We start from the raw sequence: 274,622 nt of genomic DNA on the forward strand, positions 1-274,622 counted from the left end.
TAAAATATATATTTTTTAAAAATCTTGTGTGGAGAGTAGTCAACATCCCTGGGAGTGTGTGTATGGGGGGGGGGGGGCGGCTGTGTTAAGAGTAGAAGCAGGAAGACCAGTTGAAAGGCTGCCATAAGCTGGTAGCGGTCACAGTAAGAAATCAAGTTTAGAATATACTTTAAATTTATCAGCAGGTCCTGTTAGCTCTACCTTCAAATTTAGATTGTATAAATTAGATTATAGCCTTTCAGCATTACGATTATTGCTTGTCTCATTTTTTAATCTTATAAGTATATTTCCAGTAGGACATGATCTCACTCATCTAGGGGAAATGGTGAACAACATAGACTGATGAACAAGAACAGACCCAGAGATAAGGAGCTATGGGGAGGGTGGGGATAAAAAAGAGATCAACCAAAGGATTTATGTACACACATATGAGCCTAACCAGTGGTCAAGGACAATAGGGGGGTGGGGATACGATTGGGGGTGGGGGGTGGGGGTGGGGGATTGGAATGGGAGGTTGAGGACAAATATGTGATACCTTAATCAATAAAGAAATTAATTTAAAAAGAATAAATAAATAAATTAGATTATATTTTGAGTCTGATAGGACTTGCTAATGGATTAGCTATGGGATGAAAACACACACACACACACACAAATATGACCAACTATTAGACTTTCTGCTTGAGCATGTAAGTGGCATGGTGGTTCCATGTACTGAGATGGGAACTAAACAGGAGTAAAATCTGCTTCCTTCTATGTTTGCATCTTGATAAATGGAACCACCCAGTCAGAAACCTGAGCTTCATCCAAGGCACTAGCCTATGCAAGTCAACAAATCCATTAAATCTATCTCCCAAAGTTCCTCATATCTGTCTGTGCCTCTCTGTCCCCACTGACTTTGGCAATTTTTTAGACCAAATGACTCACCAAGACATTGAAATGGCCTTAATCATCTCCAGGTTTAAACTCCACCCAACATCAATGCTACAAATTGTTCCCCAGCTTAAAATTCTCCAACAATATTTTCAAAGAGCAATTTGGCAATGTCTATCAAAGTTTAAAATGGGCATGCCCTTGGGCTCTTTTATGATTTTATCCTACAGAAATACCCAGAGAATGAAAATATGAGGGTAATTCATTATAGCATTTTAATAGCTAAAAAACTGGACACTCACCTAAATGCCACTCAATAAGGAAATTGTTAAACAAACCATTACACAACTATACTGTAAAATTCTAGTCCTCATGTTAAAAAATTGAAGACCTAAATATACTGATATGAAAAGACCTTCATATTTTTTTTAAAATATATTTTATTGATTTTTTAGAGAGGAAGAAAGAGGGATAGAGGGTTAGAAACATCGATGAGAGAGAATTTCTCATCGATCAGTTGCCTCCTGCACACCTCCCATTGTGAATGTGCCCGCAACCAAGGTACATGCCCTTGACCAGAATCGAACCTGGGACCTTTCAGTCCGCAGGCCAACGCTCTATCCACTTAGCCAAACCGGTTTCGGCAGACCTTCATATTTTTAAAGATACTTTAAAACAAACAGCAAAGTGTATAGAATTGCATTTATTTGAAGATTATTGCAGAATATCTGTGCGTATCTGTGTCTATGCTGTTTCTTAAAGGCCTAGCAAAGGTCTGGGATGACACACATTAATTAAACTACTAACAACAGTTACCTCGGTGGTAGTAAGATTGGGATGGGCTGTGCAGAGGGTTTTTAGTTTTTACTATGTAGATCTTACTGGATGAATTTTTAGAAAATTAATATTCATATGACAACAGCAACAACAACAAAACCTGTATGACTATCTTATATGCCTTCACAGGATTCAAGGCACATTAGGACCTGGCACAGCCTTCTATCTGACTAATTTCTCAGACTATTTACATCAGGTATGCAATAATGTACCTCTGTCGACAGGACATGTGGGGCTGAGGGTTGAAACTGGGTCATGTACTAGGCCTGTCTGCTTTGCAACTGAAATAGGAAAGGCAGCTTCTGGTGCTCAGGACATGAAGCTCTTTCTCAAGAGAAGCTGAGGGTACTTACTCATCCTGCGGAGGGCACACCAGAATCAGCTCATCCTCTCGCTCTGCCAAGAAAGGAGGGCAATTTCATGACTCTCCCCTTCTCAGCCTATTTGGCTTTACTTATGTTTTGAGAACACCTGTATTTATCTTGTTTGATTTATTTTGCTTCTTTTATGATATAAAAAGCCAAATGAATAGATAGTAAATTTATCATAGTGCCAGTGTCTTTCTGAAAATCTTTTCATTTCCCCAAGAGATTTTTTTTTTCTTTTTAAATCCTCATCTGAGGACATAGTAAGAGAGAGAGAGGGAAGAGGGAGAGAGGAAGAGTGGGAAAGAGGGAGAGAGGGAAAGAGGGAGAGAGAAACATGAATCCATTGCATTCCCTACACTCCACTGGGAATCAAATTCACTACCCAGGTGTGTGCTTTGACAGAGAATTGAACTGGCAACCTTTCAGTGCATGGGTCCCTGCTCCAGTCAACTGAGCCATACCATTCGGCTTCCCAAGAGATAATACATGTGAAATAGCTTGGTGGAAATAAAATGCAAAACAAATAGAAGGTGGAATTATACTGATTTCTAAATTCTAAAGATTTTCATATTTGTTTTTTGATTGTCATTTCTTAGTTACTTTGTAAAACTCAGGAATAAAAAAAAAAAGAAAAGAGGAAGTACATATGTTAAGTCTTTCTATTGTGGTCCTGGCTGGGAGTCTAGCCATAGAGCCAACTCGTAGAAAAGAAAATGAACTGCTTGTCCCAATCTTATTCCCATTTAGTCCAATTCTCTCAAAAAGGTATAAAAAATTATGAAATATTTAAATATGTCTTCCCCAGTCATTTAGATTATTAGAAATGAAGTATCTTGGCAAGACAGGAAATGAGAAACCTAATTAACAATTGTTTATTCCGTGGCTTGCTACATTCTAAACCCTAAACTGCCACCTACACTAGTCCCTCAATTAAAATATCTTTCACTTGGTTTGAATTGCTGTAGCATATAAGAAGACTTTTTCTTTTTTTAGGTTATTACTTGGCCTCATTTTAAAATGTATAACCTCCATGAAATATCAGAGCAGAGGAAATCGTTGGTGATCCTACCCTGTTTCCCCGAAAATAAGAGAGTGTCTTATATTAATTTTTGCTCCCAAAGATGCGCTAGGTCTTATTTTCAGGGAATGTCTTATTTTTCCATGAAGAATACAGTACACATTTATTGTTAAATGAAAATAAAGGAAATTTATTACCTGTATATGGTACAGTAGTATGGTAGTTGTCAACACAAACCAGACAAACTGTGAATCCTACAGTATCAAGAATTTACTCATTTATTCAATGACAATCATGTCATCATCTTCTGGAACATCATCATAACAATCCAATTCCTGAATTTCCTGTGACTCCATTTCTTTCAGAATCAGTGGACCAAATCTCTCATGTTTAGCCTAGGGGGGGGGGCCTTATTTTCGGGGGGATGCCTTATATTTCACTCCTGTAAGTAGGTCTTATTTTCGGAGGATGTCATATTTTGGGGGAAACACGGTAGCACAATCCTCTCATTGACAGCTGAGAAACCAGCCCAGAAAGAATACGTTAGATAACAGCATCACAGTGCAAGTATGATAAGTCTTAAGTCTCCTGACTTCCGGGCTATGCCAAATTAGATACGTAATTTCTTTTAGTCATTTAAACTTAATACTCCTTAAGCTGTTTAAGGGAAAGGGGGCATCTTAATAAGAAAAAGGCTTTAACTTCAAGGGCAGGTAGAATAAAAGCAGTTTTCAACCAGATATAAGGTTATGGATTCCCTGTAGCCAGTACTGTTTATATATGACCTTACTTATATATTATATAAGTAATTCATTTTAGTGCATGGGAAGAGAAAAAGTTCCTTTAAAAGCCACAGTTAAACTTCCATGCTGACTCCTAGAGGAGGGGAGATAGCTCCTTGGTTAGGGAAACATCCTGATAGGCCACTTTGGATGTGATAGGATGATTCACAGCACTGTTTGGAATAGGAATAAAACGAAGAACAAAGTTATTTCCTCTAACACATTTATAACATTCCAAGGCCTTTGGAAAGAAAGGGATAATTGAAGAGAAGGAAAAAAAGAGTGGAAATTTTAGCAAGATTTAAAGCCAGGGTTGTCCTTGAGGTGAACTCTGTGAGAATGGCAAGAGACTCTTTTTTAAGAACAAGAATGTATATGATCCACCCTTATATGCCTGGACTATGCAATGCTGAGACAATACCCCCTTTCATTGCCTGTCCCCTTCCTATCACTATAAGAACTTCAGTGAGGATCTGTTACACAGGTTTGCATTGAGGACACTCGGGGAGTCAGTACAGATAGTACAGAGGAGAGGTGGAGAAGCCAGGGAAGCAAGAAGGCAGAGCAGGAGGATATAAACCACCAAGCCCTTCCTCACACTCCCCAAAACAAATGATACTGAAGAAGTATCCCATGGTGTTAGCATAAAACTGTTCTATTTAAATCTTTAAAGATAGTGGGACACGTGGGTAGCTGACACTTGAGTTATACTAATACAGCCAATCTCGCTCAGAGAGGAGTTACCGGCCATTCTTATAGGCTGTGGGTGGTAACAATTCCATATCCCGGAGGTCAGCAACACTGTGACTACATGTATCAACGAACCTTGGGTGTAAGTCTGCCCTTCCGAGAACTGCTAATTGGGAGGGCTCCCATTTTGGGTCATCCTGTCACTGACTGGCTTTCCTCACCAGATTATTGGGCCACTCAACATCCATAACCCTGTTGGGTAAAGTAACATCAAACTCCATTGAGTTACTAGATATGTTATTGAAATGTGGGGTCATGTACAAAATTTTATATATTAAGCTATAATTTCCCTATTAATTTTGAGTATAAATTCAGAGATGTTTACATAAGGAAATGATAAACCCAGGATTTAAAAAAGAAACACCTAAAAATCCTAGCAATAATATAAAAAGCTTGCTTTTGTCACTCTTATTTCTTTTTTTAAAAAATATGGAACACTTCACGAATTGGTATGTCATCCTTGTGCAGGGGCCATGCTAATCTTCTCTGTATTGTTCCAATTTTAGTCTGTGTGCTGCTGAAGTGAGCACTGTCACTTTATTTCTTTAATTCTACCATGTTATCTTCTACATGAACTTTTTAAAATGTCTATTTGATTCTTTTTTTCAAAATGGAAATATCCTTTCCATTATAACTTAAGACCACTGTAATTCTCAACTCTAATTATATATATCTTTGTATACATATATCTATCTCACAGGTGCTAAAGATTAAATGAGTCAACATATGTAAAGAAGTTAGTGTCTCAACACATATATTAGCTACTTGTTTCTTCACACACACAGAGAAAAACAAAATCCTTCTATAATAAGACATTATGGATATCTTTTCCTATTAATACATTCTTTTTATGGCTAAATGGTTCACGGAAAATTATTTAATTTCTGATTAATGCCTATTTGGTATACCTATGTACCTATTCTATTTCAAACACTGCTGTAACGAATATACTTATTCTTCATCTTGCCTCCTGTTCGCACCCCAACTGGGGATCAAACCTGCAACCTTTTGGTGCACGGGTTGATGTTCCAAACAACTGAGCTACCTACCCAGGGCTTGTCTTCATTTTGAACATTTTTCCCATTACATAAACGAGAGAGAGAGAGAGAGAGAGAGAGAGAGAGAGAGAGAGAGAGAGAGAGAGAGAGAGAACGAACTAGGCCTTGAGATATGCTGATACATGGGGGGGGGGGGGGGGGAATGAAGTCTAAAGATTGAGAATGAATAGCCAATGAGGTAATGAGTCAGTGTGAAGACTAGGGTATCAAATGAAAGTGTTTCAAGGAGACAGAATGAGTTGATGGCATCAAATAACAAAGAGCAGCCAAAAAAACTGAGGAATAAAGGGCTGTTAGGTTGGGCAATTAGGACTGTAGAAAGCTGTTTATATGTAGGAATAGGGCAAAACCTAAACTGCAAGAGGGAGGTGAAAGAAGTATGTAACTAGTCTGTCTGATTATTTAAGAAGTTGGTAGATAATGGGAAAGAAAAAGAATAGTAGCTTTAGGAAGGACATGCAAGTCAGATTCAAGAAAAATTAGTGAAAACATTTATTTAATAAAAAGGATGACAGTTGCTGGGACCGGTTTGGCTCAGTGGATAGAGCGTTGGCCTGCGGACTGAGAGGTCCCGGGTTCAATTCCGGTCAAGGGCATGTACCTTGGTTGTGGGCACATCCCTAGCAGGGGGTGTGCAAGAGGCAGCTGATCGATGATTCTCTCTCTCATCGATGTTTCTAACTCTCTATCCCTCTCTCTTCCTCTCTGTGAAAAATCAATAAAATATATTAAAAAAAACCAAAACATAATCAACTCAGGAAAATACATTAAAAAAAAAAAAAAAGGATGACAGTTAACCTACAACTGTTTTAAAATTTTTATATCTGATTACTATTTTATGAACTTGATTCTACAACTATAAAAGTTAAAAAAACAATATTTAAAAGTTGAACAGCCCATGTGTACAAGGTACATACATAATAGTAGTGTGTTTTTTTCCTCCAAAGAGAAACTTCATAGAAACTTTATTATGAAAGTCATTCTTTTTTTTCTTTTTTTGGTCATTGATTTAGAGAGAGGAAGGGAGAACGGGAGGGCAGAAGGAAAAGAGGAAGGGAAGGAGGGAAAAAGGGAAGAAAGGAAAGATGGAGAAAGAGACAGAGAGAGAGAGAGAGAGAGAGAGAGAGAGAGAGAGAGAGAGAGAGAGGGAGAGAAAGAGAGAGAAACATTAATGTGAAAAAACATCAAACCCACTACCTTCCTGGGTATGGGATGATGCTCCAACCAACTGAGCCACACCAGCCAGGGCTAAAAGTCACTCTTAAGTCAGCTATTGCCAAAAAAAGTTTGAACCACACACAACTGCATCTATAATTTAAAATATAACTAATAAAAGAACAAAATCTGAAACTTTTTTTAATGGGAGAATATTCATTTTAATTATGTTCCAAGATGTTACAGAGCTGTAAATGAACAAATTTTAGTCAGTATAAAATAGTCTGTTAATATTCAGTCATTCATACAACTATGTATTAATAAATGAAACACCACTTCCTACAAGGCTCAGATAACTCTAAAATCTATCTTAACTTCACACATATACTATAAAAAATGATAAATACTTAAAACTTACAATGCAAAGGGAAATATTACAAAATATACAATTGTTATAGATCCTTGTATGAAAGGTCCTTGCTTTTAAAGTTCTGCCTTATGGAATAATACCATGTTACATAGCAGAACTGAAATGATAAACTATGTTCCTTGAGGTTACAATGCTCAACAATATACTGGGTGTACTCTATAATACCGGGTCTGACAACAATCAAAAGAGAAACAAAGACGGCATTCAATGGTGTTGAGAGAGGAATATCAATTGCTATATGCTGATTTCTGCTGAAATGTCCTCATTAAACTATTGACAGCACTGTACAAGAAGAGGGAAGGGAGCAGTCTCACCTTTCTAAAAAGGATTCCCAAATCAGCACCAACTCAGGCAATTCTAAAAGGTACTTTTCTCAATGTTCTTCACTTTTCTACCCTTTACATGGAACTCCTGGTCCTTTGTTCATTTTTATTTTTTCTCCCAATTTCTTCATAAGGGATTACCAAAATACTTTCTGTTTTCTATCATCCAACATACAAACCAAAAGGCAATAAGCAAAACAATACACTCTTCCAGTCAGGTCAGTTCTAAATACACAAATTTTGGGTTACTAGATATTAATTGTGAGATTTAGGCATATCCATCCCTCTTCCACACACATTCCCAACTTCCCCTTACTTATTGACATCATTCTCAATTGAAGTTTTAAGATTGTTTTGTCCCTCATCAGATGATTTGCTGTTGGCAAGCTGCTTTAGCTAGCAGCAATACCAGGAATTGTTCGGAATGCTGGCTCAGAATAGTTTTTAAAAAATGTGATCAGTGAATTACTGTAAACTGCCATAGTGGGCCTCTACAGGCAGACAGAAAGAATTTACCTCCCTCACTTATTTCTCAAGGGAGAAGAACGTATCTTAAAAAGGAAAGGAAAAGGATTAGATAAGGAAATATAATAAAATGGCAATACTGTAGTAGTAGTGGGGAAAGGAACGCTTGCAGCCAACCTACCTTTTGGGAAAGTTTCTTTCATAAAAATCAATCTTTCTCTCCCAGTGTTTTTTGTTTTTGTTTTTGTTTTTGTGCAAGATTAATAGTCGCTTTACACCAAGAAGGGCAGAAAGCCACTTAAATACTTTTCTTCAAAGGTAGGTATTTTCTTTTTGAAACGAGCATTAGAGAAAGGAGGAAAATGTAGGGACAGCTCATTCAAAGAGGTCCTCAAACATGCGTTGTCCCATGGCTATGTACGCTTCCTTCTCCTCTGGTGTCATCTGTGCCACCAGCTCTGGCCGCTGGCTCACTTCGCTGTATGAGAATGGACGACCAGCCACCATAGCAATGGGGTCATCTGTTACTTCTTCAAACTCGTCATCCTCCTCGTCATCCTCTCGGTGATGTGCAGCCACAGAAGCTGGACGAGGTGGGGAGTCATCGTCTGACTCACTGGTCTCACTCTCCGAGTCACTGCCATTGGCAGTGGTCACAGGAGCAGCTGCCCCCACTGAGCCAGCGGTAGCAGAGGGGGTCTTCTTCTCATGAATGAGCAGTGCTCGCATAACCTCCTCGTTATCATCCAGCCCTGCACGGCCTTCCTCACGATCTTGAAATGCATCTATATCTATGCCACCTGTGGAGGAAAAAACCAGAAAGTCAATATCCTTAAATATAAAAGATATTCCCATATAATAAAATATATATTTTAAAACACTGTATTTAAATATACAAGCCTATCTAATAAAAGAGTAATATGTAAATTGATCATACTTCTGCTATACCCATAAGCCACACCCACCAGCCAATCAGGAGCAAGTATGCAAATTAACCCAACCAAGATGGCTGCGGCCATGGAGAGAGCAGGAGGCTTGGCTTGACTCCAGCAATGGAGGAAGCCAAGCTTTCTGCCTGCCCTGGCAGGCCTCCTCTCAAGGCTACAAAGTTTCAATTATAGAAGATAAATAAATTCCAGATACCAGGGCCTCTACTTGGGTCACTAGGGGGGCCTGGCCAGCCTGCAAACCACCACAGGCCCCTCTCCCAGGCCGCCCCACGCCCCAAGGGATCCCCTACCCTGATGTGGGACAAACTTTAGGGCAAACCAGACGGCCCCCATCTGTGCACCAGGCCTCTATCCTATCTAATCCTATCTAATAAAAGGATAATATACAAATTGACAATCACTCCAACACACAAAATGGCTGCCCCCATGTGGACACAAGATGGCTGCCACAAGTTGGCCAGCAGGAGAGGGCAGTTGGGAGGGACCAGGTCTGCAATGGAAGGCAGTTGGGGGTGATCAACACTGAAGGGGAGGGCAGTTAGGGGTGACCAGGCTGGCAGAGGAGGGAAGTTGGGGGCAAACAGGCTGGCAGGAAAGCAGTTAGACATCAATCAGGCTGGCATGGGAGTGGTTAGGAAGTGATTAGGCTGACAGGCAGAAATGGTTAGGGGCAATCAGGAAGGTAGGCAGGCGAGCAGTTGGGAGCCAGCAGTCCTGGATTGTGAGAGGGATGTTCAACTGCCTGTTTAGACCCAATCCCACTGGGTCTAAACCGAGGAGTCCCAGATTGGAGAGGGTGCAGGCTGGGCTGAGGGACACCCACCGCCCCAACCCCGTGCACGAATTTCATACACTGGGCCTCTAGTAATATTATAAAATAACACCAATAAAACTTCACTGATTTTACTTTTTGAGCTCTGTCCATAATATATTCAAAATGTTTCTCACAAACTGGAACTTAAGTAGCCTAATGGTTAAGTACATGGGTTTTAAGAGTAATATAGTTTGGAACTGAATCCTGGTTCACATATAAACTGTACTGCCTTGGTAAGGGTATTCAGTCTTTAAACTTCAGTACCTACTAGTACTTCTATAAAATGGGGTGATAAAAGACTCTGGATAAGAGCATCTATACATATAAAAGCCCAAATGACTGAATGACTGAACGACTGGTCAACCGGTTGCTATGACATGCACTGACCACCAGGGGACAGATGCTCAATGAAAAGGATGGAGCTCCCTCCTGTTTGTATCGGGCCTGTGGAGATTGGGCCAAAACCAGCTACCTGACATCCCCTGAGGGGTCCCAGATTGTGAGAGGGTGCAGGCCAGACCAAGGGACCCTACCGGTGCACAGATCCATGCACCGGGTCTCTAGAGTAAAATAATGTCTATGAAAGACCAGGTATAACAGCTGTCATAATAGAAAATCAAGACATGGCTCCTCACTTTGCTCAGAGGAAAAGCCAGATTCTTTACAATGGCTTATAAGGCCCTCCATTATCTTGGGCCCCTCTTGCCCACCTACTACGTCTTTTCCTTCTCCTTGCTCATTTTGCTCCAGCCTCAGTGGCTTCCACGGTATTCCTGTGCACACCACACACAGTTCTACCCTAGAGCCTTTGTGCTGCCTGTGGCCAATACCTGGGACACTTACACTTAATTCCCTTACGTCTTTCAAGTCTTCACTCAAATGTCATCTTCTTTGAGTTCACCTCTATATTCCCAATGCTCTGTTTTTTTCACAGAGCAATGATTTTCAAACATAATAAATAACTCCTGTCTATTGTCTTTGGCACCCTTTTTCCCTGCATGTACGTCCTTCACAACAGATATTTATCTTTTTTATTCAGTGATATATCCCATGCACCTAGAATAGTGCCAATAACTTGTTAGGCACTGAATAAATATTTGGTGAATCAATGAATATATGGCAGTTTTAGCTTTCAGCAGCAAACTAAGCACACTTGGAACTCTTTATAAAAAGTAATTTAGTATCATGAATAAAAATTCTCTTACTACATACCTCCTATTTATCATTTTGTGTACACATTTTGTCTGATATATTGAAGATGAAAAATTTAAGACAAATTTGTATTCAGTATTTGGAAAATAATACCAAACATATTGTCATTTAAAATATATAACAGGATTAAAAGTGTTATTTGGAACTGACTTTTTGATTCAAATCCTGACTCCTTTTAGCTGTGTGATTTGGGGCAAGTTACCTCATTTCTCTCAGCTTCAATTTTCTTTTTTTAATCCTTACCTGAGGATATATTTTTTCATTGATGAGAGAGACAGAGAGAGAGAGAGAGGTGAGAGAGAGAAACATGGATCAACCAGGAATCAAATCTGCAACCTGAGGATGTGCCTCAACTGGGAATCAAACCTGTGACCTTTGGTGCATGGGATGATGCTCCAACCAAACTACCCAGCCAGGGTTCTGCTTTAATTTTTTCAAAAACAAAACAGGAAAAGAATAATAGTATCTACCTCACTGGATTTCTGTCAGAGTTAGGTGAATATATGTGAAGTGCTTGGAAAAGGCTTGGTCCTTAGAATAGTGGTATATAATCAACAGCAGCATCAAAAAAAAAGGCTCAGAAATGGTCAATTCTGGCTATGGTGAAATGAAAGCATCCTCTTATTAACATATTAGGATGGATTAGCTCTTGACATTTTAAAAATGTATAGAACTCCTAAGATGAGATATTGGGCAGAAAAGAGAATGGGAAACAATTAAGAAGTTAAAATTTTAGAACAGACAAAATAAGCTTTTGACAACATGAATACAAAAAAAATGAGAATTGAAATCCAAAGGATGAAAGGATGAACCTCCTCATAGAGCCCTTATTGTCAATGCAGTAATTCAACAGAAAAAAAAAGACAAGAAATGCACATGAGTCTCTAAGGCAATCATTACCTCTTTAAACATTTTCCAAATAGCTTCATATTTCCAAAATGGTGTTTTGATTAATGCTTAAAATAAATATAAAATGAGAGGAAAAGCTATTTAGCTTTGTAAACTAAATGAAATTATATTTAAAAGATTTCTGACAAGGGTCTTGAGAGGTATGGGACAAAAGGAATTGTTCTGCATTATAGATGAAGACAAGAAAATAGAATATGAGGATAAATGAGCAAATCTCTGGATGGTAAAGTTTAAACACTAGTTCTAGAAACAGTCTTATTTAAAAGAGTTATAAATTAAAAAGAAGATTTATACTCAGAAATTGTCAAGTACACTAATGATGCTAATATTATACTTGAGCAATATTTAGAAACATTCCTAAATTTCTAAAGCAATTCTGGCTACTTAAGGGCCAAGCTGATAGCGGAAAATATACAGGAAGAGCTGAAGGTTATATAAATGGGCAGAAAAGTGGCAGATCCAGTTCTACACTGGCAAACGTAAAAAAATCTCTAGAAAAGTAATCTAAAATGTGCTGAAAGGTGTGGTCCAAGCTATCAGATACAGGGCAGAAAAGGTTTTTTAAAATATATATGTATATACATTTTAAAAATTAATTTCAGAGAGAAAGGGAGAGGGAGAGAGAGATAGAAATATCAACGATGAGAGAGAATCGTTGATCAGCTTCCTCCTACATGCCACACACCGCGGTCTCAAGCAGAGTACATTAAGACTGGAGGTTGTCCAAAATGAGGCAATTAAAATAAAATAAAAACTGTAGGTGGAGAGGCTGGGGGAATCAGAACTAATTGTAAGTGTTAGAGACCGGGTGTAAGCTGACACGGTCCTTGCACCCAAAGGGGCAAGCAAGGCTAGCCCGCTACCCACAGTTTTCCCAGGCTTGTTTGGATGGCGGTTATCGTAGAATGAGAGCCACCTTTCATGGCTTGCCAAGAAGCCTGTAACTATTTACTGAGTTTTGCTGTACCGAGAATTTGTCCTTCTGCTCTATCTCTCCCTTAGAGATTAAGAGGAACAAAGAATACATTCCTCTTGACAGACCTCCTATTCAATGTTTTGTGTATAAAAGGCATTACGCAGTTAATAAACTTGCTGCAGTCGGCCAACAGCTACCTGCAGTCCTCCCGATCCTGTTTTCCTGTCTTTCTTTCTTTTCTCAATTCCCTCCCTGCCTCAGCCCGGTTCTCGGAGGGAAAGGGGTGCGGCGGGTGTGGGAAGAGACTGGACAAAAATCGTACACCTATAGATGAGGAGGGGGGGAGGGGGAGGGCGCGTAAGGGCAGAGGGGCAGAGGGTGAGGTGGGAACCAGGTGGAGGGGAGAGAAACAATTGTAATAATCTGAACAATAAAGATTTATTTTTAAAAAGTCTATGAAATTCTGAAAGATGTTAAAATGAAATCTGAGGCAAATTAAGGATAAGACAAATAAGACTCAATTCAAATATGCACTGGATAGAGTCTATATTACTGTCATAATACTTAACAAAAACAAATTTAGATATGACAAATCTAGTATATTAGATGACTTATTTAAGGTCCGTATGATTCAAATTTGGTCATTCTAGGAATTATAAATATTGAATGTTAAGTTTATGAGTCTAATTGTAGATAATATTGGTTAACAACAGTTTTATTCAGCTGTGTTTCTAAGTTCAAAGAAAAGGTTTGGTTGCTTCAAGAATAGGCAAGGAGCCAAGTTGGGGAAAACAAGCCTATTAAATAGCTGACAGCCTAATTACTATATAATCTACAACAAATTGAATCAAAATAAACATCGTAGCCAAGCTGATCAGTGGGAACGAGGGAAAAAATTAACTTTTTTTCTTCTGACAGGAATAAAGATACCAAAGAGAATCACACTAGAGGTATCACCGGCTTTTATCATCACTACCCAATTCCACACTACTTTACAGTTCTTAGCATATACAGTAAAGAAATGCTAATTATGAAGGGAAAAAAGGTTAGGAGAAAGGCCAAAAAACAAGTGGTTTTCAATTACTGATAATTCTATACTATTAAAGAATCATACTCAGATGCCATGTTAATAAAATACAGAGGCATGCAGATTTGAATGCTAATGAAATCCAATCAGAGGTACACACTCCCTTTTATCTCTGCTTCCCAGTGTCTGAGTAATTTTTGTCCAGTCTTAACCTTCTATTTTCTATGTACTCCTCTCCAATGTCTTCAAATCCAGTAACATGAGACTAAAATTTACAAAGCAAAATCTTGCAGTTCTCAAATTTATCATTATTATGCAATTCTTTAGTGCTCACAGAGATTTCTAAAATATTCTAAGATAAAGTTGCATCAGTCTTCATGGATGCTAAATATCCTTAGTTCTTCACTCAGGTGGTATCTTTCTTTATATTTCATGTGACACAAACTCCTTGGTGCTTATGAGACAATAAAATAACAAAAGCTTACACTAGTGTATGGTTATTGCTCCAAATTCAGAGAAATAATAGTGCATATGAATTAGGACAACAGCCCTGCCCAGGTGGCTCAGTTGGCTGGAGTGTTGTTCTGTACCCCAAACAGTGATGGGTTCCACTCCTGGTCAGGGCACATGTAGAAGACAACCAATTGGTATGTTTCTCTCACATTGATGTTTCTCTCTGTCATTACCTCTCCCTTCCACTCTCTCTAAAAATCAATGGAAAAATATACTCGGGTTAGGATTGAAGAAAAAAAAAAAAGAAGGGAACTACATAATGATAAAGAGGCCATTCCAGCAAAAAGATATACCATTTATAAATTTATATGCACCCAGCACATGAGCAACGAAATATATAAAACAAATATTAAAAGACTAAAAAAGTGAAATTAACAAACAGCCTTTAATTTGTAATAATTACTATTATAACAATACAATAATAAAAAGCATAATATACTAATTAGACTGGACGTCCTTCTGGATGACCTTATGGTTGAAGCTGGGGCTGTGAGGGAAGCCTGGGTCCCGGGTGCCAAAGGAAATCCGGTGCCAGGAGCCAAGGGAAGGAAGGCCTACTGTTGCACGAATTTTGTGCATCAGGCCTCTAGTACAATAACAATAGGGGATTTTAACACCTCACTTACCTCAATGGATAAATCATTCAGACAGAATGATTTCTGAACAACACATTAGGTCAGATAGACTTAATAGATATATACAGAACACTCTATCTAAAAGTAGCGGAATATACATTCTTCTTAAGTGTACTTGGAATATTCTCTAGAACATCACATTAGGCCACAAAACAAGTTTTAATAAATTCAAGAAGATTGAAATCATACCAAGCATCTTCTCTAACCACAATGGTATAAAACTAGAAATCAATCACAAAAAGAAAACGAAGAAAGCACAAAAATGTGGAGATTAAACATATGCTACTGAGTAATCAATGTATTATCGCACAAAAATCAAAGAATAAAAATACCTAGAGAGAAATGAAAACATAAATACAACATACCAAAATTTACAGAATGTAGCAAAAGTAGTTCTAAGAGGGAATTTCATAGCAAGAAGGCCTACCTTAAGAAAAAAGAAAATCTCAAACAATCTAACTTTACACTTTAAGGAACTATAAAAATAAGAACAAACAAAGCTGAAAGTTAACAGAAGTAAGGAAATAATAAATAAAGATCAGAGTGGAAATAAATAAAATGAAGATTAAAAAGAAATTTTAAAAGATTAATGAAACCAAGAGCTGGTTCTTTGAAAATATTAAAAAAAGTGACAAACCTTTAACTATATGAACCAAGAAAAAAAAACAGAGAAGACACAAATAAACAAAATCAGAAAGAAAAGTTACAACTAATACTACAGAAATACAAAGGGTCATAAGAGACTAGTATAAGCAATTATATACCAACAAATTGAACAATCCAGAAGAAATGTCTATAAACACACATTCTTTCAAGACAGAATCATGAATAGAAAATCTGAATAGATTTATGACTAGTAAGGAGATGGAATCAGTACTTAAAAATTTCCCAACAAAAGTCTAGGACCAAGATAGCTTCACTGGTGAATTCTATCAAACATCACAGAAGATTTTATACATATTCTTCTTAAATTCTTTAAAAAAAAAAAAAAAAAAAAAAACTGGAGGGAAAAATATTGAAGAGGAGGGAATGCTTCCAAACTCATTTAATAAGGTCAGCATTACCAATATTGAAGCCAGACAAGGACACCACACCATCACCACCACCACAAAATTATAGGCCAACATTCTTAATAAACATAGATACAAAATCTTCATCAAAATATTACCAAACTGATTCAACAATACATTTAAAGGAGGGTACACCATGATCAAGTGGGATTTATTCCAGGGATGCAAGGATGGTTCAACATGTGCAAATCAATCAATGTGATAATCTACATAAATAAAGTGAAGGATAAAAATCATCTCATCATCTCAATAAATACAGAAAAAGGAACTGATAAAATTCAACATCTATTTATAATAAAAACTCTCAACAAAGTGGGAACATACCTCAACATAATAAAGGCCATATATAACAAACCTACAACTAACACCATATTCAACAGTGAAGATCTGAAATCTTTCATCTAAGGTCAGAAACAAGACAAGGATGACCACTCTCACCACTTTTATTCAACATAATATTGGAAATCCAAGCCACAGCAATTGGGCAAGAAAAATAAATTAAAGACATCCAAATAAAAAAGAAAGAAGTAAAACTTTTGCTATTTGCAGATAGTATGGTAATAGTGTAAGGCAAAAGTAGGTTTACATTTGTATGTGAAACAGAGTATATCCTTGTATTATTACTTATTAATTATTGTATTATTTTCCATATGAATAACTGTAAACCTACTTTTGTCCCACACTATGTAAAGAAAACCCTATAGATTCCACCAAACAAATAAACAAACACACAGACATTAGAACAAATAAATTCATCAGAGATGCAGGATACAAAGTCAATGTACAGAAATTGGTGGCATTTTTACAGATTAATAATAAACTATCATAGAGAGAAATTAAGAAACTAATCCCATTTATAACTGCATAAAAAGAATAAAATACTTAGGAATAAATTTAGCCAAGAAGGTGAAAGACCTGTACACTGAAAACTATGACATTGATAAATAAATTGAAGAAGATATAAATAAATAAGACATTTGCTACTTATGGAATGGACGAATTAATATTGTTGAAATGTCCATACTATCCAAAGCACTCTACATATTCAAAGCCATCTCTATTAAAATCCCAATGGCATTTTCACTAGGGCAAATAACTTTAAAATTTGTATGGAACCATAAAAAATCCCAAGTAGCCAAAGTAATCTTGACAAAGAACAAAGCTAGAGGTATCAGTTATCTCTGTGATTTCAAACTATATTACAAAGCCATAGTAATCAAAACAATATAATGCTGGCATAAAAACAGATATAGATTAATTAAACAGAATCCAGAGCCCAGAAATAAACACACACAGATATGGACAATTATTTTATGGAAAAGGAGCTAAGAACATACAATGGAGAAAAGAAAGTTTCTTCAAACAATGGTGCTGGGAAAACTGGACACCCACAGGCTAAAAAATGAAACCAGACCACTATCTTATACCATATACAAAATTTAACTGGAACGATTTAAAGATTTGAACATAAGAAACCATAAACTTTCTAGAAGAAAACATAGATGTAGCTCTATGACATCAACAATGTTTTCATGGACCAGACTCCAAATGGAATAGAAACAAAAGCAAAAACAAATGTAAACATCAAAGTAAAAAGCTTCTGCACAGTGGAGGAAATGATTATCAAAATGAAAAGGCAACCTACTAAATGGGAAAAGATATTTGCAAATCATACATCTAATGAGATTAATATGCAAAATATACAAAGAATTCATACAACTCAACAACAAAAGAACAAATAATCTAATTTCAAAAATGGGCAGAGGAACTGAATATACATTTTTCCAAAAACATAGAGATGGCCAACAGGCAAATAAAAAATATGTTCTAGCTCACTAATAATTAGGGAAATGCAAATCTAAACCACAATGAGACATCACCTCACACCTGTTAGAATGGCTATTGTCAAAAAGATGAGAAGCAACAGGTGTTGGAGAGAATATGGAGAAAAGAGAATCCTGTAAATCAAACATGTCAAACTCATAGGCTGCCATGATTCTGACATGCTTGCTGTATATAATAGGTAAACTGGTGTAGCCACTATGGAAAACAATATGGAGAGTCCTCAAAAAATTAGGAATAGAAGTACCATATATTAGTTATTCCACTCTGGGTATTTATCCAAAGAATACAAAAATATTAATTCAAAAAGACATATGCACCCCTATGTCCACTGCAACATTATTTATAATAGCTAAGAAATGAAGACAATCTAAGTGTCCATCAATAGATGAATGGATAAAGAGATGTGGTACATATACATTATATATATATATATATATATATATATATATATATATATATAAATTTTTATATCTCAGCCATAAAAATTTTTTTTTTAAAATCTTGCCATCTGCAACAACATGAATGGTATTATGCTAAGTAAAATGAGTCAGGTGGAGAAAGACAAATAATGTATGATTTCATTCATATGAGAAATCTTAAAAAAAATAAATAAAAAAAAAAGAACAAACAAAACAAAAACAAACTCATAGATACAGAGATTGGTAGTTACCAGAGAGGTAGGAGGTTAGGGGGTGGGCAAAATGGGTAAAGGAGGTTCAATTGTATGGTGAAAAATGATAACTAGACTTTGGTGATAATCACTTGGTAGAGCAGATGTAGAATTATAATGTACACCTGAAATATACAATATAATGCTAATATCCAATTTTACATCAATTAAAAATATAGACAGAGCCGAAACCGGTTTGGCTCAGTGGATAGAGTATTGGCCTGCGGACTGAAAGATCCCAGGTTCGATTCCAGTCAAGGGCATATACCTTGGTTGCAGGCACATCCCCAGTAGGGGGTGTGCAAGAGGCAGCTGATTGATGATTCTCTCTCATCGATGTTTCTAACTCTCTATCCCTCTCTCTTCCTCTCTATAAAAAAAAAAAAAAAAATCAATAAAATATTTAAAATATATATATATAGATAGATAATAGATAGATAGATAAATAGATAGATAGATAGACAGACTTAAAAGCTGTCTATTTGTTTCTTCAACTAAGTTGAAGGAAAATGCAAATACATTATTTGGTTTTAATGCTTATTACTCAATTTCTTACTTCCTGTTACAACGCAATTGTTTTGGAACACAGATATAGTGGATTACCAATAAAATTAAGAATTGCCCAGGCAATTTCTCCACTAAGTCAAACTCATTTTCAACTGAACCCAAGACACTCTCATTTTAATGACTTCTCTTACCTTCCTTCATCTCTTCAGAACCATATGCTCCTTGGACAGTGCTTTCTCTCAACCAAATGGGCCTCTCTTTGGCAGATTTCCCCTCCAGTGAGGCTCGCTGAAGATCTTCTTGGTCATCCATGTTAATGACCACATTCTGAGTATATAAGTCCTCATAGGAGGGACCTTTGGTAGCCCATGCTTCCCGGTGGTGCCCACTTGCCAGGCCAGCAGCTCCAGCAGTAGCTGCTGCACGGTCTTTGCTGAATGAGAAGATTAGAGAGCAGGAAGAAAAATATTTAAGTCTTGGTGTTGGGAAAGGAGGGCAGCTGCCTGGGTGGTTACTGAGAAAATTCTATCTAGCAAACATGTATACAAGCTTTAACGATGCTGAGAAACCTCGTTTATATCTCAGGGTGAAAGTTGCATGGTTATAAGAACACATTATTTTTACACTTAAGTTCTTCAAACTCTAGATTAATCTGGGATATATGAATGATGTCTGCCAGCTATTACCTCTAGCTATACCTAGAGCTGCTTAAAAACTATTCTTTCCCCTAGCCTTTACACCAGTTATTTGCTGCCTCCCTATGAGTCTAGGCTTAGTAGGTGTCTCTCTGTACTCAATCCATCCATTTATCTTGCTATATTTTAAAGTATTATGCTATGTTGCAAATAATTTGGAAAATTTCTTTCTCTTTTCTTTCTGCATTCATCATGGTACTTTTTGAACTATTTACTGTTTGTCTCAATTTAATCCTTTTATGTCCCTAGACATTGTCTTACCTTCTTTTACCTATTCCGATGTCTTCTAAAAAGCTGTGTCACTGCATTCACTATAATCTGACTCTGCTTACTCTGGTGTAAATTGGCGTTTTGAATTTTAGTCTCCCTCAAGCATTCACTTTTCTTTCTCTTCTCTTCTCCCTTGGCCTGATCTGTGTTTATATATTTACGTACTTATTCTTTACATACTCCTCTCTCACCGAGAATATCTCTTCTATCCTCAGCCAACATCCTTACCTTGTTGTGTAGAGCCTACTGTATACGCACGCCTGCCTGCCCACAAGTGTACCTCCCTGAGCTAACCATGTGCCTTCTGTCTCCCTCCATACATTAAATGTTTCTCTGGCTCTGACTTTGCCAACTACACTCTGTCCTTTTCTGTGCCTCCCTTATCCAAACTCTTATGTTATTTTTTTATTGATTTCAGAGAGGGAAGGAGAGAGAGAGAGATAAAAACATCAATGATGAAAGGGAATAATTGATAGGCTGCCTCCTACACTCCCCCTACTGGGGATCGAGCCTGCAGCCTAGGCATAATGCCCTTGACTGGAAGTGAACCCAGGACCCTTCAGTCCGCAGGCCGACACTCTATCCACTGAGCCAAAATAGCCAGGGCAGATTCTTAAATGGTTTACTCACTCTCCCTGAAGCTACTACTTCTCTCTGTATAAACTTAAACACATAGCTTTCATCCAAGCTTTATCTTTAGCATTAACTCTGAAGGTCAATAAGTATTAAGTACTTTGAGTAAAGAAGAACAAGAAAAGTGGGGGGAAAGTACAAAACAATTAAAATAAATAAATGTTAGCATGAGGATACTTTTGTAAGTCTCTTGTTTTCAGTACTCTATTATAGAAAATCAAGATTGGTTTAATTCCAGTTTGAAGCAGAAGAAATCTGACCACAAGTCAAACAAATTTTAAAATTTGGAAGAATTTTTTAAAAAAATGATATTTTTAACCATGGAGAGTTGACTACACAGATTTTATTTCTACTTTCACCACAGATACAGACCAATCTAAATTATCAGCAAATGTGACACTAAAAATCTAGATGAGCGACACGTAGGTTCACTCCTTTCGCATATTTAAATCTCTTCTATGGAGAGAATACACACATTTTACTTAAAGATGACAAAATTGACAATTCAGTTTTAAATCTTTTTACATTATTTAAGAAATTTTAGAACTTTTAAAAGATATAACTCTTGCTTAGGAGTGTGGGAGGAATATTATTTCAAACTAGAACTTCAAAGATCTTTAAGGTGAGTGTTAAATAAGAAATGATGGAAAGGGAGAGACTACGGGCAAGGAATTCTACTTAAGAAAAACTTGCTGAAAAGCTGGAACTGTCTATCAACTCTTGGATTAAGTCTACTAATTCTACAGAGGCAGCTTCTGGCTCCTGATCTGGGGATAAGCTAGAATTTAATTGGTTACAGATCAGTAACCAAAGTAACAATCATGCCACTTATTTATTTATTTATTTTTAAATCATCAGTGAATCACTGTCATCTCTGAACTCCCTTTCCACTCTACTATGGTTTCTTTTCTTGAATTTGGGGTAGGATGGCTATTGCAGATCCGTTATACTCTGAAACAAATCCTGTAGTATAGAAAGGTTAAATCAATACCGCCTCCAGGATGTTATACCCAGGCAGTGAAGCTTGTCAAATGCTTGGCAAGGCCATCTCAGCCAGGTTAACACCTTGCAACCTCGCTCCAATAGTCTTTCTCTTGAACTTAGTGCTTAGTATCTCCAGGTATCCCATTCTATCTCTTTTGCCTGTCTCCATTTCACCCTTTATTCCCTAGTGAACAGGCTGTTGAATAGGTTCTTTCTTGATCAGTTTATTTGCTCTATTTCCTGTTTCTTTTTCATCCCTGTAGTCATCACCATTCCTGATGAGAAGCCAGGTTATTTGATACAGTGAGTTGCTAGAGCCTCTGGCATCACCACCCCTCAGACTGTCTCTGGCATGAAGCAAGGGCTATCTAAATAAAGATCTGGAATGGGAGGTGGACAGTGGTAAGTGGGGAACATTAGAGGTAAAATGCCATTGGTGAAGGTGAATGAACATTATTGTACCCAGGGAAAATCTTGATAAACAGGAAAATAACTATAGTTAGAAGAGGAAACACAAGAATGATTCATAGATAGTATTATATTGTGTTCTTAAAAACTGCAGTTACAACTTGGACTAATGTGTCCTATGAAAGGGTATAACAGTAAATGCTATAAGCTCTTAGCTTTTTCCTCTTAGTGTAACACTAGGAGGAAAAAGAAAAGAGGTAGCATAGGAGAACACTCGCTGACCCCAATTCCCTTTTACTAGTATGCTTTTCAAAGAATATAAGCCACTTTTTATGGAATGGCAAAAATAATGCTGACTCTACAATTCAATTAGGACACTCAAAAGAACAGAAAGCCATAGTCAGAAGTACTAGCTCACAGGAAACGCCTATTTTACTTCACTTTCAAGGAAGTTGCATTGAAAACTGAGGCAATCAAGAAAGGTGTGGTTAATGTGCTTCAAAAACAAAAAAAGGTGAATGCTGTATTCCTTAAAGTTCAGCCTTCAGAACTTGGAAAATTCAAATATCCGGAAAATTCAAATATCCACAAGAGGCACTACCAATTTAGGATTAGCTGCAATTGCCTGAGTTGTAGTAGGCCTAATAAGCAGAGTGAGTAGTTGAAGTCAAACTTGACTATTTAAAGATTTTTGCCTAAGGCCCACACATTTCTGCATTCACTACAAACAAACTTCATCAAGGCACAAGTTAATAAGACAAGTGTGGCAGAGCTTAGAATCTATGAAACACTAGCCTTTAGTCTCCTAGTAAATTAGTTACCCACTCTTTCTCTTCAAAGTACAGGTAGTTAAAACAAGAACAAGCTTAAAGTGTTATTGCTAAGAGCATGGGACTATACTCACCTCTGTTTCAGGGCTGGTATTTCTGTGGGTTCTGGCTCAAGTATTTCATAGGCCAAATTCACATCCTCTGTTTCCCGAAGCAAAGCATAAATGGGCTCAATTTGTTCATTAAACCTTGCCAAAAGTGTGCGTGCATCTTTTTTGGGCATTGCTGATTCATCTTCTTCTACCTCTGTACTGCAAAAAGTGCAGCGGAAAGTTCCTACAGAGAAAACAAAAGTCTCAGGTCAGGAAAGAGAAATTCTCAAGACTAGCCTTTAGCGAACTGTTTATATCTCCACTCCTCCTCTAATAGGTTATTATTAAAACTTTTAAACAAACAAACAAAAAAAAAAAAACTTTTAAACATACAGAAAAGTTAAGCTTTAAAATGAATATCCATGTGCCCACCATTGAGATTCTAGAATCAACATTTTGTTACACTTAACATATTGCATTTCGATTCATCTCTCATTTTTGATGCATTTCAAATTAATTTCTTACCCCTGATTGCAGCATAGCAAACAGATTTTAATCATATTTCTTACAACCTTATTTTAACTTCAAACCAACTTTTTTACAGTTTACCAGTGAAACCTGTACCTTTTCCCAAAAGCCTTTTTACACATTACACCTTTGGGCCTACATTATGGAGAAAGCCAAATAAATACCTGAAACCAAGTCTCTAGTCATCTTGTACACTGTCACGTGGCTATTTCTTCAAATTTATCAACCATTTATACCTAAACAAATGTAGCAATCATCTCCAAAATTAAAGTTCAAGAAGCCTTTATTGTTCGTATTTCTTTATCCCTCACATTCAATTTGTACCTAAATTGCATTAATGCCTTAGAAATATCGTAAGATTTTTCACTTCTATTATAGAGTCACTAATCAAAATCACCATTATTTAGCTTGAAAGTTTCCTAAATCTGGTCGTTGGACCTCTAGGTTCTCCTCCATTTCCACGTTTTCTATGCCACCATTTTTGCCATCTCATTGCCCTGATCTGAAGTCTGTCTGGCAGCTGAATTTCTAAAGTCCACAGCATGAAATCTAAATTTCTCATCCTAACCTTATGATTTGGCACAAAACATCACAACCCAACCATAGTCCTTTACCTGTCAAGGAAATTCAAATACTTGAAAGACAACATACTAGACATTAATATTTATTATATTTTATAGTACTTTGTTTCTAAAATGCTTCCATGTATACTTTTGAATCCTTATGTCAATCCTACAAAGTTCTGTCAGAACTGAGGCTTTGAGTTTTGTGATATGTCCAAAGTCACATAGCCAGTAAAAGAAAAGTACATGAGGAAATATTAAACAGTGTATGCAAGTTGTATTAATTATCATTAAATTTTAACTGCCTTCACTTAATATGCTTGAACTGCTGCTTTAACTTAAGCATCTAGAAGCCAAAATATAACTATTGTTGCCTTTCTAACACCCATAATGCAGTTCTATATTAAACTGAAATGCATGTTAGCCCAGAACAAGAGCTATATACTATATATATATATATATATATATATATATATATATATATATATATATATGGCATAGCTACTTAGTTGCATTTGAGATTTTTCTAGTCATTGTCATTGTGTAATGCAACTACTTCTCATAGTTCCTGGTATCATTTTCTGATAAATGAATTACTATATATTTAATGTAAAAATTCTTATACTAAGTAGAATAAACTTTTAACTTATTTTTTTCATTCAAAAGAAAAGAAAAGAACAGCAACTATTGAATATTGATTGCTTACAAAGTATTGCCGATCCTCTGAGGCTGGTATAATTATTGCACAGTTAAATTTGTAAAAGACAGAGGTTCTAAGGGATTAAGTAGCTTGCTCAAGGTTATTTAACTAATAATTGTGGAGGGGGCAGGATTCAAACACAAACTATTTTGCTAAAACTCACACTCTTAAACATTACATTCTACACCACTAGCCTCAATTGGATCTCTACTTTGGTTCTTATTCCCAACATCAGCAATATGCATCATTCACTTCTATCCCAATTTACCTGCGTATAAATTAAAAGACCATACAAGTACTTAGTGCCTGGCACATTGTATTATAAGTATGCAAACATTTAGCTTTACAAAGTTCCATATGTGATTGATACCTACCCCTACCCTTTAACCTCTCCTCAGTAAGGAATAAAAAAACTGGGCATCTCTGTCTGAACACCACACTGGAGCTTACTAGTACTGATGTATTTCAAGTAGAATAAGCTTTTTTACTGCTTCTCACATTTAAGCACTCAATACCGTATAAATTCTTTGTTCATATATCGTCTAAAACATTCTTCATCCATCTTGCTGCTGTCCAAATGGTACCTAATCTTTTACACCTCTTCCAAATAAGTGAGAGAGAAGAGCAACCTCTCACAGCTAGGAGATGGCCTACCACTCACAGTTAGGCTCTGATGTATTTCTATCAAACAGAATCTCATAGACTACCAATATCAGATAAGGAAGGTCCACTGTGACCATGGTGCAGAGCCAAGTCTGTTTGAGTAAGAATACAGACAAGATCAAGGTCTCTGTCCAACCATACAAACACACACAAAAATGTCAGTTAACCGGGACTACTGCTTCTTTACCAGTTACAGTTTTAACCTGACCCTGTTCTTCTCACCTTCTGGACAAGGCTTATTAAGATAACCAATTGGCCAGTGTGGCTCAGTGGTTGAGCACCAATCTATGAAACAGGAGGTCACAGTTCCATTCCCAGTCAAGACACATTTCCAGGATGCCGAGTTGCAGGCTTCATCTCCAATAGCGGGGCATGCAAGAAGTAGCTGATCAATGATTCTCATCACTGATGTTTCTATCTCTTTCTCCCTCTCCCTTCCTCTCTCTGACATCAATTAAAATATATCTTTAAAAAAAAAAAATACCCAATTATAGAACTAGTGGCCCAGTATGTGAAATCAGTGCAGTAGGCTGCCTGCCGCTTCTGCTGGAGGCAGGAGCGAACCGTTGGTGTTTGAGGGAGCTGGCAGGGAGCTTCCATCCCCACCCACAGGAGCGGGGTGGCAGGAGAGGGAGAGATCAAGAGGTGCTCCATGCATCTCCTGGTGACAGGATGCACATGCTGCCCTGCCCACCCATGCACTCCTGCTGCGCACGCAGCCTCTTGGTGATAGGTGGTTACACGTGAGGGCATGATGACAATTTGCATATTAGCCCTTTATTACATAGGATTCCCACTTCTTGACAACACCCAATCCAGACCAAATCCAAACCTTCCCTGAGTTCTCCCCAAAATTATCTAACAAAAGCCCCAGTTCTCATCCAGTGCGTTCTTACTGTGGCCCTCCATAGTTCCTCATGGCATGTGACTTCCCATGTTGCAGAAAGCATCAATATACCCAACTTTGTTTACCTGTGGGTTGTGTTACTGATGGGTTTAACTAGTGGGCATCAATATAAAAATTCTAGTTTAATCAACTGGACAAGCATACTATTTACCAAAATAAAGACAGAAAGAATAAGGTTTTTTTTCTTTGTGGTGAAAAGTCATAAACTTACTTTAAATATCTGAATATTTGTTACCAATTTGTCATCAAAATGGATTAAGTTACAAGCTAACTTATTACAACTGCTCAAAGCTCAAACGTGAGATGTAGACTAGAAATTCTGATATGAGAATCAACAATATGTAGTAACTGAAATCATAAAGTAGATGAGAATATCAAAGGAGATTAAGGAGAGTGAGAAGCATAGGCAGTCAAGGCATAAACACAAGGAAATAAGAATCCTTAAGACAGAAATGGTACAACTAGAGGAATAGGATGGTATTTCAAGGGAAAAGTGGTTTGGTGTTAATTTCCCAAGGTAAAAAAGAATGGAAAACTAGCTTCTATATTTAGTAACAAAGGGTATTAGTGACCTTAGCTAGAGAGGTTTTAGTTGGTATGCTATCTTAAATGATTTTCTAACTATTCCAGGTTACCTCAGCTTCTTTGCTTCAACAAAAATAGAATAGAATCCATTTGGGAGTTAAAAAATAAAATAAGGTCTAAATCCATTTTCAAATACCTGCTGAATTAAAAAGGAAAAAAATGCTGATGTGGGACTTAACATTAAATTTTGAAAGATGGACACTTACAAAGACTGTCAATGAAAACTAGAGAATACTGCAAAGTTATGTAATTCAGTTTTAAAATTTTAAAGAAAGTGAAGTAACTAATATCTATATCTATACATCTGTATATATCTATATCTATACCTATATCTATACATGAAAGCTTAAGTGACCATCCAATCATTAGACCAGTAGCTATGATGTGCACTAACCACCAGGGGGCAGATGCTCAACAAACAGGCATGGAAACATGAAACAGATTGATGAATCTCGGAGGAAAGGGGGGAGAGGGGAGGGTGGGAAGATATTAACCAAAGATCCTGTATGCATACTAGCGGCCTGGTACATGGATTCGTGCACCAGTGGGGTTCCTCAGCCTGACCTACAGGGATTGGGCCGAAACTGGCAGTCCAACATCCCCTGAGGGGTGTCAGATTGAAGAGGGCACAGGCCAGGCCAAGGGACCCTACCAGTGCACAAGTCCGTGCACCGGGTCTCTGGTATAAGTATAAAAGCAAGTGCTCCAACTGGAGCACAGAAAGACAGCTAAGACAAAGGGTAACACTATAATCCTCTCAACCTATGTCTTCAGAGCATTACAAACAGAGCTCCTCAAAGTCTTGGACCAGGCACACTTTGCTACAGAGCCTTTGTTCTTGCTGTTTCCTCTGCCCAGAATGCTTTTCCTCCAGATAGGTGAGTGGCAAGTCTCCCTACTTAGTTCAGTTCTTTACTCAAAAGTAATGTCAGTGAGGCCTTTCCTAACTAACATCACCTAAAATTTCAATACTGTCCTGCCCTTCCCTTTTCCTTAACATTTATCACTATCAAATGTTTTATTATTTATTCAATTATTTATCATTAAAAGTATTATGCTATGCTGACTTTTTAAAAGTCCTCCCAAATACCCATTTCTCTTTTGAAGGCAAGATACATTCAAAACTTCAGCTTCAAATAAACAAACAAATGTGCGAGTCAGTCTTGCTCAGCCATATAAAATAGCAATGCTTTTATTTTGGGGAGAAAAAGAGATCACTGTTAACATCATCATCTGATAGAAGGGCAATCTGAGAATAACAGTCCTTTAACTTGAATAAATTTGGTTTGTGGGAGAGAGAACATATAGTCATAAGAGACCTGAATTCTAGCCTCACCCAGGTAACTTTCCAGGTTTGGGTTTAATTTAGATGAAGATTTACCAGGAGTTACTTGTTGAAGGGCTCGTTTCAGTTCTAAAAAGAGTGGCTTACATATTACTGTGATTTTATCCTACTTATAAGCTAACAAATTATCCTACCAGTTTCATGGATGTTGGAGAAAGACACAGGACTCCCAGGTCAGAGACGAAGAACTTTATTAATCAGGGCAGTAGCAGTGGTCAGTTTTGTGACAGTTCTGTAAGCCCCCAATTCCCACAGGGTGACACACAGAGAGCCAGGTAACAATTGTATATGCAATGGGTTATGTTGCAGGAGAGAAACCCTGAGGTTAAGAAAGCCAACTCTATAATGAGCAGAAACATGCCTGTCCTTTGCTATGAAGGGTGATGTTACCTTTACTATGCTGAGCTGAGCAGACATTCTCTGAAGACTATTACATTTTTTTCCCCAGTTACAGTTACATTCAATATGCAATACAGCATAATGGTGAGAGTATCATACAATTTACAAAGTGATCCCCCAATATTCCAAGTACCCACAGGGCAGCATACATAGGTATTACAATATTATCCTATCTAATAAAGAAGGAATAAGCCATCACAAAGATGGCAGTGCCCACAAACAATAAGGGATATGCTAATTGACTGCCCCATCCTCAAAGATGGCAGCACCCACAGCCAATAAGGAGGGAATATGCTAATTGACCACCCCGCCCTCAAAGATGGTGGTGCCCACAGCCACAAGTTGGCAGTGTCCAGTCCCCTCAGCCCCACCAGGGTGGCAGGCACGTGGCAAGACTGGGCCTGCCCCGAGGCAGGCCCAGCTACTCCGCGCACCTGCCTCTGGAGTCCACCAGTCCCCTCAGCTTCCCAGGGCCAGCCCAAGGCTCAGGTAACCAGCGCCGGCTGAGGCTTGCACTGCCTGCAGTGGCAACAGCAGAAGTGTGATGGGGCATGCCTTCCCCTGATCAGTGGGTCCCCTCCTGCCCCTGAGGGCTCCCAGACTGTGAGAGGGGGCAGGTTCTGCTGAGGGACCCCCATTCCAGTGCATGAATTTTCATGCACCAGGCCTCTAGTCTATAATAATAAAAGCATAATATGCAAATCGACCAAACAGCAGAACAACCATCCAGATGACCTTCCAGAAGAAGCCGGGGCTGTGAATGCAAGAGATCGAGGCAGCCTGCAGGCACCAGGGCTGAGAAGGCCTATACTTGCATGAATTTCATGCACCAGGCATCTAGTTGAGTATATTCTCTAAACTGTACATATCCATGACTAATTTCATAACTGCCAATTTGTACTTCTTAATCCATTTATCTTTTTTATCCAGTCCTCCAAACTCCTTCCCCTCTGGAACCCTGTTTGCTCTCTGTATCTATGAGGCTGTTTCTGTTTGGTTTGTTCATTCATTTTGTTCTTTAAAGTCTGCATATAAGTGAGGTCTATAGTATTTGTCTTTCTACATTTATTTCACTTAGCATAATACCCTCTAGGTCCATCCATGCTGTCACAAGTAGTAAGATTTCACTTTTTTTTTTTTTAAATATATTTTATTGATTTCAGAGAGTAAGGGAGAGAGCAATAGAAACATCAATGATGAGAATCATTGATTGGCTGCCTCCTGCACACCCCACACTGGGGATTGAGCTCGCAACCCAAGCATGTGCTCTGACTGGGAATAGAACAGTGACCTCCTGGTTCATAGGTCGATGCTCAACTACTGAGCATGTCAGCTGGGCAGATTTCATTCTTTTCTATGGCCAAGTAATATTTCATTAGATATATGTAACACCATTTTTTTTATTGACTCATCTATTGATGGGCACTTGGGTTGCTTCCATATCTTGGCTAGTGTAAATAACATTACAATGAACATAGAGTGCATTACCTCTTTTAGAATTAGTGTTTTGGAATTCTTTGATATATACTTATTATAGAAATAGAATTGCTGGGTCATAAAGCAGTTCCATTTTTAATTTTATATTAAAAATGCTATTTTCCACAGTGGCTGTACTAATTTGCACTCCTACCAACAGTGCAGGAGTGTTTCCTTTTCTCCACATCCTAGCCAACACTTGTTTGTTGATTTGTTGATGATAGCCACTCTGACTGGTGTGAGGTAATATCTCATTGTGGTTTTAATTTGCATTTCTCTGATAATTAGTGATGTTGAGCATCTTTTCATATGTGGGGGAAGTCTATTTTTATTATACTGAACAGAAAGCAAGCTTGCCCTTTGCTTTGGAAACAATATCTGTATCTTCCAAGGCTGCTCACTATATAAATATCCTTGAAAAAGGTAGTCTAGAAAAAAAGGCAGACAGAACCTCTACTTGCAAGACATGTATAACATATGAGAAACCAGGGAGAACTGTCTGTTTCCCAACAATTACCATGTCTGGCAAATAATACAAGAGGAAAAGCTAGCCTGACATCTCTGAATTCTATATTTATCACAAAATACAAGTTGTAAACAAGAAGCAGCCTGTCAAAAGCCAGGTCTAAGAAGAAAAATAATAAATTCTATATTTTTCTGAAAAATGACTTATGTTTAGCTTAACATACCAGCAACATTTTTATAAATTTCACTAAACATTAAAAAATGCAGCCCTAGCTGGTTTGGCTCAGTGGATACAGTATCGGCCTGTGGACTGAAGAGTCCCAGGTTCGATTCCAATCAAGGACATGTGCCTTGGTTTCAGGCACATCCCTAAAAGGGGGTGTACAGAAGACAGCTGATCAATGTTTCTCTCTCATCGATGTTTCTAACTCTCTATCCCTCTCCCTTCCTCTCTATAAAAATCAATAAAAAATATTTTAAAAATGCAAATAAGCACCGAAACCGGTTTGGCTCAGTGGTAGAACGTCTGCAGACTGAAAGGTCCCGGGTTCGATTCCGGTCAAGGCATGTACTTTGGTTGCGGGCACATCCCCGGTAGGGGATGTGCAAGAGGCAACTGGTCGATGTTTCTCTCTCATCGACGTTTCTAGCTCTCTATCTCTCTCCCTTCCTCTCTGTAAAAAATCAATAAAATACATATTTTTTAAAATGCAAATAAGCTTTTCCCAAATCAGAGGTGGGGGTGGGGAACTTTGCACACACTATGAACATAAATGGACTCTGTCATCAAGAAACTTCAAGTTTAATAGAGATGAAAGGTATCTGGAGATAAACATGATATGGGATCAGTGAAAAAATAAAGCACATAAATATCTTGAAATTAAAAGAAGGAATATGACTTCTGGCAGTAAAGATTTATGGAGAAAGTGTGCCTGTTGAGGTAGACTTTAGAAGAAAAGTAGCTGTTAGAGAACAAGGACAGGGGGAAGAGAATGGGACCTCCTAGATCATCATAAGAGAAGTAGGTAGTTGAAAATAATGCTAGCCTGCAATTTCAGTCTACTAGGAATATAGTCATCAAAAAGAATAGTAAAAAACAGAATTGAAAGGATTAAACTACAATAGCCATAAATATAAATGGGTCTTGAATGCCAAACTTCATTTTGATTTTATTCTTTAGTAATAGAAAAGTGATTGAAGGGTTTTGGGAAAGAATATGAAGTCATCAAAATGAATATTTATAGCCCGGCTGGTGTGGCTCAATGGTTGAACATTGACCCATAAACCAGGAGGTGGTGGTTCGATTACAATCAAGGCACATGCCTGGGTTGCAAGCTCAATCCCTTTTTCCTTCTCTCCCTCTCCATTCTTCTCTATGAAATCAATAAAAACATATTTTTTAAAAACCAAAAACTAGTATTTATAAACAGTGGTCTGCCTTAATGGCTTGAAATGGTCTTCCAATAAGTCAACCGGAAGTTCTTAACTGAGTGTTTTCATAAAAAATCACCATTAATTAATATCCAGGTCCCACCCCAGAGATGCTGATTCAGAAAGTCTGGAGTGAGGCCCAGGAACATAAATTTTAAAAGTTCCACAAGGAATTCTAATGTATACCCTTGGTGGAGAGCTGTTGTTAAGTAATCACTATGATAAATAGCCGCACTCTTCTTGTAACTGGATCACTTTGCGCTAAGTAATATGCACAGAATATACTACTCAAGCATGAGAGAAGACACTGAAATTGAAGCTCATAGCTCTTTGTGGTCTTCCTCTTCCCATACCTAAAACCAAGTAGGCAAAAACTGGAAACAGCAAACCCAAACTAAGGAGAATGTGCAAGCTACATCCAAGCATGTGGCAGCAGGGAGAAAATAAAGGCTACAAAGATTCTTTAGGCAAAACTTGACAAATAATCGGATTAAGAGAAGAAAAAAAGAAACAGTTCAATGATAACATATTTGTTTGATCATTAATATTCACAAACCACAAAACAACTAAGAAGGCTACTTCTCAGCAATTCTCATTTGTTCATCAAGTCTATGTCAATAGTATTATCCAAATCTAACAGAGGGAATAAAGACTCAGAAAGGTTACGTTTACTAAGTCATAACTTAAAAACAAAAATCACTAAGCCTGGATTCAAGTACAAATCTTTCTGACTCAATAATGTATTAGTTATTAATAACTATAAATCTACTTTTGTCCCACCCCATACATAGAAAATACAGGGACAGCCTTCTCTGATATAGCAATGAATAAACAAAGACATAAGACATAAAGGACCAGTTATAGGGACATTTGGGCAAAAGGAAACAGCATGAAAAAAGGCAAGCAGCCCTAGCCAGTTTGGGTCAGTGGATAGAGTATTGGCCTGCAGATCAAAGGGTCCCAGGTTCGATTCTGGTCAAGGACAGGTACCTCGGTTGCAGACTCCTCCCCCACCCAGGTCTTGGTTGGGACACATGCAGGAGGCAACCAATCAATGTTTTTCTCTCACACCAATGTTTCTATCTTCTCCTTTTTCTTAAGAAAAAAAAAAAAAATCAATGGAAAAATATTCTCAAGTGAGGATTAAAAAAAAAAAAAAAAAAAAAGGCAAGTAGGGCCCAGTGTAACTCAGCTTTTGAGTGTTGACTCTGAATCAGGAGGTTACAATTTGATTCCTGTCAGGCCATATCAAGCTGGGTGTGGGCTAGATTCCCAATGGGGGGCATGCAGGCAGAAGCCAATCAATAATTCTCTCTCATCTTTGATGTTTCTATCTATCTCTTCCTCTTCCTTTCTTTCTGAAATCAATAAAAATAAAATAAAATAAATTTTAAAAAGGTAAGTAAAGGAACACCTAGTGCGTGTATGATAGAAATAAGATGGTCAGTGAGGCTGTTGTGGAGTGACATGGGGTTGGTGGAAACAAAGCCTCAGAATGGGAGGTAAGGGCAGATAAAAGACCCTAAAAATTCTGTTAAGTACTTTAACTTTTCTGAGAGTAGAAGACTTTGAGGAGGTAGGGAGGTTTTGGAAAAAAAGAGTGACATAACCTGATGTGCTTTTTAGAAGGGTCACTGGCTGCTGTAACAAACAGTTCATAAGAGCAGCAAGAGTGAAAGCAAGGAGACTAGCTAAGAGTGGTGAAAAATTTAAGTAAGAGTTAATGGATTACATAATTTTTCTTGGTAATCCTATGGATAAACAAAAAACAAAAACCTGTACTAGTAAATAAACTCATCCCCACTCAAAAAAGCTTCCAGAATGGAAAAGAGTATGGAGTTCCCTCAAAATACTCAAAATGGAACTCCCATTTGACCCAGTGATTCCACTTCTAGGAATATATCCCAAGAAATTAGAAACACCAATCAGAAAAGATACATGCACTCCTATGTTCATAACAGCACAATTCAAAATATCTAAGATTTGAAAACAGCCTAAGTGCCCATCAGCAGATGAGTGGATTAAAAAACTGTGGTATATATACACAATGGAATACTATGCTGTGCTAAAAAAAGAAGGAACTTCAACCATTCGCAATACCATGGATGGACCTAGAGAGCATTATGCTAAGCGAAATAAGCCAGTTGGAGAAATATAAACATCTCACTCATTTGTAGAATATAAAAAACAACATAAAATGATGAACAAAAACAGATCCAGAAACAGAGAAGCATCAATCAGACCGTCAAACCTCAGAAGGAAGGCAGGAGTGGGTGGGGAATAAGGGTAGAGATCAACCAAAAGACTTGCATGCATGCATATACGTATAACCAATGGACACAGGCACCGGCAGGGTGAGGGCATGAGCGGAGGTGAGGGTGGCGTCAATTGGGGGATAAGGACACATACAATAGGTAATACTTACCTTAATCAATAATTTAAAAAAGCTTCCAGAAAAAACAACAACAATAAAACAAAAGATTAACAGTTCCATGTTAAAACCAAGTAACTAGAACCAAACTTCCTAGGATTTTAGTGAGATAAAGAGGAAACTATAAACCTTCAAGATACATTATTAATTTTACCACACTGTAAAAATCCAACCATCACATATACCTTAAGAAGCATATATGGACATTATTTCCCCTCCCTCTGCATGTTTTATAGATTGTGTATACATTTGAAAAGAAAGTAATTGGAAAAATAAGACTGCCAAAAATTGTGATTACTCTCCACTCTGCCACAATGTGTTTCTGAAGATGGCATAATTAAACAGAGCACATTTTCTATGTGAACACTATTATAACCTTGAGTTTCAATTCCTAACCAAGACTTTCAAATTAACCAAGTGACTAACATCGTCTTCTAAGAGCAGTAATAAAACAACCTCAAGCCTCTTTATACTTTTAAAATGTCAACTATTTTCCAAATCAAAGAGTGTTATGAAATTAGAGAAACCGTACAGGGTACAGAATAGACTGAACTTAACATTTTATACATGCTAAAAAAGGCCTAGGATGATTAAAGGATTTGCCCAGGGTAACAGTTATTAACATAGCCCAAGACTAGAAGTCAGGGGTCTGGAATCCTAATACACTATCACTTTACTATCTTATAAACATTACTTTAAAAAAGAAAAAAAAAGAAAAAAACTAAAATGACATGTTAACTGAATATACTGACTATGCAGAAGGATCCGGTATATTAAGTGTTCTAAAAGACCCTGACAATACTATCATTAATAACCGTAAGTTGTTAATACATTAATAACTGTAAGTTGTTACAACAAAAAACTGTTAATTAAGAATCACTTTACTTTCTTAGCTTTCAAAAGGGCTTTGGGAAAGGGTGGGGGCCGGTTGGTGTTTAGTGGGCTTGTGGTGTAAGGTGAAAGGACTGGAAGGATAACTACAACTTAATATATTACACATTAAAAGATGGAGAGAGTGGTAGGGAGATCTGGGGGAGATAATAGATCAACCGAAGGACTTGTATACATGCATATAAGTACAACCAATGGACATAAAACTCTGGGGAGGGAGGGTATGTATGAGAGGGGGGAATGGTAAGATATGTACACAGATAATAAAAAAAAAATTATAATTAAAAAAAAAAAAAAAGATGGGGAGAGTGCAGACTGGGTTGAATGAGAAAGCAGAGAGAAGAAAAACTAGGTTTGCCATTTTAGCTATACTAGTGACCTAGTGCACAAAATTTGTGCACATTAAAAGGGAAATAATTAAAGGAAATATTTTAATATTGCTATTTGCACTTTCTCTGAAATACAAGTGTCAGAGATTAAAGAAAATTAGTAAAATGTATATGAAAATCTTCCTACTGTCAGAGTCTAGGGTGTGTCAAGGGAACCAGAGTCAAGTCTCCACCCATGTCTCGAAATCCCAGGAGACCCAGATCCAGCTGGCCCCACCCCCCCTCAAGCCCCGCCTGGCCCAATGCCAGGGCAGGGGGTGGGGGCCTGAGGTCTCCCAGAACAGGCTAGGGGGCACGCCTTGAGAGCCCACAGCCTGAAGTTCCCCATAAAGCAGCACCTGGTGGAGGGGTGCAGCCTTAGGTCCTCCAGCCTGGCACCAGGACAGGGGGCATGGCCTGAGGTACCCAGTCAAGCCCTACCAGGAGGGGGGTCACGGCCTCAGGTCCCTGCTGATTGCTCATTAAAGCTTGTTATGGGAACTTGGCCTCTGCTGTGGGCACAGCCATCTTGTGTTACAGAATCCTTGCCTCTGCTGTGGGTGCAGCCATTTTGTTATGGTTTGACAGTCAATTTGCATATTATCTCTTTATTATATAGTATTAGAGGCCCAATGCACAAAATTCATGCATGGGTGGGGTCCTTAGGCCTGGCCGGCGATCAGAGCCAATCAGGGCCTTCCTGCTGGTTGCTGGCTGCTGGCTGGGGCCTGCCAGATGGGGGAGGGACCGCAGAAGGTTGGCCAAGGGAGTGCACTGACCACCAGGGGCAGCTCCTGCATTGAGCATTTGCCCCCTGGTGGTCAGTATGCATCAGAATAATCAGCTGTTCTGGTCATTCTGGCATATAGATATTTTTCTAAATTCACATTACTTAAGTATTTTTAGAAGGAAGAAAAATGTTATTCTGAATCATCCAAAAGCACTCAATTCCCTCTTAACTAATATGAAGAAGTTTCGTAGTCATTCTTGGGCTATTCTTTGAAAGCATAGTCAAGTCCTTTGTTATAACTTTTATGAAAGTTCATATGTTTATATTAAAACTAGAGGCCCAGTGGATGAATTTTCAGCTGGCTTGCCCCCTCTCACAGTCCAGGAGTCCTCAGGGATGGGATGGAGGCGACCTGGCAATCAGGGGAAGGAGACACCCCCATCACACCTCTGCTGCTGCCACTGCCAGCAGCGCAAGCTTTGGCCAGCTCTGGTTACCTGAGCCTCAGATAGCCCAGGGTGGCTGGGCAGCCGCCATCAGAAGCTTGTCTGCACCTTGGGCCAGCCCTGGGCAGCTCGGGGGCTGAAGGGACTGGGGAACTCCGTAGGAGGGCCAGCAGCAAGGCTGGGCCCACCTTGGGTCAGGCCCCGCCTTGCTGGGCACCTGCCACCCAAACAGGGCTGAGGGGACTTGGGGCCGCCATCTTTGAGAGTGTGATAGTCAATTAGCATATTTCCTCTTTATTGGCTGTGGGCACCACCATCTTTGAGGGCAGGGCAGTCAATTAACATATTTCCTCTTTATTGCATAGTATGCTCCCCTCAAAAAGGTGCCTTTTACTCTGATTTACAAACTTTATTTAAGAAACAAATTTCTTCAGTCTAATTGGGCAAGGGGAAATATATGGAAAAAGGAATCTACATAATAAAAGAGTAAGAAACAAATTGACCATACCTTCACGATGCCCACAGCCAATCAGGAGTAAACAAATTAACCCAATAAAGATGGCGGGTTAATTTGTATGTGCAGGCCCCAGCCGCTCAGGCTCTCTGGGCAGCATGAGAAGGCTGAGAGGCGACTCCAGGCTGGAGCAAAAAGGTGGCTCTGGACAGAGTGAAAGTGGTGCCAGCAGCCAGGGGAAGAAGGAAGACCCATTTGTGCATCGGTCCTCCAGTTACCATTATAAAATAGAAACAGACATAACAAGTACATAGCTATATATTATTTTACCTATAATAAAAAAAAATTTAAAAAAATCATCCTTCAAGTGACTGCAGAACATCTAACACTAAAATACTCATTGCATTCAAAAGGAAAAAATAAGCAGGTTTAATGTATTGCGGGGTGGAGGGGGGTGTTGGTATTCTAAGTATTTTTAAACTCAGAAGATCTCAAATATTTTAATGATGTACACAATAAAATCCCACACCCCAACACTCAATTTATCAATGAAAGTGTCTTCTGTCCTTCCTTAAATGGACACATCTAGATTTGGTCTAATCATGCATCATTCTTTGATTCTGTAACTCTTATAAAAAGGGAAACTGTATTATGCTTGGAAGGGAAAACAACATTCTGAAGTATGGTACTTGTGTAAATAGTAAAACTAACAATAAATTCTACATATTTGGCCTAAATCAAATTCATTTCAACATGCAGTGAGCAGGCAAAAAGTCTGTGGTTTTGATATGACTAGTTGAAAGACAATACGTACTCAACAGAAAATAGAAAATTGAATGCCAGGATCAACTATTTACAAATAAATTAGCTCCTATATAATCAGCATCAAATTACAAAAAAGAAAACACAAATGACTTTTTAAAAGCTCTCAAATCTTCAAGATCAAACACAATAATTAAATAATAATAAAATTAGACCTAAAGAGGTTGTTATTGTGTTTTGTTTTTTTGTTTTTTTTGGGGGGTGGGGGGTGCGAGAGGGAGAATGTTGAACTTGTTCCTTACTTTATTTCCATATTTGCTTTTATTTTTTAACCTGTTCTAATGGTTACCTCCTCCCCCTCAAATCTACACCTCTGAGCTTTCTGGTGTCATTTTCTAATTAGCACATCCTGAGCAAGATTCCAACTCGGAAATTGAGCGAAATAATCCTAGAAAGATTTCTTTCTGTATTTGTTTGTGTTTTTAGCATTTTAGGAACTGAAAACACTGCTTTTATAAGACATCTCTTGTTCTAAATAGAAAGAGATGAAGACAAGAAAAAGTAACCTGATGTATAAAAATTGAAGAGGAATTTTAATCAGAAAACTGATCTGTCTATAAACCAAAAAGCTTTGCCTGCAGTCACAAGGCAAGAAGAGAGATTCATGATTTAACCCCAAATACATGAATATCCTATCTAATAAAGAGGGAATATGCTAATTGACCATCACATTCTCACAAAGATGGCGGTGCCCACAGCCCTTAAGGAGGAAATGTGCTAATTGACTGCCATTCCCTCAAAGATGGCAGCACCCACAGCCACATTAGAGTGGCGCCAGTCCCCTCAGCCCCACCGGGGCAGCAGGTGCATGGCACGCTGGGTCCGCCCCCAGGCGGATCCAGCCATTCCACAGCCTGCATAGGGAGCCCCCCAGCCGCCCAGGGTCAGTCCAAAGCACAGGCAAGTCTCAGATGTTGGCTGCCCAGCCACCCCAGGGCCAGTCCAAGGGATGACCAAACTACTGAATAAGCAGGCTGCATGGGGAAACCAGGTCAGTGGGGAGGGGGGGGGGGGGGGGAGGAGGGCAATTGGAGGCGACCAGGCTGGCAGGGAGGGCAGTAAGAGGTAACCAGGCCGGCAGGGCGGGGGGGGGGGGGGGGGGGGGAGAGGGGGTAGTTGGGAGTGACCAGGCTGGCAGGGAGTGGGGGGGAATACAGTTGGGGCCACCTAGGCCCGCAAGGGAGGCAACTGATGGCGATTAGGCTGGCAGGGGGGGGCAGTGAAGGGCAACCAGGCCAGTGGGGGGGAGGGGGGAGTAGAGAGGGTGGCAGTGAGGGCAACCAGGCTGGCAGGGAGGGCAGTTAGGGGTGACCAGGCCAGCAGGGAGGGGGGGATAGTTGGGGGCAACCATGCCAATGGGGGGTGGGGGGGGGCAGTTAGGGGTGACCAGGCCAGTTGGGGGGGCTGTTAGGAGCAACCAGGCTGACAGGGAGGAGGCATTTGGGAGCAACCTGACTGGCAGCAGGGGGCAGTTAGGGGCAACCAGGACAGCAGGGGTGGGGGGGTGCAGTTAGGGATGACCAGGCAGGCAGGCAGGTGAGTAATTAGGAGCCAGCAGTCCTGGATTGTGAGAGGGATCCCAGATTGAAGAGGTGCAGGCTGGGTTGAGGGGACAACCCCTGCCCCCGCGCCCCCCTGTGCATGCATTTCGTACACTGGGCCTCTAGTCCCAAGCATATATGAAATTTACTTTAATATTCCAAGTGACTCAGAACTACCGTAACCACTAAAATCCCATTATTGGCTATTTTTAAGACTTATTTAAGAGTTAGTTATTAAAGACTTCTTTTACACTAATTCTAAAATCTGTCTGTCTCTAAGTCATTTTCATGGAATCACACAAAACAAGCTGAATTTCCACAAAAGCTATACTATTCTTCCCTAATATTCAATCTAAAACATCCTAGAAATTTATATAGCCCTAGGTTTATTTATTACTTATAAGAGTGCTACAAACCCTAGAGTGCAACATAGGGATGTGTATGTCCACCTACACACAATTTGATGAGCTGAATTAGATAAAATAATCTCTGAATTCTTATTACTAAGATTTTATTAAATACTAGTGACCCAGCGCACAACATTAGTGCACAATAAAAGGGGGTTAATTAGAGGAAATGATTTAATATTGCTATTTGCTCTTTCTCTATAATAAAGTGTCAAAGATTAAAGAAAAATGGAAAAATGTATATGAAAACCTTCCTCCTATCAGAGTTTGGGGTGCACCACGGGACCTAGAGTCTAATCCCCACCTAACCACATGCACCTCAAAATCGTGTGAGACCCAGACCCAGCCTGCCCCCACATTGGGCTAGAGCAGTGGTCGGCAAACTCATTAGTCAACAGAGCCAAACATCAACAGGACAATGATTGAAATTTCCTTTGAGAGCCAAATTTTTTAAACTTAAACTTATTCTAATGCCACTTCTTCAAAATAGACTGGCCCAGGCCATGGTATTTTGTGGAAGAGCCACACTCAAGGGGCCGTATGTGGCTTTCTAGCTGCAGTTTGCAAACCATGGGGCTAGATCTAGACCCAGCCAGTCCCATCCTTGTCAAAGCCCTGCTGGACATGGGAAGCAGTATAATGTCCCCTGGCCGGCACCAGGACGGGAGCTATGGCCTGAGGTTCCCCACCCCAGACCAGGGTGGGGGGCGTACCTTGAGGTCCTCCATCAAGCCCCACCAGGTAGGGTACACAGTTTGAGATCCCCTGTCAAGCCCCACCAGGCAGGGGGTGGGAGGGAGGGCACAGCCTCAGGTCCCCCATCAAACCCCCTGGGCAGAGGTGTGGCCTGACTTCCCCCGACCCAGCACTGGGGGTGCACCATGAGGTCCCCTGTCAAGCCCCACCAGGTGGAGCCTGAAGTCCCCTGACCTGGTGCTGGGGCAGGGGGAGCGGCCTGAGGTCCCCTAGCCCAGCACCAGGACGGGAAGCACACCTTGAGGTCTCCTGTCAAAACCTGCCAGGTGTAGGGCACAGCCGAAGATCCCCTGTCAAGCCCCATGAGGGTGGGGGAGGGTGTAGCCTCAGTCCCCTTCTGATTGCTCATTAAGGTTCCTTATGGGAACTTGGCCTCAGCTGTGAGTGCAGCCATCTTTGTGATGGAGTGATGGTCAATTAGCATATCCCCTCTTTATTACATAGGATACTTATAAGATTTCCTTTTTTAAAATTTAATTTATTTTTAAGTTTATTTAAAATGGGATTCCCTTACAGTGCCAGCCTTGAGACCAAAGGGTCCTGGGTTCAATTCTGACCATGGGCACTTACCTTAGTTGCAAGCTCCTTCCCAGCCCAGGCTCTGGGTACACATGCAGGAGACAACCAATAGATGTGTTTCTTTCACATCAATGTTTCTCTGTCTCTCCCTCTCTCTAAAATCAATGGGAAAATGTCCTCAGGTGAGGATTAAAAACAAAACAAAACAACAAAAATAATTCCTTACTAATATGCCCTAGTTCTCTGCCATGAAAAAAAAAAAAAAACACTTAGTTTTAAAATGGGACTCCCAGATCTATAGGTAATAGGAACTCCCCAACTGTTTCTAATTCAAACACCTAATAATTTAATCCCATTCACAATAAACAGTGCCATACATGCCTTTTCAGAAGCTATGAAATTAAAGTTGCGTTGGTGGGCCCTAGCCAGTTTGGCTCAATGGATAGAGCGTAGGCCTATGGACTCAGGGGTCTTGGGTTTGATTCCAGTCAAGGGCATGTATCTTGGTTGCAGGCACATCCCTAGTGGGGTGTGCAGAAGGCAGCTGACTGATGTTTCTCTCTCATGGATGTTTCTGACTCTCTGTCCCTCTCCCTTCCTCTCTGTGGAGAATCAATAAAATATACTAAATAAAGATAAAAATAAACCCTGACTCTCGGTTCTTGGGTGCTGAAGCCATTTAAAAAAAATAAAAAAATAAAAAAAATAAAGTTGCGTTGGTGGTATAGAGGTGAGCACAGCTGTTTTCCAGAAGCTATAAAACTATATTCCCACTGCTGAGAATTCTTAAAAAAACTTTTATAGGAATAAAATGGTATCTACCCTAAGAAAAAATAGAAACAAAGTGCTGAAAATGTGTAGAAAGTAAAATGGGGGACAGGGTAGAATTACATCTATTAAAACACTTTTTGAACATTAGATAGAAATGAGTTTGGTACATTAAGGAACCAAGAGATCACAAACTATTTTTGGCTGTTACTATAGTTATAAGTAATATGCAAAAGCTAGTGGTTTTATGGGTAATATTTTCTCTTCAAAATTATCCCTGGCCTTATGGCTGCTTAATTTTTAAATTAAGAAGGAAAAATATAAACCTGTTTCCATATCATCTAGCCTTAAAATTTAAAAAGAGAATAGAATTTCCTCTTCCCTTTGGGAGAAGCATGTTGCTGAATTTAACTTAGAAGGGCCATTAACTAAATTACCCATGGCTGAGATTGCAAAAGTTGAAATATTAATTTTTCCACGGTGAGAAAGCTTCTAGAGCTAAAAATATGCATTTATGAACCACAAGATTTTACTTTGCTGATTTGAGGAATTTCGTACCATGCTCTTTGTTTTGATTACATAAATCTCCAATATTTCAAATAAATATTGGAAGTAAAACCGCTATTTTGCCTCATTAAGTTTCTGAAATCAAGGGCTAGTGAGCAAAGGCAAGGCAATTCCATTTTCATGAAGTATCTGTACATATTATAATGGAAAAACCTCAAGTCCCAGTTCTTCTCTATTGGTGTTTCTTCCCTATGTGTTTCCTTTGCTACTCGCATATAACATTTCACTTCTGATACTTCTGGTCACCAGTGTGTGAAGGTTTTACCCCACACCATGCAATTCTCTATAATACCAGCTGTGTGTCTTACCAATCAACTCAATTCTGACACTGTCTACCTAGAGACAGCATCACATTCTACAGGTTCAGGGCTCAGTCCCACAAGTCTGCTCCCATGCCTCCACTTTAGAAACCTGTTGCTTCTGACCAACTGGCTATAGGCCAGAGGTTCCAATGACCCCTCCCTTCCCCCCCTCCTTGGGTTCAAATAAGTTGCTAAAGCAGTTCCAGAATGCAGTGAAACACCCATGTTTACCAGTTTATTAAAGAATATAATAAAGCACACAGATGAATATCTAGATGGAAGAGCTGTGTAGGGCAAGGTATGTGGGATGGGGCTTGGAGCATCCATGCCCTGACAAGGCATGCCACATTCCCAGCACCTCCATGTGTCCACCAGCTCTCCAGACCTCATACTTGGGGAATTTTATGGAGGCTTCATTGCGTAGGCATAATGAATTATTAACTCTATTTTCAGCCCTTCTCCTCTCTCAAGAGAAGGGGGAATGGGGCTGAAAATTCCAAGCTTCTCATCTAGGAGCCCACCAGAGTTGCCTCATTAGGACAAAGGCATTCTTATCACCCATGAAATGACAGATTTCTTTTCAGGTGCCCTGTATCAGGACCAAGGGTGTGTATGTGTCGAGGAGGGGTCGGGGGAGGAGGCGGGAGAGTGTTAAAGACCAAACAGCACAAAAGATGCTCCTAGTATTCTTATCACTTAAGAAATTACAAGGGTTTTAAGACATCTGTCCAAGGAACTGGGCAGAGACCAATATATATATATTTTCTATTACCTCACACATACAACCATCAAACATTTGGAGAGAGTTCAACCCAAGAATACCAAAATGGAAAGGATGAAGAGAACCTACAATTCTTAGAGAAAAGAGAGATGAGGTAGGCAAAAGCTGTAAATTGAAGTAGGAAGATCTCTAGTTTATGTGTGAATTAGCCTTAATAAAATAATTCTTGTTGGACTCAGAATTTCCAGGTGCTCATTTAGGAGTCACCACCCTTTAGTGAGTCAGAGAGAGCTCACTAAATTGAGTTCAAATTGAGTACAATTGAGTTCAAAACTTTAAATCAGAGAAGCAGTCAAGTGTCTAGAAGGCTTCAAATCTAATTCCTGAATACCCCCTATTTGATAACAGTGCAACCTAATAACTGTTGAGATGGGAATGAAGATAGCTCATCAGAAATCCCATCATTTGGTCAGAAACATCCTCAGTCTCCAACGGCAACCAAGAAATAGAATAGCTTTGTATAAAACTGGGCTTAGAATGAAAACTGTAATCTATCAACTTAAACAGAATATAAATATTACAACATTACAGCAGAAAAAGCCTCACTCCCACTGTTTCTACTCTGATACATATACCCAAATGTTTATTTCCCATCTTCTTCAAAATGAGTGTGAAGGGAATGAATTCTGAGCAAATTAGGAAGGGAAAAAAAGACGAATGTTTCTAAAGGGAATGTATAGAACATAGAAGGGTATCAAGTTAACAGTGAAAAACTGACAAGCAGACTGGGTCCTAATATCACCCAGTCAGCACATTCTCTCCTTAAAGGAAGGTCCAAATGAAAAGCCAAAAGGCGAGTACATTCCCAGGGCACCCTCCCCCAACTGATACCAAGATAAAATGATTTATTCTTACTTTCCTTGAACCCCTTCTTTCCACCTTCATGCTGACCATAGCCTTCATATTAAAAAGTCTTTGTTCAGCCTAGCCCAGAGTCAGCAAACTCATTAGTCAACAGAGCCAAATATCAACAGTACAATGATTGAAATTTCTTTTGAGAGCCAAATTTTTTAAACTTAAACTTCTTCTAATGCCACTTCTTCAAAATAGACTGGCCCAGGCCATGGTATTTTGTGGAAGAGCCACACTCAAGAAGCCAAAGAGCTGTATGTGGCTCCCGAGCCGCAATTTGCCAACCAAGGGCCTAACCGGTTTGATTACAATTACCTTCATTCAGACACTAACCTTAGTGAAATTCAAAGAGCATCACAGATCAATCTCCTAAATACTAATATAAATACTGGAGTAATTTCCTTTAGAAAGCTTAATAAAAATAAATGATGAATAAATATAGTAGAAGCACATTAGGTTACCATCTTTGAGGGACTGGATAACACCTTCTGCTGCAGTCAAGGGTGATGAAGATGACCACTAACTGTAACATCAACATCTGCATGGAATCACAAAACCAAAACCCAGAGTTCCTTTAAGAAATCGGGTAGAATTGGCCTGCCTAGCCTATTGGCTCAGTTGGTTGGAGCATTGTCCTATACACCAAAGGGGTTACAAGTTTGATTCCTGCATATGTTTTTCCCTCACATTAATGTTTCTCTCTCTCCTCCTCCTACCCCACCCTCTGCAAAAAAAAAAGAAAGAAAGAAAGAAAGAAAGAAAGAAAGAAAGAAAGAAAGAAAGAAAGAATCAATGAAAACATATCCTTGGGTGAGGAAAATAAATAAATAAATAAATAAATAAATAAATAAATAAATAAAATCTGTTAGTGTGAATAGCAAAAAACACAAGATTTCCCTAATTTATTTTGAAAGCGCTCCAGATATATTCAACAACTTCCTCTATAGCACACTCAAACAATCCTTAAAACTCAGGATGGTTAGATTTTCTTATAACTAAGAGCCTCCTAGTGAAGCCGGTTCAAGGTAAAAAGATTCAGTCAAAAAAAACATTTAACACAAATGAGAATTCTTTAAATGACTTTCCATCCAAAATGACTGCTTCATATAAGTAAGGGGGGATTAAGTCCTAAGCTAGCTCTTTTTGTTAAAATCTTAACTGATATTGGATTATTTCTCATTTAAAAAAATTAAGTGTACAATATGTAACATGTACAAAAAATAGAAAATTAAACATGCACAAAAATCTGTAATTTTTTAAAAATATATTTTTATTGATTTCAGAAAGGAGAGGGAGAGATAGAAACATCAATGATGAGAGAGAATCATTGATTGGCTGCCTCCTGCTTGTCCCCTTACTGGGCATCGAGCCCAGAACCCAGGCATGTGCCCTGACTGGGAATGGAACCATGATATCCTGGTTCTTGGGTTGATGCTCAACCACTGGGCCAAGCCAGCCAGACAAATCTGTAATTTTTTTACAATAAAAATTTCACATGTAAAAGTTTAAATTACATTTTTGGTCGTTTTTTCAAAGGCAGATCTAAGATTTTTTTTAAAAATACATATTTTATTGATTTTTTACAGAGAGGAAGGAAGAGGAATAGAGAGTTAGAAACATTGATGAGAGAGAGACCTAGAATAGTTGCCTCCTGCACACCCCCTACTGGGGATGTGCCTGCAACCAAGATACATGCCCTTGACCAGAATTGAACCTGGGACCCTTCAGTCCCACAGGCCTACGCTCTATCCACTGAGCCAAACCAGTTAGGGGTAGGAATTTTTTTAAAGTCACCTATAGTCCTGAATTCAGCCATAACAAAGGGATAATCTAACTTAACAGCATTGACTCTTCCATTTATTTTTACATCTTGAAAGTAAGACCAAACTGTCCACTGAGTAATTAGCAAAACTATAGTGTCTTTACCTGTTTACAAATGATAAGACAAAATAACTATACAACCCAGCACTTTAAAGTTTTTCATGTTAATGCTAGACATACTGCACTTTTTGAAAATGTGTTTTGTAAATTCTGGATAATTAAAAAGATCCTTAACTAAAGTATTTAAATGAAGCATATTAAATATCTGTTGACAGTTTTCTTCCACTGACTAATGCCTAAGAGATTAAATATCCATCCATTTGAAGGAAAGAATGCCCTGCTTATTGCATCTTGCTGACTCTTATCTTTTAAGTCTCAGCTGTTACTTACACTCTTTCAGACGCTATTCCAATTAGAAGCCCTATTATATACTCCTGATAGCACTTCACACTTCCACTAACATAGCATTTATATGCACTGTACTGTGACTGTCTGTCAGTGACTGGCATAAATAGGTGCTCAAATATTTACTGAATGAAGAGGTCAAAAGTGGAACTGTCAGAATAGTCTTCAAGTGATAGAGAAGTCAACCTTTCAGATTGAGCTGTACCTATAAATAAGAGGTGGAGGTGGGAACAGAGGTAGGATGGCCATGGGTGGAAGAGTACACTCCTTTGTGAAGGAGAAAGGCTTTACAAGAGTTTCTAAAAGAATAACAGTCAAGCAGGGCAGTAAGACTAAGACAGACCACATAGTGATTAAAACCAATCCACTCACTTTTATAATCATACCAGAGGCCCGGTGCATGCAATTCATGCATGGGAGGGAAGGTCCCTCAGCCTGGCCTGCACCCTCTTCAATCCAGGATCCCTTTCACAATCTGGGACCACTGGCTTCTAACCACTTGCTTGCTTGCTTGCCTGCCTGCCTGATTGCCCCTAACCACCTCTGCCTGCTGGCCTGACCACCTCTAACTGCCCTCCCCTGCTGGCCTGATCACCCCAAGTGCCTCTCCCTCAGCCCCTGCCACCGTGGCTTTGTCCGGAAAGATGTCTGAAAGATGTCTGGTCTAATTAGCATATTGCCCTTTTATTAATATAGATATATGATTGGTTTAAAAATTAGATAAATCAATTCAAGAAAAAGAATACATATTTTATTTTTAAAAGTTACTTTAAAGATTCATAAGCTGGAAAAGTCTCACCTGTCATGGGATCAAAGAGCTGATTAGCTTCTAAATCTGTAAAAGTATTAGAACAAACAGGACATTTGAAGGAAGCCCGGTTGGTGGAATCTCTCTCATCAGTTTCAATCCTCCTTCTCATGTGGTCCAATTTATATTTAACCACGTTAACAAGAGTACGATAATTGATAAAGTAGTAGTTATGGCGAGTGGTTTTCCCATCTGCAGCAGTCTCTACTCTCATTCTGCATTTGATGAACTTGTCTCCCTTTAAATTATTCAAAACTGAACGAAGTTGCTTCCGATCAAACTTGAGCAGCTCCAACATATCCTCCTCTTTCACACAAGGGTTCCGGATCAAGATGTCCAAGGCCAAAGCATGCTCAATGCCATAGAAACCCCGGATCACATACTTGGCTAACCTCTTCAATGATGCAGGAACCTCGGTGAGGACATCTGGGTCTGCCATCTTTAGCAGCAAACTTCAACTTTAAATGTACTGAATTCAGAAAAAAAAGAGATTACATAGGCACAATGAGGACACAGTAATCATTTTAAATCTAGAATAATCAACCCATTAGGTAGCTATCACTACTCTTGGAGTGCCATAAAGGCACTAAAACATTTTTTTATAAGACTTATAATGCCAAAGCATTTAACAGAGAACAAGATTTTCCTCTGAGTATACAAAAGATTACATCTAAAAAGCTTGGCATATTTCTTAAATGATTATTTTCATGATCTACAGTGTGCTTGATTTAAAAAACTTAACATTACTTATAGCAATGATACATATCAAGCCCACTTTATTTCAGTAAGAGAAACACAAAAAAATTAAATGAAGTCTTATTAGTCTTTTTTTTTTAAGTCTTATTAGTCATAATGCTATATAAATCAGCGATTTTCAACCCTTTTTATCTCATGGCACATATAAACTAACTTCTAACTTCCATGGCACACCAAAAAAATACATATTTTTTGCCAATATGACAAAAAGAAAATAAGGTATAATTTTGATACATTCACACTGAACAGTTATGTTGCATTGGTTGCTATATTTTCATTTGACAATCTAAGGGGAAAGATCTCAGTGCCCCTGACTCTTCTAAATAGCCAGGTATTCCATGCTTTAAAAATTCTTGTGGCACAACAGTGTGCCTCTGACAGTATTCCAATTTGAAAATCACTGCTACAAATCTTTGGAAATGCTGAATACCCCCTCCCAAAGAAGACTAGCAATTAGCATATCCTTAAAGTGCCTTTATTTCTTGAGTAAAACTTTTCTACCAAAATAGCCCTGGCTAGTATGACCGAGTTGGTTGGAGCACTGTCCTGTGCACCAAAGGGCCACAGGTTCAATTCCCAGGCGGGGCACATACCCAGGTTGTAGGTTTGTTCCCTGATAGATCCCTGGTTGATGGTACAGGAAGCTTCCAATCAGTACTCACATTATTTTTTTTTTTCTCTCTCTCTCCTTCCCTCTCTGTCTAAAACCAATCTGTCTAAGATCAATAAAAACATATGCTTAGGTAAGAGTTTAAAAATATAATTTTAAAAAATTTCTCTCAGGATAAATTCTAGAATGTTTTACTTAGTCATACTTTCACATTAAAATCACAACAACCAAAAAACACATCATAAGTAATCACCAACTGGGGTGCTTAGCAAAATTCTACTATAAATATGAAAGAAATTAACACTTAGATTTAGATAGCTTTACCAACCTTGTTAACAAATCTGATGACCAAATACCATATAGTTCTTAAAAAGCAAACAAACTCAAGGTATCTTAAATACTGGCCCCCCTTGCAACACAATTGTACCCAATTCTTATATCTTGACTCAGAAAGTTTTCTTTTTGAAGCCCAAAATAGTATTGGCTAGACTTTCATGTGATTGTTTTAAAGGATGGACTTTGGAAGTCAGAGTTGGACAACCTGTGTTTTAGCTTAAACCACCACAAGCCATACTATATTCTCTTAGTAAAATAACGATATCAACTATCTCGATAAGGTTGTTGTGATGAATAAATGAGAATGTAAGGAATGTGCGTAGAAAGCACTTATTAATAAGAATAGCTCCCATATCGCTCTTGTGTGGGTGGCTCAGTTGGTTGATCATTGTCCCATGCACCAAAAGGCTGCTGGTTTGATTTCCAGTCAGCGCACAGACCAGGTTGCGGACTGTTCCCTGGTAGATCCCTGGTCAGAGTGGGTAGAGGAGGCAACCAACTGATGTACATTGATGTTTCTCGGGGGGGGGGGGGGGGGGGGGGAATGAATAAAAAGATATTAAAAAAAATAGCTTCCATATAGATTTAATATGTCCCAAAGTAAAAATGATCAGGCTATTCACACATACTGTCAAATGAAATCCCTATACCATAGGGAAATTTTTAAGAGACATCCCATTGAATTATTTTAAAAACAATTATTATAAAAATTATTATTAACACCACTTTCTACTGAATCTTTTATTTTAAATCAGTGGCTATCAATACTATCAGATTTAATATCTCCTTTCATAAGAAATATTTTTATATTCACAACATTATTCTAAAAAGATATTCTTAAATAACCAATCTATACACATGGGGGGAGGGTATAATGCCCTACATGCAATAAAGAAAAAAATAAAAGGAAAGTTAGTTACAATTAAATGTATATTTCATATTGTAAACACTCAGGCATGACTGAGATAACAGTGTAGCACCTAGACCCAAACCTGTGGTCCTACCACCTTCCTGTTATCCATCCAAGGACCAAGGGTGCCAAGCAAGTGCCTGGGTTCAACACCAAAGTATTTAATAGCATGTTATCAGATGCATTTTGTTCTCCTTTCCAATTTGGTTGATACACTGTACTTGAACACAGCTGTCTTTGTGATTTTTATATGCTTAATGATTGGCAGGACACAAAATATGGCTTCAGAAACATCCAGCAGACAAATGTCAAATAAGCCTACTTTTCCAACATTATTTCCCCTCCCTGACCTCCCACAACATACATTCCATATTCTGGAATCAATGGTTCTCAACCCTGGCTGTAAAGTAGAACCATCTAGGAAGCATTTAAAAGTACCCACGTGGACCCCATTCCCAGAGATTCTGTTTCAGCTGGTCTGGGAGGATCAGATTAGGCATCATATTTTAAAAGCTCTTTAGGCGACTCCAATAAGCAGAAAAAGTCCCTGACCACTGCTCCAGACAAACCTGGTGACTGGCTATTACATGTTATGCCAACACACATGATACATTGAGGACCCTCTGCTACTCACTTAGCCTGTTTCCACTGCCTGAAACAACGTAGGGGGTCCTGACAATTAGAGCAATGGAGTGACATGAGGACTCCACGGTCCAATAGTTTTGGGTTTTGAATCCCAGGTTCCACTATTTCTTAACCCGTGACCCTGAAAATTCTGTTTCCTCATGCATAAAAAGTGATTAACAGTTCCTTCCTCATAGAGTCGATGCATGGATTAAATAAAATAATCCATGAAAAATATGCTGCTTACAGAGTTGGCATCATAAGAGTTCTATTATTGGTATTCAGACCAAGAACTCCTTTTTAGAAAAGTGACTCTACAACAATATGAAGACTGGATCGAGGTTAGTGAAGATGGAAGTACTGTGGAAATATTAGGAGCTATAGTAATCAAACCTGAAGAAAGAGAGCAAACAACTGCAAGAGAACACGATGCTCCCTAGATAATTCTACTTGTCAGAAACAAAATCAAATGGGCCAATAATATACTGGAAATGAAATAAAAAAGTAGAAAATTTTTAAGTAATTATTTGTTTTATTTAAAAAATAAATATTTATTTGGTTAAAAAATGTTTTATTATGGTAAAATACACATAACAAAATTTATCAATTAACCATTTCTAAGAATACAGTTTAGTGGTATTAAATACATTCATAACATGGTATAACTATCACTGCCATCCATCTCCGTAACTCTTTTCATCTTATAAAACTGAAATGCTATAACCATTAAACAAAAATGTTATTAATATAATAAGATGTAGCTATTTGTTTTAGGCCAATGTAACCAAGAAAAGTACTACTATGAGAAAAATAGGCTAACACTGAAGAGGAACAGGTTTGAAAGTAATGAGGCATTAACTTTTAGTTGCTTCTTTTTGAGGAAATACTACAGAATATTCCTGTGAAGATGTCCAGCAGGTAGCTCAGGAAAGAAATCAAGCCACCGAGCTTGAAATTTCTCCATTCGAAAATCGTCCTTCCTGACCACTGCCTTCTCTTCTCTATCACTTCTACTTCCCCACATATGCTAAATCTCCTACTCAATCTCTGGATTTCTTCAATTATTTAGGTCAGAGATACCAAACTGGCAGCCTCTACCACATTGTTTGACCAAACGAATGTCCTGAAAATGTCCATATGAGTTAGTTGCCAACATGAAAAATAGTGAGATTTCACACGAATCTCAACTTTCAGCTCCTCTTACAAACTAGAAATATCTGAGGAAAATTGAGAGCAGGTTCCCATATGGGGGAAAAAAGAAAAAGGTGAAAAGCAGCTGTCACTTTTAAACGGGGAAAGAGGCTGGCTGGTCTCTGGAAATTTTTAAGTTTGTAACCTCTCAGGGCAATCCCTTTTTTCTCTTCTTTTTTGCTTCAGAGTCTCAGTCCCTCCCAGTCTCACCTACCGGTACCTCCCTTCCCAGCACAGATTCCCAAAGATCTTATTTTTGAATCATATTATAGGCATACAAACACGGGAGAACTACACTGCACCAGGCACAGCGTTGGAGGAACGAAATTTAAACGAATGAGTTCTCTGCACTATTATCCCTGTCATTCTAATCTCCAGCCACATCAGCACGCTCTCAATTCCATCAGCCACGTAAGCCTTCCCCACGTGCACATTCGGTTCTCTCCGCCCCAACTCCCTTCTAATCATCCTTTCACATCTCCAAAGGCATTTCCTCACAGACCTTCCCAGATTCCTCCTTAACAGCTTAGCATGATCCAGCCCATTTCCCAAGGCTCTCTCCCAACCCTCCTCCTTGCAGTGAACAGACTTGTACTCTCCTCTCTACCTGAGGACAGGGACATCATGTCCACCACCACCGCCTTTCCCAAACCCAGCGCGGCTGGGCACGTGCTGCCATAAAACTTTCAGCAGCTTCCCTGAGCACGTGTTCTCCCCACATGCCCCTCCGGCCAACGTCCCCGCAGTTTTACTCCCTCCACTGCTGCTTCCAGAGTAGGAAACAGACAGGCTATTGGAATCCCTCTTCTTAAACTTCGAATGGCTTTAGGCAGGAAGCAACAGGATCAAATCTGCAATTTTAAAAGATTACGCCCAGGGTGAGAGAAGAGGCTGCGGGGGAGGGAGGATGCAATTTATTCATCCAGTCGATTATTTCAGTATACTACTATGCCAGTTCTATATTCATTTGAATCTTATACATTTAACTGCAGGTTTTTGGTTTTTTTTTTTTCCAGTTACCATATTTCATGGTCTTCCTACATAAGCAAGCTGCATTACCACCGCGAAACCTCGGGCTGGACCCAGTTGCCCTCCACGAGCCCGATTCTGTCGTGGTCACTCCTTCCCACACTGCGCGACCCTCCATCCCCTCGGACCCTGCCGAGCCGGGAGCAGGGCCACCCTCGGTGGAGCCCAGGGTCCCGCCCGAGGTCGCACCCGGGCCGCCCCGGGCTCCATGGCTCTCTGGAGAACCAACCACAGTCCAGAGAGTCGCTAAGAAAGGAGGAGAGTCGCTAAGAAAGGAGCGAGAAGGAGAAAGCCTGAACCACGAGTCCGGGCCAGACAGCCCAGAACAAGGAACAGGGAACAAGGTTTACCCAGGCGAATCCTCGAACACTGGCACTACAGCGTCCCCTCTGCGCCTCAACTACCGGCTCCCACGAGCCTCGCCATTCGTGCGACAAAGACAACGCCTTATTCCTGCGACCAGCCCGGGAGGGAACCACCCGCTCCTTTTAACCCGGCCGGCCAATCAGCGTAGCGAAGCCGTCTGTGGGGAGAGCCGCGCACGGATTGGCCAATGACACCAAAAGTTCCGCCCCCCGTGCCCAGCTCTGATTGGCTTAAAAACCAGGAACCGGGGGTTGACCCCGGAAGGCAGTGGCAAGATGGCGTCCCTGGATCGGGTGAAGGTACTGGTGTTGGGAGACTCAGGTGAGCGGCTTAAACCCACCTCTTGGGCTACCGACACTTTTAAATTATCCGATAACGACGACTCCCTCCCGCCCCAGCCAACTCAATCGCTCGGGCCCCGGCTGAAATCCCTCTCGAAGCCTGAAGACTACACTTCCCAGAGGACTTTGCTCTGGTTGACGAAGTGGCGGCCGCGCGTGTGGGCCGGGGGCGCGGAGTCCCGGCCTCCCTCCGCCTTCGCCGCTTTCCACGTCAGTCTCCGGGGCGACGGTTTCCTAGCGCGCTTTGTCGATTCCTTTGTTTTATGTCAGGAGCGGTGCTAAGGAAACAGGAGTTAGGACCGTGTCTTCAAGAGATTTTATTAAGGAAATCAAACGACATGCACTAAGAAAAAAATGACACTGTTCGAAGTTCTTTGCATATATTAACTCCTTTAATCCGGAAATTAGCCCTGTTGTCCCATTTTACAGATGAGAAGAGTGTGGCTGCAAAATGTAACCCACAGAACCGGTTTGAACCCAGAGTCTCGGTACATAAACACTAAGCTATATTATGAAATGAAATATTGGAGGGTAATCCTGTTCTACTCTCAACTGGGCTTGATGTCTGTGTTCTCTTTGGTCTTAATTGAAAACCTATTACGTGCTAGGTTCTAAGAAAGAGAGAAATTAAGATAAGCTCTTTTGATGAATTAACTAGGACTTAATGCTGAGCCCGGTTTATTCCTAGTTTTAAAATTTCTTCTTTTTACACCTTGGACATTTTGGGAGTCTGCATTTCCCCCTCCCATCTCACTATCCTTGTCCCTCTCACCATACCTCCACTCCCGTGCTCCTTATGAGCTTTCATTTCATGGTTGTGCTTTTCTGGAGTTGGCCTTTGAAACGTGTGTTGTGAGCAAAGACATAGTGCCAGATACTTGGAGGTGGAGAGGGCATGCCTCAGAAAGCTTGAAGATTACCCTTACAGGACTGAAGAACATTGCTGGGGAAAGGAGGAGGTCTGAAACCTTTTCACCTTGCCTAAAGATTATTTGCATTATAAAATATTTTACAGAGAGCATTATTTAAAATTTCCTAAGAAAATCCCATTATGAAATCCTATGAACAGCATACATTTATGTCAACTCCAGTTCTTTAGCTTGAAATGATGCAGAAATTAATTTAATAAAATCACTACATTTTACAGATAAAAGTGATGGTGGTCTAAAGGGATTTGGCAAGTGTATCAAGTAGGATTTAGAACTGCAATACAGAGCTAACACAATTTCATGATACATGAAGTGGGTGTCTCTTTTATAATTTCCTTTTCTATTATATCTAACAATCCCTTCATGTAAGATATTGTTGCAACTAGCAGATTTCTCCCTCCCCCCCCCCCCCCAAAAAAAAGAAAAATCTCACCAAAAAAAAATACTTAAGTAGAGCAGACACTGCTGGGTTTATAACTGGAATCAATTATGTAGCAGATTTGAATTGGCTGCTGCATTAAATGGTGGAAACTGATCAGGCAATTAGTAAGCTTTATTTTGTTTCTTTGATCATTATAGTTTAGTTGTAAAACAGAAGACAGTCGTGCCTACCAGGCAAGTGATTGATCTTGTTACACATTCTCTGACTTTAGGCTGTGTGTACAAAGTCAGTTAGTGCCTTTTTATCAGTTCCCTTTTAACAGTGATATGATATCAGGTTAGAATATACTTCTTACACACACTTCATCTGCCTTTGTATGCAACCTTTAAAGTTTCCTTTTGAATAAAGACTTATCTCCCTCATGAAATTTGGAGGATTTCACATAGTACACAAAGGAATGACTTGGGATGCAGAGATTTGTTTTGTATCCCATAGGTATATTTGATAATTCTCTTTGTTATTTCAGATACAAGGGATGAGCTTAATACTTTACCAACAACTAGTATTTGCAGCTGGTATTTATTTCATTACCTTGGGCCTCTTCCCCCCACCAGCAAATGAATGTTTTTTGTTTTTGTTTTTTAATATTTTTATTGATTTCAGAGAGAAAGGGAGAGGGAGAGAGAGAGATAGAGACATCAATGATGAGAGAGACTCATTGATTGGCTGTCTCCGGCTGCCCTACTGGGAATTGAGGCCATAACCTGGGCATGTGCCCTGACTGGGAATTGAACTTGGGTCTTCTTGGTCCATGGGATGATGGCTCAATCCACTGAGCCACCGCAGCCTGGCAAAATAATTTTAACCAAAGTTTAAACAGAAATCTTTTTTTGGCATAATGAAAATTTTAAAACACCCTAAATATCTAGTAATTAGGGAATGATTAAGTAAATTGTTATGTCAGTGTTCTGAATTATAAAGGAGATATTAAATATGTTTAGGACAATTATAATAACATGGAGAATTTTAGTCACTAAATAAGTACTAATTAAGGACCTGTTCTGAGTATTGGATTTTTTTTTTTTTAAAGAGAGTAAAACCCAGTTCCAATCCTCAAAGAAATTAAAATTAAACAGTACATAAAACCTACAAACAACTGTAATGTGTTTTAAGTGTTCTGTGGAAAAGTGTACAGGGCACAGTGGAGACCCAGAGGGTGGGGGATAATGAGCTTAGTTCTACCTCTGCGGAATCAGAAATGACAATAACTAGAATGATGCGGAGTCTTGACAGATTAATTCACCAAGCCAACGGAGGGCAGGTGTGGGGGAGAATAGGCAGTATGTTCCAGACAAAGCCAGATGTGTAAACAGAGGCTTAGATTTATTGTTTTCAAGTATACCATGTGTATATTTACAGTAAGAATCTGCTTCTAGGAAATCCTGCTTATGGAAGTAAACCTACATGTTTACAGTAGTGCTCTTCTAGGTGACTTTTTCTTCTTTTTAAAAAATGCTTTCCGGTTGTCTGTAAATATAACTTCATATAATAAAAAATAAACATAAATGGTAGGTTCATACACAAAATTGCACACAAAGAGATGGTCTAAATTTTCTTTTCTTTTTTAAAATATATTTTATTGATTTTGTACAGAGAGGAAGGGAGAGAGATAGAGAGTTAGAAACATCGATGATAGACATCGATCAGCTGCCTCTTGCACACCCCCTACTGGGGATATGCCCACAACCAAGGTATATGCCCTTGACCGGAATCGAACCCGGGACCTTTCAGTCCCCAAGCCAACACTCTATCCATTGAGCCAAACCGGTCTTGGCGAGATGGTCTAAATTTTCTATACCACAAATGATGCATGAAGATTCATCAACCATGCTTGTCATGGTGGCATCAAAATGCTGTTAGTTATATGAGTGACTCCATCGTGTAAATGGGAACTCATTTTCTTCCCCCCTCATATAGATTGCCCTGAACCCAGGAGAGCTACAGGAAACAAAGTGCTGCCTTAAGGTAAAGGGCCATGATGTAGAAGAGGGAGTAGAGTGGTTCTCTTTTTTCCAAAGGGTAAAACTGGGCCACGTGGCTGGCTATCTGAACTAGAGTGTCTAAATAAGGAATTGTGAAACGGTGAGTCCCTGTCACTGACCGTGTTCAAACACCATCTGAAGGATCAGCTAACGGTACCATGGAAGTACCTCTCCATTGGTAATCAGAATAGAGCATTACCTCCAAGATCTGTTCATATTCTACAGTTCTAAAAAAGGTTGAATAGATGAAATCATTCAAAAGGAAAGGACTAGTTCATATGAAATTGCCCTAGAACAGTAGTTCTCAAAGAGAGGCCCCTGGACCATAGCATCAGCATCACCAAGGAGTTTGTTAGAAATGCAAAATCTTTGAGCTCTACAACAGACCTGCTGAAGAGGAAACTGGGAGCAGGACCCAGCATTCCATGTTTTAACAAGCCCTCCTTGACCATTTACTTATTAATAAAGCTTATTAAATGCTTGGTATGGTATGGACATCCTTTAAACAATCATAATTTACATACCATGATTACTGCATATTCTCAATCACACTTTTGCTATCACATTTCAGCATGTCTCATATAACTAGAATTCTTGTATCTTTTACAGGTGTTGGTAAATCTTCACTAGTTCATCTTCTGTGCCAAAATCAAGTGCTGGGAAATCCATCATGGACTGTGGGCTGCTCGGTAGATGTCAGAGTATGTTTCCTATATTTTTAGGGTTTTGTTTTTTTTTAGTTTTGTTTTTTGTTTTTTGTTTTTTAGTAGTCATAGTAAAATTTATTGGTTCATACTATGTAATCAGATTACAGTTCTGCGGTCAAAACTAATAATGATAATAACTGGGCTTTATTAAGCACATACTCTGTGCCAGATAGTATGCTTTGCATGACTTTCCTTATTTAATCTTTTTTGAACTGTGAGATAATAGCTGCAGAAACTAAGGTGTAGAGTAAGAAAGTGACATGACCAAATTCACTCAGTGCTTAACAAGCAGTCAAGATTTAATCCCCATTAGCCTGATTTTAGAGACTTCACTTTTAATTTCTATGCTATGTCTGTAGAGTTTACTTTTCATGCTCCATAAATAATTCTAAAGACTTTGCCACTGAAAAATCCAACTTTTGGCTAGAAATAATGCAAAGGCAAAAGCTTTTGGAGCCTTATGTGTAGGTCATTGTTCCACCTCACATTTAAGAGACACAGGTGCAGTTTCCATAGAATCAAGTATCTTCCCACATATTGTTGATGTTTGCTAATTCCAGCTACTCCAATCCAAGTATCTCTTCTGCTGGCGTACCTCTCTCCATTGAGTTAAGAAATAAGTTGGGAAGGGATGATAGTTAGCTAGATTGACAGTTATTTTCCTTTAGTTTTTTGACTAAATAGGTTCTGTGACTTATTTTGCTGCTGATTAGAAATCTTTCATCAGAAATCTTTGATATTATGTAGTTTTGCTAACCTATGTTTAGATATGGATTAGGTATTAGTCATTCTATTCAGAAGTTATGCTTTTCAAGGCTGTCTTCATTTTTCAAAAGTTTTAGCTATTGTCTGTCTTCCTTCATTCCCTCAATCTTCTCCTTTTGAACTTCTATTAGATTTTTCTCCTCTGTATTTTGCTATGTACTTTCATGTTTTCTATTCTTTATTTCTCCTCAATTCATTCTGGATGATGTATTCCAGTTACCTAAAAATCACTTCAACTATGACTAATGTGCTTTTAATATATCCACTCAGTTTTTTATTTTACTTTAGTAACTATAGTTTTAAGATATTCTTTTTTGGTTCTTTTGCAAATGTCAACATTTTCCAGAATATCCTAATCTTTAGTTATGGTTTTATATATTTATTTTAATAGTTTTAAACATACTATTTTATAGGGTTGTTTTTTTTTTAATATTCTAGTTTTTTCTGGGTGGTTGGTAGATATCCTTCTTGCTGTACATATATTGACTCTAATTCATGAAAATGCATCTTTTTGTATGGTGTATGATTGTTTGAAGATGATTACATCTTGAGCAAGATATTTTTCCTGTTCCTGTGGAAGCCCTATATGTTGTGTTGTGAAAGTCCAGTCAGTGCCTTTTCACTTCTCTTGCTGTCAGAGCCCTGGGGCAGTGGTCGGCTCTTTGGCCCCTTGAGTGTGGCTCTTCCACAAAATACCACGTGTGGGCACGCATATACAGTGCGATTAAAACTTCGTGGCCCATGTGCAGAAGTCAGTTTTCAGCCTGGGCGAGTCTATTTTGAAGAAGTGGAGTTAGAACACTCAAGGGGCCAAAGAGCCACATGTAGCTCGCGAGCCGCGGTTTGCCGACCATTGTCCTAGGGATTTTATTTATTTATTTATTTTAATATATTTTATTGAGCTTTTACAGAGAGGAAGGGAGAGAGATAGAGAGTTAGAAACATCGATGAGAGAGAGTCATTGATCAGCTGCCTCTTGCACACCCCCTACTGGGGATATGCCCACAACCAAGGTACATGCCCTTGACCGGAATCGAACCCAGGACCCTTGAGTCCGCAGGCCGACGCTCTATCCACTGAGCCAAACCGGTTTCGGCTGTCCTACGGATTTTGATGGTTCTTGTAACATCTCAGTTAGGAGTTTCCATGCCATTTAGATCATGTAAATTCCCCTAATATTCAATTAAATCATAGGCCTGTCGTTTCCATTTCTTGGGGCTTTTTCTCTATTCTCTATTACTTCTAAGTGAGGTCGGTGAAAGAAAGTTTTTTTATTTTTCATCTTTTTCTGAGCCAGTGGATAGAATTTTTCCTACTCTCTTTTACTGACAGGGTAGCTCATCAAGGCTCCAGATTTCATGAAGAGAACTATAGTCTGGTCTTTGTCACTCACCCACATGTACTCTTACCTTAAAAACTGGAAAACAAATCTCTATTCCTGGATGGGCGCAAAAACTCCAGGGACCAGACCCTGAAGCTATTCTGAATCTAGGTCAGTTCCCACTTCTCACTCTGATTTTAAGTTCTTTCTTAATTTCCAGTATCTGGGGATTTTCCTGTCTTTTGAGCTTGTCCTGTTCATTTATTTTTTAATAGTTTATGACATTTCTATGCATGTAAAGTCAGGGAGTGCCTGTCTGCCATTTCAACCTACCATGTTCCCAGATTCTTAGATATGGAAGAAAAACACATTCTAGATAATGAGTTCGAGATAATGGCAACTTTATCTAAGTTTGGGAGACTCGATAACAAGTTCTGCACAAAATGTTCCTTTGCACCTTTCTAGCTCCCTTCCTGTGAGAAGACATATTGGGGGGGAAACAAAACAGACTTAGATTTAAACTCCCACACCCTGAGTCAGTCTTCATTTTGCCTTTTGCTTCTTAAATAGGGACCTTAAAGAGTAATCATTTTACTTCTCTGAGTCTTAGCCAAGTTGAAGTTAATAATACCTGCTTTACCTAGCCTACAAGTCTGTAGAGAAGATCATAGCTTAAGAAGCAAAGTTAAAGTATAGTGCTTTACAATTTTAAATCGAACTTTAGTTCAATTTTCTGCTCCCTGCCCTTTATCTCTAACCAGAGCTCAGTCTGTTCATGTAATTTACTGTTTTTCCCCTCCCTTCATATTGAGTTGGCTAAATCTCCGGTACATACATGTTGAATAGAAGTGGTGACAGTGGGCATGTATCCTTTTCTCATTCCCAATCTCAGGAAGTTTTCAGTATACCCTTAAATCTGGTATCAGTTTGTTCCATGCTTCCATGTCTCTGGATCTATTTTGTTTGGCAGTTTATTATGTTCATTTGATTCCACATGTAAGTGAGATCCTGTGATACTTGTCTTTCTCTGACTGGCTTATTTCGCTTAGCATAATAGACTGCAGATTTTTGAACTCTCCCTATAGTTCCAAGGAACACTGGAATAAAGACTACAGTAGTCAAAGACAAATGTCAAGAATGTGAATAATTTTACTGGAATGAGAATGAGTGTGATACTAATTGACTCCTTTAAAGCTACCCTGGCCTAAATTGCTTATTGTGGAAGAATGGAGAATGTGGGACTGAAAGGAACCTTGCTCTTTTACTCTTCTTTGTATCTTGGGCTGATTGATCTTTGAGAAGAGTGAATTTTTAAATGACAGCATAAGAAAAGGCATTAAATGATAATCTTCAGTAAAGTTGTCATAGATATGTAAATCCCTTTGACTATTGTTATTATAAAGTGAACATTTCTTCCCTTTAGCAAGAATGATTAAATCTGATAAAGCCTTTACCTAAGTAGCTTAGGACACTTTCTTCCTAGCAGCTTTAAATTGCAACTAGAAGCCCGGTGCACAGAATTCATGAGCGGGTGCGGTCCGTAGGCCTGGCTGGCTATTGAAGCGCAAGTGTCTGGTGTGGAAGGGCATGTTCCAGGTGACCTCTCGGCCCTGGGCAGTACCTGGGCCCCTGGACCCCCATGCACTCCCCTCTGCCTGAGTCACGGTATCAGAGTGCAGCGTGGGCCTCTGGGCCGCTCAGTGGCGCCATAGAGCTGGGCGGGCAGCATGCTCTCTCCTGGCTGGCCTCACAGATCTGCTCTGGGGCCTGACTGGTCCCTGCAGTCTCAGCAGCTGCAGCCTAGCTCACCCAGAAGAGGCCACACAGGTGCGGGGTGGGCTTCTCATGGGTGTCTGGCACCTGAGCGCCAGGGGCTTCTCTGGCTCATGAGCCCTGGCGTTCTGGGGAAGGGAGCATGGAGAGAGAGTGAGCTCTGTGGACACCCCACATTTTCACCACACCTCCATCCTCATCTCCCCTGCTTCCAGGTAGCCAGCAAGAGGTTGCAGACCCCCCAACTCTCCCCACCCCCTGCCACTGCCACTGGTCTCAGTCTGCGGGGCAATCAGGGCCCCCACTCACACCTATCTTGGCCTGGCGTTGCCCGCTTACCTGCTCCACCATCCACTCTCGACAGGGCCCATTGGGGCCGGCAGTGCCTCCACTGCTGCCTACTGTCAGGGCCGGGTTGCCTAAGCCCACCTTGTTCTGAACTGCCCCTGGTGGTCAGCGCACATCATAGCAAGCAGTTGAAGTCCTGGTCAAGGGGACAATTTGCAAATTAAGATTTTATTATATAGGAAGGATTATAGCTTCTCTTATTAACATCTGTGGAAAGGATAGACCCATGAATACACTAACAGTTGTCTCATTTAGCCCATTTCACATCTGTTTAAGAGCCAGCTAAAAATAGCAGTGATAAAGGTGATAATGTAATTGTTTAATTTCAAGTACTAGATAAAGCTAATGAACTTAGTGCATATACTCAGTAATTATTAACTTTTGGATTGAGGATGCACTGCAGAGCAGAAAAGTTTTATTTTGTGATATTCTTCATTCCTGTCTTCTAATTTTGTGGCACCAAATCTGATGAGACTAATATGAATGCATGGGTACTTTTATTTATGAAAACAAGACTTACAGAACTTAATCTTTTCACAGATTATAAATAAGGAAATTGGTTTGTCATTTCTTGTTCACTTTAATGAGATTTTAACTCTAATTTACATATTGCATACAATGAATATTTATGGACTTTCTCTTTGGATAGCATAATGTGCAAGCACTGGGGATAAAATTTTTTTAAAAGCAATCTCTATCTTCACTAAGACTATGGAGTGGGGTCTAGTAGGTGGAACAAGGTGTATAAATAAGTGATCTTTGATAATAATAATGAATGATGGCTAACCCTTTGGGGAGACTAGGCACCTATTTTACATACTAATTCATTTTGTTCCCACAATAGCCTTCAGGTAGTTACTGTTATTGTCCGTATTTTCCAATGAAATAGTTGAGGCACAGAGCTATTAAGTGACTTGTCCAATGCCTTACTGATCATAAGTGATGGAGTTGGGATTCAGACCCAGGCAATCTATTCCAAGAATAGACTTGTGTTCTTGACAGCTATTCTGTACTTCCTCTTGTTCCAGAGGAACAATAGTAGTAAGAAAAAAGTATTCTAATGCTGTTAAATACAATAACCCCTAGACTCATGTGGCATTTTAAATTTAAATTAACTAATTTAATTAAAATTTTAGTTCCTCAGCAGTAGTCACATATTACTAGTGGTTACTGAATTGGATGTTGTTGTTTTTTATCATCACAGAAAGTTCTTATATAAACAACACTTATGCAGAAAATTAGTGTTATAGCAATTCAGGAGATGTTTGTGAAGAGTAGAAAATTATATTACCATTATTGATTGAATGGGTGGCCTGGGCGTGATGAAGGGCATAAGTTACTCACCTGAAGCTATCCAGAAAACATTTGAAAATGAGGAGTTGAAGTTCAAGAGAAGATGAGGAGTTGAAATCATCTGTATGGAGATGAGAGATGAGGTTTTCAGAAAAGCATTTAGAAAGAGAAGAGCTGGTGAAGAACTTTGGGGTATATTTAGAAAGTTGAAGGTGAAAGAGGGCTCAGAAAAAGATTTATCAAAAGGTAGGAGAATAGCCAAGATGATGAAATACTACAAGACCAAAGAGAGATGAGAATTTCACAAAGGGAGGATTGATTTTTAGTATGAAATATTATAGAGATGTAAGGAGTGAGAAGAAGAAAAAAGTTGAATTTGGTGATGATGAAGTCACTGCTGACCTTTGAAAGTGCAAGGAATGTTAGTGGCAGGAAGCAAATGATGTGAGTAGAGAGAGAGAAAAGAAAGACAAAGGTTTAAATCAGATTTCACAAAGTGTAGAGGTTAAGTAAAGGGCCCTGGTCAGTGTGGTTCAATTGGTTAAGTGGCCTTCCATGCACCAAGAAGTCTCCAGTTTGATTCCCAGTCAGGGCACACGCCTAGGTTTCAGGCTCCGTCCCCCATAGGGAGCATGCAGGAGGCAGCCAATCCATGTTTTTCTCTCATTGATGTTTCTCTTTCCCCTCCTCTCTCTCTCTCTCTCTCTCTAGAAATCAATAAAAACATTTTTTTTAAAATAGAGGTTAAGTAAAAGATTGAATGGATACAAAATAGAAGGGAAAAGTGAAGGGGTTTTTTTTGGTTTTTTGGTTTTTTTTTTAAAGGAGGGACTGACCTTGGCTGAAGGCAAAACAAGATTACTAGAAAGGAGAGGTAATTAGCAGCAATCTCTATAGTAGTCATTCATTCATTTGTTCATTCAGTACATAGTATATTGCATACCTACTGGGTATCAGACACTGCAAGGAATTGAAAGTACAGGCATACCTCATTTTCTTGTGCTTTGCTTTCTTGTGCTTTATAGATGTTGTGATTTTTGCAAAATGAAGGCAACACCCTGCACCAGTGAAACATTACCACTTGCTCTGTTATGATACTCACTTTATTGCAATGGTCTGGAACAAACCTGTCATCTCTCTGAGGTATGCCTGTATAGCAGTGAATGAGTCAAATTCAGTTCCTGCTCCCTGCTGCACTTTCCTAGTTGCTCTTTTCCATCATGTCTTTTTTCCCAACTCTCTTCTCAGACCTCTTACCTTTTTATTTCTCTAACTAGTAGCCTATTGCACGGTATCACGCTGCAGTAGGCTGCCCACTGCTTCCACAGGAGCCAGGGGGAGCCGCAGCATGCCCCCGGGAGCTGTGCTGCTTCCATGGGAGGCGGGCCGACCATCTCCTCTCAGAGTCTGCAGGCTGACCCCCTGTCCCCCAGAGACCCTCTGTGGCTGGGGCGTTGCCCCAGTGACAAAGCAAGTGTCCCACCCCGGCTGTTCCACACCCACCGCCCAGAAGCCCTCCATCGCTGTAGCAATGAAGCAAGCATTCCGCCAGGCCACTCACATTGCCCGCTCTCAGCGGCAGCCCCCCCAGGACTGGGGGAATCCAGCGAGGCTGAGGGAACTGGGCTCCGCCATCTTGTGGCTATGGGCACTGCCATCATTGTGACAGAGTGATGGTTAATTTGCATATTTCCCTTTTATTAGATAGGATACTAATAAGCAGGTGTATATACCAGACCAAACTTATTAGCATCTATAACATTCAGCATTCTTTCTTGATGTGTCTTATTTTCTTTACTAAATTTGATTTTAGTTTTTAAAAGTTACAAACAATGAATCAACTATTCAAATGAGACAAAACCTTTTGTACTTAGTCTTAATTTTGTTTCCAATAAAATGTCGAGAGTTGAGGGAGAAGCAGCATTAGGAGTATGGTTCTTTTTTCCATTTGATGATCAGCCACATACTGTTTGCTACCTGTAGAGAAATTTTTCTTTGTATAACTCTAAAGTCTGTAAGGATGTTATTAAATCCTTGATGACCTATCCTACCTAATAAAAAAGTATATGCAAATTAACCATCACTCTGCTTCAGTAGCCACGCCTATAAGCCAATCAGAGCGAGTATGCAAATAAACCCAACCAAGATGGCTACAGCCACAGAGAGCAGGAGGGAGGCGTTTCCCCAGCAACGGAGGAAGCCAAGCTTTCCTTGCGAGCCTAAGCCTCCACTGAAGGCTACAAAGTTTCAATTATAGAAAGTAAACAAAATCCAAACAGAAATGGCTGCTGCCTTGGGCAAACAGGAGGTTTGGCTCCGCCCCAGGCTACAAAGTTTCAGTTGTAGAAAGTAAGTAAATTCCAGATACCAGGGTCTCCACTTGGGTTGCCAGGGGACATGGCTGGCCTACAAACCACCACAGGCCCCTCACTTAGGCCACCCCACGCCCCAAGGGAACCCCCACCCTGATCCAGGACACCCTTCAGGGCAAACCAGCTGGTCCCCACCTATGTACCAGGCCTCTATCCTATCTAATTAAAGAGTAATATGCAGATTAAACATCACTCCAACACACAAGATGGCTATGGTCAAAGATCCTGCCCCTATGTGGACACAAAATGGCCAGCAGGGGAGGGGATTTGGAAGGCACTAGGCCTGCAAGGGAGGGCAGTTGAAGCCATCAACCCTGCGGGGTAGAGCAGTTAGGGGTGACCAGGCCGGCAGAGGAGGGAAGTTGGGGGCAAACGGGCTGTCAGGGGAACAGTTAGACATCAATCAGGCTGGCATGGGAGTGGTTAGGGGTGAACAGGCTGGCAGGCAGAAGCAGTTGGGGGTAATCAGGAAGGCAGGCAGGCGAGTAGTTGGGAGCCAGCAGTCCTGGATTGTGAGAGGGATGTCCGACTGCCCACCAGGATTGGGCCTAAATGGGCAGTCGGACATCTCTCAAGGGGTCCCAGATTGGAGAGGGTGCAGGCTGGACTGAGGGACAAACCAACCTCCCCCCATCCCCGTGCAAGAATTTCGTGCTCCGGGCCTCTAGTTTAAGCATGAAACACATTGCTTATAGTTTGGCAGTAAGAGTCCACCCCATCATGTTGGACTCTTAGTATAGCACCAAAAAACTACTTATTGTGTGGGGAGCAATACCTTTTATAATGTCAAGCTTTCCCTTGGAGATCACTCACCCATGTGAAAGATATTGTAACTACAAGCTAGCTACTGGTTTAAAGTTCTTAGGACTCATTCCATTTGAATTAAGTTAAACAGTATTAGTTGAACAAGTTGGAAAGGAAGAAGGATACTTTCTCCTAATTCTTGAGGGAAACAATGAAAGGTGATTAGGGAAGGTATTTTTGTCAAGCTGGCTTGGGACTATGTGTAGCCAAAAGGGATCTGGGTAACAGACTTGGTACATTGAATGCTTAAGAGGGCATGCTACCTGGGAATTGTATTACATAGTGGCTATTCTTAGAGGAATTAGTCTTTTAGGGGAGGTAACATTAGACATTTGAAATAATTTTAGAGATAAAAATGGTATACTGCAATGCTTGCTAAACTTAATTATGTAACAATCACCTAGGGAGCTTTCTTTAAAAATACAGGTTTTCTTGAGCCCCACCCTAAAAGCTGCTGCTGCTCCCCCTCCTCCTTCTCCTCCTGGTTTTGTCAGAGAGGAAGGGAGAGGATGAGAGAGATAGAAACATCAATAAGGAGAGAGAATCATTGATCAACTGCTTCCTACATGCCCCACACTGGGGATTGAGCCCACAACCCCAGGCATATGCTCTTGACTGGAATCAAACTCCGGACCTTTTTTTAAATCCTCACCCAAGGATATTTTTTTCCACTGATTTTTAAAGAGAGTGGAAAGCAGAGGGGGACCGACAGAAACACCAATGTTGGAGAAACACATCGATTGGTTGCCTCCAGCATGCTCTGGACCACAGTCAGGAGCTTGCAACTGAGATACGTGCCCTTGCTGAAACTGGTTTGTCTCAATAGATAGAGCGTCGGTCTGCGGACTGAAAGGTCCCAGGTTCGATTCCGGTCAGGGACATGTACATTGGTTGCGGGCATATCCCCTGCAGGGGGTGTGCAGGAAGCAGCTGGTCGATGTTTCTCTCTCATCGACGTTTCTAACTCTCTATCCCTTTTTTTTCATCTCTGTGGAAAATCAATAAAATGTATTTAAAAAACAATAGCAAAAAAAGAGATAAGTGCTCTTGACCAGAAACAAACCTGGGATCTTTTAGTCTGCAGACCAATGCTCTACTCGCCGAGGCAAACCAACTAGGGCAAGAATATTTATTTAAATATATTTTATTGGTTTTTTACAGAGAGGGAGAGAAATAGAGAGTTAGAAACATCAATGAGAGAGAATATCAATCAGCTGCCTCCTGCACACCTCCTACTGGAGATGTGTCCACAGCCAAGGTATATGCCCTTAACTGGAATCAAACCTGGCACCCTTCAGTCCGCAGGCCGACACTCTATCTACTGAGCCAAACCGATGAGGGCAAGAATTCTATTTTTAACAAGCTTCCTATTAATTCTGATTTAGTTCATTCTCAGAACTGTACTTGAGAAGCACTGGTGTTCAGTAAAATAAAGTGAATATAATAAAACCTTGCAGGATGAGTTATCCTAGATTTATTTGTTGATTTAAACAAACATAGCCAAACATCTAATAAGTACTGGGTACTATACTATTTTCTAGAACTACAAAGATGAATAATACATGATCCTGTCCTTATGCTCAAAATCTAATAGAAGAGAAATTGGCAGATAAATAAAGCAATGTGGTTAGAAATGATAGATGTGTACAGGGTGTTATGGCAGCAAGTAGGAGGATCGAAATGGCCCTGGTTGGTTTTGGGTTTTGGGAAGGGAGACGGATCAAGAAAGCTTGAGTTATGTGGCTGAATTTTGTTTTGTTTTGTTTTTCTCTCTCTCTCTTTATTGGTTAAGATATTACATATGTGTTCTTATCCCTCCATTGCTCTCACTCCCCTAGTATGTGTCTATTGGTTTGGCTTATATGTACACATACAAGTCCTTTGGTTGATCTCTTCCTCTTAATCCCACCCGCCCCTACCTTCCCTCTCAGGTTTGACAGTCTGATTGATGCTTCTCTGTGTCTGAATCTGTTTTTGTTCATCAGTTTATGTTTTTCATTATATTCCATAAATGAGTGAGATCATGTGATATTTATCTTTCTTTGACTGGCTTATTTTGTTTAGCATAATGCTCTCCAGGTCCATCCATACTGCTGCAAGTGGTAAGAATTCTTTCTTTTTTACAGCAGCGTAGTATTCCATTATGTAGATGTATCACAGTTTTTTAATCAACTCATCTGCTGATGGACACTTAAGTTGTTTCCAAATCTTAGCTATGGTAAATTGTGTTGCAATGAACATAGAGGTACATATATCCTTTCTGATTGGTGTTTCTAATTTCTTGGGATATATTCCTAGAAGTGGGATCACTGGGTCAAATGGGAGTTCCATTTTGAGTTTTTTGAGGAAGCTTCATACTGTTTTCCACAGTGGCTGCACCAGTCTGCATTCCCACCAGCAGTGCACAAGGGTTCCTTTTTTTCTGCATCCTCACCAACACTTGTCATTGTTGATTTTTTGATGCTAGCCATTCTGACAGGTGTGAGATTGTATTGCATTGTCATTTTGATGTGCATCTCTCGAATGATTAGTGACTTTGAGCATGTTTTCATATGTCTCTTGGCCTTTCTTATATCCTCTTTCGAAAAGTATCTATTGAAGAGAATGTCGGAAGTATTTGGAAACGTAGCAGCTTTCATATTTTACATATGTGTCCTTATCCTCCATTGCCTTCACTCTCCTGGTGTGTGTCTATTGGTTAAGCTTATATGCTCGCATAGAAGTCCTTTGGTTGATCTCTTCCTCTTAATCTGGAGAAAGAGAGGGAAGCAGAGAATAATTGTATTCTGGATTGCTTTCCATGGGTGCAGACAACCAAGCGAGGTGATGCTCATGAGTTAAGAAACATATTCCTACAGAATGCCAGTACTGAAGTTGATGGAGAGCATTACATGACCCTGGAAGACTTTGTCCAGCGCTATCTTGGACTATATAATGACCCAGATAGCAATCCGAAGATTGTTCAGCTCTTGGCAGGAGTAGCTGATCAAACCAAAGATAGGTTGATCTCCTATCAAGAGTTTTTGGCATTTGAGTCTGTTTTATGTGCTCCAGATTCCATTTTCATAGTGGCTTTCCAGTTGTTTGACAAGAGTGGAAATGGAGAGGTGACATTTGAAAATGTCAAAGAAATTTTTGGACAAACTATTATTCATCATCATAATTTCTAGTTTGTTTTCCATTCTGGAAGGAAAAGGTATTTGGTGATAAAGAGGTATCACAAGACCAAGTGCCAACACCATTGGATAAGAGATCCTTTGGAAAAGATGCCTGTCAGTGGGTGCCAGAGGACAGGCTAAGACTCGCGGTGCTGATGCGATTCCATTGTGTTAAATGTGTGCATACATCCTCCTCTGTTCATAGATCCAAAGGCATGTCCTAGACGGCTCCTCTGCCATTGTGTTCCTGGAGACAGGGCATCTCCTGCTCTACCGGCTTAGTTTTGCCTTCCTCTGACACAGCAAGGGCCTAGCTGTCAAAACAGTAAAGGATGCTTTGGCAATTTTCCTCATATGGATATGATTCCAGTAAAAAATGAAATAACAAAATGTGTGTGGGGGGGTGGGGGGGTGGGGGGGAGTATCTATTGAGGTCCGTTGCCCATTTTTTATTGGGTTATTTATCTTTCTTTTAAGTTGTATGAGTACTGGATTCACTGTGCCCCGTAGATTTTTGGATTGTTGTGTTTTCATTGTCATTCATTTCCAAGATGTTTTTAATTTCTTCTTTGACTTCTTTGGAAACCCAGTCATTGTTTAACAGCGTGCTATTCAGCTTCCAAGTGTTTTAATTTTTTGATTTTTTATTATAGTTTATTTCTAATATTTGCCATTGTGGTCTGAGAAGATGCTTGATATGATTTCAATCTTCTTGAATTTGGAGAGGCTTTGCCTGTGACCCAATATGTGATCTATCTTTGAAAATGTTCCATATACACTTGAGAAGAATGTATATTTTGTGGTTTTGGGGTGAAATGTTCTGAACATATCAATTCCATCTGATCTAGTGAGTCATTTAGGATTGCTGTGGGGTTTTTTTGCTGATTTTTTGTCTAGAGGATTTTTCCAGTGATGTCAATGGGGTATTAAAGTCCCCTACTGTGGTTGTATTGTTGTTGATCTCTCCCTTGATATCTCCCAGGAGATTTTTTATTTATTTGGGTTTTCCTGCATTGGGTGCATATATGTTTACCAGGGTTATATCATTTGTTGTATTGATCTCTTTAGTATTATGAAGTGGCCTTCCTTATCTCCTATTATGGCCTTCACTTTGAGGTCTATTTGTCAGATATAAGTATTGCTACCCCTGCTTTTTTTTTCATTTCCATTTTCCTGAAAGATATTTTTCCAGCCCTTCACTTTCAGTCTGTGTGAATCCCTTGTTCTGAGGTAGGTTTTTTTTTATTATTATTATTCGTTCTAGCTGAGCTTTTTGATAATAGATAACTGATTCCTTATAATAACTTGTGTGTTTCAATGGTTTTGCTTATAAATCTTGCTTAAATATATGTTTCCATGGTTTCTTAAACAGAACTCATATAATTTCACCTTTATTATCAGTTATTTATGCCATGTAGCAAAGTAGTGATACCTTTTAATACAGTTTACAGAATTAGTTCCCATTATCCAAAATGATCCTTGCTGCTGTGATTTTCCAGTTCTCTTTGTTGTCAGTCTGATAATTATCTTCTTTTAATGACAGTTTGAGAACTTTGATATGCCTGTGTAATATCTTATTTGCTTAAACTTTTCCTGCCATAGCTGGTTTGGCTCAGTGGATAGACTGCTGGTCTGCTGACTGAAGAGTTTCAGGTTCGATTCTGGCCAAGGGCATATGCCTGGGTTGCGGGCTCGATCCCCAGTATGGGGCATGCAGGAGACAGCCAATCAGTGATTCTCTCTCATCATTGATGTTTCTATCTCTGCTTCCCTTACCCTTCCTTTCTGAAATCAATTTTTTTAAAAAATTCTTTAGATAAAAGGATTTGTACAAAAAATGTGAATAAATAAAAAGAGTGAAGCATTCTGTTAAATATAGTATGTCAGTTCTTTTAAAAAAATGTATATTTTTATTAATTTTATGTTTATTTTTATTAATACAGTGTTATCAACTTTAGTCACCATGTTATACCCCAGACCCTCAAACCTTATTCATCTTATAGCTGAAAGTTTATGCTCTTTAACCTCTCCCCATTTCCCCCACTCTCCAGCTATAAAAGTGGTTCTCCCTGCGAATCACTTTTTTACTGTTTCTATAAATTTGACCTTTTATTTTGAGTTCACATATAAGTGATACTATGCAGTATTTGTTTTTCTCTGTCTGGCTTATTTCACTTAGCGTAATTCCCTCAAGGTCCATTCATCTTGTCGCAAAAAAAAAAAAAAGGATTTCCTCTCTTCATGGCTGAATAATATTCTATTGTATATAATGTATATAATATTCTGTTGTATAGTACACATACACACCACCACCACCACCACATTTTTATCCATTTATTCATTGACAGAGACTTATGTTGCCTCCAAATCTTGGCTATTGTGCATAGTGTTCCAATGAACATGAGAGTGCAGATATCTCTTCAGGATTCCGTTTTTATTTACTTTGGATATATATCTAGAAGAGGGATACTAATCATATGATAGCAATGCTTTTAATTTTTTTTTTTTGAGGACCCTCCATACTGTTTTCAATAGTGCCTGTACTAATTTACATTCTTACCAGCAGTGCACAATGGTTCCCTTTGGACCTGTCCGCTGGTGCAGGTGGGGCGGACGCTGTCAGCATGTGGTAGCAGCAGCAGTTGGAGTGGGGCTGCAGGCAGACAGGGGACCAGGAGCCGCAGCAGAAAGGGCTGGGCAGGGGCGCAGAGGATGAGCCAAGACCCACTGCTGTGCCCACTGCAGCCTTGCAGCCCACAGTTCCTTTCAAGGTGCACGAATTAGTGCCCTGGGGTCATAGTTATTTATAATAGCCAAGATTTGGAAGCAGCACAAGTGTCCATCAGTAAATGAGTAGATAAAAAAAGCTGTGGTGCATTTACACAGTTAAATACTACTCAGCCATAAAAAAGAAGGAAATCTTACATTTTGCAACAGCATGGATGGGTCTGGAGAGTATTATAATGAGTGAAATAAACCAGAGAAAGACAAATACCATATTTCAGTGTGGAATCTAATGAACAAAATAAATAAACAAGCAAAATAGAAATAGACTTATAGATACAGAAAACAGACTGATAGCTGTCAGAGGGGAGGGACTTTGGGAGACTGGGTGAAAAAGATGAAGGGGATTAAGCAAAAAACAACAATTTATAGACACAGATAATAGTATGGTGATTACAAGAGAGAAAGAAGATGGAGGGACATAAAAGGGCAAAGGAGGATAAATGGTGATGGAAAAATACTTGACTTTGGGTAGTGAACACACAAAATAATACAAATTAATTTAAAAGAACAGAAGCAACATGATAGCTTAAGGAAGTATATGTGATCAAGAGAAGGTAATTTATTTTCTAAGACGGGGGAAAAATACAGCATATTTGTGTGCTGGTGGGAATTATCCAACTGAAAGGGAAAATTTGATGATGAGAGGAGCTACACCTTTGATAAGAAAGAGGGGGATCTTATGCACAAGAGGCGGGTATTTGTCATTAGGACACAGACAGCCTATCTCTAATAGCTGGAGGGAAAATATACAGGCACAAATGCAGAGAGATGGTTAAATAAGGGAAGAACAGGTTGTAGAAGTTCTCTTTTGATTGTTTCTGTCACAGGAAGTAGGGTTACTAGCTCTGTTTTAGAACAAAGAATATGTATTGGAAATTTGAAAAAGTGTAGAAAGTATGAAATAATTACCTAGGAGAGAAAAATAGGAAGAAAAAAAAAAAAAAAAAAAAAAGGAAGCTTCAAAGTTAAAATGAATCCCATCAGGTTGAATGTGTTATTTTTCTGAGCTTCACATTCAGCTAGCTAGGATGTAGACATGGAAATCAAGAAAAAGGTGGATATAATTTGTGTTGAATTCTGTCAGGTGAATATACAGTAATGTGAAATAGGGGCAAAGGAATGACTAAAATGACAAATCATGGATTTTATGCTTACTGGTATGTAGTGTCCGATACTTTAAACTGGAATGAGAGTGCTTACCAGTTTCTGAAGTGGCTATATAAGTATTTTTGATGAATTGATTTTTTAGGTTCATGACTACAAAGAAGGAACCCCAGTAGAGAAGACCTACTATATAGAATTATGGGATGTTGGAGGTTCTGTGGGCAGTGCCAGCAGTGTGAAAAGCACAAGAGCAGTATTCTACAACTCTATAAATGGTAAAGCATGTTTTTTTTTTCTACCATGTATTAACGGTCCAAGAGTACAGATCATCTAATATGGAGTGCTATGGGATGCTGGACTCACCTTAATTTACAAAGGTTTAATTACTCACAACTTTTAATTTAAATATGCATATTGCATTCCAGTTTATGTTTCTAGATTCTAACCATGCAGTTCAGAACATTAAATATTTACTCTGTCTAGTGTTTCTATTTATATTATTGTCATAAAATAAATATTGAGAAGTAAAATTGTATTTGGGAAACTTTACATAATACATGGAACTTTCAAAACACTGTCCATTAGGAGTGCTATTTCCCTAGTCATTTGGGTAAATACAGTAGAACTGTTAGGAATCCCATAGTGTAAGCCAGATGTCACAGAAATAAAAACCTTTCTTTCATCTCATCTTAGAGAGACTCCTATGTAATTAATTACTAGAGATGCTTAAGGGTATTTTTAGGGGTGCAAAAAATTCCTCCAGGTATAGAGATTCAAATACCTTGAATAATTTCCAGATAAAGGCATGTGATAGAGGTCATAGTTGCAATTCATAGAGGCCCTACTCTATGTCAAGAGACTAAACCACTGACACCTGTGATTTATCTATAGAGTTTCTTATCTTCTCTTTTTTAAATGCATTTTTAAATCTTTTACTGTGAAGTATAATTTCAACTTGTCTTTGATTGATGTACCAAAAGATTTGGCATATCACCTCTTCCCTCTTGGTGTATGCTTAGCTAATACTCATTTAAATTCATTCACTATTAGGTAAGCTCTGCAATTGCTAAGTACTTTCTTCATTCCTTACGTTCCTCTTTCACCATCTTTCCATGTCATAAGCTGTTGTAGATGCTATTTAAAAAAAAGGGGGAGGGAGAAGAAGCTTTTTGTCACTGGATATAAACTATAGAATACAGGATATTGACCATAGAATATTGTCCAAAAATGTCCTAATGTACCTGAAGAAAAAAAATAAATAAATGAAACAAAAGAGTTATAAAATAGTGACATAAATGTATGATATTGTCATGCAAGAAAGAACATAATAATGACATATATTAAAAGAATAAATATAAGTGAAAAAAACACAAAACCAGTAAGATAGTCATAGATTTCTTCGGAAAAAGGGAAAGGAAAGTACTAGAAACAAGTGATAAAACTTGGTTTATATCAGCCAGATGACTTTGTCAAAGTTGATATCAATCTGATCTAGCAAAGAAAAGTTTAGATATATAACACTTTTGAACTTTTGTTTAGATCTTTTTGAGAAAAAGTTAAGAGCAAAATAAATTTAAAGATAAAAATTATAAGTAATAAATTTAAAAACTATTTAAAACCTAGAGATTTTATGGAATTGAGTCATGAACTTAATAAGTGCTAAAGAAGAAAGCCATCTAAATCCACTTATTTGTCTGTCTTTTCTATGCCTACTATTCATTAATGATTTGTCTCTTGCTTGAATATTACTGAAGTAATTGCATATATTTTGTTAGTTTTACAGAGAAGACTGAGACATATTTCTGTTTCTTAAAATTAATTTTTTTTTTTTAAGTCCCTTTAGCCCTGGCTGGAGGCTCAGTTGATTGAATTGTCATCCCATACACCAAAAGGTTGTGGGTTTGATTCCTGGTCGGGGTATATACCTGGATTTCAGGTTCAATCCCCAGTACAGGGGGTGGGGAAATAAGAGAGGCAGCCGATTGATGTTTCTCTTTCCCTCCCTCTCCTTGCTCTATAAAATCATTTAAGAAAAAGTCTTAAAAACACACACACACACACACACACACACACACACACACACACTCACACAAATGCATAGTCTTTATTCTTAGTAATAACATTCTTCCTTCAAGAGCCTACCTTCTTCCCTCTGTGATGAACTATGCTGGTAATCCCCAAAGAAAATCTCTAAAGTATGTCTCTACCTCTTTCTCTTTTAAGATTAGAACATGAACATACTCTGATCAGCTGTCAACCTGATTTGCTCTGGCCCCAGAGTGACCCTCCTAGCTCATACAAACAGGAATTCTCAACCCAAAGGAAAGAGAGAGAATAAGGAAAAAGAGTGCTCAAATACCTTTAAAAATTCCAGAGCCTTAAATAGAAACCTTTAAAAAAATGAACTTCTTCCAGTCCATCTAATAGCTCATCTAAGCCTTTGTAATCCTTTCACTTTCCCAACCAAAAGTCTTACCCATAGCTTTTTGATATTTATACCTGGGAAATAGGGAGAGGAGAAAATATCTGCCACTCCTGTGCCCCAAAGTGAGACTTTATTCTCTTTTCCTCAGTCTTTTACTGTCAAATTAACTGAGTTCAAGGCAAGTTACTCAACCTTTCTGAGCCTCAGTTTCCACATGTGTAAAATAAAGGTAATTCCTACTTCATAGAACTATTCTGAAAATCAAATTAGACAACACTGGTAAAGTATAATACGTAGCATATAAGTGATGAATAAATGTTAGCTTTATATATATATATATTTAAATTGATTGCAGAGAGGAAGGGAGAGAGAGAAAGAGAAACATCAGTGATGAGAGAGAATCATTGGTAGGTTGCCTCCTGCATGCCCCATATTGGTCAAGCCCACAACCCAGGCATGTGCCCTGACTGAGAATTGAACTGGGACACTCAACCACTCAGCCACACCAGCCAGGCAGCTGTTTTTTAATGGTAGCTCTTTATTTCTTTTTAAAAATCATCTTTAATTATGTGTCCTTGATGCCTAATAAAACACCTTATTGAAGAAGGTAGAGTGAATGCAGTTGGATATGGGGACAATTGTCAGATCCCTGTTTAGTCCAGATGCCAGGAAAGAGAACAGATTTATCTGAGCCAACTTGAACAAGTCAGCTATGACATGCACAAGCACCGTCATTTTACAAATGTCTGTAAAATCTAGAGAAACCAAATAATTCTAATTCTTCTACCCCTTTTAAATCAATATGAAAATGGAGGAATCATCAGTTTTACATCCTCTCTTCACAATAGAATCTGGGTAATACAAAAGGTTTGGGGTTTGAAAACCTAGCCTTTTGACCTCAAGATAACTTAAATTCCATGAGGCATTAAAGCTTTTCCTTTTTTATCTATAGCTTATTGGAATAATTACCTGCTTTGCTTTTCTGTCTAGGATCTTAACTGATTCTGTTTAATTGTATTTCTGAGCCTCATTACATTTTATTATTTTCCTCAGTCTCTCAAAAGTTCATCTGTTTTCTATTATTCATGCCTCTTGACTATTTCTTCTTATCCCCTTCTAATGACATATTTATTTTGTTCTTTTTTTAAAAAAAAATATTTTATTGATTTTTTACAGAGAGGAAGGGAGAGGGATAGGGAGCTAGAAACGTCGATGAGAGAGAAACATCGATCAGCTGCCTCTTGCACACCCCCTACCGGGGATGTGCCCACAACCAACGTACATGCCCCTGACCGGAATTGAACCTGGGACCTTTCAGTCCGCAGACCAACGCTCTACCACTGAGCCAAACCGGTTTCAGCTATTTTGTTCTTTTAACTGTATCTCTCAAAGAACTAAAAATTGGATTCTTGAGTTGATTAGGCATGCCCAGGTAATCTACAGGAAAACCTTTTCCAGGTAAAGAATAACAGTTGTATCAAATTAAATCAGTACTGTTTTAATATACTTTATATAATACTTTTAGTCAAAATAAGTAATATGTGTATCTATCATGTCTATGACAATACTATGCAGAGTGCAAAAACAATTAGCTTTTTGAATGCATATAATTACTTATATACTTGAAGTATTTTTTATCCTCTTTATTGATAAGGTGGTTCTGCAATTAGGACCAGACAGAGTAGGCACATGAAGTGTTGAATGAAGAAAAAAAAAAAAAGAAAGAAAACGCATTCTAAAAGTTTTAATTACATTTTATAAAATTTTTAAAAGTTAGATTGACAAAGAAAATTTGGTAGATTATTTGTAAGAATTTGTAGAAGAAATTTTAAAATATTGTGTCTGAGTTTATAATACACTAGATGCCCCTTGGAGGAAGATTTCTGCAATAGGGCTTCCTGCTATGGTCTCCACTGCCCCACTGGCTTCTCTCCCTTCTCCCCACCCCACCTGCTTCCCTGCTTCTCTGAAGCCCCACCAGCTTCTCTCCCTTCTCCCTGCCCCACCTGCTTCCCTGCCTTTTTCGCTGCCCCACTTTCTTGCTTCTCTGCAGCTTCGCTTCCTACCGCAGCACTTGGTTTCTTTCTAGCTGTCTTCAGTCTTCACTCTGGCCTGGACATGCAAATTAACCGCCATCTTGGTTGGGTTAATTTCCATACTTTCCCTGATTGGCTGGTGGGTGTGGCTTGTGGGTGTAGCAAAGGTGCAGTCAATTTGCATATTTCTCTTTTATTAGAGAGGATAGGACTAGAATGCTAGGTTCACTAAGCAGCTCAATGCTTGTTATTTATTGAGTCTCACTTTGCCAATTCGGAAAAGAAGAATTGTTCCTGTACTGAGATTATTTTCTCTGATTATTTTAGGTATTATTTTAGTACATGACTTAACAAATAAGAAGTCATCCCAAAACTTGTATCGTTGGTCATCTGAAGCTCTCAATAAGGATTTGGTGCCAACTGGAGTCTTGGTAACAAATGGGTAAGCCCAAATTACTTCATAATTGGTTTGAAATATTATAGCAAGCACAAGAATGCACCCTCCAAAATAACACTTTGTAAGATGTTTGATTTGCAAATATTTTTCCCCAGTTTGTACATTGCCTTTTCATTCTCCTAACGGTGACTTTCACGCAATAGTTTTGCATTTTTAAAAAGTCTAATTTCTGCCAAAACCGGTTTGGCTCAGTGGATAGAGCACATATGTCAAACACAAGGCCCGCGGGCCAAATCCAGCCCGCCAGGCCTTGCAATGTGGCCCGCACCGCGCTGTCATCACTGCACTCCGCTGTCAGTTTATGACATTGTCAGTTTATGACTGTTCAGTAAACCATTCGGCCCGCGATTTAGGCTGGATTTTAGATTTTGGCCCCTTCTCTGATTGAGTTCGACACCCCTAGGATAGAGCATCGGTCTGCAGACTGAAGGGTCCCAGGTTTGATTCCGGTCAAGGGCATGTACATTGGTTGTGGGCACATCCCCAGTAGGGGGTGTGCAAGAGGCAGCTGGTCAATGTTTCTCTCTCATCAGCATTTCTAGCTCTCTATCCCTCTCTCTTCCTCTCTGTAAAAAATCAAAAAAATATATTTAAAAAAAAAAGTCTAATTTCTCAGTTTTTTTCTTTTATATATTACTAGAGGCCTGGTGAACAACATTCATGCACTCAGGGTGGGGGGTACCGCAGCCTGGCCTGCGCCCGCTTGTAGTTCAAAACCCCTTGGAATTTCTGACTAATGGGGAGCAGGCCTTAGCCAGCATTGGACATCCTGAGCACTGCTGCAGAGGCGGAAGTGGCTCCTGCCATCGCCACTGAGCTCGCTAACTGTGAGCCAGGTTTCTAGATGAGCTGCTCTCCCCCTGTGGGAGTGCGCTGACCATTAGGGGGCAGCTCCTGCATTGAGCGTCTGCCCCCTGGTGGTCAGTGCACGTCATGGCAGCCAGTTGTTCTGCTGTTCGGTTAATTTGCATATTAGCCTTTTATTATATAGGATACTTTGGGGGAGGTATCATGTGTAAGAACTCTTGGCCTAATTCCAGAACATGCAGATTTTCTCCTCTGTTTCTTCTAGAAGTTTTATAGTTTTAGGTTTACTTTTATATCTGTACTCCTTTTTGAGTTACTTATAATGTGGGAGATTTTAGTTGAGGGTCACTTGTGCATATGAATGTCTGATTGTCCTAGCACAATCTATTGACAAGATTAGTCTTTCTCCATTGAATTGCTTTTACTCTTTTGCCAAAAATAAGTTGACCGTATTTATATGGGTTTATTTCTACACTTCCTAATTCCATTCCATTGCTCTGCTTGCCTGTCCCTTCACCAATACTACAGTCCTGATTATTGTAGCATTATAGTAAGTCTTAAGATTAGATAGTGTGATTCCTTCCACATTATTCCTTTTCAGAATTGTTTAGCTAGTCTAGTTTGCCTCACCATATAAAATTGAAATCAACTTATCTATATTGGTAAAAATTATGCTTAGATTTTATTGTAATTGCAATAAACCTATAAATCAAACCAGAAAGAACATTTTTTGCCTCTTCTAATCCATGAGCACAGATGTTTTACTTCAAAACATCTTCAATAATAATCCTAGTCATATCATTTCATGTGTGTACTTCAGTGTGTAACTTTAAAGATTAAGAATTTTTTGAGCCAAATCCGGTTTGACTCAGTGGATAGAGCGTCAGCCTGCGGACTGAAAGGTCCCGGGTTCGATTCCAGTCAAGAGCATGTACCTTGGTTGTGGGCACATCCCCAGGAGGGGGTGTGCAAGAGGCAGCTGATCGATGATTCTCTCTCATCGATGTTTCTAACTCTCTATCCCTCTCTGTAAAAAAATCAATAAAATATGTTTTTTAAAAAAAGAACTTTTGGACATAACCAAAATGTAATTGTCTTACTTAAAATTAACAATAATCCTTTAATATAGAATATTATTTTAATTTATTCAAACATCTTATAAATATTGGTTTATTCAAATCTGTATCTAAGTAAGGTCCCAGCATTGTATTTGCTTTCTTTTCATCTTAACTTCCCTTTTTTTAATTTTTCTTTTACTCTCTAGCAGTTCATTTTTTGGAAAAAAATAAAAAAAGATGGCTTGTTTGTCTTGTAGAATTTTCTGTATTCTGGATTTTGCTGATTGTATGCTGATAATGGCTGTTAAATTTGTTTCTCTAAATCTTCTCTAAAATGGTAATTAAGTATAGCGATCTGAAAGATACAATTATTTTTGTTTTTGCCAAAATTAAATTGGATGTAAGGCTTAATAAAAGAGAAAAAAATGGAAGCTAAAAAGAGATATAAGAGAACAAATTATATGTATATTTCAACATGTATGTGTTATGACAAATATTCTGTATAATAAAAGAGTAATATGCAAATCAACCGATCAGCAGAACGACCGATCACCATGACGAATACTAATCACCAGGGGGCAGATGCTCAACTCGGGAACTTCCCTCTGGTGGTCAGTGTGCTCCAGCAGGGGGAACTCCGCGCAGCCAGAAGCTGGGCTGATGTCTGGCATGTGCAGCAGAGGTGGCAGGAGTTTCTCCCGTCTTCACTGCAGTGCGAAGGATATCCGACTGACCAATCAAGCCATCAGTTGGACATCCCCCAAGGGCTCCCAGATTGCAAAAGGGCACAGGCCTGGCTGAGAGACACCCCCCCACCCATGAGTGAATGAATGTTGTGCACCAGACCTCTTGTATAATACATATGTTAATATTAACACATGTGCAGCATATGTTATATTACATATGTAATATATGTGTTGATTTGCAAGAGATTATTCAAGACTACAAGTGGCAGAGAGATATGTGTATCGAAGATGATGTTGGATGAACTAAATACAAAAATTTGATACTTAGTATAGGAAAATAAAATAGTCCTAACAGAGGACACTCTCAACGCTTTATTATCTAATAAAGCAGAATTTAGTTTTTGGACAGTTTCTCCTAAATCAGGCATGATATTGGCAAAAAGAATCAAAGGCCTTGAACTCAAGCTATTATTGGCTTTGATGCAATAAATAGAATGCTAATATTTTTATGAAATGGGAGTAAATAGTTCAAACAATTATGTTGCAAGACTGAATAGTAACAAGTTCTGCAGATTATTGTAAAAGGCAAAAATAATTAAATAATTTTGTACACACACCCCTAATTAAGATTATTCAAAGAGAAATGAAAATAATATCAAAGGAAGAAAAACAGCTATGCTCAACTGGGTTGTATTGATTGGATTGTGCAATATTGATTTACTGTCATCAGTTGTTTGAAATCAGATTTTGCTGACCATTGTAAACTGAGCTTATAACGTGTCAAAAATACAAACCTTTGATTTCTCCTATGTGAATAGAATTTAAATTAATTCTATAACTTTTGGCTCTGTGTTCCTATTAGTTGTAGAAGGAATACCACTCTATCCTTTGGGTAGAAATAGAAAAGAAAAGAAAAAAAAAGAATTGTAATGCTGGTGCAATTGTTATTGTACCAACAAAGAGAGGTAACTAGCCCAAGGTTATTCAATGACCCTGAGGGATTTGTATTGCCTGTCCTCTTTCTCCCTGTCCTCTGTCTCCCACAGCTCTCATACCAGGACAAACAACTATTTGGTACTCAGTTCTTTCCTTTTACTATTCATTTTGTGGTTTAAGCTGTTTCTTCCCTTTCCATATGTTGAAACTATCTTTATGGTTGATTTATTCTGACCTTAGCATCCCTATTTCCTGTTTTCCTTGAACAATCTATTTTCATTGTAACTCATAGACAGAAATATATATGGTAGTATAGTTTATTTATAGCCTTGCAAATACCCAGAAGCTTGTCATTTTATCCTCTAACACAAGACTTGAGTGCCATGCTAGTTTCCAGGGTTTTCTTTCCACTGAGGTTTGAATCCACTCTCTGCATCTATACAGCAAAATTCCTGAGCCTTAGAAGGTAGAGCTCTGGGAGAAGTCAACTCAACCTACCTTGTACACCTGGTAGGCACTCAGTTATTCGAGTAGTCGATAAAAACTCATGGGGACAAATTTTGAGTAGTTAGATGGAAGTTGGAACTCTGTAGATGGTGAGGATGGATTATTAAATAAACAAGTAAATGGAAGAGATTAGGAGAAAAATAGGTTTATAGGTGATAGGTGAGCAAGAGTCAGTGAATGATCAGTAAAATAGTATAAGCTAGTTGCGTTTAAATATTACACATCTACATCAAAAAGGTAAATTCTCTTCACCTCTTCATCATTTCTCACAGGGAATATGACCAGGAACAGTTTGCTGAAAATCAAATCCCACTGTTGGTGATAGGGACTAAACTGGATCAGATTCATGAAACCAAACGCCATGAAGTTTTAACTAGGACTGCTTTCCTGGCTGAGGATTTCAATGCAGAAGAGATTAATTTGGTGTGTATTTTCATTAATGCATGTTTGTATTATTGTCCATTGAAAGTGAACCTGAAGACTTCACCAGTCATATATTCTCACAAAAGCAGCTTTATACTTGAAGTCAGGCTATTTTGGTTCTACTCCAAAATGTGGTGCAAAATGGAATCAACATAAACTGTCAGATGGGCAGTCACTTCAGTCTCCTTGTATGCTGGTCTGGAATGTTTAAACTTTGTTCTGTGAATACTATAAAAATCGTGGGCTTTTTCTTCAACAGATTTTTAAAAATCACACCAAAATCAAAATAAGTAAATTAAGGTGACAAAGAAAAGTTACTGATACTGTACCTTAGATTATTCTTGCTTTAGAAAAGCCTCTTAGCTTCTTAAATTACAGAATTTACCAGAAAGAGCAAACAACTAGACAAGTGAAAAAATTACAAGCTATAAACTAGGAGTGCCTCAGGGCATTAGTCTCTATACTTATGTATATATGGTCAATTGAATCCCTTCCTGAGATATTTAACTCAATTAGAACTTGGTGCTAAAAAGACTAAGAAAAGTCCTCATATAAACCAGTTGGTGTTGCCCAAAGATCTGTCCTTGCTCACAAGTAGGTTTTATGCAGCATATACGGTGTGCTGGCATTCAGACATGTGTTGGTCGTAGTGGTTTAATAATACCAGTTGCTACCATTCATTATTTACATGCTGAGCACTGTTCTGCTTATTTACATAAATTATCTCACGTCCATTTTCTTCATGTCATCTCTATAAAGAAGGCATTATTATTATCCCCATTTTAAAGATGAAGACTAGTACCAGAGAGAGGTAACTAGGCCAAAGTTACCCAGTCAAAGCAAGCACTCTGACTTCAGAGCCTGTGCTGTACAATTAACCCTTTTTTCCACTTATTTTTCCTACAACTAACATTTAGAATCTTGGAAAGAACTCTTAGAAATCACCTAGATTAGGGGTGTTGAACTCAATCAGAGAAGGGGCCAAAATCTAAAATCCAGCCTAAATTGCGGGCCGAATAGTTTACTGAACAGTCATAAACTGACAATGTCATAAACTGACAAAGGAGTGCAGTGATGACAGCGCGGTGCGGGCCACATTGCAAGGCCTGGCGGGCTGGATTTGGCCCGCGGGCCTTGTGTTTGACACATGTGACCTAGATTAACAATTACCCAAACCTGACTGCATATTCATATTACCAACAAACAGTACCTGAAAATTTTTAAATAACTGCCCCATAGTAGGAGCTTTTTATTCGTAAGGTCTGGCAGGAAAACCAGGAATCTGGTTTAACAAATGACTCAGATGATTCTGATGCCCTTACTCTGAGAGTCAACATTTGTGAACACTGCTTGGTTCAACCACCTCTACCCCCATAATTGAGTCAGCTTCTATTACATTTTACTTGGTAGTTAAGGTACCTTATTTCTCTCAATTGCCACCATGGAATATTCATTGTAAATGCCCCTGGTGGTCAGCACTGGACTATAGGTTCCAGAAGATTCCTGCTCTTTAGAATATATAATCTATATATAAAAGCCTAAGCGACCATTACCACTGGTTGACCAGAATGACCGGTCACTATGACACACACCAGGGGCAGATGCTTAACACAGGAGCTGCCCCTGGTGGTCAGTGCGCTCCCACAGCAGGAGTGCCGCTCAGCCAGAAGCCAGGCTCACGGTTGGTGAGTGCAGCTCAGGAGCCTCTTTCCTCCATGGCAGTGCTACGGAGCAGCTGTGGAGCGGCAGCAGCACAGTGGGACCAGGATGAGTGGGAGCGGCGAGGCACACAAGCCCTGGCTCAGGTCTGCCCCTCCTGTACTGCTACATCCCCCAAAGGGTCCCGGATGAGAGAGGGTGCAGGCCAGGCTGAGGGATACCCCACCTGTGCATGAATTCATGCTCCGGGCCTCTAATATAATATATAATGCTGAGGTTATTTCCTTTGAAAATTATTTCCAAAGTGAAATTTACCATTACATATACTTAATTTGTTCCATTATTTACTTTCAATGTGTTTTGGGATGCATCTGTTTATAGTGTCTAAATATATAATTTCCTACTTTATTTACAAAGTCAGGGCCAATTGTTAACAAGATGTAAAGGAACTTAAATGGTGATACTTTGGCACACAGAGTCTCCACAGAGTTCACATACAACATACTTTGGGCCTTCTATCCATGTATGGCTTCGAGGACACAGCAGGAACCACAAGGGGGTCTTGAGTATACAGGGAACTACAAATGAGAAAATTGGTTAAGAATTTCAAAAAGAGATAATCAAAAAGACTCAGCAAGTAAATAAAAATCCTCAAATAAACTAGTGTAACAATATTAGTGCTAGTATCTTTAGTCACTGTATGTATACATCAAAGAAAGAATCAGAGTTGTCATCTTGTACTTGAAAAAGGTCAAAGTGTTTAAATTCTAAATAGGGAGAAGATTATTTTTTTTTCAAATCCTGTTAGGCTTATTGTGTCTAATACAATTTTTTTCTCTGTTATGGGTTTATTTCAAAATGGTCTTATTAAAGCATCTTCCCTAGTTATTATTCCTTTCTCAAACTTAGACAAGCTATTTAGAGCTATTAATTTTCAGGTTTTGCCCTCAGACATGATTAATAATGGATGGCTCTTTCAGCCTTAAAATTCTTATTCTAAAATCATAGAATTTCTCTAGCCTGGTCAAGCTTAAATTGCGCAGCCTTACAATTAAGTTTTTGGGAGGTTTTGTTTATTTGCTACTTGGTTTAGATTTTGTATTTAGTACTGCAGCTCTTTTTGGAATCCTCTTTGAAGTCTTTTAACATTCCAATGACTATATAATTAATATCCATTTTGTAAAATATCTAATGCAGGTCCATTTAAGGTTTGTCTCTTATATGCCCCAACTGCTATATAAATGTGTTCAAACATTATTTCAAATACAATAGTTTGCATAATAATATTTCCACTTATTTAATCTATATATGGAATTATCTTTTATATTAGGTGCTTTGTGACTGAAAATTCAGTCTGATAGCATTTTCTTGGAATGAAGAGAGAAGGAAACTAATATTTCAGTACCTGCTATGTGTCAGACATGCATTAACTCATTAATTTTCACAGAAACCCTATGGGATAAGTATCATTATCCCCATTTCATAAATGAACTACACTTTAAAGATTTAGTAACCTAATCAATGTCACAAAGTCTAGAAATGTAGAGACAAATATTCAGACTCAGAGCTTGCTGGCTTCTAGTATTTTGTGATCTTGGAAACATTTGTTAGTGTTTTTTTGTGATTTTGAAAATGTATTACAGATTCTGACCAAAATAAAAAATGTGAGCCTTAAAATGTTATATGTGGATAAAATAAGTGACTGTTACAAAATTCATTGGAAAGGAATCATGTGGGCTTAGAGAGTACAAATCAATAAATGCAACACCAATAATTTCAGAATTTCCCAAGGGACACAGCCTGAAAGACAAATATCATTCTTGCAAAGCAGCCTACATGATATCCTCATAGTTTGGTCTTGGAGTTAGAAATCCAAGTATTCTGTCTCTTAAGGTGGCAAGTCAGTAATGACAAGCAAAGGCAACACAACCCTGGAATTTCAGCAAAAGGATAGTAAGCCTTTTAAGCTCTTTACTAGTCATTATAATGATTTAATGTTCCAGATTGTTTAGTTTCCACTGCGCTCCATTTTTAAAAATTCTATTTAATAGTAATATATCTCTTCTTCATTATTGTCTCTCTAACTAGTGTTTAATAATAATGCTTAATTATATTTAATAATAATTCATTGTTTATTATTATAAAAATATATCTATTGTTTATTATTACCTTTATGGCCTACCAAGAGATGTATTGCATTGTGTTCAATGAGTGAGAAATCCCTGGCAACTATTCTGTTTGTTCTTCGCTCCTCTTAACTCCTTATTTTCATGCTTCCTACTATTTGTATGAACTGCATAGAACTTAGTTGAGTACTGGTGAGTAACTAGTGCTAAAAAGTAAAGTGTTGACTTTTTGATGCCTTTATTTCTGCTTTTTAGGGTAAATGTAGGTAGGTCACCTGATTAGTATCTTGGTTGTATTAGTAAGATATTAGCAATCCTGTCTTCCTTTGTGGATTACTTGATGAACACATTGGTTCAGTGTCTTCTAAATTTGCTCAAATAACAAAAAGTGTCCTTATCTTCCTTTAGCTCTTTCCTCTTATGCTTTGTGCATCATGATTTGAAAATAGCATGAATATTTTATGAGAGTATTATGCCTAATATTTTCTGTGTGCAACAGGAACATTGATAACTAACAAAGAGCTATGTTCTCTAGCTTTTAATCGTAGGTCTTACGTTTTATCTTCTAGGATTGCACAAATCCACGGTACTTAGCTGCTGGTTCTTCTAATGCTGTCAAGCTCAGTAGGTTTTTTGATAAGGTAATGGCCTCAATTAAGTTATTTTTAAACTTAATTTATATATTATAAGAGTTTAACTTTTTTTGTAGAATGCTTTGTCCTTTTATGCCTTCATCCTGAATGTCACAGGATATGTGACATGTCTGAATAATACTTGTTTTGATCTCTCTTATCTGTTGGTATAATTGCTCAAGGCCTGCTGACGTATTTATACTATCACCAGTGTTCTCTAGCAAAGGATGAAAGCTACTGAATTTAAATGGGTTTTTTTAAATAAAATACCTAATTCCCCTTCTTAAAACAATTTATGCTTCCCTAGTTTCTATCTCTTTTTGTACTTATTCCTCCCTAAGCCCTACGAAAGACAGTGAACTGAGGAGATTCTACTTAGCTAAAGCCCTGAGTTCATTTTGCTCTCCCAGCTATTAATGGTTCTTACTAATACTTTTAAGATAATGTCATCTTCTTGATTCCCTATTGTTTCCCTATCAGAAACTTTTGTATTAAAGTTATGGATTCTTGCTAGCATCATCTTATTGTAGAATGAAAATGCAGAATGACTCAGCATGCTAGTAAATTAGAGCACTGTTTGTCTTTCCTTCACAAGTCCTAACAGCTGCATTGCACGTAGTATTGACTGAGCTTAAGTTGCTTGCCCAATACGGACATTGTGTAGTCAACTAAAATAGGATGTATTTCTGTATGCTATTGAAAAAGATTAATTGCTGTATTATATTTCCTTTTAAGTGTAATCTTCCAAGAAACATTTTTCTCATAGATCTTCTTTATGAATCATTTTTCTTTTAGCAATTTAGGGATTTAACATTTGGCCCTTTAGCCAATATGTCAGCAGAGATAAAGCCCCACATCCTCCCTGTTTAATGAGATCATGGGGAAATTTTTGCTTCATTGCAGAACTTCCCAACTGGTGTGTCGCAAATAGGGAACAGCTGTACTGAGCTATTGATCCACTCATTTCTCTGAGCAGCAGAGCCCCTCGGGCTGGGTGACTGGCAGCCTCTTCCATTTACCCCGGTGTGCTGTACAAATATTAGCATTCCTAAATGGGATGCACTGCAAGGAACCACATTTTCTGTTCACATTGTTTTCAAACTTAAAATGTAAGAACTTTCATTTGGTTTAGATCCCTGATCCCATCTGTACAAAATGCTATCCCCTCAGAGCAACATCTTATAGATCTGTGTCTGACATGGAAAGATCCCACAATATACTATTTAAAATTTTAAATAATTTAATAGTTTTATAATTGAGACGTTAAATGTAATAAGTTGCCGAAACTGGTTTGGCTCAGTGGATAAATCATCGGTCTGTGGACTAAAGGGTCCCGGGTTCGATTCCGGTCAAGGGCATGTACATTGGTTGCGGGCACATCCCCGGCAGGGGGTGTGCAGGAGGCAGCTGGTTGATGTTTCTCTCTCATCAACTTTTCTAGGTCTCTATCCCTCTTCCTTCCTCTCTGTGGAAAATCAATAAAAAAATATATTTTTAAAAAATGTAATAAGATATCTTAGGGAAACATTGGGTTATAGACTAGTGGGACCCACGTCTGTCAAGGTTTTATTCTAAAAACATCAGAGGGGACTTGATGAGCTTTAAGAAGAGAGAAAGATTTAATAAGAGGACATTGCAAGTTGAGGGTAGGGAGTTATTAGCAAAAGCAAAAAGGTAACTTCTCTCATCATTTCCTAAATCACAACCAGAGGTATGTGGGTTAAGAGGTTGGCCAGACCTCCAGACTGAGGTGGTTGGCAGAAACTAAAGGATATAGCAACTAAATTTCACCCAGTTTTTCATATATCTGTGAGAATTTTATCCCCATTGATTTGAGGGAGAAAAAGGAGAGAGAGAAGCATCTATGTGAGAAAGATACATCCATTGGTTGCCTCCTTACCTACCTTGACGATGGATCAAACCTGCAACCCAGGAATGTGCCCTGACCAGGAATTGAACCTGCAACTTCGTGATGCACCAGACTACCCTCCAACCAACTGAGCCACACTGGCCAGGGCCCCAATAATTTAATGTAAAGGTTTATTTTCCAAGGGGGAATCTGATCCTCCTCCTCCAGACTCCCTTGGCTAGTAGTAATTCTTCCCCACTCTAGAATGATAGGATTTTCCTGTGCTGCCCCAGAGAAAGGAAAGAGAATCAGTCCCTTCTTGCTATCTCTAAGACCAAGTATTTTGAGATGTATATTGATCATGACCAGCTTTCCTACCACGGGGGCCAATGAATGCAACCTTACCTCGGGTCTCTTGTGGCTAACAGTGACTCAGCCATAGTCTCTAAGATAGAAAAATCCAGCTATTGTGCCTGTCAGGCCAGTTAGAGTAAGCTGACACAGGCCTGGAAGAAGGTGCTCAGCATTGATTCAGAGAAATTTGTATTTTCATAATTCTAGATTCCAGGCTCTTAATCTCGAGCTAATCTATATCCTATTGATTACATTTTCTTAATCACAACAGCTTTTGCTAAAGAAAACAATAAATGCAAAACTGCCTATGCAATCATTGTAGTTTCTCAAGTGTTAGAACAGAATTTGTTATTTTTAAAAATGTGTTTCAGAATCTGAAAACGTGGTGCTCCTTAAACTCACCATTTAGGGCATGTTTGAGGGATTCTTTATCATATAAGTGATGGATTTGTGCAGATACACCCACTGCTTTACTGTGTTTCTCCTGTTGACCAAACACAGAGGTTCTGAAACTGCTAAATTATAGGTGCCGATTAAATCCATAAAAAGAAGCTAATTGACACTTTGGATGTTGTGTCGCCTGTCTCCATGGAGGCTCTATAGAATTTATCACTGTGTTTACTGGAGGGATATAGGGTTCGTTGCATTACACAGACTCCTCTTTAAGGAATAGCTGCACTATTAGTAGGCAAGTGCTTAGCGTTTTTCTTATGAATTCTGTTTGGTACCTTTTAGGACTGATTGCTGGGAAGCATAGAGCCAAATTTCCTCTTATATACTAAAAATTGCATTGGATCATATGTCATTCTCTGATTAGCCATCTTTTTTCATTTATTTTTTTAATCTATTAGTACTGGAATGAGGCAAGCTCTTAGGAAATAATCCTACAATCCTGATCCTATTAGCACCAGATTCAACTCACTGTACCAGATGTCTGTAGCTATTGAAAAGACTCTTAATTTGGATATATGCTTTTTAGGCCCCTGAATGGCCATTATAGTTAGCCACTTTTTCCAGATCTGTGTACTAAACTTTTAAAATCTTTGTTTCTCACAGGTCATAGAAAAAAGATACTTTTTAAGAGACAGTAATCAGGTCAGTATCTATCTTTTCTTTATAAAATGGGTTCTTAAATTTGTAGAGAGGTGATTTCCAAATTTATTTTTAGAAATTGTTAAAAAAAAAAAAGAGTAGGGGAAGTCCCTCTGTAAACACAAGCAACTGATTTTTTTCCTGTTAACCACCCCTCAAAATAATAATAATAATAATAATAAGATCAAGGGAAAGTAAGAGTCCAAGAATGAATGAATGAATGAATGAAATCCAGGGATAAGGTTACATTATAAAATAATAAAATAAAATTGTTTGCTTGAGACACCAAAGATATATATCCAAAGTCTATTACAAGCAAATCATTCATGTAAAGTCCAACAGGGGAATATTCTGAGATTCACCTTCATCCTCTCTGATTTAGATGACACTGTCAGCAGTTTGTTGGCAAGTGTTTTCCATTTTGGGAAAATGTATTTTTATTATTTAATCTGCTGTGGTTTTCTGAGTAAAACCACAGGCTGGTGACTCTCTCAGGAACAATAGACTGACATTTTAAAGGAAAAAATTTAAAGGCTGTTAGCATTTGAACTCTGCCTACTTGAAACTTATTGTGATTATCTTTCTTACCTACAGATTCCAGGCTTTCCTGATCGAAAGAGGTTTTGGGGAGGAACATTAAAGGGCCTTCATTATGACTGAATTGTATGCATCCTTTGGAAGAGTGAGAAAGCAGTGGCAATTTTTCACAGCATTCTTCTTGCTGTGTCAATTATTAATGTCCCAGCCTTTTAATGAAATCATCTTAAAATGCCACCCTTCACCCTCACCCTTTAATGGAAAACTAAAAGGAACTGACAGTGCGGGAGACCTGAACTTTGTCCCCATTCTCTCTGTTCCTCACCTTTCTGTCTCTGTTTATAGATTATGTAAAAGCCTTATGGAAATACGAGATGTTGTCAAAATGATGCAGCAAATGAGCAATGACAGAGTGCTGCAGAGAAAATTTACTCCTGCCTAGAACTGGAGCGTTATTTTGGGTCTGTAATTTTCTCACAAGTCTTGCTGAAGGCTTAATTAAGTACTTTAAAAATGCATCTCTATTGTTTTACCTTCTGGAGGGGAAAGGTTATGTTAACCAGCCCTGAGTTGTCTACCCCAAACAATCTTCGTCATTTTTAAAGAAGCAAAATCGTGTTATTTAATTATCTCCACCCTCATCACACACAAGGATGCCTAATAATAGCAACCCTTATTCCCTCCCTCTCCTTTGCAAATGGCTCAGTGGCTGGAAGAGGAGGACTAATGGCTGGAGTTAAATATAAATAGATTAATAATACATAAAGAAGGGCAGTACCAGAAAAGAAGAATTCTGCAAGAAATTGACAGCTCACTAAATCCTTCACTGTTTAGGTTAAAGCTGTCCGCACAATCACTGTTGTCTGTTTGGAAATGGTTAGGGTGAAATCTAAGACCTGCACAAAGGCAATAAGAAAGATTTGTAGCCTCTTCAGGTTTGCTTGTTTTTTAAAGGAAAAGTGAACTCCTGAAATGTCTCTTAACTATAGTCTATAAACTAAGAATATTATTCTTTGTGTCAACAATATATTTATGGAGAGAAGTAAAAACAAGTTCCATAGCAACACATTTACATGAATTAGAGATTAGAATTCTTGGGTTTCATAAGCCAGAATTTTGGTGTGTGTATATGCATAATTGTTATTTTTTTTTACCCATCTTTTTTGCTTCTTTAATTCTCTCTGCCCTGGTTGTTGTTAAATATATAATCCTCGTTTCCAAAAACTGTAATTTGCTGTCTTGTTCAACAACACCTTTTCACCCGCATCCTGACTCTGACTCTGCTGTGGGTCTCTGCACTCCTGATTTTGCTCTATATTAAAATATAATAATAATATTAAATACATAGTTTCAGCTTCTCATTTTAAAACTAGGGGGGGAAACAGTAAATTCACTTTCTACTCCATTTTAATTACATTTCAGAAGTGCTTTGGAAACCAAGGTATGCTGAGAGAGAATGCTAAAATAAGAATATTAGAGAGTGCTTTTAGAAAGACGGTCTTCAGAATTTGCAAAAGGATGGTTAAAGCACTTTCCATGAGCTAGAATATTCTCCAGTCTTTCTTTGCATCCTCCCCCACAAGACTTTGTCCTGATTTCTTTTTTGACATAAAGGAGAGCTGTGCATATCAGGATCTGTATGTGGAACTTGGCCCAAGTGTGTGTGACCCAGACTGTGCAGTTAGAAAGTGGAAAGCAAATGAATACATAAAGACCTAAACCAACCAACAAATAAATCAATAACCCTTTCTTTTACCTTCTTTCCTCTTCTTTCTTTCCCTTAATTAAAAAAAAAAAAAATCTATCCCAGTTTCTTTATGTTCTCCCTAATGAAAAAATAGTAACCCATCACTGATGACTTTAGGGTCAGCCTTGAAAAACTGACATTACTCCTCAACACCATTTCTTTTTTTTTTTTTTTTTTTTTTTTTTTTAATATATTTCATTGATTTTGTACAGAGAGGAAGGGAGAGAGAGAGAGAGTTAGAAACATCGATGAGAGAGAGTCATCGATCAGCTGCCTCTTGCACACCCCCTACTGGGGATATGCCCGCAACCAAGGTACATGCCCTTGACCGGAATCGAACCCGGGACCCTTTGGTCCCCAAGCCGACGCTCTATCCATTGAGCCAAACCGGTCTCGGCGACACACCATTTCTTTTTACTGTCAGGCTTGACTCTCTGAATTACAGTTCTCTAAGAAAAAACAAAATTTGCAATAGCCTAAGTTTGTTGCAAGTATGAGTAGCAACAAATAAGGTTGTTTGCCAAAATGAATGTTATTAGCCAGAGTTTTTCAAAAAGAATGCTTTGAAGCGTTATAATTTTTGCTGAGACTTTCTGAGATCTCATAAAAATTGCTCTTAAATAATAAACAAGGGTAATACCAAAACACTTCCTAAAACATGTTAATTAAATCTTTAATTTTCTTATTTTCTAATGGAACAAATTGGTTGCAATAGAGAAAGGCTTTTTTTTTTTTTCCCCTGTTGTGATTTAGCTGTCTAGCTAATGTCATTGTGGAGGCAACCAGATGTGCAGGCTTATGGCCAGTCATCTGTCCTTCAGTTGGTAGGACCCTTACTTGGAAAGGATTTGGGTTGGTCCTTCCTCTTAGTGCTATAGAAGAGGTGCTCCCAAAAGGTTTGATCCATATCAGCTTTATCTTGGGTTCTCAGAAGTCCCTGAAATTGAAACACCCATGATATAATCCAAGTGCATTGACATTCCTGCTTTCCTGTGCATTGTGAAAATGGACTGTATGTGCTGGGGCATTGGACTGGAATTAGAGCTTCTAATTGCTGCCATAATCAGAATGTTTTCAGTCTTTGTTTCAATAATGTGGGCTGTGTCCTGGCTGGTTTGGCTCAGTGGATAGAGCATTGGCTTGCGGACTAAAGGGCCTCAGGTTCGATTCTAGTCAAGGGCACATGCCCAGGTTGCAGGCTCAATCCCCAGTAGGGGTGTGCAGAAGGCAGCCAATCAATGATTGTCTCTCATCATTGATGGTTCTATATCTCTCTCCTTCTGCCTTCCTCTCTGAAATCAATAAAAATATATTTTAAAAATAATAATGTGGACTGTAATACCCTTGCATGAGTGTTTAATAAATCTTGGTTTAATTGAAAATTTTAAAACATAGGTAGCATCTGTTTGAAGAAGATTGAAGGTCTAACAGGATGTCTGCATTGATTTAATATCTGTTAAAATTCAAAGAATGATAGACTGTTTTGGAGGAAGCAGGAGAAGGAAATAAAAAATTGATTTATCTGTAGTCCCAAGACTGAGTTAAATCACTGTGGTAGGAAAGGAAGGGTCCCAGGAAACCTAGCCCTGGAAGAACCCTGAGCCTCAATATTCCACAATATGCCTGATTCAAAATTGGAACCTGGGGCCTGCCTGGGCTGCTCCACAGAGTAGGAAGGGGATCTGACTTCCAGTTACAATTCATCACCTCCATTTAAGGACTTAAAGCAATGGCTTTTAAACTCAAAAGTTCGTAAAAATCCTCTCAGTGTTTGTTTAAAATGCAGATTCCGGGAATTATCTGACCCCTGTCTCCCAGTTCAATGTATACAGGATGGGGCCAGGATTTTGTACAGTTGGCCCTTAAACAACACAGATTTGAATTGCTTCGGTCTGTTTATACTCAGATTTATTTTTCAGCCAACAGCACCACATTTATTTTCTCAGCAGGCTAATTGCTAAGCTTTACCAAGGTCATCTATACTAATAAAATGGTAATATGCTAATTAGACCAGATGTCTTCTGGGCATCCTGGACAAAACCACGGTGGTGGGGGGCCGAGACAGAGCAGTTAGGGACGATCAGGCCAGCAGGGGAGGGCAGTTAGGGGAGATCAAGCTGGCAGGCAGAGGCAGTTAAGGATGATCAGGCCAGCAGGCAGAGGCAGGGGTGATCAGGAAGGCAGGCAGGTGAGTGGTTAGGAGCCAGTGGTCCCAGATTGTGAGAGGGATGTCCAACTGCTGGTTTAGTTGGACATCCACCAGCAGTCGGACATCCACCAAGGAGTCCTGGATTGGAGAGGATGCAGGCTGGGCTAAAGGATCTCTCTCAGTAGCCCCCGTGCATGAATTTCATGCACTGGGCCTCTAGTCTACCATGTTTCCCCGAAAATAAGACATCCTCTGAAAATAAGACATAGCACATGGAAAAATAAGACATCCCCTGAAAATAAGACCTAGCACATCTTTGGGAGCAAAAATTAATATAAGACACTATCTTATTTTCGGGGAAACGGTATATATATATATAAAAGCCTAAGTGACCATTACAACCAAACGACCGGTCAACCAGTAACTGTGACATGCACTGACCACCAGGGGGCAGATGCTCAATGTAGGAGCTGCCTCCTGGTGGTCAGTGCACTCGCACAGCCAACCTCCTGCAGTCCCTCCCCTGAACCAGCCAACCTCCCACAGTCCCTCCCCACAGCCGCCCAAGCTTCTATCCCTTCCCACCTCCCCAGCTGGCCAGCCCCAATCGCCCTGATAGGAACTGGACAAGACAGCCAGATCGGCCATGATCACCGGCCAGGCTGAGGGACCCCACCCATGCATGAATTTGTGCACCGGGTCTTTAATCAATAAATAATGGAGAAGACTGAAACCCCCAAACTACAACAAAGGTGTAAGGTCTTGCTCAGTGCCATAAAGTACATCAAGTAATCTATCAGTTCTTTATTGGAGACATCTGTCCTAGAGTCCTCCATCCTGTAAGTCCATTTTGGAGTGATTGCCCTGTAAGCTTTCCTTTGCATTACCCTGTACAATCCCCAGCTTCCTGCAGGTGACGTTTTCCAGTTTTTTGGTGTGGATTGGTGGTCTTCCAACTGGGATGAACTCAGATACCCCTTCAGGAGGTACATGAGCACAGATAGTTTTACAGGAGTCATTTATCAGGTCATCACTTCCCCTCTGTTCTTAAAAATTGAAATGCTTGTAAACGCACCTCAATGCTGGTTCTTATTTTCTACCTCTACTTTCATTGTCACCCTTCCCCACTATGGAAAAGGAGCATCTTACAAGTAATACCATAGAAACATGGTATATTTTCCCAAGCTGTACATGCCAACAAAAGGACAATTCTAGATATTAGTTTTACTTAAGAAAGGTCTTTTGTCTACTTCTTACAATTATTATTTTTTAATGCCGAGCTCTTAAGGAAGAGTTCCAGAGAACAAAGCAAAGAACTTTGGTAAGAAATATCCAAGACTGTGACACATTCTTTCATGGCATGTCTTCTTGCTTAGACTGTCAAAATAACATTTTTACCAAATATAATTATACAGACAAAGGTATGTACAATTAAAATTCTTATTTTCCCAACCCTTTCTGAGTAAATTAATTAGAGAAAGTGCCTCAAAGTGAACAAGTAACATTTAAAGTGATTCCCATAACTCGATAACCAAGCCTTTTCCAATTAGGTTTCCAACTATTTCCTTGCAACAAAATTAAAGAACCCTACTGAGTGGTTGATTGGGAGGCCATTAAAAATAATGTTTAATGATAGAACACTATGCATCTATTAGTATTTAATTCCGAGGGGAACTGAGTGACACAATATCAAAATTCCTTGCAGGCATATCTACTATGTATATGAACATATTTTCTCAGTGCTTATGTCTGTAAAACCGAAAAATAAGCTTAAGTGATGCTGAATCTTGTTTCATTCTAAAGACAAGAATTATTAATTATGGATATAGGAATTAATTAATAGGGGAAGGGAACCATCTACCTCATTAAAGAAGCATTTCCAGAAAGATTTACTTTTTATATTTAACTAGAAGCCCAGTGCACAAAATTCATGCAAGAGTAGGCCTCCCTCGCAGCCATGGCAGCTGCAGCCCTGGAGGACACCCGGTCTAATTAGCATATTATGCTTTTATTATTATAGATAATAATTTATCAAAATGTGTAGTCTTTATGAGCCACTGTCCTAGAGAAGAGTACTTCTGTCTCCTGTCGGGAGGTAAAGCACTTGCTGATAGCATGCTGGAAGTGCGCTGGGAAAGGAGCTGGAGATCTCAGCAGCACTTGTTGCACTTGGTGTTGGTCCTAGTCCCCTCTCACTGGCACCTGTGAGTGGGAAACTTCTCTGACTTTTCTTCCAGGGCTTCTGTGGAGCGTAGGCCTATCTTGTGCTAGAATCTGGGAGAAGCAGACACCTGGGGTCTCATGTTCCTAATTCTTTTTAAATTCTTCACCTCATGTATTCCTCATGTCGGTGTACTGAATCCATCCTCCCCTGTCTGGTTTTTAACATCTTTGTGTTTGTTTGTTTGTTTGTTTTTGCTCACCACTTTGATATTGTGACTCTGTTCTGGTCTAGTATATATCTGTCTTGGCCCTACACACTCCCTGTTCCTTCTACTGGGTGTCTTTGAACCCTAAAGCCCATACCCAGCCTAGAAGGTCCTCCTATTCCCCTGCTTCAAATGTCTGACCAAGCCTCCCCTTTCCTGGAAGCCAAGCTTTCCCTCACTAAATCCCTCCACTCTGCTATTTCAGTCACCCTGCCCTAAACCCAGGTCTTTGAATGCACTGCACTTCCCCTTCTCTGTCTTCGTATACACTCTGCCCTCTGCTCGTGCCCATCAACTCTTATTCTTTGTGACTTGGCCCAGGCATCATCTTTGGATAGCCTTCCCTGCTCTCCTTGTCTGGGCGAGGTGGCCCCCCAATCCTTCCAGGAGCACCCTCGTCTCTTCCTGTTGCAGCACATATGGAGCTCTGTTGCAATGACCCATTTACTGGTCAGTTTTCACCAGTACACTGTCCTGCTAGAGAACAGGACTGAGGCTCAGTCATCTAGTGTTCCCCACATCTCACAGAGTCTGGCAATAGCAGGTCCTTGGTAATTGTAAAACAAAGAAATGAGCCCAGCTGGTGTGGCTCAGAGCTTTGACCCATGAACCAGAGATCACGGTTAGGTTCCCGGTCAGGGCACATGTCTGGGTTGCTGGCTCAACCTCCAGTGGGGGGCGTGCAGGAGGCAGCTAATCAATAAATCTCTCTCGTCATTGATGTTTCTATCTTTCTCCCTCTCTCTTCCTCTCTGAAATCAATAAAAAACATTTAAAAATTAAATGAGTGTGTGATTCCATGAACATGGAAAGCCAATCTAAACTGCCTGTCCCTGTATTTTATTCTCATATCCCCTGTATATGACAGTGTGTATATGACATAGTGCCTGGCTCTAGAACTGCTTGTTTTATTAAAGCATTGCTATAAAAACAGGAAAAGACAAGAAATACTTCCCACTTTGGAGAAATCCCTAAAGTTCAGTGATAGGTTTATTATTCAATTTTTAAATGTTTTCAGGGCCCTCAAAGTAATTTTCAGTCAAGGATCTGTTACCACTCTCTAGGAAATCTCTCACACCTCAGGAAGAACCCAAACACCTCTTCGGTCTGCCTTCAAAGCTGATTCAATGGAAAGAGGATAGAAAGTTTATGGAAAAAATAAAGCAGTAAAGCTTTTCCTTTGTCTCTTACTGGCTAATATTTATTTTATTTTTTTTAACCATCAAAGACTAACTTTTAAGATCAATAAGATTCAAGATTCAGTGTACTCATAAACAGTTGCAAAAAGTATTTTTCTTGAATTCATGTTTTAAAAATATATTTTTATTGATTCCAGAGAGGAATGGAGAGGGAGAGAGAGAAACAGCAATAATGAAAGAGAATCATTGATTGGTTGCCTCCTGCACACCCCACACTGGGGATTGAGCTCCCAGCCCAGGCATGTGCCCTTGGCCAGAATTAAACATGGGACCCTTCAGTTCACAAGCTGGAGCTCTATCCATTGAGCCAAACCAGCTCTAGCTAGGGCTTGAATTCATTTTTTATTTTTCTTGAATTTACTTTTGAATTTGCAAACTACAGGAAATATAAAAACTCAGCCTTCATAAAGCTGAGGTCTATACCTCTTTCCTCCCAGGTTTGCAGATAAATTGCAGGGAAGCTTATATAATACCACCATGTCATCTGTCTATGCTGATATGTGCTGAGATGCCCTATACTAAGCTGCCTGGTCCACACCGATTGCTGTCAACTTGTCATTTGTTCCTATCAGCATGGCCCCTTTGGTCTGGCTTTCTCTGTCTTAATTCTTTAGACAAAGGCAAATCACTCTGCTGCTGCCATGGTATAAATGAGTCAGCGATTTGGACTCGGTTTAGCTGGTAGTTCTCCAGGTCTCACCTGGAATCACTCATATATCTGCAGTCATCTTGCAGCCTCATTCACATGGCTGGCTGGCAGTGCTGAGCTTTGCCTGAACTTCTCTTCCCACGTGGTCTCTCATTCTCAAGGAGGCCCGCCCAGCTTTGTGTGGTGGTCTCAAGTAGCAAGAAATGAACAAGTCCTAAGGCACAAGACACTTTTCAAGCCTCTGCTTGTGTAGTGTTTGCTATTAAACAAAGTAAGATTCAAGGAGGTAAAAATAAAAAATAAAAATACTCCATCTCCTGATGGGAGGATCAGCAAAGTTACTTTGCAAAGGGGCATGCACCCAGGATGGGAGGGCACAGTGGGCATTTTTTGCAGTCTACCACAGTGGTTTTATTCATTCACTCATTTAGTTGCCAATGTTTCAAAATTGGAGCTTCATATAAAAGTCTTCTCTGGGAAAGAGACTTAACCCAATTATATTTCCTGCCTGGTCTGTTGCACTTGGGGTTTGTAATAATAAAGCCTGGTTTACAAGATTTTTTGTGTGAAATTAAATGAGGTAATGTCTGTGGGAAAATCTGGCAAGAGGACGCATTCAATATATGGTTTCTTCCTTCCTGAATACAATTAGCCCCGAAGTTGATACCTGACCATGGCTAAGGAGAATAGCCAAGATGAAGGACAAGGAAGTCATGGGGGAAGTGACGGGAAAGTAATCCCTTGGTCTGTTTTTTCAAAGAAACAAAGGCATTAGGAAGCAAGATTCTTAAAGAACTTACAGGAATTTAAGGAATTGAGGGAGCAGGAGTAAACATCTCAGGTTGCTTTGCTGCGAAAGCTCTGAACAATTCACCCAGCGCATCCTCAGGAGGCACCTGCGGAGAGCTGTCCAGACCCGGTCCCTGTTTCAGGCAGCTGTGCCAGTACCTGTGCCAAAGCACAGTTGTCTTCTCACTGCTCTCCAGAGAATGACACTTCCTAGTCCTTCCTGTCCTGAGTCAGGACTGAGTAGAGCAGTGTCTGCCACACACAGCAGGCACTAACTACTTCAGTTCCTTTCCTAGACAGCTTTAAATTCTCTGCCTTTAGGCCCTGGCTAGGTGGCTCGGTTGGTTGGAGAGTCACCCGTACACCAAAAGGTCATGGGTTCCATTTCTGGTCAGGGCACATACCCAGGTTGTGGGTTCAATCCCTGGTCAGGCTTGTGTGGGAGACAACCAATTGATGTCTCACTCTCACATCGATGTTTCTCTCTCTCCCTTCCCCCCTCTCTAAAATAAAATTTTTTAAATAAGTCAAAGCCAAATCTGGGCCAAATTTCAAAAAATACTAATAAAAAATAAAAGCATGTCTCTGTGTGAGGATTTAAAAAAATTATCTGCTTTTAGTAATAAGCTTTCTTTTAAATGGAACAAATAATTAGTCAATCTTTACCTCAGGTGAAGAGGAGGCAGGCTCTGAAGACTCTTCCAGAAGCGTCAGGGGTCAGTAAACAAATGCCATTGTGTAAGCAGTTAGTGGAAAGTGAGCCAGCTGGACTTTCTCCCTGCTTTACCAGTTAGGCAATTCTATGGCCAGTTTGAGCGACGTGCTGACCAGTGCGTACAGCGAAGTGGTGGGAATAAGAGCATTCAGCAAGCGGTTTAAAGAAGAAACAGAAGCATTTAGACTTCATACCCTCTCTGGGCGTGGGTTTCCTGAAATCACCAGGCCTGCAACAGAAGGAAAATGGATACACTGAAGGTAAGGAACTACCAGATAACTTTGCTGTGGCTTCTTCAGCCAGAACGTATGGAAGCTTCAGAGAATGCCATAGTGTCAGCGTTAGAAAGGACTGGGCCCAGCCCCATGGTCAGAGGTTTCACTGTGGCGTCTGTGGACCTGGCTGGGGCTGGGGGCCATGAAGGGGATGAAGGAGAGATGATTTGTAAAAAGGAGAGTTGACGCTTTCATTGTTCATTTCAAATATTGTCTTGGGAATCTGTAGATATCAGAGGGCTCCCTCCCACCAAGGGCAGACACATGTCTTACTGTTTTTCCCCAGACCCTTCCCCCATCACCACCACCATCTCCCACCCCACACCCACACCCCCACCCCCCCTCTCCAATACCTGCCTGGTGCCAAAGCTTCCTGGGACGGCCTCTAGCTCACCAATTACATTTGTTTAATCTACTGGGTCATTTTGAGGCCCTCAACCAGCTCTTGGCCAGTAGAAGTTCTCACAATCCCTCAGGGAAATCATCCCTTTTCATCATTTTGTGTGCAGTTGAATGTGAGGGTTATGTACAAAGGCATGGTATACACAAGCCTGCCTGTTCTGGGGCCCAAGAGTGATTCAGCTAAATCTGAGTTGCTACAGGGACAGTCAAGTTGAGATCCCCCAAGAGGTGGTTGGAGGTGTAGACCTGGATCTCAGGGGAGTAGGTAAAGCTAGGAGAACAGATATGGGAAATCATCCAATCAAAGGTGTAGCTGAAGTCTTGGAAGAGTGCATAAAAACTGTGTTTCTTGACGAAAATCCTGTGGGGGAGTTCAGCAGCGGTTGGAAATATCCTTACCATTTATAAATAAATTATATTTAAAATCCTCCCCTGCTGAAATTTCTAAGCAATTTATTATGCACAGAGCCAGCACACCAATGTAAATTGCATGCTGGTCTTTGTTCTTAGTTTCAAAGGCATTCATCCCAGCCTGCTGTCTAAAGGTTAGTTCTAGAGATCAGGAATCCAAACACAGAAAGCCAGATTGCATCTTTCTAATCAATAAGCATTATATATTTAAAAAAAAGTATTTCTTAGCTTTTATTTCTTCATTTTAATGGATATGTCAACACAAAGCCTCAGATGAAATCACATTTACATAAAAGCAAAACTAGGGGGAAGAAAATTCAAAAGATAAAATTAAATTAAATTTAAAATAGACCATACCCTATGTTCTTAAATTGCTTTGCTTCTATAAGTCTTGATTTCCTCGTTTCTAAAATGAAAAGCTCTTTGCTCTGGCCAGTGTATCAGTGGTTAGAGTGCTAGCCCATGCACTGAAGGGTCATGGGTTCAATTCCCCATCAAGGGCAACTACCTGGGTTGCAGATTCTATTCCTGGCCCTGGTCAGGGCTCCTGTGGAAGGCAACTGATCAATATATCTTTCTTCTCTCGCTCCTCTCTCCCTCTTTCTCTTTCTCTCTCTCTCTCTCTCTCTCTCTCTCTCTCTCTCTCTCTCTCCCTCCCTCCCCCCCTCTCTCCTCTCTCTCTCTCTCTCTCTCTCTCTCTCTCTCTCTCTCTCTCTCTCTCTCTCTCTCTCTCTCTCTCCCTCTCTCTCTCCTCTCTCCCTTTCTATTCTCTCTAAAATTCAATGGGAAAAATGTCCTTGGGTGAGGATTAACAAAATAATAATAATAATTATGGCTAATATGCAAAGTGTCCCCACAGGAGTTCAACCAGGAGACTGAGGGTTCTGTCACTCACTATGACATGATCTGACTGCCAGGGTGGCAGTGCAGAACGAAGGAAGGCTCCAGCCAGCAGCCGGAAGACCCTGATCAGCCCTGATTGCTGGCCAGGCCTAAGGACCCTACTCATGCACTAATTTTGTGCATCAGGCCTCTAGTATAATAATAAAATGATGAGCTCTTTAACATGCAGACTTTGGGCCCCACCACCAAGTATTTTGATTCATTAGGTTGGGATCTGCATTTAACAAACTTCTGGGGTGATTCTAATGATTAGCTAAAGATAGGCCCCACTGGTCTATGTAATTATTATTTCTGCTGTAACAAATTACTATATATGTAGTGGCTTCAAACTGCACATTTATTCTCTTATAGTTCCCCAGGCCAGAACTCTGAAATCAGTTTTATTGGGCTAACATCAAGGTGTTGGTAAGCCTGCTTCCTTTTGGATACTCCAGGGGAGAATCTGTTGCCCTGACTTTCCCAGATTCTCCAGGATTCCTACATTCCCTGACTGTGGCCTCTCACCAAACAGCACTCCAATCGCTGTTTCCATCACCTTTTCCTTTTCTTTTTCTACAGTAAAATCTCCCTCTACCTCCCTCTAGTAAGGACACTTGTGATTACATTTAGGACACACCCCAAAAATCTAGGCTTATTCTACCATCTTAATCCTTAACTTAATTACATCTGCAGTAGAAGATCTGCAAAAATCATCTCTCTTTTGCTATTTAAGGTAACACCTACAACTTCCAGGGATATAAATATTTATAAAGATCTATAAATATCTTTGAGGGTCATTTTCAGCCTACTGCAATTATCTGCAAGTTCCCCTAACAACCTATAGTGTAAGTTCCCAACAGGTGAAGTAGAAATACTGGACTCCTTACAGAGTGAAAATAGTAGCTGTAGCTCCATCTCTACCCTGACTCACTCTCTCTCTCTCTCTCTCTCTCTCTCTCTCTCTCTCTCTCTGTTTCGTGCCTAGTGAAAGGAAGGGAGGTGCACCATCTGCTTGTCCCATCAGGGTGTTACCAGATCAGAGTCAGTAGAAAACAACTCATAAAACCACTCTTGACAAATAAATCATATCTTGGGGACTAGGTGAGAATTAAAAAACTGTATAGTAGGGAGCTGTCAAAGAACTGATGGTACTGAAGTTACATGGAGCTCAGTAATTTGTTCCTTTATTTAGAAAGGATGCATATAATTCTCTTGGAAAGAAATGAAGTCATACTTTTATGTTGGATAAAATTATTCAGAAATCTGGACTGAAGAAAACATATAAACACACTTGCTAAATGTTAGGCTTTTTTTGTATAAGTTACATTTGCACATAGCCACTGAATCAGCTGGAGCTGAAGGCTTGGATTTTCATAGCAAATGTGAGCAGAGTTGGGATTTGGTCCTTGACCTCAAAGCCTTGGGAAAGCAGCTGCACACAATGGCTTCCTTAATTCAGATACCTTCAGCAGTGAGGGACCTGGAATTTAAAAGCTCTAAAACACTCACCTGCCATTTTTCTCTCTCAGAGGATTAGGAAAACCAACTGATATGATAGTGACTCAGCGGTTTCCACCCTCCTCTTCAGTCAGTTCTCTACAGAAAAGGTTGAGAAAGCGATTCAGAACTCTCACCTCTCTGGGCGGCTCCCTTCCAAATCACCAGCTAGCTGTGCTGGCTGCTTTCTTTTCCATTTTCTTTAAAGCAATAGGAAGCAAATGCTTCAGAACTCCATACACTAGCACTAAATCTCTCTTCCCTTGTTCTGAGCATATAGTAGCCTAACCCTGGATTCTGTTCTGAGGCCAGCAGTTGTGAAGAAGGGAGAAGACCCCATGCCGGCCAGATAGATGGGCTGCATTTCCGTCCCTGCACTCACACTCTCGCGCCTGGTTTGCTGAGAGAAACAATGAGGCAGCTGAACCAAGTAAAGACACTGTGACACTCAGAGGCTTCAGTCACAGATTGGCCCCAATTCCCTTTCACAGAATGTAGGGTCATTACCATTTCGCAGCAGCTCACATTCCATCCTGTTCACGGTGAGCAGGAGGTTCATTTAGAGAGAAGAAAAGTGTGCTGGGTGGAGAATCAGAATGCTGGATGGTCTCTGCTGTTTCCCCGAAGAAATCATGCCAAGCTGCATGCCGCTGCTGTTAACCAATCTGTGTATAATGGGACTCGGTGTTTTTAGTGCTAATAGATTTTCATATATTTTTTAAAAAAATGTGTATGGAGGCAAAAAGAAGAATTTCACTTCCATTGCTTTCTAGGTCATAACATTTCACATTTGATGTTCCTTTCCAAATATAGACAGTTGCTGGCCTGCTCATCACTCACACACGCAGGTACATGGCATCAAGCTCATCCTTCTCCATGCTGCTGAGCACTCTGGAGGGCTGGTCCTCCACCCACTTACATCCTTCTTATATCTCTTAAAGGCATGTGCTCAGATGGTGGCATTTCCCTCCCTGAGCATGGCTGCACTTCCATCCTGGGCTAAAATTAAGCACATGCATTAGGAACAGCTGGGGTGGGGTGGGGAATGGTCCTTTGTTTTGGTGTTTAAGTTAGGAAAACAAGGGGGTTCTAACCTCACTTAACAGCATACAGATATTCTTGGGATAGGATCTAAGTGACAACTAAGTCAAACAATAAATATCTATTGAGTACCTTCTATAAGCCAGGCACAGGGCATATGGAGGTACATAAGAATGTTGTAGTCTCAGACTTCCAGGAGTCAGACAGCAAACAAAAACTCATAGCTGTGGTAAGTGTTGTAACAATGAGTTTCATGGGCTCCACAGGCATTACTTTGTGGAGAAACCCCCTAACTTTATTTTCTCTGGGTGTAAACAAATGATAATCAGAATCGACTCCATTTTGTAATGGTAGGCAGACTCTGCTTTTCTACTGATTGGTCTAAATTCCAATTTAAAACCAGACGGAGAGAGAGATAGAAACATCAATAATGAGAGAGAACCGTTGATTGGATGCCTCCTGCATGCTCCTGTGGAGATGGAGTCTACAACCTTGACTGGAATCAAACCTGGGACCCTTCAGTCCGAAAGCTGACTGACTATCTACTGAGCCAAACTGGCTAGGGTTTCAAGCTTCCCATTTTTATAGATGAGCCAGATTATGTCGTCTTCTATCTTCAGTAAGGCTAATTTGGAGAGCTTCCTCTCAAGAATATTGATATCAGAATGGATCCAGGTGCCTCTTACAGTTGCTTGTTTCAGAGTATGAATGGGGACTGGAGCTCCCCAAACCCAAGGACGTTGCCATCCAGGCCCAGCAAAATCCTATTAACCTGGATGAGGTGATGCATGAACCTTCTGCCCTATCAGGGAATCCTTCATGGAACCAGAATTAAAGAACCTGTTCTTGGAGTAGGATAAGTAAGAACAAGCCCATAAATTTACTAAGTATAGAGAAGGGTGAAGAGTCTATGTCATCCAGCATTCTTCTTCCAACTAATTGGTGGTCTTTAAAATTCACACAGAACATATTGTTTTTCCTAAATGCTACATATGTCAAGACATAGCAAAGGTACTATGTATGGAAAATCATACACAAACACATGTTCATGTAGAAACTCTTACCTTTGTAGACCATCAGTGTTGTGAAATGCTCTTTAAATCTCATTAATGGTGGTCTTTTTGCTTTGGTCACATGCAGTACATTTCTGGATTCGGGAACGAATGTGCCTCAGAGGACCCCCGATGCCCTGGTGCCCTGCCAGAAGGACAGGTACGAGTAAATAGAATATTAGTTTAGAAAGCTCTGAATTACAGGAATGATAGACCAGCCCTCAGGCAAAGCACCTCTACCCACCATAGCTCTCGTAATTCAGCCTGTGAAGTATCTAGAAGTTTTACAGTCTTTCAGACAATTAGGATACAGACAATGAAACACAAAGATTAAAGTTGGATGATAGTTACTTTATGACTAAGCACTCAATCCAAAATAAGAAGACTACCCATGGGATTTTCAGCAGGATCTCCTAGGTCCAGGGCTAAGGGAACTGTTTTTATAGTTCCCTTGAATAGCATCAGATGTAACAATGAGGACAAAATAATCAGCCCTAAAAATGTTATGTACAAAGATGTTCACACTAGTGTTGGTTACGATAATAAAAATATGGCAAACCGTTTTTCAAATGTTATGTACAAAGATGTTCACACTAGTGTTGGTTACGATAATAAAAATATGGCAAACCGTTTTTCAAATGTTATGTACAAAGATGTTCACACTAGTGTTGGTTACGATAATAAAAATATGGCAAACCGTTTCTCATGCCATACAATTTAAGTATATTGTATGGCATGAGAAAATGCCTATGACATAGTATTTTCCTCTTTTTAAAAGTCCTAATTATTACAGAACTATACATATCATAAGATTCCCATTTTGGAGGATAAGAATGGGAAAAAATATCAATATGACTACATTGGATTATTTCTGGACGGTGAAATATGGGTTATATTTTATAAATTTTCTACAATAGGCATGTGTTACTTTTCTAATAAAGGGGAAAATCACCTAAAAAATTATTACAGAAGTATATATGGGTGGGGGACGGTCATATGCAGTGCCCAGTGCATTCCCCATTCAGGACAGAATCCTCTGACAAGGTGCATGGTGGGAGGGTAGAATGCATTTCTGATTGAAGTGATGCTATTTATTGCCTTCTCTGTTTTAGAACAATCCTCAAGTTTGTCCCTACAACCTGTATGCTGAGCAGCTCTCAGGATCAGCTTTTACCTGTCCAAGGAGCACTAATAAGAGAAGGTAAAAGGATTAGATTCATTCCAACCTGCAGATTGTGGGAGCTATTACTGCTGCTTAGTGTTGCCTCCTACACCTGGGCCACAGCCTCCTACGGCTGCCCAAGAGCCAAATTCTCCCAGACTGTGCTCTGGATCATGGGCCTTGTCTCCAGCTAGAATCAGGTGACTGGTGGATGAAGCTGAGAGAACAGCGGCACAGAGGCTGGGAACACACGTCCACTCCCACTTACAAATTCTCACTTTTACTCAGAAGAAAATGTTCCCAATAGGATTGTCCAATCGAGTTTTGGATTTTGGTTTACTTGTTTGTTTGGGTTTTTTTTTAATAATGATTAACTCAAAATTATAGAAGACTCAGCACAATATCTTCCTCAGCTGACTGTTCTTTGCATGAAAAGGTTGGCTAATCCAAGCTCAAGTATTTTAAAGGTCATGTATAACAGCCCCTTGTGGTTTGAATTAATAAGGTTTTTACTCTTTGAAATTTGCCTTTGCTAGAAACCAGAACATTCATTGGCATAGCAGGGGTCTTCAAACTACGGCCCGCGGGCCACATGCGGCCCACAGAGGAGTCTGATCCGGCCCGCCAGGTTTTTTGGGCAGTGAGCTCAGCCGAGGTGTTACAGTAGGAATTAGTAGTTCATATAGTCCGGCCCTCCAGCTCTCTGAGGGACCATGATCTGGCCCCCACTTTAAAAAGTTTGAGGACCCCTGGCATAAGGTGTCATATGCCATGTTTGCTCTCCTCCTATAAATCCGGCCAATGAACCCATTTCCTTGATGAACGCCTAAGGGACAGGTTAGATGCAGTAGTTGTGGTTTGGGGAGGCAGTAAGTGTTTTGATTTAAACATGTAGTATCTAAATGTAGGAATTTCAGGCACCAATGAGGAGGTCTGCTACTGACTATTGGAGATTTAGAAAAGAAAGGAGGAGGTCTTGTATTGCTTAGTGGAAGGGACTGGGTGTATCTCCACAAAGTTCTCCTGAAAAGCAAATGAGATAGTGAGTACAGAAGCATGATGGCCCACACGAAGGACAGATGGTTCCCCTTAGTGGTTAATCATGCCCACTCCGGGGTCAGGCACCCTGAGTTTGAGTCCTGACTTCTTTTCTCCCAGCTATGTGAACTTGGGCAAGTCATCTACCTGCTTAGAGTCTCAGGCTCCTCACTTGTTAAAAAGATAATAATAGTACCTGTTTCATAGTTGTCATGAGGATTAAATGAAAGAATGTATGTAAAGTGCTCAGCACATTGCCTGGTACATGATAGGTACTCATTTAACATTAATTATGATACCTTATTGCCACCATAGCAGTTGAGTTTCTTCCTCCAATACAGAGTATTTATCCCTAAGAGGCTATCAGAGAACTGAGTGTGAGATATGGCAGGTGCTAGGCTACTATGTCAATATCAAATGGCTTCTCTCTCAATAGATATGTGCATGTGGGAAGGAAGAACTAGTTTCCCATACTTGTAAAAAAAAAAAAATCAGGAGTTAATTCTATTACTATTTAATCATCTCTACCTGTGCAAGCCCAATAGTCAAGATAAGGTAAACATAGACAATTCCTGACCAACCCAATGTATAACAACTTGACCTCCATGACTGTGTTCTTGACTTTATGTCCCACTCGCTAATGGGACACCTGGATTCTGGATTCTGCTGCCTGCCCCCATTATTCAGCAATATCTTCAGCCAGCAGGAGCTAAGCTCTGATCCAGGAGGCTGAAAATGAGCGGTTGGCATTTCATTAAGAAGCTGGCACCATTCCCTGAATCAGAATTAAATCTCTGTCCAGGGCAATGTATTGCTGCTTGGGGATTTTTATAAACTCAGCTAAAAAACAAGGGATCCTAGGCATGGCTCACCCATCTGTTTAGAACTCTTTAAAGATAGCCACACGAATTTTGCGAAAATGATCAAAATCCCCAAGGGAAGATGGAACCGATCCCATCCTTAGGTGAGTAAGCCTAGCATTCTTATAGTCACCACCCATGTGAGCCACAGAGTGCAGTGCAGAGCCCCCACAAAACTATCTGAGATCATATCGACCAAGAATTATTTTTTATAATTTTAATTAACTGACTCCTTAAGTCCTGAGAAAGTAAGAGTCAGGACAGGGAATGTGGAAAATGTGTATCATCATAAAAACCCAGCTGATTAGGAGTTGACATACAATTCAACATGAGTCTAATAATTGAGCACCTACTCTGCACCAGGCACTCTAGGTACATAAACTCTGAAACCTCACAACAAGGTCGAGAAAGTGTTTTAACTTGCCCAGGATCACACAGATACATTCACACTCTCAACTCCATAGACCACCGGAAGCTGGAGAAAAGCTTAGTTTTTCATGGCCTTAAAGTCCAATGTCTGGGGTCACATCATCTAGAGCTGAAGAAATCAAATGGAAACTGAACAAATCTAGCCTTTTGATCTCTGTAATGGTTCAGTGTGCTGTCAGGCCAATTCCTCTCCCCACCCCCCAACCCCCACCCCCGCCCTGAAATAGACTGTCCTAGGGCTTAAAGAACCAGAGCCTGTTCAAGCTTCTCTGGTCTCCCATTGTCAGAAGAGGTATTCTTCCACCTTTAATACTCTGTCAGGGTAATGGCCTCTGAAAGGACTTTGTTCCGTTTTAGTGAGTTTCAGTGTCCCTCTCAGCTTCTGGAGGGTTGTCCTCCAGGTGTCCTTCAAAGTTTCCTCATCAGAGTCTTCTTTTCCTCCCCAGCCTGAGATCTGGGTCCTGACAGGAAGATCTTTGGCTCAGGCCTTGACATATACAGATAGGAAAAATGGAAGGAAGGAAGGAAGGAAGGAAGGAAGGAAGGGAGGGAGGGAGGGAGGGAGGGAGGGAGGGAGGGAGGGAGGGAGGGAGGGAGGGAAGAAACAAAGCACCATAGATGTACTATAAGAAAATAAGAACAGATAGTCTTACAATTTTGAAATACAGAAGTGTTAATTTCCTAAACTTCTCACAAATTAATATAAAAAAGACAAATAACCCAATAGAAAAAGTATAAAGCACTTGTACAAGAAATTCATAGAAAAACAACAAAGGTCCAATAAGCGTACAGATTCTCAACCTTACTCATAATAAAGGAAATACAAAATTAAAATAAAATATTTTTTTTACTTGTAAGGGCAAAATTATTCATAATAATCTGTATTTGTGAAGATGTGGGTGATTAGACACTTTCACATATTTTTGTTGTGAGAATGAAGTGGTACAATGATTTGGCAATTTTGTTCATATATGCATTGGACATACTGAGATACTATACAAGGACATTGTGGAGCTCTGATGCCTCCATGGATTGGCTCTGAAGGAAAAAGCCACTTACCTTTCAGGACTTTTTAAATTATTTGAATTATTTTTACCACTGACATGTGTTACTCTTTATAATTTTAATGAATAAAATGTATTTACATATCAGAAGTAAAGAAACCACCCATATCTTCCAATCTACAAACACCCATATCTTCCAATCTACAAACACCCATATCTTCCAATCTACAAAGAATTCGTTGTCCTCACCTTCCAGAGCAAGGACTGGTATTTAATAACATATACAAACTAAGGTTTTACTATGGGTTATCCTACACAAATGTCCTTCAAGGTACTTCCTTTTCCTTTATAGTTGTCACTGGGGAAGACAGTTCTTCATTTTTGGTCAGTGTGGGAATAACTGAGGGCCAGAGCTTTAATATGAAGAGTTGTGGGTAGAGTCAAAAGGCGAGAAGAGGCCAGGGTAATGGGCAGCAGTGGCTATTAAGGAGTGATGCTGTGTCATTGCTTTTCATATTGAAGTGCATAGATCATTGTTGACTTAAGCATCTTCCTGATAGTGCTTCCTGAGCCAGTCTGTATATCACAACATCTCCCTAAGACATGTGTCCTTGTTTCCTCCCAGTTGGCTGTACAGGATTCTACCCTCCGTTTCTCACAAGCCCTTTGAATCCACTGAGCAAGGCCATGTCACTAACAACTGGGATGAAGTTGATCCTGATCCTAACCAGGTAAACAGGTTCTGTGAATTGCAACATGCCGTGTATCCAAAACCTTGAATATAAATATTTAAGTCACTCCTGAGTCTTCAAGAAATTAGTGTTTTTAAAATAAATATTAAGTTATATCTTTTGTTTTACTCAAACTTGGGTAGGATTTTTGAATTTGATTGATTGCATGAGTGTGTGTGTGTGTGTGTGTGTGTGTGTGTGTGTATTTCTGGAAGCTTGTGTTTTTCTAGCCTAATGGTGACTATGTGGGCACTGAGTGGTTCAGACTTGGCAGGAGTGCCAAGGTGAGTTGGATGAACGGAAATTATACAGGCTAGTGAAAATATCTACATGCCCATAGGTTGGTTAGTTTGTTTTACTATAAACTTACCACAGAATATAAAAAACACATTCAACATTCACTGAAAAAAAAAAAAAGGCCTCTGATATAGGGATGAGAGACCTGTCTGAGCTGGAGTCTGCAAGTTTATTGTGGTCACAGATTGCCGTCACATTCTCTGCAGTCCTAGGAAATTCCATTTCTTGCTAAGCATCCTTCTTTTGCTTCAGTGACCAGATGGCTTTTCTTCTGAACATCAGTATTTAGATATTCTCTGCTTTCAGTAATGAGACAGACTCAATGCTACATTGGACTGAGCTATATTTTTATTTTAACCTTCTGAGAAACCCAGTATATCCCCTTCGTTCCTGAGCTTAGGTACATGCCACTGATAACAGCTATATAGTGCAGGAAGAAAAACAGGCCTGAGTTTGCATCCCTGTTGCTCTGCTACCCGCTGTGTCTTTGAGCTGTGGTATTTTACCCGTAAATTGGCATGATGAGCTGCTGTGCAGTGCTGTTGTGAAGATTATGTAAGAGAACAGGTGTGAGCGTGCTTCAAACAGTGCCTGGCACACCGGAAGGAGGTGAGAACCTTGATTCCGATACAGCCATTTGGCATATTCCCTTAAAGACAGCGGTAGGATATATAAATCGCATAAATTGTATTCAGGTAAATTTGTTTTTTTGTTTCCTATTATTTCTTATCCTGAGTTCCTGTTGGCCCAACCAGCAGAAAACATTTCGTCTCTGTCTTGGCTGGGAATTGCTGGTCTTAAAAGATGACAAAGTAGAAGTGGGACTTGGACCTTGCTGGTTGGTCCTTCTCCCTAGGTAGTATTGAGACACCCACTGTTCTGCTGCTGTCTTGACAGGTTTAGATATGGAATCAGCTGCAAGGCCACTCTGGTCCTGACGTACTGGATATGCCACACAGCCATTCCCTCCTTCTGGGAGTTCCCAGGTCACAGGTTCAAGAACGTCCCTCCATATCCAAAGTCCACACAGAACAAGAAGTCTCTCTCTCTCCTCCCCTATTTTCCTCCCCTTTCCAAAGCCCAAGAAAAACATGCTGCCTCCCCTTGGTTTACTGAAACATTGTCTCCTTCCCCCAAAATGCTTAGTTTTTTTTGTTTGTTTGTTTTTTGTGTTTTTTTATTTTTATTTAGATTCAGAATAACTCATAGTCACTTTTGGTTTCCTGCCCAGCTCCATCTCTTCTCTAATTATGGAAATCTCAGAGAATTAAATACTGAATGGATATTCCCCTCCAGCAAGGACAGAAAAGGCATTCAGGGTGGGGGGAAATAGGAGTTAACAACACATATTATCCACCTCACAGCCATCCTGAAACCAGGATATTTTGTCTAAACTTCCAGTTGTGTGAAGTGTAATGCATGAAGCAGGCATCCTTCTCAGTTGACCACTGGCCTGTATATTGCATATTGGCTTTTGAACATATTGGAAAAAGTCATATCCAGCTCCAACCTCTAACCCAGTGTTTCCCAAACTTCTCTCATGATGAGAATCACCTGGTGGAGTTGTTAAAACACAGATTCCTGAATCCCAACTAAGAAGTGCTAAACTAGAATTTTTGAGAACATATAGGTAAAATTGCATACTTAACTAGTGCTAGAGCAATTAGTTAAGTATGCAATTTTACCTATATGTTCTCAATTTTACCTATATGTTAAGTATTGCATACTTAACTAGTGCTAGAGCAATTAGTTAAGTATGCAATTTTACCTATATGTTCTCAATTTTACCTATATGTTAAGTATTGCATACTTAACTAGTGCTAGAGCAATTAGTTAAGTATGCAATTTTACCTATATGTTCTCAAAAATTCTAGTTTAGCACTTCTTAGTTGGGATTCAGGAATCTGTGTTTTAACAACTCCACCAGGTGATTCTCATCATGAGAGAAGTTTGGGAAACACTGCTCTAACCCCACAGACACGGTCCCCTGCCAAGACAAAAGGCTGGGCTTTCAGCTCCTGCCCCTGCCCCTTCTGCTGGTCAGGGCCCTTGTGTGGGGGACAATTTGTACAACCAACCTGAGGACTCTGTCTTCACTTCCTCCTTGAGTCTCACCTGGGTTCCTAATCCAATAGTATCTTACCACTTTCTCTCCCACACTCTGGAGTAAGGAATGTATCTGGCATACCATCCTCATTTATCTTCTCTATATATAAAAGCCTAATATGTTAAGTGTCCAACTGTTCAACTGTTCACTGGTCACTATGACACGCACCACCACCAGGGGGCAGACACTCCAACTGGTAGGTTAGCTTGCTGCTGGGGTCTGGCAGATTGGGACTGGGCAAGATGGGCCAGACATACCCTGGAGCCAGCCTCCTGCAGTCCCTCCCCAGCCAGCCAATCTCCCTCCATTCCTCCCTGTCCTCTAAAATATTTCTTCTAATTAATTTCAATGTGCATGAATTCATGCACTGGGCCCCTCGTTAACCATATTCAATTAAACATTTACTTCTTCACTCAGCTCATAAACCATTCTAGGCAAAGTCGCTGTTTATTCTCTGAGAATTAGCCTGACTCCTCAATGGGTTGCATTTCAAATTCTCTAATTTCTCTATTAGAGTTACAATGGCTACATTTGTTTGCTTTTGCTTGATAAATAAACCCAACTGCTTAATGATGTGACTCCATCATCCAGTAGAAAATAAAAAGAATGGATAAATGTACTTTGGTAGAATCCCCAGTTGAGTTACATTAAGCATTTATTATATACTAGTTTTGGAAGATTGAGAGGTTATTTGGACCACAATACATGTGTGTTTTTCTTTCCTTCAGGCAGCGGAAAGAATCCCCAATTAAGTTTCCGGTAGTTCCCTTAATAGAGGGGAAATGTAACAATAGTTACATGTTCTACAAAGGAACAGGGTGGTTGTAAAATGAGCAAGTAGGACAAAAATTAAGTATAAACAAAATTATCACTGATAAAAAGCCCTTAAATCATCTCCCTCCCCTCTGTATATGATACATGGTTTTGTGTGTGCCACCCTATATGGTAATTCTTTTGTGCACTAAATTTGAGAATCATTGAGCTAGGCTAAAGGAAGGATTACAGGAAAAGTCCATAAGATGTTTGTGAATTCAAACCATGGCCCCTTTAGATAACTATTTAAAAAGGAATGGTTATTTAATAATTAGGGGTGGAGTGGGGAGTTTCAGTGTCCCTGCCTGCTCATGTCATCCACACTAGTCACTTAAGCCTCTATCACCTTAATATGTCTTCTTAGATTTGATTATGGTTGTGTGGGCAACAGTGGAGCCCACTTATTTTATATATAGGGGGTAGATTTTAAACCTAGCCTTTAAGGAAAATGTGATTCTACTGTGAGTGTGATATGTAATATGTTCAATATTATCCTTTTGTTATATACTAGAGGCCCAGTGCACAAATTCGTGTACTGGTGGGGCCTGGCAGATTGGGGATGGGCCTGTTCAGGAGGAGGAGGGGTCACGGGGCCTGATCAGGGCAGGGCCAGGTGAGGGGAGGGGCCACGGGTGATTGGCCAGCAGGCTCCACCCCTAATTGGTGGGATAATTGGGGGTGGGGCCATCTGTGGGGAGAGACTATGGGTGGTTGGCTGGCCATCCCTGCCCCCTATTGGGGTGGGGGAGGAGCAATCAGAGGTTGGGCAGACTTGGGGAGGGGCCACGGGAACTTAGCTGATCGGCCCCACCCTCAATTTTCTGATTCACTGACTGCAGTGATAGTGACCAGTCATTCTGGTCGTTATGGTGTTCTAGTCACTGACTTTTTATATTTATAGATCTTTATTTCTATGACTACTATTGTTACATTTTATTTAACATAAATATACCCTTTTATAATGATTATTTGGGGGAGGGGGTATAGATGGCTCCTCAATGGAAGCTAACCTTGTCTTGATAAAAATATTTCTGGTTTTCTTTTATTATACAGGTAATAGAAACTTATAAAAACTCAAATGATGTAAAATTAACAAAATAGGAAATAGAAGTCTTCCACTATAGAGAGTCAAGTATTCTATTTGGGCATGTTAGTTCATTATTTCATAAATTGAGAGGAACATTTGAAGCAACTGCATTAAAAAGCATGAGTTAATATGGAGATATCAAAATAGCTGTATCAAAGGTTTCTGCTTACTTTCTAGTCCATTCTCAGTACATATTTATTTCCTTTTTTAAAAATATATTTTATTGATTTTCCACAAAGAGGAAGGGAGAGGGATAGAGGGCTAGAAACATCAATGAGAGAGATGCATCGACCAGCTGCCTCCTGCACACCCCTGACTGGGGATGTGCCCACAACCAATGTACATGCCTTTGACCAGACTCGAACCTGGGACCCTTCAGTCCACAGACCAACACTCTATCCACTGAGCCAAACCGGTTTCAGCTACATATTTATTTCCTCCCCACTACCCAATGTATCCCATTTAAACCTTTCTTTGAATTTCTCCTTGAGCTTGTTACCTTTCCCCATTTTTTAATTCCTTCAAACACTTTCTATATGGTGGCCACTAATGAATTTTTTCTCCAATATTTCCCCTGCTCATTTTTGAGCCCTGCTCACATACTTTGGGATAGATGTTCCCCAGAACTCAACAGTGCCTCTGTCAACACCAGCCCCATCCAGGGAGCAGCTCATCATCTTCCTCCTCTGTGATTCACGTCACCTGCCATCCCACTTCCCTTGCCATGATGCACGCACCCTGGCTGTTCTTGCTACGTTAATGCTTTTGTCTTTTCATTTACAACTTCTTGACAAGTTAACAGCTCTTTTCAATTCGGTGCTTCATTAATAACCACAGCAATTTGCATTCATCACTTTCCCCCCTCGTAACCTCTTCTAAATATATATTCTAGACTCCCACCAGGAAAGTCTGAGAAAATTATATTTAGGTACCTATCTGACAACCATTCCAGCTGAAGTCTGTATGGTAGGTATGTCTTCACCTATCACAGATCAAAGCAAATGATTTGTCAGCTTCACTAACTCCCCATCTTAGTCATCTCTGGGTTTTTGAAGATCTGAGAATTACCTAATGTTTTCTCCATGAGAACATCGTGGGATATGCTATCATCACTATTATCTTTTTGATACCCTTCTAGGAAAACTGGGGACTCTACCCACCACACATTCATTTTCTCTTAGTGTTTACTTAATGAATTATTTAAGAATTAATGTAAACTCTTTTTGAGTATATTTAGATTTAGCCTGTGGACAGGTTCAATCCATTAATAACTTACATAAGAAATACACCTAATTGTGTTCATCATTCACTTTCCTCTAATTTCTGGAACCTCATAATTTAACAAACAAATCTGTGTCCAATTTAACTGATTTTACAGATTTCAATTAGCATTCCTGAGTCAGTATTCTTCTTGAAGGTCCTTTAAGGTTTATCTTTTTTTTTTATTACTACACCCCCAACCTCTTGATTGTTGGAAAGTTAGACTCTTGACCCAATTAAGCCTCAGCTGAGGAAATTACCTTTCAGTTCTCAGTATAATTTGAGCTAAGTGAGAAACACCTCAATGTTAATTAAAGACCACATCATAAAGTTACTTTCCAGGACATGCAAATTATAACAAATGTTTCAAACACTTGTCTGATTTGTCAAACTGTTCATCAGTCTCACAATCCTAAAAGCCTCTTTCCTCTAAAACTTCTTGGGTTCTCCACCTCTTTAAGTTGTTAACCCTTTGTAATTCAACCTGCCCTGGCTAGTCTATTGAAACTATTTACACTTCTTTAAACAACATTAATGCACCCCCCATCATTAATATATGTTTTTATTTAAGACTTATATAAAAGTGTCAAGGCCCAATAATCCCACCAGTGCAGAGTTAACAACTTCTAATGTTCTTTCTTTCCACTCTTTTTTCTTTGAATATATATATATGTAAATAAATAAGGTCCAGGGCCCCATGCAGCCAGAGACCAAAAATAATTTAAAATAATTTCAAGCTTCACTTGTTTCTCCTGAAAAAAATTAAGAAGACCCACTATATGGGCCACAAGGTAACTTTTTAAAATCTCCTTCCGCCAGTTTTTCCCAGACTCCAGCCCTCTCACACTCTGAGAACTATGCCTTCATTGTCTTCATAGACCTGCAGGGTCCAGCATATGCCTTCTTTTAAAGCAGAATGACTAGAATTTGTTGACGATACTGCCTGATAGCTTGGATCCCATCAGCCTGTAAATAAAATAGATTTCATTTCCCTAAATGCACTCACGGGCATTTGCCATCACTGCAGTGCACCTTGCCCTGTTCAGCCCTTTTAGATGGCTTGCTAGTGCTTTTACCAGTACATCTCCATCAACTTGTATTTTACTCCTTAGAAAGAGGTGGGAGCTGTCTACAAACCAGATTACAGGTATTTCATTGTGTCTGCCTCTTATTTTCCGTGTGTAAGAATATTAAATGGGCCCTGTGTCAGGGCTTATTCCTGAGGGGAACATTTCTTTTTATGTTTCTCTTCCAAAGTCATTTCTACTTATCCATTTCCTTGTTTTCCTATCAGGAAGTGTCCACAGGGCCAGGATCTTCTGTAATAAGTTCCCCAGCGGGTAGAGACTGTACTCCCTGTTCATCTCCAGAACCTCGCATAAAACTTGGCACTCAGAGAGGTTCAATAAATCATTTGAATGAATTAATGTAAAATGACTGCACAAAAAAACATTGACACAAAAGGACCTCCGTGGGATTCAGGTCCCAAAAGACAGACTGGGCCAGGACAACGTGGCACAGGAAGAGCGTAAGTAAGGTCAGATGGGAAGACCCAGCACAGGGCCATTAAAAGGAGGCAAAGCCTGAGTTCAGGAGCCAAGGAGATCGTGAATAGTTTGGGAAGCATACCAAGACAACCTGAAAGTAAAGGGATTAGGATGTAGGTTACTAAGAGAGTCTGAGAGTACTGGCATCAGGTTTTAGAAAAAAAATATTACTTGGTCTACACCATCTGTGTATTCACTTCTAAAATGGAGACAATAGCCCTAGTTGGTTTGGCTCAGTGAATAGAGTGTCAGCCTGTGGACTGAAGGGTTCCAGGTGCGATTCTGGTCAAGGGCACATGCTCAGGTGGCTGGCTCTATCCCCAGAAGGGAGCATGCAGGAGGCAGCTGATCAATGATTCTCTCTCATCATGGATGTTTCCATCTCTCTGTCCCTCTCCCTTCCTCTCTGAAATCAATAAAGCAAATACATTTTAAAATAAAACAGAGACAATAATAATCATAAGAGTCTCTCAGAGTTGTGATAATTAAATGTCATCCAACAAATATTTATTAAGTGACCACTATGTTTCATGCTCTGTGCTGGGTATTGAGTAATGGATTTAATGCCCTTAGCTTTATACTCAAGGGCAAGGCCAAATGGGAATCCAGCTTTTGTTTGTTGGATTTTTTTTTTCCATGAAAAAAATGTTATCCAAATCCCATGAAGGCCCGCCCCTTTTGTAGCCTCATGATAGACTTTGAAAGCCTAAATAAAGTACAGTGACTTGCATCCTCCTTATTGTGCCCTTGTGTATTACTCAAAAGAATTCCAAAGAACTCAAAGCCTGATTTTTCTTCCACATCAATCATGCTACCTTTTTCCTCAAATTGCTGAGGCATTCAGTGAGTTACTGTTTTATTCAGTCCCCCACACCCCCACCCTGGCCCCTGCCACCTTCCCTATTTGGGACTAAAATTCATGGTAGTGGATTACCCTAGGCCTCTTTTAGCCATAGCAGGGCTGACACAGTGAAAGTATTCTATATCTACAAGTTTCTTCCAACCTCTTGGGTAGTGATGCCAACTTCTAACGATATGTCTATCGCTAGCCACCCAATGGTGTTGAGAGGATCTAACTCACTTTATCTAAAGTCCAGGGCAATTTTGTAGTGAATCTCAGTAAATCAAAGAATCGTGGTGTTGAAAAGTGTATTTGAATCATCCAGTCCAACTACTGATCTTCTGACTCAAAATAACTAAGGTCAATTTTCTTGTTTTCTTTTTCTCCCTGGGCATGAATTTCAAATCTTGATAACTAAATGTTGCCACTGATTCCAGTCTTTCTCCTTTGGTAATTTTTTTTAAAATATATTTAATTGATTTTACACAGAGAGAAATTGAGAGGGACAGAGAGTTAGAAACGTCGATGAGAGAGAAACATCGACCAGCCACCTCTTGCACACTCCCCACCGGGGATGTGCCCGCAACCAAGGTACATGCCCTTGACCGGAATCGAACCCGAGAACTTTCAGTCTGCAGGCCGACGCTCTATCCACTGAACCAAACCGGTCCCGGCTCCTTTGGTAATCTTAAAAAAAATTTCATTCTAACTTTGGACTCCCTCAAATTATTTTTGATCACCTCATTTCTAGTAAGAAGAGTTTATTTTCCAATAAAACTTATAGAATATAGCTGCAACATAAATGAAGCAATGATAGGAGAACTGAAAGGAGAATTAGATGAATTCCCAGTTATAGTTGGAGATGTCAACACCTCTCTCCCAACAGTTGATAGAACTGGCCAAAAAATGAAAAGGGATGTGAAAGAATGGATGAGTTTTTATATTTATAAAGAATCAACTTATGTTTTAGAAATAATCATTGTACTTTTAGAAACATTTATCAATTTACTATTGCCTGAATGTCATTTTGACTTCCAAAAATCTCATAAATTTGCTTTATTCTTATTCTTTGAGATATTAGCAATGTTCTCAGTACCTTATATTTATGCATTCAACCATTCACCACAAATTTATTAAAATTTATTAGTATCAAGACATTGCATTGGGTTCTACAATGGATTTCATTATTTTTAAATGTTTAATAATTAAGTTCTTAATTATTAAATTATTATATTGATAAATAGAAGGCTATTTATCAATAATATATAGTACGAATAAAATAAATGATTAAAAAGTTATAGGACTGCCTAGCCGGTTTGGCTCAGTGGATAGAGCATTGGACTACAGACTAAAAGGTCCCAAGTTCGATTCTGGTCAAGGGCATATACCTTGGTTTTGGACATATCCCCAGTAGGAGGTGTGCAGGAGGCAGCTGATCAATGTTTCTCTCTCATTGATGTTTCTAACTCTCTCTCCCTCTCCCTTCCTCTCTGTTAAAATCAATAAAATATATATATTTTTAAAAAGTTATAGGACTAAATCAGGTAAAAAAAAAAAATCCCCTTTATTACTTTCAGAAGCTCTTTTCTGAAGTGAATTATGGGTTTATAGTTTTTCTTACATGTAAGAAAAAACACAATCCAGGGAGAAGAAATAACATGCCTGAGCTTACAGAGTAAATGGGAGCAGAGGCAGTAACAGAGCTCAGGTCTCCTGGCTCAGCCCAGTACACAGCCCCCTTTGGGTCAGGGGGTAATTGCCCCACAGCAGGCAATTAAGTTGGACATCTGGAGTTAGCAGATGGTTCTATCCTTTACTCCATGGACTTTTCTTTTTTATCCTTTCCCCAGATCTCCCTCCTTACATTCAGCAGCACATCACACCAAAGCTCTTAACCAGAATCTTGCCTGAAGGTACAAAGCCCGCTTCTTCTTCTGGGTACTGGGTTTGATAGAAGCACCTTGCAGTCTTTATTATCCTTCATGATAGGCTGAATTTAGACCCTGTACAATCTGCTGCCATCAGATCCTACAGATGAATTACTCCTCTCTGTATACCGTCTCTGTCATTTGAAGGGCATCCCTCTTTGCATTAAGAAAGCTTCTTCGAGGCCACTGCTCATGCAGGATGTGAGCCCTATGGAAGTGCTTTGCTGTGATCCTTCCCGATGTCAGGGGACTATCCTCCTAGCTCAATGGCTCTCAAACAGGGGAAAGTTGTCCCCCAGGTGACATTTAACAATGCAGACACTTTGGATGGTTATAATTTAAGAGATTGCTACTGCATCTAGTGAGGAGAGGTCAGGGATGCTGTTAAACATCCTATGATGCATAGGACAGCCCCTCACAACAGAGAATTATTCGCTGCAAAACGTCAATAGTACCAAGGTTGAAAAACCCTTTCTAGATCCTTGTTCTCAGGTTTCCTCTCTTTTCCCAGGAAATATCATCTTGAATGAATTAGTCCTAAATATTTTCCTTCTTTCTGAAGCATGACTTCAACAACGTTCCTCAAATCAACATTTTACATTCCTTTTACGTAGTCCCAAGATGAGATCATCTGTGTTGCTTTTAAGAAATAAAGGCTGCTGTGTGACTGTGTATATCCGAGAGGCCGGAATAATCCCAGCGCTGCCTTTCCATTTGCTGCTTGCTTTCTCTTCCCCCTACCCCCAACCATGACTACCTCTCTGAAATACAGAATGAGCTGAGCCCAGTGACTTAATGGGCCCTACCTAGCCGGTGGAGCCATTCCTTGGGGAGCAGTTCACCCCACGAAGTGGTCCGAGACTGCTAGGTTTATCAGCTGCCAGCCTGGCTGGGTCAGGCCTGCTGCCAGACTGATTGATAAGTGCGGGGCTGACTCTTTGAGTAGGGCCTGGGCCTGCTGATTTTTCTCCCCGCTTCCTTAGATCATTTCATTATTAAATTAAAGATTATTGTGATTTAAACTGAACTGTCAGGCAGCCTGGGGACAAACGTGGGGTTTGGTGGAAAAAAAAATGAACCTGGTACTGCATTTACCAAATTCAATCTCAGTTCAATCTCAGCTGGGTGCTTTTTCTTTCGCTTCAAGAAAATAATTCAAAACTCCAAGGGCTGGCAGGAGAAGTGGAACCTTCTCCTGCAGTGTCCGGGGCCCACACAGAGAGGCTGGCGCGCCAGCAAAGGGAGCTGATTATAAATAGCATTAGAAGCAGCATCGGTCAAAACTCACTGGTGTGCCTGAGCAAAATGCTGAAAGAAATAAACAGTTTCTGAAATAAGAAGCAATGGTCTTTAAAAAAGAAATATAATTCAAAGTGCTAATAATGAACGAAGACAATATATATGCATATGAATTAAACACACACACACACCAACTGAGCCCCTTTAAGGAAATGATGGATAATTATTAAATCTAAAATAACAAAATCACAAGGAGTCAGACCTTGCAGGGAGCAGCTGTCCTTTTTCTGTGTAACCGGTGCTTTTTATTTAGAAAGTCTATAGTTTCCCCTTGTGAAATCATATTCCTGTATGTGTGCTTTTTTCCAGCTAAGATGGAAACCATTTGAGATTCCAAAAGCATCTCAGAAGAAGGTGGACTTTGTGAGTGTAAGTCAATGCTGCCCACACCTTCCCACTGCTCCCTCTCTCTTCCGCTGTGTGCAATCCAGCCATTTGCGGGCTGAATGCCAGGCCCAAGCAGCCTCAGAGATGGGCAGCCGGCACAGCACCATCTGCCTCTGCTTTCGGCACTGCCCATTGATGTCTTACTTACGGGCACCATCTCCCCCCTGACACCAAAGGGCACTGGAGGGCTATTTACAACATCTCCCAACAGCCAATGGAAATGGAGCTTTTACCTTCCCAGGTTCCTTTGTTTTGGGGAACAAAGACTCCTTTGGTAGTCTGGTGAAGCCTGTGCTCTAAAATGCATAAAATAAATTACATAAAATGACAAAGAAGCCGATTACATTGAAATGCAATGATGAAAATATTAAAATAAATTAGGTTTGGTCTATAGTAATAAGCATGCTTCCTTATTAATGCACTAAATCACAAAATCTATGAGAAGATCTAATAACTCTGGTTATTAGAAGTATGAGTATAAATGATATTTTGGGATATCTGTAACAACTCTAACGTGATGTAAAATTATCCATGGTTTCTATCAGTTGTCAAGGTTACAGGCACCTCTCATACTGCTGTAGTTTGTTGCTTATTGTCCACATTAATTGAAAGAAATGATCAATTTTAGTCAGAGATTAGTGAAAACAAATATATATATATATATTTTTTCCCCCATCAAAATTCAGAAACTCTCCAAAATGAGCCCCTGAATAGGATCAATGCAGGCCAGCAATTCTGGTTAGGACAATGCTGCTTAGAAGTTCTGCTTGATAATAATAGGTGCTGAGAGTATAGGAACACCTGCTCTCAGAGCAAGGTGTATCGGGGAGGAAGAGAGGAGCTGTAAGGAGCTGGGGCTCAAAGAAGCCAGTGTGAGATTCTACAGACCAACCTCAGGTCGCGGTTTACACAGGGAGAGTCCCGGTGTCCAGCCATAGGCCAGATTGTGTGTATCATGTTGACCTCCTCACTCATATTAAATGCTCCAAACCCTACGTAGACTCATCTACATAGCCCCCAAACTTGGAAATTGAATTAAAATACAAAAAGAAGTCCTCCACCTTGTGTGAATCATGGATATCTGGAGGAACAGAACGCTCTCACTGTACAGGCTTGGGGCTGAGGGCAGCTTTAGATGGCCTGAGTGTTACAGTTCCTTGGGCTGAGGATGATCAGCAGAGGGTGACAGTTGGTCCGAGTGCTTCCCTTTGCCTTGTTCTGGAGAGATTAGTGCTGACCCTATTCCTAAGCAGAGGAGTGGTCTGGTGTATTTGAGGGGCATTAACTGGTCCCTAATGGTGCAGTCTTCTTCCCAAAGCCTCCTGGATACTTGACTTTACCTCCAATAGAAACTTTCCTTCAGGTTGATCTAAGTACAAAAATGATAAAAATGCTCTAATCAATTGATGCTCCGTAAGTTCATCTGATGCAGCAATTAAGACAATCCAAAGCTAGGGCCATGGCAGGTAACGAAGGTGAACCACCATCTACCAAACATAAGTCAATAAAGTTTGTGCTCCCCATAGGTAACCGGGATCCCGAATGTCCCACTCATCCCAAAGGGAAGACGCTTATACTAGAACCTTGCCTCATGGTCCTCGGGTGCCAGGAGGAGGGTAGCCTCTTAGGCACTGTTCATGTTCACTCTTCCTTCTTCTTCGGGTCTCTCCCAGGGCCTGCACACCTTATGTGGAGCTGGAGACATCAGGTCTAACAATGGGCTTGCTGTCCACATTTTCCTCTGCAACACCTCCATGGGGGACAGGTAAGTGACTCCGTAGGACATCTCCTTTCCCCAAAAGCTGCTTTGACCAGGGTGTAAAATCTGGGTTGGGTTTTTTGTTTGTTTGTCTGTTTGTTTGTTTGTTTGTTTGTTTGTTGTTGTTTTTGTTATTGTTTCTTCTCCAGTACAATGTTGACATGCATTTATTAATAATGACAATAAATGCATATTTTTATCCTGATAGACTCCTGTGACATATACAAGAATGTCACATAACAATGAAAATAGAAAAGTCATGACAGGGCACTGGAAAGCAGTAGTAGCCCAAGAAGCATTTTGTCTTTAACCAGATTTTAGTTTTAATATTCTTAATTTCTTAAGGTTCCCAGGACTGTTCTTGAGTCCAGTCATGAAGCATGGTCAGCCATTAGGATCACCTGTAGGTGGCAGGTCAAGCAGACAGACTTTTGGCTTCAGCTATCAACTTTGTAAGCTTAAAATTCCTAAATAGAGGAGCTTTGATATTGGATTTTTTTTTTTTTTTTTAAATCAGAAAAGTACGGGAATGGCCTTCCTGCCTTTCCTTTGGGAAGCAGAATATCAGAACCATTCTTGAAACAGACCACTGTGTCCAAAGGCAATTCTACTCTTCCTGAGTGACCTTGGGCAAGACATTTAACTTCTCTGAGCCATGAATCAGGTCCAAGACCAAAGCCATACGACAAGGCACAGAAGATGTCCCTTTGGGTCCAGCTCATATCAGGCCCCTCCTCCTTCCCCACTTGAGCCACATTAGCCTTCATTCAGTTCTTTCCACCTGTCATGTGTCCTCCTGCCTCAAAGCATTTGCACATACTGTTCCTTCTGCCTGGGATAGTCTCCTCCCTCCTTAAACCCTTGCCTAGAAGATTCCTTCAGATCACAAGTCAAATGTCCCCCTTTTTTTCTTAATTAATTAATTTATTTATTTTTAATTAATTTCTTTATTGATTAAGGTATCACATATTTGACCTCAACCCCTTATCCCCTACCCCCCACCTCCACTCATGCCCCCACCCTCCTATTGTCCTTGACCACTGGTTAGGCTCATATGTGTGCACATAAGTCCTTTGGTTGATCTCTCCCTTTTATCCCCACCCTCCCTTTGAGGTCCAATAGTCTGTCCCATGGCTCCTTATCTCTGGGTCTGTACTTATTCATCAGTCTATGTTGTTCACCATTTCCCTTAGATGAGTGAGATCATGTCCTACTGGAAATATACTTATAAGAATCAAAAATGAGACAAGCAATAATCGTTATGCTAAAATTGGGTCTCAAAAGAACTGGTGTCTCAGAAAGAAGCTCACTACAAACTGATTCATATCCCTTTCAGCAAATGTCTCCCTTTCAAGGAAGCTCGTGCTGATTCCTCAAGCTAGATCATGTCCATTATTTTTTCATTTCCCTGGGCTTAACTTTCATAGTGCCGTTACAGTTTACAATGACATAGTTCTGTTTGATTGCTGTCTGACTTCCTACTAGACCCTAAGCTTCATGAGGACAGAGATTGATAATTTTGCACACCATTTTATACCCAGTACTAAATCTGGCAGCGTAGGTACTGAACAATAATTTGTGCAGTGAATTTATTTGTCTGGGTGATGTTAAAACAGGAAATCACAGGAATGGTTCTATGTTTCAGATGCTTTTACAATTCCGATGGGGACTTCTTGATTGGTAAGTTTTGAAGATTTAGGCCCCTTCACTATGAATTTAGCCCTAGTCATAAGCTTCTTTTTAATTTTATACATATTATTTTCTGTCATCCTTCGATCTGTCTTATTTAGTGGAATCTGAAAACTAAGGTCTAAAGACAATTGGAGGTCTGGAAAAGATTCCTCTTGTACCTCAAAGCCCTTACTCTAGGTTCTGGTCTCTCTGATTTTGCCCATTTCTATTGGGTCCTTCTAATATGGGAGATCTGAGCAGCTGAAAAGAAATGAAGAGTAATACCAAGATGATGTTAACTTATTAAGATAACTCTATTTGCCTTCATACTCACCACCCAAATAGAAGCTATCTGTCATTGATAACTGTAATTTAAATACAGATTTTCATGACAGCCCCTAAACTGGAATGTCAATTAGGACTTTAGTCTGCCCCTTCTTTTTGATGGCTTTGGTATAAATATTTTGGAGTGGACACTTTGGTGTAGACATTAGAGATGCAAATAATAGCCTTGTGCTGGAAGTATCAAAAATAGGTGATTTTCTATCCTATTTCAGTTGCCCTTTTTGGTCAATCCTCAGAATTGTGCACAGTCAAGATCCTTACTTGACAACTAAAAAAAGAACCCCCCAAAAAAACAGAGTCCATTTTTTCATGCGCCTTCTTCTAGATAATAAAATAGGTAACCTAGATTGTCATAAAATTTTCCCTTTGTGACTCAATAAAGTTCTGTTCGTTGGGAATGAAAAAGCAAATGCAGTCCTTAAGCTTCTGACTCTTCATGAAGTGGTTCTTCCATTAAAAGAGAGACTTACTGCCGCCCTGTCTTTTTGGTTAGTTCCCCAGAAAGGGAAACTTCTCATTTACACCGAGTTTGGCAAGATGATGGTGCAGCCCAATGAGATCTGCGTCATTCAGGTGAGTAACGTGTCCCCTCTCTCTGCCTCTCCCTAATTTGGGAGCAATCAGATGTTGCAGCTGCTGCTATTTCCAACTCTAAAATTTCTCTGTCATGTCTGGGCAATGGGGAGGGAGGTTGAGTTACCCAGAAGGCTCCCTGTGCAGAAGGATGAGCAGGTTTGGGGTGTTTGCTTTGTTTTAAAATAGCACACAACCCCAAAGCAAAGAGCACTGTCAGTTCACCTTCCTGAATATCTACTCATACTCTGGATAAGGCCAGGGATGTGGGTGGAGGGCAGTGAAGACAGATTTATGAAAATGTTTGCTACATCAGGGCACTGTTATCTCTGAACCAAATAAGATAATACACTAGAGTTGGTTTGGGTCACAGATGTGATTAGGATTTACATTTTTTTATTTCTAACTCATCTTTGAGTTGGTTGTCTCTCAGACCTAGTTCGGCAGACTATAGCTTGTGCATGTGGGGTTGGCTGTGGCTCTGGAGCTTCTTTTTAACTAACCTAGAGGCCTGCTGCACGGGTTATGTACCTGTGGGGTCCCTCAGTGTGGCCTGTGGGGATAGGGCTGAAACCAGCAGTCCAATCCCGCCTGCAGCTCCAACCTGCTGCTCCTCCTCATCCCGGCCTTGCTGCACCTGCCACGGCTGCCACTCCGCTGCAGTCTCCCCATCTCCGTGCTGTGGCGGCCAGCTGTGAACCCTGCATCTGGCACCCATTGGTCAGCTGAGCGGCACTCCCACTGTAGGACCAAACTGACCACCAAGGAGCAGCTCCTGCATTGAGCATCTGCCCCCCGGGTGGTCAGTGCTCATCATAGTGATGGGTCATTTGGTCCTTCGGTCACTTAGGCATTTAGATATATAGATGTGTGGTCTGGGAGGGCACATGAGTGTCTGCTTCTCATTCCAGAGAGGGATGCGGTTCAGTGTAGATGTGTTCGAGGAGACCAGAGGCTACATCCTGGAGGTCTACGGTGTCCACTTTGAGCTGCCTGACCTGGGACCAATTGGTGAGTCTCCACCACAGGCCTCTAAGCTTGGTTTGACATATAGGACACAGATAATTGCATGAGAGTTAAATATTCTTCTCCCCTCATTACCTCACTCAAACTTTAACTTTCCTCTAGACAACTTCTTCTCTAGACGAAGTACAGTTGGGGAATTTCAGAAGCCCCATGGAACTCCATGAGTGATGCCAGACTTTCTTTTTAAACCTCTAAGTTCAGAGGCTCCGTGTACAATAGTATCACTGATCCAGCCGCTGAAATGAAACCTTCACTTACTACTCATCAGTGTATTAACCCACTAGTTTGTTTCAACTCCCATTTGTGCTGAAGATGATGACAGAAACCTCATCGAGGGTAACACAAACTTCTTCCCATACATGAATAACGTGCGTAACAGAAAATGACCAAATATAATCCATTATAAATTTCTCCCTATAACAGTACACAGGCCATTGGACAGCAGTGTAGGTACATACACTCTATTGGAGGTAGAAGTTGGGATACTGTGAGCCAAGTCACCAAGAACAGCTTCACAGAAAAAATGAGCTTTAGCTAATTCTTGTTGAAAAGATGAGGGAAAATAAAAAATTAAAAAAAAAAAGACAGGGAACAGCTTACGCAATACAAATGGAAAAGAGCTTTGTGACTAGAAGTTATATCATTGTCTTGAGTTTATTGGTTGTGTGGAGACAGTACAGAGTGGAAGCCATAACCATGGCAGGTGCTATATTCCTATGGAAAGAGGAAACAGACAGAGACACGTAGTCTATGAACCTCACATTCCTGCTGAGCACACTCCACAAAATCTAAACACTTAACAGTCAAAAAGGGTACATCATTCAGTGCTATGAAGAAGCTAGAAACCGCAGCCTCCATGAGGCACATTAAAACATTCAAAAGTGAACTAAGATGCCCCACTCCTGATTTTCCTGGCCAGCTGGAGGCAGGAAATGCAGGAAAGAATTGGAGGCGGTAGGAGGAGTTGTTCTAAAAAACATCTCTTGGAGTGAGAAGAGTGGTTGGAAAAATTGGCCCTTGGTTTCGTCTTTGGCATGTTTGCTGAAGGTGGTGGCCACACCTCCCAATGCTTCCCTTTTTTTGTTAGCAGCTTTTTTAGAGCCAAACAGGGACAGGCCAGCATGTGCCTTCTGGACACTCCTCTGGGAGGAACCAGTCAGAGGAAGGTGGGAGGCAGCAGGGAGGCAGCTGGAGCCATGGTGAGCCGTCTGTCATCCTGCTCACCGCCCGCTCTTCCCACTTTGGTCTGGCTTCCTGCTGCTCTGCTGTGAGCATAGCCTCCGGGTTCTATGGAACATGTGCCCTCCTGAAAATACATATAATTTTCTAACCAGCTGGGGCCTTTTTTTAAAAAAAACCCCAGGAGCTAGAAACTATAAAACACTCCCCAGGTCTCTCTTCTCAGAGTTAAATTAAGTTTTTGCACTTATACTTTTCATTTTTGGTCTTTTGATTTATTTATTCTTCTCTGGAGGGAACACTTGCCAAGCAAAGGTAAGCAAGTAAGTCCCACATCCTTTCTTCCTGACAGGCTTGTCAGGCTGGAGAGCAGTTTTCCAGACCTGGGTTTATTCTGAGCTCTGTCTGAGGAGCAATGGCACACCTGGACCACCAGCATGGAACTCTTTCTTTCTTAAGGACTATAGATCAAGGACTGTAGATGAATTCTAGAGTCATCAGGGTTTTCTTGGAAAGAAAAAAGTCTAGTATTTCTATCAGATCTTCCCTTTTCCTCTTTTCTAGTCTCTTCTCCTCACTCTTCCCTTCACCTGTAGTGATGGAATAATGTATGTAAAGTGATTTTATAAACCACATTCACTGTAAAATTTTGGGAGATGATGCTTACAATGATGATGATGATGACTTTCATGATTTATTTTTCTGGATCAAATTCTTTGGGTCGTCTTAAAAAGGTACCCTACTGGGCATCCAATGAGCCTTTGAACAATGAAAGCTCATTGTAGGGTGGCTCTTGACGTAGAAAGCCCTTTTGCTTTGTGCAAACATGAGCATCTTTCCTAAGTGACTTCGAAAGTGTCTAAAAGGCTATGGGTCATTGTCTTCTAGGAGCCAATGGCTTGGCCAATCCTCGTGATTTCTTGATACCTGTTGCCTGGTATGAAGATCGTCAAGTGCCAGGTGGTTACACTGTGATTAATAAATACCAAGGAAAGCTGTTCGCTGCCAAACAGGTAAGGAGGGTCAGTAGGCAGTGGAGGGAGCGAGCACCTACTTATTGCCAAGGCCAGTGTTAAATACACATATCATATTTCTTCAGCTTTACACCACTAAGATACTACAAATAAAATAGTGTTTGCCTTATTTGCAGCCATGAAAACAAGCCAGGTAGTGACAAATAATTTATCAAATGTCATAGTAAAAGGTAGAACCATATCTGTTGCACATGTTCTTTCCATTCACCAAGTAATGAAAATCATGGGGATATAAATGGTGGGGAAAACATAATGTACAGACAGGGTAATATGTTCTAAAAGGGAAATGAGTTAATAGGCAGATCATCCAAGATTTATAGTCATCAATGGCCACCATATTTCAAATACTATTAATAACCATACAAAACAAGTAGAACTCAGTTAATTAGCTTGATTTAGTTTATACTACCTGCCTGGTAAACTCAAGAGATAAACAAAGGCATAGATAATAATAAAAATAACAATTGTCTATCACTGTATCTCTCACATTTATGTTTCTCTATCCCTTCCTTCATCTCTAAAACCAATAAAAATAAATAAATAACAATTGTAACATAATATGTAATTTATAATATAACATATGCGAATATTAGTATATATTTTGTATAACATGTAGTATATAATTAGCATACAGTGGTGCCTCACACAACGAACTTAATTTGTTCCAGGAGCAAGCTTGTTATGCGAAAAGTTCGTTATGTGAAACTCGTTTCCCATAACAATACATGTTAAAAAAAATAATTCGTTCTGTAGCATAAAATATGCTAAGATGACATAAAAAAAATATGCTAAGATGACATATTTTTATTTAGATACATCTAAAAACATAATTTTTTTTAAAAAAAAACACACATTTTTTAAATTTTAAGACAGACTAAGTAGAGTCTACCGAATCTTGCACATCTTCATCCATTTTCTGCTTTTTGGCCGATGGTTTCATGAAAAACCTGTCCAAAGTTCGCTGTGCGAGGCGTTCGTTATGCGAGGCACCACTGTATATTATATTATTACTTAATACACTGAATATATATTAGCCTAAAGTGATCATATAACAAACATAATCCTAAGATCTCTTCTACCATTATTTGTTTGCTTTATTTTTGCCCATTTGACTTGTTGCTTACATTTTGCCAAGGCATATTATTGGACAACATCTAGAAGGTATGCTAACCAGAAGAGGCCAACTAGTTTGGCACTTAAAAATTAACTCCTGAGGGCTGATGGTTACCCTCATTGACACATTGTCACCCTCTTCTTCTCTGGGTGGTTTAGAGACCATTTGCATCAGAAATTATCAGGGAGGCTTCTTTAAAACACAAAAACATTAACCTCTGAGAATGAGGTGTGGAACTCTTCGTTTTAAGCATGTCCTCCCTATTATTGTTGGCATACAGTTAATAAAGAACCATCCTTCTAGAGGCAGCCAGTAGCCCCAATAGTTTCCTCTTTCCAAGTAGACCCTATGCTGATTATTCTCTGTGTGAGCTCCCTCTGATCCATTCTCCCTTCTCTGCCATGATCTGGGCCCTGGGAGCTTGACCTACATGGACTCTATCACCAGGCTTCCTAGCCCACTGGTTTTTGGTTGGGTTCAACCACTAAGAGGCCCTCATAGGAAACTGGAAGGCAGTTGATTTTTTTCTCTGTTTGTTTTTAATTTATCTTTATTGTTGAAAGTATTACAGATGTCCCTCTTTTTTCCCCCCCTCAATGATGCCCTGGATGTTGAAGCTTTTCTTCCCCCTGCTTCCTACTTCTTGTGTTTTCAGCCCTTCACAATCTCAGTTCATGCTAGGTAGCCCCAGTGGTATGCTGGAGCCAGCTTATACTGGTTTGTCACCTCTTCCCAGTTTTGTGCTTAATGACAACACATGAGTCGCTCAAAAATGATCCTGGTGAGAGTATTGATACCCCAGAAATCACCAAATGCTATCCATCAGAGTTTTAAATTTTTTTCCAAGATTGCCATTTGTAAAATATTTATCAGCCCACCCACCACTGGGAAGCCCCTTTTTCATGTTTTTTTTAGCTCTTGCTGGAGTCCTTACCACTTCCTTCCCCTGTACCACAGGTCTAGGAGTGGCAATGTCTTCCCACTATTCCTAGGCTCAGATCCACCTCCAGTCAGTTCACTTAACAACATCCACCTCCAATCAGCTCACTTAACACTAGCCATACCCCTGTGAGCAGTCTCTCCAGTGGTCTTTAGAACATTCTGAATTGGATGCTATTGTCAGCATCCAAGGCTCATATCTACAGTGGGGCAGCCTTCCCATAACAAAACACCGATCCTCTCCTACCCCAGGGCAGGCTCAAGAAGCATCACCTTAGGGTTGCTCTGAAAACTCAAGTCCTAGAGTCTCTGGGGCTGGAACTCCTAGAGACCCTCTCTCCCTCCTGCACTCACCACCCAGGCACTGTGTCTCCCGGATGCTCCTCTGGGCAGCAAGAACCTGGAGGACAGTCACAGCGTGAACCTGCCCTTCGCACAGGAAACCCAGAGGGTAGCCCAGATGGTCTGGGAGTTGCTGGCATCCACAGATTCTCACATTTGCGTTAAAAAATGTTGAAAAGGCATTACTTGGAGAATGTGCTGTGCTTCTGTTGCTGCACATGTGACCAGAGGCAGCTGCAGTTACGAACTAAAAAAAAAAAAAAAATGGGGCTAGTGGCTAAACGAGGGATAGTTTGAGGGTGTGTGTGAAGCTGCCACAGAATGATTCAGGGTTTTGCTTCTCCCCAAGAATGGCATTATTAAATAACAAGAACAAAATCAAACCCAAAAGGAGAGAGTCATCCCAACTACAAAGTGGCATCACAGCTACAAAAGCATTAGGTGCTAAGATCGCCTTTTCTGCTTCTTGTGCAACCAGAATGTCTCCCCATTCAACGTCGTGGCCTGGCACGGGAACTACACCCCCTACAAGTACAACCTGGAGAACTTCATGGTCATCAACGCCGTGGCCTATGACCACGCAGTAAGTCTGGCCCCGGGGAGGGCCTTGGGGAAGGGGGAACCCTTGGGTGAGAGGGGTTTACAGCAGGCCCCTACATGCACAGATTTCACATTTCCAGCATCACCCTTGGAAGCTGGACATATACTCACTGGTCCCTGTGCTCATAGGAATGTGAGTCACCGGCAGCAAGGCTTTGGTGAAGGAGCCATAGCAGAGCTGAGTGAGGAAGCCGGGCCAGACCCCCAGTCTGTGAGCACAGCTCCATTCTCTAACACAGTCGTCACAGTTGATGGCTGAAAATTAATTTTTTTTATGGAAAGTTTATCCCAAAAGAAAACCAACTGCTAGTGACAGTGATAGAGTGATAAGAAAGAAACATTTCCGGATTTGGCGAGTTCTTTGTCCTGCCCACAAATGCCAAGAGTCGATTTGCTCTGGCTGCCTACTCCCGGGTCTCCTCTCCTGGCTATTTCTAGCAGCGAGGGAGCCGACGGCTCTCTAGTCAAGTTACTCATAATGTTTAGTGCTTGTGAATTCAAACCAAGGAAATTCTAGACTAAGAACTTGGTTGTATTTTTCACTCAGTTAAGGGGCCACAAATAGGCCCCCGGGGCCACAAATAGGCCCCCGGGTCCACAGGGCAGGCCCCTGAGGCCCCACATTCTTGATAAAGTGCTAGTCCTGGGGGGAAGCTCGGTGTGTCGCCTTGTTCATAATAGATTAACTTAATTCCCAAGCTGGAGGGATCATTAGAGCAGAAGGGAGAGAACCAAAGACAGACCGAAAGATTACTCTGGGCCAGTGCAGCTTATCTCGGGGGGCGCAAGCACAAAAAGACCTTTCTGAATGGCAGCAACTCTGAATAAAACCAAAGAAAAAAGAAAATGAGGCATCATGCCCAAAGCAAAATGAAAAAGGATCCTGCGAGGCTGACGGAGCTTTATTTGAGCCTCGCGCTGCCTTTTCGCTAAGGGTTTCGGGTCATTTCTCATGGCAGAGGAGGTGTTAGCACTCACGGCAATGAGCGTTGGTGTTTTGACTTGCATTTGCCCAGGTTCGGTCTCCTCAGCGCTCGCTGCTGCAGTTCCTTTTCCAGAATTCAGATCCAATCATTCCACCAGTGCAGGAAGCAAACCTTTGCAGGCTCCCTGCAGCTGGGGATTGAGTCTGAGCTCTGAAGTGGGTGCTGAGGCTCCTCACCATCTAGCCATGGACTTGTTTGCCAGTGCCACCTCTTGCCCCTCTCTCCTCTTCACAAAACCTGTGCGCATGTTTATGCCTTTTCTGTTTTCTGCGCTTGCAATACCTTTTCCGTTCTTTCCCTCCTTCCTCCTTCTTTTCTTTCTTCCTCTTTCTTCTCTCTCTTTCTCCTTTCCTTCTTCAGCATCGATCTCAAATGTCACCTCCTCTTTGAAGCCTTCCCTGATCCTGTCAGGAAGAGACAGGACTCCTTCTTCTGTCCTCCCTCGGGTCTCTCTTGACAAAGTCAGATTGCCCTTGGCACCTTGCTGTGATTAATCCTTCATACACCTGTTTTATTACTCCTTTAGTCACCTACCCCACCCCTCCACCAATAATGCTAAAGAGGGCAGGGAATAGCTCTTAATCATCTCCGAATGGCATCTGAAAGCAAACATGATCCTGATTTCAATTAAACCGAACCTCCATCTTTTCACTGAAGGATTGTACAGTTCTTTTAAAATTAGTATAGTGTCCCTCAGCCTTCTCCCCTCTACACTGTCGCCACCCAAACTAGTGATGTATGTGGTATGTTTTAAATCTGAGAGTAAAAAAAAGGTCAGAAAGCAATAAAGATACCATCTGGAGTCTCTGTGACCCCCACCCCCTCAAAGAGAAGCAGATCCTACATTTGTACTAAAGCTTGGATGTTTTATTTCTCTCTCCACCTTACTCTGAGCATCCTTTCCACCCAGAGCTCCCTGCGGTTCAGCCCAGCTCTGGTCACCCTGACTTCAGGTTGGGAGGCAGGCACGACTGGTTCTCAGGCCCACCGGGTAGTACTTACATGAAATGGGCTCAGCAGGGTGAAAAAGCAGCTCAGAATCCTCCTAGCTGGTGTTAATTCATTTTGTTTCCAGCACAGCAAGGGGAGAAGGTCGGATGAGTGATTACTGCACCTTGATGGCAAGCCCAGCCTTCTCAGCCTGGCCTGTGTGGTTTGATCAGAAATTAGTGTCCCTCCAAACCCCTTCTCGCGAGGGAGCCATGTGTGTCCTCACCCAGTCACTCCCTTCCCTCCTTGCTCAGTCTCTCCTTGTGCTTTCGCAGGACCCGTCCATTTTCACAGTATTGACTGCCAAGTCTCTCCGCCCTGGAGTGGCCATCGCTGATTTTGTCATCTTCCCACCTCGATGGGGGGTCGCTGATAAGACCTTCAGGCCTCCTTATTACCACAGTAAGTCTCTCTTTCTTGCCAAGTCACGTCTGGGAACCAAAGAGACAGCAAAGCAGTGAGCGTTGCCTGTTGGGAATACTGCCGGAGGTGTTTCTGGATGCCCTGCCCTGGCTGGAGTCCAGGACCCTGCCTCCCGAGACCTTTAGCTAGCACAACTTCCCCATGGGATGGCAGCGACATGTTGACCCTGAGGAGAAAACACTTTGTAAAGCCTAAGCTCAGTTCCTCTGGCCCTGAAGAGAGGTAGAAAGGTTGATGGAGTGTGAAGCAAGAGGTTTCTTTACATTTCAGATGCTTTTTTGGAGAGGATTTGTTGTTTTGAGAAATCTCATTACCGAAGTCTGGTGCAAGAACCAGTATAATGTGCCTTCTGGAATTATTTTGGCCGGGTAGTGCAGACTACAGTCCACTCTAGGGGTGGGACCCTATTCTGGAAGCAGTTTCTGCAAAGCATTTGTGGCCTAAAAGAGAACTTATGAAATCTATCATTTTTATTTTATTAATATCCTTATTGCTAACAGCTACCATTATTGACCTTGTTCTATGGCTCTGTTGTTAGTTCTTTTAAAGCATAACAGCTGTCAGAGATAGATAGCATCATTATCCTCTTTGTTTTTTAGAGGATGGAACTGAGACAAGAAGGATTAGGTACTTGCTCGAGGCCTCACTGCTAGTCCAGTGGTGGAGTCAGGATTGGGTTGCAGGCTATCTGATACCAGAGCAGATGCTCATGACCACTGATCGATGTGCCTGGCACAGAGCTGGGGCATGATATGCATGGGATTAGATGTTTACTCAGTGAGTGAATGCATACCAAGGACTTCATGGCTGTTCTTAATGAGGCTGGCATTTTTAATTGTGCAGTAGCTAGCTGGAAATGCAACCTAAAGGTGAATGTACAATTCTGCTTCCTGGAGATTGCAGTTTGTACAGAGAATTCTGGAAAAATTCTGAGCAGGAATGTTCTTTTGTTGTTATTGTTGTTGTTTTTGTTAATCCTCACCTGAGGATATTTTTTCCATGGATTTTTATAGAGCGTGGAAGGGAGGGGAAGATACACAGAGAGAGAAACATCAATGTGAGAAAGACACAAGACACATTGATTGGTTACCTCCTACACGTGCCCAGACTAGGGGCAGGGTTTGAACATGCAACCAAGGTACATGTATATGCCCTTCATGGGAATTGAACCGGATACTCTTCAGTCTGTGGGCCGACACTCCAACCACTGAGCCAAACTGGCTGGGGCTGGGCAGGAACATTCTTTTAAATATATATATATATATATATATATATATATATATATATATATATATTATTGATTTTTTACAGAGACGAAGGGAGAGGGATAGAGAGTTAGAAACATCAATGAGAGAGAAACATCAATCAGCTACTTCCTGCACACCCTGTACTGGGGATGTGCCCGCAACCAAGGTACATGCCCTTGACCAGAATCGAACCTGGGACCCTTCAGTCCGCAGGCCGATGCTCTATCCACTCAGCCAAACCAGTTAGGGCAGGGCAGGAATATTCTTAAAAAACTCCCTTTCCTAGTTAACCTCAGGGCCTTCCATCTATTATGAGGCTCCTCTCTGTAGTACCAGCTCCCAAGATGCCAGGACAGCAGGATAGAAAGGTGCACTGAGTGGGCAATTTAGGCATTTGCAGAGGCCCTCAGAGTGGAAGGACACTTCATGGTCAAATCCCAGCACATTTCCAGGTGACACCATTATGCCTGAGAAAAGGATTCAATTAGTTACCATGACAACAACACCAGATGCTTTTGAATCAAGTCGTAATAAACTATGTCCTTTCAGAAGAGTGTCAAGCCCCTATCATAGGCCCTAACTGTCCTTCTGAAAATTCATCCCCCAGAGGCCCTTTTGTCAAGGAGAGAGATCTGCTCTGGCCTACAGCCTGTGCCTCACATGCTAGTCCTTGATAACGCCCCACTTCACATGGTGCTTGTATTGAGATTGCTCTGTGTGCCTGAGGTAATGGCTTTCAACATTCGCAGGTTCTCAGTGTTAGTCAGGCTATAAGAGGACTTACTGAAACACACGTTCCTGGGCCTCTCCCTCGGTCTTTCTGCTGGGTATGTCCAGGACCCAGCAATTTACATTGATTACAAGTTCCCACGTGAAGCTGATGCTCCTACTCCAGGGACCATAGTTGTTCAATGTTTATTCCCAGGACCCACTCCCAGAGAGGTTAATTAGTTGGTTTTGAGGTGGAACTTCAGTCTGCATGTGCACTAGCCAGTCGGGGGATTCTGAGGCAGGACGTGTGCAGTTCCATGTTGAGAAACAGCAGCCTCAGGCTGTCTCCCCACCCTGGGCGAGGGATAGCAGAGCAGTCTGATTCAGACATGTCTGCTACCTGTGCCACAGCTTCAACCCACACCTTGATTTTGGTTTGTAGCTCAGATTGCCTGAAACAAAATCGCCTTGAGACTTTAAAGACTCTCAGGTAAATTGGGCCCCAGATCTCCAGAAAGGTATGGTTGCCCCAAGTTATCATAGTTGGAGAAACCATAGAACCCCAAGTTAGAAATTATTTTTTTACTAGACATTTTTAAGACACTGCTTTAGTAATAATCAGAATCTTGCTACTTTAATGTGACTTTATAGTAGAAGTGGGGAATTATTTGTGTAGAAAGATTGCTTTTGGTCATCTTAATGCACCTTGGTCAACTGGTTTCAGCATTAATTAGAAAGGCAAAGTCTACCTCTCACTGTCCTTTGAAATATAGAAAATGATACAGAAATGTCATCACCAAACTCATTGCTACCTACATTAATATTCAGATCAAAGCTGAATTCCGTCTTGCTCTCTTCTTAAAATTAGGCTGTGAAGGTGACCCTGAGTATACACACTGGAATGAGGAGTGACAATATATTTAAATCATGAGCAGAACTGCTTTTAAAAAGTATAAAGACTTTATACTTACAGTCACATCTTTTCCTCTATTTTCGCTTCATGAAGAAACAAATGTATTCTTTCGCTTACTCTTCCATGCCTCATATCAAAATTATCTTCTTTTATGATCTGTGTTACTTCCCAAATAACCCCACCGTAACACATAGTTCACCATATTTCTAGTTCCCAATCTAGAACACTGACCTGGGTACCATGACCTGGGTCTTATCTTTTCTGTAGGGCCAGTAGCAGCACTGTGTAGTCTGGCCAGGGAGGATATGACTGCTCAGTCAATTACAGAATTATTTTGGCACTTGGTTACACTCCACATGCAAGGAAGAAGGGTTGGGCATTTATAATGTCAAATGTTTGGCTGTGCAAGAGTTGTCACTGCCATATCTCTCTACTCTATTCAGTTTGTACTCTTAGCACCCTCTTGGGACAGACTGTGAGTAATTTTAAACAGGCTGTTTCTTATTCATATCCATCAGTACTTAACACAATGTCCAATTATATATATTGGATGGGTGGATAGACAGGTGGAATGGGTGAGACATGGACAGATGAATGGATGAATGGGTAGATGAATGGAAAGGCACTTAAGTTTCCTCAGATGTTATATTTATTTAATTCTTGCTCTAACTGTGTTGCTGTCCTATAAAAAGCTTAATTTTAATAAAAACCTACTTTTGAAAGAGGGGGAATATGGTGATTTTTGTCAAATTTTGTGTGACTTCAGTAAACACAACTAGGACTAGTGTATTTAATTTATGTGAAAGCAAATTTTCATTTAACAAGGAAGAAGTTTTTAACATTCTAAGCTTTGTTGAGTAGAGCACTCGGGTAGTTTAGAGCTCAGTAGCTTTGTTGAGTAGAGAGCTTCCATTCACAGGAGGCTTGCAGGCTGAGCACAGGAGACCATCTGTTGGGAATGATATAGAAAATTCTTCTGTATTGAGTATAAGTAAGGATCCCTTTCAATTGCAAGATTTTAGAATTCTATGAGGATAATGTCAATGGAAATAGAAAAGGATGAATCTAACAGCCATTTTTAAGATTGAAAGAATAAGATGATATCAGGTTAAGATATAGAAGATAACATTTGTTATAATATAGAATTTATGGACTGGGTTTTACAAATACTAAGATCCTTTTACACAGGTTATCTTAATGCCAGGGGTCTTGACCCAGCATCTAGAAGGGTTCAGAAATCTGGAGAAGGTGCTGTGTGTAAATTAAATAAGAGTCCAGTGACTCTTATTTCCAAAACATAATTTTGGAAGGTATTATGGGGAGCCAGAGAAGCTTGGCTAAAGAAACCAAGTTCTTGTCTCAGGACCCCTTGCTTTTGTATTAACACAATTTGTCCTAAGGCAAAGTAGATATACACTTCAAAGGCAAGGGTTTAGTACACAGAATCCATTGTCAGAGTATCAGGTTTGGGAGAAACTGCCTTTGGCTATTCAGGTGTTTTGGCCTGCAGGAGGCCATAACATGTAGATTAAGATGCCTTTAGCTGTCTGGCAGCAAGCAATCATCCATTCCACCTTTTCAGGCTTGAGGACATGCCCTCTGCCATTTCCAGATGATTCAGCTCTGTTGAAATGCTGTCATTGGCTTCCAGCAGTTATCATTTGATAATGAAATCTAAGTCCAGAGTTCTTTCCATTGCATCACCATTCCATACACACACACACACACACACACACACACACACACACACACTCCACTTCAGTGTTCTAGATTGGGAACTAGAAATATGTGTTACTGTGGGGTTATTTGGGAAGCAACCCAGATCATAAAAGAAGATAATTTTTTAAAAATATATTTTATTGATTTTTTACAAAGAGGAAGAGAGGGATAGAGAGTTAGAAACATCAATGAGAGAGAATCATTGATCAGCTGGCTCTTGCACACCCCCTATTGGGGATGTGCTCGCAACCAAGGTACATGCCCTTGACCGGAATCGAACCTGGGACCTTTCAGTCCACAAGCCGACGCTCTATCCACTGAGCCAAACCGATTTCGGCAAAAGAAGATAATTTTGATATGAGGCTTGGAAGCGTAAACAAAAGAGTACACCCTCTTTTTATTACAATGTACATTTTAATTATTATGAGAGTTCTTGTCTGGGCTCTGCTTAGTCTACTCTCTTTCAGGCGGTGGAATACAAGATCTCCACTGATCCACATGGCCAGGAGGGAGTGGGGCTCTGCCTACCAAGAATTTGTTCCTTTGTCAATCTGTATTCTTTATTGATCTTATAAAATGTATCAGATTCTTCAATCTTCTTGTCATTCTGCGGAAATAATGTTTGAAGGTTCTTAATGTTTATGGGTCTGCTTTGGATAATAAAAATAATGCTGCTTCCACCTTCCCAGGGAACTGCATGAGTGAATTCATGGGGCTCATCAAAGGTCATTATGAGGCAAAGGAAGGTGGGTTCCTGCCAGGAGGAGGCAGCCTGCACAGCACCATGACTCCCCACGGGCCTGATGCCGAGTGCTTTGAGAAGGCCAGCAAAGCCAAGTTGGTGCCTGAGAGGATTGCTGATGGCACCATGGTAAGCAAGTTAAATGCCAGGCCCTGGTGGTCTCTGGACTCCCCAGTCTTGTTGAGAGAAGTGTCTAGTTTTTTTATTTCTCCAAAATCACAGAGAAGGAATCAGGAGCAGAGAATGTGTGTCTGTGTGCCTTTCCCATGTGCGTATGGATGCAACCCACTGTGTGTGTACTAAATAGATTCCCCGTGTAGTGAGGGTAGAAAGGACTTTGGACTTGGGGCCAGGCCTTGGTTCATATCCTAGCTCTTAGTTCCTGTGTGACTTCTCTGCCTCATTTCCCCCATCTGTAGAATGGGTATGGTATCCAACCCAGCAGGTGGTTATAATTTAACTTTAAAGACTGTCCAACACTGTTCAAATGTCAGGGTGTATATTTAATATACTGTGGGAAGGATCTTCCCTTATCTGCATGCATCCCCGTGTATATGTGCTTGTCTCAGAATCACCTCCTGCTTTTGGAATACTCCTCTAGGACCACAGCAGCTAGCAGACGATGTAGATGTCACCTTCAGCCAGATTCTCAAGCCAAGGAGGCTCAGGACTGTGAGCAGCACTTCTCTGCTGTTTTCTCATTTTCTTTTGCTCTCCTTTGGCATGGGATGAAACTGATGGGATTTAAAACCTGTTTTGTATTCCTCTTGAGTCCGGCTGTAAACATTGAGGCTGAACACAATTGCAGACGGCTGCGGTTCTTGATTTTATTTTATTTTTTGCATTCTTGGAGGTAGAGTTTATGGACCACAAGGAGTAATTTTATGCTAAATTGCACGCAAATTTGCATTGTCTTTTTCAACAAATGCTTGCGATGCTACCTGGCTTTTAAAATCAACAGCACAGACCCACCGGACTCCATGCCCAATTTGCAAACTACCTAACCAGGGAGCTTTATCTGTCCCTCTGCCCAGGGCAGTTTGCTTTTAGTCTCCATCCCAGGGCCTGAGTTGGTGTAGCTGGTCTGCAGGGGGAGGCTGAGAAGATTCTCATCTGCTTGACCTCAGCTCTGCTGCCCCTTGTAAGGGCCTCTGTGGGGTTTTTGTACTCCCCTGCTTCTCTATGGGGCATGGCCTGAGAATATCAGTTAAGCTTTTGCCTCTGAAGGCTCCTGGAGGTGCACTGGCTACTCCAGAGTTGCCATTCAATAAACGTTGGGGTAGTCAGTGTTACCAGGGAGCGGTGTTCTGCAAGGGTGAGGTCTGGGACAGGGCTGCTTTTGTGAGAGCATGGCTAGGGCTCGGAGCACAGATGAGAAAGTGCTCTCCTCTGTGGGGGCCACAGGAGCTGGGAGGCCTGGGTAGCCAGGAAGCCCAGCTTACCTGGTGGGAGAGGGCCCAACACCTTATCTAGACCTAACTTTGGGCCTCCCTCACTATCTCTCGTGGTACAATTTGGACCCAGGCCCATCTATATGCCTCATCCTTATTCCAGTTTGGAATAAATTAACTTTATACAATACCGTCTTCATAGCTCAGTGGGGCTGGGGTTTTATTACTCCAGGAAGACAGCAAGGTGCCTAAGAAGCAGTCAGCCAAGAGACAACAATAATAATGGCCATGATAATAACTCTCATATCTGAAGAGTTTCTTATACCGTGTAAGGCACTGCCACGTGATCTCATCCGGTCCTCACATCAAGCCTGTCCCGGGAAGTCGGGCAGGGACAATCATCGCCATTGTTTTAGGCAGAAAGAAGTTAATGTGTATTGGACACCAAACAGTGACGTGGGGCCCAGAGAATTTTTACTTCCTTTTTGCCCATCTAAATTTTTGAAATTTCTAATAATGTGAGCACATAAGAATTGTAGGGTCTTATCTTCTTTGCTTGGTTTTTATTATTTTAAAAAGCCATAGAGAGTAGGAAATTCAGCCATTGGTGAAGCTGGAATGTCTACAGTGCACAGAGCACTTACATATTCTTACTGTGGCGACAAAAAATCCTCCTGAACACACAGGACATCCGCCATCCATTCCTTCTGGGATAGGGTTTCTAAAGAGCTGCAGCCATTCCTGCCTCCTACTTCTCTTTTACTCCTCACTCTCTCTTTCCCTCTTTTTCTTTTTCCCAACTCATCTCTTGGTCAGAGCCCTGAAAAAATAAAGGCTCAAATCCCAGCTTTTGCCACTTCCTGCTACCATCACTTTAGACAAGTCATTTCCCAGGGTTGAGCCTTAGTGTCCACCTCTGCAAAATGGGGAGTGTGGCCTCCCTCACACAGACATAGCCACAGTCAGTGACCGCCTCTGAGTGGGTGAATATTCCTAGGACTCTCCCTCCGCTGCCCTAGGATCTAGCAAATCTAGCTCATTAACGCTACAAGGACAATGTGAGGCTTAGGTGTCCAATTTCACTTTTTAGAGTGAAACTGGATGCCCTGAGAAGTTCGAAGCCTTCCTTCCGTAAGGTACCACCCACTTAAGATGGTAGAGTCAGAGCCAGAAGCCAGGGCCTGGGCCTGCTCTCCACCCCGTGCTAGCATACGAGACTTATTATTCAGAGCTTCTGCCTACTCACCCCTTGTCTCTTGACATCTAGTCAGATGTGTTTTGTTATCCACCTCATCTCTTCTTTCTCGTCATTTCCTACAGGCATTTATGTTTGAGTCTTCTCTAAGCATGGCCGTCACCAAGTGGGGGCTCAAGACCTCTCACTGTTTGGATGACAACTACTACAAGTGCTGGGAGCCTCTCAAGAGCCACTTTACCCCCAATTCCAGGAGCCCAGGAGGACCTAAGTGAGACTGGAACATTGCTGCCTAGTTGAGAATGGATTTATCTCCCTTAGAATCTGGTGACTTCTGGCAGTGTTGGGTGAGGGGGTGGGTTCAAATGAGAACGCACATGTTGATAGTCAAGTGACTGGCACATTGATAGAAATGTATTTGTGAAGTCCTGTGGCTGTCAGCTTAATTACTCAATAAATACTTCCTGGTGTTGTGTGGAAGTGGCAATTGGTCCTAATCAGCACTTGATGGAGCAGACCTGTGGCGGCCAGCACTGGAGTCCCCACCATTGACTGAGACCCCTTCGCATGCACTTAGCCTGAGACCCTTTATTCCAGAAGCACGAGTCCAGGGCATCTGCCACAGACCACAAGACCAAGTCACAAGGAAGGGCAGGCCAACATAAGGACCAGGAGTTCAGGCTGAAGCCAAGGCCAAGATCCCAGGAGTCAGCTCAAGCATAGGGAAGCAAAGGGGGTCAGCAGAGCTTTAAGCATCCGGTGTCATCCTTAAACAAATGGGCAGCCAGGGCAGCCACTGTCTAATCTTAGTCACACAGCAGCCAGTTCAGTAAGGTGACCAGATCGTCCAGGTATTGGCGGGACAGTCCTGATTTCTAACAATTTTTCCCGCGTCCCGCGGTGTTTTAAAAAAGTCATGATTTTTGGAAAGATTGGAAACATTGGAAAGATTCTTTCCAAAAATCGGGACTTTTTTAAAACGCCACAGGACATGGGAAAAGTTGTTAGAAATCAGGATTGTCCCGCCAACACCTGGACGATCTGGTCACCTTTCAGTACAGTGATAATGGACAAGAAGCTCAGCCACTGAGAGTGAGCATCGTTCACTGAAGGTTCCAACTGCCCTGATTTTCACAATGAAAGCCCCACATCCCAGAAAACCCCTCAGTCTTGGTCCAAGGAGGACAGTTAGTCACCCTACTATTCACTCACCTACCAGCCCATTTGCTAACCATGTTCTGAGTCCTTACTATGTGCCAGCTACGGAGTGAGACGCTGGGGATGAGTGATTGAAAAAGAACTGAGTTCATAGTCTGGGAAGATCTGGGTTGAAGACGATAAAGGGCCGCTGTGCTCAGACCACAGCAAAGCAGGTAATGCTGTGTGGGAAAGCTGATCCTAACAGCTCCCCTCCCAGGGCCAGCAGCCCTTCCCCCCACCCCCTCTCGAGTGCTGGGCTGCCCAGAACTTTGAGTTGATTAGATTCTCCTGGAATGAGGAGACAGGCACATTAGAACAGAAAGGAATGGGAAGTGGCATTTAGTTCTGTCGTTTTAGCACATTTCCCCCACTTTGTTGCCATAGTAGCAGTGTTCATATGCTGCTACCAGATTTTTGTCCAGCGATGTGCAGTGAGAGTCAGCCATTTGTCAGGGTCTGGGAACGAGGGTTGCCAGATAAAATGCAAGACGCCCAGTTAAACTGGAATTTCAAGGAAACCCTGAGTAATTGAATATGTGCTTTGGACATACTTGTACTAAAAAAAAAAAAAAAAAAGAAAAGAAAAGAAAAATTATTCAGGATTTATCTAAATTTTAAATTTCACTGGGAAGGCTGTATTTTTATTTGTTCAATCTGGCAACTGGGTGAGGGATATGGTGGTCAAGCAGATACCCTTACCCTTACAGAGGTTACATTCTAGAGAGGGAGACCGATGAAATAACATAAATACAAGCTGTGAAACATGCCAAGAGGAAAACAAACAGGAACTGAGTTGGGAGTAACAGCTGGGTTGGGGAGATCTTAAGAGAGGAAAGTCTTCAATGAAGGAGTGACATTTAGCCAGACCTAAAGGATAGGAAGGAACAAGACCTAAAGGATAGGAAAGGGGAGGGTTGGGCTGGAGTGGGGTCAGGAGGAGGAGCATTCTAAGAAAAAGAAGGCCTTGTGGGTTCAAGGAACTGAAAGAAAAGTGGGTGTGGGGCACCCAGAAGTGACCATTGTGATGGTGCAGGAAAAAGGCAACATTGTCCTGGACCAATGAGGTTGCAGAAGAGACCAAAATTGATGAATTCCAAAATGTTTAGTGAGGACTTAATGTTGCTACATGTGTCCATGGTGGCAATTCTGATCATCAGCCCCTATTTGCTTCTTTCCCTCCCACTTCCCCACGCTCCCTGGGCTCATCTCCCAAATAACCCAAACTAGGACAACCACTAAAATATTTTATTCCCAAACTCAGCCTTTTCATAATGAGCTCTATCTAACCCTACCTTTATATATACCTAGGTGCATTTGTCTTCTAGCCTTCAATTAGATATTATCAACTTTCTAGAATTGCATCAAAGCCTTCCTAAAGCTAAGGCAACGTTCTGGGTTTGCATCCATTTAGCATCGAAGCCCGTTTACTTTCTCCCCGTTGCTGGCAGCAGCTCGTCAGCTGGAGACAAAATTTCACCCAAGCCAGGCTGTTCACACTAATTATAAAAAGATTTAGTTTTCTCCTGTTGTGCTTTAGATCAGCTAGAAAGATCTGTACCGTTTCCTTAATTCCCTATTCTCAAATGTCATCGTTTCCTTTGCTGTTTCATTATAGCGATGAGATGCCACAGGAACCTAACTCTTGTTTAGATCAGTGAGCCTCTGGTAACATTCATTTCATTATTTGTTGTTTCACTTCAAGACACAGAACCTATTGACAACATTCAGTGAGGACTTACTGGACCTTCTCCTACTAGGCTCCCCAAGAAACATTATCTTTAGCTTAGAAATAGAAAATCTTTTATAAAAAGGCACCCTGGTTAGATTTCCTCCTAGGGAAGGATGGTTTCTGCCAGATCCCCTTAGCATCCTATATAATAAAAACCCTAATATGCAAATCGACTGAACTGCGGAACGACTGGTCACTATGATGTGCACTGACCACCAGGGGTCAGATGCTCAACACAGGAGCTGCTCCCTGGTGGTCATTGTGTTCAGCCAGAAGCCAGGCTCACAGCTGGAGAGCACAGGGCTAAGGACCCCTCAGGGGATGTCCTCCTGCCAAAGCGGGCCTACGTCAGGAGGCAGACATCCCCTGAGGGGTCCCAGACTGCAAGAGGGTGCAAGCTGGGTGGAGCTTGCACCCTCTTGTGCACAAATGTCGTGCACCAGGCCTCTAGTCTTCATATATTTTCCTGTTGAAGAGGATGCGATAGAAGCCATCCTTCTTTTGTTTCTTTTTGAGAGATTTCAGGATACTAGTAATGGCTGTAGAGTAGACCAATGGTTCTCAACATGGAGGACTTTACATCCTCCCACACCGACATCTGGCAAAGTCTAGAGACATTTTTGGTTGTCACAACTGGGGAGGGTGCTACTAGCATCTAATAGGTAAAGGCTAGAGATGCAGGTAAACATTCTACAATGGAATGATCTGGAATAATTCATTCTACTATAGTTGAGTGTCCATAATGCCAACATTGAGAAAGCCTGCTCTGGATACAGTTTGTTTGTCAACTTCAGCTGTTCACTGGATCCTCTGGCGGCATCTAAAACTCCAAGTGCCCAGGCTATACCTCAGATCAACTAAATTAGAAACACTGGACATGAAACCCAAATGAGAAGTTTTTTTTTTTTTTTTTTTTGGAAACTGCTCAGGAGATCCCAATTGCACAGGCAAGGCGGGGCGGAGGTGTGTGTGTGTGTGTGTGTGTGTGTGTGTGTGTGTGTGTGTGTGTGATTTTTTGGCATGCTTGTTTTTAAGCAGAATTATTAGATACTAATATAATAGCCATTACATATGAATTTAATTTGTTTGGAAAAACAGTAACTAAGGAATCCTGACCGTGCTTTCATAGCTGAATAGAGTAGTTTAGAAACTAATTTAAAATCGGTTTACAAAACACCCTCTGTTCCAACCTCAAATCCTGGTCCAAACCAAGCTTTCCTATAGTCTACAAAAAGGAGGTGAAAAAGCTCCTAAACCTCCCAGTGTTCCAGTAAACATGAAACAGGTTGGAATGTGTAGTGAGGGATTACCCAGGAGGAAAAGCAGGTTATAAGGCAGCGGGGAGGGGCTCAGTGAGGAGCGTGGGGAGAAGGAGGAGTTAGGAAACCTAAGGCCTAGAATAGATGAAAACTGCTTAGAAGTTATAAGTTCATGTGCAGTTTCTGGGTTGAGATTTCCCAGAGTGATGACATAGTTATCACTTCTGGGGTTTTGTCCTTCTGGGAAGATATTTTATGACTAAGATGAAAATGAAAAAAAAAAAAAAAAAGACTTGAGAACTGACATTTAGATGTCTTCTATTTATTTATCAGCTAGCCTTCAATTAGAATCTAATTGACCCACAGGTTGAGAACCGCTAGCAGGGTCACCTAAGACCATCGGAAAACACAGATATTTACATTATAATTCATAACAGTAACAAAATTACAGTTATGAAGAGCAATGAAAATAGTTTTATGGTTGGAGGTCATCACAACATGAGGAACTGTATTAAAGGGTCATGGCATTAGAAAGGTTGAGAACCACTGAATTATATATTATCAGCTTCATGTAATTGCATCACTAATCTGAGGTATGTCCAAATTTATTTGTGTGTGGGGGAGCCGGGGTCACTAATGTGATACACAGTTAGGAGCATATATTCTAGAGCCACACAGCCTGCGTTCAAATCCAGGCTCTATCCCATCTTAATTGTGTGACCCTGAACAAGTTACTTAACCTCTCTTAGACTCTGTTTCATTACCTGTAAAATGTGGATAATGATAGTACCTACTTCATAGTGTTAGTGTGAGTATAAAAATGAGCCAATATAGATAAACTAGAGGCCTGGTGCATGACATTCATGCACTTGGGGGAGGAGGGTTCCTCAGCCCAGTTTGCACCCTTAGCAAACTGGGAACCCTTGGGGGATGTCTGACTGATGATTTAGGCAGTGTGGAAAGTGAAACTAAGCTGTCAGTCAAACATCCTTAGTTCTGCCACCACTGCCACTGCACTCGCCAGCCATGAGCCTGGCTTCTAGTGCACTGACCACCAGGGGACAGCTCCTACATTGAGCATCTGCCCCCTGGTGGTCAGTGCACATTATAGTGACGGGTCATTATACCACATTTCTGGTCACAAATTCGGTCAATTTGCATATTAGCCCTTTATTACAAAGGATTGCTTAGAATAGTACCTGTCACATAATAAGCATGAAAAGCAAGGAGCTATTATTCAGGGTTATTAGTTGGGGAAGGGGGAATTTTTATCTTCACATGCTTGTTTTAAAGTATAATTATTAGATACTTATTAATATAAGCCATTGTATATGAATTTAATTTGTCTGGAATAATAACTAAGGAATCCAGACCATGCTTCCATAGCTAAATGAATTGGAGCAAGTGTCTTCACCTCTCAAAGCCTGACTTTCCTCGTTTAAAAGAAGGAAATGATTTCTTTCACAGGGATTTGGTGGGGGTGGGGAATGGGGAGTGTGAGACCAGGCATTTAAGCACCCACACTGCTTTCTGCGCAGTGAGCATAGACATACATTAGCTATTGTTATTGTTAGTTGTTGCTATTGTGACTCAGTGAACACTGATTAGTTCCTGCCTCCCAGAGGCTATTGTGCCACCTACAGTAGGAGACACAAAAATGAGTAAGCCAAGGTCCTTGTCCTCAAATAAACTAACATTGAGCTGAAGATTAAGGAATGTATGTACCCTTCTAATGCAATAAGCAACAGAAGTTAAAAGTCTGAAAAATTTAGAAGTACTGCCTCTTTTTCATCATCTTTTAGGTCTTTAAACAAGAAAACCATATTGAGATCAATGGTACATAGTAGGTATTTGCCCCCTCAAAAGGTTATATTGTATAAGATTTAATTTTATATAATTTCTGAGATTCATGAAAAAAAGAGAAAATCATATTGAAGTTCAATTTAAGATCACAGCAATGCATATTAATAGTTCAATTAAAGTGAAAGTTAAGATAGAACCTAAAGTGGCTTTGATACAAAGCCCAGTAAGTGCTCACTTCATTAATGGGTTCTTGGACACTGACTGAGTGAAACAACATATGAAGAAACAATTTTACCATAGGATAACTGCCATAAACAACAGTTTACAGCACATTTCTGGTCACAAAAATATCACTAAACTTCTAAATAAAGACCCAAAACATTTTTTTTTGTTGTTGTTGTTAATCCTCATCCGAGGATATTTTTTCAATGATTTTTATTTTTTATTTTTTAGAGAAAGTGGAGCAGGGGTGGGAGAGACAGAGAGAAACATCGATGTGAAAGAGACACATTGATTGGTTGCCTCCCGCATGTGCCCCAACCAGGGCTGGGGATGGAGCCTGCAACCGAGGTACATGCCCTGGCCAGAATCAAGTCCAGGACCTTTCAGTCCATAGACTGACACTCTGTCCACTGAGCCAAACCAGCCAGGGCCCAAAACATTTTTAAGAGTAAACACTGAAGACCCTGAACTGAAAAATAGTGATCTTATTTTTATTAATATTTATTAATGTGAGCTATACATGCATTTAATAAATATTAATAAAAATAAGATCACTATTTTTCAGTTCAGGGTCTCCAGTGACTGGAGCCTATGCAAGGTAGCTCAGGGCGCAAGGTGGACTCAGCCCTGGACAGGACACCATTCCATGCAGGGTGATAAAGGGATTTCCACCATCTCCTGAAAAAAAAAATGGAAAGAAAGGGGAGGTGGGTGTCAGTGGGCAACAGCCAGTGCCCACTATGAATGCCTTCTTGTGAGAATTTGGCAAGAATAATATGGGAGGTATTAGGTTTGAATCCAGTATCTTTACTCTCACAACCCACAAAGGACAAATCTGCTAATAATTGCTTTACACAGAAAATGCTCCCTGGTTCCTCTCTAAATCTATGCCCATTTAAATGACTTTTCAAGTCCTCTGTTTGTATAAGAGAAGGAGGTTAGCTGGCAAAGGGTTCAGTCATCCCAGCAGTCTCATTTCTAATCACAAACCCGTGACATGGGCCATCGGGCAGTAGGTCTTAATCACATCCTGCACTCTTAATCCTTAAATAGACAGGCTTTCTTAAAAAATTGAACAAGTCATGTTTCCTGTCCAAGCATTTCCTATAGCATTAGGATGTGAGACTGGCAGTTCTTTAAAGATCTTTCCAGCTCTAACATTCTATATACCGTACTTACGAACGTGCAGAAAATCTAAGCATGCAAGTGGGTGTCCCTGCTCTTGAAGGTGTTATCTATTTCCTTTTTTTTTTTTTTTTCAGTTACAGTTTGCATTTCACACTGTTTTGTATTAGTTTCAGGTATACAGCACAGCAGATAGACATTTATATACTTCACAAAGCGTTCCCTCCAATAATTCAAGTGCCCACTTGGCACCAGTTATTGCAATATTGTTGACTGTATTCCCTATGCTGTACTTTACATCTCTGAGCCTATTTTGTAAGTGCCAATTAGTACTTCTTAAGGCGTTATCCCTTAAACCCACCAGGCTGAGTCAGATGTTTTCTCAGTACTGGACTCCCCACAGCGTTGATCTTTATCCCTTTCAAAGAACCGTTAAAGACATGCCCTTTCTTAGAGTCAGGCTGCCTAGATTTAAGTTCTGTCTCAGCTCTTATTAGCAAAAGGATTCAAGCAAATTATTAAACCTCACTAAATCTTGCCCGCATAATGGGAATCGTTAAGATATGCTGGGAGGTGTGTAAAGCTCTCACGTTAGCTTAGTGCCTGGAACACAAGTAAAAGCATGATAAATGTGACTGCTGTAATTGCTTTTCATCATTGTGTTCCTCCAAAGAGCTGTATCTCCTTCATATTAGTATCCTCAGTGCTTAATAAATAATCAGGGCTCAGTGAGTGTTTGATCAATGCAGAGGAGATCTAATGGCCAGTGTTCTACTAGAATTCTGTGGGACACAGACTCCTCCTCCCCAGTGGCTCCAGGAAATCAACCATCCCGTTCCTGCAGGCCAACAACAGCTCATTCTCCTTGCAACCTGCAGTGGCGTCTCCTCCCAAACACCCTGATGGGACCAAATCACTTCTGTGTCATCCCTTCTGCAGAGCATGGTTTTGGAGAAGCTGCCTGTCATCTAACAGATGGCTTCAGGTAAATTGACCACTCCCATCTCCATCTCCCCTCTCCCAAGCCACTCCATGCAAAACAAGAATACTCTTCAATGGTGTCTCCGTCTTTTATAAAGTATGAATAAAACCCTCTTTAGAAAGCTTTGCGTTCTTAATTGATATGATACATCCTATATAATACAGATGTAATATGCAAATGGTCATCAACAAATGGTGGGTCGGAGAACTACAGGAGGGGGCAGAACAGCAAGCTATGAGGGGATACGGGGGAGGGGGAGCGGGGCTAGGGAGGGCAGGGACAGCTATAGGAGGGTGGCAGCAGGTGGAGAGCTATGCTCAGGGCTACTAGTATACTGTAAGTTCTTAAAAATGCTTAATTATGCAAATGTAGCTTTAATAGGAGTCCTCTACCACTTTCTTCTCATGCCCACGACAATTTCATATCATATTGCAGCCCCTGAATCCCTCCTATTGATTTCTGGAGCAGCCTCAGCCAGTTGCCTCCTTCCCTACCTACAAGATAGTTTCAGAGCCTAATTTTTAAATAAGAGATGAATGATTTAAATGTAATTGGTGAAAGAAGTAAAGAATTAAATCAAAATAATAGTTCTTGTGATTATGGGGGAAATGAACTTGAACTTTAGTGACGGGTTTGCTCCAGAAATCACAGATGTTTCACCAGCCATCCACCCCCAGGTACATTCAGAGGTCATATATCAGACTGTGACTTTAATATTTTAAATCCTGAAGCTTGGCAATGAGTTCTACACACACTGAATTTTCTTGGGATGATGGTGTCCAAGTATATGCTGCTGCTCAGTGTCTCTCTAGGCCACCGTAGGCATCAGCAAAAGAAGTCTCTATCTCAGCTGGAGAAATGCCATTAAACAAGGCAAACCAGAGGGGAAACTATTGAAGTATCACAATCATAGTTATAAGTGTAAATGGGTCCTCTGATAGAACACAAAATTATATATTTTAGGAAGTGGCGGTAGAAGCTTTGAAAATTCAGAATCTTTGAAAATACTTTATAGCAATATATTTTTATTAACTGTAAAGTGTTGTCAAGGCAGTTTCTTGTACAGATTCTAATTTCTTAAAATACCCCATTAATGATCCTGAAGAATGTACATAATCAGTACTCTCTATCTCCCCCAAAGTTATTAGAAGACTGTGTCAGATGCCACTAGGAATGAGAAGAAAAATAAAAATAAGCCAGGACTGAACATGACAGGATTTCAATCAGAGTATGAATGCAATGTTTTTCTCTAGGCAGGATCCACAATAAAAGGTTAAAGAGAACATAGTATTGAAACAAACCAGCCTGTTAGAGATACAATTTTGTTTCATAGAAGAAGGGATGTCATACAAGGTAAGGACTTATTAAGTAGGCTGACTTCTCATAGACATGCATAAAAGGTAACGAATAGATAATATATAAAGACTTTCATAAAGCTTTCAACAAGTTCACATCCCAATGAGTCATCCTGCAATTGGCAGAGGTCCTCAGGGATCCAGAATGACCTTCCAGGAATGCAAGTTCAATCAGCTTACTCCTGCTTGCTCCCTTCAATGGCTCCCATTGCTGTCTGAAGTCTAAACTTCTTAACTGGGATAAGGGACCTATCTGGTCCTGGTTACCTCCCTCAGTACATATTTGTCACTTGTTAGCTCAGTATTTGAATCACTTTCTTAAGTTTGAGAATTCCTTACCTGCCTCACATTTTAGAGATGAACATGCCATGTGCCTGCTTTTTCAGCCTTCCTGCAGCTAGGACTCAAGCACATAACCTAGGCTTGGCCAATCATATTCTCCTGGACTCAGAGAAGGTGCTGAAGATGAGTTCTTGACCCAACAGATGCGGGGTAACCAGTGCGGGATCCTGTGCCCAGTGCCCAAAGCTAGTCAGACACACAGCAGCACTGACTGCTCAGATGAGGCCATTGCTGTCCTTACCAGACCGCTTCTGGGTGTGCTATGGGTCACTGTTTGTGATTTAAAAAATCTTTTAAAATTAAACTCTTAAGAACATATACTGCTCAATAATTCTCAATGTAAAAAAAAAAAAAATGTTTTAAATATTCTGACTATGCCTCTCTGGGTAGTTTTTCTTTCAAAGCTTAGGCACCAAAGATATCCTGTAAATGTTTTTGTTTTGTTTTCTTTTACTAAGGTGTACTCTAGTAACTCCAGATGGAAGATGACTGGTATAACCAAGGACTAATATCTTTTTTTTAATATATTTTATTAATTTTCCACAGAGAGGAAGGGAGAGGGATAGAGAGCTAGAAACGTCGATGAGAAAGAATCATCGACCAGCTGCCTCTTGCACACCCCCCACTGGGGATGTGCCCGCAACCAATGTACATGCCCTTGACCGGAATCGAACCCGGGACCCTTCAGTCCCCAGACCAATGCTCTATCCACTGAGCCAAACCGGTCTCGGCAAGGACTAATATCTTTATCTTGTTTATGCCTTAAAATCTTTAAGAAAAAAAAGACATATTACATCAGAAAAATTGGGCAGTGGATTTGAGCAAGCAAAAAACAAATATAAATGAACAAAAATGTTTTTAAAAAGTGAGGCCTCAATAATAAAATGCAAATTAAAACTTTCATCAATCAGGTTTAAAATAATGTAAATACTCACTGAGATCTGAATGTGTGCTTCTAAATTCTTTCAATAACTTACAATGAGTTCAATAACAATATTCCTATATTGTTTTAAAGATAAGGAAACTGAGACAAGGAATCAGATACTTTCCAGCTCAGCAGGGATACAAAGCCAAGGAGATATGGAGTGGGACTGAAAAGTTTCAACCCTCTAACCACAGGGCTGGTTCTCCTGGCAACCTGCCCTCCTCAGGTAGGGTCCAAAAATCACCTAATTAACATAACAAAAGTCACCTTTATCTCATCACTTAGGAAAATCCCAAGGGTTTTAGAAGCTCCATGCTAGAAACAGTGACAAAATATATATATATAGTCAATCATAGTTATCACAGGATTTGGCTTTAATCTGAAGCTATAATTATCACCTGATCATTTTCAGTTCTTGCCCCTGGGGAAAAGTAGACAAAAAACACACCACCACAGTTTTCAGAGTTGCTGTTACACAAGGAGAGCAGGAGGGGATAGGCCTGGAACCCAGGGGATTCACTAGTGTATCTTGGTGCTTCCTTAACTATAAACAGGCAACTGCTTCAACAATGGCCTGATGATGCTAAAGTAATAATGTGCTGGCTTAGAGTAGGCACGTATTTGTTGAATGAGAAAACGAATAAGATGCATCTGTTTCTCCATTAAACTACGAATGCTCACAAAGTTCTACAATGTTCAGTAAACGTTTGTTGAATCAAGGTAACATTAAGAATGAGAAACTATTTCATGATTCATAGATTTATTAAACAATAATATATATAGTCATCATTGTCAGCCTTAATAGGAGATGTTATATTTTCGATCCAATTTTCCTTCCTGGATAAGTTTTTCATTCCTATCCTGAGTAAACAGAAAAAAACAAACAAGCAAACATTAAAAACAATGCATTCTGGCACAACCCATGATACAACTCTAAAAAACAGGACTGAAATGCTCCACACCTAATTCCACCTCCCTCGTTTTAAAACCTATGGAGCATGAGTAAGGAAACAGTAGTCTGAAAAAAAGTAAAGAAACTAATGCTATTGGAAAATATCTTACCCACATTTTAGTAAGTAAAATTGTATTACTCCACTAAAAAGCATATATCGCAAGCAAAATGCAAATACCCGCTGAGTAAGTGTGGCCTATCTTCCTGTTAAGCAATATTTATCAGATAATCGAAAAATATACACTCTGATAGGAGAGTGGATTGGCTGGTTTCAGGCACAGCTACCCTGTTTTCCCGAAAATAATACAGTGTCTTATATTAATTTTTGCTCCCAAAGATGTGGTAGGTCTTATTTTCAGGGGATGTCTTATTTTTCCATGAAGAAGAATTCAGTACACATTTATTGTTAAATGAAAATAAAGGAAATTTATTACCGGTATACAGTACGGTAGTACGGTAGTTGTCAACACAAACCAGACAAACTGTGAATCCTACAGTATCAAGAATTTACTCATTTATCCAATGACAATCATGTAATCATCTTCTGGAACATTATCATAACAATCCAATTCCTGAATTTCCTGGTGAATTTCTTGTGACTCCATTTCTTTCAGAATCAGTGGACCAAATCTCTCATGTTTAGCAATAGCACTGTCTTTAAATGAGTAACGTCACTGGTTGCTAGACACCAGTCGGGGTGGCCCTAGCAACCAGTTTATGGTAAATTAATTTTCATTCTGAGACAGAGCCTAGGGGGGCCTTATTTTTGGGGGGATGCCTTATATTTCACTCAGAAGGAAACCTGTAAGTAGGTCTTATTTTCGGAGGATGTCTTATTTTCGGGGAAACACGGTAGATAGGTGGCACCAGTGTAGATGGCAATGTGAGGCCTAGAAGCTGGGACAGGGGTTCCAGCATTAGAGGGTCCAGTGTCAGAGATAAGCGTGGCTTTCTCTCCATCATATACCCAAGCCTCTGATGGCAGTGATGGCCAGCACGGGCTGCTTTTGCTTTCTAGTGGTAGCCTATTAATATTTTTTAACATTAATTTGCAAAGTGTAACCAATATAACTAGAATTCACATAAATAGGGAACACACTAAATGATTTGCATATTTTGTTAATATTTACTCCCAAAAAACATCTTTGTAAAATAAATGAATTCAGAAAACTAATTACAAAAATTTGCAAAAATGATATCTAAAGGTGAATCAGAATAAGTTTAACTTCTACACATCTTCTAATGAGAAAAAAAGAAATTAAACTTCTTAAAAGTTATATTTTATAATATATTCTCTTGTGTAATACCCACAGTATAATTTCCTCATCATCTAAAACAGCGTTTTTCAACCGTGTGCCGCGAGATGTTGCCTGGTGTGCCGTAGGTGCAGACAAGACAAGAATTTTATAATTTTTCACTATTTTGTTTACTTACTATTTCATAATAAAGTAATTATAAAATACTTTCTTTGTGTTTATTTGATTCCTATTCAAGAGAATTACTTTATATATAGTCAATATAGGCACAGAGTTAAATTTTTTAACATTTTCTAATGGTGGTGTGCCTCGTGATTTTTTTCATGAAACAAGTGTGCCTTTGCCCAAAAAAGGTTGAAAAACACTGATCTAAAATACATCAGGAAAACTCTTTCTTGAGTAAATTCCAGTTTTAAAAATTTAAATTGACCAATTTATTACTTTAAATTCTAGAACATCTGTTACAACTTGAAAGACCCAGAGATCAGTGATTTTTAACAAAGCATATTTCTATGAGTTGAAACGATAAATAAATAAAATCAAACATATAACTCAATTATGTTTTATCTTGTGCTGGAAAAGAATAAAAATAAAAGAGCACAAAAACAAAACTCAGGTCCTGATACTTACTCTGTCAGTTTTGAAAACATAATACCAGAAGAAGAGGGGCCCAATCCCCACCACAGCTCCGAGGAGGGAGTTCTTGGGGGTGGGTCTGAAATTGGGATAGACATTTGCTGTTCTTGCATAAGTCCAACGAGCCAAGGCAGGATCTTCCTAGAATTAATAACAAAAAGTAACAGAAACTTAAGCAGGGCCACACTAAGAAACAACCTCATCAGGACTGTTCTTGATACTTTCCTTTTGTTCTCTACTACAGTTTAAAGGTATGCTCTGAATATCCCTAAGTAGCTTCAGGGAAGATCTTTTATTTCTATTGGCTGAATAACTCTCTGATCCTGTTCAAATTCTTCAAAACTTAAAAGCACTTTTATAACAACCTTAAGCTTTTTATTTACTTAAGATTTAAGAATCCTAATTTTTTCTTTTCTTTTTAAATATATTTTTATTGATTTCAGAGAGGAAGGGAGAGGAAGAGGGAGAAACATCAATGACGATAAAATCATTGATTAGCTGCCTTCTGCACATCCTACAATGAGGATTGAGCCCACAACCCAGGCATATGCCCTGATCGGGAATTGAACTGTGAGCTCCTGGTTCATAAGTTGATGCTCAAACACTGAGCCACACTAGATAGGCAAGAATCCTAATCTTTTTAAAGCTGTCAGAGAAACTACTTTTTCTTTGATCATTGTGATCTATTCTTTTTTTGATTGTTTTTAGCATCATCATTCTTCTTGAAGTGTGACCAACAAAAGCACATAGTATTCCCAATGCCGACCAATAAATTTCATATGCTCTGTCATGCTTTGTACTTTGTTACCAACTCTTTATAATGTTACCTCCACACTGATCTTTCCAGGCTACAGATAACTTGCAGAAAGGTATAGACTGAGGTAGGCTAACTATGAGCTTTAAGTTTTTTGGCTGATATTTTTAAGAGCAAAATATTATATTCATACTATTAAATAGTTTTGTAGCAAGGAGAAGGCTGTTTTTGAAAAATAATCATTGTCTTTCTTTAAAAAAATTAATTGTTCATTTCAATATGTTTACTAGAATAACAATGTAATAACAAATGTACTCCAAATACATAATTTAGTTAGCTAAATCCCCAAATGATTTTACAAAATTACTCACTCCAATTAACTAATTGATAAAAATAAGCAAACAAAATGAGCTTTAAAATCTTAATACTAAGCAGTAAGAACATTCAAGGTCCTAATCCAATGGTCGGCAAACTGTGGCTCGCAAGCCACATGTGGCTCTTTGGCTTCTTGATTGAGTGTGGCTCTTCCACAAAATACCACATGCAGGGGTCAGTTTTCAGCTCTCAAAATAAATTTCAATCATTGTACTGTTGATATTTGGCTCTGTTGACTAATGAGTTTGCTGACCACTGTCCTAATCAATACCAAGAAGTCATAATTGGTAGGACTAAATTACTTAAACTGGATCTTTCACAGGAACATTTTACAACAAACTGTTTGCAGAAACAGCAAAAGTGAAGACATAAGATATAAATTCAAGGTGAAATTTGAGCTTAATACATCTATTCTTTTACCTATCCTTTCTGCTATTAATGAATTTGAATGACTCTCCCATGAATTATCAAATGCCAGTCACCTCTCTATACTTGCAATGTGATAGATCTGCCTTCTAGAAACACATTTCATTTCAGAAAAATGAAATACCCCATGGCCATAGTTCACTGAGCCCAGTACTGTTGTTAAGAGATGTTTCAATACACACAACATGGGGAACAGTTCTCCTTTACCACCACTCCACATCTGGACTACCGGCAGCATGTGACATGGTGAACAATCCTTCCTGAAATCATGGCTTTACATGACATACACCGGCTTAATTTTCCTCCTTTCTCATCATTCCCTCTTATTCTCTTTTGCTCTTCTTCCTTACTCGCCAACCCTATATAATACAAGGCTAATATGCAAATAGACAAAATGGAGGAACAAGCAAACAACCGGTCGCTATGATGTACCCTGACCACGAAGGGGTGCACGTGAAATATGGCGGGAACGTGTTACCAGGGGTGCCAGTCAAGGTGGGACGCTGGTCACTGTCACTGGGGCAAGCCTCTGGTGGTTACTGAAAATTCTTTGCTCCCATGTGCCGCAATCCAGCCTGGCGCTTGCACCTGCTGCCAGCACTGGTCCAGATCGCTCGGCGTCCTCAGTGGGTGCAAGCGGCAGCTGACAGTCCCAATCACCACTGAGGGCTTCTCCACCTTCCCCTGCTCCTGAGGGGGGATCAGGGCAGCTGCCACTCACACCCGCTGACAGTGCTGGCCCCTCATACCCGCTGCTGGTGCTGGCCCCAATTGCTCTGCACCGTCAGTGGGTGTGAGCAGCGGGAGTGGGGCTGCTGACAGATAAGGGACCGGGGGCAGCAGTGGGAGGGGCCAGGTAGGGGCTCAGAGGATGGGCCAAGACCTGCCCCTGTGCCCACTGCAACCTCATGGCCCACAGTTCCTTTCAAGGTGCATGAATTCATGCACTGGGTCCCTAGTCTTGGACCTCGAAATTTGTTGGCCATTCCTATTTACTTTCACTCTATTGGTGATCTCCAGTCACATGGCTTCTAACATCCACCTGTAGCCCTTGATCTCTACCCTAAACTTATACCTGTAGCCCTCGATCTCTACCCTAAACTCCAGACATAATATCACACTATCATGCTGTCTAACAGACATGTCAAATGTGATGTCTCATCCCAAAGTGATTTCCCAGCATCCACTCCACCACTATCCCAAAAAGCAGGTTCATTTTTCTCATCGGCTAGGTCAAAAACCTTGGAGTCATCCTTGACCCCCTCCATCTCTTACACTTTCCATCCAATCTGCCAATGACTTACAAGGCCTGGTCTGATCTAGGCCAGGTGTCCTTCTGACCTCATTTCTTCCTACACTGCCCTCATCTTTCTCCATATTAGCCACAATCTCTTCAGTATTTTTGCAATTAAGTAAGCACACTACAGACAGTCCTTGGGTTATGTTGGACTCAACATATGTCATTTTGGGGTTACATCACCATCTCCCATTTATTTATATATAAAAATGTTCCATCATTTCGATGTATGCACATATGTACTTTGTGTTTTTTTGGGTTTTTTTTAATTATTTATTTACCACAAGTAAAGGTCAGGAGTTGTTGTCTTTTATTTTTACTGTTTCACTTTATTACTGCTGTGTATGTGCTCCATGTGACATAGTTGTTTACCTAGGTGGGTTCCGACTTACTGTGAAAATCGAGTTACATCGCGCCATAGGAACGGATCTCCAAAGTAACCTGAGGACCTACTGTACTATCTAAGGACCCTTGAACTTGCTGTCCCCTCTGCCTAAAATGCTACTTTCCTAGCTCTGTCCCCTCATCTTTCAGATCTTCACTCAAATGTCACTTTATAAGCAAGGACTTCCCTGGGCCTATCTAAAACTGCCATTGCTCTCTCTTCCTACACACAATCTTAATCCCCTTCCTTGCTTTATTTTTATTATCATGGTCACTATCTAAATTGCTAAATGATTATTTTTTTAACTTACTACTTGTCTCCCCCACTAGAAAGAAAGCTCTATACGGACAGGATTCTCAGCCTGTTTTGTTCTCCGCTGTTACTGCAACATCTAAAATAGGGCCTGGCCTATAATAGATCCTGAATAATTATTTATACACTGAGTCAATCATTCTTAAAGATCAGGCAGGTAATTTTCATGTATTGATCGATCAGTATATAATTAAGTATGAGACACTCAATGAATACAAGATCCAATTAGGCAAGTATTACTACCTCTGTTCTAAATGACAAAATTGAAATTGCCCTAGGTCACAGAACTGGAAAAGAGAAAGTGTGGAGCTGAAACCTCAACTCTGGTTCAAGTCCTTATCATTTTTAATGACATCATACTATCTGGCACATCAAAGCTAATTGTGTATATATATAATAAATGTCTCGCTCTGCACCTTTTTTCACAAATAAGTTTTGGCAAGAGATGGTACAGCCAACTGGTTCAGCAGATGCTTTGTGTTACTTAGACCAAAGTTCAAAATCTGCTCAAACACTTGCTAAAAGAGTATCCTATCTAATAAAGAGGGAATATGCTAACTGACCATCACTGTATCAGAAAGATGGCTGCACCCACAGCTGAGGCCACAGCCTTAACAAGCAATCAGCAGGGACCTGAGGTCATACCCTCCCCTGCCCCTGTGGGGCTTGACAGGGGACCTCAGGCTGCACCCCCTACCTGGCAGGGCTTGACAAGGGACCTCAGGCCACACCCCTCACCCTGGTGTCAGGCTGGGGGACCTCAGGCCGCACATACACCCCCAGTGCCAGGCCAGGGGACCTGAGGCCTTGCCCCCTGCCGAGGGCTTGATGGGGAGGAGACCTCAATGTGCACTTCCGGTCCTGGTGCTGGGCTAGGGGACCTTAGGCTGCTCCCAGCGCCAGCCAGGCTGGGGGACCTCAGGCTGCGCTCCCCACCAGGTGGGGCTTGACAGGGGACCTCAAGGTGCACCTCCAGTGCTGGGTTAGGGGAACTCAGGACGTGCTCCCGCTCAGCGGGGCTTGACAGGGGACCTGAGGCTGCACCCGCCCCTACCTGGCAGGGCTTGACAGGGGAATCTCAGACCGTGTCCCCCACCTGGTGGGGCTTAACTGAGGACCTCAAGCCACACCCCTCCATCCTGGCACCAGGCCAGGGGACCTGAGGCTACACCCCCTACTCGGCAGGGTTTGTCAAGGGTGGGACTGGCCAGGTCTGATCTAGCCCAATGGGGGGAGGAGGGGCGGCCAGGTCTGGGTCTCACATGATTTTGAGGTGCATGTGGGTGGGCAGGGACTTGACTCTGGATCCTGTGGTGTGCCCCAGACTCTGATAGGAGGAAGGTTTTCATATACATTTTACTAATTTTCTTTCATCTCTGACACTTCTATTATAAAGCAAGGGCAAATAGCAATATTAAATTATTTCCTCCAATTAATCCCCTTTTAATGTGCACAAATTTTGTGCACCGGGCCACTAGTCTATATTAATAAAAGGGTAATATGCTAATTAGGGTGGGTGTCTTCTGGACGACCTTCCAGCCATCCTTCCAGATAAAGCTGCAGCAGCTGTGAGGGCTGAGGCTCAGGCAGCCCCAGGCAGCCTGCAAAGGTCCGAGGCACAGCTTCAAAGGGCCCAGAGTTAGGCCCGCAGTGGCAGCAGCAGTGGGGTAATGGGGGCGGCGCCTTCCCCTGATCTGCCAGGTCCCTTCCTGCAGAGGGAGGCCAGACTGTGGCTTAGGCTGGGGCCAAATTAGAGGCAGTTAGGGGTGATCAGGCAGGCAGGCAGGCAGGCAGGCAGGCAGTTAGGAGCCATAGTCCTGGACTGCGAGAGGGATGCCCTGTGGGATTGGGCCTAAACCAGCAGTCGGACATCCCTCAAGGGGTCCCAAGTTGGAGAGGGTGCAGGCCAGGCTGAGGGACACCCCTCCCCCCTGCCCTGTTGCATGAATATCGTGTCCCGGGCCTCTATAACTCTATACACCACTTGTCCTTCCCATGTTGTCTTCTCTTCTGTAAAAAAGGGATAGTAATAGAGTTTAACTCTAAATAACTGTGATATTTGAACAATATTCAGGAAAGTTTAGATAGTCTCTGGAACAATGCAAATTTCCTTCAATTCTCACAACTTCCAAAAATTCCTACAGAATACCAATGCAACTGTTGGGAAAAGAAGTCTTTAAAATCACATTTCACATCATATTTCTGCTCTTGTACAGAAAATTACCAAAAAGCACCCCTGTTAAATAAAAATAGCTATCAGTTTGATGGGCATATATTATGTACCGGGAATTTTACACAAACTACCTCATTTAATCTCACACCAACTCTAATTAAAAAGTTAATACCATTCCCATGAAGATCAGAAAACAAAGGTTCAGAATGGTTCGGCAAATTGCCCAAGGTCATACGTAGGGTGGGGCAAAAGTGGGTTTCAGTTGTTCTATGGAAGATAAAACAATAATAATACATGGGCCCTGGCTGGGTAACTCCTCCCACCACAGATCAAGGATGTGGGTTGGGTCTCCTTTTAGGGCACATACAAGAATCAACCAATAAATGCATAAAAAAGTGGGACAACCAATCGATGTTGCCCTCTCTCTAAAAGTCAATAAATAGCCAAAGCCGGTTTGGCTCGGTGGATAGAGTGTCGGCCTGCAGACTGAAAGGTCCCAGGTTTGATTCCGGACAAGGGCATGTACCTTGGTTGCGGGCACATCCCCGGTGGGGGGTGTGCAGGAGGCAGCTGATTGATGCTTCTCTCTCATCGATGTTTCTAACTCTCTATCCTCACTCCCTTCCTCTCTATTAAAAAAAAAAAAAAAAAATCTATTTTAAAAAAATTAAAATTAATAACAATTAAAAAAAACCAAACAAAAATAATAATACAAGAACAAACTTGTGTTTTGCGTGCTCACAACCTACCTTTGACCCACCCTGTAGTTTGCTAATATGTAGCACCTTGGAGTCTGACTCCAAAGCCCAAAACTTCAACAAGCCGCAGGGTCTTTGGGTCTTTAAAAATACGAAGTGAAGAATCACTGTGTTCCCATCAGGTGGGAGCAGCATTACTATGAAGTGTGAGCTGAAAGGTGGGAAACAGCTCAAAAAGAGAAAAAAAAAAAAAAAAAAAAAAAAAAAAAAATATATATATATATATATATATATATATATATATATATATATATATATTATACACACACACACACAAACACAAACACACACACAAACACACTTTCAAACACTCATTACAAGCCCGTGCTTTATCTCATTTAATCCTCCTAAGAGGGGAGGACTGCTCCCATTTTTCAGGCAGGAAAACTGAGTGCAAGCGGCAGAGTTGAGTAACTTTCTCAAGATCATCAGGTGGGAAGCGATGCAGCCAGAGCTCAGCCCCAGCCGAGTGCCAGGGGTGGGAGCCCTCAGCCCCTTCCTTCTCTGGACCCCCAGCCTCTCCGCCCAAGGTTAACGGGCTGGTGAGCAGTCCTGCCCTCTGGGCCTGGACGAGGGCCAAAGTCTAAGACCCTGACCCGGGACGGCGGCCGCCCCGCCGCCAGGCCCCCCGGGGCGGCTCTGGGCTGCCCCGCCGGAGCGGAGCGCCCCAACTCTGGCCCGCGATTCCCGCCCTGCGACCCCCACTCACGATGAGCCCGTGGCGTTTGGGGTCGTTGTACTGAAGCAGGTACTCTCTCTTAAGCCGGGACCTTATGGCCAACCGCTCGGCTTGCGCCTTCCGGGCTTCCGGAGATATGTCATATTCAGCTGGGTCAAGCGTAGGGGGCAAAGTGGCCAGGTGCGACGGCTTGTACTTGGGGTGCGACATCTTGGGCCCCTGGCGCGCGACTGCGCCTGCGCGGCGCCCTGTCTTTCTCCTGACCTTACGCCCGAGGACGTGCGCCTGCGCGCTGGCCGGAGGTGGAGTTTAGCTGCGAGTTCAGCGAAGTTCCTCCCCCTTTTTCCGGGCAGCTGAGAGCGATCTGCGCGTGCGCAGTGCTTTCTTCACCTAATGACCCGCCTCCACTTCCCTCCTATGCCCTTTTGCCCTTTCTATAGGTCGCTGGTGGTTTTGTGTGTTTTTTTCTAGCAGCCTTCGCTACTGACCTGTCAGGCCTTATGCTGCGAAGTTGAGCTGTTTGTGATCACTTGCCCAAACAGGAAGTGGGGACTGGTTGTGTCAATGTGGACCCATCCAAGCAAGCTGTGTGACCTTGGACTGGTCACTTAAAGTCTCCTATGCATGCATATAAATACAACCAATGGACACAAAACTCTGGGGAGGGAGGGCATGTTTGGGAGTGGGGGCAGGGTGCAATGGTAAGATATGTACACAGATAATAATTTAATAAAAAAAAATAATAATTTAAAAAATTAAAAAATAAGGTCTCCTACTTTCCTTGTCTGGAGATAATGACCCCTACCCTGTCCACCTAGCAAAGTTGTTGTGAGGATTACAGGAGACAATGAATAGATGCCAAAGTGCTTTGCAAAATGTAATTACCTAGCCAAAAGACAATAAGAATAAGCTTTTCTGTATGTTGCAACATTAGATCCATATAGCATAAAAGAGTGTGCTTCATAGGCACAAAATAATCTTTAGTAGGAGAATGATGTTATAAGGCAAGTGTTGCCTGCCTGACTACAGTAGGCAGACAAAAATTGAATAAAGCTCGTGAAGAAACAATGATGGTTAAAATGCCAAAACCTCTTAACTAAAATCCTTAGCACTGTTCAGGTGCTAAGAATGAGAAACACCCGTAGAGATATGAAAATATGCATAGGGGAATTGTATCTTACTGGGAAAGATGATTTAGGGAGAAAAGGAAAGTAACCTAAAATAAAGCCTTCTCCATCCCTATTGTCTTACCCCCACCCCTACTATGGAACGAAAAAGCAACCTCAAGTAGCATGGCAGAATCTTTAGGTGCCAATCAGATATTCCTCAAGGGAAAATAAATAAATAGTATTTCCATAACTAGGGCAAGGAGAGTGGGATCAAAAGAGAGCTTGGATGTACTGTCTGGGGACCTGCAGGTATGTTGGGAAAATGTTTGTTAGGCAGAGAAAGGACCTAGAAAGTGTTGGCACTTGAAGTGATGAAGAGCAGCATTGCTGTCAAATTTATTCAACATTTTAATACTGTTTTAAAATATTTATTAAGACCCCACGGCGTGAAGCATACTGCACACTAGCAATCAATATCCTAGGCTCAATGGGGGAAATACAGAAGAACTGAAGGATGTGATGTTTGTCTATGAGGAGCTGACAATCAGGCAGTAGAGAAAGAACAGACAGAATATGGTAATATTTGCAAGACAGTTTAATGTCCAAATGATTAGAGAGCAAAATGGGCTCCTGAGAATGCAGGCTAGGGGAATGCAGAAAAGAAAAGGAATTTGAGACAAATCACTTACACTCAGCTTTAAAGAAGAAAAGAGAAGTTCTGTTTTTTTCAAAGTTGTTTTCAAATATTAAAAATATAAAATAAAATGAAAAGCAGGAGCAGGTTGTAAATTCTAAAAATTCTAAAGGCTACATTAATAAAGTTTCAAAAAATCTGTTTATAGATTAGACACTGATCTAGGAAGAAGGGCATGTCAAAAGAATGAAAGAAAAAAGAAAGGAGTGCAATGAGTATAAGCCAGCTGACAAAGATAAAAGCGACCTTTAAGGCTTGGAGACTGAGAAGATAAACATCATTTTGCTTTAGTTAAGGTCATTATTCCCACATTTGCTTAATTATCATAAGGCTCTCTTAAGATGTTAAGAATATGTAATTCTAGGTTGTTTTTTGCTCTTGGAAATTCAGATATGGTCTGGCAGGGGAACCCAGGGGTCTGTATTATTTTACAATTTCCTGGGGGGATTCTAACAATATTGCGTATTTGAGAAACATAGAGATGGGTATAAGAGGTCTTCTTTCTATCTTCCTTTTCCCAGAAAAGGCACTCTTAGAGAGAATCTATTGAAGATGGAGACCTAGATTCCAGAATGAAAGAAAAAGACTTGATTGGGATGTTATCTTGCAATAATGCAACCAAAGAATTATGAAAATAAATTAATCTTTTTTTTTCTTTATTGACTAAGGTATTACATATGTGTTTTTATCCCTCCATTGCTCCCCCGACCCCCATCTCTTCCCTCATACCCTCATCCCCCTGGTGTCTGTGTCCATTGGTTAGGCTTATATGCATGCATACAAGTCCTTTAGAATTAATCTTATATTTAACACATTTTAGGTTACAATTACAATTGTATGCTAAGCTCATTATTCTTTACTTTGCATTTGATTTTTGCAGTAGGGTCATTTTTTTTATAAGTTTTGAAGGCTTTATCCAGTTTTCCCAAGGCCCTCTCTTAATCCTTTAAAACCAAATTACTTCCTTTACAAACATTGGTGTAATTATCTTGATTATTGATTTTTCCTCCCATTTGTTATCTGGTCTGACTCTGTAAGATTCTCCTTATTAATGACTTTGCATCAGTCAATTCACCAGCATTACTTCCATCAATTTCATGAACTTTCACATCTTTTGCAAGATTTTTTAATATACTTACTTGTATTGTATTTGAGGGCTGGATATTCCCAAATGGATGACCAAGACTTTGATAGAGGTGGGTGTAGGCACTCGGGTTAGTAGATGGAATAGTTTAAGTGGGCAGCAATTTTACAAGTGGTCAGTAGATCAATGTATATTTCATGTTTTGAAGACTCTTACTTTTCTAAGAAATCTCCCAGTAGAACTTACTGGAACATGGGTTAGAAAGACTAAATATATTTACCTGCATTTGGCTGGGATGGGGAGAGTATTGGAGGAGGAGAGAAGTGCAGATGTGCAGGGTGGTCAAGCTGTGTGAGTGGGGCAGAGTTTCAGGGAACAGAGATGGACAGGTGAGTGCAGAAACTGTAAGAAGCAGGCAACTCCCAGCTTGCAACAATATGAAGAGCATTTCTTCTTTTAATTGGTAGTATCACAGGCAAATTTGTGAATAAATTCCTAACTTTGGGTTGAGAAGTGTAAATGCCAAAATAGGTAGAAGCCCTTTATCAAAATTAAGAAAACCCTTTAAGAAAATTCCCTTATATTCCCTGTCAAAAGTTTGGTTTTTTTTAATCATGAATGAGAGATAATTGATCAAATGTATTTTTACATTTTTTATCTGTCATCACATGTTTTTTTCTCTGCTAATATGGTAAAGAAAGATGGAAAATCACCCAAGCCGGTTTGGCTCAGTGGTAGAGCGTCGGTCTGCAGACTGAAGGGTCCCATGTTCGATTCTGATCAGGGCATGTACCTTGGTTGCGGGCACATCCCCGGTAGGGGGTGTGCAAGAGGCAGCTGGTCAATGTTTCTCTCTCATCGATGTTTCTAGCTCTCTATCTCTCTCCCTTCCTCTCTGTTAAAAATCAATGAAATATATTTTTAAAAAAGGAAAAAAGAAAGAAAGAAAGAAAGAAAGAAAGAAAGAAAGAAAGAAAGAAAGAAAGAAAGAAAGAAAGATGGAAAACCTTGGTAAGTTGTTCTGATGTGGAGTCATTTCACATTCCGGAATTAACTCTATGGTCACAGTATGTTTTTAATGTATTAATTAAATATATTAGCATTTTATTTAAAACTTTATCATTAATATCATAGGTGAATAGACTCTACAATTTTCTTCTTCTTTTTCTTATTTTGTTCTTGTATAGTTTGGGTAATACATTTACATGAAGTGAGTAGGATAGATCTCCTTCCCCGAGTACCCCCACCCCCAAAACTCTACAAAACAGTTTGTAGAACACATGACTATAGTCCTTGAAGGCTTGGTAAATTATCTTATAAAATTATCTGGGTCTTCCATCTTTTTTCAGGGGAGACTTTTGGCTATCAATTCAATTTCTGTGATGGCTGTTGGTTTGTTCAGGTTTTCTATTTCTTCTGGAGTTAATATTTGTAATTTACATTTTCTAAAACATCTTGTTTATAACTTAATGCCATAGAGTTTCTAATATATTTTATGATATTTTCTATATCTACTGTCTTCATAATGATGGTCTTCTATTTTGTTTAATATTGTTTATTTGTTGCTTCATTTTTTATCATTCTACTCGAGTTTTGTCTACCTTGTTTTTGCAGAAAACCTATTTTTGTTTTGTTAATCATCTCTAATCAATCATTTGTCCCCTTATACTTATTCCATTTTTCCTGAGATTGCTCTAATGTTCTTTTTTAGCTTCTTAAGCAGACTGCTTATCATTCATTTTTGTTTTATAATTATTTTTGGATAGAATTCTGCACATTTCACTTTAGCTAATCTCCACAAGTTTTTGTCATTGTCACGTAGTTCTTAGTATTTCATAATTTTCATTGTTTTTTCCTTAGAAATGCATTTTTCACTTTCCAAGAGATTTTGTTTTATCTGTCTTTTTATTGTTAATATCTAATTTAATTGCACTATTGTTAGTCCTTTGAAATTCCCAGAGGCTCTTTTTGGGGCTTCATTGGGATCAGTTTTCTCTTTTTAACAAACTTAAAAAAACATTTTGTATTTGAAATTTTAAATATGTTTTTACTGATTTACTGATTTACTGATAGAGAGGAAGGGAGAGGGAGAGAGAGACAGAGACATTAATGATGAGAGAGAATCATTGATCAGCTGCCTCCTACACACAAATACACTGAAGATGTGCCATGACAGAGAAACGAACTTCCTGGTTCATAAGTTAATGCTCAACCACTGAGCCATGCTGGCCGGGTTTTAACAAACTTTTTTAAAAAATTAACATAAGTTTAGAAAAATGCACAACACAGCTGGGTTTGCTTAGTGCTTGAGCGTCGGCCCAAGAACCAAGAGGTTGCAGGTTTGATTCCTGGTCAGGGCACATGCTGGGTTGTGAGGTTGATCCCCAGTGGGGAGTGTGCAGGAGGCAGCCAATTGATGTTTCTCTCTCATTGATGTTTCTATCTCTCTATCCTCTCTCTCTCTTTCCCTCTCTATAAAAAAAAGTCAATGGAAACATATTTTTTAAAAAGAAAAATGCACAAGTCATACATATGCTGTTCAATGAATTATTGCAAAGTGAACATACCCTTGAACTCATACATAATCATTTTTATAATAGTTCCATCTGAATTTAAAAAGAATGTATATCCATAGACATTCAGTAGATTGGATATCTTATATCTGTATTCATCTTTGTCTACTTGATCTATTTCCAATATAATGGTATATTATAGTTTCCTGTGCCATTGTGGGCTATTAATTTCTTGACCAAGTCTAAAATACACGGGATATATTGAATTGATGTGGAAACATTTTAATGCCCAGGCATCTGTGAATTGTTTTTACCATAAAGACAAAGCAATTCATACATAATGCCTGGTTCATTCCATCCATTTAGTGTGCTGTATACAAACCAAGCAAGCAAAGAGAGAGAGAGAGAGAGAGAGAGAGAGAGAGAGAGAGAAAGAGAGAGATTTCTGCTTAAAATACACAGTACACTTAGAAACACATCTGTCATGTAGACATTTCCAAAAGCTTATGAATATTACATTTTGCATTCCTCTTCTTCAAAGACAGTTTTTTGTCTTAGTCTTAGCATAGATCTGTTCTTATTAATAAAGTCACTTACATAAGCATATATTTATACTTGGAAGGAAAAATAAATTCCCTACAAAGTGTAAGGTGATATTTTCTTGCAAATTATCAATTTAACATAAAATTAATCCTCTTATCTGAGGCTCTGTCATGGCTTTGGGGCAGGGGAAGGATAAAGTACTACCTTATCATTATCTTTTACTTGGGGAAAGCAAGAGCCTCCTAGCTGGTTTCCTTACATTCACACTTGCTATATTCCCACTTCTTTTCCACACAGCAACCATAGTGACCTTTTAAAATATACATGATCCTAGCTTCCTAATTAAACCCATACATGACTTCAAGACCCCGGTGAGGACTGCTCCCTGCCTCTTCAGCTCCTCTTGGCTCCTTGCTCCCCATCTCTGTCTGTGCTCCAGCCACACTGGCCTCTTCAGTTCCTTCCTTCCTCAGGGCATTGGCACTTACTCTCCACGCTGCCTTAAACATTACATGCTCTATTCCTAGTCATCCTTCAGAACTCACTCATTTCTGCAGGCCCTTCACTAACCAACAAGGTCAAACTGCTTTATGAGCTGTCATAGCACTGTAGACCTCTCCTTCATAACACTAACTACAATGCCAATGCTGCATTTTTTATTATTTAGTTAATCCCTGCCATCCTCTCCTTGTCCCTTCCCCCACACACACTACAATGTAGACTCTGAGGGCCAGGAACCCATTAGGCTTGCCTCACCCAGCATCCCAGCGCTAGCACGTGCCTGGCACATCACAGCACGCGTGAATAAATACATGACCAGTTGCCTTTCTTCACTTCAAAGTGAGTAAAGTAAACAAATATAACTACACCCCTCTTGCAGCCTCTGCTTTCATCCCATGCTCACTGAAATATAATGGCAACCATACTTTGGTAAAAACTGCTGTTTGAATTTTAACCCTTCTAGTTTGGCTCTTGCACCTGATTAAACACGGAAAAAAAATAAACAAACAACACTATTTACCTTAGCTTTCAAGTGGAGACTTGGAGGCTAAGGCAATTTCCCTTGCCTGGGACCAGAACCACAGGAGACTAATTCTCACTAACTCAGTAACCTTCAGAGATAGAAACTGTAGATAACCTCTGAGCTCTCCTTCTGTGTTATCGGCTATCGCAAGATAGGGCCACATTCCAATGTCCAGCAGGATGTGACTAGCAATGACCCTGGGGGCTGACCCCAGTCTTTAGAATGTAATCTTTAAGATTTAGAATTATAGAACAAAGGAAAATTCCTGTGGTTTGAACCTTTAAAAGGGACTGCCTACCCCTGAAACGGGGCAGTCGTGTGGAGACCACCTGCGTGTGATGCTCTCGCGGCTGTCCTGGCCAGGTATTTCAATAAATTCTTGCCTGCTTTTTTAATCAATCATCAGCCTCCGGTGGTCTTATTTTGAACCCAGGGTTCGACCCCACAACACTCACTTCCAGGCATACGCCACACTCATCAATCCTCCGCCTTTCATTCCCTACCTTCCAAATTAAAAATTCAAGTCCAAAAACATTGTCCAGTAATGTAGGTGTTTCACTGAAGATTTTGTGTGGTTAGAGAGAATGGGCTACATTTTGCTACAAAGCAAAATTCCCTAACAATGCCCTTTGGGAAAAAAATATTTTATTTTATTTTTTTTTTACAGAGAGGAAGGGAGAAGGATAGAGAGTTAGAAACATCAATCAGCTGCCTCCTGCATACTCCTTTCTGGGTAGGTGAACACAACCAAGGTACATGCCCTTAACTGGAATTGAACCTGGGACCCTTGAGTCTGCAGGCCGACGCTCTATCCACTGAGCCAAACTGGTTAGAGCAACAATAACCTTTCAACATCTCTGCCTTTCCTTCTAGTCCTATCTGCAACAGTGGGGGCTCTCTTCTCCCTCTTCTTTTGCCCCCTTACCAAGTCTGCTCTGGAAATATCCCCAGCCAATCTGCCTCTTCCTCCACCTGCTCTCAAGTCTATATTCAACAAAACAAATCACAGCCATAAGCCATGCCAGGATGCCTAGGGCAGTGTTTTTCAACCTTTTTTTGGGCAAAGGCACACTTGTTTCATGAAAAAAATCATGAGGCACACCACCATTAGAAAATGTTAAAAAATTTAACTCTGTGCCTATATTGACTATATATAAAGTAATTCTCTTGAATAGGAATCAAATAAACACAAAGAAAGTATTTTATAATTACTTTATTATGAAATATTAAGTAAACAAAATAGTGAAAAATTATAAAATTCTTGTCTTATCTGCACCTACGGCACACCAGGCAACATCTCGCGGCACATTAGTGTGCCGCGGAACAGCGATTGAAAAATGCTGGCCTAGGGTACTTGTATTTTTAAAAATTTGGAACAGTGTGGGATCCCTTAACACGACCCGTGTGGTTCAGGGCCCACTCAGGGTCCGGTTTCTGGAGAAGGTCGCACACTAAAATGAAGAAGAGACTGGAAAAGTTAATTTGGGAAAATGGGGGGCCAGGCAGAAGTCAACCTCTAGTGGGAAGACTACCACCAGGCTCTGGCCTTGCTATCCCTTTTATTGAAGCTGCTATGGGATACACCCATTACCCTTGAGCAGGTTTGGGAGACACCCATAGCCCTTTAGCAGGTAATAAGCGGATTATCACATCAGTAAGGATTTACATGATTATTCTGACCTTTCAGAGCTTCAAGGTTGACCAGCCTTTTACATCTTTCTATTAGTGAGACAATGATTGGTTTCCAGCAGAACAGAACCTGTTGTCCTTTTTTTCATTTTTTCTTTTGTTAGATGATAGTCTCCCCTCGCCCCTTCCCCCCCGCCCCCCAATCAATGCCAGTGCTGATCTGTGAGTGCCTTGCGTGGGGTCTGGATGAGGTTGATCTATATGGAAGTGTCTTTTGTGTGAAGTGTATTCTTGGGCATGTGGAGGTATTATTGATTTGAGAAAATGCTGAGTAATTGATTTACTACCTGCAAAATTTAAAGTTCTGAAAGTTTAAGGTTTCTTACCAAAAAGAGGTTTTAAAGCTAATACCTTAATTTCAATCGAGAAAGGGGAGGACAAACCCTTCCCACCCAGAACAGGTAATCCAATTCCAGCCAGCAGCTATCTTTAAACAATGTGTTCATTTACATTTGAATGGCTACACCTTTTGATAGCCTAGGGGCAAGTTTACGTGTAAACAAGTTTGCTTCTCAGTTCCCAGGGCAGAAAAAACAAGGTTTAAAATTATTAGATTTTAAAATTTATTCTTAAAAATATAAAAGTTTATTAATTAAAAAACAACAAAAACAAGGAAATTAAAAAACCTGATGAACAATATTAACTGTTGATTATAATAGAATCAGAGATAAGGGAGGGGAGTGGACTGACAATTCAGTGGTGGATGAGGGAAGAGATGGCATAAACTGTGCACCTATGGATGAGGACAATGGGGGGTGGGGAAAGGGCAGAGGGTGGGGTGGGAACCTGGTGGAGGGGGGAAGAAATGAGGAACCTTTGTAATAATATGAACAATAAAGATTGATTTAAAAAACAAAACAAAAACAAAAAAAACACATGAGCAGAGCAAGGAGGATTGGCCAGGTACAGAAGGTCACCAGGTTTGGTTCTTAGCAATGGACAAAAAGCAGAAAACAAAGACCTCACCACCAAGGTAACCTTTCCTATCCTAGCATATTACTGGTCATGCTATTTAGAACCCCTGACCTTTCATATTGATGGTCATGGGGTTTGGACCCTCCCCTGACCTTTCTTCCCTTGGTGTGTTGCTAGTCATTTGAGTTAAACCCTCTAGAAGGGAAATGAACAAGGAGGCCAGAGAATAGCCCTTGCACATTAAGCTCCCAGGATCATGAGGTTCTGAGCCACATCAAATACACCTCAGTTGTGCTTCAGTGCCAGGCCCAGAGAAGAACCAAAACCAGACAAGCGATGCCGTGGCTGACATCAGAACCAGCTGCGCGGACTAATGACCTCTGCCCTGCTGCTGACCAACCAGTGGAAACCGCCACCCTGAAAGGACACACCTGGAAAGCTGATGAATATTCTATCGAGATTCCTCCTCCTACCCAAGACCTCCCCATCCTTAAAAATCCTTAGGATGGAGCACCCAGGCCACTCTCCTTCTCAGGAACACGCAGTGCATCCCCTTTGCCCTTCTCTCTCCTACGCTCCAGGAGCCCCAGTTTTTATTTTTGCCTCTGTAACTTGTTTCCTAAGCACATTTCTTCTTCAGCTCACTTCTTCTGCCTCATTGATTTTCTAAATAAACTTTATCTTATAGTTTTGAGTCTTGACTCTGAATTCTTTCTTAGCCAGAACTCAAAAACTGAAATAGCTGAACTGAGGTCTGATCTGACTCCACTGGTCTAATACCTCGTGCCATTATTGCTGCCTATAACTTGACTCTGGCTTTCTAAAATGCAGCACCAGTCTGGCCCCTGAAAAACGATCAGGGCCCCTGCAAGAGTTACAGGCAACTTTTGTGACTTGTTAAGATTGCCAAGGCAATGGCTAACTAAAGATGTTGGCATATGAATGTAACCCGCTGAGGTATATAGAGATCCCTGTTGCTAGTGGCCTATGTTCTGTTTTCACTGGTGTGATCTCCAGGTGAACAGATTTCTCAGTGTTTCACAGTCATCTGATTAGTGAAGTGGGTGGAGGCCCAGGGATGAGGGCTGCTTCCTGTATCTATGGCTCACTGAGGGCAGCTAAGATAAAACTTATGGTTGCTTTCTCAGATTTTCTACCAAATTTTATCTCCTAAATGTGAAACCATAAATAAAACCTTAAACTTCTTTACCCTGGATTAAACAAAGATAAACAGTAAGAGGAAGTTCTTTGGTTTATTTTTTAACATTTTTATAGGAAAATAAAGAATGGAATGAAAATTTTAAATATTAAAAAAAATCTATAGTTCTACAAGCTAAGGACAATCCCACAATTTTTGACAGTTTTTTTTTTTAATTTCCTTCCAATTATTATTTCCTTCCAATCATTTTTTCCGTATCTCCCCCCCCCCCCCCCCCCCCCGATAATCCCTTTATTTCAAAGTCCCATTGTATGAATAGACAGAAGCAGAATGTGCCAAGTCGGTCAAGTCTGAGTTTAGATCCCAGGAAACCAAACCTCTCCTTTGCCTTTAAAGGTGGCCCCAGAGCAAATATTTTTGTATGTGTGACGTTAACCGCTTTTTTTTTTTTTTTTTTTTTTTTTAATCGTGGTCTCTATTACAGATGTCCCCCATTTCCCATCTTGGTCCCCCTCCACCCTCTCCCAGAGTAAATTTTGAATACTAATCCATTTCCCAGAGTCTAAAGCTGATTACCTATTCAGATCTCATTTGCATATCCAGAGCACATTGCAAACGATATGATGTTTTCCAAGTTTAAAACTTCTTTCCTACTCGAGTTCTCTAAGTATGAAAATGTTATTTTCAGAAAAAAAATAAACGTTTGCTGGCAGTTACTCTTGTGATACATAGTCACCATCAATGTTTTAGGAGTTGCCCTTTCCTAAAAAACACGTAACAGGAACCTAAGCTTCTTAGCTTTTCTCGGGGGCGTGGCTACCATTATTTCCTTTAAGACTCCGGCCCAAGGGCCAGGTCTCTGCATTGCTGGCGCTTGGCTCAGGGCTTGCGGATCCCTAGGTTCTGGTTTGGGCACTGGTGTCCTGTTGCAGGTTACAGGCGGTACTTGGGTTCTGGGTAGGAAAGAATTCAGAGCCAAGACCCGAACTGTAAGAGAGCATTTGTTTGGTTCATAGCTGTGTAGAGGTTTCGAAGCGGGCCTAGGGAATTGGGTGCAGGACGAGCTGCACTTGGGCTGAGCGAGCTCGATATGCGGGCGGGCCAGGGACTTCGCCCTGAGGCTGTGGCACGAGGTACCTCGGGAGGCTGCGGTGGAAAGGAAAGGCCAGCTCAGGCAGCCGAGCGCGAGGCCTGGTACAAGTTGCGGGAGGACAGCAGTGAGGAGCAGCTGAGTAGGGCTGGGAGCAGCCTCCAGAAGATGCGTACACTACTGGAGCACCTCAGAGAGAAGTGCGAAGAGGAGACCAAGGAGGAGACCAAGGAAGAAGAGATGGAGACGGAGGAGACAGAGGAGGAGACGGAGGAAGAGAAAGAGGAAACGGAGGAAGAGGAGACAGAGGAGGAAGAGGAGGAGGAGGAGACAGAGACAGAGGAGATGGAGACGATGGAGACGGAGGAGGAGATGGAGGAAGAGGAGATAGAGGAGGAGGAGGAGACAGAGGAAGAGGAGACGGAGGAGGAGATGGAGGAAGAGGAGATAGAGGAGGAGGAGGAGATGGAGGAGACGGAGACAGAGGAAGAGGAGGAGGAGACAGAGGAGAAGACGGAGGAGGAGGAGATGGAGGAGACGGAGACGGATGAGGAGGAGACGGAGGAAGAGACAGAGGAGGAGGAGACGGAGGAGACGGAAGAGGAGATGGAGGAGATGGAAACAGAGGAGGAGGAGGAGGAAGAGGAGACGGAGGAGAAGGTGAAGGAGAAGGAGGAGATGTTATTCTGTGAAGTCAGGGCTGGTTTTGTTGCTTATCTGAGCCTGGAGCTGGGGCTTTCCTTCTAGTGACCTTCCTTGCCAAAACCGGTTTGGCTCAGTGGATAGAGCGTCAGCCTTTGGACTGAGGGGTCCTAGGTTCGATTCCGGTCAAGGGCATGTACATTGGTTGCGGACACATCCCTGGTGTGGGGTGTGCAGGAGGCAGCTGGTCGATGTTTCTCTCTCATGGATGTTTTTAGCTCTCTGTCCAGCTCTTTTCCTCTCTGTAAAAAAAATCAATAAAGTATCTTTTAAAAAAAGGATGATTACCTGTTCAGATCTCATTTGCCTATCCAGAGCACATTGCAAACTATATGTTTTTCAAGTTAAAAACTTCTTTCCTACTCGAGTTCTCTAGGTATGAAAATGTTATTTTCAAAAAAAAAATACAAAACCTTTGCTGGCAGTAACTCTTGTGATACATAGTCACCATCAGTACACTATGAGTTGCCCTTTTCTCGAAAACGGGTAACAGGCACTTAAGCTTTTTAGCTTTTCCTTTGGGCGTGGCTACCACCGTTTTCTTTAAATCGGGACGAGGGCCAGATCTCTGCCATTGTTGCGTCGGTTTTGGGTATTGGTGTCCTGTTGTAGGCTGCAGGCGATACTTGGGTTCTGGCTAGGGAAGAATTCAGAGCCAGGACCCAAAGTGTAAGAGAACATTTGTTTGGTGAGTCACAGCGGTGTAGAAGAAGTCATCCCTGAAAGAAATGGGCGACCTGCCCAGCGGCCACGTGGTGGGTCCCAAAGCGGGGCTGGAGCGCTGGGTGCAGGAGGAGCTGCACTGGGTGCTGGGGCCGAGCGAGCCAGCCTGGCCCTGTTCCTCATCCGCACGGAGGGGCGAGACACCCGTATGCTGGACCTCAGCGGGCGGGCCAGGGACTTCGCCCTGAGGCTCTGGCACAAGGTACCTCGGGCGGCAGCGGTGGAAAGGAAAGGCCAGCTCCCAGCCGATCGCGAGGCCCGCCCCCTGATGGAGAACAACCCCTCGTACAAGTGGCGGGAGGACAGCGAGGACTGCTGTGAGCACCGGTGGGTAGGGCTGGGAGCAGCCTTCAGAAAACATGGAAACGACAGGAGCCTCCATGTCTTATGCATATACCATCCTCTGTTTTTTCACTTAGGTTTTTAAATAAGCATTTTCTACAGTCTTCATTATAGATAACAATACCATAATATTATCCTACATAATAAAAGGCTAAAATGCAAATTGACCCAATGACAGAATGACTGGTTGCTATGATGCGCTCTGACCACCAGGGGCAGATGCTCAACACAAGAGCGGCCTCCGGGTGGTCAGTGCGCTCCCACAGGTGTAGTGCCGCTCAGCCAGAAGCTGGGCTCACAGCTGGCAAGCACAGGGCCAGTGGCGGGAGCCTCTCCCACCTCCACAGCAGCACTAAGCTGGCAGCCGGACATCCCCCGAGGGCTCCTGGACTAAGAGAGGGCTCCGGCCGGGCTGAGGGAATGCCCCCCTCCCCCCAAGTGCACGAATTTCGTGCACCAGGCCTCCAGTGGATACATACTACTTCAGCAAGAGGATATAATTATAAATTTCAATTTACTTAACTATCATCTTTACTTGACCTTCAGGCTGGCTTTAAAATATTTATAAGAACTTAAATAAACACAGCTTTTATAAACATTTTACATTTCTCATGGAATTATTTGCTTTTTTATAGTTCATTTTTTTTTTCTTTGCTTCTTACCCCTGTTGGCTCTTCCAGGTGCTGCTCTCCAACTTGAAGCACCCCTTGTTGATTCCATGAGGTCCTAGGTACACAGGCTCTCTGCTTCCTTGACACTCCTCACTTGTTCTATGGACTTTTATCACCCTATCATCCCTGCCCAAGAGGGCATACTCTTTTTAAAAATATATATATTTTTATTGATTTCAGAGAGGAAGGGAGAGGGGAGAGAGAGGTCGAAACATCAATGATGAGAGAGAATCATTGATTGGCTGCCTCTTGCACTCCCCCTACTTGGGACTGTGCCTGTGACCAGAATGGAACTCGGGACTCTTCAGTCCACAGGCCAATACTCTATCCACTGATAGAGCAAGAGGGCACGCTCTTAATTTTTCTTGATTTAGGTTCTCAATTCCCAAAAAAGTCCATTCAGTGGGAGCCCATGTGTGAATGACCTCTTCTCTGAATGGCAGGCATCGAGGGCCAACCATTGAGGTGAACAAGTCTGAAGACTGCAACATAGCAGACTTTGGAGCCAGTCCTATGGAGCTCCAGACCCAGTCCCCTCTCCCATTCCCCTGTTTTACAACCTGTGGTCTTTAGGCAGAAGCCCTGACAATTCTAGGTCTCAGTTTCCTCTTCTGTGAAATGAATCCCTACACAGAGTTTTGAAGATACAATGAGATCATGCATATATAGTACCTAATGCAGGATAGCACCATCCTGGAGGAGCATGATCAAAAGTCATTAGGATTAAACAGTGGGTGAAATGTATAATATTTTACATTTCTACATCTGAATCCTAGTTTCTTCTCTCTTTTAATATCCAGTTCCTAACAAGTCTGTTCTTTAAAAGGACTAGCCTTCCTTTTCTTGTAAATAGTCTAAAAATATAAATCCAAACCAACGTTTTAAAACACATTTTTGTGGTTGTATTTCACAAGTGTTAAAGATAGTTGAATATGATATCCCCTCTGGAGCATTTTTAAAATATCAAGGTTACTTCTATCTTTTAATATGGAAAAATTTCAACTACACAGAAAAGTAGATGGAATGGTATAATGAACGCTTTGTAATTATCCCTGAGCTTTTATAATTTTAAATATTTTTATCTATTCCCACAACAAACACAGTTCACTTTTCTTTTTGCTGGATTATGTTAAAGCAATACCTAACAGTGTTTCGTTTCACCCATAAATACTTCAGCATGGGTTTCTAACAGTTAAGGAGTTTTTTCCCTACATAACCACAATGCTATTATCACACATAACAAAATTATCAATAATCTCAGGAGCATTTTAAAAATAGGATTCTGGAAAAAGCCAGCCAAAGAAATGAGTAATATAGAATTTCAAGCACTGTGGTAAGCAGTTTGGGAAGATGCTTTTGGCAAAGGCAGTACTTTCACTCTTGCAAATGACATCACAGAGCCAGATGCCACATTCCCCTACTTATATGAAACTAGAGGCCTGGTGCATGAAATTCATGCAGTGGCGGGTAGGGGGCGCTCAGCCTGGCCTGTACCCTCTAACAGTCCAGGAGCCTCACGATTGATAGCCCCCAAAAGTAGGTCCCACCCACCCGGCTAGGACTCCTAGATGGATCACTCTAAAGAGGTAGGCCCTGCCCACAGGGCCAGGGCTCTGCAATGGATTGCACCTGCAAAGGAAAGCCCGCCCACGCGCCACAGCCCACCAATCGGTGGCCTGGGCCTCCTTCTTTGGGGTGATCATGGGACAATGGCTGGGCTCCAGACCAATCGCATTGCATCTGCCTTGGCTGACCTGGTGTCAGAGGGTGTCATAACGAGATCATCTGGAAGGTCTTCTGGAAGGATGTTCGGAAGGTCGTTCAGGTGTCTGGTCTAATTAGCGTATTACACTTTTATTATTATAGATTAAATTTACTTCCTTACCCCCAAACCTATTCCCTAGTTCAGTTCAAGGCATCAGCACCCACCCAGGAGTTCAAGGTCAAGACCCAGAATCCTTGTAGAGTCTTTTCCCCCTCTCCTCTCTCTGACATGCCATTTAACCAGTTTTGAAGTGTTACATCTCAGGGTAAATACTGCTCATATCAACTCCTCCTCCCCATTTCCACTTCTACTCCCATCATTAAGGCCCCCATTATCCATCTCTCCACTGAGGTACTGAATGGTGGTCCTCCAGAAACAGAGCCTGAGACAAAGATTTGGGTAGTCAAAACTGACCTGAGAGGCAATCCTAGGGGACTCTGGCAGCTGAGTCGGGGAGTGAGACAGGTAGATGAATGAAGCCAATACGTACAGCGTGTTATCAAGTCTTGCAGGATGCTGGAGCTCCATCCCACTGGGGAGTTCTGGGAGACGGAACAGAACACACCTTGGAATTATCTATCAACTCTCTACCCATCATTGTTTCATGGCTGCTCTCAGGGACATGAACTCCCTAGCATTTCTGTGCGGTGTAGGGCTCAGCAAGCAGGCAGAACAGAGAGGGTCACAGGCCTTCCGTGTGTAGTGGTGAGCACCAAGGGTATGTGGGCAGGGCACAAACAGCACCCACAACATTGCCTCCCTGCTTGCTCTCTCCTCACACAGAGGCCAGGGACAACTTCTCAAAGTGTCAATATGATGCTGGCACTCCCGTTCAATGACAAAGGTATGTGGATGGTGCTGAAGACCAAACTTGCTTTATAGATTACTTTATAGATTACAAACTTGCTCCTGACAGAGGTGACTGTTTTGGGTGGTACCGAACCCTCTGATCCTGGGCACCTTAGGCCTACCTTCTGCAGATGGCAGAAGTTTGGATTGGACTTTGAGTAAACTACCTGTGAGTTTAATGGATAGATAGCTTTACTCATGTTTATAATTAAAACCATGTTTATTTACAGAAAACGTTGGGAGGGGAAGGGACAAATGACTATCTCATATAGATTTCATTGGGCAGGCCTTAGTTCCAACAGTTTTGCATGACCCTCCCCAGACAGGGCCTCTGCACCAAAGCTATTGTGAATACTTAGTTCTTCTATTTTAAAAAAATTAAATATGTTTTTATTGATTTAGAGAGAGGAAAGGAGAGGGGGAGAAAGAGAGTAAAACATCGATCTATGGACCGGGAATCAAATCGGACAATCTGGGAATGTGCCCTGACTTAGAATCGAACCGGCAACCTTCCCGTGCACAGGACGATGCTCAACCAACCGAGACACACTGGCCGGGGCCACTTCTTTCTTCCTTATGCAGTCACCTTATCTGGGAATCTCAGTGTGATTTACCAGCTTACATAACTCCCCAAATGAGTCAGCATAGTGGAGTGGAAAGAACACGGCATTTGTGCCAGAGAGAACAAGTTCAACGCCTGCTTCTGCCGCTCCCTAACAGTGCGTTGTCAGACAAGTGGCTCTACACTCAGAGCCTCGGTTTCCTCCTCTGACAAACAGGGGTCCCAGTCAGAGCGCTACCTGGGATGGAAGGAGGAAAAGAATACTCAGTGTGATACAGAAGAAGCCGGACTCTGTTCACCTTCGCCATCCTACATACTGATTTTATTTTTTTTAAATATATTTTATTGATTTTTTTACAAAGAGGAAGGGAGAGTGATAGAGTTAGAAACATCAATCAGCTGCCTCTTGCACACCCTCTACAGGGGATGTACCTGCAACCAAGGTACATGCCCTTGACCAGAATCAAACCTGGGACCCTTGAGTCCGCAGGCCGACGCTCTATCCATTGAGCCAAACCGGTTAGGGCCCTTGATCCTGATTTTACACATCTAGGCAGCCAGTTATAGTTCTTGAACCTCACTGACCTGCGGTGAGCAGGGAGTGCTGATTTATTCTCTGTCTGAATTTAGACGCAAATCCAAACCAGCCCTTTGTCCAGGAAGAAGAGTGCTCTTGCTCCACTCTGGGCAAAGCAGCCGCATGCGAGTGAAATAGATCCGTCCCAGAAAGGGCCGGGCGCTCTAGGAAGGGCAGGGCTGGCACAGTCTGCCCGGGCTCCGACTGCAGTGGCAGCCAAAGATCACAGGCATGGCATTCCAGGCGACTCTGCAGGCCCTGGCGGCCAGGAAAGCAAAATGCGCACAGAGGACGTGCGCTGCGACCCGGTGAGCAGGTAGGGACCGAGCTGAGCTGCAGATTGCCTTCCCCCGGACAAAGCCGCCGCCGCATGCCGATGAGGGTGCTGCTGCGCCAGCCAGGACTGGGGACGACTCCGGACCTGCTTTTGCAGAGTGGTTGAAACAGATGCCTGCGAGGTAAAAATAAATAATAAATAAAAATCCCTGGTCAGCAGATGGGCGCTCCTGCAAATGTTCCTCCCTGCTGGTGGCCACGCTATTAGGCAGGATTGCCCGGCAGGCTCATTTCCAGGATCTTTACAGCCAGTGTCACACGCAGTTAGCAGTCAGCGAGGTCAGCAGAGAAAAGTATTTATAATTAAGCGGTGATCGGTGAGCGGGTCCGTAAGAGCAAAGACACCTCTGAAACAACAACCAGGAGCCAGTGTTCGAGCGTAGAATTTACAGAATGTTAGAAGAGGAAAGCCTTTTTCAGATCATCTGGATGTTCTGGTGATTTTTAAATGAAGAAAAAATAAAAACAAACACAACAACAACAAACACACTCACACCACACAAATATACAGAAAACCACTACCCCCAAATAAAATCTTATAGCTCCCCCCCCCCCCCGCCCCCTCTTCTGAGTAGGGAAGAAGGACCAATCTCCACCAGATGGCCAAGCATGGTCCCCATATGCCCTGAGAATCCTGAGGCCCCACTGAGCATGGTGAGAAACGTGTGATTAGTCTACCACACACATTGTACAAATGAGGAGTCTAGGCTCAAAGAAGAGAGATGGATGAATGGTCTAAGGTCACCCAGAAGAACCATGACTAGAGTCTAAACCTCTTGATTTAGTTCCTTACTCTCTCCTAAAAACCATCTCCTCTTAAAAAAAAAAAAAAAAAAAAAAAGTGTTTTAAGAGAAAACAACCTCATGAAATCACTTGTTAAAGAAAGTAAACGAGGAAGCCAGAGATATCCAAGTGCAAATACTGGCTCTGGAAAGGATCTGATTCTATCTTCCTGCCTGCTGGACCCAAGTGCAGCTTCCTGTTGCATTTATTTTTAAGACTTTTAGCACGGCGGTCACAAAATCCAAGGAACCATGCTAAATGAATGGTCTCTAGAGCCAGGATAAGGCTAACCAGTTCACACCTCCTAGAAAACAATAACGTGAAATAACTACAGTGACTTAGCATCGTGACCATTTTTAAAACGATGCCAGCACAATAAGGGAGAAATCGAAAACGCGTGGCAGATGGAAATGGCCACACCAAAACTCTCACACCGTGGAGCACAGTGCATTTCAGACTCCCGGCTGCTTCCCACTGTGAGACCTTGGGCAAGTCACAAGCTCTCTAGATTTCAAATTAAAAAAATCATTAAATCATTAAATCAATAAGTCATTAAAAGTAATAGTCAACACAACCCTGGCATAGGACTCCCCAGGAAGCTGAGTGAGCGAACTTGTGCCTATGTCATGTAAACAGTGTCTGTCTCCAAGCGTGAAGAGCTGGCAGTGTAATTGCCACAGAAAGAGAAGCAGCAACTTGGAGACAGAGACGGCTGTGGGTTAAAAGGAAGAGGAAGGAGGGAAGCAGATGGAGAGAAAAGCAAAGGCTCTCCTTTCATGCTTCAGAGGACCGGGTTCTTGTCACGGATTTTGGTCAGCTTCCATCCCGTAGATTTATGTAACACCTTTCACCCCGAAGTCCTCTAAATGGCAAAATAAATAGCACATGCCTACGCAGAAAAGCCTGTGAAGACATAAACAAAGTGCTAACCGTGTTTTCTCTGGGTGGTACGATTATGAACGCCCTGCATTTCTTTCTTTCTACCTCCCTTCCACCCTCCTTTCTTTCTTTCCTTTTTTCCTTCTTTTCTCCTTATATACATTTTCTAAAATTTGTGCCTTACCTATATATTACTGCTTCCCCACCAGAGGGTAAGACCCATGAGTACAGGAATTTTTGTCTCTTCTGTTCAGTGCTGCTGAAGCATAGTAACCTCCACCTTGTATAAAAAAAACTGCTGTTTGAAACTCTCTGCTATTAGATAGTCCCTAGTCCTGAAAACTCCGTCATTGTAAACTCTGTTACTTTAAGACAATCTCTTATTTTATGAAATTTGGTTTTAGTTCAAATAATAGAAAAAGATAAAGTTAACTGTCTGACCTTGAAAGCTAGCCATCCAATGTAATAGACTAATATAGACTACTACTGATAATAATTCCCATATTCTTTTTAAAAATATATATTTTATTGATTTTTTACAGAGCGGAAGAAAGAGGGATAGAGAGTTAGAAACATCAATGAGAGAGAATCATTGATCAGCTGCCTCTTGTACACCCCACACTGGGGATGTGCTCGCAATCAAGGTACATGCCCTTGACCGGAATCGAAACTGGGACCTTTCAGTCCGCAGGCAGACACTCTATCCACTGAGCCAAAAAACGGTTTTGGCACCATTTGTTTTTTAAAATGCAGTATCCTAGGCGTTTTTAAAATGTTATTCAACTAAATCCTTACTACAACTTTCAAATTAGGTCTCATTTTTTCCCCTTCCTTTTTGCAGATGTAGATGTAGAGAGTTTAAGCAACTTTTTAAAGTTACAGGTGTTTTGTAGAGCTTGGGACTATAAACTCCCCATGGACAGAAGCTGACTTTCTCATGGTGCTTCTCTTGTCAGGGCCTAACACAGTGACCGATCCACAATAGGTGATCAGTACATTTACTACTGGAAAAATGGAAGGAAATGGCCAAGTGTTCAATGCTGACCTACTCAACTCCCGAATCCAATTCTTTCACTACTGAACTCAGATAATTTGTTACAAACCCTTGGTGTTTGGACAGTTGTCTTTAACCCTTATTTACTGCATAACAGGAAGTGCTTGAGCCCTTCCTGTCTCCAATGCCTATTTGGAGTTCTAGCTACATAATTAGCTTACTCAATTCCCACCTCTTGGTTGAATCTATAATTAGGCAGGTTTTGTAAGACAAGCACAGTCCCCAGTTCCTTAAAATGTATAACATTCTCCCAGAGGACCCATCTTAGAGAAAAACACAGGACTGGAAAATGTTTTTAATCATACTCCAGTATCATTGCTCTCCCTGGTCACCATAAGCAATTACAGAATAGACAAGTGTGTGTGTGTTTTTTTTAAATCAGTAAACACAAATTTTAAAAGGCATTTTCATAGAGTTTTTTCACAATGCAGTTTATTTCAAAATATATATTTTTATTGATTTCATAGAGGAAGGGAGAGAGAGATAGAAATATCAAGGACGATGAGAGAATCATTGATTGGCTGCCTCCTGCGTGCACTCTTCTGGGGATCCAGCCCACAACCAGGGCATGTGCCCTTGACCAGAATCAAACCGGGGACCCTTTAGCCCGCAGAGCCAGACCACAGAGCCAAACCAGTTAGGGTCACAATGCAGTTTACAAGAGAAGCCAATTACGATTAGATAGCACACAACAATATAAATATATTACAGTTTCTGTCCAGGAATTGGATGAAGATAAGAAATGGAAGCGACGCCAAGCATGCTGTACCGGAAGAGCATGCTCCTGTGTGCCTGTGATCTTGCTCTGCTTAATGCTTAAGGACTCAGCACGTCAGGCCCCGTGACTTGTGAATGGGCAATTCTGATAAAGAGGCGTGAACAAAGTCATTCCTCCTTGTCGTTCTCACTCAGAGGTAGTTCTTCTCTGATGTGTTGACCAATGCTGTACATGGCTTCCACCGTCCCAGAGTACTTCCTTGGGCCTTTGCAGTTGTATGCTCATCTGTTCCTTGCTCCTCCACTTTTCCAAGTATTTCCCAGGGGCTCTCATGAGCTCAGCCTCCCCAAGGTGCTGTGGGGTTACGGGAGGAACAGAGTATGAGCTTTAGACTCAGGGTATCACTGATAACATACCTGGACCTTGAGGCCCTAGCCGCTGAGCTGGTGATATCACTGCTATCACCTCCCTTCCTCACCAGCTCTTAAGAGCTTCGGAAGTCTTTCTTGTTATTATGACCCGAGAAGTGATTCTCCCCTACTTCCCGCTGCATAGAAAGTCACTGTGACAGCAACACACATGTGGCTCTCTTTCCTGGAGTGAAAGAGCATCCATGTTACCATGGCTGTACAACCAGAGGTACCAACTTTTCAGTCAGTCAGTTGGAGAAAATGCAGGATCAGTTCAGCTTCATGGATAATTCATGCTTCCTACACTGAGTTTGGCTATATCTATTTTCAGCTGCACTAAATGTATCCTATCTAATAAAAGAGTAATATGCAAATTGACCATCACTCCAACACACAAGATGGCTGCCCCCATGTGGACACAAGATGGCTGCCACAAGATGGCCAGCAGGGGAGGGCAGTTGGGAGGGACTGGCTTGGAGCTAGGACAGGCTTTCCCAGAATTCAAATATTCTTTTTATTTCCTGCTCTGAGTTTCTTTCTATAACATCTGTCCTGCTCAAATTACTATTTTAAAATAACAGTTACATTGAGATTATTCACCCTTTTAAAGTATACAATTCAGTAATTTGGTGGTTTTTAGTATATTTGCAGAGTTGGGCACCAGAACATTTCACCCCCAAAGAAATCACTTATTTATTAACAGTCACTCCCCATTCCTCCCTTCCCCCACCCCCTGGCAGCCACTAATCTATTTTCTTTTTCCAAGGATTTGCCTATTCTGAATATTTTATATAAATGGAATCATACAATATGTAGTCCTTTGTGGCTAACTTCTCTCAATTAGCATAAGGTTTTCAAGGTTCATCCATCTTGTAACATGTGTCAGTACTGCATCCTTTTTTGACTGAATGCTATTCAGTTGCATGGATATGTCACATTTTATTTATCTTTTCATCCATCAATGGACACTTCCTAGTTTTTGGCGGTGATGAATAACACTGCTATGAATATTCAGGTTTTGTGTAGACATATATTTTCAATTCTCTTGGGTATATATCTAGAAGTGGAATTGTTAGGCTGGCTCAGATCTTTTTTAAAAAATATATATATATTGTTGATTTTTTTACAGAGAGTTAGAAACAACGATGAGAAACATCGATCAGCTGCCTCCCATACACTCCCCACTGGGGATGTGCCTGCAACCAAGGTACATGCCCCTGACCGGAATCGAACCTGGGACCCTTCAGTCTGCATACTGATGCTCTATTCACTGAGTCAAACTGGTTAGGGCTGGCTCAGATGGTAAGGAAACATTTCTAATGGTCTTCACTCCTACCTCTGTTTCCCAGAGAAAAGGTTTCTCTATATTTATTAAACCAAAGGGAAGGACCAACAGCAGGAGCTTCTTCACCAAATCCTAGACACAGCACCTGCCTTTCCAGGTCAGACACAAAGACCAAGCACCTCCGCTCCAAACAGTATGTGGCTTTGAGTGACTGGCAGGCCGGGATGGGGCCAAGGCACTGCAGTGGCTCACAGTAAACAGCAGCTCGCAGCACCCAGGGGAGGTACAGCCTGTTCTGGCTGGGTCTTCATCTCAGCAACCAAGGCATATGAACAGACAAGCCATTCCCTGCTCAGAAATGATTCTTTGGAAGCTCATCTCTCGGGTCCTGTCGGGCATCTTGGACTATGATCTCCAGCAGTTGCCAACCTTGGAATCCTCAATTGCCCTTTTCCCACCGTCCCCTCTGCAGCCTCTGTTTGTAACGGAAGCCTGCCCTCTACTGGTCATGAGCGGCCCGGACCACCACCGCACAGCTGAGCAGTTTCCTTCTAAAATCAGCTCTTCTCCAGAAACATTTTGGAAATAGCTACGATCTAATCAGCTGTAGCAATACAGAGAAACAGCATCTTCTACAGGGAATTCCTCTTTTATTTCTTACATTTTGAAGTTTGTGATTTTTTTCTCCTTTTATTTACAGAAGTAGACCTGGGCCAGTTTCAGTTATTTATGAGCCACTCTCATTTGTGATAAATACCCAGTATTTGTATCTAGGCAGTGCCTACCAAGGCCTTCCGCTCCTACCGACTTACGAGTTACTAAAATACTTCTCTAAGGCCCTGACCGGTTCGGCTCAGCACTGGCCTGTGGACTCAAGGGTCCCAGGTTCGATTCCAGTCAAAGGCATGTACCTTGGTTGCAGACACATCCCCAGTTAGTGGGTGTGCAAGAGGCAGCTGATCGATGTTTCTCTCATCCATGTTTCTAGCTCTCTATCCCTCTCTGTAAAAAAAATCTATCCTTCCTCTCTGTAAAAAATCAATAAAATATATTTTAAAAATAAAATGAAATACTTCTCTATAGTAGCAGTGGACAGGGCTAGCTGGGATAGGAGATAATATAATTTATGGGCTGTCTAGTCATTGTCCAGAGGTGGTTTATAGGCTGAGTGCTGAGGAAAGAAAGACCCAGAGCCTGATACTTCTCAAGGTCTGTCACTATCCATTTGCCGTGTTAGTACTCTGCAGGGCATCAGACATTTAGGGACCCCAAGAAAGCCTGGCAGCCCTTTCATCCCTTCCTTCCACAGCAGCACGCTGACCAGGCCAGCGGATCCAGGAGGGGCAAAAGAGGTGAGTGGGGAAGGAAGCCAAAGTCTGGGAGAGACCATGAGACACTGTGAGCCAAAGACTGAACCAGCAATAAGAGGAGAGGAGAGGAGCTAGGGGAGGGGAGGCGGATCAGAGACAGAAACAGTGGTCAAGGGCGATCAGGGGACTAAAGAATGAATGCCTCTTGCCCAGAGAGCCACTACCGCCCTCTGCAATGCGAATAACTGTAACTGACAAAGGAAAGGGAAGCCTTTCACCCAAAGTCCTTGAAAATAACCCTACGCCTCTGACCTACTGTTTTAGGAACATTTATACTTTTACAGCCCTGAGAGAAACACAGCATTTTTATTAAAGAAAACTCAATTTTTAGAGAGATGATTGGAGTCTCTAACCTCTGCCGGGAAGTTTTAGGATTCCCTTTTGAGAGCATAATCCTAGTCAGAGGTCTGGAGATCTGTCCTTCTTCCCTAAGGTGATCCCCAGGCTCTGCCAGAGTGGGGATCCACGGCTGACCCCAGGGCCAGCCCCGGCAGTCTGCTTGGGGCTGTAGAAGCCAGGGCTCAGGGTGCAACAGACATCCTGTGTCCTGCTCTTCCTCTTCCCCTTTTCCCTCTTGCCTCCTCTCTCCTGTCCTTCTGCGACCCTGCGGATTTTCGTGCTCTCCTGTCCCAATGCCCCTCTCCCGGCTTTGTAAATCAGACCTCAAACACTGTAGAAAAGCCAAGGCACACTGCCTTTCGATGACTGGATGCTGTCCCTTTAAAATCAACCTCATCTGAGAGAGAGAGGAGAGAGGACCAGGTCTCCTGCCTTTCCTCCCAGAGATAAAGGCTATTCTTAGCAGCAAAATCCACTTAGCATTCCGGGAGACTTGTGTCTCTCTCCTTCCCGCCCCAGGGGCTTTGCACATTGCAATCTCTCCCCTTCTTGCAGAGAAGATGAACGGGGTGGAAGAGAAGGAAATGGAAGAGGGAAGGGTGACTACACTGTTGGTGCCCCTCAGGACTGAAGGCTCCTCTAGGACTTGTTTTGGAAGTCTGGTCCAGTTGGTCAGCCCTCACCCCAACCCCAGAAGGCCAGTTTACTATCGTAGCAGCCACTTTTGAGGCAAGAAGACAATAGGCCAAATGAGCTCCCTTCAGCCCTTGCCACAGTACTTTGTGTGTGGCACGTGTTCCATAGTGTTTGCCCAGCCAGCCTCCTGTGGGCACCCTCATTAGAATGGGTCTCTCAAGACTGTCCTCACTGGCAGATAGGACCGGGGCAATCTGTCAAGACGTTCAAGCCCCAGAACTAGACATCAGGCTTAGGAAAATAACAAAACAGAAAAAAAAACTTGGTAAATGAAAACAACAATAAACAAGCAACAAAGAAAGAAATGGGGGAAATGGGTGGGCAAAATTCAAGACTTACGTAATTCCATTCCACTTTAGAACCAGATGGTGAAAATCTACAGAGCTGCCACCAGGGGGCGCTCAGACAGTGTCTCAGAAAGCCAGAGCCAATGTTGCCTGGAGCCCAAACCTCTGGACAAACAAAACAATGAGCCTTTGTGGTTTCTCTTGAGTTTTTAATCCAAGATGCCCCAGTCTGGTCTTCATCCTGGGAGAGCCAGCTAGCTCCTTGCATAATACCACTTTAATAGGTCTCAGTCTCTCCCTCCTTCCCTGCCTCCCTCTCCCAAATTGTTTCCTCTCTGGGTTCCTCTACTTATAATCCCGTTCTCTCAAGCTCTCTCAGTATCTCTTTGTGTGGATTTCTTTTTGTAATTCTGTTTTCTTCTAAATCTCGGTTTCTCTCTGCTTTTTGTTGTTGGTATGTCTCTGTATCATCCTAGATTCACTAGTAAAATGTTAATGAAAAATAAACGGAGATGACCCCATCCACAGGCTGAGCTCTGAGAGATTTCCATATCTGGCAAAAGCTAACACTTTGAAGAAAATTTAGACTATGCAGAATATCATACACAGCAAACGTGGCTAATTCTGCCAGCACTTAGCTGTGCAGTCAAGCTTTCCACATATATTTTCCCATCTCTGTCCTCCCGACCTGCAGCCCTTACCGGCCTACAGTCTCTCTCCTGCCCGGGGGCTGTCAGGCTGCCGCCCGCTTCTCCCAAACCACTGACGGCCAGTGAGCATCTCCCTCCCCAACTGGCAAGACAAGGTCTCCCAGGCCTTTTAGAGAAGAAGCCCACACTAGAAGAGTTGCTCCTCTAATGACTCAGTTTCTTGCTTCTTAAGAACCAGCCCCTCCTTTCCAGGACACACTCTTAGGATTGGGGGCTGAGGGGTCCAGGTGACAAATGGAGGGACTCAGCCCTGCTCTCTACCTGGGACCTCTTGTCCAACATTCGGGTGCGCCAGCTGGATCTGGTCCACTCTGCCATGGTGACTCATGGTGACCTTTTTTGGGGTCTGGGGTGGGGGTTCCTTCCTTAAAGTCTTTCTCTCCAGATTGACCTCTGGGGGCCTCTGGCTCATTACACAATCTGTATGTAACTGACCCCTTGGCGGGGACAGAGTTTAAATTCTCTTTCTAGGCTTTCAGCCTTGGGGAATCAAGAAATGTAGCTGAGCATGTGTTTTAAGGTTCCATGACAGTCAAGAAGCATCCCGGCATCTAATGGAAAGCTGCTTTACCTAGAGCCCACAAAAGCCAAATGAGGACCCTGAGCATGGGCAGCCTATGACGGCTCCAGAGCCGTGCTACTCAGCAGGAGCTTGCCTCAGTTCCAACCCCAAATACTACCCTGTTTCCCCAAAAATAAGACAGTGTCTTATATTAATTTTTGCTCCCAAAGGCACTAGGTCTTATTTTCAGGGGATGTCTTATTTTTCCATGAAGAAGAATATGGTACACATTTATTGTTAAATGAAAATAAAGGAAATTTATTACCTGTATACAGTATAGTAGTACGGTAGTTGTCAACACAAACCAGACAAACTGTGAATCCTACAGTATCAAGAATTTACTCATTTATTCAATGACAATCATGTCATCATCTTCTGGAACATCATCATAACAATCCAATTCCTGAATTTCCTGGTGAATTTCTTGTGACTCCATTTCTTTCAGAATCAGTGGATCAAATCTCTCATGTTTAGCAACAGCACTGCCTTTAAATGAGTACTTCTTGTCAAGGTAGCCTGCTGGCAGTGTATTTGCAATGCAACTCTCCGCTCCGCCTCCACACAGCAGTGACCTCAGGACTCCGCATAACGTCACTGGTTGCTAGACGCCAGTCGGGGCCGCCCTAGTGATCAGTTTACGGTAAATTAATTTTCATTCTGAGACAGAGCCTAGGAGGGGCCTTATTTTTTGGGGGATGCCTTATATATTTCACTCAGAAGGAAACCTGTAAGTAGGTCTTATTTTCAGAGGATGTTTTATTTTCAGGGAAACACGGTATAGCTAAGGAAGTGATGGTGATGTATCCCGCCATTTCTACATTTCATGGTCCCTCCCTCCAAATCTATTCTGTTCTGTCCAGGTTCTCATTATTTTTCAGATCCTAATCATGTGTCTCCCTGAGGGACAGATGGTCCCATAGACCTAGTTAGACATGATACTCTTCAATCTTAGCGCTTGAACTTTGTTTAAGCCTTCTGGAGGGGAAGAGGGTGGTTGAGGTATGATCTAATTACACCTGCCCCTGCTATACTCAATACTCTGTAACCATTATCGCTTCCAGTTCTAGAACCTATTTGGACTAAGTTTAAGAGCAAAGCAGGGGTCAGACAGGCAATACAATGCAATCCAACATGTAAAGGTGCATACCCTTTGTTTACCCTTCCTAGGCCCTGGCCTCACAGAGACTGAACAAGACATGGGCTCTGTCCTCACAGAGCAAACGCTTCCCGTGGGCTGACCCACCATGTCTCTGAACGGGAATAAAAACGAAAGTGCTGCGGAAAAACCCAGTGCTGCAAAGTGCTAACGTTAGCAGGCAGGTTGCCTCTGCAGTGCAATCCACAATCCCTGTGACTTCCAGAACCAGAAGAATTGTTATATGGCTTTCTATATTAAGCCTCACATGTCTCTGGAAACTTACAAAGCATTCCTTCCCACAGACACTGTTCTCGAATCAAACAGTTTGCGCTTGTACAGCTGCTCAAACGCTGGTGAATCGAAGATAAAAACGCTCTTGGGGAGAGAGGTGAGTGCCTAAAATGGAGAGGGGGACACTGTGAAGGGGTGTTCTTTTGGGAGGCGGTTGACCAGCAGGGGGTCAGGTAGAAGAGATTATAAAACAGTTGGAGAAGGTTATAATCAAGTAAACGAGTGTATTTTAAATTCTTAGGTCTGGATAAGTATAGGCTGAGGAGCCATTATGGTTAAGTATGTGAAAGCATACGTTTAAGTGGAAACCTTGGTGAGCGGCTATCACCCCCTTCTAATTAGTAGGAGCCAGAGGAAATACACAGATGGCTAAGGTGGTATCTAAAGTCACTGGGGGGCCCACTTTCCAAGCTCTGACCACAGTGAATGCTGGAATGGGTCACAGAGAACAGCAGGGCACTCTGCTCAGGGGGCCTTTGCCGAGAGAACAGAGCCTTGGGTTCTGCAGTGCTACCGGGAACATACAGGGTAGAGACAGAGGCAGGGCCTGGATGAGCCAGCTCCCCAGGTTCTCACCCAAACCGAGAAAGAAAAGAACTCATAGAGCGTTAGGCACCTTTAGCAGTGGCTGAGAGAAATGGACCCAGAGAAGGCCCATGGTCCCCACTGGCCATGTCTCACCAACATGCCAGGGCCCCTTCAGTCAAGCTGTTTCTCTCATTTGTTTCATGACCTTGTGCCTAGATGTTGCTTGAAGTTACGTGAGCCATCTTGGCAGAAGGTTCTTTAGAAAACTCTCCCTCACAGAAATTCTGTCTGCAATATTTGGATTGTACTGCAATATTTACATTGGCTACCAGGTCTCTCACTTTTCCGTACAAGCTGTCCCCGGCTTATCTCTGGATCTCTCCCAGAGGAGCATCAACTATTTGATGATGACATAACATGAAACCCAGAATCCCTTTGGAAACTCTTTAAAAATATATATATATATTTTTTTAATTGATTTTTTTTACAGAATGGAAGAGAGAGGGACAGAGAGTTAGAAACTTCGATGAGAGAGAATCATCCATCAGCTGCCTCCTGCACAACCCCCACTGGGAATGTGCCTGCAACCAAGGTACATGCACCCGACCGGAATCAAACCTGGGACCCTTCAGTTTGCAGGCCAACACTCTATCCACTAAGCCAAACCGGTTTCGGCTGGAAACTCTTTTCATGGGAGCTGGCTGGATGGTAAAGAGTGAAAATGGGGATTGAAGCAGAGTAGAGTGAGGAGGTAAAAAAATCCAGGTTTAGCCAGATAGCATTTTCCATGAGGCTGAGGGAGCAAGAGGCTCTGCCTGCAGCAAACAGGGACCCCCACTCACAGAGGCTGTGAGCTGCTCTGGACACTGGCCACCTGGCTCCCCACAGCAAAGCCTTAAGGAGGCTGTTCTGGTCTTGCCTCTGCCCCAGATTAGCTATTTATCCTTAAGCCATTTTTCCTCTTTCATAGTTTGCAAGAGGAAAATATTGGCATAAACATCTCTAAATTCCTATAAACTCTATGTTCTGTCATTCAGAATGGCCTTGTGTTTAGGTTTTAAATATCAATGATACTTATTACCTATATGGTGTTTTATGATTTGTAAAGCACTTTCACAGATTTGCCTCATTTGATCCTCACAGCCACACTGTGAAATAGGAAGGACAGATATTATCCCCTCACTTTAAAGATTCAGAAACTAAGGATCAGGGAGATTACTCCAGCCCAGGACTTCTAACTTGAGCTCAGTTCTTCATCCTTTCGGAGGCCATTGCACCTTTGAAATCTGACAATTACGAATCATTTCTCCAGAAAAAATAAACTTGGAATTTTTAGATGCTTATGCTCAACGTGGATGCCAGGTGAAAAGCCCCTACTCGTGGCCACCCTTATAAACTCTTGCAAACGTGTGTAAGGGCTTCTCTGGCCAGTCTGCAAGGTCCTTGGAGTTTAAGGCCATGTCTTTTCTCTTTCCTCCCACTCCCCTCCAGCCAGTGTCACAGAGTCAAGCACCCAACAGGGGCTGTGCCATTGGCAGGAAGGGGGAAAGCAAAGTAAGAGCGTGAAATAAGTAAGTGGGACAGATGTCCGTTCCCATGTTTGACCACTTGTCCTACAAGAACTGGTGTCCTTGTACATGTTCTGCCCTCGACAGCCATCTGCCCGCCACACTGTTCCCCAAATTCTAGAACACAGCACAGGGTCCCATGGTGGCAGCAGCAATATCCTCCTCGGTATGATTTTCCAGGTACAAGATGGGCTCATAAGCACAGAAACATGGCCTCAGTGATATCACCCCCAGGAACCTGATGTCAGTGAAGAAGGCAGACTGGCTGCCTTAGCTGGAAAGTGGGTTTGGTGGCCGAAACCGGTTTGGCTCAGTGGTAGAGCATCGGTCTGCGGACTGAAAGGTCCCAGGTTCAATTCCGGTCAAGGGCATGTACATTGGTTGCGGGCACATCCCCGGTAGGGGCTGTGCAAGAGGCAGCTGGTCAATGTTTCTCTCTCATCGACGTTTCTAGCTCTCTATCTCTCTCCCTTCCTCTCTGTGAAAAATCAATAAAATATATTAAAAAAGAAAAAAAGAAAGAAAGTGGGTTTGAATTAGTGGGGCAGGTTACTAAGAGCTTCATTTGAGAGGGAGAGGTGGTGCTAGAGCAGGAGCATCTAAGGAAAATTGTTGCAGAGGGCCTGGGGTGAAGGAGAGAGTGGGAGGGGCCGGCAGGCCTGGGGAATGCACCAATAAGACTGAGCCCATGGCCTGTGTGGTTCTCTGACCACGTGCGCTGACTTGGCACTAAGCCTCAGTGCAATCTTGCTTCATCTCGCTAGACCTCTATCTACCCTCATCTACATCTGTGACTTCAGTCCTTTCGTCAGGATGGCAAAGAAGGAACACTCAGTGATAATTCAGAAGCTAGGACAATTGACCAGATAAACAGAGGTGGCTCTATTCAAGACCTAGGCCCCATTGTTACCCTGCCACCTCTTCATCATCCTATATCCCAAGTCCTTACTTTTTTCAAATTTGGTGGAGACAGAGAAAGATTCTAAGACTATTATAAGTAGGGTCACTTCCAATAAATGAGACCATCCCATATCCCAGGGACTGACTGACTTGAGCTTTACTGGCTAGAAGAAGAGTCTTAATTCTGGCCTCATGAAGTCCCTGTCCCCTTATAGATACCAGTGACCCCCCAGTATGAAATGAATTTTAGGGTGATAGAATATTAGAGACAGCAGGGACCCTAGAGGTTACATATTGATCCAACAACCTCAATGATAGATGAAAACACTTGAGAGTATGGTAATGACATCAGTGTCCCAGGCCACTCAGAAGTTAGAATAAAAATCTGGGCTACAACCTGGAATTCTTGACCCAATACCACACTAGCTCCTCTACTATCTTACCTCCCCCTGCCCTATTAGAGGCCAAAGGTTTCCACCCAGAGCCAAATCTGAGCAGCCAAGCAAGAAGGTCTGAATTTGAAAAACTACTCTGTGGAAGCAACTGCTGTTTAAGAGACCTCTTTGTGTTACAGCCAGCCCTGGACTCTCCCTGCCTCTCTGCCTCCTGCCAAATCGCTATTCTAAAAGTCCATCTGGCTGCCAAGCCTGCCCCCTTCTGGCCAAACACAGCACCTGCGCAACCTATAAACCAGACCTGGTGCCTCCTCCTGGAGTGAGAAGAGTGCACTGACAGGTGCAAGGTGGAAGTGGAGCACCTTGCACAGACGTTTTGTAAATGTTCTTCAAGTGAATAACAAAGGTTTCAACACCTCTACACGCCCTTTAGCTCACCAGTGCCATAAGCACTCAACAAACTTGCATTCAACCTGTGGGTCAAATCAAGTCAAATAAACAGGTATTCGTTGAGTTACTATTGGAAAGGCAATGTACCGAGTGCTGAGCATTGTACAGAGATAAGCCTGAGTCCTGTCTTTAGAGAACTCACAGGCTAACTGGGGAGACCAGGTGAAATCACATTTGAAGTTAATATCACAAGGTGGCCATACAAGAAGTGTTATGAAGCAACAAATGAGCATTTGCACAATTATTGGGGTAGATAGTAAGAACCACTGGAACACAAGAGAATGAGGGAATGGTCCAGTGGCATTGGGGAAAAGAAAAAATCTGATCAGGGCTTTAAAGGATAGGAAGAATTTAGAGGGGCGGAGAGAAGGGAAGACCATTCTAGAAATTGGTAACAGTGAGAAAAGGTATAAAAGTATAAAAATGAAAATGTTTAGAAGATAGTGAGTAATCACAATCATAATAGTAGATGATGCTTACCATGTATTAGACACTTTTCTCAGCAACTAACATTTATTAATCCTCTTGATTTTCATGCATTTCAAATTATTACTATTATCCCATTTTTACAGCTAAGGAAACTGAGGCAAAAAGAAGTAGCCCGAAGTTTTAGTAACTTATAGCTTGTAAGTCACTGAGCTGGGATGTGAGCCCAGAGGCTATATTCTTAGACACTGCTTTTTACATCTTTTCTCATTTTGGCTGGAGGAGTTGATTTATTGGAAAGGTATATTGGAAGAACATCCCAGAGGATCTCGAATACTATGTTAACAAACTTGGACGTAATTTTTGTGGGTGGTAGGGAATCACTAAAGGTTTCTGAACAGGAAGGTAGAGCTGGATTTAGGTGTTGCTGTTTTTAATTGAAACGCACAGAGGAAGAAAATCCTAAGGACACGTTCCCATAGAAATAAGCAAGGAGAATTATATTACACAGATAGATGCCCTCCTCGGCATAGAGTGCCTTGTCCAGAGGAAGCCTCTCAGATCTCGGACAAACAGAAGTTTGAGTCCTTGGCGTGTGGCACTGAGGGAACACTAAAAAGTAAGCAGCCTTCCCATCTACCCAGGCACATGCTCAAAAGCACAGACAGACTTGGAGGATGGTATGTACAGGGAGGATGGTATGTACAGAGACATTAGGAGAGAGTGGAAAAGGTGGAGGGACAGAAGAGGCCAGCAGGTAAGAGGTCAGCAAAATGAGTCGGGAACTTGGGTGTGTAATTCATCAGTATCTTAAACATGGCTAAAGCAAAGTTCTGGAAAAAGAAAAAAAAAATATCGTCAGCTATCTCCTTGATTATTTTGTAATAGCAGGTCATCTCTTTAGTTCCTTCCTCTTCATCTACTAAAATGGAAAATCTTTTTTCATGCACAGAATGCATTTCTTTCTTGCTGTTTTTTTTTTTTTTAATTTAATTTTGCTAATACATTCCATCAAGGACTATAAAGCTGAACTTGTTCCCATGACCACTCCCGTAATGAATGTGGGACAAATGAAGTAATGGGATCTCTGAAAGGGTGGTAATTGAAATAAGAGCATCTCACTCCCGCCCCCCAGGAACTGTATGCACAAAGGAGCCTGCTCTACCCAATGGAGTAAAACCATTAGGTAATTTGAATCCTGAGCAGAGATTAGATAATTGTCTTGGATGGGATTTTGGGAATAGTCACAGGAGATGAGGCATCATCCTGTCAAGATGGTCTCCAAGGAATACTGGGTCTGTGAGAATGTTGTCCGGCTCCAGAGTCACAAAGCATGGGTTATTTGCCTTAGTCCGGATTCCAGGCAAAGTGTGCTTTTTGTAAATTGCAGTATTCAGTATAAGCATTGCCTCAAATCATGGTTATGCCTTCATGACCCCAGTTTTGGGAATGGACTGCAAATCTGGGTTCCAAGCAGCTGCTTTACGTCCACTCACAAGAAACCAACAGATAGACGTGTGGGTGGTAAGGAATTGCATGTAAGTCCCCAAATCTTGTTCTCTTGAGCACAAATTTTTTGTTTGAAGAATTAGTTCATTAACTTGTGCTTAAATCATTCTAAGAAAACAAAATGTCATTGCATAGACATTCCCTCCACAATCACAAGCACGGCCCTGGTAAACACAGCCTGCTGGTCTCCTGCCTCTGCTTTCTTCTCAGCTGTTACTATTTGAAAATATTAAGTCCATGACACTGAATCATTTCTGGTTGGGGCTGTGCATAGGGGATTGGAAACAAGTCCCATTCTCAGACCCAAGTTCTAGGAACCAAGATACTGCTCTGTATTGATCCCAAATTTTCTTCCCTTTTAGCCAGATCTGGAAATATCTGGCACCAAGAACAAACCTGAGTACTCGTGTGGCCCCAGAGCCACAGTTCACCAAGTCCCACAGGTGAACTGTTACTCTGGTACCTTCCTCCTGCCCCGCCCCCATAAGCTCTGGCTTATGGTCCTGTCTCAAGCTCTGCTTCTCCTTCTAAACCTGGTTACTCTACCCACGTCTCATCCAGCCAGCCCCCTTCTTGCTGACAGCCAGGGTTTTCTGTGATGCAGGTCATGGAGTGATTGCGTCATAGGACAGGGAACGTTTGCCCTATTGGACCTTCATAGTGACTCCTGTTCATTTACTAGTAGTGTCTCTCAACAGGAGAAATACCACCCCCTAGGGGAAGTATTGGAAACTCGAGGGGGCATCTTTGTCACAGTTGTTGGGAGGGGCACGAGTGGCATTGAATGAGAGGGAACAGCTATCCGGGCATGTGCATCACAGGCACCACAACCAAGAAGTGCCATGTGTCCTGTGTAACCATCAAAAGTCACACTGGACATTTGTGCAGAAAAACCCATTTACAATTGTCTGGGTTAAAACTTAATCTCATTTTACTTGAAAATACAAGTGATCCTTTTGCATAGTTTTAATATACACTGAATTTTTTCATAAATGCCCTGTATTTAAAAAAAAATCAGATTCTCTTTCCATTCGAGAGTTTGCTGTTGTTGTCGTCATTGTTATTTTAGTGACTTCCTAAACTAATTCTGTGGAGTCTCATGTGACCACTGACATGTCTGCTGTTAGCTTAGTGGTCAGCTAATGACAGAACGGAGATTTTTCTTAAATGCCTTACACTATAAGTTCTCCATTCCCGTAGCTTCTCCTGTTCCTCCCCTGCCCAAAGCCCCATTATTCAAGATCGTTGTGTTTATATGAGAGACTAGCTAAGACCAGCCAACAACCTAAAATTCAGTATGAGATATCACTCTTTGTAGATCCTTAGCCTTTCCTGCTACTAGTCATTTCTCACTGGCTAGTTTCTCTGGATTCCTTTCAGTCCTCAAGGTTTCTGGACTCTTGACCTTTCTTCTTAATACCCTCTCCACTTTCCTCTCTTCCATAGTTCCAAACCTTTTGAAGAAGCCAGGATTGAACTGTAAAACCTTATAACTTAATGATCAGATAGAATAATTGTTATCTTTATCATAATCTTTTCCCGTTTCCATAAGCCTAGGCCCTGCTTTCATAATAAAACAGACACCTTGAGGTGTTTTTCTAAGTAAAAGAACTACATAACCAGGAGATGAGATAATTATGCCATTCTTCTGAAGTCTGGTTTTTTATTTATTTAAGTAATTTTGTTTGGTTTTGTGAAAAATTATTATGAAAGCCTCATTTATTTATACTTTCCTCTAAGCATTTTTAAAGCAAGAGAAGACTAGTTTGTTTAGTTCACAGTTTTACCAACAGTAGTTAGAAATTCAGAGGGGACTCACTGACAGCATATTGCTTTTTTTTTTTTTTTTTTTTTAAATATATTTTATTGATTTTGTACAGAGAGGAAGGGAGAGAGGTAGAGAGTTAGAAACATCGATGAGAGAGAGTCATCGATCAGCTCCCTCTTGCACACCCCCTACTGGGGATATGCCCGCAACCAAGGTACATGCCCCTGACCGGAATCGAACCCGGGACCCTTCAGTCCCCAAGCCGACGCTCTATCCATTGAGCCAAACCGATCTCAGCGACTGACAGCATATTGCTCTTGGTGTTGGGGTTGCCAACATACCTGTTCATCTGTGTTTGTCTCTGTCACATCCCCTGTGATCTCAAAACAACTGACAACTTCATTCTCTCTCTCTTTTTTAGATTTTTTATTGCTTTTTAAAGAGAGGAAGGGAGAGAAAGAGAAACATTGATGTGAGAGTGAAACAATGATCCTGCATGCCCTCTAGTGGGGATCCAGCCCACAACCCAGGCATGTGCCTGCCCGGGAATTTAACCAGCAATGTTTTGGTGCACAGGATGATGCCCAACCAACTGCACCACACTGGCCGGGGCTATTTCATTCTACCTTCTAGTTAGTTATTCCCAAGCATTAATTACTCCAATACTTGATATTATTTTATTACAAATTATTCCTCTTCTATCAGTATTTCTTCTTTATTTTTATAGTTATTATATTGATTTTTTAAAAATATGTGTGTAAAACGTTTATTATTTGTGAATTTCTTTTCAGAATAAATAGGACCTAACAAAATATTCACTTAAAAAATAGGTCATTGAGTCCAATCAGATTAAGAATTCTGATCCGGTTAGATGGATATTGTGCTACTGTCTGCTACAGGCAGAAAGGGATTGAAGATGAGGTTAGTGCATGCCACGGAGAAGGCTGTAGCTGCCTGGTAAGAGACCTCATGGGTATTAAGCCCCAAAGTACTGACCACTTTTCAAATTCCAACATTCACTCTCATCAGGATCTCTGAAGTTTTCAAAATCTAGGGTCACCTGAGTCGGTCAAATCCATGAAGTTTCTTGTGGCAAACTTATAAACTTATAGTGGGAGTCATTTCTTCCCAGCGATTGAACACTCAGGTCCACCACCAGGGCAGCCAGTCCTGGAATCAGAATGCCTGGAGGCCAACAGTGATGAGCACAAATGCTGAGCAAAGGGCACATCGGTGCTGAAGACAGGTCGGAAGAGGCACTGCTGTCCCAGACCCTGGAGCGCACTTCAGCACCGCCACGCTCTGCTAGGCCGGGTACTGCCACGTTAACATTCCTTGGGTTTTCATTTCATGTGGCCCAAGCTAAACATTGCCTCTTCTGCCCTCCCACCTTTATGGAGTCTTCCTCCTGGCAATGTACAATACAATTGATTAAATAACTTTTCCTAAATGACATTCACATTTTGGACCTGCCTTCCTCTGTTTACACCCAAATCACCTATCTTAATTGGAGTTTTGTGAGGTCCACACATGTCAGATGGTCTCTTGCTTTACTCCAACAGATGACTAATCACACTCATTGTCTGTGAATTTTACTAATTTAACTCAGAAGGTGACCTTATGTCCCCGGACTCCAAATTAATGGAGAGGGAGGCTTCCACACGCTGCCAAAACCCAGGTCAGAAATGAGGGCTGAGCCGACCTCAGACTTCTTTCCTGCTCTGCACCCAGTCCCTATCGCTGGAACAGTTTTCCTGATTGTTACTCCAATTTGATAAAGAATATTCCTCACTCCAACTACCCACTGCCCCCCCCCCACCCCCCACCATACACCCACCCTGGGTGGCAAATTCCCAGTGTAGTTCAGGCTGGAGATCTCCCCCACTTCCAAATTATGTCAGTATCTGATAATGGTTCCGAGGAAATAACGCAGGCAACAGGATATTTTGTTTGTTTGTTTATTTGTTGTTTTTGAATATGTGGTGACTTTCACTTATATAGACTAGCTACAGAAGTAGTGATGAGCTGATTAACTTAGCAGTCATTAACATAGATGGGCAATGATTTTTTCTTTTTAAAAAAAATATATTTTATTGATTTTTTACAAAGAGGAAGAGAGAGGGATAGAGAGTTAGAAACATCGATGAGAGAGAGTCATCAATCAGCTGTCTCTTGCACAACCCCCACCAGGGATGTGCCCGCAACCAAGGTACATGCCCTTGACTGGAATCGAACCTGGGACCTTTCAGTCCGCAGGCCGACACTCTACCACTGAGCCAAACCAGTTTTGTCTGGACAACGATTTTCAAAGAATTATTAATGGCATGCAGTTAATTCAAACCCCATATTATGTAGTTTGATAGCTTTTTCATGGTACAGAAGGGAGGAGTTCAGGGAGGTGTGCTTGACCCTCGCCATGATCACATTACAGACTGGAATAACGTTTCCTCAAGCTTTTCTTTTCAATAATTCAAATCCTCTCCGCCCTTATCATTGTTCTCTGTGCTCTTCCACTCCCCCAAATTGGAACTTTTACTATTATTTCTGCACCAGAAAGAAACCTCGTCACTTTAACCTCCTGGTGGTTCCAGCCCTCTGTATCACCGTGTCACTTTCATTGAGTTTATTGATTGTGAAGAAGCTCCCCACCAAAGCAAGAACGCGTGTCAGTGTTTCCATGAGGCTTTCATCGCGGGCCGTCCATTCTTCTTCACGAGAAGATCCAGTAAATAGAACACAAGTTCATTTTCTCTAGGAACTTAAAAACATGGAATGAAGATAAAACTTTAATTTAGGTGTAAGAATTTTTTTTTTTTAAATCTTACCTTATTTGTTCACTCGTTTAACTGTTTATTACAAGAACATTTATGAAGGATCCATTATGTGACAGACGCTGTAGATGGCATTGGAGATACTAAGAAAGCATTTCCTTGTCCCAGTTTTCAAGGAGCTCAGAGTTGTAAAAAGGGGAGATAGACATGGAAAAGTACAGTTTCACCTCAGTGTAACGGGGGCTCCTATGGAGGTTTGCGGAAAGCTCAGTAGTGACACAAAGGAGCTAAGTGATCAGCTCTGCTTAAGGAAGTGGGCTGCAGAAGGTTCACAGAGGAAGATGCTCAGACTAAGTTTTGAAGGAGAGGTAGACATTTGCCCACTGGTCACAGCAAAGAGGAACTTTTCAGAAATATGGAGGAGCACATGCCAATGTGCAGAGGCAAGTAATAATAATGAAGCTTCCGGCAACTGGAAGCAGTTGATGGGACTGGAGCCTGAGACAAGAAAGGAAGCCTGTTTCTACCTTCTTGTATTAAGTGCTATAATCTATCTACACTAATAAAAGAGAAATATGCAAATTGACCATAGCAGGCATGGAGCAGCCGGGCAGTGCGGGACACCTGCTATGATGGGGAGGGTGGGAGCAGAGGGAGCTACAGGAGCAGTGCTCTGGCCGGGAGCGAAGCCAGGGGAAGAAAGGCCTATTCTTGCATGAATCTTCATGCAACGGGCTTCTAATACACACCACACACACACACACACACACACACACACACACACACACACACACACAAAAGCTAGCAACCAGAACTCTGTAACAATCAGAATGACTGGTAGCTATGATACCCACTGCGGCCAGCTAATTGGTCCATCAGGGGGTGGGGTCGGCCAGCCAACCTCTCCTGCCTCTGATGGGCCTGCCCCACCCCAACATGCCTGCAGCCCCTCCATTCAACTGGCCCCACCCATGATAGCTCTTCTATTCCAATAGGGGGTGGGGCTGGCAACTGGAAGCAGTTGATGGGACTGGAGCCTGAGACAACCTCCTGCAGCCCCTCCCCGAGGCCAGCCCCACCCCCAATGGGCCCCCACCACCCCGATTGGCCTGTGGCTTCTCCCCCAGCCATCTCCACCTTCAATTGATCCACCCACTTTGAACAGGGGCAGGGCCTGCCAGCCAACCACCCACAGCCCCTTCCCATGGCCAGCCCCATCCCTGATCAGCCCCTATCAACCCTAATGGGCTTCCCCCGCCCCTCCCCCCCATTGCTCCTTCCCCAACCTCCCCCGTCCCCCTAACCCCTCCCCCAGCCAGCTCCACCCCTGATTGGCCCCACACACACCATTTGGGGGCAGGGCCAGCCAGCCCACTGCCCACAGCCCCTCCCAATGGCCAGCCAACCTCCAGCTGTCTCCTCCTCCCAACAGGCCAGGCCTCAATCTGCCAATTGGGGCTGGGCCAGCCGGACCCCATCTGTACATGAATTCATACACTGGACCTCTAGTTATTTAATAACAGAATAATTACTTCAGGTAAGATGATGATTCCAGAATACCTTGTCATTTCAAGCACAAAAATACGACGAAACCAATTTTTAAAAAGTATTGCCTATCTATGACATTAGACTTTTAAGATTGACACCTTTGAATATGTTAGGACCCATTACATTTGCTGATCACCAAAGGATTTATTTGTGCCTATAGCATCAGCATACATAAAAACTACTCGTTGTATCTTCCCTATTTAATAGTATGCTTCTATTTCCTCTTCATTCTTCTAAAACCATGGATAAATGACTTCACTTGGAAAACGAGTTAGCTAGCTGTGCCAAAGCAGACCACTTCCATTAGCTTAATGAAATAGTTCAGGGACAAGACCTTCATCAGTTATTATGTATCTTGGTTGGAGTTCACTCATTACCTGTCTTTAAAAATATAACTTTACTGTAGTTTCATGTTCAGCAATTTTTTCTAGCCACACATCTAGCTTCTAGTATATCCTTTCCTGGAAGCATATGAAGGTAAGCTATGGAATTTCTTAGAAATGTCATGTTCTATCACTATTTTTCACTAAGCTCTGAATGTCATCAATCAGAAACCACATATGGCTCAGCGAGGTGCTTTTTCTCATAAAAACTCTTTAGTCTTTCTGAGCTGGAGCCAGAGTAGAGACGCTCTCTAAACATTGAACCAGGAGCTATTCACTGTAATTTAAGCAGAATGTGTCCATCATTCAACAACTTCATTTGAGTCAGAACCAACAACGAAATGGAGGGGCAGTCATTTCTAAGCCTCGATGCCTTATCAACTGGCCAAGCTCAACTCTACTATAACACTGGGAGATTTGAGATATGGCCAGAGTGTAGGGCTCTCAGAGGAGGGAGAGGTTATTAAAACCCCGAGGAGGCATTCTATGTGGTGAGGAGCTAAGACTTTTGGTTGATGGAGCAGAAGAGGACTGGGGAGAGGAGCATAAAAACCTTAGCCTCCCTCTCTTCCCTCTTTCTCACTTCCTGCTAGTACTCCCTATTGACTAGACACAACTGGAAAATAGAAGACAAGCTTGGGGCAGACTCCTTGGGTGCATAGTGAGCTGGAGAAGGGGACAGAGGAGATCTGGAGGGGGTCGGCAAGCTAGCTAGCACAGGGGGCTGCTACAACTGTCTAGATAAGAGACCACTTACGGATCGGTTGTAAACTGTATGCCTGTGACTTTGTGGAAGCCAAGTCTCTGAGACACGGTGTCCTATTCAGATAAAGTGAGGGCAATAGTTTCTGTCTACCTCACAAAGTTACTGTGAGGAGAAAGCTAATATGTATAGCATGTAGTGCAGTGCCTGGCACACAGTAAGTGCTAGATGCATGATGTTACCTTCCCTTCTTGGTTAAACTTATCCTCTGCTTCTTTTAAGCCAAGCCTAGATGTTTACTTTCTTTTTCAATATTAGCATACTTTAGCAAAATCCTCTTATTCCTCAAGGCCCTGGGGGAGTGTCAGGATCATTCCTATGTCAGACCCATTACAGTAATAATTGCCTTGGGCCGGGATACTATTTAAGCAGAAAAGCATTCGTTTCTTTGTTCTTCCAAAATGCTGTGCACACACTGCAAGGGACTAATTCGGCCCTTAGCGAATAATTCTACATAAATTACCCACTATTTATCAGAAGCAGCAGTTCATTTCCAAGACTGCCAGACCTGACATGAGCTCTACCCTATTTGTTGTGTCAGGTAATGAGATGCTGGGCATGCAGAACACTTTCACTGGATCATTATTTGGGGAAGCTCAGATTTGCTGCAAGCCAATTGCTTGTTCAAGGATCCGAGCATTTTTATTATTATTATTATAAACCACACACCAATTTGCAATGTCATTTCCAAGTTCTGATGGAAAGTCTATAATGTATTTCTATAACCATCTAATGTTTTTTTTATATATGACCCTGCAGGCTGGAATGTTTTCTGCTAATTCATTCATCTGGAGTAATTCCAAAACAATGATGGCTGCCCTGCTGGCCAGACTTCCAGAGGAGTCTGGCCCATGCCCAGGCTGCAGGCTTTTCTTGCAGGGCATTCTGAAGACAAGGGGACTAGACGGGTATTGAGTGCAGTGCTGAGAAAAGGTCACAAAATGATAATAATGTTTACATAGGCATCCACTTTCCACTTCACTAAGCGACTTCACGGCCATTATGTTGATGGAGATGGGGATAATTACCTCCTTCCTCTTTGCTGATGAGAAAACTGACTCTCAGAGATTTTAAGTAACGTGCCCAGAGCCCTCTAACTATTTGGGTTGGCACAAGGATTAGAATAGAAGCTTTCTGATTCTAACGTACTTGTCCAGGGATGCAAAAGTAAATGGATATCCTAGAGTCATTTGCTGACTGCCTGCTCTCTGTAAAAGAATGAAACAAAGACCACCAGAGCTTAACAGTAAAAGAAGCAGAGTTTAGAGTTTATTTATTTGCCTGGCAAGAAAATACTCATCAGTAAAAAAAAGAAAAAGAAATTCACTGGCTAGTTGGCAAAGGGTGAAAAGTTAGAATGTTGTTAAGTGCTTTAGAAAGATGGAAGAGATTCAAGGTGGCTAAACCACGGAAGCATTGAAAACTAATGGTCTAGAATTCAGTGGTTCTCAACCTTTCTAATGCTGCAACCCTTTAATACAGTTGCTCATGTTGTGGTGACCCCCAACCATAAAATTATTTTCACTGCTACTTCATAACTGCAATTTTGCTACTGTTAATGAATTGTAATGTAAATATCTGTGTTTTCCGATGGTCTTAGGTGACCCTGCTAGTGGTTAGAGCCTAAGACCATCGTCTTAGTGCTTTCCACGACCCACAGAATGAGATTTAACTGCTGGTGAGAATGTGGTCGCGACCCACAGGTTGAGAGCTGCTAGCAGGGTCGCCTAAGACCATCAGAAAACACAGATATTTAAATTATGATTCATTAACAGTAGCAAAATTACAGTTATGAAGTAGCAATGAAAATAATTTTATGGTTGGGGGTCACCACAACATGAGGAACTGTATTAAAGGGTTGTGACATTAGAAAGGCTGAGAACCACTGGTCTAGATCGAATGAAGTCAAGCCATACATTTTATATGATTGGTTAAAGCAAGTCCCATTGTCCATTGGTCTGGAGAGTCTTCCAGTAAGCCTAGTCTGGGTCTGAATGAGGGGGTCACTAAAAGTTGATATTTCTTTCCCACCTTCAGCTGGTTATAATAGTTAAGCACAGCATTCGGTTTTGGCAACTTCTCAAACTCTTAAAGTTTTCAAACATTCATCAGAATCGCCTGGGGAACCTGCTAAAACACAGATCGCTGGGCTCAACCCCAGAGTTTCTGATTCAGAAGGTTTAGCATAAAGCCTTAGAATCTGCATTTCTAACAAGTTCCAAAGGAAATTTTGTGGCTGAGGATCACTATCCTAGACACCATAATTCGCAGAGGAGGAAACTACTCTTATTGGGGGTGGGAGGTGGGCAAAGAAATTGCTTCTGAAATCTAAAGTCAACACAACTTCATACCACAACCCTGATCTGTTCATTTCACTTCCTTAGGAGGAATCAGTACTAAATTATTTGACTTTTTTTAAAAACAGTATTACATGCATTGATTCAATCTCATTACATTTATAGTTTGCTTTTATTACCTTATCCTCCCTAATCAATAATCACATTTTCTTATGCCTATAACTTTCTCCCATCTAATTTTTGGTCAGTGTAAAATCTGATTTATTGCTTCTGTGACTCAGTCTTATAGTTCTTTAAGCTTACAATTCTTCTTGTAAAAATCCATTGTTCTCCAATTATACCTTCTTTGTTCCTTTGTTGAGCACATATCCCCCATTGTCCCATGGTAGTTACTTGTGCACCTGTTTCTGTCTTTCAGTGGAATGGTGTCTACAGAGAGAAGGAACTGATTACGAGGCTTTGTTTTCCTCATACCTACCAATCCAGGCCCTGCTCATAATAAGTACTCAATAAATATTGATTTGGATTCTTTGGCAGTTTCAAATCAGATATGCCTTAACTGATTCTTTTTTTATTCACACAAGTGAAATTTTTATGCCTTTTAACACATAGTTCTGACTCCTGACAAACACACAGAACCATGAAACCACCACCACAATTAGGATAGAGAATAGTTCCATTGCCGTAAAAACTACCTCATACATGCTGCCCTTTTATAGTAAAAACCTCCACTTTCCCTTAGTCCCTGGCAACTATTGGTCGGTTCTGTCCCTGTAGTCTTGACCCTTTCTAAGTGTCATATAAAGGGAATCATGTGGGATATAGCCTTTGGATACTACTTGCTTACTTAGAAAAATGCCTTTGAGTGCCATCCATGTATCAATAATTTATTCTTTATTACTGAGTGCTATTCCATTGTATGGATGTATCCATTCACCAGCTGAAGGACATTTGTGTTGTTTCCAGTCTTTGGCAATTATGGGTAAAGTTGTAAAAATTCGTACACAGGTTTTGGGGTAAACATGAATTTTCATTTATCTTGGATAAATACCTAAGAGTGGGATTGCAGAATGACATGACAAATCTATGTTTAACTTTATAATAAACTGCTAACATTTCTAATAAAGTAGCTGTACCAATTGTATTCTTATTAGCAATGTATAAGAGTTCCAGTTGCTCCACATCCTCATTAGCTCTTGGAATTGTCAGTTTGTTTTGTTTTAGACATTATAATCAGTGTCTACTGTTATCTCCTTGTGGTATTAATCTACATTTTCCTAATAAATCATAATATTGAGCTTCTTCCCATCCATGTATTATCTTCTCTGATTAAATATCTGTTCAAATTTTTGTTTATTTTTTAATTAGCTGTTTGCTATTTCTTTTATTACTGTTGAGTATATATGTATATATATATTGAGTGGCCAGATTAATATGATCTCTGAATGCATAATAATCTGACCACTCAGTTTGTGTGTGTATGTATCTGTGTGTGTGTGTGTGTGTGTGTGTGTGTATGTGTATATATGGCATAAAAGTCCTTTGTCAAATGTGATGTGCAATATTTTCATCCAGTTTGTAAGTTATTTTTCATTCTCTTAAAAATGCCTGTGCTAAACAAAATTTTAAATTTTGATAAAATCCCATTCATCAATTTTTAATTTTATTTCAGGGATCATGCTTTGCTATTCTAAGAACATTTTGCCTAACTTAAGCTCTCAAAGATTTTCTCCTATGCTTTCTTTTAAAAGTTTTATAGTTTTACATTTTATATTTAGGTCCAGGACCCATTTTGACTTAATTTGCAAATAATGTTTGGAGTATAGTTTGAGGTTCACTTTGATGCATATGAGTATTCAACTGTTCCTACATATTTTGTTAAAGGAATGTTCTTTCTCCATTCAATTGCATTTGAACTTTTATAAAAATCTACTTGATCATATTTGTGTGAGTCTATTTCTAGAGTTTGTATTCTGTACCTTTTTTCCTCCTATACCACAGTTTTGAATACTATATCTTTTTAGGAAGATAACATAAATCTTCCAAATTTATTCTTTCATAAAATTGTTCAGACTATTCTAAGTCCTTAGCTTTTCTATATAAATTTTAGAGTAGATTGTGAATATCCACAATCTACCTCAGTTGATTAACTGACACTGTTTACTTTGGTAGCCTATGGTTCTCAAACTTCAATGTGTTTAAGAATATAAAAAAGCAGGAGAAAAGGCATTTGCATTTTAGCACTATCCCTAAGTTGAGTTAATGTAGGTGGTCATGCACAGTAATTTGAACCTAGGAAATGCTCCACAGGCTTTGAAGAATCCTATATAATAAAAGGGTAATATGCAAATTGACCAAGTGGTAGAACGACCAATTGCTATGATGCATACTGACCACCGGGGGACAGATGCTCAACGCAGGAGCTGCCCCCTGGTGGTCAGAACACTCCCACAGGGGGAGTGTCACTCAGCCACAAACGGGGCTGGCAGTTGGTGAGCCTCTCCTGCCTCCCCTCCACCATCAGTAGGACATTCCCTGAGAACTCCCAGACTGCTAAAGGGTGCAGGCCCGGCTGAGGGGATCACCCCCCCCCCCCCATCTCAGTGCACAAATGTCGTGCACTGGGCCTCTAGTCACATATTTATTACATCCACAAACTTGGTGAAAGAGTGTTGCATTAAGTTAAATCTAATAGCTGATAATATAAGTCATACAATATTATGGCCAATCAGTACTGTCCAGTCAGTGCTGGAATACAAACCAGAACCTCATAGATGTCTAACTGCTCTGCTTTAGGCAATGAGAATAGTGAGGTGGATTTCCGTGTCTCATGAGCAGCTCCTCTGTGATATTTACTCCTTGGGCCAATTCCATGAACATATTCTTATACTCAGGACAGCATTTTTAAAAAAGTCTCAAATAAGGAATAACTAGGTTGGACAGATTCACAAAATAAGTGAGAGGGTTACAAGGAAAAACATTAATAAAATAAATAGATTCTCCTGAGATAAGTTAATGACTGTGTCTATTAACTTTGTTTTACACTGAAACACGGACTGACCAGCTTGCTTTGGGAATAGTACAATCTTGTTAATTTCATTTTCTAGGTAATGGAAAATGGAAGGTTAACTGGAAAAACCTTCCATTAGAAAATCTCTCTAAAATGGATTAGTGTACTTTTCACATCAATTTATTACTAAGCATTCATTGCTTTGCTTGTTTCCTAAGGGCAGAACATAGCAATTTAGAAAAGGCCAAAGTGAATTTAAAAGGCTTCTCACAGGTCCCTTCGTCCAAGAGGCTTGCTGAATAGTCCTGGAAAATAGGTGGGAGGAAATTTTTTAAATTATTATAGAATGCCACCGAGGAAGTAAACTCCTTTCCAGGTGTTAATACGCCAAGGCTGCTTAGAAAGGGGGAGCTAAGGGTAACAATTTAAAGGGAGGTCAACCTTCACACTTAAGACAGAGAAGCCCAGAATCAGCAGCCCTTGTGAAGAGGCCAGGCATGTGGGAGATACAAGTAGGCAATCCCACCCAGCACAGGACCCTTCTTTGGCTAAAATATTTTCAAGTAGCAACCTCATTTTGAATCTTCCAATAACATTTCTCAAGGCACCACTGGTAGGTTGATAAATCAATGGGTAGTATTTTCTAGGGATTTCTCTGTGGGCTTCAAGCCAGGCTGCTTTATTCTATACCCTGGCTTCATCACCTGCTGGTGAGTTTGGAAAAGTCACTGCACTTCTCTATTCCTCAGTTTCACCATTTATAAAATGGGGGCATGGGGGGGGGGGGGGGGCGCCACAGGAGGGGCGGGGGGAAACAGCACCTGTCTCAGAGAGCTGATTGTTATGTGAAGCGAATGTGTTAATGTACAATTATAAGATCCTCAGAACATCCCTGGATAGTAATTGCTAGCCATCACTACTAAACAGTTATGTTGTTACAGAAAACCGGAGAAGAACCAAGCAATACTTAGAGATGGAGTTACATTTATTATGCACGGGTCCAGAGGAAAATGTCTCTCAAATTCTGGGCCCCAACATGGAGGAATTTTCCCTATTTATATGTTTTTACCTTCTTTGTCTCTCAAATATGAGGTGTTTCCGGCCTCCTTTGCAAGTTCTTAAAGAGCCCTTAAGTGCTGGGGCCTTGAGACCTCAACCAAAGGCTTGGCCTGGTGCCAGCCCTGATAACTTCATCTGGGGAAGGTTTAATGGCCTCTCTGAAGTGGGAGTAGTCTTATTTTCCTTATCATTAAACAAGCAAGCAAGCATTTACAGAAGCCAAATAGCAGGATTAAAATTTCAAACAGCAGTTTTTATATAAGATGGATGGTTCAATGTATTTATGACAAAGGATTTAAGACAGAGAAAATATACTCTCTGAGGAAGATGGTATAGGAATTGAAGGGCAGGTGTGGTTTCTCATTTTGCTTGAGTTGCTCACCAAATATTTGTTATGTGTGTACGAGGTAGCCGCTGTCTTAGGAGAGAGAATGCTAAAGCTTGATGAAGAGCCCTGTGGGAAATGTGCCTCCTCCAGGCTGACAGAAGAGGACATCCTGCTGGGGGTCACCTTGTCTTCAGGGTCTGTCCTTTTATACCGAGCACCTCCTTGGCAGAGGCCGTGATCAAAGCGTAGATGAATGATCCCTTGCCTGAAAGCTGCAGCACGGCATCTACAAGGCAGATTGTTCAGATATGGCTGAACTACACACTGGGGAATAACAAACGGGGAAAATGAACACCACCAAGCAAGACAATCTAAGTCACACGTGTGGCTTGTTCTCCAGCCTTAAATCTCTCCCATTCCTTTCAATCTTCAATAAAAGGGCTCTTGCCTAGGTCCTTGTACTCAGACAATAAAATATTTAACCCCATCCAACCTACAGTCCACTCATAAAAAATAAGGCCCCTTGGGGTCCACCCAAGGACAGTGAGGCCACCGCCAGCCTGCCTGTAGCCCACCCTCTCAGTTAAGTCTTCCATGGCTAATTTCCTGCCACTTGATTGGGAAATGGGTAACTGTCTTCAACTATTTCCATGCCTACCTGACATTCATGTTTGCAGCAAAAGTATTGCCTTTCAACCTCTCTGGTGCTATGGCTTACCAAATAATCTTAAATAAATTGTACTGGAAATAAATCAGAGATAAAAAATATATTCTGAGGAGGTGGAGGTGACACAAAATACCTCTCAAGAGGTTGAAAGTAGAAGAAGGTGCCTAGTGGAGCCAGAGAACCCATGGGTTTTCCCCATGAGCTTTCCCCAGGGAGGGAGATCCAAGGATGCAAAAGCATCAGCAGGGTATCCCACTTCACTGGGTACCGAAGAGCACATATTCTTTTAGCCTTCAAAGCCAGCTTCCCCACGAAGTGGACTGCTTTATTTTACAGACAAGACCTTCTTCCCTTCACCTTCAAACTATCAATAGATTTCTAGGCCCCCTGATGCTGTGTCACCTTGCAAAACCAGTGGTAAGCAAGGATCAGTGACTGTGCATAAGAGGGCTGAAAGTTAGTATCCTAGTGCCAGGGGCCCTGAGTCAGCATGCTTAAGCAAGGTGAGGGCATGGAGGTGTGCTGCTCAGATCTTCCTTCAAAAAAGAACTCGCCTCTCAGCTGCAAAGAGCCAGCTAGTCAAGGGCCTGCCGCTTCCGTGCTAAGGCCACACTCTTCCCAGGGAGCCCCCAGTCAAGAGCTTAGCATGGCTGGGACCTGGCCATTCCTACTGAATGCAAAACTCCTCTAACAGACCATCTTTGATACAGAGCTCCCCAGTGGGCTGGCTGAGACTGTCAGATGGGCATTGCAGTCTGACACGTGCTGCCCCCAGGCAATGAGGACCCACTGTGGATAGTATTGTAAGCAATGGGAGATGCAGTTCTTTCCAATAACATCCGTCTTCTAAGTGTCCCCTCAGGAAGAAGGGCCCGCTGCAATCCCAGAGGGGCTGCTCCCTGGATAGAGAAGACTCTCCTGGTGGAGGCAGAACTGGGGCAGCCATGAGGCTCTCCACTTGGATCTCCCTTTGAGAACGGACTTGGCACTCAGCTGTGAGTAGTGCAGTTTCCTGAGAGTCTCCTGATGCAGCACCATCGGGATCAAGCCCAGGTCATGCTCCTCCCAGGTGCCCATTGCAAGACACCTCGAACTAGAGTCTTTGCTCCAAATCTCTTCCCATTGAGTTGGCCAAGACTGACCTGCAGCTCAGTCTGAGGCTCTCCTTGTTCACTTCTGCTTCTTCTCAGCTTTCCTTTCCCAGGTGTCAGATCTGCCTCTCACTCTGAAATCCTTTCCTGCCCTAGCTTGCTTCCTCCCCCTTATCTTGGCTCTTGAATTCTTGACTCTGTCCTATCACGCTTTCCAGAGGGCCCAAACCGACACCCAGGGCTCACTGGCCCCTGAGAGCTCCAGGCTATGAGCCCACTGAGCCCTCCTTTGAGAGGCAGTGCCCATCCTGAATCCCCTCAGTGGGCGTCACTCAGAAAGAGGCCCCTGAGCTGCCGGCAGGAAGGTAACAGGCGGAGGATTGATTCCGCCAGCATTATCTCAGCTGTTCCAGTTGAAAGCTGTGCCTTTGTGGGATTAAGAAGATTACTGGAATGGAAAAGGTGTCTCAGAAGAGGGTGTCAATATTTTTTTTTTTTTTTTTTGATTTATAATACCGAAATGACAGACTCCTGGCAAGCAAGAAATTTATGTTAGGAAGATTTTAAAAAAATGTTTTAGGGGCAAAGGTGACTAGTCAAACAGCTTCACATGAAGTTTGAAGGAAAGGAAGAAAAAAAGGCTCAGAAGAAACTTCTAAGTCACATAAATGGAAGCTAACATGAATGGTATAGAAAGATTTACAGTGAGAGAAAGATAAGCCATGTAATTCTAAGAAAATGCCAGAGAACCAATGCTGGGAATAATATTTAAGGCTCAATTATTCATATTTCATATTTCAATGCACAAGATAACATAATAAGATAATATGAGCAGCCCGGCCGATATGGCTCAGTGGTTGAGCGTGGGCTTATGAACCAGGAGGTCATGGTTTGATTCCCAGTCAGGGCATATGCATCGGTTTTAGGCTCCATCCCCAGTAGGGAGCATGCAGGAGATAGCCGGTCAATGTTTCTCTCTCATCGATGTTTCCATTACTCTATCCCTCGCCCTTCCTCTCTCTAAAATCAATAAAAATACATTTTTAAAAAAATTAGCAGATTGTCCCAATTTGGGTTTCTCAGGAAATAGACCCTGAGATGGAGATTGGCTTGCAGGAAGCTTATTAGGGATTGGTCTTGGGAAAAGAGGGTGGGGGGAAGGAAGAGAAAGAAGCAGAACTGAGCAGAGGGAGAAGTGGAGCTCCATGCCGTCAGAGGAATGCCTCAGTGCCCTGCTGAGGAGTTCTGAGATGACCCTGCAGAGCTGTCCTGAGTTGGGGTGAGGCCCTTTATCCACACATCAATCAATCATTGGACAAAGGCCACTCTGGAAGGGGATGGCCTTGGGAGATGAGGCTTTCTCTTAGCCAAGGCAGTTCGGAAGAGACCACCTTGGATGACACTCCCAGTTACTGGAATAATAATTCCGTTACACCTCAAAGGGAACTGGTGGTACGCCATAGCCTCCTTACACAGATAAACACAATTTCCTAGATGTTCCTTAGACTTGGGGAAATGGAATTGGTTTAAGCAATGAAATGGTATGTTTTCCAATATCAAACAAATCTGATAAAAATGGATATATAGTACCTCCATGTGTCAAAACTGCAAATATGTGAACCCAAAAGTACAGCATTACAGCATATGGAGAGGATTAAATAAGCGTGAAGAGCATACGCTATTTGTGGGAGCACGCTAAGACTGCCAGGCTAAATTAAAGAGCTGAAGAATGCTTTTTTAAATCACATGATAGAAACGTCACAGAGGCAAGATGTAATGCTGATGTCACTTCAACTACTTAGATATCTATTCAAAACCTCTAGAATTTAATAATTCTTGTTTTGTCTTCCTAATAATTCATCTTTCTTTTTTAAAAGAATATGTTTTTATTGATTTTCGAGAGAGTGAGAGAGAAAAAACAACAACATCAAAACATTGATGAGAAAGAGAGAAACATCAATCAATTGCCACCCATAGGGCCCAAACCGGTGATCTTTTGGTACACAGGATGACGGTCAACCAACTGAGCCACATCAGCCAGGGCATAACTTCATTTTTCAAAAGGTACAAAAAGGCATGAAGGGAACTGCTACACTAGACTCAATTCTGACCAGCAAGGAAGGATTTTTTGCTGATGTTTAAATGATAAAAATATTTCAACAAACATATGAAATAAAATCTATCTCTTACCTTCCTGAAGATGAAAGAGTTCCTGTCATCCCAGAACCTGTAAGAGAGAGAAAACAAAACAAAACAAAACAAAACAAGACATGTAATTGAGGCTTTAGGAAAACAAACTTTAACAAGTTCACATAAATATAACCTCAGGGCGATGATAAGAAATATATTGAGCCCTAGCCGGTTTGGCTCAGTGGTAGAGCATCAGCCTGAGGGCTCAAAAGTCCCAGGTTCGATTTGGTCAAGGGCATTGTACCTTGGTTGCAGGCACATGCCCAATAAGGAATGTGCAGGAGGCAGCTGATCAGTGTTTCTCTCTCATCAATGTTTCTAACTGTCTATCCATCTTCCCTCCTCTCTGTAAAAAATCAATAAAATATATATATTTTAAAAATAAAATAAATATATTGGGGGTTTTTAAATTGTCAAACTGAGCAATTGTTAGAATAGTAACCATTATCTGGAGAATCTGATATAAGCCTACATGGCATTCTCTGATGAGTCTATATTCTGAAATGACACATCCAAAAGATGAAAGGACACAGACCAAGGTGAAATAGAGAGTTATACAAACCCTAAAAGAAAGTGACAAAAGGCAAAAATCCGGAATGAGCTGAGGAGTGCTAAATGACAAGGACCCCAGAAAGGGCTTTAAAAACACACACATGGTTTGAAGCAAGAAGAAGAAGGGAAGGATAAGCTGGCTGCTTAGGGAAGATTCTGTTAAATGATAACAGAAAAAAGGCAGAGCTACTCAATTGCTTCTTTCTTCCCCAGCAAGAAACATGATCTTCAAACCGAGAAGAGTATAATAGATACACAGGGAATAATTTGAAGCCCAGCCTAAATGAGGAGTGAGTCAGAGAGAACCCGGTATACAGGCTTTGCAGACTGAACAAAAGATAATAAGTCTCAGAACCACTGCCTCTCATCTCAGAGAAATTGAAAATAGGACAAGTGCCAGAAATCTAAGGCAGGCAGAAATACAGATTTTCTTGAAGAAGAAGAAGAAGAAGAAGAAGAAGAAGAAGAAGAAGAAGAAGAAGAAGTAGAAGAAGAAGAAGGAGAAGAAGAAGAAGGAGGAGGAGGGGGAGGAGGAGGAGGAGGAGGAGGAGGAATGGAATCTATAGAATGAGCAAGCTTAGCATTATTTTTTGCAATATTATAGAATGCATATTACATAAACACTAGTTAACTAACCATTAAAACAGGGTAAACTGATTTCATATAGAGCTAAAAGATAGATTTGGCCCTGGCCAGATAGCTCAACTAGTTATCAGTAGAGCATTGTCCTGATATGCCAAAGTTTTGGGTTTGATCCCCAGTCAGGGCACATACAAGAAGCAACCAATTCTATATAATAAAAGCCTAATATACAAATTATCTGACTGGGAGTTTGACCGCTTGCTATAACATGTGCTGACCACCAGGGGCAGCATGGAACATGACGAATGTTGGCGATGCAGCGCTGGCAGCAGGCAGCAGTGGAAGCACTGTCCGGCCTGATGGGCCCCAATGAGAACAAAACTTTGGCAGGATGGTGGGGCAGATGACCAGGTAGCACCAGGCCAAGGTGGGTTCAATTGGAGGCCTGATTACCCTGCTGATCAATCACCCTGCAGATGGCAACCAGGGGAGGTGGTTGGGGGGTATGGCTGCTACCCAGCTCCCAGTCACTGTGGGGCTGTGAGGCTGGGGCACAAGCTGGGGCTCAATTCCCACAGGCCACCCTGAGGGACCCAACCCATACACGAATTTGTGCACCAGGCCTCTATTGAATCCTATATAATAAAAGAGAAATATGCAGATTAACTATCACTCCACAACAAAATGGCGGCTCCCATAGCCACAAGATGGCGGTGCCTCCAAGTCCACCCAGCAGCAGCAGTCCAAGGTGTCTAGCTGGGAGGTGCCTGCCCCCCACGTGGCCATTCCTGCCCAGTGGCTGCAGCCTGGAGTGTTCGGCGCTAGGCGTGATCCTGGCCGGCAGCAGCGTGGCTGGGGTCTCAGACTGGAGGGCCTTGCACCAAAGCTGCAGGGGCAGCATGGGCTGGGATCTCAGGCCGGCAGGGCCACCCATCCCCACCACACGATCTTCAGGTCAGCGTCAGCAGCCAGGGCTGGGGTCTCAGGCCGGTAGGGCCATGCACCCCCACTACATGAACCCCCGGCTGTAGCAACAGCTTGGGCTGGGGTCTCAGACCAGCAGGGCCTCGCACCAAAGCGCACCAAAGTCGCTTGATCCCCCAGCCATGGTGACAGCATTGGATCTCAGGCCAGCAGGGCCTCACAACCAAGCTGCATGATCCTTGGCTGCGGTGGCAGCCAGGGCTGGGGTCTTAGGCCAGTAGGGCCGCGCACCCCCACTGCATAATACCCCCGCCGTGGCAACAGCTGGGGCTGGAGTCTCAGACTGGCCAGGGTACAATCCCTTTCCAGTGGTGGCAGACTGGGGTCTCAACTATTGAGTCACACCAGCCAGGCAGATATGGAGGAATTTTAAATGTTCCTTTTTAAAAATATATATTTTATTGATTTTTTAACAGAGAGAAAGGGAAAGAGAGAGAGAGAGCTAGAAACAACTATGAGAGAGAAACATCGATCAGCTGCCTCCTGTACACTCCCTTCTGGGTATGTGCCCGCAACCAAGGTACATGCCCTTGACTGGAATCAAACCTGGGACCCTGAGTCTGCAGGCCAATGCTCCATCCACTGAGCCAAACTAGTTAGGACTGTCCAATATGTTAAAGAAAAAACCCTATCTAATAAAGAGGGAATATGCAAGGAAGGGTTTGGGGGTGACTGGGGTTTCAGGGGCGGGGCAGTTGGGGGCAATTGGGCTGGTAGGGGAGCAGTTAGGCGTCGATCAGGCTGGCAGGGGAGTGGTTCAGGGGTGATCAGGCTGGCAGGCAGAAGCGGTTAGGAGCAATCAGGAAGGCAGGCAGGCAAGCAGTTGGGAGCCAGCAGTCCTGTATTGTGAGAGGGATGTCTTACTGCTTGTTTAGGCCTGATCCTGGTCTAAACGGGCAGTTGGACATCCCTCAAGTGGTCCCAGATTGGTAAGGGTGCAGGCTGGACTGAAAGACACACACACCCCCGTGAATGAATTTTGTGCACTGGGCCTCTAGTAATAATATAATTATGAGAATATATATTAAAGAGAATAAAACAAGAACTCAATAGAAAGCATCAAGAGTAGACTAGAAGAAGCAGAGGACCGCATCAGTGAGCTAGAAGACAAGATGGAAAAAAATACCCAATTAGAACAGCTTCTGGAAAAAAAAATTAAAAAGCAGGAGGAAAGTCTAAGGGAACTTTGGGACAATACAAAACAAAACAAAATTAGAATAATAGGGGTTCCAGAAGGAAAGGAAACTGAGGAAGACATAGAAAATGTATTTTAAGAAATAATGACAGAAAAATTTCCTGAGATAGAGAAGAAAAAACCCACACAAATCCAAGATGCTCGCAGAGTCCCAAGCAAAATGAACCCCAGAAGACCGACCCAAGGCACAATATAATTAAATTGGCAAACAACAACGACAAAGTAAGAATCTTGAAAGCAGCCAGAGAGAGACAGAAAGTTACATATAAAGGAACCCCATCAGACTAGCAACTGATTTCTCCACAGAAACTTATTGGGCCAGAAGGGAATGGGATGAAATATACAAAGTCATGCAAAGGAAGGGTCTGAATCCAAGAATACTGTACCCAGCAAGGCTATCAATCAAAATTGAAGGTGAAATCAGGAGCTTCACAGACAAAAACAGACTAAGGGAATTTATCTCCACCAAACCAGCAACGCAAGAAATGCTAAAGGGTCCACTGTAAAATTAAAGAAATAGAAAGCAAAGTAGGAACACGGGGGTATAGAATAAAAATGGCGTCAAATAAGTACCTATCAATAATAACTTTAAATGTAAATGGACTAAATGTTCCAATAAAAAACATAGGGTAACGGATTAGATAAGAAAACAAGACCCATATATCTGTTGTCTACAAGAAACCCACTTCAGAAAAAAAGATGCACACAGACTGAGGGTGAAGGGATGGAAAAAGGTTTTCCAGGTGAGTGGAAATGAAAAAAAAAGCTGGGGTAGCAATACTTATATCTGACAAATTAGATCTCAGAGTGAAGGACATAACAAGAGATAATGAAGGCCACTTCATAATACTAAAGGGAGCAATCCAACAAGAAGAAATAACCCTGGTAAATATATATGCACCCAATATGGGAGCACCCAAATATATTAAAAAAAAAAAAAAAACTGCTGGAGGACATTAAGGGAGAGATTAATAGCAATACAATCATAGTAGGAGATTTTAATACCCCACTGTCACCCTTTGACAAATCATCTAAACAAAAAATCAGCAAAAAAATATCAATCCTAAATGACTCACTAGACCAGATGGAATTAATCGACATCTTCAGAACATTCCACCCCAAAGCCACAGAATATACATTCTTCTCAAGCGCACGTGGGACATTCTCAAAGATAGTCCACATTTTGGGACATAGGCAAAGTCTCTTCAAATTCAAGAAGACAGAAATCATATCAAGCATCTTCTCAGATCATAGTGGCATAAAACTGGAAATTAACTACAATAAAAATAATCCAAAGAAATCAAACACATGGAGACTAAACAGCATGCTATTAAACAAGGACTGGGTTACCAGAGAAATCAAGGAAGAAATTAAAAACATCCTGGAAACAAATGACAATGAAAACACAACTATCCAAAATCTATGGGACACAGCAAAAGCAGTTTTGAGAGGGAAATTCATATCCCTACAAGCCTATTGCAAAAAAACAAGAAAAAATGGTAACAAATTATTTAACTCTACAACTCAAAGAGTTAGAAAAAGAGCAACAAGAAAATCCCAGTGTAAGCAGAAGAAAGGAAATAACAAAAATCAGAGTGGAGATAAACGACATAGAGACCAAAGAAACAATACGTAAGATCAACAAAACCAAGAGCTGCTTCTTTGAAAGGATAAACAAGATAGATGAACCTTTAGCCAGGCTAACCAAGAAACAAAGAGAGAGGACTCAAGTAAACAAAATCAGAAACGAAAGAGGTGAAATAACAACAGACCCCGCCGAAATACAAAGGATTGTTACAAAATACTACGAACAACTCTATTCCAACAAACTGAACAACCTTGAGGAAATAGACATATTCCTAGAAAAATACAACCTTCCAAAACTCAATCAGAAGAATCTAAAAATCTCAATAGACTAGTGACTTTGGAAGAAATTGAAACAGTCATCAAAAAGTTTCCAGCAGACAGAGAGGATCCAAGATGGCTGCTCGGGTATATACCTAGCCGCAGCAGCTCACAACAATTTCAAGGGAATACAACTAAAATGTAGAGTGGACATTGCCCAGAGCTACAGGTAGTCGACTGACTGAAAACTCTACAATAGGAAGGAGGGAGAAAACCAGAAGGAAAATCAGAGGAGCTGAAAAAAAGCCTAAGGTATGGAGACATGCTGTGCGCTCGCACGCACGCGCGCGCTCGGAGAGGTCGCAGCCGGAGAGGAGGAGAGGGCTGGGTGCTGCCTGGCGTTCCCTAGCAGGAAGGAAATAGAACCCCCAGCCTGGGCTGAACCCCCGAACCGGCAGCGCTGAGCCCCAAGTTATGTGCCAGACCCTGGGGACCCAGGCTCCGGCAGGGGGAGACAATCCCGGGGGACGGCGAAATGCGGGGCCCCCGGAGTCGCGCGCACATGGCGCGCAGAGGACTGAATGTTGACTCTGATGCTGGATTACCCTAGCGGGAAGAAACAAAGCCTCCGGCGGCAGCTCTGAGCCTCAGTCCAGACCGCCCCGAACTTCAGGTCTGGGCCAGTCCCTGGGGACCCAGGCTCGGGCAGGGGGAGACGGAGCTGTGAGGTGGAGTCCTGGGAGCGCGGCGAAAGGCCGAGCCCCTGGAGTCGCGCACACTGTGCGCAGAGGACAGTCTGTTGACTCTGATCCTGGACTCCCCTAGTGGGAGGGAGAAAGAAAGCTCCAGACTGGAGGAACGCGACGAGGAGCAGGAGCCCCTGCCGGACACCGGCCAGCCGGGCGCCAGCAAGGAGCCGGGCGATGGGGCCCCCAGTGGGGGGGGTGCCCCTGAGCCTTCGACTGCTGTGCGCTGGCAACGGAGCCAAGGACGGGGGCTGCTTCCTGGGCGGCGCCGACCCCGGCAACAGGCTGGAGCAGCGCGGGAGCCCGTGGAGAACAAAGGGGTGCCACAGGCCAACCTGCTGAGCTCCCAGGACAAGGAGGAAGAAACCAAAGAAGTTCTCAATGTGAAGAAATCAAGTGAGAGCAAATGATAGTAAAATTACTTAAGAAAGAATACAAAGAAGATCTTGAAAAATCAAAGACTAAGTCAGAACTCAACGCACCAGCCAACATTGCAACATAAATGCGTTTTGTTTTGTTTTTTTTTAAAAAAGAAAAAAAAAAAAGAGAAAAAAGGGACAGAATGTTGGAACAGCAGCGACCAGGCCTAGAGTGGCCAGGCACAAGGCAGTGGCAGCTGGGCCCGGAGCAGCAGTGGCCAGGCCCCAGAGCAGCAGCAGCCAGAACAAGAGCATCAACGGCCAGCACTGGAGCAGCCAGACCTGGGGCAGTGGCAGCCAGGCCTTAGGCAGGGGCGGCCAAGCCCAGGGTGGCCAGTCCAGGAACACCCAGACGCGGAGTGGCTGGGCCCGGAGAGGCCCGGCCCAGAGCAGCCGGGTTGGGAGCAGCCAGGCCCAGAACAGCAGTAGCCAAGCACGGAGCATCCAGGCTGGGAGCGGCCAGGCTCGGAGCAGCCGGGTCGGGTGCGGCCAGGTCCGGAGCAGCGGCGGCCAGGCTGGGAGCGGCCAGGCCCGGAGCAGCTGGGTCTGGTGTGGCCAGGCCTGGAGCAGCGGCTGCCAGGCTAGGAGCGGCCAGGCCTGGAGCAGCAGCTGCCAGGCTGGGAGCAGCCAGGTCCGAAGCAGCCGGGTCTGGTGTGGCCAGGCTCGGAGCAGCGGCTGCCAGGCTGGGAGCGGCCAGGCCCAGAGCAACAGCTGCCAGGCTGGGAGCGGCCAGGCCCGGAGCAGCCGGGTCTTGTGCGGCCGGGCCCGGAGCAGCGACTGCCAGGCTGGGAGTGGCCAGGCCCGGAGCAGCCGGGTCTGGTGCGGCCAGGCCCGGAGCAGCAGCTGCCAGGCTGGGAGCGGCCAGGCCCGGAGCAGCCGGGTCTGGAGCGGCCAGGCCAGGAGCAGCGGCTGCCAGGCTGGGAGCGGCCAGGCCCGGAGCAGCAGCTGCCAGGCTGGGAGTGGCCAGGCCCGGAGCAGCCGGGTCTGGTGCGGCCAGGCCAGGAGCAGTGGCTGCCAGGCTGGGAGCGGCCAGGCCCGGAGCAGCCGGGTCTGGTGCGGCCAGGCCAGGAGCAGTGGCTGCCAGGCTGGGAGCGGCCAGGCCCGGAGCAGCGGCTGCCAGGCTGGGAGCGGCCAGGCCCGGAGCAGCGGCTGACAGGCTGGGAGCGGCCAGGCCCGGAGCAGCCGGGTCTTGTGCGGCCAGGCCCGGAGCAGCGGCTGCCAGGCTGGGAGCGGCCAGGCCCGGAGCAGCGGCTGCCAGGCTGGGAGCGGCCAGGCCCGGAGCAGCCGGGTCTGGTGTGGCCAGGCCAGGAGCAGCGGCTGCCAGGCTGGGAGCGGCCAGGCCCGGAGCAGCGGCTGCCAGGCTGGGAGCGGCCAGGCCCGGAGCAACCGGGTCTGGTGCGGCCAGGCCAGGAGCAGTGGCTGCCAGGTTGGGAGCAGCCAGGCCCGGAGCAGCGGCTGGCAGGCTGGGAGCGGCCAGGCCCGGAGCAGCCGGGACCGGAGCAACCGGTCCCAGAGCAGCCGGGTCGGGTGCGGCCAGGCCTGTAGCAGCAACAGCCAAGTCCAGAGCAACTAGGTCGGGAGCGGCAGTGACCAGACCCGGAGCAGCTGGTTGTGGAACGAACCAGAGCAACAGAGGCCAGGCCCGGAGCAGCCAGGCCCGAAACAGCTCGCTCCTCGCCTGTACCTGCCCACGGCTGCCTCTCAGACATGGCTGGAAACTTTTGCGGGAACTTGAGGGTCTGCTGAATCAAGTGATGAAGGCTTAGATCTGGATGTGTTGAGTTAGTATAGCGCTGGGGTGTTGATCTGTGAGTGCCTTGGGTGGGGCCTGGATGAGGCTGGTTGACCTATTTGAAAATGTCTTTTGTGTGAAGTGTATCATTGGGCATGTGGAGGTATTATTGATATGAGAAAATGCTAAGTAACAGATTTACTATCTGAAAAGGGATTTACTATCGGGGAAAGGGAGGGAGGAAGAGACTGAACATAAACTGTGCACCTATGGATGAGGACAATGGGGGATGGGGAGGGGGCAGAGGGTGGGGTGGGAACCTGGTGGAGGGGGGAAGAAATGAGGAACCTTTGTAATAATATGAACAATAAAGATTGATTTAAAAAAAAAAAAAAAAAAAAAGTTTCCAGCAGACAAAAGCCCCAGGCCAGATGGCTTCACAAGAGAGTTTTACCAAACATTCAAGGAAGAACTAAAACCTATCCTCCTCAGACTATTCCAAAAAATTCAAGAGGAAGGAACACTTCCAAACTCCTTCTATGAAGCCAGCATCACCTTAATACCAAAACCAGATAAAGACAACTCAATGAAAGAGAATTACAGGCCAGTATCCCTCATGAACATAGATGCCAAAATCCTCAACAAAATTCTAGCAAATCGGCTCCAGCAGAGCATCACAAAGATCATACACCATGACCAAGTAGGATTTATTCCAGGAATGCAAGGATGGTACAATATCCGCAAATCAATAAATGTGATACATCACATAAACAAATTGAAAGATAAAAATCATATAGTCATATCAATTGATTCAGAAAAAGCATTTGATAAAATCCAACACCCTTTCCTGATAAAAACTCTCAAAAAGGTGGGAGTACAAGGATCATACCTCAACATAATAAAAGCTATATATGATAAACCCACAGCCAACATCATACTCAATGGGCAAAAACTAAAACCATTCCCTCTAAGAACAGGAACAAGACAGGGATGCCCACTATCACCACTCCTCTTTGACATAGTACTGGAAGTGCTAGCCATCACAATTAGACAAGAAGAGGAAATAAAAGGCATCCAAATTGGAAAAAAAGAAGTAAAGTTATCCTTATTTGCAGATGACATGATATTGTACATAAAAAACCCAAAAGACTCCATTAAAAAACTTATTGACTTAATAAATGAATTTGGCAATGTAGCAGGATACAAAATTAACACCAAGAAATCTATGGCATTTCTATACACCAACAGCGAACTTATAGAAACAGAGACTAAAAAAGCAATTCCATTTACCATCGCACCAAAAAAATTAAGATACCTAGGAATAAATTTAACTAAGGAAGTAAAGGACCTATATGCGGAAAACTACACGATACTGAAAAAAGAGATAGAGGAAGATGTAAACAAATGGAAGAACATACCATGTTCATGGATTGGTAGAATCAACATCATCAAAATGTCCATAAAGCAATTCCTAAAGCAATCTATAGGTTCAATGCACTCCCCATTAAAATACCAACGGCATATTTCACTGACCTACAAAGAACTCTCCAAAAGTTCATTTGGAACAATAAAAGACCCCGAATAGCCTCAGCAATCCTGAGAAAGAAGAGTAAAGTAGGAGGGATCTCAATACCAGACTTCAGGCTGTATTACAAAGCCACTGTTCTCAAAACAGCCTGGTACTGGCATAAGAACAGACATATAGATCAATGGAATAGAATCGAGTACTCAAATATCAACCCAAATCACTATGCTCAATTAATATTTGACAATGGAGGCACAAATATACAATGGAGTCAAGAAAGTCTCTTCAATGAATGGTGTTGGGAAAATTGGACAGATATATGCAAAAGAATGAAACTAGATCACCAACTTACACCATACAAAAAAATAAACACAAAGTGGATACAGGACTTAAACATAAGACAGGAAACCATAAAAATACTAGAGGCATCCACAGGCAGCAAAATCTCAGACATATGCCAAAAGAACTTCTTCACTGATACTGCCCCTAGGGCAATGGAAGCTAAGGAGAAAATAAACAAATGGGACTCCATCAAAATAAAAAGCTTTTTTACACCAAAAGAAACCATCAACAAAACAACAAGAATGCCCACTGAATGGGAGAACATATTTGCAAATATTATCACTGATAAAGGTTTAATCTCCAACATCTACAAACAGCTTATACAACTAAATAAAAGGAAGATGAATGATCCAATTAAAAAACGGGCAATGAACCTAAATAGAATATTTTCAAAAGAAGACAGAAGGAAGGCTAAGAGGCACATGAAAAGATGCTCAAACTCACTAATTATTTGAGAGATGCAAATCAAAACAACAATGCGGTACCAATCTCACACCTATCAGAATATTCAACATCAACAAATCAACAAACGACAAGTGTTGGCGAGGTTGCGGAGAAAAAGGAACCCTTGTGCACTGCTGGTGGGAATGCAGACTGGTGCAACCACTGTGGAGAACAGTATGGAGTTTCCTCAAAAAACTGAAAATGGAACTCCCATTTGACCCAGTAATCCCACTCCTAGGAATATATCCCAAGAAACTAGAAACACCAATCAGAAAGGATATATGCACCTCTATGTTCATAGCAGCACAATCTACAATAGCTAGAATCTGGAAACAGCCTAGGTGCCCGTCAGCAGATGATTGGATCAAAAACTATGGTACATCTACACAATGGAATACTATGCTGCCATAAAAAATAAGGAATTCTCATCATTTGCAGCAACCTGGATAGAATAGAGAACATCATGCTGAGTGAAATAAGCCAGTCAATGAAAGAGAAATACCACATGACCTCACTCATTTATGGATATTAAAGAACATTATAAACTGTTGAACCAAAAGTCAGATATAAAGACAGTAAAGCAACAAGCAGACTGTCAAATAACAGCTGGGAGGGTAGGGAGATCTGGGGGAGATAAGAGATCAACCGAAGGACTTGTATACATGCATATAAGTACAACCAATGGACACAAAATCTGGGAAGGGAGGATAGTATGTGAGGGGGGGGGGGCAATGTTAAAATGTGTACACAGATAATAATTGAATTAAAAAAATATTAAAAAATAAAGAGAATAAAACAGCCGAAACCAGTTTGGCTCAGTGGATAGAGCGTCGGCCTGTGGACTGAAAGGTCCCAGGTTCGATTCTGGTCTAGGGCATGTACCTTGGTTGAGGGCACATCCATGGTAGGGGGTGTGTAAGAGGCAGCTGATGGATGATTCTCTCTCATCGATGTTTCTGTCTATCCCTCTCTTTTCCTCTCTGTAAAAAAAAAAAAATCAATAAAAAAAAGAGAGAATAAAACATTTTTTAAGACTGAAGATAATGCAGTTTCCACATCCATCATTCTGAAGATCCATGATGACACACATAATCCCTAGACATAGGAGAGTAGGTTGACCCTATACTGCCAGTTGATTTTTAAAAATGTGTTACCTTTGTATGACCTTGTTTCCTTGGGATGTTCTTTTTCTAAGCAGAGTGCAGTGGAAGCTTCCATTGATTTGTTACTGTGTCACATTAGTAAAAGTGTTATGTTCAGAGGATTCTGTGTTACAGGTGGCAGAAATGGCTGACATCTGTTAGATTGTGGAAGGAAATTACCCATCAATCAGAAACAACTGGGGAAAACAGCTATTTAAGCAAGGAAGCCCTTTGTAGAGTTTTATGAAAATCCAGACACATGTAATTTTTCTCTGTGTTAAAGAATTCACTCAGGGTGCTAATTCAGCCTTCTCATAGTGGTCCTCTCCGAGGAGGCACTGTGTCAATTGCAGTGTGGGCGAGGCGGGAGCAGTGTGTACCCCTGTGTGCTGCTTCTGGGACTCCTTCTCCTCAGCTGCTAGCAGCGGTTTGTCGCAGAACCAGCCAACACACATTTACAATACCTCTATATGGCCCGTCTCCCTCCTGTACCGAAATGGGCCTCTAATTCATGATTTTTAGAGCTTTTAATGCCGTACTGCCAGGACTGGCTATAGCTGTAGACAACAAATTTCAAAACCCTGATGACAGAGGCCCCCTGCTGTCATAATTTAAAATATTGTCTTCCTCTAACTCAGCCGGTAATTGGGTTTGAGAAGGGAACAAAAGGAAATATATGACAGCATTCTGATTGGTGAGATGGGAAAGCAAGATGCAGGCATGTGCCCCAGTGGGGATAGAGGTGTTCTTCATGATCTAGGCAGGGAGCTGACAGAACATGAAAATGGGACTGAAGAGTTTAAAAGAAGCTGTTTACAAGGCGTGGAGAGGGGTAAGGGAAGACACAAAGGTTGGATAAGTGCCCATGGCTAGCAATAGTGGGGACCCTTAGTCCTGAAGGGACAAGAGAAAGGAGTGGTAGCCAGGGCTCCCTCTACAAGAGAGGCCACTCCAACAAGGGCCTTGAGGAGAGAAACAACCTACAATCCAGCCAGGAGGGAATTGAGAGACTAAATGCCGAAACCTTGTCCTTCTACCTTCCCATCCCTGCCAGCCCTTCCCACTGGCCAACCCAACTGGAGGCGGAGAGCAAAAAAGTGGATCCATGCAGTGCATATGGTCAGCCTCCAGGGCACAGCACAGTGGGGAGGAGGGTGGAGAGTGCAATTAGCGGGGTAAGTGGAGAATATCTAGCACAATGCTGGTCTTGCCCCATATGCAACCCCATGGGAACTTTGGCTCCTTTGTTTGCCCATTTTCATCTATTAAACACTAGATGCCCCTTAAAGGAAGATTCCTGCAATAGGGCTTCCTGCTGCAGTGTCTGGTGCCCCCCAGCTTCTCTCCCTTCTCCCTGCCCCGCCTGCTTCTCTGCCTTCTCTGCCACTTCACTTGCTTGCTTCTCTGCAGCTTCTCTCCCTTCTGCAGTGCTTGGCTTCTTTCCACACTGCCTTCAGTCTTCCTCTAACCTGGATATGCAAATTAACCGCCATATTGGTTTGGTTAATTTGCATACTCACACTGATTGGCTGGTGGGTGTAGCTGGTAGGGAAAGTACAGTCAATTTGCATGTTTCTCTTTTATTAGAGAGGATAGAAAACATTGGCAAACTCTCTAGTTGCCTGACACCTGGACTTTGGTGCTATATTTGGAGAACTTTCCACATTCAGAACCCTGACTCTCCAAGAAGGAAGACAGCCCCTCATTTGCAGCTGGCTTGTTAGCCTGTGAGCCAGAGTACATCAATTAAACATAGCCAGCACAGCACTTCCTGCTCCAAGAAGGAAGCTCTGCAGGGAACCCATTTTGCTGCCGAGGATGGTGGGAGAGGACACTGGATTTTAGGGCTAGCAGGGGCTACAGCTGAGCCCCCATGACTAGAGCAGTATAAATACTCTGCACAGTTCAGAGGGTGTCTGCTGGAGGCAATTGCCAGCATGTCAGAATAAATGCAAGAAGTCCTCAGAAGGTGAAGGGTTTCTATATTCAGCAGGGCTGAGCACATATTGTTGCCTGCTGGAATGGCTGAAAGCATTTCCCCAAACCTGAAAAAGATGCATATATTATTGCCGACTGCCAGCCAGCTGAGGGCATTTCAATCTACATGTTATTACCTGCTACCGCAACAGCTAGGGGCGGTTTCCCCTACTTGAGAATGCCTACTGTATACCAAACCTTAACCTTGGATATGTATATCTGCTTTGCTTTAGGGAAATTTGTGTTAATAAAAATCTAGGGGTCCAGAGATTCAGAGAACTTGATTCCTGAAGCTAGGTCTCCTCTGGCTCCCCAAATGCCTTCCAAATTTATATTTCTTCTTTAGCCTCTTTATTAATTTACACGCAGCCCTTCTCCAGATTCCTGAACCCTTCTAGATGCAGGGAGAAACACCCTTGCAGGTATCCTTCACAGAGCTGCGTGCTCTGCACAGAAATGGCCTTGCTGTGGTGGTAACTGTAGTTTCAGAAAAAGCCAAGTTCCCGTAAGTGCCTCGTTTGCTATAGCATCTAATGCTCAGTGCTTGCAGCAGGAGTGGTTTTCTCAGGAGGCTAGTTCTAAAGTTTGAAGCCTTTATCTGGAAGCTTATCTTCAGGCCTGATTCTAGCCTCCCCAACAATTTTGTAAGCTACACAAAACCCTTGTAATAAGTTATTGTACTTTCCTGCCAAACCAGCCAGAGTCAGTTACCTGTAACCATGGACCCTGAAATGCAATATACTTCTATTTTCATCTTTACTTTTATTTTTTTTCAGTCTCTTATGTTTATCTAAATTATACACTTAGCAGGACATGGACATATGGGAGACTAAGGAGCTTCCTGGCTACCTCTCCTTTCTTTCTGGAGCATGAAATGACGCTATGCACATATTTGCTTTTAAAAAATCACATGGTAGATTGAAATTGAGAGCTTATGAAACCTGGATGTGATTTGTTCTGTGAAATGCCTCCACAAAATTAAGCGCTACAGTAGAAACCATATATCAGCATCCTGGTTCTATCACTTCTAATTTATACTATGGACAACTTTGTTGGAGAAATACAAACCTAGTTTAATCCACTTATTCAAGCTTTAGCTTTTACTACCAGTATATCACGTAACCTTGAGCAAGACCTTTAATCTCTGTCTTTGCTTTCAGGTCCAGAAATGAGGGGCCAGCAATATATGGTCCATTGAATTCTAAAATCCTACAGCTACCCATCTTTTTAAAAAAATCATTAGCATTTTCAGGATTTTAAGTCTTGAGGGACTACAAACTTTGCTAATCAATTCAGATACAATTTTTGATCCAGTGAGAACCATTTGGCCCATGACAGGAAAATCATGCCCTATTATGTTATTATTTATTGGGATAATACTGGTTTACAGAACCATACAGGTTCCAAGCACACAACTCAACAAAATATCATCTGCACGTTGCATTGTGTGCCTGCCTCCCCAAGCAAAGTCTCTTTCAGTCCCCTTTTTCCTCCTCCACCTACTCCTTCCCTCTGGCTATCACCACACTGTTGCCCCTGTCTATATATAAACTAGAGGCCTGGTGCATGAAATTCGTGCAGGGTTGGGGGTCCTCAGCTTGATCTGCACCCTCTCCAATCCAGGATCCTTCGGTGGATGTCCAACTGCCTCTCACAATCCAGGACCGCTGGCTCCTAACTGCTCTCCTGCCTGCCTGCCTGATCGCCGCTAACTACCTCTGCCTGTCTGCCTGTTTGCCCCTAACTGCTCCCCTGCTGGCCTGATCGCCACTAACCAACTCTGCCTTGCCCCACACCCAGGACCCAGGATTTCCTACCTCGAGCTAGTCGCAGGCATTCAGCACCTAGGCTTCCCTCATTTAGCTGGCTTCACCTGGGCTGGCTGTAGCCACAGGGGACTGTGGGCAAGTGGCTTTGCCCAGGTCGCAGCCCAGGCACCCAGCATCATGGGGTGGGTGGCTTGTACCTGTCCAGGCCACAGGTGGGCAGCTTGTCCCTCTCCTGGGCCACAGCCTGGCTGGTCCCCATTCCTCTCTTGTGAACTCATTTGTGCCTGGCTGGTTCCCATTCCTCTCTCCTCAGTGTTGAGTGTCTGAGTAGTTCCTGCTGGAGGGTGTGAGGGTGTGATGACCATTTGCATATTAGGTTTTTATTATATAAGATGTGGCATTTTTTTCTTAATCCCTTTACTTTCTTTTATCCAGTTTTCCCAAACCCCCACCCTTCTGATAGCTATCAGTCTGTTCCATGCTCTATTATTTTATAACCAGAAAATCATTCTAACTGTTCTAAATACAAAATTCTCATTTAGTACTTAAATATACAACCCACAGCATGTGTACTAATTAATGGTCACTTGTCTATCACAGGAAAAATATATACCCCACAGCATGGGCACTAGCTAATGGCAGGGTATATTTTTAAAACAGCTGCTGAACTTCTAATAAGATGGGATAAGAAATTCACACTGGGATATTTCGGTTCTTTTGCCAAATATATGGAAAAGAGAGAAAACTATTTTTAAAAAATAAAACAAAATGGCATTGCAGAGTTGACGGGCGAAATAAAGATTGCTAACTGCATGAATAAATTAAAAAAAGCAACAGAATGCCGAAGAGCTGAGCTAAAGCCATGAGCCTGTTGGTCTGTAGGTCCAGAATTAGGGGATAGTGGCTGCTTCACAGCCGACTCCACGTAAGACAAGGGACCTGAATTAGGATGACTTCCTTAGCCAAAAACTGTCTGAGCTATGACTTAGGAGAGGCCATGTATCTAAGGAGCTGGGAGGATACAGATCCAGCCTTGAAAGCAAGACAAGAACCAAGCCACATGTTGGTCAGTGACTGAACCTGAGAGATCCCTGACATCACCATGACCAAGACCTTGAATTGCCTTTATAGCATCTGATTCTGAAGTGGTGTTTCTAGGGGCCAAGCAAAAAGATAACCACAAACCAGTGGATTTAGAGAAACAGGCATGGGAAGGAGAGGATAAAAGCAGACTGAAAACAAACAAACAAAAAACAAATCAATTCAAAATAAGCTTGCAAAGAAAAATCCCAAAATCCATAAAGTCCAATCCTAAAAAATGCAATCAATAAAATATGAAATCCGAACATAAATTTGCTACAGAAAGAAATTTTGATGAACAGTATAAAAAATTGGTTAAAACAAGGAAGTGCAAGGAGATAAATAAGAGTATAACTATAAAGGGAACTAGTCATTATGAAACAAAAACAGGAATAAATGGGGCAAGAATAGATGGATATGCAAAATAACCAAATAGAATTCTTAGAAATTAAAAGGTAGCCTTTGAAATTTTAAAAATACTTAATAGGTGAAATGAGCTTTATACCTAGTAAAGGAAGTACTGATCCCTGGAAAGGTCAAACTGAGGAGTTTACCCAAAATTCAACAGAGATAAAGGGTAGGTATATGCACATAACATGAGTACCAGGGGAAAAAAGAGAAGGAAAAGAATGACAGAGAAGCAATGTAAGTTGCTTAACATAAAAATAAGGGCTGATAAAATTCTCTAGAATAAAAGAAAGATGTAAATCCTCAGATTGACAGTTTACCCTTTTAAACAAAAGGATAAATAAAAATAAGTCCCCACCTATGAACACTGTAATGAATCTTAAAACAGAAAGAATAAAAGGAAATCTTAAATGTGCCAGAAATAAAACCCAGGGGAAAAAAGTGCATATATATAAATGTGTGTATAAAGAATAACGTTGTCAGACTTCTCAGCAGCAACATTAAATGGTACAAACTATGAAGAAAGCAGTCTTCAAAGTGCTGAATGAACAAAACTCTCAACTTAGACTGTTATATCCAGCTCAATCACAACTTAAATGGGAGAAAATAAAGATATTTTCAGACACACAAACCTAAAACTGTAATCTGCAGACTCGACTGAAAGAAACTCCTTTGCTAACCAGACTTCCTACCCACCCCTCTCTCAGCAGTTCTCCACTGCCAAACCACCCTTTCCCTACTCTTCCTCGCCTATGCCATGTGTATGCCCTGTTCCTGCTCATGTTATTAACCCTTTCCCTCAGGTTTCTCACTACTCTTCTTCTCTAACCTGGATCTCCTTATCCCCACAGCATGGGCACCAAGCAACTTCATCCTCCTACATCTCACACCAGAAACCAGCAGCCACACCTCTTATAGCCCAGAGTTTCTGCTGTCTCCTTCCCTAGAGCATGCAAGACTGGAAGCATTATGCGTTGGAAGGATTATGCTGCCCCATTATCCTTCAAGCACCCACTTTGTGCAGGGCATGGAGTAGAGTGCCAGGGAGAAAAGGAGAAGTTTCAGGTAATGGACAGAGATCTGACAGGAGGGAACACTGAGAATTCCTACTACTGCTGTAATGATAACTATCTCTACTTTTGCACGTGTGTGTGTGTGTGTGTGTGTGTGTGAGAGAGAGAGAGAGGGGGGGGGAGGGGAAGGGAAGGGAAAGGAAGGGAAGGGAAAGGAAGGGAAGGGAAGGGAAGGGAAGGGAAGGGAAGAGAAGAGAAGAGAAGAGAAGAGAAGAGAAGAGAAGAGAAGAGAAGAGAAGAGAAGAGAAGAGAAGAGAAGAGAAGAGAGAAGAGTAAAAAGAAGAGTAAAAAGAAATGGAGATTTTTTTGTAGTCCTTTAACACATGTGTCTCAAATCAGGAGCAGTTAGTATAATAACTTTAGTTTCCTATCTTAGATAATGGGTTCATGGAGTTTTCCATCTAACCAAAAGCCATTCTCAATTGTGGTGGACAGGGATCCTCCCACACAAGAATGTACTAACCTGATCTTTCTCCAGTGCTCAGTCTTACAGGTCAAAGCCTCAATTATCCATCTTCAATGAAGTAGCTTCATCTGTGCTCCAAATGCAGGAGCACTCTGGCTTAGCATGTGTGTCTTCTTTTCAGTTTCTGGGGTCTGCATGTTGCTTGGAGGGTGGAGTTTGTCCACGGAGGTATTTGTAGTAACAAAGGACTGTTTTATTTCAAGTCTGGTGGACACTTGACCAGTTTAACAGCCTATTAACACCACCTAACAACTCTTAAAGAGGCTTCCCAGAAACAAAATAAAAGCCATTTCTGATTACTTTGGCACAATCAAGTTTATTTCCCCTAAGCACCACATAAGTAGAAAACAGAAAACTTCCAAATACATTAGGAAATGACAGATATTTTTTTAAAAGTGATGAGAACTATAAGCAGTAGGTGCAGCTCTAAAAGGCCAATTTGAAAGCTCTAGTATAAAAACAAGAAATTAAAATATGCACCATCTCTCAGCAGATTTTGCAACAAAATGTCCTTTTGTGGCATTTATTTCTCTTTTCTTTGATTACAAAGAACGTATGGAAAAGGGCAGAGAGGGGAAAATGCAGATTTTTGGCACTGCCCTAGAGACAGCCATGATTAATGTTTGGAATCTACTATTTTTTAACTTGCTATTTTCTCTTAATATATATGACTAGAGGCCCAGTGCACAGATTTGTGCACCAATGAGGTCCCTTGGCCTGGCCTGCAGGGATCGGGGCCAAACCAGCTCTCTGACATCCCCTGAGAGGTCCCACATTGTGAGGGGGCAGTTCTTGGGTGATGCACCCCAGAATTGGGCTCCCTCCTCTCTGGTTCCGGGTGCATCACATGAGACCCACAGCAGCCAAGTCACTACAGCTCCGCAGCTCCTGCATTGAACGTTTGCCCTCTGGTGGTCAGTATGTATCATAGATACCTGTCAGCCAGGAGCTTAGGCTTTTATTTATAGAGACTAGTGGCCCAGTGCATGAAATTCATGCATGGGAGGGGGATATCCTTCAGCCCGGCCTGCACCCTCTCCAATCTGGGACCCCTCTGGGGATGCCTGACTGCTGGTTTTGGCTCCTAACTGCTCGCCTGACTGCTTGCCTGATTGCCCCTAAGTTTCTACCTGCCAGCCTGACTGCCTCCTAACTACTCCCCTGCCAGCTTGATAGCCCCCAACTGCCCTCCTCTTCCAGGACCTGCCTCCTCTGCTGGGACCCACCTCCTCTACACAAGACGGTGGAAATGCAGGGACTGGCCTCCTCCATGCCGCACAGAGCCATGGGACCTCCGGGCTTCACCGTGCAGAGCTGCCACTGGGCCCCACCTCGACTATGTATATGGCCATCATGTGGCAGCCATCTTGTAGCAAGCATTTGTGGTGGCCATCTTGTGACAACGTTGCATGTGAGGACCACTTACACCTTTATTAGTATTGATAATTAGCTTAACGTATTATGAATTTTTTTTATGAACTCTAATCTATAATAATAAAAGTATAATATGCTAATTAGACTGGATGTCCTTCCAGATGACCTTTTGGATGAAGCTGGGCTGCAAGGGAAGCCCAGATCCCAGGTACCTGCTGGCAGCCAGAGGGAAGCGTGGGTCTTGGGTGCCTGCTGGCAGCTGGAGGGAAGCCTGGGTCTCGGGTGCCAGAGGGAAGCTGGTGCTGGCAGCCAAGGGAAGGAAGGCCTACTCTTGCACAAATTTCATGCATCGGGCCTCTAGTATTATTGTAATACTAGAGGGGGCATGACCTGTGGGGATTGTCCCACTGTGGGAGCACGGCTCATCCCAGTTAGCTGAGTGGCTGTGGACCCACCCTCTGAGTGGCTGCTGAATGAGGAAATTAGTCTGAGCTAATATTCCGGGGTAATGTCTTAGGTAAAGGTGTGGTCTGTGCCCTGGAAAAACCTGGTGGAGAGCTTTTCACCCCAAAGCTCTTGATGTGTGATGCCAGGTCAGGGACACCATCAGGGATGTTCAGGGCAGCCATGCTCCAGGATCCTCAACCATCAAGACAGCCTCCTTCCGGGGGTCCATATTCATGTCCCCTCTTTCTATCTGCCTATGCCAGCTCCCCAAACTCTTTCTATAGCAAACCTTAGAGGGCCTGTATCAGCTGGTGGGGTCAGACCAGAGTCTGGATTGTCTCAGGTATTTGATAGGTGCAGAGACTCGGCCTCATCTTGGGCCTGCTAGCAGCTGCTCCCACTGTGGGAGCAGCCACTCATCCAGGTCAGCCGAGCAGCTCTCCCACTGTGGGAGCACCCTGACCATCAGGGGAAGCTCCTGCTTTGAGTGTCTTCCCCCTGGTGGTCAGTGAGCATCATAGAGACTGGTCAACCAGTCGTTCTGGTCATTCTGCCGTTCGGTCGCTGGGCTTTTATATATATAGATTACTTTTTATGATTGCAGAATGTCCTATTGTTTCAATGTATTATAATTTTTTTAAACTAATCCTCTTTTTGGCTATTTGGCTGTTTCCAATTTCTCTTTGTGATAAATGATGTTTCAATAAGCACCCTTTTACAAAAATCTTTTTTGTACACCTTGGATTATCTTTTAAGGTGACTTCTGAAACTCATTATTTTTTTCTTCTTAAAGGTTGGAGTAACTGAGTTGAGACAGAACTTTAAGTGCCAATTTTATTCTAGAACAGGCTCTCCCAGGAGTGTTGACTTTCTGGTTCACAGTGGTGCCAATTACCAGAAAGCTTGATGTTAGTAGCTAAGATACCTGCATCATTCTTAATGGACAGGCTCATGACTAATAAACTCTTCATTTCCATCCTGAAACCCTAAATTTTTTTGCTCCCTTTCTATTCAAACCAATTAAAAACAAAACAAAATAAGCCTGGTACTGACTCACATGCCAACTTTTTGATGCAGCTGAAATTAATTTTGATGTGTTTAATATAAGGCTGAGAACCGTTCTCTGAGAACTGTTATTTTTAGAGTTTTAGTAACTGTTCCTATGCCTCCCAATGCCAATTTTTTTTGTTAAGTTTCTCAGATCTGTAATGTACCTTTTAATTAATTCCATGGTTGAGCCAAGTAAAATTCTGCAAAACGTAATTGAAATTTTGGAGAAACTTGATGGGCATCTTAACACACAATTCAATCTTATTTAGCATGAGTCAGGAAAAAAAAAGGAGGCATCTTTGGCTCATGAAACGGGTCCTTACATTAGCCGTCTCTCTTAAACCCAAGCAGACAGAAAATGAAGTCACTTTGGACCAAAGCCTAAGAACACAATGACTTCAGAACACAAAATCTTTGCTTAGGGAGGAGTTTATAACAGTCATCCTAGAAAGAAGTAGAATTTAACTCTCCTGGATTTTAGTGACAGTTTATGTTCATAGCCAAAAAAGATGGAGGAAGAGGGAAAGGGAATAGACATTTCTCTTATTTATTTGTTTCATTTCTTTTTTTCTAATTTTAAATATATTTTATTGAGCTTTTATAGAGAGGAAGAGAGAGGGATAGAAAGTTAGAAACATTGATGAGAGAGAATCATCGATCAGCTGCCTCTTGCACATCCCCTCCTGGGGATGTGCCCGCAACCAAGGTACATGCTCTTGACTGGAATCGAACCTAGGATCTTTCAGTCTGCAGGCTGACGCTCTATCCACTGAACCAAACTGGTTTCAGCCCATTTCATTTTTTAATTGTTTTTTTTTATAGTACAATATCTAAATGCATTATTATGAACTACAATAGTTCTCATAATTTCATCACCAATAAAGAAGAAGAGGAAAATTCAGGTTTATCCCAGCTGACCTAATTACTGGTGAACTAAACCTTATTGATTAAAATAATTTTTTTTCTGAATACAAGTAATAATGTTCTGAGCATCTTAGATTTCCAAGATGCAGCAGCTGAAAATTAAGTTTATGGCTTAGGGCAAAAGCAACATATCTCAAACATCAGCTTTTTATGACTGAAAACAAATAATTAAAGAAAATGGGCATAATAAAAGCATAGAATTTCCAAGTCATTTGCTAATATTTCTAGCAGTCCTGACCCCAGAAGAATTATAACCAGTTTTTAATAAAGGCCAATTCAAAAGCAGCAGTGTGGAACTTGATGTTCATGGCACCTTTCATAATCATGGCTTGTTTTCTTCTTATAACCCTCTATCATTTGGTTTATAAAAATTGGAAAACACTGTCTGGCTCAATGACAGTTTACATGAGTTCAGACTGAAAGGATGCCAGAGAAAGAAAAGGTTCAGAAGGGCTGGGCGAAGAACCCAGAGGAGAAACAGAGGCTGTGCTGAATCCTTGGGAGAGGGAAGACTTGGGGCTCAATTCCAGCCACACCCTCCTCTCCCATCCCTGAGTCAGAGCAACATGTGGGAAGCACAAGAGTGACTTCAAGATTTAAAGCTCCCTCGCGTTCCCTCTTTATGATCAAAATGAAGGAAATTATGTGATCTCTCATCATCCATTTGTAACGCAAGGTGAATTAGAGTTGAGGAACTAGGGAGAATGCCTGAGGTCAATGAGCACAAGTGTTGCTGCGACTTTGGGGAGGAAGAGCAGGATCAGGATCTAACAAGATGAGTCTGGGCATATTGCCAAGCTGGCCAGGCCAGCAGGATGGGCTTGGGCTTCACCATGAGGGATATGAGCATATAAATCACCTGATGACAGGGCCCCGTTTCCTGACTGAACGCATATTAAATAGGAACCACTGGGGAGAGGGTTCATGAGGTTTACACACCAACAACAATAATAAACAAGACCAGCACTTTAGAGTGTACAGAGTGCTTTCATCTTTGTTTCTCATCTCTATTCCATGGACTCCTCACATTCCCAACCAGGGGTAAACTCGTAAGAGACATGATGCCCTATTCCCAAGCCAGGGAAAGGTTTGAGGGAGTACTTAGCACACAGCAGTGTGAAGCACTGGACTGGCTGAGCTGGTGGGCTCACTCAATAGGCTCATTTTGTTCTGCTTCCCTAGGGTCTTCAGAGAGATAGAATGTTCTACTACTATGGAGAAGAGCATGTTTAGACCACTGTTACCCAGACTGATAAGGAGCCACTAGATGGGACTGGGAAGACCTTGCTGCCTGCAAGCCTTTATTCTCCTCCCAGGTGGCTACGTGACATTTCCAGAAGGAAAGAACTCGATTCATCCTTTTTTCCAGTCTAATGAGGCTGGCACCCCCACATGGGTGAGTCAAGGACCAAGACTATACTCTCTTCCACACCTCAGCTTCCCCGTGCATGACTTGGTTCTGGGAAAGAAGGATCCATATTGATATAATAACGCTCATGAAGTTTTACAAGCAGCCTACAGATTCCAGTAGCAAGCCTTGCCTTCAGTGTCATAGCTGTGTGTTGTTAACATACACCTACTTCATCTAGGAGAGGTAGTAACTCATGGAGAACCACTTTAGGCACCAGCTCTTCAATGTTACCATAGCAGGTTGAACTATTTCAAGCATTAACCAATTCATGGAGCATAAGGGGAATCTTTTTTTTTTTTTTTTTTTTTTTTTGAGATCCTTTCTAAACTAACCATGGAGACTGGCAGGGACTGGGTGGCTCTCCTTCCCTATGCTCTTCACCGGGTGAAGAACACATAAGGGTAATCTTTGGCTTTAGGTGTTGGAGAAGACATCCAATGTCTCTTTTTTCTCAAGCTTAAATAAGTCCACATTCATCCTAGCAGCCCTGGGCATGCTGGAGAGAGGTCAGAAATTCTCTAGGCCTTGCAGTCAGGCCTGCAAGTTAGTCAGTTTGGCGATAAGGGACCAGGGACTGCTGGGGACTATATAAAGCCAAATGGTGGCATGCAGGACTTTAGAAGGCTCCATCTCAGGTCCTGCTAAGCTTCTCACTATTCTAGGGGCCACACAGTCATCCATGAGCACTAGGAAAGGACACACCCAGGAACAGTGACTCAGCAAGAGAGAAGTAGCAAGGGAGAAGAAAGGCAACGAGAAAGTTGAAGAATGAGCAATTTAAGCGACTGCAGGGAAGAATAGGACAGAATATTGAGAAAGAGCAGTTACTATAGTTGCACTCACTCTGTGGCTCTCAGTGTCTGATACACACAATTTGCAGACTACTTTCTGACCAAGATTTTTGCAGTAACAGGTAAAGGTAGACATGAAGGGTCAGGGCAGAAGTGTCCTTGCCCAAGAACACACAGTGAAACAGTCCATGATTTCCCCAGTCCCTCGCTTGTCCTCTGACCTTTGGAGACTAAAATGCATATTGATTAAACCATAGCCTACATGTTCTCTCAACCCTTTCCCTCACTGAGTTACAACATACAATCTGCCACTGCTATTCTGTATATTTCTTGATCAGAGAGCAATGTGTTGCTGTTTTAACAGAATTGTACTGAAGCATCAGGATAAGGAAAATAATTTAGAGAATTTTGAAAGATGGAAGCAACTTTTGAGATCACTGAGCTCATTTTCCTCATTTTCTGGATTAGGACCCTGAATGCAGTTCAGAGAGGTGAAGAGGTTTATCAAAATCACATGGCTACACAGGGAAATTTGGAGCTGCAATCTAGATACTTTGGTTTCTGGGAAGCTGTCTACCCAATTTGTTTCTTTTCTCATCCCAATTCAAAGTAGTTAGCATTCCAGGAGCATTCCAAATGGGTGAACAACAGCAAAGAACTCAGTGTGATCCAAAGCACTGATTTCTGGTGTTTCTTCAGGGGTATTTTTGGCTTTCGGCCTGTTAACCATCAGGAATATTGAATTTAGCAAAGTACATCAAAGTTTTCTATGCAATATGTTATGAACAGCTGAAACCAATTAAATGCTAATCAATTCTACCCTGTCTGATGCAGAGTGGAAAAAATGTTCCAAAGGTCTCTCCACCCTGAGATGTTCTTGGCAATGGGACTCTGTGCTGGAGGCCCCCTCCCGTCTCTCTTAGTCTCGTACACTCAGGAAGAGGAGACTTGGCCAACTCCCTTCAGATCTGAGAGGAAAGAAGAACCCAGCCCAGGCTTTTACCTTGAATTTCATCCTGGTAGGAGAAGGCTGTAGACTCTGGCACAAAGCACAGCACAATTGTGAAAATGGGAGAGACTGAGCAAAGCAGTGTAGTCCAGCCACATCTATCAATCCTCTACGAGTTACCAAGCATCTCTAATACAATTTCTTCCAAGACCCACCTTCTTCCTGCAAAACAGATTTTCATAACTGACAAATTGGGGTTTGAATGTGCGCTCTGCAATTATTAGATTAGGCAAGTTATTTAACCTCTGTAGTTCTCTGTTTACTTATTTTTCTTAATTTTTATTTTATTGTTTAAAGTATTACAAGTAGGAGTACATATGTATCCTTTCCTCCCACCCTCATTGACCTCCCCCAGGCCTCCCCTACCTGACAGTACATATCCTCACCGTCTCCCCCGTCTCCCCCACCCCCAGTGTCTTGTGTCCATTGGTTATGCTTATATGCATTCATACAAGTCCTTTGGTTGATCTCTTACCTCCACCCTAACCCTCTCCAGCCTTCCTGCTGTAGTTTGACAGTCTGTTCGATGCTTCTTTGCCTTTGTATCTATTTTGTTCATCAGTTTATAATGTTCTTTATATTCCACAAATGAGTGAGATCATGTGGTGGTTTTCTTTCACTCCCTGGCTTATTTCACTTACCATAATGCTCTCCAGGTCTATCCATGCCATTGCAAATGGTAAGAATTCCTTCTTTTTTACAGCAGCGTAGTATTCCATTGTGTAGATGTACCACAATTTTCTAATCCACTCATCTGCTGATGGGCATTTAGGCTGTTACCAAATCTATTGTAAATTGTGCTGCTATGAACATAGGAGTGCATATATCTTTTCTGACTGGTGTTTCTGTTTTCTTGGGATATATTCCTAGAAGTGGTATTACTGGGTCAAATGGCAGTTCCATTTTTAATTTTTGAGGAAACACCATATTGTTTTCCACAGTGACTGCACCAGTCTGCATTCCCATCAGCAGTGAAGGAGGGTTCCTTTTTCTCCACCTCGTCACCAGCACTTCTCTTGTATTGATTTCTTGATGATAGCCATTCTGGCAGGTGTGAGATGGTACCTCATTGTTGTTTTGATGTGCAACTCTTGGATGATTAGTTACTTTGAGCATGTTTTCTTATGTCTCTTGGCTTTCTATATATCCTCTTTCTCAAAGTGTCTATTTAGGTCCTTTGCCCATTTTTTGATTGGATTGTTTATCTTTCCTTTTTTAAGTTGTATGAGTTCTCTGTAAATGTTGGAGATTAAACCCTTATTGGTGATAACATTGGTAAATATGTTCTCCCATGCAGTGGGCTTTCTTGTTGTTTTGTTGATAGTTTCTTTTGCTGTGAAGAAGCATTTTATTTTGATGTAGTTCCATTTGTTTATTTTCTCCTTAGTTTCCATTGCCCTAGGAGCTATATCTGTAAATATATTGCTATGACAAATGCCTGCTATTTTGTTGTCTGTGGCTTCTTCTAAGATTTTTACAGTTTCCCAACTTATATTTAAGTCCTTTATCTACTTTGAGTTTATTTTTGTGTATGGTATAAGTTGGTAGTCTAGTTTCATTTTTTTGCAAGTATATGTCCAATTTTCCCAACACCATTTATTAAAGAGACTGTTTTGACTCCATTGTATGCTTTTGCCTCCTTTGTCAAATATTAATTTAACATAATGGCTTATGTCAATTTCTGGGTTCTCTGTTCTATTCCATTGGACTATATGTCTGTTCTTGTGCCAGTACCAGGCAGTTTTGAGAACAGCAGTTTTGTAGTATAGTTTGATATTTGGTGTTGTGATCCCTCCAACATTGTTCTCCTTGGTATCTAAATTTACTCCTAGGTATCTTACTTTTTTTGTTGCAATGGTAAATGGGATTGTTTTTTTTTTTTAGTTTATCTTTCTGTGAGTTCATCATTGGTATATAGAAAAGCCATAGACTTCTGGGTCTTAATTTTGTATCCTGCTACATTGCCGAATTCATTTATTAGATCTGCTAGTTTTTTTATGGAGTCTTCGGGTTTTCTAGGTACAATATCATGTCATCTGCAAATAAGGACAGTTTTACTTCTTCTTTTCAAATTTGGATGCCTTTTTTTCCTTCTTCTTGTCTGATCACAATGGCTAGTACTACCAGTACTATGTGGAACAGGAGTCGTGAGAATGGGCATCCCTATCATGTTCCTGTTCTTAGGGGAAATGGTTTTAGTTTTTGTCCATTGAGTATAATGCTGGCTGTTGGTTTGTCATATATGGCTTTTATTATATTGAGGTATGATCCTTTTATTTCCACCTTGCTGAGAGTTTTTGTCAAGAAAGGGTGTTGGATTTAGACAAATGCTTTTTCTGCATCAATGGATATGATCAATGGTTTTTATCTCTCAGTTTGTTTATGTGGTGTATCATGTTTATTGATTTGCTGATATTGTATCATCCTTGCTTTCCCAGAATAATCCTACTTGGTCATTGTGTATGATCTTTCTAATGTAATGCTAGATTTGATTTGCTAGAATTTTGTTGAGAATTTTGGTGTATATGTTCATGGAAGATATTGGCCTGTAATTTTCTTTGTATTGTCTTTATCTGGCTTTGGAATTAGGGTAATCTTGGCTTTGTAGAAAGAGCTTGGAAATATTCCTTCCTCTTGAATTTTTTTGAAAGTCTGAGGAGGATAGGTTTTATTTCTTTTTTGAATGTTTGATAAAACTCCACTGTGAAGCCATCTGGTCCAGGGCTTTTGTTTGTTGAAAGTTTTTGATTACTGCTTCAATTTCCTCCATAGATATCAGCCTATTCATATTTTTTTATTCCTCCTATTTGAGTTTTGGAAGGTTATATTTTTCTTGGAATATGTCCATTTCTTCTAGGTTGACCAATTTGTTGTAATAGAGATGTTCATAGTTGTTGTTTTTTTGTTTTGTTTTTGTTTTTTTACTATTCTTTATATTTCTAAGGGGTCTGTTGTTATTTCACCTTTTTTGTTTCTGATTTTGTGTTTTGAGCCCTCTCTCTTTGCTTCTTGGTGAGCCTGGCTAGAGGTTCATCAATCTTTTTTAGTATCCTTTCAAAGAACCAGCTCTTGGTTTCATTGATCTTTTGTATTGTTGTAGTTTTTTTTTTTTATGTCATTTATTTCCTCTCTGGTCTTTATTATTTCCTTCCTTCTGCTCACTCTGGGCTTTTCTTGTTGCTCTCTTTCTAATTCTTCAAGTTGCAGAGTTAGATGGTTTATTACCAGTTTTTCTTGTTTTGTTTTTTTTGAGATAGGCCTGTAAGCTATGAACTAAAAAAAGAAACAAATACAAAGTTTAGAACTGAAAATACAAAAATCAAAATTAAAATCTCAGTCAACAGTAGAATGGAGAAGACAGAGGAAATAGTAAAATTAATAATAAAAATTGCCCAATCTGAACAACAGAGAAAAAGTAGACTGAAAAAAAATGAAAAGCACCTCAGACTTGTGGGATCATAACAAAAGATCTAACAATTGTGTCATCAGAGTCCTTGAAGAAGAGAAAAAGGGTGGGAGTGAAAAATTATTTAAAAATTCTAAATTTGGCAAGAAGTTATATACTTCCAGAATCAAGTAGTTTAGCAAATCCCAAACAGAATTTAAGAATTAAAAAAAAAAAAAACTCATGCCAAGACACATTATAATTCACCTTCTGAAAACTGAAGACAAAAAAAAATTCTTGAAAGACAAAGAAAAATAACACCTTCCTGATAGTGGAGAAATAATTTGTATGATGATATATTTCTCATCAGAAATTATGAATGGCAAAAGGAAGTGGCACGATATTTTTCAAGTGCTGGAAGAAAAGGTCTTTGATCCAGATTCCTATACCCAACAAAAAATATTCTTCAGGAACGACGAGGAAATCAAGACATTCTCAAGTGAAAAAAAAACAACTAAAAGTTTGTCACCAGTAGAGCTACACTGTAAGAATGGCTAAATGAAGCTCTCTAAGCAGAAAGAAAATGATAAAAAATGGAACCTTGGAACATCAGCAAAGAAGAGTTGCAGGAAGCAAAAATATGGGTAAATTTTCTTGTCCTCTTGAGTTTTCAAATTATATTTGACAATTAAAGATAAGTTTCTAACACTGTCTGATGTGGTTCTAAATGTAAAATATTTAAGACAATTGTATTATAAATGGGAGAGGGTAAAAGTATATAAAGAGAAATAAGCCTTCTCTAACATTACCTAAACTGGAAAATAACATCAAAAGACTGATAGTTAAGTATATATAATGTATTATTTAGAGCAACTACTAAAATAGCCATGCAAATATATATACACTCGAAAACATCACAAATAAAGGAAAAATCTAAAAAATATCAAGTAACCCACAGGAAAGCAAGAAACAAAAGAACAGAAAAATAAAAACAGAAAACAAAAAATAAAATGAAAATATTTAGTGCTCAGGAGCTTAAGCAGGGCACAGATGAGTGTGCAGACCAACAGAAAAATATCAGGACTAAGCCAGCACTAAGCCACCACAGCCATCTGCCCATTGGCCAGGTCTTGCCATGCCTCACCCTTGTCTGCATCATGTCACCATCCACCACTGGCAAGGAGGAGGAGAGGCAAGCCTTACAACTGAGCTTGATTGCGCACAAGACTACCAGTATCCACTCACCTTTTACTTTTTTTGTCTTTTAAATGAAGGCCATAGTTTTTATTCAAATTCTTTTTTTGTTTTGTTTTGTTTTGTTTTGTTTTTTGTTTTTCTTAATCCTAGCCTGAGGATATTTTTCCATTGATTTTCAGAGAGAGTGGAAGAGAGAGGGAAAGACAGAGAGAATAGTGATGTGAGACAAACACATCAGTGGTTGCCTCCTGCACGTGCTCTAACCAGGGCCCAGGCTGGAGAGGAGCTTGCAACTGAGATAAGAGCCCTTGACCAGAATCGAACCTGGGATTCTATGGTCCACAGGCTGACGCTCTAGCCACTGAGCCAAACTGGCTAGGGCTCACCTTTTTCTTTCATGGCAATGTCCTCACAGTACTACAGCTGCTGAGTGAGTCTGGGCCACTATCACTAGGCTATACTCAGGGAACTGGGGGCAGCCAGGTGCCCCAAAACAACATGCCGAGCTGCTGACCATCATAGAAGAATTGGAGAAAGTGGTTAGACCCACCTGCCCTGAGGCATCATTAATGCTAGAGGACTGGTTAGGGAGAATTTTGCTGAAATAGAACCGAGTGCCAGATCCTAGCCACCTTATTGGCTTTGAAAGGTTTTCCTTTTTTTTCTTTACAAGATGATAAGTTACAACTCATCTCCTCTGCTTAGATGAAACATGTTTTTAAATGCTAACAGCTGGGTGTTTCTGCCCTTTTCTATGGTTCTCACTAGGCTCCGACTATAGGAAAGATTTTGCAGTTGATTAGGATTTGCAATTAAGTAGTTAAGAACTATTTGATTCTTTTAAAGTGTTGATTAAGAAGATGCACATAACAGTACTCTAACTTATAGTGAAGTGTAATTTGCCTCTGAGATACCATGTCTCACTATAATCTTCTTTATGAAATACATTATGTATCCCAGATTGTTCCTTGTTCCTTTTTATAAGCCAACACAACTCTCAGGGTTTTGCTTTTAATGAATCCTGGCAGCATATTTTACTTAGTAGCAAGTTTGCCATACATTATAGATTCTGCATAATGGAACTTCTTTATTGCTTAAGTATTTGCATGAGCATTAATGTTTTGATGTCCATTTAAAAAGGCACAAGTTATTGATAGAAGGTGAAGGGATCAGCCAAAGAACATGCATTCATAACCTATAGACACAGTATGGTGATGGCCAGAGGGAATGGGGGTTGGGTGGAGGTGGGCAAAGTGTGTGTGTGGGGGGTGATGGGGACATCTGTAATAGTGTGGACAATAAAAATAAAGTTAAAAAATAAATAAGTAAAAGGCACAGGTTATAAATACAGAAGAGCAAACAACTAAATAGAAATTTTTGTTCTAAGACTATATAGATTTTAGTTCTGTGTTTACTTGTAAGTCAATCAAAACTTCTGGAAAAAATAACTAAAATTCTTATCTTTATACATAATTTTTACTTGACATAATAATACTTATTATCATTAAAAAAAAATTAAAGTTAAAAGGAAGACTTAGGCCCTAATATATTGATAACTACATTAAATGCAAATGGCCAAAATACAACAATTAAAAGAGGAAAATTGGTAGGTTGAATTGAAAAACATGACCCAATGATCTATGGTGTCTATAAGAGACTCACTTCAAATATGATGATATGGGCAGGTTGAAAGAAAAAGATATCTCAAACAAATATTAAACCAAAAAAAGCAGAAATTACTATATTAATAACAAAAAAAGCATATTTCAGAGCAAAGAAACTTACCGGAGATAGAGAAGAACATTATATATATATATATATATATATATGCCTAAACAACTGTTACCACCGAATGACTGGTAGACCAGTCACTATGACACGCACTGACCACTAGGGGGCAGACACTCAATGCAGGAGCTTCACCCTGGTGGTCAGTGGGCTCCTACAGCCAACTTTCTGCGGCCCCTCCCCCCAGCTGGCTAGCCCTGATTTCCCCATCAGGACCACCCATAGCCCCTACTCTCCCTCCCCCGCCCCCAACCCCAATCACCCTGGTTGGAACCTCCTGTGGCCTAATTGGAACTAGGCAAGACGCCCTCATTGGCCCCAATTGCTGGCCAGGCCAAGGGACACCACCTGTGTACGAATTTGTGCACTGAGCTTCTAGTATAATAATAAGAGTCAATCCTCCAGGAGGAGATAGCAAGCATAAATGTTTCTAGCGATACATCCAATAAAGGGTCAACTTTCAAAACATATAAAGAACTTGCCCAGCCAGTGTGGCTCAGGGATTGAGTGTTGACTTATGAACCAGGAGGTCACAGTTCAATTCAATTTTCCATCAGGGCAAATGCCCAGGTTGTGGGCTCAATTTCCAGTGTGGCGTGGGCAGGATGCAGCTAATCAATGATTTTCTCTCATCATTAATGTAATGTTTCTATCTCTCCCTCTCCCTTCCTCCCTGAAATCAATAAAGATATATAGTAAGAAAGTAAAAATGGAACTGCCTAATGTCCCAGCAATTCCACTTCTGGAAATTTATCAGAAGAAATACAAAACTCTAATTTAAAAAATATATATGCACCCCTATGTTCATTGCAGTGTTATTTACAACAGCCGAGATATGGAGGTAACCAAGGTGTCCATTGATAGACAACTGGATAAAGTATATGTGGTACGTATACTCAGCCCTAAAAAAGAATGAAATCTTGCCATTTGCGACAACATGGGTGGACCTAGAGGGTATTACACTAAGGGAAAGACAAAGGAGGATAAATACCATATGAATTCACTTATATATGAAATCTAAAAAGTAAAATAAATGAATAAACAAAACAAACAGAGAACAAATTGATGATTGTTAGTTGGGAGAGGGTTGAAAGATTGGTGGAAAGGTGAAGGAATTGAGAAATACAAATTAGCTGAAACCGGTTTGGCTCAGTGGATAGAGCGTCGGCCTGCAGACTGAAAAGTACCAGGTTCAATTCCAGTCAAGGGCATGTAACTTGGTTGCGGGCACATCCCCAGTAGGGGGTGTGCAAGAAGCAGCTGATTGATGTTTCTCTCTCATCGTTGTTTCTAATTCCCTATCCCTCTCCGTTCCTCTCTGTAAAAAATCAATAAAATTTATTTAAAAAAAAAAAAAAGAAGTACAAATTAGCAGTTACAAAAATAGTCACAGGACTATAAAGAATAGCATAGAGAATATAGTCAATAACATTGTAATAACTATATATGATTTCAGATTGGTACTAGACTTATCAGGGTGATTACTTCATAAGGTATATAAATGTCTAATCACTATGTTATTCACCTGAAACTTAAATACACCAACAGCTTTTACACCCTTCCAGCCCTTATTGCTTTTATTTAATTATTAGTATCTATAAGGCCCAGAGAAGGGAGTGACTTGCTCAGAGTCACACAGCAAATTATTGTGCATTAGGTCTAGAATCCAGGGGTTTTAAATTTGACTTCACTATCCACACCAATCAATCTCAATCAGTCAACATTTGCTGAGTTAGTGCCTTGCACACAGTCTTAGTTTGGTCATTTGAATGACAAATATTAGATACTAGTCCCCCCCTTCAATATCCCTGTCCTCTCCTGGGCAAGGCCTCTGCTGGATCACTGCCTGCCTTCCAGACAGGGAGTGTGTTGGCTCCTGATCTCTCCATTCACATTCTCCTTCACTTGTTAACTGTTATTTTTCTTCTTTGTGTTAGAAAAGGAGAGAAGTAAAGGTGTAAGGATAGTATTTCCTGGTTGGTGGCTGAGATCCTTGTGGGCCAATAGGTCAAACTTGACTCCCTCGTGCCTGGACACTCTCACTCCCTATGGAAGGGCAATTGATGACTCTTCCACAGCCCTTAGGAAGCCAGCAGGCCCCTGTAGCTTCCTGCTGGAGTTTCTCGGCCACTCAATGGGAAGGACCCAAGATGCTCTGACCAGAAGCCAGTTCCCTTTCTCCCAAGTGGCCCACATCTGGCCTACAGGAAACAGTCACTCCTCCTTTATCCCCAAAATGCTTGGTATGTAGTCCAATCCTAACGCAGCCACTTCCACCCTTTCTTAGGTGGGAGTCACTTGCCATTGCATATCCTCTCTATCCTAACTGCAGGGAACACTTTCCTTAGCTCCCCATGTGATCCCAAGGAAGCTTGTCACATGGGTCTGAGGCCTCCCTGGGGCCTCTAGCATATCATCAGATCCCTCCTAAGAGACCCTCCACAAACCCTCTCTCTCCACGGGCTGACTCATTATAAATATCACTGCTCTGGCTAAGAGGTGCAAGCTCCATGGAACCAGTTCTCCACAATTTGCTTTGTGAACTTGCAGGTGAGGAGTCCATCTTACACTAGCTTCTGTTATAGGCATATTGCATATTGTATCTTGTATTTGGAGCCTCAGTCAAAACCATGGTTGGAAACCACACTCCAATATGCTGCTACATTTATTGAATAATTATCTTCTATTTAAGGAAAGTGATATCAGTTTTTTACTTATAGGAGAAAGAGTTTATTTTTCAAATTAGTGTATTCAATTATAGAGTGAGTTGACTTAAAATATATTAATTAATAAAATGCAGGAGATACAGAAGTAAGGCTAAAAGTTCAGAGTTAGTATATGAGTAATAGTCATGATAGATAATAAATCAAAGGTATTTTTATAGAGATCAATTTGGTAGGAGAGAGAAGAATGCATTGGATGAAGGAGAAACTGTAGTTTTACTGCGATTCCTGAAACTACACACAAAAACATAATTATGAAGACGTAGTAGGTGGCACAGGGGATGTTTGGAAATAGAATGTCTTCTGGGAGTTAAGGACAACACAGCCTGCGCTTAACATTATGTCCTTTGTTTGCCATATTCTCCATCTTGTGAGAACACTGACCTATCCCTCCCAAATGAATATCAAACAAGCACGGCCCATTCAAAGGGGACTCGTTCCCTGGCCACAGTCCGTTGCTCTAGGGTGGGAAATGGACTCCAGTTTAACTAATTACATTCCTTCCTTTAGAGTTTGAAATTAGGACCCAGAGATCATAACTCAGTTTGATTGCCTCTTCATGGATGGATTCACTATTACTGTGCCGGCAAATTATATATCTGAGCTTGTAAAATGGACAGACCTCATTTCAGAGCCTGATGTGTTACCTAAACTCATAAAAACTAATGGACAATAAAACAGAATTCTGATTTTTACATTTACGATGAGAATGTAATGATCCAACAAACCAAATACTTATTCTGTCACTGTAGGTTAATCTACATAAGCAGCCAAATTATCAGAAAAATTCCTTATGATCACTCAGGTAGCATCCAGAACAAGGGATGGACCACAACAACATAGGAATATGCTAACTGTGAGAGCCAGATCTGGTGTTCTTTGGGTCTAGAATAATGCCTCTTATTTAGCCCGGTGTTGCAAACACTCATTGATTCTACCCTTCTTCACCATTTCATTGCCAGCTAATACCCTTTTAAATTTGGCATTTTGTTTATCCCAAATGTGGTAGGCTCAATCAGCTCCTTCCTTCCTTCACCCCTAAAAGCTATTTACAGCCTAATCCCTGGAATCTGTGAATGGTAGCTTATATAGCAAGGATTCTTTGCAGACAGGATTATATTAAATATCTCGAGATGGGCTATTATCCTGGGTTAACTGGCAGGCCTCCAATATAATCACAAGTGCCCTTATGCGAGCAGAGAGATTGGGGGCACAGGCAGAAGATGAGAAGGCTACGTGACACCAAGGGCAGAGATTGCAGTGACCTGAGATCAAGGAATGACGCAGCCACGAGGAGAGGAAGAGACAAGAAACAGATTCTCTCCTGGAGCATCTGGAAGGAGCATGGCCCTGCTGACACCTTGATTTCCGCCCAGTAATACTGATTTTAGACTTCTGGTCTCCAGAACTGTGAGACAATACATGACTGTTGTTTTAAGACACCACATTTGTGGGCTTTTTTTTTTTTTTTTTTTACAGCAGCCCTGAGGAATGCATAGGCCAGGACTTACAGTTTCAGCTGGAGAGTCACCCTTTCTATTCCAGGTGGTTTTGTGAGTCAGCTCCAGCTCTGGAGACTATCTGAAGGAGCAATGTCCACATGCTCTGTCCTCAACTATCCTGTTCAGCTCCTATAGATTCAGGCCTATGACTTTTTTTTTTTTAATCCTCACCTGATTATATGTTTTATTATTGATTTTAGAGAGAGAGGAAAGAGAGAAAGAAAACATTCATGTGAGAGAGAAACATCAATAGTTGCCTCCTGTATGTGCCCTGACCAGGGAATAAACCCACAATCTAAATATGTGGCCTGATGGGTAATCGAACCCGCAAACTTTTGGTTTACAGGATGACACTCCAACCAACTAAGCTAGCATACCATGGTGCCTATGGCTTCTTTTATGGAGTCAATCCATATTTGTTCTTTCTCTTCTCCTGCTACCTTCTATTTTATCCCAGCATTGTTGGTTTTTCCAAAGAACCCTGCCTTCTCTCCATGTGCCCTAAGTAAGACAGTTTCAGTTTTGCCATTTTTGCTCCAGGAAATGTTTCACGCTTCATTTGTTCTAAGACCCACTTGTTTATCTTCCTGGGGGCCCAGGGTATTCATAGAGCTCCCCTCCAACACTGTGAATTTGCATGTGTGAATTCTGATTTATTATGTGTGTGAAGCAAGAGCCACGTATATATTGGAAACTGACTTTAGCTAGCATCAGCAGAAAAGGGAAATTGTAATTAGGGTCCCGGGAAGACTCGTGGAGCGTGAAGGTGGGAATACAGATGAACCTCAAGAACAGATGAAACCAGGCAACCTGGGGATCCTCTTTTGCAGTCTCTGACCCCTGCTCTTTTCTGAGCACCCCTGTGCTTCATGACCTCTCTGAGTGCAGCCAGGCTATCCCTCAGCCTGCATAACAGATAATGGCTTCCTCCATCAGCTCTCCATGGTAAATTGTGTTTCCTCAGCTGTAAAATGAAGTTGGATATTATGCTCTGCAAGCTGCCTCTGGCTCTGAAATTTGATGGAATACTATTAGGAGTCCCAGGTGTGGGTAATGGGAGGATTGCAAGGAATGGAGAGCTGACCTTGGTAGGTGTGAGGGAGCAGGGGTGCTACAGGAAAGGCAGTTACAGGGTGAGGATCAGAGTACTGAACCCAAGTCTTTTAACGGGCCAGTGAGCTCATGGGCATGGCCAACTGGAGAAATAATTTGGACAGGTGACATGGAGGAGGTTTTTCCGTGGCAATGTCCCTTGAGGCTAGCAATTACCCACTTATGCTCTGACAGAGCAGCTAAGCTGTCGCTCACGCTCACCTCTAATACACATCAATTATTTGTGAATTCCTTCTCCTCCTTTGATGGGATGATACTTTTGTTTTTTGCATTGAAATGAACCATACTGCCCAACTCTACATGTGTATTCCCTCAGAGCACTTGCTACGAGCCCTGGAGGAAAGTTCAGGCTGGCCCTGAAATGACAGTGTGACAACACATGATCACATATGCAATGAACACATACATGTACAATAAGATCTCACTTAACGTCATCTACAGGTTCTTGGAAACTTCGACTTTAAGTGAAAAGACATAAAAGGAAACCAATTTTACTATCAGCTAATTGATATAAAGAAGAGCTCCGTTCCTATGGCGTATTTCTAGTTGCATGTTCTGAAAACCTGTCTTCTGTGCCCACTTCCCACTCAATATTGTAGTTGCCTGTTTGGCTGCTTGGATCCACCACAAATCAGTTTTTTAGATGGCAGAGACTCTGTCTTCTTTGCGCCTGTATTTTCATCACCAGTACAGTGCCCGCCACATAGTAAGTGTTTGTTTATGTTTGCTGAATGATTGGGAATGAAGATGAGTTTTTGACATGTTGGGCCTTTGAGACCTCTAGGTAAAGATACCTCCTACGATGTTGGCTGTCTAAGGCAGACATTCAGGTGGTGGTTCTGGGCTGGCGTTAGGGAAGGTGGTTGATGCCGTGAACAGAAATGAGATGACTAAGTCAAAGTTTCTAGACCAAGGCATAATCAGCACTTTGGGCCGGATAATTCTTTGTGGGGGCTGTCCTGTGCATTGTAGAAGGTTTAGAGGCATTCCTAAACTCTGTTTCCTAGATGCCAATCGCACTCTTACAGAAACACCCAGAATAATGTTTGACCAAATATCTGGGCACCCTGTGACCCAGTCAAGTTGATATATACAATTAACCATCACACCACTCTAAAAGCTCCATTTCTTTTTAAAATACTATTATATACTACAGGCTTTGCTGAGGTCTCTCATTGTATCCCTTCAAGGGAGAAAACCATTCAAATGCTTGTTTAAACAACGCTCTTCTGTTTGAAAATACTGCATTTTGCATGACTATATTTAGCTGTGCTGTTCATAGGTAACCACTAATTTTTAAGCAACTCACAGCTTGTGAGCTTCCAGGACCAGGATTTTTAAACAAAGTCTGGTGTGGAAAAGCACTCTCCCCTGAGAGGCAGGGGTGTGGTTAGCAGCCAGAAACTTGGCCAAGACTTATTTGGGAGAGTGGGGTCTCTAACAGAGGCACACCCAGACCTTGCCAAAGGAAGCAGAGAAATGAGTTAGAGAGCGAAAGCAGGGCTGGGCGGAAGCCCTACTGACACCACTCGGGTGAGGTTTGCAGAGCTGTTAGTGTAGGGTGAATTGCCAGTGGTCAGCACAGCCCTTATCAGTCAAGTCTCAGAGTCAGTTGTGAACAAACAAACTCTTCTCTTCTCTTCTCTTCTCTTCTCTTCTCTTCTCTTCTCTTCTCTTCTCTTCTCTTCTCTTCTCTTCTCTTCTCTTCTCTCCTCTCCTCTCCTCTCCTCTCCCCTCCTCTCCTCTCCTTCCTTTCCTTTCCCTTTCCTTTCTTTTTCTTTTCTTTCTTTCTTTTTAATTGAAGCAAGATAAGAATAATAGAATTAGCAATAGAAGAAAGAGCAACATGTTTATCTTCCAGAAAATATAGAGAACAAAGAAAGAAAGAGAGGAGAATTGGAATTTCTTTTCATTTTACTATCTAATTTGATTTTTGCAGTAAGAACTATTTCACATAGTATAAAAATTGAAGTTTTGTGGGATGAAGCTACTTGCCCAAAGACATAAAGCTAGAAGTGGACTAACCAAAACTTGAACACACTTTTCTCTAATTGCTGTTTATTATGCTGAAGGCGATTGTTACAGGTTGAATTGTGTCTTCTACCATCCCTGCCATATTCTTATGTTGATGTCCTAACCCCCAAGTACCTCAGACTGTGACCTTATTTGGAGAGAGGATCTTTACAGAGACAATCAGGTTAAGGTGAAGTCATTAGGATGGGCTCAGATCTATTATACTCCTGTCCTTATAAAAAGGAGAAATTTGAGGACAGATGCACATAGAGAGAAGACAGTGCAAAGAGACCATTTATGACTTTCCCTCGTGGCTCTCAGAGGGAACCAACCCTGCCAACACTTTGATTGAAGACTTCTCACCTCCTGCAGAACTATGAAACACACTTTTATTGTTTAAACCACCCAGTGTTGGGTTATTTGTTATAGCAACCCTAGCCAACTAATAACGTGACTCTTATAATAAGGATTTAATCAAGAATACAAAAACCACTCAAGTGATTTTCCACAAAAAAAAAAAAAAAAGAGTTTAACTGCAAAAACTGGTTAAGCAGGTATTGGGGGCTGACAGGCAAAGGGGGAACACTGAGATAGCAGAATTGCAGGAAGCAGCTACCATCCTCAGGGCTGCAGGAAAAGGGAAGAGGTTCTGTTATCAAAATCTGGAAGCTCAGAGAAGAGGTCCTGCTGAGCTGGGGCCCAGGCCTGGAGACTGCCTGTCAGAGCTGGTGTCTCTGGGAGCTCAGAGAAGGGACTCAAACTGGGACTCAGATCTCTGCGGAGAGGAGGCCAGCTGGCCGGGGCTTACAAGTATGAGGTGACTTACAAGTATGGAAACCAGAGCCAGTTGTCATCCAAAGGGTGAAGAACCTTTGCTGGGGTGACACTGAGAGAAACAGAAAGCAAAACAGTTCCAAGAATCTCTTCCAGGCGTCCAGTCTCTCTGTAGTATCCCCAATTGTCCTGTCACAGGGAGCTAACTGGCCAAGGAGAAATGTGGTCTGATGATATCTCCCTTATTTTAAGAGTCTAAATCTGTGGTTGGCAAACTGCGGCTCGCGAGCCACATGCGGCTCTTTGGCCCCTTGAGTGTGGCTCTTCCACAAAATACCAAGGCCTGAGGAAGTCTGTTTTGAAGAAGTGGCATTAGAAGAAGTTTAAGTTTAAAAAATTTGGCTCTCAAAAAAATTTCAATCGTTGTACTGTTGATATTTGGTTCTGTTGACTAATGAGTTTGCCGACCACTGGGCTAGATGATCTTCCTTCAAAAAAGACTCTGCTCACCATTCCTTCTTCAACCTCATTACCAGTCACCCTAAAATTTGGCCAAGTTCACTTGCACCATCTGGTATATCAGCACTTCAAAAATTTCCTGAAATGCATTTGTTACCATATTATTCCTCTCCTTTAGTAACTCACAGTTGTCTCTATAACCCTATTTTCTCTCAACCCTGACCAGGCCCTGATCCCTGACCAGGCCCTCATCCCTGACCGGCAATGATTTTCCTTAGGCCTATTAAATGCTCTTTCTTATCCTCTGTGCTGATAACACACACTCTCCATGAGCCCCTTCTCCAGCCTATCCCCCTCAATCTCAGCAACTGAGATCATTTATCACCAAGAAAATGGGCTGTCAGATAGGAAGCCATCAACTTCTCTTCCCCCTTCCCCTAACCTTACCCATCGGGGCCCTAACTTTCCTCCTCCCTACCTGTGCCAGGCTAACCTCCTTACTGTGTGGCCTCAAACCCAATCCCTATAGCTTCCTCCAGGCCTTTCTCTCTTTCTATATTTGTATAACCTCTCCCTCTCCTAGAGCTATTTCCTCCACCTATAATTACATTCAAGTGTTCCTCCACCTAAAAAAAAAAAAAAGCTTTCTCCAAACCCAGTTCCATTTTCACACTCACATCACCTGTATCGTTACTTCCTCACTCTCCAGTCACTCCTCCACCCTTGCACTCTGGCATCTGTCACTCTCACTCTTTTAAACACCTTCCACTATAGTCAGAATGACAAAGTGACTGAGTTCATTGTGCACTCTCTTACCTAAGCTCCTAGTAGATTTTATGATGTTATTTCTTGGTTTAAAGTTAATACACAGTCATTTTAGACATTTTGAAAAAGCAGAAAAAAATAAAATACATTTTTTAAAAGTTCTGAGGGCTTCAGCATTTGAGTTTGGTGGGAAGTGCACAAGTTAGCCTATAATAATCTTCCCAAAAAATTTTTTTGAAATCTAAAAACTTGGCTTTTAGTTATAAAAAGCCAATGCCCACAAAAGACTAAGGGCATAAAATCATGTCACACTATCGTTATTATGTTTTATAATTAAATTAGAGGCCCAGTGCACAAAATTCGTGCCCCAGGAAGGGAGGGAGGTATGTGTATGTGTGTCTCTCAGCCCAGCCTGCACCCTCTCCAATCTGGGACCCCTTGAGGGATGTCCAACTGATTGGGCCTAAATGGGCAGTGGACATCCTTCTCACACCAGGACTGCTGGTTGTCAACTGTTAGCCTGCCTGCCAGGCTGATCAATGCCTAACTGCTCCCCTGCTGGCCTGATTGCCCTTAACTGCCCTCCCCTGCCAGCCTGGTCACCCCTAACTGTCCTCTCCTGCCACCTGGTTGCCCCCAACTGTCCTCCTTTGTAGGACTGGTCCCCCAAAACTTCCCTCCCCTTTGGCCTGGTTGCTCCCAACTGCCCTCTCCAGCTGGCCTGGTCCCCCCACAACTGCCCTCCCCTGCCAACCTGGTCCCACCCAAATGCCCTCCCCTGCTAGCCTGGTTCTTCCCAGCTGCCCTCCCATGCAGGTCTGGTCACCCCCAACTGCCCTCTTCTGAAGCCTGATTGCCTCCAACTGCCCTTCCTTTCAAGACTGGTCTCTCCCAACTGCCCTCCCCTGCTAGCTTGTTCACCCACAACTGCCATCCCCTGACAGCCATCTTGTGTCCACATGGGTGTGGCCATATTGTGTGTTGGAGTAATGGTCAACTTGCATATTACCTCTTTATTATATAGGATTATGAATTCAATATATCTTGCTTGGATTAGATTTCTCTGAATTTCCTCTAAGGTGTTGATCAATTAGAGTACTGGTTATAGGAACAAATGTGAAGTTTAAGACATGTTATCTTTAAACTAAAGTTCCTAGATAACCTTGATGTTTTATTTGTTTTCTTTATGTTTTTTCTTTTTTTAACAGAAACAGGATTTTATTTTATTTATTGATTTGAAAGAGAGAGATTTGCCATTCCACTTATGTATGCATTCATTGGTTGATTTTTTTAAAAAATATATTTTATTGATTTTTTACAGAGAGGAAGGAAAAGGAATAGAGAGCTAGAAACATCGATGAGAGAGAAACATCGACCAGCTGCCTCCTGCACACTCCCTAACGGGGAGGTGCCTGCAACCAATGTACTTGCCCTTGACAGGAATCAAACCTGGGACCCTTTAGTCCGCAGGCTGACACTCTATCCACTGAGCCAAACTGGTTTCGGCAGCCTTGATGTTTTAAATGCTTCTACCTGTTATATTTATATTGTGCTGATTCCTCCATTGTTATCTAATGTGATCAACAGTTTTTCTTGCTGTTTGCAATATACAATATTATCTTTCTGTCTCTTATTAACCCCAATCCAACCTTAGAAATTTGATAACCGAGTATCTATAATAATAAAAGTGTAATATGCTAATTAGACCAGTCCTCTTTCCAGATGAAGTAGGACTGCGAGGGAAGCCCAGATCCCAGGTGCCAGAGGGAAGCCATTGCCAGCAGCCAGGGGAAGGGAGGCCTACTCTTGCACGAATTTCATGCATTGGGCCCTAGTGAATATATAAATAAAGCTAAATTGACTTTTTCTTTTAAGGGCCTCGCCTAAGGATGAACTCTTTGATGTGTGGCTTCAATGAAATCTGTTCAGTGACTTACATATTTTGCTACTTCCTATCCTCAGGTGTGTTTAGATTGTTGAAGTTGCCCCATCCAACTCAAGTTTCAGGTCCACGAGATGTTCCCATTTAGTATAATCTTAGCAAGGAAAAATCTTGTACCTTTCAATAGAGGAAAACCTTGACATTGGCAAGGATAACTTATGCAATCTTTTTAAATCCCCAAGATCATGAATACTATATTGGCATATGGAGTGGATATAACCTGATGTGTTCTCCTCTTCCCCACCCCCTCACTTTCTTCTATCCGTTGACCAATCTCCATTTGACCTAGAATGGAAGTTGTCATTGCCTCAGGTTAAGTTTGTTATAACAAAATGCAAATAACAAAGAAGTCAGTTCTTAACATTTGGATTTCAAAATAGGCTTTGCAAGAAAAAAGCATTTTGTGATCCAAAAGCTTGGTCTTTAGATTTCAAAAGCTAATACCCAAAATGATTCAGGGCATACAATTATGCCAGATTATATATTAAATTGTGAATCCCATGTTTCTAAAAGAGTAACACAGAAAGTCTCTCTTTGTTAATTCTGGTTATTTGTAATAAAAGAAAATAACAAAATATACCATTTTTTTTGTGTGTGTGTGCACCTACTCTAGTAAAAATCAAACACTAAGATTTGAAAGAAAATTCAATATAAAGAGTAAACTAAGAAGAATTCCAGGGAGGGTCTATAATCCAGACCTCCATCCCAGGAGGGAAGAGAGAGATGTCACCTAGGTGTCCTGAGAAAGATTCTGTGCCCTCCTAGAAGCTAGAGAGGAAGGTAAACAGAATATGTTGGAGAGATCTGAGTCCAGAGAGTGGTAAGACTCTGAGGCAGGGGATAGTTGAATGGTCTGTCCCTAGAGAAGGTGCAGGCCAAAAGGCCAGAAGCTGTCTCAGAGTCCTTGTGTAGCCAGGCTGCAGGTCTGGACCCCAAGAGCAGGTGAGCCAGGAGACACCCTACAGTGAGGATAAGGGGTGAGGGGGACATCTTTGGAGATGCCAGGTGTGCATCAATGGTGATGACTCAGCATTATGGCCCATCCTCCCCAACATACTCCCCCAGGGAAAAATAGGGAAATCACTGAACCCAGTGAACAAACTCAGACTCTGCTATACTATGTAGAAGGAGGCTGCAGATAGGACTTAAGCTCAGCATAGAAAAGGGAAAAACGTTACTTCCCCAAGCCCCACCCCACTCCTGAGTTTGTGTCCTGAAGAATATGTTTTACTACACATATGATTTATCCCCTCCCCCAAAAGCTGTAAATTTAATGGAAAGTTATACTTCCAGTTAATACTTAGATTGCCTGTCCTACACAGTCCATTGAGATGCAGGTGCTAGCAGTCTGCAAGGCACAATTTCTAGCTGAGCCAGTTCTCCCACCCACCAACTCAGAGGAAGAGTCCCATATATGTCTTAGTGTACCTGTTACCACAGGCCTGCCAGGGGACTTGATCAGAACCCCCTTGTTCACAAGGACCAGAACCAATAAATCTATCATAACCAAAAGCATTTTAAAGGGTAACTCATGGACCTCAGGGGTAGAAAGAATGATGCAGGCATTTCAAGGGTCCTGGGACCCAAGAGTTCACCCATCCACTATGGGTTCTTGGAGTTGTGTGAGAAAGAATTCAAACATGAGCCAGCATAGAGTTTACTGGGAACGTGAGTTTATTAGTGAAGCAGTGAGAAGGAGAGTGGGCTATTCCAGACAGAGCAGCCTCCTTTAGCAGGGTGTGCTTCCTTTACTGAGGTTCATTTCATCGGGGAATAGAGTTTTCAATAAGAGGGAGGAATATTCAGGATCTTCCCAAGGAAGGGGTGGAGATTTCTCAGAGGAGCTCCAAGGCTATTGTGTTTCCTTATATGAGCTTTCCATTTGCTCAACATGCTAATGTGTTACAATGACCATATGATGAGGCTAGGGGTTACTGTTGGGTGAAATTAGTCACCATGTTGGATCAATTTTGACTCTGCCAGTTTTAAGCCACAAATCCAGGGTGGGGTAGTCTTACTTTGTGTTAGCAGTTCCTGTAGCTTTTATACACTATCTCCCAGGCTTTGCAACAGAACTAGGCCTCTGGGGCCAGAACGAGGAGGTCAGGAATACAGCCTACATTCTCCATATCCCAGGAATGTCAGGCTTTCTCCCTTCTGCGTATTTCTGCACCTCTGCTTCTCTAGTTTCTCCCCGAAGTACAGCTTTCTCTCCTGTGTGTGCTTGGTTCCTTCACCCAAGATTGACATGCAGTCTCTAAGCTCAAGGCCTAGCAGAGATGGCTATAGACTCTGGAACTAATTTCTAACTCAAGGAGTATCCTATTGTTTAATATTTTCAAGGGGCATTTGTATTTCCCATTAAAACCTTTTTCCAACTTTAAAAATGTTAGACCAAATAAGAATGGAAAGAATGGGAACAATGAGCACTTGTATGCCCTTTAGTAATATTTACCAATTGTTATGATTCTGTAATGTTTGCTTTCACTCTCTGTGTGTATTATAGACATTTTTTCTTCTGAACCATTTGAACATACCTTGAGATGTGATCCCCAATTTCTCCTTCGTGTATGTACTGAAAATTAGGTTGACTCAAATCCCAAATTGGCTCTTGCTCATCAAGTGTCTAATCAGTTGTGATCAGGAGTCATGAGGTACAATACCAGCTTTGGGGTCCATATCTCTTTAGGGTTGGGTGCTGGGGCAGAGGGAAAGGAAAGTTCTCAGGGAAGGACAGGGCTGGTTGGGTACTCAAAATGATTCTCCTGCATCCTGACTTCTTTCTATCTCTTTTAGATTAAGGTGACATATATGTAAATAGAGTATACCATGTCATGGACCCTTGAGGTTGTTTAAGAATAGCAGAAACCACAAAACTGAAATCCAAAGGTCTGCTGCCTTTGACAGTAAATCTACCCTTGTTCTGCTCTTGACCATTTCCAGGAATGGAATTCTGATCTGAAGGTTCAGGAATAAAGTAATCGTATGCAGAATTCAGTGCTTGTGAAAAAAAATAAAATAGTTAAATAAATAGCCAGTAGTAATTGAGTGTTCACTCTGTGCTGGGTGCTATGCTAAATGTTGTACATACATTATCCAATCTCATTCTCATAAAGAAAACCCTGTGTGATATCATTATTATTATTATTATTATTCACATTTACACAAGAAACAAAGGAGCAGAAAGTTTAGGTAACTGGCCCAAACTGCCAACCTGCAGGACTCTAACACTTCAGAACCTGTAGTCTCAACCACACTACTCTGTATTCAAAGCATAACCAAGCCCCAATGCTTAAGAAAGCTTTTCAGTTTCCCCTCCCCCTTTAGAGAAAGAAAGCTCCAAGCCCATTTTGAATAACAAAGGATGGAAATGCCCCAATACTAAAACCGGATAGTCTCTGACAACCCTTATCTTTTTTACTTCAGGAAGCTTGCTAGGGAACAATCAGCACAGAGTAAGTATTCTTGTGCCATTGAGCACTATCTCTGGACAGCCCCAAATACTTCAAGTTCAATTAAAAGGTCACATGCCAGATAAAGAGAGGTTATCCTTTCCTTTAGGAGGTGATGGTGGTAAAATGAAACCACCCTTTCTAATCACAGTCCTGCCTCAACCAAGGACATGTCAATGGGAGTCTCTGAGGTGCTTAGCCAGATGGCAGGTGGTGTGTCCCCCACACTGACTGCGTGTCTGAGGGGCCTTTCACAAGGACATCTGGCCTAACAGTGCCCATGGAGCATATTTCTGATTAGCCTCATCCTTGCAGAGCCCTCAAAATCTTGATTCTTGTGATACATTTAATCCACAGACAAGATGATAAATACACTATACTCATGTCCCTGGGCCTGCTTGGGGTGCAGAGGTTGAATAATTGCCTCCTACAAGCCAATCAGGATGCTTCAGCTCACTGTGCAAGTCTGGTTTGGGGATTCTGGGGCTCAAATCCTTAGAGGCTATTATCATCATCCCAGCCCCTGCTGGCAGCCTCATCAAAGGGAACCCTTGCTCCACACCATCCTGGTTCCTCCTGCCTGGACTGTACTGTAGGTCCTCAGATTATGTCCTGAAGTAACGGGATTTTTGCCCTAAGTCAGAACCCACCTACATAAGCACCTACATCACTCACATGGAGCACATACACAGCAGTAATGAAGTAAAACAGTAAAAAAAAAAAAATTTAAAGAAAAATAACAATCCCTGACCTTTACTTGTGGCAAATAAATAATAAAAAACATAAAGCACATATGAACATATATCGAAATGATGGAACACACACACACACACACACACACACACACACACACACACACACACACATATATATATATATATATATATATATATATATATATATATAATGACGACGTATCTAGGAAATGATGAACGTTGAGTCCAACGTAACCTGAGGACTGCCTGTATGTGTCAAGGACACCACCAGAGTTATGTCACAGGAGATCATCACTCTTTCCCAGCTTTTGTCTCATCGGTGAGGAAATAGTCCCAACAAATTAAACTCCCTATGACTCAACCATGCAGATAATTTTTAAAGCTTTTCTTAAGCCTACTTATGTTTTGTTGTTGTTATTGTTTTGAGGACATGGAATGTGTTCTGGAACTTCCATTTTGCAGCGTAAGGTGCTACTTTCTGTCATTGACCTGGACTATACTCTTTCAAGTGTCCTCAGATGTCCTCCAGCACAACCATTCTCATTTTAGTTGCCAGGTCCCTGTGGTTAGCTGGGCTCTTTCAGGCTACTTGGGAAAGACACACCTCTAATAGTGAGAGTACTGTGTTCATTGCAAGGATGCACAATGTGAGCGAGGAGGCATCATCTCTGTCTTGACCATAGACTTCCAATACCAAGGAGCACACCAGGCTTCATGGAGACCTGGAGCAATACCTCAACATTGTTCTCACTTAGTCTAAGCCCCAGTCACCCACTTTCCCTTTCTCCATCTAGCATTTATTCCTCCCAAGACAGTAGATTCGATCAGTTTGACACTCACCTCCTCTACGAAGCTCCCCTTATTGGTCCGACTCTGTGACTCTTGGTCTCAGTCATGTCCAACTAGATCTTGTTCCATTATTAGTGGCCAGGATGACAGGATAAGCATATGGCATGTAGGTACTACTTGAAGTATGACAGACATTGGTGACTTCATGGTGTATCTCCTAGTTTATATTTACTAAGTTCTGTTTTAACTCTTTCAAGTTTTTCTTAATGCAGGAAATGCCATGGCCACCGGTAAGTTGCAGAGATGAGAGAGTTAGCATAGCAGCCCTGAGATTGCTATCCTTAGAAAGCCCTGATTGCACTGTTGGTCCACAGCTGGCATCAGGAAATTTAGATTCCAAGAGAGTTCCCACCATTTCCAGAAACGACGAGAGTGGCTAACTGCAGCTAACCTATGCAAACAGTATGGCTTATGCTGAGCACTTGCTTTCCCTCTAGGAATCTGAAATTCTGGTGCCTGCATGACCAGGCCCCAACAAAAACCCGAGGCATTGAGTCTCTAACGAGCTTTCCTGGTGGACAACATCTCACAGATGCCCCAGCTTGTGGCTGGCAGAATTGAGTGCATCCTGTGTGACTCTTGGAAGCTTGTACCTGGTTTCCTCTGTTCTTTGCCCCATGTGCCTTTTCCTTTGCTGGTTTTGCTTTGTATCCTCTCACTGCAATAAATCACTGTCGTGAGCTCAACTCTGTGCCCAGTCCTTGTGCATACCCCTAGCTAATTGTGGAACCTGAAAATGGTCTTGGAGACCCCCAACACAGTGTCAATCTGGCCCATATAAGTGGAAATTCATATTGGAGTAGCACCACTTCCTCACATTAAAAAAAAAAAAAGAAAAAAGAAAGAAAGAAAGAAACTACATGTCTCTTTTTTGCAGAGATATTACAGCTCCCTCCCTCACACATCCATTACAGCTATTTAAAGCCATAACTTGAAAGAGTCAGCTTCCTTTGGAAGTAGCCATAAGCGACTACAGATTTAATGAGGGCAAAGAGGAGACATCAAGGGGCAGAGCCAGCTGGAGGGGCTTCCCGGTGGCACCTCTGACAGGCTCCCTCTGAGTGGTATCCAGCAGGCGAATGGCAGCATTTCTATTTACTGTGAAAAGCCAGTAAAAATGAGCGTTTCCTGCCATGTTCACACATTCTTACCGAGCCAAATTCTTCTCCTGCATGACTTTCCTGGGCAGGTCAGTCCCTTTAACCAGCTGTATTTATTCACTTCCATTTTTAAGTTTTGCTGCTGCATTAAAAATAATAAGCTGAGGGTCTGAGAGAAGCCCTGTCATTGCTTAGAATTGCCTGATTTTTTTTTTCTCCCGGGAAGTAGCCCAGGCCCTGGGAGAATCTCGTCACTGAGGTTTATGACAAATGCCAGTGATTGTGCTGATAACAGAGTGTTCCACCGAAGCTAGGCAGGGGAAGGCATTGTCTCTTCAGCAAAGGGAAAAGCATCACCTGCTTTCTGCAAAGCCCATGTGGTGCGTCAGCATCCTGCGTCTTCTCTCAAGGTGGGAGTCTGGAGAGAAGAAGAGAGAAAGAAGACAAAGGGAGGGTCTTGGAGGGAGGGAGGGAGACTAAAACAGGAGAGAGGGAGAGGGAAGGTGAAATAGCCACAGAACAAAAAAAGACTCTCTTGAGCCTTGGCTCTGGCCATGAAAACCTCTATCCCCAGGGGTCGTCTTAGGGGAGCCCCAATCCATCAACAACCTGATGCTGCCAATTAGCGTCATGAAGCCACTGGGGCTGCCATAAAAAGTTATAACCATCTTGCCCTGGTCAGTGCTCAGTGGTTAGAGCATTGGCCCTCAGACAAAGGGGCCACAGGTTTGATTTCCAGTCAAGAGCACGTACCTCGGTTGTATATTCTCCAACCCTGGTAAGGGCTCGTGAAGGAGGCAACGAGCCGATGTGTCTCTCTCCCCCTCCTCTCTCCCACTCTCCTTGGAAATCAATGGGGGGAAATATTCTTGGGAGAGGAATAAAAAATATTACCCTGGTCTTGGTGACTTACAACAACAGAAATGTATTCTCTCCCCGTTCTGCAGGCCAGAAGACTGAAATCAAGATGTCAGCAAGGCAGTGCTCCCTCTGGAGGCTGAGGGGCTGAGAGGCTGGGGGTGGGGGTAGAGGTGGGGGTGGGGGTCTGTTCCTTGCCTCTTCCTGCTCTGATGGCTGCCAGTATTCCCTGGAGTCCCTTGGCTTGTGGCTGCACCGTTCCAATCTCTGCATCCATCTTCATGTTGACTTCTCTGCATGCTTCTCTTCTCCTCTATGTCTAATAACCCTCGGCCCCTCTCATAAGGATGCACATGATTACATCGAGGGCTCACCTGGATAATCAGGATAGGCTCCTCCTCTCAAGATCCTTAACTGACCCATCTTTGCCATATGGGACAATATTCATTCTTTTGCATATAAGGTAACATTTGCATGTTCCAGAGATTAACATGTGAGTGAGTCTTGGCAGGGACAGAGAGAGCATATTTTTTGGCCTACTGCATACAGTCCCGTTCAGATTCCTGAGGCCTTAGTTCCCGCAGCTCTTCCTTCAACTCCACATACCCTCACCAGCCAATAAGTCCCCTCTTGCCTTAGGCTAGTGTGAGTCCAGTTCCATCGAGTGCATTAACGGTGTCTTTAAATAATACACACCCCCAAGGCTGCAGCAGGCTGGGAAATGATGGAGGCAGCCCGGTGCAATGGGCAGAACATCTGCTCTTCTGCTAGTGTTTGAGAAAATCATTTCCTCTTTCTAGCTTTGATGTTTCATAGCTCTTACAAATATTAGGTTTAAAGAACTGTTGCATTAATTTATGCTATTTTATTGTTTTAAGCACTCTGAAATTATATTGGTGGCCGATTATCAGTTAGAATTTTTTTCAATTGTGACAAAAAAAAAAAAAAAAAAAAAGCAACCTAAGAGTCTTGAGCAAAAACAAACAACAACAAAGTTAAAAAGTCTGGGGCTAACTAGGGAACTTATACATATAGTCCATGGACACCAACAATGCTGTGGTGAAGGCCTGGGAGGGGTAGGTGCGGGTGGAGAGGGTCAATGGGAAGAAAAAAAAAAGGGGGGGGGGAAACATTTGTATACTTTCAACAATAAAGATAAAATTTTTTAAAAGTCTGGGGCTAACCAGAGTCAGCTCAGTTTGAGACTCTGATGATATTATTGGGCTCCCCCTCTTGGCTCTGTAGAATTGGCAGTATCTCAGGCCCCTGGAGGTCCCTGTAGCCTCTGCCTTACTAAATTATCGCATATCCAGGCCAGTGGAAGAAAGGGTGGTTTCCCTAATGGGTAGAACAAAAAATCTTGGACTTGGAGCTGAAATGTGGCCAGAGGAATGAAATGCACTGATTGTTTTACCCTAGATCCGTGGTTGGCAAAGTGCGGTTCATGAGCCACATGCGGCTCTTTGGCCCCTTGAGTGTGGCTCTTCCACAAAATACCACAGCCTGGGCGAGTCTATTTTGAAGAAGTGGTGTTAGAAGAAGTTTAAGTTTAAAAAATCTGGCTCTCAAAAGAAATTTCAATTGCTGTACTGTTGATATTTGGCTCTGTTGTCTAATGAGTTTGCCGACCACTGGTCTAGATCATTGCTACTTCTAGAGTGGAGCAGAACACACAAATGAGTGAAAGAGGTTTCATAATCTAGAGGAAGAGTAGATATGGTTACAGAAATGGAGTGAAAACATGCTGGTTGCAAAAGGAATAGGTTGAGTATCGTGAGGATTTCATGATATAAAATTTCTTTTTTCCCCATTTTTTTTATTAAGGTATTATATGTGTACATATCTTACCATTGATTAATAGGCCTGCCAAGCTTGTGATAGTAGATTGATTATCACAAATCATAGTTCTGTGAATATAATATGAAAATTTGTACTACTGATTTACAGAATTTTCAGAAATTAACTGAGGAGATTGTGTGAAGCTAGCATCTTTAGACAGGACCCTATAAGCATACATCTAAATTATATGTTGCTCTGTGTAAGTCAATAACCACATGAATATTTAATAGGTACTTTTTATTTCCGCAAAGTTGCTGATGAAAGCATCTTGTCACCAATGCTCTCAATGATTAAACAAAATGTCACAATATATTTGATTAACAACAATAAATATTGTACTCAATTCTAGAAGTGTGTTGTGTGTGTGTGTGTTTTTTTGTTGTTGTTTTTGTTTTTCTTAAGTGTGAAATTTGCTCTTCTGTAGTGGTGGGCTTCAAACTTTATAGTGACATACCTCCACCAATAACTGGGCTGATATATTATGTACATTATAAAACCATACAAGATATAAAGTAACAATATAAAGTAAGTAACATTTTAAAACACTTTATTTTACTTGTTAACCAGAGTGAAGTTTTTATTTCAGTTAGAAAACATTTGCTTAACATTTTGTGAGAGGGAGGGTTGAAGATCTGATTCTAAGTCTAGTTTATTTTGGTATTTGGTTTTATGACTGTCAGAAGTAAAAAAGATAACTCACTGTTATAGATTGAATTATGTTTCTCCCAAATTCATGTTGAAGCCCTAACCCAAAATGTGGCTGTTTTTGGAAATAGGACCTTCAAGGAAGTCAATAAGGTTAAATACGGTCAGAAGAATAGTCTTAATTTGATTGGGCTTGTGTCCCTAAAGAAAAGAAAGAGAGAAAAGGCTGTGTGAGGACACAGAGAGGAGGTGGCCATCTGGAAGCCTAGGAGAGAAACCTCACCAGAAACCAGCCCTGCCAGCACCTTGATCTTGGACTTCCAGCTTCCAGAACTATGGGAAAATAAAATTCTGGTGTGTAAGCCGCCCAGTCTGTGGCTTTGGCAGCCCTAACAGACTAATACTCTCCCAACATACGTAGATCTGGATGGAAGATGTGCATCACTGACTCACTCACAAAATTACAAGACTCATTTTTAGTTGTATCATGCAAAAGTTTGGGTCAAAGTTTAGCTAGTGAATTTCCATCTGTTCTAGAAACTATTTGTTCTTTAAATTAATTGAAAGTTGTTGCATTTTTATATTTTTCATTAATGAGTAAACAAATCATTGGAACTCTTGATTGGAAAATTTTATTGATGTTTTACAATGTGTATATATGAGAGTTTTTATAGGCACCACACCTTTATTGTTTTAGACAACAAATCACCTAATGGTGAACATTTCCAAATATCCAATTTTAAAATATTTCCTCTGTAGTACATAAAATATGTTTTTATTGATTTTCGAGAGAAGGAAAGGGAGACGGGGAGAGAGAGAAAAACACACACACATACATCAATGTAGTAATATTGATCAGTTGCCTCCCACACACACCCTGACCAGGGATTGAACCAACAACCTGGGTATGTGCCCTGACTGGGAATCAAACTGGCCAACTTTCGGTGCACGGGATGACATTCAACCAAGTGAATCACACCGGCCAGCACCATAGCATGTGTTTTTAATCAGTTACACTCTCACTCATTACTAGCATCACAAATTTTCCTTAAAGTGGTAGACTGTGTGTGGATTTTTTAGAACTGATAAGTAGCATTCTACTTGTTTTCACATAAAAAGTCAACAAATTTGGAACTGTCATTTATGCCAAATAAATACTAAGTTTGACTTCAGTAGCCTCTGTCCTAAGTCACTTACCATACCATAACTAAGTGTTACAAATATTCTGCTATATGTTAACTTATAAAATTAGCATCAGTGACTTTCTGTACCGTGCTGTGCACCTCTGGCCTCAATGTCTTCGCTGCAGTGGCTCATCTGTGAACGGGCAGCCAAGGACTCCACGTGTGAGGGTGGCTGTGGGACCTTACCCCGAATCCTTCTTCTGCTCCATTCAAAGCAGCCATTCCTCTGTGGCTTCACTTACACAGTCCTTCCAGAAAATATTTCATTAAAGACGTAATTTATTATTTTTCCAGTATAGCTTTTCTTCGTTGCTCACAAAGTACCTCTTTATGTCATTATTGAAACAGAATTCAGCCAATAAAGTAAGTTGAGAAACATTTGAAACACCCATATTTTCATTCCCTATTTAGATAATCAGCATGGTGTAATTTGCTCTAATACTTGTTTTTCCTGATATATATATATATATATATATATATATATATATTCTCAATTTCAATGGGATATTCTGACCAAAGAGTGCATTTCAGCTTGTTATCATGTTGTTCTCTATGTACTACTTCTATTATTCCTGATTAGAGCAGAAGGCAATTGTTTCCCCTAAAGGTATGTCTTTTGCCATTCAGTAAGAAATCTAAAAGAAAGTCTCTAAACATTTCATCTAAATTGAGTGCAATTTTCTAAAGTACTGAATTGAACATCGTGCATTTTCAAGCATCACCGAGAGGGAGGGAGAGAGAGAGAGAGAGAGAGAAAGAGAGAGAGAGAGAGAGAGAGAGAGAGAGAGAGAGAGAGAGAGAGAGAGAGAGAGGGAGAGGAGAGAGAGAGAGTAGTTCTGCATACCTGGTTTATGTTCTGCATGCCTGGTTTCTAAAACTCTTGCAAATCCTAAGTATTTTTAACTGATACCTAAAAGCATACTTGGGATGAGGATATCACTAATAATAAGGAATGTGAGTCCATATTTCAAACAGCTTTTTGTTACCTTTGAATTTGTTGACTTGACTTATCATCAGGCCTGATTGAGTCACTGTTTTTACCTTGCAAATGTGGCAGACAGTGAGCGCTTTACACAAGTAGGAAATATGTCAGTTCTGCCCTTTTCTTATCAATAGGAAAAAAGCTTTATCCTCATTTTTTTGGTTTCATAACCAAAGTGTTGTTTTTTAAAACCTAGTTTAGTTAAAACTAGCTAGTATGATATGTAACCCATTGAAGTGGGTACACGGCTGTACGTCACAATGTGTTAAAGGGAACTAGCTGCTGTCAGTCCCTCCGTGTGGGAGAGCGCCCACTCTCTCCTCATGGTACCTGGCAATGGGTGCAACTCATGACTGACATATGGATGAAATATGGGCACCACAGTCTATCCACACATTTGCAAAGGCGATTTCTTATTTCTAGATTGGAAATAAGTGGAAAATATGTATTATTTTCCCCCATAACCTCTGGGACCTGCACCCACCTTTGGAGAGCACTGGTTTCACAGTGAGGGTTGTCAATTCGTTGCTGCATTGGACATTGGCCAGTCTCAGCATCCACTCCCTGCTTTCCCTGCCCATCGTTAGCTAGCCTGATTTCCTCCCAACTCACCCCTCATTCCCAGTGATGAGCATAGGGAAATGGGGGTATCAAGAAACTCAATTTAGGCTTTTAGAAAAGTGAATTCTAGGTGTTATGTAGCAGCTCTGGAAAGAGGCTCTCCCCCTCACCAAGGTGGTGTTGTCCAAGGGCACAGTGGGCCCATCGCTGCAGTCAGTTTACCATCCCGGGGGCATAGACAAGAATTCCCAGGAGCCACCCTGTAAAACCCAGCAACGAAATAAGATCGCTAAAGATAAAGGCAAGAGATGGCATGCAATTGGATCCTTGGTGACCTTATTTGAGGCCCTGAATGAAGTCTTTCCAGGAGCCAGACCTATGGATTTCTTGGCTGGATACATACAGTTAATGTACAGGCCAATAAATTCCATGTAACTGCATAATCCATTTATTTAAGTTAGCTTCTCTATCACCTACAACCAAAAAAAGTCCTCACTGATAAAACTGCCAACTCCCTCATGCAATTTGCTTTGTTGTTATTGTTGTTTGCTTGTTTTTCATTTGTTGTAGAGTTAAAGTTAACCATACTCTATAGCACAGAATTATCATCAGTATCTGCGAGATCCTTCTATTGAATTATTTCTTAATTAGCACACATTAATTATGAGCTTATGTTCCAGGCACTGTTCTAAATAACTTACTTATATTAACCCATTTAATCTGCACAATAATGCTATGGAATCAGTACTATTATTTTCCCCATTTTGCAAACAAGGGAACTGAGACATAAAAAAATAAAAATAAAAACTTTTATTTCCATACCAAAGAGCTTAAGTAACTTGCCCGAGGTTACACAATAAGCGGTAAAGCCAATATTTACCCCCAAGGCACATTTGAACCGACTTCTGGCTCCTAAGCTAATGTTCTCAATCACTATAGTACACCAGAAACACTGCTCTACTTACATACTAACGTTTGGCATTGTCCAACTGTCTAATTTTTGCCACCATGATGAATGTAAAGTAATATTTGCCACTTATAATTTGTATAATCTTAGACACATTACTAAAATCTCAGTTTCTTTAACTGGAAAATAAAAATGATAAAATAACACCGATTTCACAGGGTTTTTGTGTAATTTAAGTAATACCAGTGACTTTGAGCATCTTTACTTGTTGGCCATCTGGAGAACATTTTTCTATTGGGCTTTTTGTCTTCTTCTTACTGATTTGCAAGAATCACATATATGTATATCATATTTATGAGTTTCTTATTAGTTTTAAATGTTGATTCTCTCCTTCCAATCTATCATTTTTTTTAAACTATGGTGCCCTTGTTTGAGCATGTATCTTTAATTGTAATGTGGTCAAATCCATCAATTGTGTCCCCTAGATGTAGAGAGAATAAAAATAATAAAAACATTGTTTATACCCTAAGCAACTTAAAAATTTAGCTGGAGAATGAAGAACTACTATGTGAACAGTATTAAAGTTTGTACCAGAATGGTATGCAATAAGTGCCAAGTTGTAAGGCCATATAACCAACTGTTAACTTTGGAAAAGTACCCACATTTTTCTGAGGTTCTGTTTCCTTATTTTGAAAATGGAAACAATAAAAAAAAAATACCTTTCATTTTACTGTGATAATTAAATAAATAAGACAGTTTGATTGGCTATGTAGTTCTTGGCACATGGTACCTGCTGTAATTCATTTGCAATGCAGATCAATGAAAATAATAATGGCTTCCATGTATGGATGTCTACCACCCACCAGATAGTTTCTATAATGTACCATACTTAAATTCCACTGCAAGGAATTATCTCTGCTAATTGTCAGATGCAGAAACCCATTTTC

The 274,622-nt window shown here is 41.4% G+C and overlaps 4 protein-coding genes across 5 annotated transcripts; 2 read left to right on the top strand and 2 right to left on the bottom strand.

Annotated features, from left to right (window-relative positions):
- Window positions 1–7,037: 7,037 nt before the first annotated feature.
- On the bottom strand, window positions 7,038–53,634 carry GTF2E1 (general transcription factor IIE subunit 1). 2 transcript variants are annotated; one of them, XR_014793879.1, is made up of 6 exons: window positions 53,517–53,634; window positions 47,702–48,179; window positions 23,022–23,223; window positions 19,319–19,560; window positions 8,241–8,859; window positions 7,038–7,089 (listed from the first exon to the last, which is right to left on the bottom strand). XR_014793879.1 is itself a non-coding variant. In XM_084871686.1 (5 exons), exons 2-5 carry the CDS (start codon window positions 48,147–48,149, stop codon window positions 8,435–8,437), a joined length of 1,317 nt encoding a protein of 438 aa, XP_084727812.1. In that variant the 5' UTR covers window positions 48,150–48,179; window positions 53,517–53,634; the 3' UTR covers window positions 7,038–8,434. The 2 variants fall into 2 exon arrangements, 1 of the variants encoding a protein (XP_084727812.1); XM_084871686.1 differs by having other exon boundaries at window positions 7,038–8,859.
- Window positions 53,635–53,736: 102 nt separating this feature from the next.
- Window positions 53,737–92,583, top strand: RABL3 (RAB, member of RAS oncogene family like 3). Its single transcript, XM_084871751.1, has 8 exons — window positions 53,737–53,853; window positions 57,836–57,927; window positions 73,804–73,933; window positions 78,447–78,561; window positions 82,843–82,993; window positions 87,348–87,419; window positions 90,670–90,708; window positions 91,300–92,583. Exons 1-8 carry the CDS (start codon window positions 53,808–53,810, stop codon window positions 91,363–91,365), a joined length of 711 nt encoding a protein of 236 aa, XP_084727877.1. The 5' UTR covers window positions 53,737–53,807; the 3' UTR covers window positions 91,366–92,583.
- Window positions 92,584–100,873: 8,290 nt separating this feature from the next.
- HGD (homogentisate 1,2-dioxygenase) lies at window positions 100,874–144,648 on the top strand. The gene is made up of 14 exons (XM_084871685.1): window positions 100,874–101,179; window positions 106,568–106,639; window positions 107,592–107,680; window positions 111,598–111,703; window positions 123,192–123,251; window positions 124,943–125,034; window positions 126,674–126,708; window positions 127,538–127,617; window positions 128,529–128,628; window positions 130,711–130,835; window positions 133,730–133,834; window positions 136,103–136,229; window positions 141,530–141,711; window positions 144,294–144,648. The coding sequence occupies exons 1-14, from the start codon at window positions 101,165–101,167 to the stop codon at window positions 144,441–144,443; spliced, it is 1,338 nt and encodes a 445-aa protein (XP_084727811.1). The 5' UTR covers window positions 100,874–101,164; the 3' UTR covers window positions 144,444–144,648.
- An 11,205-nt stretch (window positions 144,649–155,853) lies between these two features.
- NDUFB4 (NADH:ubiquinone oxidoreductase subunit B4) lies at window positions 155,854–165,391 on the bottom strand. Its single transcript, XM_084871771.1, has 3 exons — window positions 165,144–165,391; window positions 157,949–158,095; window positions 155,854–155,971 (listed from the first exon to the last, which is right to left on the bottom strand). The coding sequence occupies exons 1-3, from the start codon at window positions 165,321–165,323 to the stop codon at window positions 155,909–155,911; spliced, it is 390 nt and encodes a 129-aa protein (XP_084727897.1). The 5' UTR covers window positions 165,324–165,391; the 3' UTR covers window positions 155,854–155,908.
- Window positions 165,392–274,622: the final 109,231 nt, after the last annotated feature.

The sequence above is a fragment of the Pipistrellus hanaki genome (assembly GCF_964339955.1).
Source record: "Pipistrellus hanaki genome assembly, chromosome: 2".
Classification (NCBI taxonomy): Eukaryota; Metazoa; Chordata; class Mammalia; order Chiroptera; family Vespertilionidae; genus Pipistrellus; species Pipistrellus hanaki.

What these genes read in the sequence shown, in the direction of transcription:
- GTF2E1 (XM_084871686.1), bottom strand. Translation starts at nt 48,149, where the DNA reads ATGGCAGACCCAGATGTCCTCACCGAGGTTCCTGCATCATTGAAGAGG. An exon ending in ATACCAGCCCTGAAACAGAG is followed by an intron (nt 19,561 to 23,021) that starts GTGAGTATAGTC and finishes CTTCTCATTCAG; the next exon opens with CAAAGACCGTGCAGCAGCTA. An exon ending in TTCTGAAGAGATGAAGGAAG is followed by an intron (nt 8,860 to 19,318) that starts GTAAGAGAAGTC and finishes TTTCCTCCACAG; the next exon opens with GTGGCATAGATATAGATGCA.
- RABL3 (XM_084871751.1), top strand. Translation starts at nt 53,808, where the DNA reads ATGGCGTCCCTGGATCGGGTGAAGGTACTGGTGTTGGGAGACTCAG. An exon ending in GCTGCTCGGTAGATGTCAGA is followed by an intron (nt 57,928 to 73,803) that starts GTATGTTTCCTA and finishes TTGATTTTTTAG; the next exon opens with GTTCATGACTACAAAGAAGG. An exon ending in GGAGTCTTGGTAACAAATGG is followed by an intron (nt 78,562 to 82,842) that starts GTAAGCCCAAAT and finishes CATTTCTCACAG; the next exon opens with GGAATATGACCAGGAACAGT.
- HGD (XM_084871685.1), top strand. An exon ending in AACACCTCCATGGGGGACAG is followed by an intron (nt 125,035 to 126,673) that starts GTAAGTGACTCC and finishes TCTATGTTTCAG; the next exon opens with ATGCTTTTACAATTCCGATG. An exon ending in CCGTGGCCTATGACCACGCA is followed by an intron (nt 133,835 to 136,102) that starts GTAAGTCTGGCC and finishes GTGCTTTCGCAG; the next exon opens with GACCCGTCCATTTTCACAGT.
- NDUFB4 (XM_084871771.1), bottom strand. Translation starts at nt 165,323, where the DNA reads ATGTCGCACCCCAAGTACAAGCCGTCGCACCTGGCCACTTTGCCCCCT. An exon ending in CCAAACGCCACGGGCTCATC is followed by an intron (nt 158,096 to 165,143) that starts GTGAGTGGGGGT and finishes TATTAATTCTAG; the next exon opens with GAAGATCCTGCCTTGGCTCG. An exon ending in ATGTTTTCAAAACTGACAGA is followed by an intron (nt 155,972 to 157,948) that starts GTAAGTATCAGG and finishes CTGTTTACTCAG; the next exon opens with GATAGGAATGAAAAACTTAT.